The 288,358-nt window shown below is 45.0% G+C and overlaps 2 protein-coding genes across 3 annotated transcripts; both read right to left on the bottom strand.

The window, feature by feature from the left end:
• Nucleotides 1–33,776: 33,776 nt before the first annotated feature.
• LOC309679523 (interleukin-1 receptor type 2-like) lies at nt 33,777–47,655 on the bottom strand (the record flags this gene model as incomplete). Its single annotated transcript, XM_082492861.1, has 9 exons — nt 33,777–34,378; nt 35,677–35,822; nt 38,207–38,342; nt 39,608–39,673; nt 41,395–41,569; nt 43,079–43,253; nt 45,476–45,734; nt 45,832–45,962; nt 47,630–47,655. 9 exons carry the CDS (start codon nt 47,653–47,655, stop codon nt 34,251–34,253), a joined length of 1,242 nt encoding a protein of 413 aa, XP_082348987.1. The 3' UTR covers nt 33,777–34,250.
• Nucleotides 47,656–78,233: 30,578 nt separating this feature from the next.
• Nucleotides 78,234–244,096, bottom strand: MAP4K4 (mitogen-activated protein kinase kinase kinase kinase 4). Of its 2 annotated transcripts, XM_082480565.1 has the most exons (31): nt 243,308–244,096; nt 242,814–242,879; nt 166,087–166,143; nt 136,899–137,024; nt 135,983–136,093; nt 133,005–133,095; nt 131,345–131,475; nt 128,999–129,053; nt 126,491–126,569; nt 124,318–124,493; nt 123,565–123,637; nt 122,883–123,093; nt 115,461–115,622; nt 113,262–113,348; nt 112,353–112,577; nt 108,095–108,256; nt 104,825–104,931; nt 103,706–103,857; nt 102,902–102,999; nt 101,415–101,590; nt 100,869–100,989; nt 99,448–99,639; nt 96,923–97,040; nt 96,484–96,654; nt 92,309–92,452; nt 86,851–86,985; nt 83,827–83,927; nt 82,932–83,081; nt 81,982–82,141; nt 79,800–79,939; nt 78,234–79,074 (listed from the first exon to the last, which is right to left on the bottom strand). In XM_082480565.1, the coding sequence occupies exons 1-31, from the start codon at nt 243,362–243,364 to the stop codon at nt 78,991–78,993; spliced, it is 3,918 nt and encodes a 1,305-aa protein (XP_082336691.1). In that variant the 5' UTR covers nt 243,365–244,096; the 3' UTR covers nt 78,234–78,990. The 2 variants fall into 2 exon arrangements, with proteins under 2 accessions (XP_082336691.1, XP_082336692.1); XM_082480566.1 differs by lacking the exon at nt 99,448–99,639 and having other exon boundaries at nt 243,308–244,095.
• Between the last annotated feature and the right edge of the window lie 44,262 nt (nt 244,097–288,358).

Genomic DNA, 288,358 nt, shown 5'->3' with positions numbered 1-288,358 from the left:
TTAAATATAATTAGTATTCACACATTTTAACGACATAGCTGTGCTGCCTTTGATGCTTGATTGTGCTTTCTATTGAAGGTGGCTTGTTGTGGCATTTTTCTTATACACAGTGCTAAGCAAGCCAATATTTTTGAATTAGTGCTTACTTCACTAAGCCTTTACTAAAAATAATAGACTATGCTTTCATTAGGTGAAACCCTTTGTGAAGTCCTTTGACCTATGGATCAGATTCATTGTTCATTTTGAGTAGGTCAGTCTTGAACAAACAGTTGAGCCAATTTAAAATACAAATGTTTTCTTACCTTAATTTTACAAGAAATAGCTGTGAAGGATGGGATCACTTAGTCTGAACCCAGAAGAGCAAAAGTCCACTCAAAAAGATACAAAAGCTCTTCCTTTGTATACCGGTGAGCATATGGTCAAAGTTCCATAATTAAAAGATAAACTATGATGGTCATTTTAATCTAAAATTTTATTCCAGAATTACAGCGAACCACATAAGACAATACCTTTACATAATTACATGAGATCATTTTTGTACCATATGAAATCCAGATGTTCAACGGGGAAGGGTTGTGTCCAGTCTACAATAGGTACTACTTAAATCATGCAGTGACATTGCCAGTACTCAACTGGTTTTGGCTATACCTTGAAATGTGTGCCTGAAGCGTCTGTCATCATCCCATCCCTTATGCGTCCTTTGCCTTCCTCACTTTATCATTTTCCTCTGTCTTTCATGCCTTAGAGTTTATTAATCCCTGCATAACTTATAATTTAGAAATACTGATAAATCCCTTAGAAGCTGGAAATTGTAATTTTCAGGGTATGAGAGTATCAAATTATAAGCAGCTAAGATTGTTTTGAAGTTTATTGAGACGGTGTTGGCTCTCCCTCATTTCCAGGCAATTGGAAAAATATATAACAATAAAGGGATGTGCTGGAGATTCCTGTTTTACCTCCTTGTTTCATGTGTGACAGGGAAAAAGAGAAGATGCTGCCAAACCATCTTCCTCTGTTTTCAACTTCTGCATATTTTTAGATTTGAACAATAGCATTTGACTTGAGAGCAATTCCCTAGCTGCCTAAAAACTGCCAGTGCGCCTAAATATTTCCCAAATTCTCACAACGTTCACGTCCCTTATAGATATTTCTTTAGTCCTCTTACAGCTTCAGAATTGGGAAGGTGGCTCAGTGCTCCTTGTCCCCTCATGCTCCACAGTTCTGCTTTGATGAGGGGTCCTGGAGGTGCCCCCAAATTGCCAGCTGAGTGGCACTCCCAGGTATGTCTTTGCTCCTTAGTGCCGCTGCCTCCATCAGGGCGTGCATCAGCTCGCCCTTCCCCATAACCCGCTTCATACAGCCTTGTGAGAGAAACGGAGGCCGCCAATGAAAAAAAACTTCATCTAATTGCTGAGAATGTTTGCACCTCCGAGCAGGTATGTGTATACACACCCTAAGAAGCTGAGCAAAAATCACTGCTGTGCCTTGATAGCCCAATACTGGCAAAGTTGACCACACCTAGACTGGCTAATAAGGTCATCATATCCTTTTTGAAGGCTGCAAAGCATGAACTTACTGTAAATGAGAGAGGTGCCGATTGCACTTTATGTTGCTCCAGGTGGATGCCGGTGTAATTAATGGTGTGGAGTTTGAGGGTGGGTCTACATTAGCAGCATAGCACAGCACAAATTCTTTTTAGATGCAAAAACTTTTCTGCATCCCTACTTGGGAGTTACAGCCTTTTCCAACTGAAGGAGCATTTTGTTGCAGGCTTCAAAGCTGCATTTCTTATCTTTTGCCATGTTCTTGCCCTGCCCCTTTACCTTTTCTGCCATAAGAAAATACAGCCTTCACAACAAAATTGAAAACTACTCCATAGACTGGCACCCCTGTGACTGTTCACTAAACTGCTCAGATTTTGGCTAACATGCAGCTCATGCTGAGGCCTGATGTATGCTTGGAACAGTGCCACTAGGTCAAAGTGAGGGCAATGCATAGGCAGGACACAGTGGCCAGTAAGGGCTGAAGGTCATTATGCAGCTACTGTCACCTGCAGCTTGCTGTCTCCTGCGGCCATCATCCTTGCGTATCAATCATCTGGCAGTTTCTTCAGAATCCAATAACTCCTGGAAACCGTATAGACCAAACTTCCAAGCTGGAAGGTATAAATACATCAGCTTACCCCAAAAAAGCTTTTGAAGCAGGTGCAACAGCAGCTGGACTGCTGAGGCTTTCATGCTTCCCCGTGTGATACAGGGGTTGTCATTGCAGAGCAGGAAGGATGAGCACTCTCACTGTCTGCTAGGGAACTGTTTTGGTCATAGGTGCACAAGTTATGCATTGTGAGTTTCGAATTAGAGAACTTGTAAATTAGAAACATCATGAATTAAGTGATGAATTAGTGAATTCACATGGTAGACTAGTCTGCACAAAGGGGGATGAGGCTTATTTGTTGGGTTTCTTTTCTTTCCTAATGCTCATAAAATAAAATTTAATTTACAGACTATGCTGTCCTGTAAATTTGAGAGATCCAGATGGACCGGGACAATCCCCATTTATCTTAGCACAAATAAATGAATGGGCCATAGAACAGGTTGTCTGAGATCTCTCTCCATGTGGCTAAACTAAACTCCAAAGGGTGTCCTCAGCTTCACTTCTGACTGGGAAATGTCCCTAGCCTGGGCTAGTCCCTGTACCACAGCAGGTATTCCCGAGCAAAATGCTAGGCTAGAAGTGTGCCAGGGAGCGTGCAGGTAGAAGAGATGGTCATGGGACAGCACTTGTGCCTCTGCCTTGAACCACTTTCATTCATGGGCACATATGTAGGCTCCCTATCTCAAACGGGATTTCTGAACACCACCACATAATCTTTCGAACAAAGGCTTGTACCTGGAACTCCCCCCCACAGAACAGAATGAAAAATAAAGAGCAATAGGCATGTACTGACTTTTTAAGGTGTTTCTGTTATTCTTTTTGAAGTTTGTTGATGCACATCAAAAGGATTTTTAGAGGCTGATACGCCATAGCAACTGAAGCTACAGCACAGCCATGCCCTTATTTCTACGAGCAGCAGTTACGCTCTGCGTTGTGCCAGTGGAGAAAGTAACATGCAGAAAAACGCGGTAAGAAACACAAACCAAAGTAATAACCCCCATGTGTTTCTTGCAGGCTGGTAATGAACCAGGAGTCAGGTCACGCTGCAGCCTGTTTAAAAATAGAGCGGGAAAGGAGTAATTTGGTTTAATCCGAAAAATGTCAGGAAGTGATAAAACTTCTCATGTCCTCCTCATCCCCTGCCAAGAGCTTTGTACATCTTAAAAAAGCACACATGGAAAATACTTACTTGTTTGTACTCTTTCAACAGTGGGAATTTAGAAAAAAATAATTATCAATTCAGTTCTGAGCAATACTCCAGATACTTTTGCTCTGCACATGATATAACCTAATTCCCAAGTAAGCTGATTTCTTCCTCATGAAAACTGTGAGAAAAACCAAACCAAAAAAAAAGCAAAGCAAAAACAGTGAATCCCTTTCCCAAAGGGATGGAATAAATCTCATCATCTCAGGTCTGCTTCCAGAGAAAGAATACGCTATTCTGATATTTTAATAGATTTGAATGAGATGCCATGGTATAAAGCTGTTTCTGCAATATCCAAACTTTAATTTGGCGTGCATATACAGAATAACAAGTCTAAATCTGTAACAGAGGCACTCAAGATACTATATCTTGACTGACCTTGATTTCCCCAGTCAGATGCTGAAACAGCTGTCTGAAATGAGTCACTGGACTGACTTGAGTTACTGCTTGAGATCAGCAAGATAAATGAAAATTAGAGAAATCATTTAACAGAGGAACAGTCTGGAAATTAAAGTCAGAAATAATAATTTATGGTCATCTTTTTTTTTACTTCGCTGATTAAAACACTTACAGAGTTAATAATGAAATCCTGTACAGTAACCATTTAAGCCATGGGACTATATTGTGTAACTGATAGCATCATCTCATCTGAAATAACATCTGCTTTTAATTGCATCCCTGTACATAGCTATGAATTTTAAGTTTTCATCTTTTTAAGTTTATTTCTACATTTTGAAACAAAACTTCTATTAACACAGAGCTAATATAGATTACAATGTAAATGAACAAATTATAAATTATAATATGAATTTTTGCAGATACAGGACAAGCTCGTGGACCATTAACTAATTATTTTCTTGTTGAGTCTAACCATTTGAAGACATTCAGCACAATAAGCTTTCTTTTTTTGAATCTTTGAATGATCAATGTTGATCAGAATCGGAGCCTAATCCTTGTAAAACAGCTTATTCACTAACCTCATATTTTTTTCTGCATTTTTACATTGGTTTTGCCTCTCAGCCTTTTAATTGAGATTTATGTGATACACCATACTTGAAATGTGACTTCAGTTCCAGTTTATTGCCTGCAGTTCACCACTGTGAAGGTTTGTTGAGAACTCATCTAAAACCAGCTTTATCTTAATTTTAGAAAGGAATATAATCCGAATATCATGCGAGAAGGTTTAAAGTTAAATTGTTGGTATTTCGAAGAGGAAATATCAGGTGTGACCAGTGCCTAAGCCTCCCAGAATGCAGAGTCTATAGTTTCTGTCTGCCTTTGTTTCAAAATCAGACAAAAAGGATGGCTTGGGACCTTTCTTGTCTAGAAAAGTCCTTTTGGAAAGTGTTCCGATACCTGCCATAAAAATGTTCAATATTTCTACAAAGCCTGAGCTCAGGCTGAGTTCAAAGTGCTTATAAGATGCAAGAACGATGTCGGCATCCCCTCCGAGTCCGGTGCCTTCCTGAGAGCCCTCAGCCAGGCACGGAGCAAACTCAGCTACCTACTGCCACGGCCAAACTCCCCTTCATTAAGCACTGTGTAAGTCTTTAGAGGCTGAGCCAGAAATGTCACTTTCCGAAAAACAAAACTATTCCAGCGTCCTTCAAAGACTCCGAGTTCCAGTCCATCAGTTGACTGGAACACTGCAAAGTAAACTGCCTCTCTAATTGATGCATTTTTAAAAAAAGCTTATAATAAATAAGCAGAAACTATAGCAATAATACAGGTTTTAGTATATAGTTTGCATATTGAACTGTCTATTTAAATAAAGCCTAAGAAAGATTTAGAGAGAAAAAAACATAGCAGATCATTTTAAGCACTGTTTTGTTTTTTTTTTAAATCTGCCACATTTATTCCATTTCCTGTGGCACCGTGTTTCAAGCCTATTTAGGAGTTTCCTTGCCAAAGGTTAAAAATACCTCAAGGTGATGACTAGACTCCCTTTGATTACAGGGGGGAGACAGAGGTTCTGCAAGAGCATGGGCAGGCAGGCAGCCTTCTGGCATTCAGAAGAAAAGAGTAATCTCAAGCAGTGGAAGTACAGAGCGTACAGTCACTTGAGGACTTGCAGGTCTTGCATCTCCACCCCCACGCCTGTGAATCAAGGTGAGCTGAAGAACTAACAAAATCCCAGAAAAAAACCTATTGAAAATTAGCAGAGAATCCCACAGGGTGCTAAGCTTTCCATTTGCAACACTCCATCTCATTTATTTTCTTTCATATCTTAAGTACATTTAGTACTTCATCTGATCTCTTCTAACTTCATCCAAAAATTCAGGATTTTCCTTCTGAAAACACTGGGGCATCACTCAGCAAAAAGAAGCCCTTGCTGCTCTGCCGTGCCCACAGATTCCCTAGAGCCTGCACATATGGGTTTTGCTCACAGAAGCTCCCACTGAAGAAGAGGGTGAAGGAGAATTGTTTTTATGCTATGTTCAGATTCTTTCCCTTTTTAAGTTGACTTTTGAACCCTTTTTTACTGTCCTAGTTAAAAACTCATGGAGTTTCCTGTTGGACAGCATGTGCTTGAAGTTCTCTGATTATTCATCCTTGGAGCTCTTCCACCCTCTTTCACAACCCTGGTTCTGTAGTGTATGAACTGCACAGGGAAATGTATTCACAGCCCACGTGGTGGGAGCACTTGGTGCTTTGGAATCCTCAAGGGCTCTCTTTCGTTCTGCCTCCGGCTCCAGCAGATATATGCATTTGTAATAGCATCATAGCATCCCTCCCACGTTCTGTTAACACCCCGTGCCCTCAAATCCATGTCTGCTGAATGTCCCTGTGGTCACAACGTCTCTGATCCCCGCCAGCTGTCCACCCCAAGCCTGGAAGCCCTACCAAACAACAGATTCTGGAACTCAACCTCATGCCTTTTTGTAGCTCTTGTATTTTACCCATTTTTGGCAGAGCTTGAGCACAGAAGACTACCTTCCACAGTCCCACAGTTCTGTGTCCTACATTATGTCTCTTCTGAAGAAGAAGAAGACGACAGAGAGGCAGACTCTTAAAAGAGCTCTGCAGGAAAATGTAGCAAACCCTATAGTCATGCTTTCAACTGTATGGTCATATGTCACACAGCGTGTAGAGACTGTCAGACAAGCAACAAGGCATAAAATATGTGGGAATAGCTCGTGGAACTTAGACTGGTAAGAAGCAGCCACAAAATCTATGCAAGTAGCAAGGTAGAGACGTCTGTCTAGAAAGGTCACCTGTCAGCCTTAGGAATGTTTGATGTCTAAAATCCACTGTGCAGATTTTCTTAGACAAACAGATAGACTCAGTATCCCTTCTATAATAGATCTCCCTGCCAGGTATCAGCTCTATAAAAAGAGATGATAGCAAGTCAGGTCAACACTGATGTCTGGAGCCATAGGTTCCTGCAATAGATACGCTCTCCATCATTTGCGGGAAATGCCTATAGCTCTTAGGTTGCCAAGTCCTACTGGGTTAAGGTAGACTCTTTGTTCTGCCTTTTCTTTGTTCTGCAGCCAAATCCTAGTGACTAACCTGATCTTCTATGACAAGGTGACCTGCTTAGTGGATGAAGGAAAGGCTGTGGATGTTGTCAACCTAGACATTAGTAAAGCCTTTGACACCGTTTCCCACAACATTCTCCTGGAGAAACTGGCTGCTCATGGCTTGGACGGGCATACTCTTCACTGGGTGAAAAACTGGCTGGATGGCCAGACCCAAAGAGTTGTGGTGAATGGAATTAAATCCAGTTGGCAGCCAGTTACAAGCGGTGTTCCCCAGGGATCAGTATTGGAGCCGGTTCTGTTTAATATCTTTATCAATGATCTGGATCAAGTGCACCCTCAGTAAGTTTGCAGATGACACCAAGTTGGGCAGGAGTGTTGATCTGCTTGAGGGTAGGATGGCTCTACAGAGGCATCTGGACGGGCTGGATCAATGGGCCAAGGCCAATGGTATGAGGTTCAACAAGGCCAAGTGCCAGGTCCTGCACTTGGGTCACAACAGCCCATGCAGCGCTACAGGCTCAGGGAAGAGTGGCTGCAAAGCTGCCTGGTTGAGAAGGACATGGGGGTGTTGGTAGACATCCGGCTGAATATGAGCCGGCAGCGTGCCCAGGTGGCCAAGAAGGCCAACAGTATCCTGGCCTATATCAGGAATAGCGTGGCCAGCAGGACTAGGGAAGTGATTGGCCTCCTGTACTCAGCACTGGTGAGGCCCCACCTCGAATACTGTGTTCAGTTTTGGGCCCCTCACTACAGGAAAGACATTGAGGTGCTCGAGCATGTCCAGAGAAGGGCAACAAAGCTGGTCAGGGGTTTAGAGCACAAGTCTTATGAGGACCGGCTGAGGCAACTGGGGTTGTTTAGCCTGGAGAAAAGGAGGCTGAGGGGAGACCTTATCGCTCTCTACAACTACCTGAAATGAGGCTGTAGCAAGTTGGGGGTTGGTCTCTTCTCCCAAGTAACAAGCAATAGGACAAGAGGAAATGGCCTCAAATTGTGCCAGGGGATGTTTAGATTGGGTCTTAGGAAAAATTTCTTCAACAAAAGAGTTGTCAAGCATTGGAACAGGCTGCCCAGGGAAGTGGTTGAGTCCCCATCCCTGGAGGTATTTAAAAGATGTGTAGGCATGGTGTTTAGGGACATGGCTTAGTGGTGGACTTGGCAATGCTGGGTTAACGGTTGGACTTGATGATCTTAAAAGTCTCTTCCAACCATAACGATTCTATGATTCTATGACTGACAACAGTTTCAGGGCTGTAGGCATTTTAGTTTTCTACTTTCAACAAAATATTACTAGAGGACAACCTGTGCTTTTGCACCTGCTGTTCTGCAACACAGCATTGTTGGGCAGTCTTGTTTCACACACTTGCAAAAAATGCTTTCCTGTTTTGATGCAATTTTCTGTGAGCCCACTGGGTCCAAACAGTGATCAGTAGTAGTGACTGGTCTAAAGCTCTGCTTTCCTCCAAACTGTTCAAACACAACGACCATCAAACTTCAGCTAATTGTTAATAAGTTATATAAGCAGATACATAGCATATAATTATATTAAATCCAGAATGCACAACCACATTTAATCTATAGTTCAAGAATAAATCTAATAAACTATCTAATAAAACTCACTGAAAGAGGATCTGGAGCTGTATGAACAGTTTCGTACACAAAGAACTGTGGTCAGGAAATAAGACTTTATTTGAAAAACATGAACAAACAGCAGTGCATCAAAGACATCTGACTCCATCATCAATCTCTTCTCCAGATAAAGATAACCCACAGGATGCTGAATTTTGGTTAACCAAGTAGGTCAAAAAAGCAACACAAGTGAGAGATCATACAGGTTATTTTTGGAGTTTCAAGAGATAAAGTGACCTTAAGTCCCCGCAAAATGGAATGGAAAATGGAGCTGGAAACCCCATGAGGTGGATCAAACACTATGATCATTCTGTGCTGTGTATTCCAGTGGGGAGGGCAGCATTTCTTTCTGCATATAGCTTTTATAATGTATAATTTTATAAGGTAACGATATTACAGTAGTGGGACCACATAAACCACAGAAAGAAAAAAAAAAAAAAAGGTTTGTTGGAACAGAAACTCTTTTTCACAACGTGGCAACTGAGAGCACTTTATAACCGTAAGCATTTAAAGTTTCCGGAACAATGTGGGCTGACTCTTGTGGAGAAGACCACAATTTGTGACAATTATTTTAAACCACTTTTGTCTTTCCCCTGCCTCCTGTTACTGTTTTACATTGTTTTTGTGAAGACCCCCATAGCTTATTGCCTCTAGTCCTGAGGTTTCAGCACCCGAGACCTGAGTGGGTCCCTGTAGTCCAGCGGCAGGCCTCAGCCATGCTTTGGACACATAGCAGGGAGACACCCCAGTACATACTGAGGACCCTGGAGAAGAGAAGGCTCCAAGGAGACCTTATTGTGGCCTTTCAGTACTTAAAGGGGGCTTATAAGAAAGATGAGGACAAACTTTTTAGTAGGGCCTGTTGCAATAGGACAAGGGGTAATGGTTTTAAACAAAAGGAGGGAAGATTTAGACTAGATAGAAGGAAGAAATTTTTTACAATGAGGGTGGCGAAACACTGGAACGGGTTTCCCAGGGAGGTGGTAGATGCCCCATCCCTGGAAACATTCAGGGTCAGGTTGGATGGGGCTCTGAGCAACCTGATGTAGTTGAAGATGTCCCTGCTTATTGCAGAGGGGGTGGACAAGACGACCTTTAAAGGTCCCTTCCAGCCCAAAATATCCTATGATTCTCTGACCCCCCATCCCTTGTTTTCTATGGAAAATAAACCTCACTTTATGGGCTAAAGTGATACTTTTTCTTTATTCAGATTCAAATATGCATGCCTAGAAATCCAGAACTAAAGGGAGTGACACAGCACGTCCTTCCTTTGAGTGTAGAGAGAGGCTGAAAATGTTAGGTAGTTAAGAGTTCATGTAGTTGGCCAAATTGTGGTTATTATACTATGTGAAGTAGTTCACACTTTCACCTTACAGTGGATAACTTGATGGGGACTGAGAACCAGAACATAAAGTTTTAATTGCTTGTGAGGTTGAGCTCGTATCAGCAGTACCATGGGATTGTTCTGTGCATTTTAATAACGTGGCTGCAAGATTATGCTACAACAACAATTTAAACATAGTAATGTGTTTATAGTTAAAGGAAAACAAACAGAAAGTAAATCTGAGCTGACAGAAGGTGAGCTATGTGAATTCATGCAGCCCTGCAGCTCTGGGCTAGCTGGTGCACGACTTGGCGGTTAAAATGGTGCAGTTAATGTTAAATCTTTCCCATAACATGGTTTCTGGAACACCCATGGGTCAGCCTATCCAATGTCTATGAAAGACCATGGGTCTCTTGCATCTTTTGCTCATTAGGGTGCTTCTAATTTTAGAAAGAGGAGTTGACTCACGTCTTGTTTGGTTTTCACTGTGCAGATGTACAAAAACCCCATTAACAACTTCCATGAGTCTGTTCAGAGCGATGATCTTAGCAAAGGATGTGGTCAGCAGCCATCATTACTTGGAGGTGACAATTTTACCCCAGCAGATATCAGGGGTATTTCTAGTATCATTCTCACTCTTTGTGTATTTATCAGGTATTCATACTTCAATATGGTAGACTATCTTTAGTCTGCATTTCCCCATTCACAAGTCATACACATTCATTTAAGGCCTATGTGCCCGTTATGACACTTTCAGTGATAAGAAACCACTAGAGAATATAAATTCAATTGTATATCTATAATTATGGCTCACAGATCTCATCCTGAGTCTACGACATGGAGGAGAACTCTACTGTCTTCCAACAGCTCTGGGTTAGCTCCTAACCAGGAGTCAGAGAACATCATAAAAGCTTGTCAGCTTAGAAACACTCACAAAAATGTCAAATGTTTGACTAATGTTACCTAATGCATAGGCTGTTTTATCACAAGCAGAACAGGATCTATATCTTCGCTTCATTGTTTCTTTCTTGCGTGACAGGTCTAACTTCTAGTGAAGAATGCAGAGCTGTGCCTGGTCCTTTAAAATAAGGTAATGACCAAATCCATGACAAAAGCCCTTTCCTTTGGTAAAGATTAAAATGCTCTGTGCCCAAACTTGTGCAGTCCAGATAATGAAGCAAGCAGGCAGCATGGTGTCTCGCTTTTGTGACTCCAAAAATTTATTGCCGTGTTTGGGTAAAAGCCAAAGCAGAAGAGAAAGCACCGTCCGGATGATAATCCTTTCATTAAGCTGCATCATTTACTGCTTGTATCCTTTAGGAAGTCCAAACAGGAAACTAAGACAGCTGTGTCTCTAAGAAGACGCAGAATTTGGCAGAACTTAAGACTTTGTTATGTTATGATAACCAGGAAGCAACACATTGCATAGTTTTAACCTCATTCTCTTACTTGTCCACTGAATAACTGAGTGAGGGTCTGTTTTAGGCACAGACTTATGGCATTAATATTTAATGTAGATTTGAAACTTTTTCATATCTCCTCTCCACTGCTCTGCCTTTCTATTTTCCTTTATGTTGATATGCACAGATAGGGTGTTACCTGATCTAATTCTGATTCTGTATCTGTTTCTAGCGAAGCTAATCCTCATTTTTCCAGCAGTCATTGGTTAAACTGAAATCATTGACCTGCATTTGTTCTGCATAGTAGCTTATGGGTTAACAAAATAGAAATAATCAAAATTGTCAATTGCTAGGACAAATATGGCAGAAGAACAGACATATAAGACCAAATCTAGGGTCCACAGAGCCCCTGAGACAATCTCATATATCTGACTATGGCCAGCTGCAGGTATTTGTAAAAATATTAGCTGAACAAGGCTAATGAGAGTTTGTCTGTATTTGTTATACTCTCCTATTTTCCAGTAACAGCATTTCAGGCATCCCATCAGCAAAAGGTCATGCCCATCTTCAGTAGTTACTAATTTACTTTCCCTCCATAGCTCTGTCTAGTCTCTTTTTAAGCTTCTTCTCTTTCTTACCTCCATGGCATCCCATGGAAATGACTTACACATTAATTGCACTTGCACAAACACTAAACACACTCTGTGATTAAAACTATATTGTAGAATCGTAGAATCATAGAATCAGAGACTCATAGAACAGTTTGGGTGGAAGGGACCTTTAAAGGCCATCTAGTCCAACCCCCCTGCAATAAGCAGGGACATCTTCAACTACATCAGGTTGCTCAGAGCCCCGTCCACCCTGACCCTGATTGTTTCCAGGGATGAGGCATCTACGACTTCTCTGGGAAACCTGTTCCAGTGTTTCACCACCCTCATTGTAAAAAATGTCTTCCTTCTATCTAGTCTAAATCTTCCCTCCTTTTGTTTAAAACCATTACCCCTTGTCCTATTGCAACAGGCCCTACTAAAAAGTTTGTCCTCATCTTTCTTATAAGCCCCCTTTAAGTACCGGAAGGCTGCAATAAGGTCTCCTTGGAGCCTTCTCTTCCAGGCTGAGCAATCCCAACTCTCTTAGTCTGTCTTCATAGGAGAGATGCTCCAGCCCTCTGATCATTTTTGTGGCCCTTCTCTAGACCCATTACAAGAGGTACACGTCTTTCCTGTGCTGAGGGGTACAGAGCTGGACACAGTACTCCAGGTGGGGTCTCACCAGTGCAGAGTAGAGGAACAGAATCACCTCCCTCGACCTGCTGGCCATGCTTCATTTGATGCAGCCCAGGATACGTTTGGCTTTCTGGGCTGCAAGAGCACATTACCAGTTCATGTCTAGCTTTTCATCCAGTGCTTTGTTGCTTTTCCTTAATCTGCCACTCAATAATTTAGCTGGGCACCCTTCAGTCTGATTATGTGAGAAAGAATGAACACATCATTTCCTGCTCACTTTCTCCATTACCGTTTATGACTCAGAGGATCCTCTAGGCATATCCAAGATGAAAAGCCTTCTAGCGAAGCCACCCCACACCACCTCTCCTCTGTGCTGTATTTTGTTGGTGATGGGGGGACAAGAACTATATGTCTTTCCAAGACACTGGTGTGCTAGCTTTGATGCAACTAGCTGATGTTATTCGAATTACCTAACCCTACATTGAATCTTGACCTTTTTAGTGCCGTTCTCTCTTCCTTTCCTAACAATACCAGATAGCCCTTCTGACAGACTGCCGCTCATCACTGAGCTGATGCTTTCGGAGAACTAGTCACAGTGATGTCAACATGCCTTTCTGAACACAGACAGCTAATGAAGAGCCAGCTGTTTGTATAGCTAATACCGTTTTTCCACAGGCACAAAAAGGCTTTGTATTTTTCTACACTAAATTTAAATCTCTCATTTTATCAGACAGTTCTCTGAGAAGATTCAATACAACCCTTCCATAGCTCTTAGAGTATGTGTTTGACTAGCCTAAATAATTCTGTAACATACACAAAGTCTGTCACCTCACCTTTTTGAGAGCAACAAGATAAAAGTCCCAGATCCCAGCACAGATGTTGGTAGGATCCCCCTGAGAGCTCTCTTGGCAGGTTAGCAGCACCAGTGACCTGAACCAGCATAAGTCAGACAGTGTGATATGCCACTGTTTTTTACTTAACAGCACTCAAACAAAATTGCGGAATAAAGTACTCCTATCAGCAGTGGGAGGGAAAGAGGATGCCGGTCTCTTCTCTCCCTTGTAGGAGTCTGTTGCTATTGTTCAAGAAGGAAAATGGTTCCAGGCTAGAAATTATAGGACTTTGCAGCTTGTCTCAGGTTCAGCTGGAGATCATCCCCCTGTTACTCTACAGATGATGGAGGAAACACTTGCTAGACAGAAATGCAATATCACAAGCATCGTGGACATCACATTCTGATGGAATTTCTGGAGCTCAGTGATCAACATGATAATTAAGTCAACGTGAATTGCATTCATCCTGCAGCCGACTCGTTTAAAAGTGCCAGGTTTGATGTTGCAAGAAGCACCAATGTTTCACACTGTGACATGCTGAAGCTGTTCTTGGCCCATGTTAGCGATGTTCCAGCTATTGCGATCTATGAATGAACCCTCAGGCTGGAGAGGCCAAGTGAGTTGTGAAAACGTTGCTCTTTCTCATTGCCTTATCAGTACAGACTGAAAGGAAATCCAAAAAGATCTGTGGCGAGACACATGTTCCAATAATTCCTTGTACTTGGATGAGTACTGGAGGAGCAACTGGAGGAGCAACTACCAGAGAATTATCTGAATTAGTTCAAAATGCCTGTGGACTCTCACTCCAAAATCCAAATAATTTATGAGGAAACAGGAAACATCCTTTCGGCAAATATATCAAAGAGCTGGATATTTCTTCTCTTAGCACATTGGGTTGAAGATTAAATCTCCCCGAGTTTTTTAACAAAAAGCCTAAAGAACATCCTAGCTCCTGAAGAAAAGCCAAAATTGCAGGGATGAGAGAGATTCAATCTCACACTTCACTTGCTCAGGGACAAAGCATTCAACCCACCTCCCCCACATCCCAGGCAAAGGTTGTGCCTGGAAATTAATTAGGCCAAAATTAATTCATATTTTAGAGAAGTTTAGGGTTTAATAAATTGGTATTTTCCAGTGACTAAAGTTTTCATTAAGGAAACTTTGTTCTTCTCCAATGACACTGGCCTCTCCCATTGTGAAGGAAAACTTGCCATCTTATTTTATGAAGTTTCCTAATTCAGTCATTTCCTGTGTCTCTTTTATTTTTAAAGCACTTGCAGACAGAACAGCTTTAATTTGAGCCTGACCATACCAACATTTACTCATTGCAGTACATACGTAGCCAAAATTATCCAAACTGCTTGAGCACTGGCGCCAGCTTCTTCTGCCTTTGCAGAGCCTGTTAAAAACAAAACTCCTCTCTATGTTGTTACCATTTATTTTGACAGTGACATACAAGAGAGAAAAGATGTATCGAGGGCTGATCTGCTCCTTCCAATATGAATTATCAGGATCTTAAATGAGCCACAACAAAACCAAAGCTCTGGCTTGCGGTACACAAGCACGTGTTATGGCAGGTAAAGCCCACCTGGTGTAGCAATCACCCGTCCTTAAGGAAGAAAGCTTTCATTCTCTTGCTTAGCTACAATCTTCATGTAGAAGGAACTTAACAATTAAATATTTCAAAGGCTGGTAAGGAAAAGTGGGAAGCTGCCAAACCCACATTTATGGGAGCATAAGTCAAGTGAAGGCTTGCTCTCCTGCAATCTTATTGTCACATATCTGTTCATGCTCATAATCAATCAACAGGGCAATTCTCATTGTGGATATGCACGTGGAAAAAGGGCCTGAAGGTAGTGGGAACTTTGCCCTTATTTTGAGTGGGAATAGGATTGTACCCCTTTGCATGTCTCGAGTATCATTCGTCCCTAAAAAACACACGCTCCATTCAAGTTCAATGTGGCATCTGCTTACATGTCACGCCAGCGACTGGGAGCAAGATTTGCTTTCTGGTAGCTGCCTGCGTATGCTAATTACTGAGACAAACCTTTAGACCTCTCCTACACAAGAACCGCTTCGGCAAGCTGTTCTCCAGCATGAGTCCCATTTGTTCGGAGCCTTTTGTGCAAGAGTTTTGGGCAAACGGATTTACTGGAAAAGGAATCTGCAAGGCTTCCTTATAATTCTCAGAAACAGTTGTTTAAAGGAAGAGCTGTCACGTGTCACAACCAAATGGTCTTTAGGAAAATTCCCCCCCAAAATGTTGTTTGCTTTTTTTCCTTCACTTTTGAAAGCCAGGCTCGTTGCACAGCTCCTCTTTGCACAGGAAAGTGCTACGCATTCCATCGAAGTGAGCATGTCTTTTCACAGACTTCTTTTACTTACAGACCTGATCTGCTTCTGACTGAAGTTGTTGGAAAGGTTCCCATCACCTACGGGGAGATGTCGCTGGAAAACTGGAGAACGACTGGAGTTTTAAATAGGTTTGCAGAGACCCAGAAATATTCGTATCTGGATAAGGGCAAATCAGTTTCTCTTTTGCTTCATATTCTGTGAAGTGCAGAAGGCAGCACTGATGCCCTTTTCTGCTGCAGCAGAAATAATGAGTAACTGTGAGGCTGCTGGAGTACGGTTACTAGAGTATATAGATTTTGTGCAAACTGCAGCCCACAATAACAATCCACAGTTGCTCTTGAGATTCCCAGGCTCAGCTGGAAACGTGCACAGTTTCTGCTGAGGACGTTTCCACTGGTTTTTGGGAAGCCAAAATTCTCAGCCCTTATTCACTGCATGTCTTTCCTGACCCGGCTCTTTTAAAGCCCTTTCACTTCTGGGTTTAAGTTATCCACCAAGCTCGTACCCACCGAGTCCTTAATCTGAAGAGAAGCGGCACTGAAAAAAAAATTAGGGGGCTAATAGAAAACCTATAGTTATCCATACTCTGATCGTGCTGCTGCCAACCTGTCTTCCTTTCCTCCAGGATTGCCTCTTGCCAGAATCACAGCTCCGGGCATAAGGTTCTAAACTTTCGTTTCATTCCACACTAAATCCTGTTTTGTTCTGCCTGGCTACATCTAGCACAGTTTAAACAGTGCTATCTCACAAGTATTCAACTAAGTACTACTACCAAAGCTGTCAAAGTAGCATGTCCCTGCCTCAGAGCCTTCAAAAGCAATGCAGCTTCTTGAAAGAAACAGCTCAAGAGGCTTCTGAGCTGTGCCGGGATGGGGTAGAGCAGTGTTTGAATGACAGGCACATTTTGGTCAACAGCAATCAGCAGACTGGGGATGAACTGAAAGGGCTGTGTGCACTGAGGAATACAGGCAAGCTGTCAGAAATTAAGAAGGAGCTTCTCATCTCAGTGTGTTTCAGGTTTGAGCCAATTAGTCTCAGGCCAAATTCCCCCTGAATGCTTAGTCTTCAGCCGAATTACTACCGAACAATCTTTCTGCATGGTATCTTATGCCACAGTTCTATTTTTTTAAGAGAAAACTTGATGAAAACTCCGGGATCTTTCCCAGCACGCTTCACTGCCATCTGCATCGCTGAGTCAAAAGCTGCTCCGTGCCCTCACACCTTGTTCTTTCTGCTGCTGCTGGCGGGGACGGCATCGCACCACACTCAGCTACTGATCACTGCTAACTTCACCCAGCCGTTGACTAATCCTTAGAGGCATTTCAGCCCCGTGGAACCCAACCCAGCTGGATGCCAAACCATGTCCTTGCAGCTGGTAGATTTATGGTATGTCCTGTAAGGATGCGCAGGGAAAGTGTATGTGGACAGGAGGAGGTTTCACCCTCCCTGGAGGCTCCATCTCCTGTTTTTGCATCACAGGGCTTTTGCAGAACAGCTTCTTTAGGCCTCTCAGACCGATGTGCCAGTTATGGACACAGCATTTCTCTCCGCATGCGGGTGGGAGCTCATGGTTTTATCATCTGCAGCTTTATAATCACAGGCCAACCTCTATCCCTTGACCCTCTGCGGAAGGGTGGGGGCAAGGGGAGGAAAAGTTCTTCTTCCTTATCGGATTGTAATCGTGTTTATCCCTGGAATATAACTTGAGTTTTTTCCAGCTGATTTTCAACTTTGGCATGTAGAACTCCCATAAATCATCTAAATGTGATAAATAATAAGAAAGGAAAATAATGTGTTTTATTAAAGGAGTTTGCTTTATAATTAGTTTTATTAGGAAAAGTTCCTGCAATGATCTGATTATCAAAGATATTTCTTAGGACAATATCACCATCAGAAAGCTGCACGCTGGCTGTGACCTTGTAGTTCTGATCTATGATTTTCAGATCTATCTTTTTGAAACCATTTTTAATTGCTTTTTCTTTTTAATTTCTTCCAAGCCATATCAGGGTATTTACAGTACCTGCAACTGAAAATGCAAATGCTTATTTGAGACTGGTTACAGAATTACCAGAGGACAGTAAGAACCCAAATTCAACTGAAAAGCATTGAGCAACTTTTACAGACTGCATGATCGATACAAGCGTCAATGTCAATAAGCTAACCTGTTTGTTAACTGGCTGCTGACGTCCAAATTCCTGCAGCCAAAATAATCATTGTGTAAATCACCCCCCAAAAAAAACAGTGAAGGAAAGAAACTACAGTGTTTCCCTGGTCAAAACAAATAACATAGGGTGGAAACTTGTACAGAAAGGAAAAAAAAAAAGGGAAAAGGAAATGTTAAATAAAGGTTCTTTTGGAAATGTGAAATCACAGTTAATTATATAGCTATATTGTCATTTGATCTGTGAATCTGAACAAAAATTGAATTGTATGTTTATATAAAATGTGTATTTGTGTCCACAGACTTAGAAAGGTAGGGTGTGGAAGAGGTGCTAAGGTAAATTTTGCATACTGCTATTTGTAAACATCACTGAAGGCTTCCAAAGAAAGCCTCTCAGGTTTTTATGCCATACTGAGTTCAAACATTCAACAATGAAACACAGCCTCGGAGTACCAAAAGTACAGCTGGTATTTCTCTGAAGAGATTAAACCACGTATTTGTCCCTAGCCAAAACAGACAGGAAAACTTGGGCTGCTAAACTTGGAGTAACAAAGAATCAAAGCTTTCTCAGCTTCAGTGCACACAGAGAAAAGGTTAACTCTGAAGTAGTCTGCAAAAACTCTGATAAAGCTGTTGGAACTACAGACAGAAGATGTTAAAGAAGGGCCTGACATGTTAAACTGATACGCAGGTACATTGTTGGCTGAGGGAAGAGGGAACAACTCCACAATCCCTTGCACAGGACCTTGGAGGAAAAAGCTGGGATGTAGCTCAAAGGGACTTCACAACGTCATCTAATCTGTGCTTTTGCCCTGAAGTATGGCTGGTAGATCTGCAACATCCTGATGGTCATTTAAGATACTCATAAATATTTCATAGTCCCCCCCCCCCCATCATAGCCTATTTTTGTGCCTGAACTAGGAAAACTAGAAAAACTTGCTTAAGCTGAGGAGTTTTTCCTAATGTAGAACCAGGGTTCCCTAATACAGTACATAAATGTTTATTTTCCCATCCAAAACTGAGGAGATTACTGCTCGTCCTAATCCAGTGAACATGGAAAACAACTGTTTGCTATCTTCTTACCATTTTGGAAGTCTGTTGTCATGTTATCGATATTCCCTTAATCTTCTCATATAAACAAACTCGGTTGTTTAAATTTGTTCCAAATAAATCATATTCTCCAAAACTCTTCTTCCTGGATCTCTGTTCTGTATTCTTTCCAATGTATGTGCATCTTTCTCAAAATGTGATTCCAAAACTCGGTAAGGATAAAATCTTCCTAGTAAGGATAGAAAAGAATAAATACCTCTCATGTTATATGAAAAAGAACCCTGTTAGTACACGTCAATTCAAATTGTCTTTGTTGCAACTGCTTTGCAGTATTGACTAACTCAATTTCTGATTGTCTTTGTTTTCCATATGCCTTGCAGAGCTGCTATTGCCTAATCAGTTCCCCAGATACCACTAAATGTTTTTCCTAGTATTTTCTTTCTTGAATTTATCCTCAGGTACCATCACCCCAACATCTCAGACTCACTTTGACCTTTGCTGTTTGTCTTCAAGGTTCTTCCACTCTTACCTACTGTAATTTGAAGTATAACTTCATGAAACTATTCCCTTGTCCATCACCAACGTTTTTAACCTAAATGATTAGATTAGGTAGAGTCAAGCCATTCCCAGGAGTTAAATTCGCAGCGTTGACTTGAAATATCCCCCATTTCACAAAAATCCATTGTTGACTGCTCTGTGAGTACAGTTTTCTAACTAGCTGAGCACCAACCTTACATTCCCATCATCTCCACCACATTTCCTAGCTTACTTATGGCACTCCTCAAAACCCTTACTAAATCTGAGACATACCACAATTATTTCTTTAACACTAAGCCGGTTATCCTGGAAAAAAGGAAACAGAATTGGTAAAGCATGTTTTGTTCTTGGCAAACCCACCTTGGTTTTAATCAGCTTTTTGTCTCTTATATGTGTTCTTGTTCCTTAGATACTCCTTGGAATGTCTTCCAAAGATATCCTCCTACCTGTCTGCCTCACATCAATTCGGGGCTTCCTTCCTTTATTTGGAATGCTATTGTTTTGTAGCCTCCTGTAACACACATTGCCCTCTGACTTCTGGCTGAATTGAATTTCAAACAGACTTAATTACTGTCCCTTATCTATCAGCTTCCTCTGCTTCTACAATAAAAAGTGGCCACTAACACGTTCCCAGAACTTGCTGCATCATCTGTGCCCTCCTCTGTTTCTTTCCCAACAGATATCTGAATAGTTCAGATCTCCAGTACTGGCAAATCCTTAACTCTGTCTTGACTGTGAGACTGAATCTCTTTTTTTTTTTTCCCTTTTTATTTTTACCTAAAAACATCGAACAAGCATGCCTTCCATCTCTTTCCTGACTTCAAAAGAATCGTATACAATTTGACTGTGCAGCCAAAAACCTCTCATGTGCCTTTCTTGTCCTCTTCTGTACCTTTGTATACCAATATCCTAGTGTAATCTGGCTATGTTATTAACTGGCCAGATTGCAATCTTCCACAAATACATGCATCTGTAGTGTTTCTATGGTGTGTATATATAAAATAGAATAAATTCAGAGGGAATCTCTTTTATTTGAAATAATGGAACATTAAAATCAGATATTAACTACTAAAGATTTTTTTAATGTCTATTTTGAAAGACTTCTTTCATGTGAAATATATTTAGCGCTCTGACACAATCTGTAAGCAGGAAATTAACTAACACAAAGTATATTTCTCACATTTCTTCCATTTTCTTTAATTGTGTCATTATGTATCGAGAATGACATAAGTAAATCAGTACCACAAGTTGCAGGAGACCGGGAGAATCTTTGATCCAAAAGAATGAGATCAGCCTAGTATCCGTTTGGAAGGAAATCTAAGGCTTTCCTAGGGAAAAAGCTTCCAGAATCAACAAAACCATCAGACAATCTCCATGTAAAGCAAGGTTTTACTGTAGGTAAGTACCAACAAGGTTGCATAAGGAGCTCTCTCATGAGTTTCAAATGCAAAAGAAATTGTACAAAAACTGAGAACTAGGATGAACAGCCACAGCTATAAATAAATAGTCTGAATTCATAAAACTGGAAAAGCTAACAGACAGCATGAGGCACAACTAGTTTATTCCTTCACGTGAAGGACTGGGGAAGGAGACATAAGAAGGACTGCCCCTTCCCCATCCTTCCCAAATCCTCCCATTCCAGGGAGAGTCCCACGCTGCACTCCTGGAAACAGGGAAAAGTAAGCTGGGGACAGGGGGTCAGACGACCTCCCCAAGAAGCAGCAGGGCTGGGGAGCTCCTCTCCCTGCTCCCTGGGATTAGCCTGCCTCCTACATTAGCTGCTTATCAGAAGAAAACCGTCACAGTTGCAGGACCAGACACTCGTGTCTCCCTGCCCTTTCCCCTGAGTGTTTCAGCATTCACAGAATCACAGAACTACAGCATGGCATGGGTTGGAAGGGACCTTTGAAGATCATCTAGTCTGACCCCCCTGCCACAGCAGGTTCCCCTACAGCAGGTTGGACAGGAATGCATCCAGGTGGGTTCTGAATATCTTCAGAGAAGGAAGCCTCAGCCTCTCTGGGCGGCCTGTTCCAGTGCTCTGTCACCCTCACCGTAAAGAAGTATTTCCTCATGTTCAGATGGAATTCCCTGTGTTCCAGTTTGGGCCCGTTGCCCCTTGTCCTGTCACTGGGCACCACTGACAAGAGTCTGGCCCCATCCTCTTGGCACTGGCCCTTTAGATATTTATAAGCATTGATAAGATCCCTCCTCAGTCTTCTCTTCTCCAGGCTAAACAGCCCCAGGTCTCTCAGCCTTCCCTCATAAGAAAGATGCTCCAGACCCTGGACCATCTTCGTAGCCCTCCACTGGACTCTCTCCAGTAGTTCCTTGTCTTTCTTGAATTGGGGAGCCCAGAACTGGACACAGTATTTGGGCATGTGCAGTCTGGCACACTGTGGCACTCTTCTGGGGTGGAGTTTCAGCTATCTCACTCTAAAAAGCAGCTTAGATCTGGTCTTTCCCCTTCCCAGGGGAAGTCATTCATCCTATAGCTGTGTCAAACTCCCGCTTTTCAGGCTGCCTCTTGGTGTCTAAATGTCTCTGCAGAAGTCTTAATATCAGCACAGCTCTAATAGCGCATTGCTCTACAACACATGCTTCTGTGCAAGGATCAGTGTCCAACTGTAGGCACGTAGGAAATATTCAGGCCACATAGAAGAAAATGCTAGAAATTAGGAAGTGGAGTTGTTGTTGTCTTGGATCTACAGAGCAAGGTGCAGCATGTGCAGAACTTAGATACGTTGCAAGTTCAGGGAGTCAAATTTCCCATTTAAAGAAATAGGTGGTATATCAGCCTATAGGTCTGGTTGGCCTAGTGCAAGCCTGTGGGAAAACAACGAAAGATTGGCAAGGAGGATTGTAAACACTCTCAAGTGACTTGCACGTGGGGTGCTGGAAAACACATACATCACACTAATTGTTGCTGAGTCTTATGTGCTCGACGAGTAGAACAACCGCACATCGGTAACATAGGCCTGGGATGGGCTCAGGGGCACCTTATCAAACACGCTTGAGATTCCTGCGCTGATGTTGGAGAAGATCAAAGCAAGGTGGAAAACTACGCCTGCTTAAACTCTTGAAATACAGGCAAGAAGGAAAGGTTGGAGCCCTCACTCTCTCGCTAACAAGGTCTCTCTTGCTAATAAGGGCTCTCTTGCCCTGAGAGGCCTGTGTCCCCCACTTGCATGCCTCTGCCTGGGTGCTGCTTCAGAGATCCCCTGGTCCGTGAGGTATCGAGATCAAATTTGTTCTTTGCCTTTCATCTGTGGGTTTGTGGTCGTTCCTGCGTCCTGCCCATGTCGGCTCACACAAAGTCAGAATGGAGAATGATGGATGACCTCTGTCTTGAGATGTGGATGGGAGAATATATTTCAAAGCCAAACACGATCTATCCTCTTTGTATGTGCAGAGACATGCTCTATATGCAGTGTGGAAGGATGCAAGTTAAGATGCAAAGTGCTTAATAGTTTCTGAAAAAAGCGGCTCAAGAACTCAATGGCCTTCAGCATTAGCTTACGCCTTTCCTAGAAAAAGTGTAGGTTTGTTCCCAGACAAGAAAGGAAAAGTACCTCTTTAGGGGAACCAAGGAGCTATTTTCCAGTTTAAGCAGTCATCAGCTGGCAGATGTTTGTGGAAAAGCTTTCCTTCTCGGCTGAAGCCAGGAAAGCAGTACAAAGATACTGAGTGAGAACATATGGCATGATTTCATATTTTATCTCCTCGTAGCCAAATTGCAAGAGACAGCTAGCCCAAAAACAGGAAAGAGAGATGCAAAAAATGTCAGGGTGGAGACTGAGACTGGGTGCAGTCAGAAGTGGACCGAGGCAAGGAGTCACAAACAGTAGCAGAGGGGTCAGGATCGGTGGAAGAAATAGTCACACAAGAGGCAAACAGTAGAAATAACACTATAATCCCTAATTTTGAATGGCAGTATTTTCCTGTGTCCATCCACATTAAATGTGTTACACACTGCAGTACTATTTCTCTAATTTACATCCCCCATCCTTTTGACTCCAGCTGGGCCTGGCTTGACTGACATTCAACTTACCGCTGTGATTTTTAATCAACAGAAAGCTATTTTAGGAAAACATACACACACAAAAAAGTGTTTGAAAAACATAAATAAGATTACAAAATCAAGCCTTCTGAAATGAGGCAATGGATTATCAAGGATTCAGATACATTAAGATACATTTTTTAAATACATGATGCTTCATATTCTTTTCCCCACCTTGCAGAGCACAAGATGGACCAAGCCATGGAAGTGAATCAGGCCTGAACCATACCGGAGGTTGTTCATGGTGGGATTCCTTTCTTATTCACTGAAAAAGCTGGAAGCTAGTAAGGGATGAAGCGGGGGTTGAAGAAAAAGAAAGAGAAGACCGATTATTTTTTTTAAGGATGTGAATGTTGCCTTTGAGAATCAGATTTCATCCTTAGTTCTGCCTCAAAGCTCCTGTGGAAAGGCAAGCAAGTCACTTAAACCAAACACATGTGGGTGATTACTAATGCTGTGTCCATTCTTTGACACCCAGCTGGATCAAGTATTTCTTGCAAATGACGCAGCAAAGAAACTTCAAATTTACTGGTCAAAGGTTAGCTGCATGTATTACTGAATGGACATCTGGTCATTAATGTCCCTGATAAACACAAAGACATCACAGATAAGCAATAGTTTTGAGTACCTTAAGAAAACTTTCCTGAGGTTGTTGGGTTTTTTTGCTTTCTTATTCTGCAGTTGTATACAGTCAGAGTTTTTCTGTTGTCAAAAAAATCCCAAAACACGCAGAAAAAAGATTCATCAATTTCTTCTAGGTGAAAATTAGGACAACTGTTGGTCACCTTCTTTCTTTCCTTCCATCCTGCACTTCTGTGTATGTGTTATGAGGTATGGGAAGTAGTTCCCCAAGCCCATAGCTTTGAAAAACATCATTTGAGACCCTGGCTTTAAACTCTGGAGAGCCACAAGGTCGAGGCAGTGGATCCAAGAGACCCAAGCATTTGTGATGTTCCGAAATGCTCTCTGGGGCCTGTGGGAGCGCAACAAATAACTCAAGTTCATTAGAGTTTTTTTGAAAGAATGTATTAAGCTATTGAATAGTAAGTTGCGAAAGTCTAAAACAGTTCAGACAGAAGCATATGTCCCTCAGGCTAACGGCATGCCAAACTAAAATATCCAAGCTCTAGTGCTGGGTTTCGTCTAATTCTGCTATGTCCATGAATATAAATGTAAGAAACGTCAATAACTTTTGAAAGCAAGGAGGTCAAAAGGTGAGCAAACAAATCACATGCGACAAAAGAATAACCGTGCTAACTTTAAAATTGCCCCTTTCTTCAACTAAAACATGTACGCATTAACTATTTGTCTTAAAAGGACAAGTTCAGACCAAGTGAAAAAAGCTGCGACTATGTTAGTTGCTTCTTAACAACCTACTGTGTTTCATTAGGAGTATGCATTTTTTCATGACCAAAATTTAGCTTGCTCACATGAACCTGGGGTCAGTACTCTTACAGTGTTTAAATGACATGAGAAATGCAGAAGTTCGAAAAGACAATACTATCAACATCCGAATTAAAGAAGTAATTCATTAAAAATTCCTCAGCTCACATTATTTTATTGTAAAATACTTTTTGGTCTCTGATCCCATGCATTAAAGCTTTACTCAAGCTCACATGGAAAAGCTGAATGACAACGTATGACCACAGGCATCCATGAATTAGTGACATAGTGACATTAGTGACATATTTTGGTTGGTGTCGAAAAAATGAATTACATGCCCAATTTCATGTTAGATACATAGCGAGGAGTCAAAGGCTCCCACCTCATGAGGCAATCGGAACTGCCTCAGCCCTGAGGAAAACACCCTGAACTGAAGTCAAAGTAACTGCATCCTAACACCCATGCAGGTAGAGGAACAGCCAGGCCTGGGGCACTCCGTTGGCTTGACATTACCCAGGAATTCGGCTGACTGGAGAAAATAGCCTGAAATGAAGAGAGGGCTATGCCACGGAGGTAGAGATGTGCCACTGTTGTAGCAGGGCTTTCCCCGTTCTTACAGGAGATAGTGCAAGAGACGAGGTCTGGAGGGCAGGCAGGGTGCCCCAGCCACCGTGAGGAGAGGGGTGTGAGAAAATGGGAGGTGGGGGAGTTTTGCTTCTCCCAAAATAAAAGCCTGTTTGTTTCGGGCTACAGGGATGTTATGGTCCAATATGCCTATTTCAGCAGGCCACTTGTTTTTAAATTCTTTTTCTCCCTCTCTGGTGTTTCTTTCAATAATTGAGCAAAATGATTTGTTTTGAAGGGAAAAATTGAGTGCACAGAAACCCAAGGAGCCAAAGAGCTGAAGAGAGAGATTGCAAGTCTGCCAGCTCCTGGGCTGTGAGGTCCTGTCTGCACCACACCAAGACCTGACATCTCCACTCAGGTCTCCACTCGTTTACCGTGCAGGGTGCTCTGTTTGGGCTTTTCCCCCCAGGCAGGAAGCTGGGTCCCACCATGTGCCCGTTTTCCTCTGCCCTGACAGAGCAGAGGAAAGGAAGAGGTGTGAGAAGATGCAGCGGAGTTTTCTTTCTCCCCTTCCTGAACAAGATGTCTTGGGAAGAGAGGAAGCAGGACTACGGCTCACAGGTGGGTTGTGCTGGGACTGGTCTCTCTGCTGTCCCTCCCCATCTCCATACTGATACCAGCCCCTAAGCAGGAAGGAAAGGAAGGGTCCTGCCTGCTTCTGCTGGGTTTTCTGAATGGTCGGTCTTCAGTGGAAGATGGGCAAATGGGGATAGCATCCAGTCAGAGAGGATTCCTACCCCTCCTGAGCTCATCTGCAAGAGTCCTGCACATAGCTCATCATCCAAGAGTCCCACCAGCTCCAGGTGAGGCTTCATGACACGCACGGAAAGCTGTATGGATTTGCAACACTGGCAAAGCTACACAGCTGAAGAAAATTAACCCATCCCACCACTCTGAGCAGGGTCTTTGTACAGCTGGACCCCTTGCATCCACTTTTCTGAAATATGTGCTACAAACATAATAAATTAAAGGAAGATGGAAAAAAAAAGGAAGTGCTGAAACTGGACCAACTGCCTGAAGAGACCGAGGACCAAGGATAATCTCTGTGACTGTGTTTTGCCTGTGCAAACAAGCTGTGACATGCTCAGACCTCCTCAAAGCATTGCATCATAATAATTTGGTTTTAAGAATAACAAAGAATAAAGTCCCATGATCACTCTTAAAAATCATTGTAAAAGTACCGTTTAATTAATTTTCTTAATCAAAAAGAAATAAAATTAATACCAATGTTAAATATTACAAGCACTAAATCTAAACTACAAAGTTGGCAACTGATTTATATGCAGTCTCGGACTGCCTCTGCATAACCAGTGTGTCCCATACTGGGTAGACAGTTGATGAAAAACTTGAGTTACTGATTGAAGGAGGAGTGAGAAGATTGTGTTCGGGTAAATCAACATTCTGCTTTTATAATGAAATTAAAAAAAAAAAAAAAACAAACAAAAACCAACCAACCAAACAAACAAAAAAAAAAAAACAAAACCCCCAAAAACCAACATTCAGGCACAGGCACTAATCCTGAAATGTGATCCCATAAACTATAAAGTATTTCTGTCAAGTCTCTAGCGGTCATGTTTCAGCAGCTGGTTGCTATGTCCTAAAGCACTCTTCCAGGGCTGGGACTTGGATGCCACTGCCACTTATCATTACTGTGCTCGTTTCTCCTTGTCTCTAGTGACCTGACATTCCCGATAGAGGCATCACTCCTGCTGCTTGCTTGCAGTCTGAGAGAACCTGAGCTCCTGGGACCCTTGCTGGGGCAACGTTGCTCCATCACAGTTCCCAGTGCACAGCCAAGAGTGAATGCCACAGGAGCAGCCGTTAAACAGCAAAATAAACAAGCAGAACACAACATTAATGAGACTGAGTGAAAAAGGACAGAGCAGTGTTTAAGAGCTTCCTCCTCTTCGCCCCATAACACAGGCACTTGGGTCATATGAAGAGCTAACTCATCTCTTACAACACAGTTTTGTTTAGAGACTGGATCACCCTCTCCATTAGGAAAGCCAAATCTCATTAAGGGCTATTTTCCAGGGGCAACTGGTATCTTCCAGCAGAGTTTAAAGCAGATTAGGACTTTGGACATGTCTACAAAGACATATCCAGCAATTGTGTTCAGTGTTTAATCCTTTGATCTTCCAGCCCTTACAAGCTTTAAAGGGCAGTAAATATGGGCACTGGAGATTTAACTGAGGAAATAGTAATAACGCAATAATTAAACTTAGATGGCATTTTTTATCTGCAGCTGTCCAGCCCTTTTTCAGTGGAAATAAAGAGCACAAAGCTGGAGGACGTGATGCAGCCTTGCAGGAAGACCCCCTGCTGTCACACACATCAAATCCCTTTTATAGATGTACCCAGGTCCAGGTTAAAAGTCATTTCTTTTCCTAGCCATTACTCCTGCTGAGAAGCTCTTTCAAGATCTCACTGCTGCAGTGATTACCAGCCAACTTAATTTTGGTTATGCATTTTTCGTCCCAGTCTCCTTCGTTAGCGGAAATAATTACATGCCTTTGCTTTTTTACTCTCCCACTGGATGTGCTTACGGGCAGCTACCATGGCCTTTCTTTGCCTTTCCAGGCAGAAGATAAGCTCATATTGACTATTCTCACAAGTTCTTCATTCCCCAAATTTCCTTGCAGTCCTGCATAGCTCTCTCCCCGTGGGAAGCCACCCTCTTCCACTCATCCTTACGTTCTCCCACGCAACCCATAATTCCTAAACGGCACAATGTCAACGTGGTAATAATAATAAAAAAAAAAAGGTTATATGTTCTTTCCTAGCAAGGAGCAATCAGTCATACAGCTCTGCCACTCTCAGGTGGAGATGTGAATCTCTGATCTTTCTCTTCTGCGCTTCCTCCTGCATTTTACTGGCTTAGATTCAGCAGGTAAACTACCCATCAGCTGTGATCAAAGGCAGGGCATATGTTTCTCCCCTGAGCTGATAGCTTCTCTCCTCAGGAAAAGGAGGCCCTAGTCTTCAGCATCCACAGGCTGGCTGGGTTACGATAACGAGAGCTGGGAAACCACCATGGCTTGCCCACTGTCTCCTCTGGAGAGTTCTCAATTCGGCTGAAGACCAGCCATGTTAAATCCCAGTCAAAAGGATAAGAGTGGATATAAGCAACATACTGAGGGTAGATGTAACGCTACCCTTTAATTATTTAGTTCAGCTGTGTCCCCAACTTGAAAGCTACAAGTTACTTGAGAGTCTTTTTTTTTTTTTTTGCAAGTAAACAAACATAGCATCAACTATTTCCAGTCATAGTCTGACCTCCCTCCCAGAGGCCCCACTTATGACGAAGCATATTTGGGAGCCAAAGCAAGCAAACAGGATGATTCATTTATGCCACAGCTTAGCAGATCCTCTATAACCAAGGCAAAACAGGACCTCTGAGGCTTTAAACGAATAGTACCGCTCAAGCCCCATGAGACAGAAATGCTGGTAATGTCTCACTGTCTGCAAAGAAATCAAGACTTGCATTTCTATGAAATGTAAGTACCTAAAAGTGAAGTTGCTGTGGCACTACTCAACAGATGACAAACCAGTAAAAACAGTGAGAAAGAGAGGACCTTCACTTCTTGTCAGGACTGAGAGATCAACTTTCTCGACACGTTACAAAGGAGTTTGCTGTTTACACCTGAAGTCATCGTCAGGTTCTGAGACAATTTAGACTGGTGCGCAAACCTAAAGTTGGTAGGAGGGACACACAACTGTAAAAGCCAAACTACATATTGCAGTAAAAGATTCAGTAATGGATGGATTTCCCAAGTTCTAACAAGTGACCTTGTTAGACAAGTGGATCTAACAAGTGACCAATGACAAGTGGATCTATGTGAGTTTTTAAAAGTTTCCCTGTTATTATTAGGTGCCTGGCTTCTCCTTGAGGAACTTCAGGAAGATAACGATACGTACTTCTTGAAAACGGACTGGTGCTGCGTTTCATCTGCTTTATTAAGCTCTTTACATCGTGTATACTAGCTAATGTATAGACTGCGACAGACTACAATTTCCTGTGCAATGGACATACTAAAACAGACTAACAAGTTATATATATTTTTGGTGGTTTTCTTATCAGCAGCTGGTGTTTGCCCACTGGCAGCAGGCTAATTTTATGATCTTTCATTTGCACATAACAATATTGTTTTCTGGTGCGCTGCTGTTGCCCATCAGCGCCTGCCCGGAGCAGGCGGGCAGTGGGAGCTGAGGAAGGGCTGGCAGCCCCCGCTGCCCCGTGCGTGCTCGAGAGCCCCCAGCTCGCCTGCGGTGGCACAGCGGAGTTCCTCCTGGTCCCAGGGAGGCTCTGTGTACCTCAGCCGCACACACACGGTAGGTCTTTCTTTCCTTCCTGCAATAGCTCTTGCACTTCATGACCACTCGGTCCGTGAGCCACAAATGTTTTGCCAAGGCATCGACCAGATATTTTCAGCCTGCCTCTTATGCTGGATTCCACGATAGATATCTTTGTGCCTGCCTCACAACCTCTTGCAGTATTTTCATTTGGCGTGAGCTTGTGTCCCTGCTCTGCATAGGGAGCTGCCGGCGTTAAAGTCATTTCCCAAGGATGCCCAGCAGCCTTGGCTCTCTGAAAGGGTGTCTCTGGGCTTAAGTCCATTTCTTTCTGTAGCCTCTCCAATAACCTGAAATCCAGAAGTCCACGAGGAATCATTCCTGTAATCCAGAGTGGATTCCTCTCACTTTGTCTTAAACCAGTGGAAAAAGACAGGCACCTCTAGAGGGCAATTCATCCCATTTATTTTAGGCACCGGAGACAACACTTTCTCCACGCAATGGAGAGGAAACACCAACGGCTGGCTCGGACCAGCTGTATTCCTTTTGGCAGGTCGAAGGCTGGATGAGAGGCACCCCACCCTAGGCTATCTTTAGCAGCTCCAAGGTTATGAGTGGACAGGGAGTCCTCAGCTCCAAAACATAAGATCTATTCCTTACTTTGTTTTGCTCTCCTGTGCCTCTCGCTTTGCAGGCTTGAGTCAGAATAATCATCAAACATTTTCATCTGCTATTCTCATATTTAAAGCATTATTCCTGGCGATGCTATTTCATGTTTCTTGTCCTCCTGCCTGCACACTTTCCCTCCCCAGCTACTAGAATAAACAAAAAAAATGTAACCTTCTTATCTTGATCTGCCAAGATCAGCTCTGTGCACAGATCCAATTCCTATTTCCATTTACTCCCACATTTATTTAAGGGTTTAGCTTGGGAACCAGCAGATCTAATTATCTGGTGCTCTCCAAATTACATTTTACTTTCTTTTAGGTGCTACCCTGGTCAAACATCAGTTATGCAGCCTCTTTAGATGGATAGCTGACATGGAGATCACATATGCTGAGTAAAACAAAAAAATAATTGTTAACCGACCAAACTCCTGAAAAGAACTACTTCCACAGGAGCAGCTGCTGTCCTGAATGCTAGCTCATGCCAAAACCGTGGGACACCGGTCTCTTCCCTTCTGTAGGTGTTCCTTTGAAGTTGTTGCAGATGGCCAAGCTCTCTGGCAAATGCTATAAACCCACACAGTCCCAGGAACAAGGTGGTCTTGTCCTCCTCACATCATTAATTTTTCTGAAGAGGAACATTGCGGTGCAGACCCCTGGATCATTGATGTGAAGCATTTCTTTTCAAGTCCAGTTATAAACCAGTACAAGTCAGTCCTCAGTCTCAACTTGCCTTGATATTCAGGACATTTTCTCCTCGAAGTATATTGAAGCTGATGACTCTGAATTTCCCGGGATGGACCTACCTAAAATACAGTGACAATTGGAGTTCTCTAGTTTTGACTGAAAAAAGGAGGAGACAAATATTTTGCCTTTGGGAAGCTGAATATGACAGATCTCCCTGCCTGGGGAGCACATGCTAAATTCACAACCCCACAGTGACAATCCGTGTTAACCTGCATTTCCAGACGCCCTGGCACAGAACTCAGTGGGGGGACACAATACTTCAATAGCTGGTAGCCAGAGAAAGACCACCCCATACCACCCACCCAGAATGGACCCAAACACTCATCAGAGACCACAGAGCAAGGACAGCCATGAACATGGTGGCAATCAGGTCTCCCTTGGGTGTGGAAAGGCACAGCCACAGGGTGAGAGCAGAAGCAGCTGAAGACAGAGAGGGAGTCACTGTGCCCCCAAGGGGACCAGCCCCTCCGCAGCAGAGCACTGGAAAACTCACACCTCTCTGGGGAAGAGCTGCCACCCCCAAAAAGCCATCTCACATCTTCTTTCCCACCCAACTCACACACCAGCACTTTGTTTTGATTTGGTTTTTTTTCTTTTTTTTTCCATTTTCCACACATTTTCAAAACAATATAGGCCATGTTACCCTTGTTTATAACAACACAAATCGATGTAAAATATTTACATTATGTAGGTCACTTGTTCAAGACTACCTGCAAAACATTTACACTATTGTAGTTCACTTGAACAAGTCTACCTATGATGAAAGCCTTCAGAATATTACTATACCAGTAGTCAGAGGAGCAAATGTCACTTCATAAAAGATAAACCTCTGTTTCTTTACATTCTCCTTGTATTCAAGATGCCACTGAGTATGAAACATCAGTACTCTGTGTGCCTAATTTTTATCTCACATTTACATTTCTTTCTCCTTCTCTAGTTTGGAGGAGGAGCTGAGGTATTTAACTTTCTTATGGCACCAATATTCCATATACCGAATGTTCTACTTTTTTTCCACTACTTAGTGAAATCCAACCCTGCGGCTACAGCCAGATGTGTTATCACACTACTCTTGGAGGATACAGATGGCCAGGAAGAATAAATCACATTTTGAAGGGTTACACTTACTGGCAAACCTAGTTTGCTCTCTAGTTACAGACTAGCAATTGCTTGATAAAAATGAGCATTCCTGATGTACCTAAAATATTTTTCATGTTCCTTCCAGCAATGGTCAGTTCCTCTACAGTGTTCTTCCTTCAAAGAACAGATATCCAAGTGGATTGCCTGTTTTCCACACTTGCAGCCACCTTTTTTCCATCTGCCCATAAAATATATGTATTCTTTAACATCCTGCACTTGGAAACAGTGAGTTCTGTGGTCTTCTTTCATTGCCATTGACTCAGACTGTGTTAGAAATCTAATCTCTCTGCCTGTATCTTGACAGCAAACATTTAGAACATTGAAAGGGAAACTTTGGTTTAAATCTTATAAAATGTGAAGGTTTTTGCTAATATATTGAAGAGCTTCTTAATTCAAGCCACATCCTAGTCATTAAAATCCTTCCAGATATATTTATTGGGCTAAACCCAGAACCAGCTGTAAGTGGTGGTGGAAAGGAATGAGATTATGGCCTCTCCCAGATGGATGCGAGTGGGTCACTTCCCTAGTCTGTGGGACTGCATGCAGTTCTAACATTCTTACTTTACCATTTCTATCTTTGGAGACAACGTTTTCCCTGATTTATTTTTTTTTTTCCCCCACAGAGTTTGAAAAACTTCTGGGCTGATTTCCTGAACAAAAAGCTTTCTCTTTGGTGTCTGTGAGAGGTGGCAGTTACCGGTCTGTAACAATCTAGACCTTGAGGCTGGATCTCTTCCCCTCCCATACAGATGAAGTTAATACACATTATACATAGTGGAACTATTTCTTGGCTATCATAAGTGTTATGTCGTGGAAGAGGAAGTAACCAAGTCATTTTACTCATTCTGATCCTCAAAACACAACATGGGCACTGATTATTTATTGCTTCCTTCTGATTTATATCAAGGCTGGAATCCAGTTAGATTAACCTAACAGGCAGCGTTTTGCATCGTGAGTAATCGATTTGCATACTTCAATTTAAAGGACAGAAGGTTCCTGAAGCTGTACCAGCTTTACGCTGGTGCAGACTCACTGTTTATGGGAACGTATGCCAGACTTTTATACTCATATCAGAGAGGAGGATCGGGCCGGTCATGAAAGAGTTTGAGGCACAGAAGGGCAAGACTGTACATTGTTACTCGTAATCTGTCAAATCACTTCCAGGAATAAAATTTTGTATTAGTCAAATGACTCTCAAAACACTAAAACATCCCTCCAAATTCTTTTCTTGGCAAAGATAACAACATGTTTCAGCTGCCTATGAATCTCTAGCTATGCGATATTGGTAGATAAAACAGAACTGAATTCTCCAGTGTGCAATTATCTGTTATGCTGATGCAGTTATCTCTAGGGGAGGGATATTCTGAGACAGTCTGTTTAAGCAAAGAGTAATCCAAATGGCGAAAAAATTTAGATTTTCTGTGGAAAAGTTCATAGATATACAGTTGCCATGACAACTGTATTTGGCTCTGGAAAAGGAAAAAAATTACTCTTTTTAGACTGAAGTAAAATAAAATGGGTTTGGATGCATAAGAAAACTTCATTTTCAATCTGGTGTGGAATAGTCCTTCCGTAGCAAGCTTTCTCAGCTTCTTGTTTTTAGATTTTAGGGGGTTTCTTTTCCTTTTTTTTTTAGACAATAAGACTATTGGAATTGCAAACGGCGAGAGCACCTCCCTTTCCCTACCCTTCCTATATCCAGGGCATGTTCCTGGCATTCTGTGTTCCAGAATTATACAGATTGCACCCTAGCTGCAAAATAATAGAAGCAGGTTTCCTGCATCTAGTCAGCATAAACTCACAAACTTATATTTATAACGTCATCAGATCGTAGAAGACTTGGAGAAGAGGAAAATAGCTGATACATATCCATCTGCTGGGAAAGCAGTGTGTCTGGTCCGAAATGTCTCTCTGTGTCTCACGTGAAAGATAGCCAGGATGGTTTTTTGTTCTGTTGGTGGTTGGAGAACCAAGCAGATGTTAAGCCTTTGCTATGGCGTATCCTTTATCGGCTCTCCTCTTCCAGCACTTGTGTATGCATATCCCCCCCACGATCACGCCGGCCAATGCGGCGGGAATCATTGCAACGTACCAGGACAAGCCGACAGCTGGAAAAGTAAAGAAATGAAATATTTAAAAAAAAAAAACAAAAAACAAAACCTCCCAGGAACATAGTTGTCTAAGTTCAAGGAGGAAGAGGAGAAATCACAATAAAAAGGATGTCTGTGAGTTAACCTTCCAGCAGGGTTGATCACCTGTGAAAGGAAGAGGCCTATTGATTGAGCGCTCTGGGAAATGGGTTTATGAAGACGGGAGGAAGAACTGGAAAACAATAGAGAATTTAAAGTTCGATCCTTTTGCACACACATGACTCTTCCCAACCCCTGCTCAGGGCAGCTGTGCGCTTTCGATCTTAATTTGGTGGGAGCAGAGGCGCTCCAAGCAGGAAATAAAAGCACCGTGTGGAGAGGGAATACATTACAGCTAGTCCACCCTCAAGCTCTGTGAATATCTTCTCATATTTTCTCCTATAAATTACTAATGATCAAGCCAAGGCTCTGAGCTTTTTCCCAAAACACAGCTAATTTCCAAGACCAGTGTCCATTTGGGATCATTGGTTCATGGATTGCCTCCTCTGTAGTAATACCTGTGTGGCCACGGAAGACAAGGGCAGCACATCATCTAGCAAAGCGAGTACAAATCCCTCATCATAGGATGCTGGAGTGAGTCATGAGGTATAACTCATAACAAAGACAGTAAATGTTCATGTGCCTTTCTAAGACAGTGTGAGCAAGCTTTGGTGATTCATCAACGTCACACAAAGAAACAATTAGGATTGCTTCACACTGTTTTTACAGCTGGTTCTTGGCCAATGGTCTATCACACTGCAACATTAATTGCACTGAGGTTAGGGCTCCTCTTCCCATCACTAGGAGCCAAAACAACACCACCCATCATAATTTACACCTCTTGATATTTTGGCAGCAGCCTGTGCATGAGGAGAAGGAACACTCTGATCTTTATTCTGTTATTGTCTTTATTTATTTTTTTTTTTCACTACTTTTTGAGGAACTGGAGGAGCTCTGGCCCTGCTGCACCCAATGGGAGTTTGCCAGTAGTCTCACTGGAGCCATCATTTCACAGTGTATCTAAATTGGAGCCCTATCCAATGAACAGATATACCAGCACAGACCCCTATCCCTGCAGAAAATGTCAGTGGATGGCCCACAGAAAGTGTATTTTGTGAACAGGCTATTCTGAAGTCTACAGGTAAAAGAGGCAACCGGTTTTTGCCCCCAGAATAATTAATCCCTATACTAGCTCTGAAAGTATAAAAGGCTTGGATGATAATTTAGCATTAGAATAATGATAACACTTATCCCAAATAAGCATTCAAACTAGTTACCTTCCTGTTTGACCCTTGTTGGCAGTACTTGGTAGCCATATCTGTTCTGGGCCAGACATGTAAAGTCTGTGTAAAAATCCACTTCTTCGACAGAATCAAAAATCAGTGGCACTTCAATGAAGTTTTCACCATTTTCTACAATTTCTCTGGAAGAAAAAGAAAAATTTAATGTTAAAACCTTTTATAAACTGGCTTTTCTCTATTTGATGTGTTCATTTTAACAGCACATTGCAGAAAATGGATTGGGTATTTGCTCATTTCTGAACTAGCCCCTCAGTATTAGAGGACACCTGTGTCTTCCAGCCTAATTGTGCCAACTATTTGAGTCTCAGAAGTCAGTACCCATCCTGCACTTGTTGAATCCTCCAGGAAAAAAGATCTGGACTTGTTTTGCAAAAAATAAAGAAAAAGGAGGGAAGAAAAGCAAGCAGAATTCTGTATATCTTTGAGCTCTCTACACAACTTTGAGGAAGGACTTAATGGCTTCTCTCTGACCATCTATTCATTTCTGAGATTAATTCTTACTGTCAGATGGAAGAGGACATATGGAGAACCCTGCAAATGCTCACTCAGCAAACCGAACCACCATTCCTGTCTATCATGCGCCCCCAAAGCCAAGAGCTCAACACAAGAAGCTATCTAGGAAGTTTCCAGCTTCCTTCAACCTGATTGTTCCATCAGCCCTATTATTTAAAAGTGATTTTCCAGCTGCAGTCCAACGTTGTCTCTTGATATCTTTCAGTCGTTGCTGGAGCAGTTGTCCAGCTGCTCTTTAATGATCTGATCATGAGCCTGCTGTGCGCTGGGGCAATGGAGTTTCCCGTTGCACTCCTCCCGGGGCCGTACCGCAGGAAGGCAGCGACACGGCGGTGGGTGCTTTGCCAGAGATTTCTCCCAAGAATTTGTTTTCCCGGTGGCAGTTGGCCGGTTCTGCCTTGCTGCCATTCTGAGGGCTTCCAGCAGAACTGAGGTATCTCCCACACCGTGGGCTCCGCATGAGCCCTCGCTGGCATGGTCCCTGGCCTCGTGCAATTGCATGAAACGGTAATAATGATAGTGATAGTAATAATAAAAATAATTTTTAAAGTCCAAGTAAGAAAGTACACGTGCTGTTCTATTCTAAAGCCTGCAGAGACTATAGCCACAGTACACTTTATGGCTCCTGACCACAGGTTTAACGTACTATCACTTATCCATGTAAGCAACATTATAAATAAATGGTCTCGATCACGCTGTGGGGAATGTGAAAACACATAAGGGCTTGGGCATGCAGCTGAGTTACCATGTTGCCTCTAGCTGCAGCTGTGCCGCAAAGCAAACACGGCCAGGTGGTTATCTGGCACTGATGGCCACAAATGGCTAAAACCAGCTCACATCCATAACCGTTAAACACTCTTGTCCCTCAAAATAGAGATGCCACATGCCCAGGCTACGTTGGGAACGGTCCCTGCCCCATGCTATTTCCTAATCGATAGCCAGGAGCTCTTTGGGAAGGTGCTAGCTGGTGAGTGACCAGTTTAACCATTAACAGCAGAGGCAATGGCATCCCAGAGTCCAGGAGCCGTCCTGGCTCTGTCCACCAGTAGAGGCAGAGCCACCGTGAGCCGGATGAGGGCGATGATCTTTGTGGACACACTCAGCTTCATCAAATGAGATAAAACATGCCAACCTGGACCGCAATGGAGAGATTCCAGTCGGTAGGTTTAACTCACATTTGCAAAGCGCTAGAAGCGTGCCTGCACGCAGCGAGTTAACGCTACTCAGGTGACATGTGACAGGTACAGAAAGCAGGTATTTTCCCTCCTTTCCTAGTGGCAAAAGCCTTGAGGCGTGCAGCCGTGAGGCAGCTGAGAGAAGGCTCCGCGACATGGGGAGAGACAATGTATCAGGGCAAGAGGATGTGGGACATCCTGCTTCACCCTCCCACTAGCATCCCCCCCCCCCCCCCCCCCAGTGCTTCCCTGGCACCAGCTCTAGCACTCACTGGGCGTCTCTGTGAGTCACTTTAACTCGCTAATGTGGAAAAGAACAACCCGAAGGGAAAAAACAATGATATTTTAAAACAAAACACAGCAAAACAAAAAATGGGATAGTTTTCTGTTGTCTTAGTGTGTTCAGAGAACCTCATGAATGTCAGGGAGAGGATGTTGCTGTTTCACTGGCACAGAGCAAGGAGAGAGATAAGAGAAGCACTGGGAAGGATCAATTCCCATTGCTTTCCACAGCAGTCAGCCCTTACATCAGCTCAGCTGCCCATGAAAATGTGCTTCAAGTTTAACCCTTGAAGTTGGGTCACTTGTAGTATACTGTTAATAAAACCCAGAGATAAGGAATTTATTTCACCCTGCCTAGGTTGGGGTTTGGGGTTTTTTTTTTTTGCTTGCCTCCCCGCTTTTTTTCTCAGCTCTCACCTTCACTTCAGATCTGTCCATATCCCGTTCCGTTACCTGCCATTCAGCCCCACTGAGAGCCCCTGTCACCCTGCAGGTTAAAACAACAAGCACAAGGACAGGCTTTCAGCCAGACTTACTGTCGTTCCCCCTCCGTAACTCTGCTTTGTTTGTAAACCACATCGACGGTGGTGTCATTTGCTAGCCATTCCACATCGGTGTGGATGTGGCTGCTCAGTCCAACAAACACTTTGCATGGGAGAGTCATCTTGGAGCCTGTTGGTAAAAGGAAGATTAAAAAAAAAAAAAAACCCAAAACAAAACATTTGGATACATATGGAGAACTACTCTCGGTGAAAACCAACACCTCCAGTGGGAGATCGAGTTCCCACACACGTCAAGCACCACCACATTCAAAACTGAAGTTAAGCCCCAGTTTGCTTTTGATCCCCTACTCCTTGGCAGCAAGACCCGGCAGTTTGGCAGTCCTTCCCGCTGCTAACCGAACTACTTTCCCATTGCAACAGCTAGCAACTCTTGCACTAGACACACTCCTCAGGAGGCAAAGCTCTATTCCTGTGGCCTTGCTCCGTCTGACGTATGGCAGCCCAAAGGGCACGGTGTCATTTACCACTCTGGAGCAACTGCATTAGCCCAGCAGTGTAGCTTCACGCAGAGAGGCTGTGGGCAAGGGCGTTCAGCTCAAGGTGGGACCTCCAGAGATAAAGCGATCGCGCAAAAACTCAGAAATTTTGCTATAATTATTTTAACTCAGAGCTGAGGACAAAGAGCCTTCAGACCGGTGTGCAGCTATATTATATGGAAAGCACAGGGCTCAATAATGCACACAATTTTATTATTATAGCTATGCAGATGGTGATAAAAGGGATACAAAATATTCCATGAAGCTAGACAGGCCAAAAAAAAATAAATTACTTGGTAGTCCTGCACTGATGGAAAGAAAAGTGGCAGGAAAAACTAAGACATCATAGGACACAGCTGTGTGCATAGCACCCAAGTTAAAAAAGTTTAATGTAAAATATACCTGTCATTTTCTGGGAAGAGGAAATACAACAGAAATTTTCTGTCACAGTATAATCTTCAAAGAAAAACTGAGATCCTATCAAGCTACTTTCTAACTGACAACAACTGTCCAGTACAAACAGTAAAAAGCAATGAAAAAAAGTCTTCTCCCAAAAGAGCTAGATGGCTCCTTCAAAGCCACTAGGTAACCTACACCAAATATTGAAAAAGGAAAGTTCTTAGTGAAGGGGGAACTCTGGACAGCTGACCTAATGGTGTAAATATGCTTTTATTGCTTTGATAGTGGCTAGATTCTACAGAAGTTCTGCAGCTTCTCCTACACAGAAGATAGCATCTAGTTGTAGACAATAAGGAGCAAAAACTACTCCAGCACCCACCCTCAGCTAACATAGTCAAGATCAAAAGTACAACAGTTTATGCCAGTGAATTACATTGTAAGAGGATGTGCTCTAACTTTTCTCTGATTAGATGTTTCCAAAAATGATGTTGGGACTTACCGAGGGAAGCCGACGTCGTCTTTTGTGTTGGATACACAATTATTGGGGTAATTCTCTTTTCTCGTTCTGGAGAAAGAGAACAGAGAGTCAGTGCTAGCACAAGAGAAACTGTGGGCATCGCCCCAGAACTATCAACAGAAACATACCACTTTGCTCAGTATCTTCTGTCTCCTAGTAAAGCATTTGATTATTAAACCCACTGGCAAAGAGAGAAATTCCAATTTCAAGCCCAGAGATCATAGAATCATACAACGGTTTAGGTTGGAAGGGACCTTGAAGATCGTCGAGTTCCAACCCCCCTGCCATGGGCAGGGACACCTCCCACTAGACCAGGTTGCCCACGGCCATGTCCAAACTGACCTTGAACACCTCCAGGGATGGGGCTTCCACAACTTCTCTGGGCAGCCTGTTCCAGTGCCTTACCACCCTCACAGTGAAAAATTTATTCCTACTATCTAATCTAAATATACCCTCTTCCAGTTTAAAGCCATTCCCCCTTGTTCTTTCACTACATGCCATTGTAAAAAGTTCCTCCCCAGCTCTCCTGTAGGCCCCCTTTAGGTACTGGAAGGCCGCTATAAGATCTCCCCGAAGCCTTCTCTTCTCCAGGCTGAACAACCTCAACTCCCTCAGCCTCCTCACAGGAGAGCTGCTCCAGCCCTCGGATCATCTTTGTGGCCCTTGTCTGGACATACTCCAACAGGTCCATGTCCTTATGTTGGGGACTCCAGAACTGGATACAGTACTCCAGGTGGGGTCTCATGAGAGGAGAGCAGAGGGGCAGAATCCCCTCCTGTGACCTGCTGGCCACACCTCTGATGCAGCCCAGGATGCCAGATGCCTGTTTGCAGAGACAGATAGGACCAAGCTCACATCTTGATGCTGCAAGCAGCACCATGAGGTATTTATGCGTGAGTGAGCGAGCGCCTTTTGGACACAACAGTAACATCAGGCACCAAGCACCCTCCTTTTAACGAGCAGTGAGTTGCCACCATCCTTGCACACCCATTTCATCCTTGCAAAAAACGACACCTCCGCCCCTCCCAGGCCAGGCCGTGCCGCAAAAGCGCCTTTTCCCACCAGCGGGCGGCAGCTCCCAGCCGGAGGAAGCAGCACCCCCGGGGCTGCCCCCTCCGAGGGCCGCCCCTCCGCACCCTGCTCCCGGGGATCGGCCGCCGGGGCGGGAAAGGGCGGGCGGCGGAGAGCGGCCGGGTGGGCGGGGCAGTGGGTGGGGCTGTGGACAAGGGGGTGGGGCCCTGAGGGGCAGCGGGAGAGGGGGCGGGGCGGGGGGGCGGGGCCGGGGCGAGAGGGCGGGGCGGGGGGCGAGGGGCGGGGCGAGGCTGGCAGCGCCCGGGCACGCCTGCCCCCTGGTGGCCGCTGGGCGCTGCGAGCCGCTGTCCGCCGTTTGCGGCACGGCGGTTTTCCCACCGCCACCACCACCCTGAGCCAAAACTGAGTGGTTTATTTCCTAAGCCCTCTGAAGTCATTAGCGGTGGCACCGCCCTCCCCCCCCCCCCCCCAAGACATATATTACGCGGTTTAACGACCACGGGCACTTGCCACATGGCGTTCTGCCTCCCGCGATCCTGCTGCAGGTCAGGCAGAGGGCGGAGCCCACCCCTGCCTGGGGTGCTGTGGGAAACTCCTCAGTGCCCAAACAGGCACCCGTGGTGTCCCCCTTCCCTTGGCAGCGCTGGGAGGCCGACTACGGGTTCTTCTCCTCAGTTTCATTTAACACAGAAGAGATTTTCTGAAGCACTGTAATGTTTTAAGGGGACAGTATTTACCAACAGTCTTCAGTTGAATTGTTCTGGTGATTTCATACATTGCACCTCCATACGGAAATGCCATCTTGCAGGTGTAATAGCCAGCGTCGGTAGGTAGCACAGAAGTCATGATCAGAGAAGTAGAACCTTTCAGAATGACGAATTTTTCACTGGCGTCTTCCAAAGGCAGAGCATCCTGGAGAAAGGACAGCAACTGGTGTTATGGCTCACATTGGTGTGGCTGCACCCTGTGTAACTCCCAGACAAAATTACTTATCCCCATCTCTCTCTCATTAAAAATTCACTTATCCCTGTGAAAGCTGAGCGGTTCCACTTTCCCACCAAAGGACAAGTTCTTCAGGTGTGTGTCTGTCTCTAAAATGAACTGAGGCACTACATGAAGTGTGAAGAGTCGCTATTTTAATCTATCTATAACATGTGTGTATAGCTTTCCAATAAAGCCCACATTTTAAGATGAAAAAGATACAACAGGCTCTTTCCTGAGTTTTAGTTGAGCTTTAGTTAAAGACTAATCACCTAAGACATTCTTCTAAGACAAAAACTATTTCAGGAACCATGAAGGTTTTCACAACGCTATTACTTTCCATACCATACCTCATAAGAGTGATATTCTATGCCATTCTTCTAAGACAAATACATTTTAGTAATCACACGGGTTTTCACAAAACTATTACTTATCCTACACGATCTCCTGAACTGTGACAAATTCCTGCTCTGTATCACCAACACCCGGTTTATAGACGGGTTGGAGCCCTGCTGGGAGCAATGATGCTCCTTCTGCCTGAAGGCAGGTGAGCTCTTTCTGACAATTGCAGCTAGAACCATATTGGGGGGGGGGGCAACCTTTTACTTAAATAAGTGGGTTATAGCCTGCTTCTGAAGGGATGTAGCCTGCTTCTGAAGGGAAACCTGAGCAAAGACATTTTGCTGGTATGGTACCAACCACGACACCGGCACTGCAGTATAAAGCCAACTTGGGTATTGCATCCCACGGTAGGGATGATAGCTGCACAAGGCAGAGCATACGATCATACTGCAGGTGTAAATAAAAGCCAAACCAAGGTGTTATGAAAATATAAGAATCCCATGCTGTCCAGTGCGAGACTGGACAGCTGAAGTCAGTCACGTGAGCAATATTTGACCTTTCCAGTAAAACCAGGCTTGCCTACTTGAAAAACCATGGACTAGCAAGTTAGGCAAGAGACCATTGTAAGTTTTGTGTGATGGATCTAGTATCTCCAAATGCTGTATTCCGGTTGATTAGTGAAAGCTACCCCATCTGTGTTGAGATATCCCCCTCACATAGGGGAAGCATCACTGGGAGCTCCTATTTTATGGGATTCACTAGAGGTGCCATAAAAAGAAGCATAGCACCAAAGAGAAGGGCCTAATCTGAGGTAGCAAACCCTGGGATCAGGGTAGGTAATCTGTCTTTAAAAAGAGTTATGCTGCCTCTTAGCGCATATAACACGTGGAGCATTTCACCCCACGCTGAGTCCACCCTGGAAAACCTTTCTTACAATATATACATCTGCCCCCAAATTCCCAGTATATTACACTATGATGTTAAAATGCTCATGACTTTACCAACATGATGTTCAGGAGAAACAGAAAGTGGGAATATATGTGCCTTTACAAATGTGTTGGGCTTAGGCTTTGCACAAAGAGGAGGTGAAAGTTCTACCTTGTACCACTTGAGCTCCATGCTTGTCCTGTTTGGTGTAAAATCCCACAGGTCAGGGCAAACAATCTTTCCAGAGGTGAAAGTGAAGAGGATCTGGAGATAGGCAATCTCCCGAGCAGCTGTTTTCTCCATGACCGTGAGGTGGATGGAGACCTCAGCGCAGTAGGAGGAGTTCCTGCAGACAGAGTGGGGAGAGGTGAACACCCACCAGTGACAGGGGAAACTTGAGTGACACCCTGCCCCCATTTCTCTCCTTAGGCATTTCTGAGAGACCAAGACTGAGATCATACTAGGAGGGATGCTGGAAAATACTCGTTACTGGGATTTGGCACAACCTAAACATGTTGCTGACACGTCTGCCTCAAAGCTTCAGTCTTTTCTTTTCTTTTTTTTTTTTTCTTTTGTTTGTACACCAGGTTTGCTGTGCACCACCAGGCTAAGGCATTATTTTCATTTTGCAAGGAGGGGGAACATGTCCACCTAAAGAGTAGCAGGTGCATCATGAACCCTCCACCATTTCCTTGAAAGGTGTCTTCACTGTGAAAACCCTAATGATTGGGACCTAAGGATGAAATAAAAACCTTGAAACCTGTTAAAATATATCTGCAGTTATTATTGCACAATCAGTAGGCATTTCTATAAGTACATATTATTTTGCATAGAAAAGAAGACATTCCTGCTTTGAAAGTTTTGCAATATTTAACTTTTCTTTTTGGCCTCAAGTGACAACCACTTCCAGTCCCAAGGAGGACCAAACTGGGGGAAACAGGTGATAAAACTATGTTCTTTCCAACCTCTGAAAGCCTGTTTCAGAGATGCCTCCACCCAGGGCAGTGCCTGACCCCTGCGAGGGCCAGCGTAGCCGGGAGATCCGGGCTGCGACCCACTGGAGAGCATCTGGGGGCTGGGGGCAGATGGACTCGCACTACTGCTGGAGCACTGTGATGCGCTGTCACCTACAGGTCCGACATTGAAATCCAAAATACTCGCTCAGCAGAAGCAGAGATCTGTGGTAATTTGCTTCTACGCTTGTTTTACAGGATGTTGAAAAAATGTGATGGTTTCCCTGTGGGATGGTTTGCAAAGAAAATACAATTTGTTTTAACTTTATTAATCCTGTAATAATGTTAGCAATGAAGCCATGCACTCGGCTCTTGCGTATCTTTTGCAACGGGTTTCACAGCATTTTACTACAGCTGTCAGTAACACTGCCACAGTGTTACATGAGGAACTGAACCAGAATAGTCCAGAAAGGGGATTTAAAAACACCCTTCAGGGTCTCAGGCAACCACGCTCTGCTCTAGAACAATATTTACAACCTTTTGTTATTCTGGACTCACTGCTGAGGTCTTCTTTTCTGCCCCACCACTGCAATCACCTCTAAGACATGTGGAAAGGCCGATCTAATATGCCGAGCATGATTTATTAACTTGACTTCTGCCTGTCCCTCTCTTCTACTGGTGACACACGTCACTCACAAGCTGTGCCTTGCCTGTAAGGAAACTGCGCTCTACAGGCAGCTCCAGGATTGTAGAGATATGTTTTCCACTATAGACCCCGCAACAAGGTGCCAGTTGCCTGGGATGTACTGGGAGATCGACTGGGTGGAGGAGCTGGCAGGGGACAAGGACGTGGGAGACCTTCTGGAGTTCAGGCTTTAATGGTGATGGGTATTTTTACCTTCCTCAGTCCCCCACAAATCCAGACCCTGGAACCTCTTTTGAAACTGTACGGGGGGCTGTCAGATTGTAACCACTCAGAAGAAAATGACCCATGAGACTGAAAAAAGCCATGGCTCAAGTCTCAACCCACTGCAATATCACAAGTCTGGTACCAGTCTAGTAAATACACATCTCATGAAAGATCTTCCAGCAATATCAAGGCAATCAAAGTCTGGTTTAAAATGTGAAGCAGAAGAAAAGTAAAGACCAGGGATAAGGAAGAGGGAAGAAGGAAGCCACTGCAGAGCCACGGTGCCTCGGTATATGCTTCCTAAGGCAATCTGAAGTGCAGACAAGGCTGTTTGCTTCTCTGGAGCTGTAACACGAGGGTTGCGTTCTGCAGAATTCCCTGTCTGCGGCATGTCCCCCCTCACCGCAGCCCTGACTAGCTCATAAATCAGCTAGAACAAACTCTCCGTGCACTATTTCCTTGTGAGATCATAGCTAGAGCAGCAGTACTGTGTCACGATTTATCCAGTTTTCAGTATATATGTCTACGGGAGACACACAATGCATTTAAGAGTACTGATTTTCCACATTTTTTTCTCTAATAAAGGTGGCGAGGAAATGACCTTATCCAGGCATGCTCTGAACATAACTGGAGTTTAGAATCAAGCTAATGTACTTTAGACAGAGTCATCTTGTTAGTGCGCTGGATTTTCTTTCAAATACCCACCTTCTGGTGCAGATATATACTCCTGAGTCTTCTATCATTGCTGGTAAAAACCAGAGTGCATCTCCTTTTGCCCAAATTCTTGGATCTTCATCTCTTCCTGATATCATGGTTTTTGAACCGTTTTTATACCATGTGATATTAGGGGTCAAGGCAGAAAAATCCAAATGTTTGTATGTGGGGGAAGGGCATTTCAGAACCACAGGTTCTCCGTGCAGTTCATAGTAGTGTTTGAAAAACACGGTGTGATCTGGGCAGTTTTCTACATAAATCAGAGATATTTTTACATTACTGTCAGCCAAGCACATTGAAAAGAAGGGAGAGGGAGACGGAAAAAAAGACACAAAGCATGGCCTTACCTGTGCCTTTGACTTGCTGGAGTCTGAAAGCAGAGGCGCCCGCCGTGCACGTCACCAGGACAAAGAAGAGCCCACGCATTTTTTCCCAGAGGAAAGCAGAAGGACACAACCGAGGGAAAGTGTCTTGAAATCTACAGGGAAGTTTATTACAAGACAGAGATGAAGATCCCAAACGTTAACTTCAGAGTTAACTGGTCTTTTCCTCAGTCTGAACCTGGTTCACCCTTAGTGAGCAGAAAGGCTTCTTCATCCCTACTTTATGGGGGCTGACGTGTGGAATAAGAGCATCTGGCTTGGCACGGACACATCACTTCTGTCCCTTTCCTTTCACTCCAGGAGGTGCAAGTAACATACCACAAGATGCTGCTGTCCCCGCAGCTTTTTGGTGCAACAACCACGTGTGGAAAAATCCAGCTCTGCTTATTTTGCAATAAGATGTGACTGAGGCGCGGGTCAGCCGTTCCGAGTTAGCTGTAGCGTAGCTTGGGTCAACACAGGAGCAGAGATGCAACAGAATAGACTTTAGCTCCTTAAGCAGCCACTACCGGTGTCTCCCAAGGTTGTATGGACCTCATGAAATCCTGTGTCACTTTCTCTTCCCCACTGTGGCTACCAAAGTAGGCCAGCTAGCGTAGGTCAGGCCGCAGGCAAACGTCCTGCTGTAACCGGGGCCAAGCTTCCCAAGCCTCCAACGAAGGTTTCTCTTGGGACAAACAATTTTGACTCCCATGGCATGCACACCCATCTTGCTGGTGGTGCGCAAGTGAGTTTTCAGGGCGGACACTATTACCGTCTGCGCTAAAAAAGGATGAGGAAAACCCTGAACGACTTGTCCTAAAAACGGTGGCACTAAGGGGAAACAAAACTCTCCACTGCCAGTCAGTCATTAGTTGTCATCTGTATCGGCCTGGCATGGGCAAGGCAACTTCTGCGCACATCACTGGCTGCTTTCTGGTCTGTCACGAGGTTTCAGCTGCTGCTACTCAGTTTATTGATTATGTGTTATCTCAGTGTACCACAGGCAAAAATATATAAAACATGCTATATATAGGCACCAGTTTACACTCTGTGTAAGGTATTTCTGTGCAAGACAGTGCATATATACATGAGATACGTACCGTTTCCATTTTATATACAGAAATATAAATTGCATGCATTTAAGATTAGCCTAACACTAAGATTGTCCCATAGGATGAATATTAAATGACCAGACAACTACTTCAAATTGTACCCAAAAGCAAAAACTTATTTCTACCAATATAACACAGTCATATCCATAGGTACTCACCTTCGGGCATCTTCTGTGTATCCCATCACACTCCTATTTACAATGCGGTTTTAATCCAAATTTCTCCCTTTTCTAGTAGCTATATTTGTCTGACAACTCATAGTTTGACTATAATGAATTACTTCCAGCTTATTATCATCTCTACAACACCACAAAGCCAACCTCTTGCTCAACAATACCGTTTCATAACCACGGGTTGCCTCCCCTATTGCTAGATCTGCAAAGCTCTCCAGGGCATTGGCATGGAGCCGCAGCCCCTCTCACGGATACACCTGGACTAGGTGCCAATGGCCTTGTCTGCGGCGTTAACGAGCCTCATGGTTCGCACGTAATACCTTGTAACAGGGGAGTTTCTCTCTTGTTAGATCCTTTGCCTGATGAAAATATTTGGTTATTTTGCTCAGAGCTTTCTGGACCCTTCAGTTTAGTATCTACAGTCTCCATAAGCCCTCCACAAGCTGAGGGTTTAGGGGAGATTTTCATTCCTGAATCTCCATCGGATTCACTTACCTGTGGTTCTGCAGTCTTTCAGCCATTGGCTTCTCACAAAAAGATTTAAGACTGAAAATCATTAGTGAGGACCTTATATAGGGATTAGCTCAACACACAGCGGAAATTTGTCTCTCGTTGCCCAATCAGATTTGTGTCAGAACCAAACGACATTGTAGACCCACCTTTCTTTCCTTCCGTAGAGTGAGATGAAAGAAACCGAGACAGAGAGAGAGGGAAAAAAAATGTATTTGGATTTCCCAAAAAAGGGGAAATGACTGCTAAATATATGACTAAATTTCCCTTTTTCTGACGAATGGTAGTTTGCATACACGTGTCTTCACATGACTATTTCACGGTCTACCTCAAATAAAAAATTCTCATGGGTAACAAAAGGTGTCCTGCAGCATACTCAGCAGCCATATAATTGCAATCTTCACACAATCTGGTTTAGCAAGTTCTTCATGGACAACTTAAATCTTTTGTGATTTCCCAGATCACTTGTGAATCACAAATGAGTTGATTCCCCTTTCCTTCCATAACATTCATCTTAGCGTCATAGCTTACATTAAGGCTCTCTTTGCAATGGAGTATAAAGAATTAACAGATATAAGCAGGTTATGGTGTCCAGGCTCATGAGCAGAAGCGGTAAGAAATGGGTTATGAATTGTGACAATGTTGGCCTCCACCTGTTTGGAAGAGGCAAATCTAATGGAGGTCTTCAGTCTGGAACTGGACCACAAGCCAATTTTTCCTGTTCCTTGTCCTGACATGTGATGCCTCCTGCAGTCAACCCTGCATTTCTGACAGTCTCTTGATCCCTCAGGGAGCAGCAGTCGTGCACTGCCTCATTGCTAGCCCAGGAAGGCAACGCGAGGTGTCCAGCTGACCTGCCGGGCCTGGAGTCAGCACACAGGTCTCTGCCAGCAGACTTCAGTAAAATGCCCTCTCATCTCCAGACTCCATAAATCTCAGCTGAGCAGCCTTGGTCTGGAGCACTGGGGTCCTAGCAAAAGGCTCAGTCTTTGCAGTGCTCTCACTAACCCAATAATGACCGAGGAATAAAAAAAAAAAAACCATAGCTGTTTATTGCAGTGAGCATGTTAAGAAACAGTTTTTATTTAGCCCTAACATAATTTATTAACTCCTTCTTTAACTAATATCAGCCTCAGTTATACAGGAGACCATAGAATATCGTTTTCAAGATGAAAAATTATCAGGTATTGAGACAATGCTGCCATCTACTATGGAGAGAAGAAACGTATAGATGATGACATCTATTAATATACTGCAGTCTTTGGGGATGTGTCATATGCTTAGGTTGTACGTATTAATTTGTGCAGGCAATATCCGCCATATTACAGCAACTTCAGTAAATAAACAAAAAGATAATGTCACGAAACCCCATATTTCAATCTGTAATACCCTTTACCGTTTCTATATCCTGATCAATGCGGTCATTGCAAGGCTACCAGCCCTACACACGGTTGCCCAGTTTTCCTTAAGCAGTCCCGTTACCCATAAACCTGAAAGGCTGATAATGCACCTAAAGTTAGTTACTGCCCTGTAGTGCTCTGTCTTCTCAGTGCAAAGGAAGAACTCACCTCCATTGATGCTAAACTCCCATGTTTGGGCTACAAAACCACTGGTCTTGCTTTCTGGAGCCCCTGCACGTCATTCTGAGAATCTGACCTCAAGAGTTATAAAATTATTTCCGTCCTTCTTTTTCCAGTTCACTGTATGGCAACCAAAGACAAGGGCTGTCGGATTGGGTGACTTACGTTATATTAAGTCTAAGTGCAGGCTATTACTGTATGAATGACTTACGCAATGAAGATGGGAGTCCCTAATGGTAACCCTAGTCACAGGAGCCAGGCAAATTCCCAGCAAATAATCCAGATTTTTACCCGACTCAAAAAGAGCAAAACTGCAGGAAATGAGGTTTGATGCCTTTGGAAAGATTGTACCTACCAATGGCTGCAAACGTATTTGTTGCATTCACTGAGTAAAGCCATCTGACAGCAAACTGTTCAATGAGCAGCAGAACCAGCACCGACTGCTTTTCTGGAGATTCGTGCCCCAGGCCCTTAACACCCACATGTGCACCCCTCTGCTGCAGCCACTTCAGCTCTCCCCTCGTGGCCTTTCCCCACCGCACTCCATCCCTTTCCTTCCCCCCACTTCCTCTGGTCCCACCTCGCCCATGACTGGTTTGTCTAGGCCAGATGCAGCGCATCCTTGGGCTCACTCGCAACTACATCGATGCTGACTGGTCAACTTCTCATTGCCCATCACCACGTGTAAGGACTGGGCTCTGCCTGACTTTCCATCTGTGAGGCAATGCTTTGGGTTTCCCTTCTGTACACACCACCAGTGACCAGTTTGCCTCACACTACTGCAACTCCAGACTCTTTGAAAACGCAGCCCCTTGGCAAAAACAGCTGAAGCAGCTAAAGGGTTCAAAGTGAGTTTATAGCGCAATAACATATGCTGACCTGCCTTCGAAAACTAAACCAAAACCACCTATCTACAGAACAGCAGTGCAGTTCCCAGATAGCATAATGTCCTCAGATACACCCAACGAGGATCAACACTTTTAATCAACTTCCTTCAGAAGAGCTCTGTCCTGGCTGCCTTTTTACCCAGAAAATATCCTGATCACGTGCACCAGTACCAAGACTTTAAGTTAAAATAGTATATCTGGAGGTGCAAAAGTCTGGTTTAAAATAACTCAGGAAGAAATGAAAGGTAGAACAAGTAATGATTTTTTTTTAGGAGCTGCTTGCTGAGAAGGCCCTGTCACTTTGCGGTCAGTTATTACTGAATGTTTATAAACAGAAAAATGCAAGTCTAGCAGCTATATATAGAGAGAGACTCTTTTAGGGAAGCTGGTGTCATTCTGTGGTTTCGCTGTGCTGATGATTCATTTATACAGCTTAAAATGCTGGAGTAGAGCTGTGAAATTCCTAACTTGAAGACCAGGCTATTCCCCATATGTCTCACTCGTTGCTCATCTCACCACATCGCTATTTCCCACACCAGGGCTCCATGCAGCTGCCTGGCCGCATTTGGGTGGATTTTGCTCTCCTAGGACATTCCAGTAAAATAACCAAAATCTCAAGTAACATTTAGGGTTCCGGCTGTTCCTTGCAACAGAGGCTTTCGAAAGTCCTCCACAAGCAAGGTGTGTCTGTTCCTTATCCCTAGTCCATGGAAAGGGAAATGGAATTTCAAGCATCATGGAGTGGGGATAAGACAATTTCTGTAAGGGACAGTTAAGGTGCCATCTTTTTCTAGTGACTCACAGCTTCTGCTGTCTGTCTTGGAGGAACTCACCCAAGTGGCTCTGTGGCTGATGATGTTTGGCAGCCAGGAACTGCACTCACATGGATTTTGCTATTTATTCTGTTATTCAGTTTGGCTGAGGCAGCTTCATGTGATTAAAAATAGGAGAAAATTTCTCTGGTTCACATAAGAATTAAGTGATGAGGCATTAAGAAATATTGAATGTTGAAAGCTGACTGTCAAGCAGATGCAAAGTAAACCACGACTATTGCACCAACACATGTTCTTGGTCTTATTGATATGGGCAAACCTGGTTTTAATAATTTATAATGTCCTTGTGCACAGTTCCCAGATGGGCTCTTGGGGAGCACAGAAATGGAGAGGGAATTAAAGAAGCTATCCAACTCTGAGAAACACCATATACATGGGACAGAAAGAAAAAGACTAAACAGAGAAATTAGCCTGATGCACAACAGATGCCAAGAATACAAGAATTTGCATGCTTATCCTGAGAAATAAATGCTGCCCTACACCAGCTGGGTGTGACTGACTGGGTGAAACAGGAGGAGACGGGCCAAGAGACATACATACACTTTGTCATGAGGGAGTGCTCGTTTGGCCACAGCAGCGACAGCCTAGCTACAGATTGCCTCCCTGCTACTCCATAGGCTCCTGGGATTTCCACATGCCCTTTCACTCCAAAAGAAACCAGGCAGGCTCTGAAGAATAATTACACTGTCAAGAGCTGGAAGGGGAAGGGAGAAGACCTCATTGTAGAAGTTGAGAGGCTGCAAGGGACAAAGCAATGGCTAGAAAGGCCCAGCGCCAGCAGCTATGGGGCCAGAAGTACTTCAAGCAACAAAAAGTGCTTCATCTGCCCTCACCACAAAGGGAGTTTGGGTTGACCAAGGGGTCAACTTGGTCAACTCCCTGCATCGGTCATCCTCATCACTGTATGCATCACACCCATGTTTGCAATAATTGCCTGGGACGCTGGAAGGTCTTTGTCTTGCCCACTAGCACTGCACACAGACTGCCAGCAGCAGATTAAATCGTCTGTGCACATACACGCAGCCTTAAGCTGGTGAAATAAAGAAATGATTTTTTAAAAAGTGGGATTTGCTGGCTTGTTATTCAAGGGAGAAAACCATCCTTGGGCACAATCTACATGACATATGGTGCAATGTGGACAAGCAGCGAAGGAGGATTGGTGCAAAGCTGTGTTTGCTGAAAGTTGTAGAGCCATATTGTTGTCTCTGTCCCTATACACTGAACTTGGGAGGGTGATCTAAATTGCTAAATAGTGACAGTCTCACCATCGCCACATTCGAATGCCTCTCTAAAATGACAATAAAAGTGAAAAAAATACCTTTTACTGCCCTTCCTTCTCCCATAGATAAAATTATGCATAGATACACTGAATTTTGTTCATGGTACATCAAACAGTGGCTTTACTAGTGTAAAGCCTCAGATGTTGATAATTACGTAGAATCATAGAATGGTTTAGGTTGGAAGGGACCTTGAAGATCATTAAGTTCCAACCCCCCTGCCATAGGCAGGGACACCTCCCACTAGACCAGGTTGCTCAAAGCCCCGTCCAAACTGACCTTGAATATTTCCAGGGATGGGGCATCCACAACTTCTCTGATCAACCTGTTTCAGTGCCTCACCACTCTCAGAGTAAAGAATTTCTTCCTGGTATCTAATCTAAATCTACATACTTACGTGCTGCAAGTGAAATCAGTAGGATCACTGCCAAAATGCAAGCACGGATGCACGTGCACTTCTTTGCAGATCTGCAGATGATGACGGATGAGGCAGGTGGACCACAACTTGCAGCTCAGCTTGAGCACCTTGCCAAGTTACCAGCCATCCCCACTGCTTGGGTGGAGTAAGCCTACAGCATACATTAGGTACCATGCATCAGTGCAGGGCTTTAAGCAAAGCTGTAGCACCAACTTGGTCACTCACCGTGTCAGGGCTGACTGGTGGGGCTGACTGGGGGTGAACGATACTGAGAAGAACAGAAAGCAGACATTTCCCACAGTTATGGCATCTTCTCAGACCGCAGGCGGTGAGTCAGTAGGGGCACTAGGGACACACAAGGAAAAAGCAAACCTGAGATTGCTGAGTAGCTTTTTTTTTTTTCCCTCTACTTCCAAATCCCAGTGTCTGCTTGCAATCGTGATCAGTCTTTTTATATATGAAGCAACATAACGTTCTCTGTGGTCTTGCGTGGGAAAAGTGTGGAGGGATTTAAAAACACAGTGGTGCTTATGAAAAGCCAGTAGACAGGGGAGGAACTTTGTCCAGTTGAGGAGCAGGAAATCATATAGAGTTACATGAGCCAGAACAGCAGGTACAACATAAGATTTCTAAATCAGTTACGGTGCTTTGTTTAAGCAGTCACCCCAGCAAACGGGGAATTCCAGAAGCAAAGAGAAAAACAGATGACAAACATTTTTGTTTGTGATTGCCTTTTTGTTAGCTGAACTTAAATTTAATTAGTAAAAAGTAACTTCATAGCTATGAAGAACAGTGACCAGTATATATCCTATGATTAGGGAAAAATTGAGCTAGTATGGACCATACATTACTGTAGGTGTACTGGGAGGGTAATATTAACCATTAATTTTTTATTACGTGTTCCTGAATGAAATCACTGTCTCCCCAAGAAGATGAAGTCATTTATTTTATGCAAGCAGTAAATCTTTTTGTTTATCTTAGCTTTACTACCCCTCTGACACAGAAGTATATTTTACACACTTAAGAAGCGGGAGTATGAAATACACTTAGTGGATACAGTTACCCAAAGTATTTCTTTCCCACTCCACTTTCTCAATTTGATGTGTCGTTCATTATCACAGGAGTTGTGGGGGGCTGGGGTGGAGGACACAGTGCAAAACATGTACAGCGCATATGGGATAGAAATAAAGATACCAAAGTTTCAGTGGTACTTGGCATTCTTCCTTACGACTTGTCCTGTGTTTAGTGTCATGATGGTCAGCAATTCTGACCGGCAACAAGAGTGGCTAGAGAAAAAGTAAGGCAAGATTAGACTTGTTCTGGATGTTTGGAAGAGGGGGGCTACAAATAAATGAGTAACAAATAAATAGATACAACAGATTGCTTCTCAATGGAGGAAAAAATCAGTGTATTTGAAAACGGGAATTAGGAGAAATCAAGTCAGTTCAGAAGAAAAAAAGCCAGTTCCAATATCACCATTGTCCTCCTAAAGAAGAAATGCAAAAGCAACCTAAAGTGATGCTGCGAGATCCCATTTACTTGCAATAAAGATGAGGTAGGCTTAGTCTTTATCTTCTATTTATCTGTTCAGTTGGTGCACATACACTCTGAGGAAAGTAAGATTTTGTACCGTTCATTCAGGTTAATGTATACATTTGTTTTAATAAAAACAGCTGAGCTTGGAGGGTTCTGTTATGTTCGTAACGGCTAACCACACAACAGGAGTACAAATACACACAGGGCAGCAAAACTAAAACTAATCTTAGGAGGATTTCAGACCAAACGCACTGAGCTAAGCCCTTCTCCAGCACATGATGTTCTGTACCAGATGAAAAGGGAACTCATCATCTCAACAACTCTTTTTTAAAGACTTTGGGAAGACTTTACACATGATGGGAAGTCGGGACAATATTTTATGTTACTTGTTTAAACCATTGCTATCAATTCTATTTTGAAAAGAAAAAGAAGGGGTTTTAACACCAATATCTCTTTGCTATGCAAATTTTCCTTAATCACAAGCTGGAAGAGCGTTCATTCAGACTTAGTTAATTAGAAGTAGGGAGAACCCAACCTGAGGGTCTACCATGTATAGGAAAATTTGGGTAACTTTAATGAAAGATTGCAAGAAAATGTTGGGTTTTTCCTTCAAAACATCCTCGGACTGAGAGCTTCCTTCTCAACAAAATTGAGATCCCTGTCGGTCCTTCTGGCTGTAGCTTCCAGGATCTGTTATCTCAGGGGCATTTATGTCACTGGTGACCCAGCAGATCCCTGCACTTACTTTAAGGACAGCTCATCAAACCTGAACTTCTCATAAGTGCTGAGCCATTCCCCTTGTCTTCACAGAACGCTGAAAGATTTCAGGACCTTTACAAGTTACTATTTTGATTAATGTACAAGTTCTTGTGAATAGGCTTCCCATGGAGAGTGATTTTGTCAGGATGTATGAATAATTGATACGGTTCTTGGCTTGATACCACAGTTACGGGAATAAAAGAAAAAATGGGGAACTGAACTTAACCTTTTAATACCATCATGATATGGCAGCACTGGTTGGAACCTGTAACCATCATCGGTTCCCTTGAAGTTGCAACTGGCCAGCTCTGCACAGCAAGGCCACGGCACGCAGCAATAGGGTATCTTGCTACTCCTCAGTGGTTCAGAGCTGCTGCCTGTTTCGCGATGTGTTTATGAAACTGGACTGAGACGAGAGGGTTGTAATTACATGTCCCATGCAGAAGTCACAGGATCTTTGTCTGGATTTTACAATATCCAAGAAAAATCATGGAGATAAGAGATAAATAAGAAGGCACGTACTCCTTGGCATTCCAATGGTAATTTTTAGACTCATTAGAAACTCTCCCTCTCTTTCGATAATGTAGATTGAGACAAAGAGAAAGAAAAAAAAAAGAGACATATACATATTCATACATGGAGAAATATAGAGGCTGCCACCTGCTGAGAGGAAAGGGTTGTATTCCAATTGCAAAAATCCCCAAAAGAAGGGTGGAAATGAAAGCCCCACAGGGTTTCTGTTCCTGCTCTGCTGTCTGTTTTTTCATTGCCCCGTGCAAAATGGAACAGCTACAGGATGCTGGCTGTGCTCACCAGGGGACACCAAAGTAATCTGGCCAAAACTTTTTAGTTTAAACTGGCAAATGTATGTGAAAACTCAAAGCTATTTTATGTCAAAATACCAACCAGAAAAATTTTACTTATTAATAACACAGCTAATAGCATTTTAGTGAAGTTTGCACATATAGTGAGAACCTGAGAACTACATTAAGAAGTATTTACTTTAGATAGTTCTACAACATATTAAAAAATTCAGTAGCAGCAGCGCTGTGTCATTTTAGGTCAAAATCCGTTAATGCGTTTGCTGGTGATACCATGTTTATTACAAGCTGACAGCTTCTTGCAGGGCCCTTGCAGCTGGGCATTCACAGAGCCCAGGATGCCACCCTCGAAAGCTTGCTCAAGTCTCTTTGTCTTAGGATAAATTTACTTCTTCATTTTCCAGGATCACAGCTATAGTAAAAGAGAAGGATTCCCTAGTATATCCTCAAATCATCAAATTGTTCTTATTTCTGAAGGCTTGGTGGAACAGAGGGAAGGTCTAAAATTTTCTGGAGCTGCAGCTTGCCAGAGGGGGATACGCAGTGCTTTCTTAACAATGTAGGCAGCCACTGGTTTTAACACTCTACTTGAATGAGCATTTCAAAACCTTGTAATGTTGTAATGAAGAAAAGTGACTGGCAGAACTGTTCCTTGAGTCTGTGCTTTCTGAGAAGATGAAGAAACAGCACCTTGAGGAAAGGATTCTGTTAATGTGCCAACTTCGATGTTTTTTGTAAGAGGGGTTTTCATCAGAAGTTGGTGCTCAGACGAGGAATAATGGACTAAAGAGGCTGTGCTTTCTACAGGGCTTATGCCTGACTCAGGATCTGTCATGGGTAAGCTCAAGTGGCTTTGAGTTCAAACGTCAAACAGTGGCTTTACTAGTGTAAAGCCTCAGATGTTGATAATTACGTAGAATCATAGAATGGTTTAGGTTGGAAGGGACCTTGAAGATCATTAAATTCCAACCCCCCTGCCATGGGCAGGGACACCTCCCACTAGACCAGGTTGCTCAAAGCCCCGTCCAAACTGACCTTGAATATTTCCAGGGATTTCCAGAGGCTGTGCTTTCTACAGGGCTTATGCCTGACTCAGGATCTGTCATGGGTAAGCTCAAGTGGCTTTGAGTTCAGCTATTTCATGTTCAACAAACAAACTGCAGGGTTTGCATCCCGGTACTATTTTACGCACATTATCAAGCCCCTTTCAGAAACAGATTTTTCTAGAAAGGGGACAAGTTTACCTGCAGCAAAGTGGGTGTAAATTCATCTGTACCCTGAGCCAAGTTCTGCTATGCCTTTGACGCGTGTTCTTGTCCATCTCTTAACCTGGTCTCCTACATAATGCTCACCTCTCTGCAGACCTCTGTCCTCCCGGCACCCTTGTCAGTAATGCCCAGGCTGCTAGAACCAGATCACATATTAAGGTGGGGGACTCATCCCCCCTCATTTACAAGGAGATGATTGGTAACAGCCAGCATGGCTTCACGAAGGGCAATTCATGCCTTACAAATTTGGTGGCCTTCTACGAAGGGGTTACAGTGGCAGTGGACAAGGGAAGAGCAACCAATGTCATCTACCTGGACTTGTGCAAAGTGTTCAACACCGTACCACACGATATCCTGGTCTCTAAATTGGACAGACATGGATTCGACAAATGGACCACTCGGTGGATAAAGAACTGGCTGGACGGTGGCACTCAAGGAGTCGCAGTCAACGGCTTGATGTCGAAGTGGAGAGCAGTGATGAGTGGCGTTCCTCAGGGGTCGGTACTGGGGCCTGTACTGTTCAACGTCTTTGTCAGTGACATGGACGGTGAGGTTGAGTGCACCCTCAGCAAGTTTGCTGATGATACCAAGCTGTGTGGCGAGGTAGACACGCTGGAGGGGAGGGATGCCATCCAGAATGACCTGGACAGGCTGGAGAGGTGGGCCCAAGCCAACCTCATGCAGTTCAACAAGGCCAGGTGCAAGGTCCTATATCTGGGTTGGGGAAATCCCAAGCACAAATACAGGCTCGGCGGGGAATGGCTGGAGAGCAGCCCTGAGGAGACGGACCTGGGTGTGCTGATTGATAAGAAGCTCAACATAAGCCAGCAATGTGCAATCACAGCCCAGAAGACCAAATGTATCCTGGACTGCATCAGAAAAAGTGTGGCCAGCAGGACAAGGGAGGTGATTCTGCCCCTCTACTCCAGTCTCGTGAGACCCCACCTGGAGTACTGCATCCAGCTCTGGAGTTCCCAACATAAGAAGAACATGGACCTGCTGGAGCGTGTCCAGAGGAGAGCCACGAGGATGATTCGAGGGCTGGAGCACCTCTCCTATGAGGAGAGGCTGAGAGAGTTGGGGCTCTTCAGCCTGGAATCATAGAATCATAGAATTGTCTAGGTTGGAAGAGACTCTTGGGATCATCAAGTCCAACCATCTACCCTACTCTACAAAGTTCTCCCCTACACCATATCCCTCAACACCACATCTAAATGTCTCTTAAACACATCCAGGGATAGTGACTCAACCACCTCCCTGGACAGTCTATTCCAATGCCTGATCACTCTTTCTGTGAAACATTCTTTCTTAATGTCCAGTCTAAACCTACCCTGTCGGAGCTTGAAGCCATTCCCTCTTGTTCTGTCATTAATTACCTGTGAGAAGAGACCAGCACCAACCTCTCTACAGTGTCCTTTCAAATAGTTGTAGAGAGCGATGAGGTCTCCTCTCAGTCTCCTCCTCCTCCTCAAACTAAACAGTCCCAGCTCCTTCAAGTGCTCTTCACATGATTTGTTTGCTAGGCCCTTCACCAGCTTTGTTGCCCTTCTCTGCACTCGCTCCAGCACCTCGATATCTCTCTTGTATTGAGGTGCCCAAAACTGGACACAATACTCGAGGTGTGGCCTCACCAGTGCTGAGTACAGGGCACAATCACCTCCCTACTTCATGCTATTTCTAGTACAAGCCAGGATGCCGTTGTCTTTCTTGGCCACCTGGGCACACTGCCGGCTCATATTCAGCCACTTGTCAATTAGAACCCCCAGGTCTCTTTCTGCCAGGCAGCTTTCCAGCCACACCTCCCCAAGCCTGTAGCGCTGCATGGGGTTATTGTGGCCCAAGTGCAGAACCTGGCACTTGCCCTTGTTGAAACTCGAAGAGAAGAGAAGAGAAGAGAAGAGAAGAGAAGAGAAGAGAAGAGAAGAGAAGAGAAGAGAAGAGAAGAGAAGAGAAGAGAAGAGAAGAGAAGAGAAGAGAAGAGAAGAGAAGAGAAGAGAAGAGAAGAGAAGAGAAGAGAAGAGAAGAGAAGAGAAGAGAAGAGAAGAGAAGAGAAGAGAAGAGAAGAGAAGAGAAGAGAAGAGAAGGCTCCAGGGAGATCTTATTGCGGCCTTCCAGTACGTAAAGGGGGCCTACAGGAGAGCTGGGGAAGGACTTTTTACTCAGGCATGTAGCAATAGGATGAGGGGGAATGGCTTTAAACTGGAAGAGGGCAGGTTTAGATTAAACAGTAGGAAGAAATTTTTCACTGTGAGGGTGGTAAGGCACTGGCACAGGTTGCCCAGAGAAGATGTTGAGGCCCCATCCCTGGAGGTGTTCAAAGCCAGGCTGGATGTGGCCGTGGGCAACCTGGTCTAGTGGGAGGTGTCCCTGCCTATGGTGGGGGCGTGGAACTCGATGATCTTCAAGCTCCCTTCCAACCTAAACTATTCTATGATTCTATGATTCTATGACTCAAGGCCAGGCTGGATGGGGCTTCGAGCAACCTGGTCTCGTGAGAGATGTTCCTGCCTATGGCAGGGGGTTGGAACTAGATGATCTTTAAGGTCCCTTCCAATCTAAACCATTCTATGATTCTATGATTTTTTTATCCTTTGCTGTTAAAAGAAGCTTTATTATGTACAGAGGTAAGTTACCTGCTGATACAGCCACAGTAAAAGGTAGGGCATGAGCAGAAGTAGGGCCAGGACACAGAAGATAGACAATGCACAGAGCAGTGCAAACCCAGGAGAGACTGCTGTTACCATAAGGAGTTCAACTGTATCATTGCCCACCTTTGCACCACTGTAGAGAGGCCTCTCAGCCATGCACCTGCTTCTTTCATGAAGGCTGCCCACATCACAGCCAGAAGCTCCCATGATATGAAGATGTTTCTCGGCAATGTTCAGCCTTGGTCACAGGACCCTCTCTTTAATTTCCTGTCCGGCAACTGCATGCTTCGTTGTGTGCCTATGTACACCTATGTAAACACTGCAGCTTACTCAGGAAATAGTTATCTCTTTTCATAGAATGATAGAACGGTTTAGGTTGGAAGGGATCTTGAAGATCATCAAGTTCCAACCCCTCTGCCATGGGCAGGTACACCTTCCACTAGACCAGGTTGCTCAAAGCCCTATCCAACCTGGCCTTAAACACCTCCAGGGATGGGGCAGTTTTTTTGCTGGTAAAGCCTTTGTTCTGGACCTTCCAGACATCAGGAGAAAAAGCAACACATAAATGCATGCAAAAAAAAATCTTAATAAAAAAAGGAGTGGAAAACAACTCCAGATCTTTTAAATACCCTTCACAGGCCATCCAACAGTCAGGGATCAGGGCTTGCAGCATCACAGAGAAATATCCACGACAGCTGGGCAGTCTGAGACCCTAAGAATGTCAGAGCAGTCACTGTAAGTGAAACTGAAAGTCCACGTTGCCCCATATCTGGTCTTGACAGCAACCTGCAGCTGATGTTTAAGGGGTTATAAGAACATGGCACATGTAGTGTGACCGTTCCCCTTGTATTTTCTGGCAATCATCAATTAAGGTCTTTCAGAGCCTCCGGAAAGGGTTGATCCCAATGCTATCTGGCTTCCAGGAATCTGTTGTACCCATGAATACCTCCAGCTTCTACAACACCCTGTGGCAATGAGTTCCATGGTTTAAATACGTTCTTGATGGAAAAATAGTACTTCTTTTTGTACATTTTAAACTTACTGTCTGATAATTTCATGGGCTGCCCACTAGAGCTGGTAGCGTGAGAGTAAGCAAACACCTAATCTCCCTTTACCTTTTCCATACTACCCCAGCCTCTTACACCTGACCGTATCCTCCTACTGCCAACTCTTCTCTGTGCTATCAAGTATTTAACCTTGCTGTAGAGGATGCAGCTGCAGGTCCTCTGTCATTCCCGCTGCCTGTGTGTGTACATTTTGTAATTTTATACCCCTCTTGAAGTAGGACAGCCAGAACCGCATGTATGCATAATATGAAATGTAAAAGTTCTGTAACAATATTTTCTGTTGTGCCCTTTATTTTCTTCCTACCAGTTGAATCCAGCACCATGCTGCCCCAGAAGTCCAGACGTGTCTAGTCACGAACAACTTCCCATTTGCCACTTAGTGCCTGGCAAAGGCGCTTTATGGTGGCACTGCACATTCCCCTGTCATGCATCATCATCATCATCTACCAACTGGGTTAGCAAACAACAGGCAGCAAATTTGCAAAGAGCAAAGGCTACATGCAGGAGTTCTCACATGGGCAGGCCATTGCAGCTAGCTCTTCCCACAGCCTGAGGCAAGTGGCTTTTGATGTAATGGAGGTCTGTCCCTGCTGTTTTATCCCTCTGACCCCCAGCACTGCACCCCAGTGAGTTCTTTGGGTTGACCCATCTCCAGAGGTAGGACTAGCTGATTGCTTACGTCTTTCTTTAAGATTCCGCTACTCACCAGTCCCCTGTTTATATGAAAAGACCACAAAGTACATCAAGGCTTTCTCCATGCAAAAAAGCAGGTTTTTAAAAAGGCGCCCATTTGCAGGAGCAGTGGAGTTGCAGGAATGACACCGGTGGGACCAAGATGTCCTGTGCTTTCTAGGGCACTGTGCAGAATGTGCACAGATTTCCTGAAAACATCCGGGATGGCGCTGGAGCAACGCTTGATGGGACAGCTGACCAGAACTCACAGTGCTTATCGGCAGTCCGTGTTCGTGCGGGATGTAATGAAATGAAACCTATGGACACTGATTGCAGAACAAAATGTACTGTACGTGCCCTTCTCACGCAACCATATGGAGCCTCAGCGCAAATATGCAGCGGAAAATGTAAATATGCCCCCAAGGGCAACCTTATGTTTGAAAACAATTCACCCCTTGCATCTGTTTCGTGCCAAACCTCATGCTTTGCACTCTGGCTTCTGAAGTTGTAGGTCTCGGGTTTTCTAGGTGAGCGAGGTAGCCGTAAGGCACCCAAAGTTTACTGTACAAAAAGCATCCTATTACTACTCAAGTAATAGGAAGACGTGCTTGTGAAATAAGACCCTGTGACCGTGTTTACTTAGGCAACACCTCCGTGCAAGTATTCATTGATCTGTTGTCCCCAGGGGCCGTCCCAGATTGCGTGTTGCCTGCCCTGTTCCGGAAGAATTGCTACACACCGAGAGGCTTCAACTTGCTTCCTCTTTACAAATTTGATTTTGACAAGTTTGCTGCTCACTTGATAAAGAAAAGCTCACCCTGGTTGAACTGGTTCAGTTTTCAACTTGAGCAAGTCAGCAATGCTGGGGGATGAGATAAGAGGAAAGTACCCGAGAACATTTAGAATTTGCTTCTGGGAATATGTCCTGGAAGATACCAGGCCAAATGGCCATTCTAATCACTCACATCTTAAAGTTTAATGTGGCCTGTTGATGTATATTTTCAAATTTTTCTGCAGTCCCTAGGATTCAGGAGTTTGGGAATTCTGGCTCAAATTACTAATTACGACATTCTGCAGGACATCTATTATGACTAATGTGAGCTGCATGTTTTTTCTCCTAACAAATGTGACAAGGGATTTGTTCCACATTGTGAGATGTTTCCAAGCTACATTTCTCCAATTTTGGTGGATGTTGCAAGTGTTTCCTTTTGATGACCTCAGTCATCACCACGCTTTGCACAAAAGAACTGACACGAGACGGCAGTTAATGTGAATGGCGGGCACGTTAATATTGCCCTAAATACGACCCAGAACTCTTTTTAGCTAGGCTGGGTGATAGCATCACCTGCTCAACATCGCGAGGTATCAAGGCAGAACGTTGTTTTTTTTACAAAATTTATACACCAAGTTTCCTTCCAGTAGCTCGAGTTGAAGGAATATGATGTTCTACGGGGATTCCTGCTGGTGAGGTGATGAAGACTGAACCAGTGGCTGTGCATCCAAGCAAACCTAACTGTATCACAAACAGCAGTGCAGCAGGGAAGGCAGCTGCAGAAACGGACACAGAGTGCGATTTGTCACGTCAGTATTTCACTTGCACCTTTCAGCCCTGGCTCTTCACTCTTCTTCCATTTCTTTGTGGTTTTTCTTTTTAATGGACTCTTCTCTCCACTTTGTCAAGTTTGAATATGTGATACAAAACTAATGTTTTTTCTAATGGGTGGTCTTGCACTTTTCTGATCCGCTGCCAGTTTTCTTCTTGTGAAAGATTTAATCAACATTTCAACAAAAAGAAATCATGTATCATTTTCATTTGGCTCCAAAAATAAGTTCCCTTCCCCATCTGTCATACACGATAAATATTCATTTTATTGTGTATCCAGAGGTTTTCTTCAGCAGCACCAGAGATTGGAACAACTTGAAATATTTTCCCATTTGAATATTAAAGAAAAACATATACTTTACACCAAATATGGCCCTACTTATTTCAGGAAAAAAAATAATCTAGGTTTCATGAAGGTTTTTACAGCTCTTTTTTATTCTACAGGGTTAGCAGTGCTCAATTAAAGTACATTCTGCTTCCCCAGTTCATAGAGTCTATCTTAGTATCTACCAAAAAGACAGCTGGTACCCATCTGTCTGTGCACAATGCCACTTACACTGCTAACTTAAATAGCTCTGTTTTCAGCTGCTTGTTCCCTCCTCTCCTTTCTCATATCACACACTGTTCACTTCAAGGATGTCATACTTTCTTTAAATATGTCTCAAATACATCACTACTTAAAAATAATGCCCAATAGTTATCAAATAAATAAGTTTCAGTCCATCATTTCAACTAAGTCCCGACTCACCAGCACACGCTTGAAGGAAAGAATAAGTCCATTTATGTATCCACACACTCATTCACCCTTGTGCAAAAAGGATAAATAGAGACAACACAAATGGAGACATTTGGCCTAAACAACCTCAAACCTGGGTACCGACAACATCTGAATCTGACCCTCTCTCAGCACTACCTCTCTCAGCACTGGCACCAGCCAAAGGGGGAGACCTCGGTCAGTCATGGCCAAATGGGTTTGCTCCTCACGTCCAGTTCTTCTTGCGCAGCCTGAACAATTCATACCTATTTTTTCAATGAAAAAGAGTCTAGGTTTCTAAGCAGGGTTTAATTAGGCAGCATATTCATTTTCTTGCAATATCTTTTAAACATCATGAGAAAGCTTAATATCAATTTTCTTGCAATGAAAAAGCAACATAAAACTATAAAAAGTAAAGCAATATAAAAAGTGCAATGTATCTATGTGAAAAGCTACTGACATTTACACTTGTGCTATTCTAAGATAAACATGTGAAATTATACATTTGCATTTTTACACTACTTGAGAAATAACAGACACGATAGTTACTGAATCTGGAGATCAGAGACTTAGCAGAGAACAAAATACAAGATCACCGTAGCTCAAGGAGACCCCTCTGGTAAACAATATCAAAATGGACTACAAACCATCTGTTTCAAATCATGAAGAAATCCACCTACCAATGCCTTCTGCCCAAAGCAGAAAGGCTTAGCGAGTGTTTGGGTGCCGTAGTACGCTGTGAACAACACATCAAGTCAATACGTCAAGAGCTCACCTGCTCTCCTCGGCAAAGTTAGACACCATGCCTTTCCAAACTGGGTGGATCTGACACTCAGTTCGTACTCAGCTGAAGTAGGCTGAAGCTTTTAAGTGTAGCGAAGTGAGAATTTAACAGACGAAGACACCAAAATGGGTTCCTAACACATTTAAATGATAGCACTTAGACAAAACCTTTGGTGGTTTTGGTGGTTTTGTTTAGGCTTTTTTGAAAGGACAGAAAGAACCTAAAGGAGAAATTAAGAGCATGTCTCCAGCCTTAACCAGTGTCTCTTTTCGAAGCTGTTCCCCACCAGTTTCGGCAGCCAGCATTGTCAATATCAACCAATATCAGACAAGTAAGAAGGGCAAAAATAACAAGGAGCCACAGGTGAGTTTGCACGGTTAACAGCTCTCTCTTGAGATTTGCTGCCACAGTACACCTTAAAAAAGTATAGTCAGGAGGTGACTACAGTCCATCTAAGGGACTAAGACTGTATATTTAAAATGTACTGTATTTCTACTGGAAAAGGATTGTTCTCTGCTATCCATTACTAAAAGTTTACCTGACCTAATCGTCAAAGCAGCCGTGCAGCAGTGACCTCAAGGGTCCTTCCGGGAAAAGCCTCCCTACTTTTGGAAAATCACAACAGAAATCCCAAGTGCCAGTATTAATTTAACTGCTTATTAAGTCTGTGTAAATGAAATTTTGTTTTTCTTGGAGGCCTTCTTAGGAAAGGCTTAAATGTTAAAAACTTACGAGTCTGAGAATAAATCCAGCCATCATTAAAACTTTCTAAGGTGAGATTCACAGCCTCTTCATACCTGCATGCTGCAAACCACCATACACACCGATAACAAAACCGCCAGCCCCAAGCAGCTCTGATGTCTCCGTGGCCTGTGTGAAAATGCTTGCTGTCAAATAGCAATGACACCTTCTTTACCTGAGATGTGAACCCCTCTAGACTGTGGCTTGAAATTGGCTACTTTAATGTGCTCATAAAAAAAAAAAAAACAAACAGTGAAAAAAAGAATGTGAAATGTTAGCAATGTGCAGAGTGATCGAGATACTGCAAGAAGCAGAATCTGTGCATCGTGATTAGAAGTATTTACATGCACAGCATCAATGTTATTCACCTGGACAAAGACACACTTTAGTTTTTCACCTCTGACCCAATACGACCTCCAAAAAGTATTTACTCTCACTGCCTCTACAAACTTCATATTTTTCAGCATCTCCTAATCTATGGTCATTGCACAAAACTCCCACAAGTACCTATCCTGCGTGCCAGCAAACAGTCAGCATGCGTGCTGAGAGATACGAGCTCAGCCCAGGTCTTACTGGAAGGAAACTGGATGCACTATTCTGATGGTCACCTCTTCACGAGCACGGGGTTTCCTGGTGCGAGATTAGAACTTGCAAAATGGGCTTGCTTAATAGCACCGTATTTCGAATCCAAAAGGAACTGCTAGGCCTTTGCAGTTGGTGTTTGAGAAATGTCGGCACAGACAGCACTTTCCAGAGCAAGTAGTGAAGACGGCTATTACAAAACTGCATTAGTCAAACCTCAGAGTTACCACAGTCAACTTGAAACCAACTCACGTACGTGAAATTATAGCATTTGCTGATATATATTTTGCAAACAGATGGCCGATTTAGAAGCAAGATTTGGATTTGGCCTGTTCAAACCCTCTTCTGCAGCTTCATCCCTTCTTGCAAATCCTCTATTATTCGCACGTCTTTCAATGTTAGCCCAAAGCTGTTTGATTAAAAGCTCGAGTGTCTGCCCATCTTGGGACAGTTTGCACCGGGATACGTGCGCAGTTACACACTGCAGTGCAGAAACGCAATTGCAATGCCACAGAGTCCCATCTTTGCAAGAAGCAAAGCAGCAATAGTTGCATCCACTGAAAAAAAATCTCCAGTGTGTTGCTTCAGCCCATCACATTGCACAGCAAACATTGCTTTGGGCAGAAACAGAAGTAGGATAGCTGTTTGAGAAAGGAAGGGTGAGCAGCCATGGCAGAAAAAAAAAGGAGAAGGGAATGGGACCAATAACACTTCTCCAAACAAGATTGAATTTACGGCTGCTGCAAAAATACCGGCCTCTCAAACTTCTGAGAAGTTAAGGAGTCCTGCATGCCCTAAAGGCGTCATTGCCAGAGGGAAGAAAGCTGCTTCTCCTGCAGCAGATGCAGCCAGCTGTGGGATGATCCAAAACCAACAGGTCTCACCAAGCTGTGGGATGTGCTGCAGGGATCTTCCCCTGGCTGGTGGCACCCAGCTTGGCAACCCCAAGGTGCACCAGCCTCACCAGACTCTGCATCCTCCAGCGATGGGGCACAGCCATGGGCAGCATCCAACCCCGGCTCCACTGGCATGCAGTCCCTGGCATCTCTCCTCCCTGCCTTCGGGGTGTCGAGAGGGGAACTCAGGATATTGTATGTTTGGCTTCACCACGCAAACATCTCCCAGCCACTGGGAAATCACATCTTCCTCCACCCAGTGCTGTTATCGCAAAATATGAGGAAGACCTAGGAGCCATTTCAAGCATTTCAGCAACGGGAATGAGAACACGATGCTCTCCACGCAACTAAAAATAAAACTGAAACCCAAAGGGTTGGTTCTATTTATAGAAGGGGGCAAAAAGAGATCAACAACTTCACTTTGGCCGTTTTCCTGAACTCTTGCTCTTCTTCCTAATCTCCATGGCAGAGCTGCCAGGGGAAGCAGCAGCCACAGCCCAGCTTGCTACAGCCGGCCCTTGGTGTCCATGGGCACTGAGTGGCAAGAGCAGATCCCTCACCCCAACCTAGGTTACCCACTGTGGCAGTCCTGCCTAAGGAGACCACTGAAACACATGGGTCTAAGGGCACTTTACCACCATCCATGAGGAGGGCCAGCAAAGGCCCAAGTGGGCTTGCCAGTGTCACTCTGTAGCCAGGGGCTGGCCAGCCCCCCATCAGCTGTGGCTCCAAAGGGTCTGGTGAAGGAGGTTTGTCTGTCCTTCAGGAGCAGAAGTCAGCAGATCCTGGGCACAGAGATGTTTGTGGGGGCGATCTGCTCCCTTGCCTTGGTGTGTACAGGAACTCAGGGACCGGTTTGGAAGTAACTGCAGTGTGATCCCAGGCTGTACTGTGGTCATGGGGTGCATAAAAATCAGAAAGCAGAAGATGGAGCTCATCACCTTCTACCAGTAGAAGGCAGGTCTCCATCGCCCATTTCCACACAGCTCATCTGAATTAACTTTCATTGTCCTGAGGTACCTGGAGTGTAGTTGACTTTAGCAGAGAGGTCCAGATTTCTTCTGGTTTACATTCCATCTGAGTTCCTGCAGAATCCAGACTCACAGATTTCTCTTCCAGACAATATTTCTGAGTGGGAAAAACCCACAGGGGAACGTTTTAACTGTTAGTGACTCTCTAGACGCTCTTTTCTGACTGGTCTTTTAGGAACAAATATTCTGCTGCAATGAACCTCAGCTGCAAACTGATCCCCGGGGATCAATATATTGGATCGATCTCATTTAAGAAACACAATTGTGAGACACTCTCTGTGAAAGCGTGAACAACAGTGCTCTGTTTGATTTGTAGACACATGCACATGAGCAACAAGGAGCACAAGGGGATCTACTCCTTTTTCCCGCGTGCTGCGGCAGGAGGGGGGGTGTCTATCTCCCATATCATCAGTGATGCAATGAATCATTCTTTAAAAGCCCCCAAGCAGAATTTGTGGAAAAATCTATTTTGCACTGTCTTCACAAAAGAAAGACCAAGGGACGCGCCTCGCACTTTTAGGCAGAAGATGCATGTTTAAAGGCAGTGAATAAATCATCTTCCAAAGACAAGCTTGAGAAACAGGTGCTAGAAATCAGGGTCCCATTGTAGACACTGGTTTTTATAGCACAGTGCAATCACCCTTTTTCCTCCTTTTCAGCCTAAACCTCCCTTTGTTCTCCTGGGCACATGCTTTTCCTTAGGAAACAACCAGCTTATCACCTCTCTAATTAATGGTCATCTACCACAAGCTCTCTTTTCCCTCAGTGAGCTGGAGATACGGCTGGCTGAACTCAGAGGACCTGTTCTCCACGTGTGTTTAGTGCACCTGAGGAAGGGCTTGCGTGCTTGGCAGAGTCTCTGGGTTGTTGCTTCCACACACACCCTACTAAAAATTCCTAGTTGTTCTGACAAAAAACCATCACCCCGAGACACCTACCCAAAATATGCGTGACTGGCACTTTTTTGTCCACACAAGTCTGCATCTGAGACCTGCGGGTGCCGTGGCCTGAAGGCAACAAGGGGCTTCTCACCTGGGGCAGATAGCAAGGCATGGGGCAGCTCACGAGTGAAAACTTTGGCCAACTGGACAAAACATTGTTTCAGTTCTTCATATAAAAAAAAAAAAAATCACGGGGGGCTATGCATTTTCTATCTGAATCTTTTGCTTTTTAATCAGAAAAGTAGTTTGCCGCTTAACTGATATTTCACACAGGAAAAATGTTAGTCTTGTGAAATACATGTACTCTGATCGAGGAAGGTGAGAGGTAAATTTTGTCTGAGGACAGTTTGACCAAGACAGAATTATTTTTTTTAATCGATACAGTCTGAAATATTAATCGTTGCCATAAAATGTATAAAGTGTTTACCTGTCAGCACCTTCTCTCACTCAGCACATGGGTTTTCAGAGATATACCCAACCCCTCAAAACCGTAACCTGATGTAACGCATTTGCTTTGGAGGCAAACTTTTTGAGCTGGAGAGAAGATGTCCATTCAAAAAGCACCACATACAGGGATGATGGATGTAGGGAGCAACATGAAAATACCTATCAAATTTAAATTACAGTTAACCTGATGACATGCGGGTGGTTATTACGGCAAGCAAGATATGGCAGTTATTAGAAGTGAAAAAAATTAGTTTTGACCAAGTACTGCAATGTTTCACTTTGACTTTTCTGAAACAAAGTGGTTTTTAAATTCTCTTCCATAAAAATTCCAACCTTTTGTTCTTTATTTCAAGTTAGGATAACAGAAAAAAAAAATGCTTCTAATGATAACCGTCCCTCACTTTACAGGAATGTAGAGAAGTTCATTAGCATTTGTGAACCATACCAAGTTGATATAATTTATGAGAAAACAAGCACTTTGGATGACACCAAGTAAGATATGCATAAGGCTCCAAACTAATTAATGAGGATAAAGAGAGTTTTTGAACACTTATCCCTCCCATGAGGACCATCTGTTGTAGAGTGAGTACAGCACTTCAAGAAAAGTCTATAAATGTAATTAAATGCTGAGCAGTAGTAAAAATGTCGGGTTAAGTTTAAGTTAGGAACATTAAACCCTGGTATTTCCCAATTTTTTAAACATTTTTGAAAAATTCTTTTCCCAAAGGTTTGTATTGCAGCATCAACCGGTTAAGTGACATAAGGTGGGGCACAAACACACGCAATGCATGACAAGCCCCGCACTGAGGAGTTCAGCCTCATGACAAACGTGTTAAAACCACTGATGGGATTAAGGTACCTACCTAAACCCAAGCATGCAGTTCCCTTCCAGATGTCCAAGGTATCATCTGAGATGCCTCCATTGCCCTGGGAACCCCAGCACTTCTTTAGCAGCATCCAGGTTTTAGGGACACGGAGTGATTCCTCTGCAAAGAGCCCTGCCTACCGCCGGTGATGCGTAAGGAGAGAGTGCTGGGAGGAAAACTAGAATTCATTTCCTTGCTCCTTTGTGTGGGTTACTGTGCAATATAGGCAAAGTCGACCTCCGTCTGAATTTTGTGTTGTCACCTGTAACATCTGACTTTGTACACTTCTACCTGTAAGGAGTTACTCTCCAGCTGCAAAGTCTTCAGTGCCTTGAGATGGAGAGAAGGTGGCCCACTGCCTTTCTGGCTCATCGTTCATAACACCACTGCCTTCTCAGGTCTTTGATTTCATGAGCAGGACTACTGGTCCTTCACACACCACACCTGCTCATGGATAAACTGCTCACCTGCCACATTTTACAAGGGCCTTTTTAAGGCAAGGTGACATCAACGACCATTCATCTCAATATTGTAAACTGAAGCCTTTCAAGCACTGATTTCCAGGTTCAACCACCTCAGCACTGTGGATTGAACCAAGAACACTGTTGGCTGCTCTAAACTGTGCCATTCTTGCCCTGAATTAGAGCCCTGGATTACCAATTTACCAAATCACTTCATCTTAAGCATGTGAAGAACCCTGTTGAACCTGACTGCTGGCTTACATGATTGGCAGTAGACATGGGTTTATGCGCTTCACTGAGCCTGAGTTTAAATGATGCCACTGAACAGCTGTGTGATGTGGAATAAATCACTTCATAAAAATCCCCAATGTTTTCGCTACTGTAAAACTGAGATCTGTCCCACTGGCACATTTTGAAAAGCACTAGAAAAATGTTTTTATCTGAATGGCAGATAATAGATGAATTCATGCTTAACTTGCATTATTCCATTTTAGAGAAATTAGTTGAAAAAAACCCTTTCGTAGCAGCACAGTAATGATAATTGCAGCTTAATTACCCATAACTGATTCTTCATGCCCTGAAATAATTTATTCTCCTTTTATACTTGTCTCTGATATCCATTAGAGTCATTACAACTGTGAGTCTGTAATTACATACTTTGCATTTTAACATTCTACGCCAGTTTGTGCTCTCTCCTTATCTTTCAGTTAATTTCATTACCGAAACATCGAGAAAATTTCCATATAAAATTTCCAGAACTTCTTGGGATTTGATTTGGGTAGGTTTGGGACCTAATGGAGCCCAGGGAGCCAGTTCTTAGGACAAAGCTTCTGTACGTGCACACAAGCCTGGCCCTGCCAGCTGCTCTGTGGAGCCTCTGCACCATGGTGGGATCCATTGTCAAGATGTCTGCCTTCAGGTTTGGGACCACATTTAAGCATTAGCTGGAGGTTAGGACACAACTAAGTGCTTGGGAGAACAGAGATTACGTGTGTGCTGTCCTTCGAGTTAAACAGACGGTTAAGCCTGCAGTAAGGTTGATACCTACAGCCGGATGGTCGCTGTAGACAAACCTAACCATTTTAAGCATTAAAACAGCGGAACTGTATGAAGTTTGGGGGTTGATTTAAACGTGGAAGGCAAACTGCGAGCTACAGTAAAAGAAACACAAGTTAAACAATGCAGAATTCCAGGTGAATCTTCAGTACTTGGAAGCTCAGGGTCCTTTCTGGACCAGGGGCTCCAGGGGGACTGGAGGTGTGGGAAATCAGCGCCCTGGCTTCGGCCAGCGTGCCCGTCAGCAGCTCAGCCCGTACTGCAAATTCTGATGCAGAGGCTGTCCCGAGACCCTTCTCCTGCTGCCCTCTCCCGACTTTTCCCGCCCTGCTTGCCCCAGCCCCGCAGCAGACAGCGCTCAGCCCCATGCCCGTCTCCTCGCGCCGGGCGCCCTGCTCTCCCTCTCCCAGGCCGCGCTCGCTCGCCTGCGCCCCAGTGCGCTCTGGACCCCAGCACAAAGCTTTCGTTTCCCTGTGACTTGTGTCTCCAACCTCCCCCTCACGAGGCTCTTCTAGGAGGACCCAAGTCCACCTTCTGCCTCGTGGCACCACCGGTAGGAGACATGGGGTTGCCAAAACCCAGGACCCCTCCTTGTTGCAAATAAGCATGTTCTGCTCCATGTGTATGCTTAGCACTGGTGAAAATTTTGGTAAAATCATTGCTACAAAACAGAAGAAGTGAATTCCCTCTATGCTTTGCTTTCTCGCAGGTCTCGACTCGCTAGCGGCTTTCTGTCCGACTTGCCAAAGGGTAGTAAGTATGAATATCCGGCGCAGGAAAGCGACCATGTGGGTTACACTCTTATCGCCTTGGTCAAACCTCCTCAAGGGAGACAGCGGTACCCTGAGGGGCTAAGACGGTTTAACGGCTGAGGTGAAAGATCTCAAACTAAAACCTCAGCTTCCTTACCATCTCTCTGACTCACTAAAAGCTCCCAAACACATCATTTACTCTCTCCTGTCTTTCAGCTTCTCCCGTTTGTAAGACTGGAGTCTTGCTAACGATGCCGACAGGACTCTACTGGAGATTGTCTGTAATCTCCCCCTGACAAAATCCAAGGCAAACAGCATTCTACAATCCCTTCACTCCAACGGTTGTTTCACAGCCAGAAAAGCATTTTTTTCCATGGCTAACGTGGTGTGGGCAAAATCACTTAGGAGATGCAAATACTAAAATAAAATGGGAGTGTGGTAATGCCTTTTAACAGACAAATTACGCTGAATGACAAATACAAGGTTGCGCAATAAGAACTTCACACAGAGGGCAAGTAAAATTTGAGCTGTGTACAGCAGTTGGAACAAATTAATCTGACTTTCCCATGCCACCTATTTACCCCATAGAACGACAAGAGCCTGAGAAGGAGACGTTGAAGCGAATTTCCTGTTATAATTTAACAAAGGAAAAAAAATGCTGTCATTTCCTCAGCTGGAATGGGGATACTTCTACTGAGCCGGGGATTTATTTTCTTAAACAACAAAACACCTTCTTCCCTCCTCCTCTCCCTACTTTATCATTGTTTAGAAGAAGAGTGGGACAAACCAGCGAGATAAGGAGAAGTAAGATGGTTGGCATTTCCAGAGCAGGGTTTTTACCCTTTATCAGCGCACAGGCTGCGTGGAGCCACACGATCGCGGAGTGAAAATTAAGTGACTGCAATTACCCCATGTTCTTTCTCCTTTCATTCCCCCAACCAGTAACCTCCACAGCAGAGCCCACGCGGCCATACCGGCAATGCCCGACCCTGCGTTTCCACGCCTCCCCGGAGCAGCGCCAACGCCGCAACGGCGCGTTTTAAAAGCAGGTCAAGTCAAAAGAAGACAGTTGTTACCGGCCTTCCCGGCTTTCCTGGCTTGGAAACAGGCCAAGAGCCGGGGGCTGGAGCTCAGTGATGAATTTGCGCGCACTGGAAGCGAGCCGCGGCCGACATTTTTACAGCTGCCGGGCGCTCACAGCCCTTTGAACTCGGGTCCCTTACTTGCGCCAAGATAGCCCGGCAGGCAAGGGACGCCCCTCACGTGCGGCCATAAAGCACGTTCCTCGTGCGGCCAAACAAGCCTTCCCGCAGTCGAGTTCCCAGGACTGCCTTCCTGCCGGACTACTTGGGATTTTAAAGCAAAGTAAAACCAGCAGCAAATAAACCAGGCCAGCCATGACAAGTCCTTACGGAATACTTGCACAAGCAAAACGGCACGACTCGGTGCCGGGATTTCTTCAGTGATGTTGGAAGAAGAGAGAAATAGCTTTGGGCTGAGATCCTGCAGCTCACGGGTGGGTAACAGGGCACCGGGCACTGTGGTGGAAATGCATTCGCACTACTTTTAGCAAATTTGTTTTCTTGGACCATTCTGCTACAGCAGAGTCCCGTACTGAACACACGGCGCTGAGTCCGCTCTCCACCATAGGCTCTTCTCTTGCATTTGAAGTCTTTTCTCCAACAACTTCTGTCTCTTTTTAGCCACATTATCCTCTTCATCTCCGAGAAGATGCAAGCTGAAGAACTAGCAAGCTGTAGGCACAAAAGAAGGCAGCCCACAAAACTACTTTCTCCCCCTTCGTATGAGGTCCTGTACAACCCTAACGCTCTGGCCAGTCTGCTTCAAGCAAAGCAACCCCCTGAAAACGGCAGCCTCTTGTATCTTTTCTAATTTGCAAGTTTTTAACTTTGATCTCACAGATAAGCCTTCTGTACTTTTCATTTCTAGTATTTAACTTGCGTATTTAAAAGCTTTGTAAAAAAATCATTTTAAACGCTCCTTTTGATGTTTGATAATTTCTTTATCTGGTTTGACTACTGCAGTTGTTTGTTTTGAAGACGCACATGTCCTTTTGCTGCACTATTCGTCCCCTTCTGTCCCGTGTACATCCCTCCTCCCCTCACAAGGTACAAATTTGGGCCTCTCACCCCTACACAAATCCCGTAGAGGAATGAGATCTACTGCTCAGTCTCCAATGCTGTAATTTTTTTGTTTCCTTCTTCCTATAAATCACTGCAATTGTGCCTTTCTTCACGGGAGTCTGAAGGTTTTGGTGTTCTCCATTGGCTCTGCCACCATGAAGCTCACGCCTGGGGTTGCTGCTTTCAACTACTTACTGCATACTGTAATGAGCGACAGCTCGTATCTGTCTTCACAACCAGCTAAGGTGCTCGACTATGCTACGTATGTAGGGAAGTTTTCAACAGGTCAAGAGTGACTGAAGAAAACCAGCAGCTCTGGAGCAGCAACTGGAGTGGAGCCGCCAGGAGCCTGACGAGCAGTTCGGCAGGTCCCATCAGTTTTTTAAGCTCAGCCAGTATCTACACTTGAAGAAGCAGAAAAGCTGTGGGGCTCGAGGATTTCAGATACCTTTGTCCATAGGAAGCAAGTGAAACCCTGAAATGTTTTTGAACTTACACCACAGCCCCTGCCTTCTGCAGACGAAAGTGGAATTTTTGGCAATATTACCCTCTTCATCCCTGAGAAGACACAAGCCGAAGAACTAGCAAGCTGCCAGCACAAAAGAAGGTAGCCCACAAAACTACCCCCTTTCTCCCCCTTCGTATGGGAAGGCAGGAGCCCAGGAACACAGACTTCCTCCTCCTCCTCTCACAGAGACCAGCCTAGTCGGAAGGAAACGTCTAATGCTTATCTCCACTTGAGAACACAGACACAGCCCATGGTGGAAAAACATGAGCAGAGGCCAAGAAGAACCCTGGGGGCGCAAACAGCAGCTTTGCATCAAACCTGCTCAGTAAATCACAGCTTACGACTTAGAAAGCCTGGAGTTTTTTGGAGCCGGGCTTTTATGCCGTGCAAGGATCTGGCTCAGCATTCCCCTTCATCGCACTCTCTCGGCAATAAGCAGTGGCAGCTCGCAAAAATCACACGCCTGAAAGTGGTGTGGTGGGAGAGCACGTTCACAACGCACCCGGGCCCTCCTTTGTGCAACTTCTTCTTTCTGAACCACTGGGCACTCGCTACCGTTTCTAAGCTTCTCACTGTTTGCTTTTTTTTTTTAAAGGAAAATTGTAATTCTCAAAAGAGCAACTGCACCAGGAGATAGGGCTTTAAGGAAAAAAACCAAAACAACGACAAAAAAGCCCTCCAAAGCCCACGTTTATTGTCAAAGTCTCTAAAATGATGAGATTTGACAATAAGGCTTTTGTTCTTACGAACACATGCAACTAGGCAACATGCAGCTTGATTTCTGCAGCCAGCAGATATTCAAAATACTTTCCACATACAATAGGTGTCAATTTGACTTTATTTAAGGAAAAACGGGGAAAAAACAGTAATTTCCATAATACACAGAAGACAAGTTAGATAGCACTGCAAAAAAAAGGCTGAGTGTTTTACTTGTCACCAGTCTGCTTTGCAGCTCTATGATTAGTAATTTTAATGCAGTTTGTCATTTTGTATTATTGTTTAGCATCTTTATAATCAGCAGAATTTGGGGTTATAAATCACAAAAAGTGTACTACTACTACTATGAAAAACTAAAAAACCCACAAAAATCACTTTCAAATAAACCATAAATATGTGATGCACATTAGTGTAACAAAACCATTTTTTGTAAACATTTTCTCCAACATAACATGTGCATAAGATAAAAAATAAAAACACTGCAGTCATACAAGTTAGGGTTACTTTGACTTAAAGATACAGAAAATTATTACTTATTAAAGCTTAAAACTAAACCTAGGAGCTTTTCTTTTCTTCTTTGCTTACAAAAGCACTGTTTGAAGAGTTCGATGTCGGTATACGTAGTGGTTTTGTAATACTGATTTTACCTCGCCGCGTTGGCACTTCTGTGGAGGCAGAAGCTGCCAGGCGGGCAGCCCCACTGAAGGAAGGAGATTCCCCCCCACCTCCCCCGGAGCCTCAAAACTTCAACAGCACGTATCCGTGACCTGGGCATCCCTACAGTACTGGAGCGTCTTCCTCTAAGTGAATAGCATCAGCTTTCAAGGACTAGATTAAGTTTTTGACCACAGAGCGCTGGAAGATTTAAATCACGCAGACTGACATTCGATCGAATCAGCTTCGGCAAACTACACTACAGGGCAGCTGTGTGATTACACCCACGTCTACCATCACGTTGCGGTTCCGAGTCCCCTTTAGTTCATTATAGTACAAAAAGGTCGATCGTTCTTCTGGCTGACCACACCGGGCCTGAAAAGAACACATCCTTCACCTTCAACGCTATCCAAAAGTCATACAATTAATAAAAAAAAAAAAAAAAAAAAAAAATAGTTCTAGGTATTCCTCCGCCAGCAAATGTAAGGCTTTCTTGAGTTTTTGATTCTTTTGGGAGGGGGTATGTGGGGGGGGGGGTGTGCACGCGCGCGTGCTGGCGGCACGCATTTACCGCTCGGCTTTGCAACCGTCCACGATGTTCGAAGGAGAGTCTTCGGCAGCAACGCTGCTTGGGGTTGAGAAGGATTTACAGCAGTCAGGTTTGACACCAGAAGAAGGGTCTGTCGAGTCTGAGCTTTGCACCCTCGGTGCTCTCGGCTCTTGACTGATTGTGTGACCGGTCGCTCCAGCCATCGGCTTGACGGAACTGGAGAACACGTGTTTAAAAAGCCCTACCTGTCATGCCGTGAAGGAAAGTTAACCGCAGCAGAAGACAAAGCCCATGAAACACTGAGAGCCTGTTCACTGAATGAACAGCTTAAGGCAGCTGTCAACAAAGTACCCCACCAAAAGGAATTTAAAAAAAAAAAAAAGAAGTGAAAACAAAAAGGAAAATGGCTGAATCATGACACTGTGCATTATTACAACACCAACAGATTATCTTACACTCAAGGTTTCTCAAGTAATGAACATGTAGCCATTAAACAAATTATTACTCTCAAGACATTTATTACAAATGTCAGAACTTATTCATAAAATAAAACTGACTTAAAAAAAAAAAAAAAAGAAAGGAAAAAAGCCAGAGCTGGGATCTTACATCTAAACACAGGTATACGCTGTTTTTATGAATAAGCAGTATTAACTACATTCTTAAAAGAGTTTTAGTGCATTGCATTCTTAAAAAAGAAAAACATCACCGCCCCAAAATGGTTCCTACAACATTTAACAGTTTATAGAACTAGACTAGTTATTTTTACCTGCCTGTTACTAAGCCCACATGTTAGAAGAGTGAAACCTCTGGTTTTAGGCTGAATTCAGACTTCTATCAAGGATGAAACTGGTTTAAAAAAATGCTTGCTTCACCAAATTTTGTAAGCAAATTACATTAATCAGTGTCTCACTGCCATACCGCTACCACTATTGCCCCAACAGACCGCTCTCTCCTCCTGCTGAAACTTGCTACGCAATAACAGTCAGAAACCTTTCAATCTGGTAGTTTTGGTATTAAGATTAAATTAGACATTAATGGTTTTCATCTAAAAACGTATAAACTAAACCACCTCTTTTATTTTATGCATTAAAAACAATGAGGTAGGCACAAAAAATAAACATATGTAGTTTGGATTTTATTTCTCCTTTTTTTTTTTCTCTTTTTCTTTTTTTTTTTTTTTTTTTTTTAGTTCTGCGAGTGCAGACTGTGGTAAAACTGTTGTTGCACTTCTAGGTTTAAACAAAAATTAAACCTTTAACTGAGGCAGTGCTAATACTGTGACATAACCAAGTTCTGGCCTAACACAGAATCATTATAGAAAATGAATTTTTTTTCCTTGTTTTCTTTTTTTTTTTTTTTTTTTAATCATCTGCACATGTTTCAGGCAATACCTGGTACACAGAAAAATGACTAAAGTTATTGGCCAGGCCAAAATAAAACTGCAGAAACAAAATAAACCAAGAATTCCACCCCGAGCCCCTTCCCACCCTCCCTGTCCCCAAGAAGAAGTTATCCTAGTCACTGTGTCTTTCACATTTTATAAATATTAACTTCTTAAAACCTGCACCTTCCTCTTTGTCCACATATTGTCACATTACAAAAAAGAAATGTCAATTAAATACATTGTTAACATTACTAGACTAGATCTGCCCTCTGTTTCAGCCAGTCTGACTCTCTACACCACTTCTCACCTTCTCTTGCCTGCCTCTTGCCCACTCAACAGCATGTTCACCGTAATCCTGGGGTTGGTTTTTTTTTTTCCTTTTTTCCCCCTTCTCTGTTTTAACACTAACAAACAGAGTCCTTCAAAGCCTAGGAATCCTGGAGCTGAAGGGAAAAGAAGACCTGTAGCTTTCTAGCGTGATCCCAAATCTCAAAGACATTGTAGCACCTGATGGCAATATCTTTACAGCACCAGCTGCGTCGCAGCCTCAGTTGAAAAACAAAAAGAAACCTAACACCGGTGATGCCTGCACACACATTTACACAGAGTGCTGCATTAGTGCAGGTCTGTACTCCAGTTGAAAATAATTCCGAGTTATGAAGATCTCAGACTCTGGATGTCAGCAATTCCTCGCCAAATCCCACCGCTTCTACCAGCTCAGAAGAGAAGTCCTGCCGAGGGTCATGAAATAGACTTGACTGCTTCCACCTGACCGTACGGAGGCAAAGAAAACCTGTGAAGGAAAAAGATTGGTAAATTCAACAGGTAGGACAGCAGTGGCTCTAATTTGCCTTCACTGTCCCCGATATTTACGGTGCAGTTGCAGTGCTGTGCTGGGTCCAGTAGGGGTGGAGGTGATGTTCTTCATAGCAGCCCGCATGGTGCTGGGCTTTGCATTTGGGGCTAAACAGTGTTGTTAACACACCGGTGTTTTGGCTACGGCTGAACAACGCTTGCACAGCATCAGGGCTTTCTCTTCCCAAAGGCCAGTGGCTGGGGATGGGCAAGAGGCTGAGAGGGGACAATGTCAGGACAGCGGACCCAAACTGACCCGAGGGATATCCCGTAACATATAACATCATGCTCAGGGAAAGGGAGGGGATGAGGGCACATCACGGTGATAAAATCTGTCTTTCCAAGCACGCCCTGTGCGTACTGAAGCCCTGCTTTTCAGGCAGTGACTGACCATCTGCCTGCCAGGGGCAGGTTGTGAATTAATTCCTTATTTCGCCTGGCTTGCGTGCACAGCTTTTGCAGTCCTTATTGAACAGCCTTCATCTTGACCCACAAGTTTTTTTGTGTTCCTTCTATTTTATCCCTACCCCACGGGAGAGGGGAGCAAGCAAGAGGCTGGGGGGGGGGGTTGTGGCTGCCGGTTGGGGTCAACCCACCACAAGTACCCAATTAAAAGCGCACGTCTACCGTCTTGGTGAGAAAATACAGGGGGAGGAATTATACCTTGTCATTGCGTTCACATAAGAACTTGAGTCTTTGTGCCCTTTTGTGCATGAACACACCATCCAAGTGTCCAGTTTCCACCGATCGTATTTCAATAGCTTTTTCTCCCCAGCCCATAATCTGGTTGGATCGGATGTATGCTGTGGAAAGAAAACACAGCACACAGCCCATTAGGACAGGTAGAGAGCAATGTGGAGGAACTGAAAAAGCAGAGGAATACACTGACACACTCCAGTTGAAAATTACCTGCATGTACTTATAACTACACACACGTTCAGAGTGCTATTTCTGTCTTCCGCATCTTCATGGTGCCTAAAAAATACCTTTTTTTTTTTTTTTTTTAATTTCCCCATGGGTTTTCAATGTTAGTAATATATGTCTTGCCTGAGCGTTCATGACACAATGGGAACCTTCCAACCTTCAATTAAATGGAAGGAACATTGAGTTTTTACACAGGCTTTTTCTCCCAAGTGTGGCAAAGAGACAGGCTAATTACTTGTTGACAAGGAGAAAGCAGAACCCAAGGTTTAAACAGACTAAATCCATCCATTCCAGTATGTCCCCAGCACCAGCTCTGTGTCCCACAGTGTTATTTCCCCTCCTTGATGGAGTTTGTCAGCAAAAACAGAGGAAAGAGGAGAAGAAAAGGGAAAACTAGAAAAAAAATGAGCTAGCCTCTTTTAATAGGAGTAATACTTCAAAAAACTGATCTCCTTGAGAAAGCCAACTGGTCTGAAAAGCATTCTGTATATCTCAAAAGAGGTTCATATTAAGCTCTCCAAGTGGAAATACTATTATTTGTCACACCGCTTTTTGTGCACAAAGAAAGCAAAAAAATCAAGCATTTTTCCTTAAGAGTGTCACTGGGCAAAACAGATTAGTAGTAGCATGAGGAAAAAAAAACCTGTTCTTGATAGCAGTAAAAAAAACAAATAAAGGAGAAAGTCACCAGCATTTATGAAAACGTATATTCAAAAAGCAATCTGATGGATAGTCTTAGGAACGCTGCCAAAAGCAACATATGGGAACTTAATGAAGAATAAGCTGTTGCCTCTGATTTGCATGCATACTTAACAGAAAAATAAAACGAACAACAACAGCTTTTAGCAAGTAAAATTAAAAAATATTTAATTTTGCAGTACTTCCCTTTTATAGAATACTTCTCATTAATATTCAATGAAATTAAATTAAATTATCTACTACAGGATAATGTACACCTATAACACATACACCACCACGCTGGAAATTTATTTCTTTTTCAATATTCCACTAGTGGTAACTGGGCCAAATAGCTTCTAAAAATTGTCAGATGAGATGTTCAGATGGTGTCGGCTGCCTCAGTGCCATTTACTTCACAGGCACTCCAGTCCCCAAAGGCTCTACAATTTGCCAGCTGATAAATTCTGCTTGCTTTTAGATCTAGTCAAGAGTCAATCACCACAGGAATGAACATGCTGTGCATGAAACTTCTCTACATTTCCTCTTCCATTATAGTTCACATTGCTTGAACAGCTATCGGCGGTAATCTCCTAAGATACACATCCATTCCAAAGCACGCAAACCCAATGCGTTTGCCCAAGAGGAAGGTGTGACCACAGCCCATGCTACGCTCAGCATTGAAATACGGCAGCACAGGGAGTTAAGAGGGATGCCCTGGTGTGTACGTGCGTCTGTAACAAATCTGCGCCCACTTTACTACCCTCGTTGCTTCCACTCTCAAGACTACCTTATTTTGAACTGGAGAGATGCAGGAGAATCATCATGCTAGGATAGATGAGCAATCTGCAGGTGGATTACAGTAAAAACAGATATATAAACTGTTTTCTCTACAGAATTACCCATAATGACATCTTACCCATCTGCCACCTTACAGGTCTTTACACTGAAAAGTTTCCACTCCTTGGCTGACGTCTAGCACAAATTCTGCAGCAGCCTACAGAGGCCCTGGTGAGTTTTTCATTCCCGAACTCCACAACGTGCTTGTTTGGATTTTGTTCTTAAAAACTTAGCACAAACCACATCCCTGTGATTACCCTCCACTTTGCGCAGCTGTTTTCCAGGAATATTACAGCATTGCTGCTTCTCAGTCTGATGTCAAACCTGATGCACCTTCCTTCTGCCCGTGTGCACACGCTCGCGCTCCCTAACAGTATGCTGTATTTGACTCTGCCGGGGCACTTACCAACTGAAGTTGGCATTTCTCCCCACTGCAGAACCACATCCTTGGTGATCCTTCCATACGTGTTGACATAAACTCCTTCATCCTCGTAGCAAACCAGTAGCTCCATCCCATCCGTGTTTGGGAGAATGATGATTGCGTGAGGTTGGATACTACTCTGGATCTACAGAGAGAGAAAAGGAAGCCTTTTGTTTTAATGCCACAGAGCGCACACTGGGAGAATCTGGGTGATTTTTGATTTTGACTGGCAGCACGTCAGGGATTCACTCACTTTGGAAGTGCTAGCTCTGCTCCCCCAAGCTGGACACCCTTACACAGTGACAACAAAGACCTGGAAACCTTTGGGGCACAAATGCTCCCATGTTAAGGCAGACAACTAAAAACAAGAAAGATGATTGACTTGTCTGTAGGAGTGCCCATTTCTTTCCATGGGCAGAAAGGGAGCCTGGGGCGAGCAGCCCAGATGCAGACCTCAGGCTTCTGCCCTGTAGTGAACAGCGCTTGGGGAGGTGCATCACACACTGCAGGTCCATCCGACACCTCTGTGTACAACGAATAACCGGAAACTTTTGGAGCTAAGGCCACTTGGCCTTTGCCAACCCTGTTGAATCTCATCAGCGGGCTGTCATGTCATTTGTACTGCCACCTTCCCTGCAGCCTCTGCAATGCATTTGGCGATTTAGCTGCTACCCCTGAAACACTCATATTGCCCCACGTCAGACCTGAGTGGGCAGCTCCCAATCACGGAGACATCCTGACCATGAGGAGAGGACAGAAAGTGAGCCACAAGCCCCTAAGCACAGGTGGCCACATCTGCTCGGACCCATTCATCCAATTTACCATGGTACCAGTGATACATGGGGGGCGGCCTGACGTGTTGGTCATGTGACGAAAGGAAGGGGGTGGGGGAGTGGGGACCAGAAAAGAAAGCAAAAACCAGCAGCAGCTCTTACATGTGTTGGTAAATAAATATCATAGACTGATCCTGAATCCACATCAACAGCATGGAAGCCAGCGCAGGAGCCGTAGATCACTTTTAGTCTCTGACCCTCTTCTACGGTTAGATCCACCAGCAATGGCTTATGTACGAGTTCTCCAAATGACTGTAAGACAACCATCAGTGAGATTTACTTTACTGCTTAGAACCACGGTGGGTTTTATAAAAATACGCTCTAATGCACCTATTATGGGTTTATTCCTCCTGCACGCCTCTGGCCTTCATCCACCAGTTAGGTTAACATGTCTCTCGTGGACAAGGACAGATTACTCTGCACCCTCTTGCGTGTCAATCACATAAGGCTGTAAGCTATTTTCTGCGGGGGTTTACTTTAGTTGGTCTGTTTGGTTTTTAGTAAGAATTGTTCTCCCCAAAGTTCAGGGCAATTTGACACTCCCGTAGTGTTTACTTCAATTTGCACAACGAGCAGTAACTGATTGTCTGCAAATCAGTTTGGCAATTATAGCAAGCCAGCTAACTTCATTCTTGCTTCATTCAAAAACGTAACAATGCTGAGTATCACTTAATGACTTGTTCTGCTCAGACGAAGATGTTTAGATTTGGTTCACTTCTCTCTGCCTCATGTTTTATTTATAGAGAGAGAAAACAAACAGTTGTGATACTTGTGTCATTTTGATGATTAGCTTATGCTCAGTTACAATTTAGAGCTTTAAGCGTACTGCATCTTTGAGCTAAAGAAGCTCCTAAAGTAAAATATAATACAAAGTTCATGGCAGATTTACCAAAGAATTTGTAATATGGCCATGATAAAACGTTGGAACATTTTTGTAAAAGGGGTAACCGCAAGTGGCTATGAGAAAATCCTATGTATGGGTGAAATATACTGTTACCTTAAAGGCCATAAATTTATGGTATGGCTTTGGTGCCCATGCATAGACTTCCACAGAACTCTTCAATGCAATTACCAAGAACTTGATTCTTTCATATTTTACTGAAATTAAAACAAAACAAAAAAGAATTCAGCAGCAATTCCAAAGTCATTCCAGTTACTTCAGGAAAGCAGAAAATGACAGTATTTCTCCATACTTAAATACATTTGGAGGTTTTTAGTAACACTGCATTTTAAGATTGCTAAATCTATATAGTTTTTTGACACATTTATGCCACAAAAAATCATTATTCTTATCAGTAACTGAACCCATCACCATGTTTTGAATTACCAGTCGGTACACACTTATTTATATTCTTTTCCCCCCACATTAGCCACTGGTTACTCATTAAGGCAAGAAAATTGGTTTTCAGACAGCGACATTTCCAATAAAAGAAGCCTACGACTGTGGCAGAGTGTACTGGCAGTTCCAGTCACAGCACTGGCAGTGGTATTTTGAGCTGATGGCAAAATTCCCCAGGGGAAAGGAGAGGAGGAAAAAAGGAACTGAAATGAAGAGTTAAGAAACAAGTCTCTTTCAAAAGCAAAAGGCAAGTTTGATAGCAGTGCACTTTCCTTTGTCTCTAAAGCCTGAGGTAACTCATTTGGGAAAAAAAAACAAATCAAAACAAAACAATTTATGAGAAATAGTGTCACGACATAGCTGATCCACAAATTCTCGAATACCTCTCTGCTTCCACATTCAAACAGCTGGCTAAATTAACCATCAAAAAAGCTCTGTTCACTACTTCTGTTTTCTGGAGGGGACTGATAAAGTCTAGAAACAGCCATTCAAGAAGTGTTGCTGGATCTGCATTTCCAGCTGCCATCTGGATTTGAGAAAGGACAGATCATAGGGACTTCCAAATGTTGAGGTTTGTAATGCTTTCCAGCATTCTCTTTTGGGGAGAAGGAAAAAAAAAAAGCATTATTTGGATGGCATGAAGAAACCTCAGGAGGTTTCTGCTACCTCTTTACCCCAAGTTTTAGGGGAATATGACGCTTTTCCAAAACAATGAGTAATTCTGTTCACCTTCAACGTCTGCCATTATATCTCCCAACCAAAACGGATTTTGAAACATGGCAGGAGTGAAAATCTCAGATTTGTAAGAACACTTTTTTAATAAATACTATTTTAATGCCTTTTAGATGTCGTACTACTGGTGCAAGTCTGCAGTTGTTGTCTCTTGACAGGTTAAGAGGGAGACAAAGCTACTACTTGCTCCCTTTTTAGTCTGCAGGGAAGCAAGACTACTGAACTGTAAGTGTTAAAGGACTTGACACTTTTTCAACAGACAAAAAAAAAGTCTCTCAACCTCCACAGCTGTACCGACTGAAAAACAGAGCTTTTGTTCAGTCTTGTCTAGTTTACAAGACTTCTTGGAATTTTTTCTCGGGGAAGAGGGGGGGTGTCAAACAAAACCACCTTATCTGTGAAAGGGGACCTTTGATAATTCTCATTTTTTTGCTCTGGGTGCTATCTGGGAATTCACCCAAGTCTTAAGTTTCAAAAGAGCAATTTATCATTTAGAGGAGCCAAAAATCGCCCGAAGCAACTGAGATCCATAAATACCACTTCACCCTGACGTCTGAGACCCCCGTTGCATCAAAGAGACAAGGAAGCGATCAGTGCCAGCTGCCTCAGTGGCAGCCTCCAGACTGCGAGCCCAATATTAGCAGAGCTCATCCTTCTTGGTAACTGAAGCGCAGCTGTCAAAGAGGCCTCTCACTACCTGAAGAAGTCATCTATGGTTCAGAGGGAAGTTCAGTGCCAGGCTGCAGCCCAGGGTAACAAACCCCTCTTCATCTGGAAGAGAATGCTCTTTGTTTCACACGCTTCCCTGCTGGAAAGCCTCTTTTCAATAGCTATTAATGTATTGTTAACAGGCCACTTCATTATGCTGCTGACACCCTGGGGTATGATACCAGTTATTAATTGCTTTCGGGGGTCAGACTCCTGGTTCAGCAGTTACTTACTGCCATCGTTATTGATTACGCCCCGCTAGCAGGTTTTCCAAGAGCACATGCATGACAAGAGGAGACGGAGCTCAGTCCGACTGCTGCTGCTGCACATTGACTGACACAGCTGGAAAGGAACTGAGCTGGCTCTTGGGAGAAAACGAAATCAAAGGCAACATCCAGGGCCCGTTAAGATGCATCATGAGACTGAAGCAGAAGAAAGAGCTCTTGGTTCATATCCCCACCTGCAGGGCAGCAGGCTCACTGCATACTCTGCTGGCAGTGAATGCTACACGTCTTTCACTAGTTTTGGTGGAAGTTTCTACAGCCAAATCCACTCAAAAGGCACCTGCCTGGTGAAAACACACTTCATCCTATAACTGTACTGCAGTGGATGTGAGGCGGCATTAGGAAATTTCATGAGCTAAAAGGAATCAATGAATCATCTTGAAGTTAAACATATGCTTCTCTTCCCAGATGCCTCCCCAAAGCTCGTGCACTAGCTGGGTATGCTTTCTCCTCCCACTCTCTTTTTTTTTTTTTCCTTTTCTTTTTTCCCCCAGTCTTGAAAATGCACATTGAAGAGGAGATTTTTTCACTCCACTCCAGCATGTGATTTCATCATGGCAAAAGATCAGGGAGACCTCTTGGTGAAGAGAGTATCTGCTAGTTGACGAGAGTCCCTATTACCTAAAGGGTATAACAGAAGTGGCAAAACGTTACCAGCCCTCACTGTCCATACTAGCACTCTTCTGGAAGTTGCATCCACTACAGGAAGGAGACAGATGGGGATTTGCACCTGCTCCAGTTCACAGCCCAGCAGCCCACTGCAAAACCTCTCCCATATTCAGTTTAACCCAGTAACTTGCCATCTATTCTGGTGCTTTGCCAGAAAAGTTCACCCTGAGGGACAGAAAAGACAACTAGAAATAAAACCAATCCTTAAACCCAGTAGCTACATGCACTGCTGTTCCCTTTCTCAGCCAGCTTTTATCCCAACAATTTCATTACTGCATTTGCTACTCACCAACTTTATAGTGCACACAGCCTTCCAAGTCGCCCACCGTTGTCCAGCCCTGTTTCTTTTCTACTTCAGGGTCGTTGTGAAGGATTTTATTTCTTAACCAGGACAAATAGTAAACTCGCAACTTATTCTTCTTACCTAGCCACAAAACAAAAAAGATCGGTTTATCTCCATAGGAAGGTAAGTGCAAAAAAACCCCACCCAAGCAAACAGAAAGCCCCTCAGAGCAAACCGAAATGACAATGAAGAAGAAACTGCCGCAACCACAGAGATCTCCCTCAGTTTTTATGTCCACAACAGCTTTACTCCAGACTCTACCCAAACACACGCTATCCCGATAATCAATGACAGAGACGCATGGTAACACCACATGAACATAAAATGACAACCTCAAGGGAACAGCTCTTTTCTTGTCTGGTTCTCAGGATGCAAACAACTTTTATTAGAAAAGGGTTATACTCCCACAACAAAAGCACCCGAGAGTCATGCACTGAGATTAAAAAAAAAATACACAGCTGAGTCAGAATGGCTTTTTTTTTGCACAAAGCTATAGGAAAGCAGCAGGATGGAATCTGAGGCCTGAAATTATCTATACAGCAATCAGAAGAGAGTAGGACTGGTTTGAAAGAAGGAAACAAAAGTGAAGAAGAATATGGTGATGAAATTTATTTTAAAAATTCTTCTCAGCAACGAGGACATTTCCATTCCTTATATCATGCTCGAAGACACAAACTAGTCGAGTTTTATTAAGATTGTTCATTATTTCCCCGGGGTGGAAAAGCACACCAAACAGCAGCACTAAACAATTTCATCACTGAACCGCTTTACACCAGGTCTTTTGTAAGGCAAAATGTACAGTATCTGAAATCGCAGTGAGAGAATTTCACAGAGCCCATGCAAACTTCATCCGCTTGCTAAAAGCTGACGACTGCTTTGTCAGCAGCCCTTCCCTCGCGCTGCAAGGGGTGTTAATACTTATCAGGCTGCACACAGAAACTGCAAGAGGTGCTGCTTCTCCACAGGTGAGAGAATCTACTTGCCCAGGCTGCCCTATCTTCAACTGACAATGCATCTGCCACAGTCATCAAAATACAGCTCAGAGTCTTAACTCTCAACGCGAGAAGGCTTCTTTGAACACAGCGTAAGGCTCGTGATAAAGTTTATCAGTGATTATTTAACAACTATAGGCCTACAAATCATTTGCTGAACTAGCGAGAAGGTGGCCCTAAATGCACATACTCAAAGCTTGCATCCTCCTTCCTCCAGCTGCTTTGCTGCCCAAAGCCATTACAGTCCCACAGATGAAGCTGGAGACAAAGAAGAGAGACCATCCCTGCTTTGACTAGGAGCCATTTAATAAGGCTCCAAGAGGTCTTTGTGCAAGGAAAGGAAATAGGAGATGCTCTCATGGACTCAACTTGTCAGTGGGGTAGCTCCATGCTAGTGCTTCACCAGCCATGGTGAGGCAGTCGGGTGGCTGTGGACAGTGTTTCACGGCCCTTGGAGCTGAGAGGAAGACCTGTACTGCAGTCACTGCTGGGCTGGTCAAGTGACACAGTACTGGTCTACGCTGCAGAAAGCCATGACCTGTCAGGATGGTCCACCCGGAAGCCTGCCAGCCAGATATAGCTATAGAGTTTAGCTAACGTCTTTAATTTGTCTTTTATGTTTTCACATGATGCCTACTGACGGAGCAGTTGTCAGCTGGCTCTTCATTTTGGAGACAGGGATGGGTGTAAGGCATCAAAAGATACCAGTTGCAGTAGGACAAGCAGCCTGAGCGCTGAGACCACCCTGCTGTGCCCAGCCAGCTCCACACTGGGGTCCTGGCGCAGGGGATCCCCTAACAGAGGGCAAAGCATCTGCAGGGGCTGGGGCAGCACACGGGGAAGCAAAGCTTGCCAACAGGCTGCTCCGTGGACTCCAGCGCCACAAGCCGTTCCGTTACAAAGACGCACAGACTAAAAGATGTTTTGTGATTACTTGGATGGGGAAGGGCAGGAGGAAGAGAGGAGGCAGTTTCAAAGTAAAAAAAAAAAAAAAAAAAATCTGTTCACTGAGCTTAAATTGAAAGTGGAATTGGAGACCCATTTTCTAATACTGGACCTGCTATTTTATTTTAAAAGCCCCTCTGCTCTGATGGCATGAAATGAAATGTGAAGTAACATTGCACTCTCCTTTGTTTATCCCCACTACAAATGTGGCAGCAGATTTGGCAGTAAATGAGCACCCTGATTTATTGCCTGACTTCATATTTACTAAGCCATGTTTCATAAAGGGATAAAGCCCCACCACTCCTGTAGCTTTTGAAAGACTTGGAAAAGGGACTAGAGCAGGAAACAATATTCCCAGAAGTCCCACATCTGACCAAGGAAAGGTCCTCCCATGAAAATAATGTAAACTATAGCCACAAGGGCCCTTTTAGAAACACTGAAAAATAGGGAACATAATCCAGACCAGAAGGCACTGAAGTTCTGGGCAAGTAAGAGCTCGGAGGGCTCAAGGTCAGTACAATGCACTGCATGTTTTTAAAACAATCACAAGTCCCTATCCACTGGGAGACAAATTCTCCCTCAAATTATTTCCATGGCTTTAGGTTCCCCAGTAGCTTAGTCAAACTTGAAGACTCAGAACAAACAGTACACGTGGGAATTTCCCAGCACGTGGCTAATATTTTTTTATTTTTTTTGTTCACATGATGTGCACAAGTGTATTTCTCTCCAACCAGAAACACTTTTGAAAACAACAGAGAAATATCTCAAGTGTGTTCCCATTGTATTTTAGTGTCTAGACCACAAGGAAAGTCACAAGACAGGAAATTCCTCTGCCTTTCAGCAGCCTCACATGAAAAGAGCAGGACTGGTTCATTATATAAACATGGCTATGCATGTACTTCAACAACTTATGCTGCTCTTAATGTTCAGATCGGGAGTGGGGGGATTAGATCCTTCTGCTTGTAAATCTCTACCAGTCAGTTTAAACAGCTCTCAAAAATCTGGTTGGTTTTTTTTTTTTTTTTTGGTCTCATTGTTATGGTCATGAAATAAGAAAGAAAAACTCTGCTCCAGCCCTCACATGAACTGATCAGCCAGTGACTTATATGAGAACTCTCAGCTCTGTTTCTCCCACAGACATAGTTTCAAATGCAAAGTCCCTTTTCCTGTATTTAGTTTTTGGTTTTATTGTCGCTGTGGTTTTTCATTATTAAGCAGGCAGTTTCCAACCAGTTCTCCTACTCTGTCATCCCTTCCTACCTTCCTGAGTGTCACCATCAGCCTGTTGGGCTGGCAAAACCCCCAGGGAGCCACAAGCAGAGCGTGTTCTGTATACACGTCGCCGCTCTCTCCTCCAGCATTTTTATGACTCTCAGCACTGTATTATCTGAGCAGCTGGAACTATGTTTTTGCCTCCCAACAGTATGAACTGAAGAACAGATTAACTACTCTGCTTTGACCTGCAAAGCTTTCTTGTACCAGCTGTAGAAGCTCACTATCTCACAGCACATCACTTCCCAAAAAAGCTGAGGGAACGTACGGCTGAGAGTGCTGTAGGGAGCTGAACAATGCTCCCGGCAGAGCAGAGCAATAGCAGTCCTGGGACAAAGCTCAGGGGCAGCTCCGTAACCAAGCTGCCAAAACACACCATTTGCAGAAGCACATCCCCCTGTCAGTGTTCCCAGTTTGCTTGGAGAGGTGGAGCAACTCACTAGAAATAGAAAGACACTAAGAGAAGTCCAGCATGAGGGTGGCTTAAATTGAGCACTGCAACGCAGAAGGCGGAACAGGAAGGTACAGGAGACCTGAGCATAAAAGCACCACGGTATCACCAAGTCTGGTCCCCCCGCCCTGCCTCTCGGTGGGCAGGCATGCCTCTTTCCTGCCTCGTACTCCAGTAACCTCCCATAAAACACAGCAGATGGGACAGAGACGAAGGCATAAACCAGTCAAAGATCAGCCAATTTCTTAAGGGTTAATGTAGCGTGTCTCCACAGAGGAAGCAATAGTTTTGAAGGAAACAAAGAAAACGGATGTGTCAGGGTATTCTGGATGGTGACTGACGCAAACGTAAATAAACCTAAAACAATTACACACAAGATTGAATCACAGACACTTGTCGTCTGTGTAGGGCATGCTTCAAACCAACAGATTTTACACAAGCTGGATTACACAATATTTTTGTTTATAAGGTCTACTACAGAATAAACTATCAAATGGTGCCTTTCGAAAAGCTTACATTTTAACACACAGCACTAGACATCAAAAGGACACATAGCAGGTTGTGTTTTTTTAAACCCTCGACTCTTCTTTTTAAAGTTTTCACAGCATAGCTGTAGCTGAGAAGGCAGCAAGCAACATGCCAATAAAATACGGTTTTTCTAGACAGAAATGAAGTCTCATGTTGACGACACCAGCATGGGCACGGTTCTTTGGACCTGTAGTAGCATAACACTGCTAATGCATTAAGTTGCATTAAATTGTCTAGGTCCTTTTGCACAAGTGTTAGGAGAGACAGAGAGCTCCCCCAGTGGAGTCAGAGGGGCTGTGGAGCCTCAACAAAATTTTGGGTGGCTCCAAACGACACAGGGGCCACTGTGAAAAGCCTCATTTAACAGCCTCTCCCTGTCAAATACCTGCAGCATAGCAAAGGCTGATTTCACAAACAAACTAAAACAAAAGGAAAGACGAATGGCTGAACGACACCTGTGAAGAAAGATTAACAGTGCACCACTTCAAGTTGCTTAACAGCAGGATAACTTTATGCAATAACTCTCTGGAGCCAAAGAGTCTGGAACCTCAAGCTTCATAAAACACATTTTTCATCAGTGCACAGAAAACAAACACAACAATCACCACCGCCCTTCACCTCCCACTGCTTTGCTACCTGCAGTCGCACTCGGTGAGAGACAAGGGCCAAAGCTGCACCCATCTGCCTTCTCGCACTGGTAATTTCCACATACTCCCCCCCTCTCTCAAACACACACATTTACTCCACATCACTCTTCTTTCCCTATTTCGCAAGAGCGTTTCCCGGTCTATAGATTTTAACACACAAGATGTCTTTAAAACCAAGTAGCAAATCCATGTTTTGGTTAGAAAGAGGCCAGGTTGAAAGTAATCATGACAGAGGGAGAGTGGCATTTTTACAAATTTCACAAAACATTAACTTCTAGCTCCCAAACACTGACCAAACAACCAAAGCTGGACATTCCCCCCAAACCCATGCATCCTTTTTAAAGTTCACCCCACAGTTGGAAGGACAGGGTGCAAGCAGGCACAGGCTGTTGTGTGGAAAATTATTCACTTGCATAAACAAACTGTAGACTCAGAGAGGTGAAATGATGGAAAACCCACTGACTTCAGTCAAGTCAGGACTTCCCCCTCAACACACAGGCTGCCAAGAAAAGCATTCTGCCAGGCCATGCCAAACGGGGAAAAACATCACATTGAAAAGTTAACTTTACCAGAAATTGTCACCAAGACATTCAGCCCTTCAAGTACATCCATTTGCTGGAATCGCCTTCGATTGATGAGTGGATAAACCTTCCCCTGACCACTTCTGTCTAGCAGCATCAGACCACTTTCAGTGCCCACTAACAAGTTCACTCCTAGAAGAAACAAAAACAGAGATCCAAGTTAGTAGGCAGATTTTCCACATATTCTGATGAACTGATGCTTGATATAGCAACTGTCTTGTTTCAAGCAGGTCTAACCACTGCTGGTTGGGTGTCTCAGCTGCCTACAGTCTAAAAGATCTCGTGATGTAGAGGCTGCCTGCAGTGACTAGTGACATGAAATTGCAGTGTTCAAGAGAGAGACTGGTAGACCATGGAGAGCTTTCTAGAGCACCAGTTCCCAAACAAAAAGGGATGCTGATGCCAGAAGAGGGGTGAAGCACAAAGTGGTACCCAAGCTTATGTATTCTGAAGACGTATTAGCTGTTGGCAGAGGGGGTGGTAACAGGATGCTCTTGACAAGGACATTGCAAAAAAGCCGTGGTAGGGGCTTGGTCTCCACTGGGAGAAACAGACTGTGGTACAGCCCTCCTGAAAAAGGATAGGCACAGGGTTGGTCCTCAGTTTCCCAACAGTCTTTTCCATCTGAATGTTAAAACTAGAGGAATTATAGTAATCTTGTGATTCCACAGATTTCTCCTAAAGATCAAGCAAATACAGATGAGAGAAGTCAATAGGCCAGTTTCTACAAAGGTCCGCACATCCACTGGAAGACTTTCCAAGAGTCTACAAACCCTTAGTATTTAAAATTGATTACTTTTTTTAGTAATAAATACATATACATGAGACTAAGTTTTAAAAATCTGTTACTATATTATCACTCTTAAACTTCATGACAATTTATTTGCAATACTGTTTCAGTCTAGAACCCCACAAATTGTGCAGAGACAGGTCAGATACAGTACAGGGAATGGAAATCAAACCAAATGCATGACTCGCTTTATTAGACTTCTATGTTGCAATCCCAATGTAAAACTTGTCATCCTTAAGCATAACAAAATAGAGAAATGAGAATAGCCAAACTCACACAAGATGATCATAGCTATATTGCTTAATGGCCTTAATCCCTAGTCAGACAATTAATCCTCCGATATAACTATACTGGTGCCAGTGGATGTATCATCTGGGCTGATCCCATAATGAACCTTTTCTAATGCAGCACATGGGCCCAGTGCACAGGAGTCTGCACCTCGGTGCGGTCTGCATCTATAGCAGGGACATGCCTTCTCACAGCGTCAAAAAAGGGCATTGCTCACAAGGTTGAGAAGCGCTACCTAAACACTACCCCAGCTACCAGGCATGGGAGTGGTTTGCAAAAGGGAGGGCATGTCCCCCTTGACTCAGGGGACATGAGGTGTCTCCCAATGGGGACCGGGTGTTAGGGGGGAGCAGAGCAGCAGCCAGGAGGAGGTAATGATAGGGAAGGGTCTTGAGCTGCTAGTGCTGGGGGGCAATCTGAAAAGCTTCTGGCTGGATGAGAAAAACAGACATAGCCCAGGGAGAGGTTGGAAACCATCACGCATCTCCATTTTTGTCCCTCTTGTCTTTTCAGTGAGGAAACCAGCAGTCCCAGCAGTCCCCTGAAACCACCATGTCTCTTTGCTCAGATCTGCTGCTCTGCTACTCCTCTGCCTCCTCCAAGCAGGAGAGCCCTCGGACGCCGGCAGGAGAGCCTGCCTTGGGAGAGGGCCTGCAGCCCTCCTGGGCTCTCCTTCAGCTGCTGACACCTCCTCCATCCCCTTCCTGACCTCCTCCCACCTCCGCATCCCCTACCCAGGTCTGCACCCACTGGCTCCAATCCCACAGCCCACTGGGGGCACGTCACATCAACCCATCTCCCATACTGGGAGGCATCCTCAGACTGGGAAGGGGCAGCGGGGAGCAGGGGGAGCGTGGCCCGCACTGAGACAGGGCTCAGCGCTGGCTGCGGCAGCACCAAACCCGCCGAGGTAGCACTCGGCGCTCAGTCTCCTGCCTGCAGCTCCAGGACCCATTGACTAAAGCTGTCAGTGATCCAGCTTCGACATGCATTTTTGTATTTCTTTTCAGCGTGGATTACAGCTCAAGCAAAGCCACATGCAGACTGCTCCCTCACAGTCCCTTCCCCTCTGCCCACTGGGGCTCAACTGCTCCCGCCTCCACCCTCACCTCCTCCGCTGCCGCCTTTGTGGCACAGTTGTTTCTGTTTCGAGTTTAACACGCGCGTCCGTCCCCTTCCCTCAGTGACATGCATTTTGAGATGAAGCTAATGAGGCAGTACGCTGGTGGCGAGCAGTGCCTGTATTTTAAAACGCAGGTGCTGTCTGTATTCACAGCCAGCCAAGCTCTTCCACCACCATCCTACAATTAAGTGGTTCTGGTATTTCAAACAAATGGAAATGCTTCCTGAAAAAGTACAGGCTGGGTGTAAAGATCTATGCTACTGCATCCATGTCATTAACATTGTACTTTCACCACTCAGAACTAGAAGAAATAGCATCGCCGACCTGATGCAATCAGCAACCTGCCAGATACTATGGCATTACCACCAGCAAAGGCAAAGCAAAACAAAGTAAAGCAAGCCCCGCACTTTTTGAGTAAGAAACATCACCGTGAAATGGCTTAATTTGCTTAAGGGTAAAGGAAGGTAAACCTTATCAAGAAATAAGCATGTGTATCAGCTTGCTTCACCACCAGTTTGGCCCTAAACGTTCAACAAGGAAGTGCTTTGTTACAGCTGTTAAAAAAAAAAAGGATTAAACCTCTAGGATTTTACACCTATACTTTAAATCACTGTAACAGTCAGATACATAGATCAAAGCAATATAAAACCATTAACACAAATTGCTACTGGCAAAACAAGGCAGATCAGAGAAATTATGAGTAATCTTTACTGATCCCATACGATTTCTCTCTGCCTTGGCCCTTTCAACAGCCTGAAAGTTTACGTTTGCACAAGTCTTTATCAGAGAATTATTCATATGAATACCTGCAGAAATAGCATTGGGGTAAAAATTCTTACCAGTAAATTCTGGAAATAAAGAAAACAGCATAAAGCAAGATAAGGTATCAGGAGAGCTATTTAATTGACATGGCTTTGCAGGCAAGAAGGACAGGACAACAGTGCCGTTATGAGAAACAAGAAATGCTGGAAATAACCCCAAAAGAACTAAAACCTTGTAAAGACCTGTGAAAATGTAAACAAGAAAAGTGCACTGTGTTACCTATACAATCATCATGTGACTCAGGGGAATGGCCAACTCTCTTCTTCATAGCTCTTAAAATGGCATGCACGTGCATTTACAGTCTGCTAAGTTTAGGGATACTAGATAAATACGTACATAATATACACAAGCATTACTGTTAACATCCAGATAATGAAAAAAAATCAGGTGGCCCCATAGATTCTGCCCAAGAAGTAAATGACACAGCAGAGAAAAGCTTTCGCTGGGTGTTGCAGCAGTGATTCCGCATTGTGGCAGGCAACAAGCCCTTTCAGCAGTGTAGGATCCTGACTAATTGTCTGATACTGACATAAATTACCCCTTGTGACAAGAAAGCGAGACACACTTGGTCAGCTGACATCCCATACCCAGCTTCTTCCTGCACTAACCACTCTTAACGAAACCAAGCCACAATCTCACTCACACTGGAAAACGTCCCTCCTAACCCTTCTCTTTTCCCTCTTCCTTCCTATATAAACTGATGACTGGGGTGGAAAGTCATCTTATGAAACATCTTAATCAAGCTCTGCAACAATACATCAGCAAGAGGCTCAAGAAAATTACTGTTTTTCAAATGGAATACCCTATGTGCACCAGGTGGACAACGCACAGATGTCCACAAGTTCCCAAACACGGCTAGAGATGGGGGGCTAGAGAGAAAAGAACATCCTGAACAGCTGAATGAAGTCTGAACCGTGCACGTCTGAATCAGAAGCACATATACAGCAGTGGGAAATTATGTCAAAGCAGAAGCAGCATAATAGTAATCAGCTCCTGCAATCAAAAGATGGAAACACGCATTGAATAAATGCGGAGAAACAACTAAGGTTTCAGAGATACATTCTCAAAGACCGTAAGCTCATACTGGCACGTCTGCATTTCAGAAGTGCAGGAGGCAAGAGAGGAACAGGTTTGCATTACCCCATAAGGCAGCACACAGTATCTCAGAATTGAATCTCTTCTTGTATTTGCGAATCTCTGGGGTATCACTCTGTGGCCGCGTATTTGTGGGATTCACATTGACAACTGATCCTTTCCGCGTAGGGTCTTGCCTTATTGCCTCTGATCTCATTGCTTCACTAGAAAATCCCACTGAAAAAAAGAAAAGTAAAGCGCATGTAATATCCCTCAAGTGCTAAATTCCAGCTATATATTCTTTACACCATACAACCCAAATCAGTAACTGAGAATATCGAGCAAGTCTTTCTTTTTGTAAGAAATGTAAATGGAAAAAGAAATAAACTATGCAATCCGTTGCAAATGAAATAAAAAGCATGATGGTAACATTTGTAAGTACTTTAAAGAGCCACTGAATTCACTGAACCCTTTTTCAATTGTCATCTTCAGCTACTTTACTTACCCACAGAAGTCACAGTTGTCCCACTAGATGGAGAAATCTGTAGTAATCTGGGGTCTATAAAAGGTGTAAAGGAGGAGGAAGATTTGTGTTTCTGGAGTGTGTTACTAGCGGACTGAGTCTGCAATGTAAATTTCAACTTTATTAATATTAATGACAATAAAAAGCACGGATAACAACAACCAACATTTTTAAGTCACTACAGAATTATGCTACAGAGCCTCCCCAAGCTTTTATACTTCTTTTATAGATACACAATGCACTGCAGGCAGCACACCTGAACTAGATACATATGCACATTGCATGTGTTACAGCAAAATATAATTAGCTAAATCGTCATCCCTGTCACCTCATCTGCTAGCGAAGCTTTTTAGGACTGGCCACTACAATAAGGCATAAAGCGAGGGAATGTATCTTTTTAAAAAAATCTGCTTAAATGTATGTATACTATCTTATCTGCAAGCTGTCCACTACCTACGACTTTTGAATTTATGAAGCACCTCCTAAAGGGAGCTATTTTAATAAATTACAAAGTTTGATCTCTTGGCTTGTGCAACAAAATCAGAACCATCTGGGATCAAGCGTTCACTTCTACAATGGATTATGTTTCGATGTCCACTACTTTTCATTCTCCCTATTTTGTTTAACCTGAGCCTCTTGCCAGAAAGCTGCAGCAGGTTCTTCCACCTTTATTTGACAAAGCAACATATTAAACCTGTATCGAACAAAGGGGCTCATTAGTGTGGAAGGTGTAGCAAACGGTGATATGAAGCTATGAATATGTAGTGGATAAAATCACTGGTGCTTGCTGAGTTATGTGGTCTAAACATGAAAAAACATAAAGAAAGGAAGAAGACAAGTGAAACAATGAACTGTTAAAAGTGGAAATGGAACGACTTAAAAACCCTTGCCAGTTTAGTATTGTAGTGACAACATTGCATACTGAAGCAGAATGGGACAAGTGGGGAAAAAAAAAAAGTGTATCTTATAAAGGGCGTGCATGTGGGTAAGTTATACCAAGCAATACTGGGGTTTTGCTCAGCTTTATGCAAACGTAGTTAGAGACACTTCTTTATCATCAGCTAATCTTCAACCTCTGATCTTTCTAAGCCTCTGCAGAAAAAATAACAATGGGTCTTAGGAGTGTATCGCTCCCCTGCACAGCTCAATAGCTCCTTTGCCACCAGCGACAGCCACAGCCTCCGTTTCCCAAACTGAGTTAACTGAGCCCTGCTTTATTGCTTAGATCAAAGTAATGAGCAAGCATATCTCTGGATCAATCAACTGATCTCTATAACCTACAAGACTGTGCTTTTAGAAAGATCAAAGACCAATGAAGCATAGCCAAAAATTAAATATTATGCCAACCGAACTTCCAGGAGGAAACCCTCCCACCCCCCCTCCTGCTACGTGGCTCCGAAGCATTTTTGATCCTGTGGTAAACACATGCATTGCCATCAGCCTACCCAGCTCACCGCAACCTCTCCTTCTCGTCACAGCACTTGCACACCTACACGGCAGGACGGCTCTAGCCTGAGAAGCAGCAGCTTCTTTTCACCGAGTTTTTGCTCCCCCTGCACCCTTCCCGCTTGCATACAGAAAGAGGCTCTCCCAAAAAGCCAGGCTGGCCACCCAGCCGGGAGCGGAGCCACCTCGCCGGGCTCCTCGCTTACTGCTAGGGTCGGTAAGGGGCGAATGACGCCCTTCGTTCACACCTGTGCATCTCCTCTGCGGCGAGGGGTTGCACACACGTGAAGAAGAGGGCTTGCCCACCAGCGCTTGGCCAGTAAGGGAAGGCGCTGTCCCAGCGTCAGCCCAGGACAGCAAGAGGGAGCTCCCCCCGCAGCGAAGCCTTGCTTCTCCACCTGGACACAACCAGCGCTGGTGGAGAACAGTCGTCTTTACACAGCTGCTTTTCAGAGTACACGCATACTTGGAAAAAACCCGAAGATATTCCCCCATTCGTTATTCCAAAACAACAATACCCCAGGCTTTTACAACCCTCCCAGGCAACACCTGATTTGTTCACCCAGCCCACGTGGCAAGCTTCAAAGAGCAAAATCCCTCCACAGCTGCTTCCTCTCCCAAAGGGTGAGTTTCCACAAGCAGCTCCTCATAGGTGTGGAGTTACTAGCCCAGGCTTTACCGCCAAAGCCAAAATTAACCACTACTTTTTAAGAGGCACACTGCTTGCAATTAGCCTGCTGCCGGAATAAAAAAGAATTAAAAAAATAAAAGAGTATTGGCTTGAAAAATGCGGTAGTCAAGTTTAGTTTAAAACGAACGCCATGCAATTAATGACTCACTAAGAGGAAGCAAAAAATAGTAAACTGGCAAGTTTGGCGTGGGACTGCTCTAGAGTTAGGGGCTGCTTACACAGAACTGAAATGTGTTATTTGGGGGGTGGGAACGAAGGTGACAGGAAAAAAAAAAAGCAGGGGAGATTGGCTGGAGTTCCTTTGCAAACTAGCTACTAGGCAATGCTGCTATAACCCTACGAAAGCAGCCAGCTGTGGTGTAAGACATACCTCATTAGTAGTTAGCTTGTCCTGGGGTGTCTGTGGGGACATGGTGGGTGTCGGCTGGCTGGAGGATGGGGAGGAGGAGGTGGAGGAAGTGGAGGAGGAATGGCTTTGCTGTAAGAGATCTGGCAAGAGGTGAATGCGACCGGCAAAGCCATTGCTCTCATGATGGCTGGCACGCTTTTTGTCAACTGTACTCTGTAGAAAAAACAGGCACACTTGTCTTGCTCAAGTGCTGCTTAAAGGTCTATATCTCTAACAACCTCTCTCCTTCTCTCCCTCACTCTCTTCCTACCTGTTAACATTTATTTATTTGTTTGTTGTTGGTTTTTTGGTTTTGGTTTTTGTTTTTTTTTTTTTTTTTAAATAAGTTGATAATTCATGCCTTGATGCCTGGATGGAAAGGGAAAGTGGGCAGAGCTTCTAGAATTCAGCAAATTCCCACCTATTCTGGCAGGCGAAAGCTTAGTTAATGTGGTTGACTTGCACAGCCAGTTCCACTAATTAACACAGGAGTAACTGCGCTGGTAAGTCTTCCACCACAATGCGGACAAGCACATTTTTGGGGGTGGGGGGAGAATTTCTTCCTCTATTGTTTTGTTTAAAACTAACTTAAATCCTATACAGATACAAGCTTGGACTGTCTGGTGAATGCCTTCAGCTAACTATTTAAAACAATAAGCATGAAATTTTAATTTTCAAACCAGAGTGCTCAATTAAGAAATTGGCATTCAGTTGTGAAATTCAGAAATGCGATTACCGAGGAAACTCCTATAAGCTAGCACGCTCATTAACACACGAGCTCATTTAAAAGCAGGGTATCATTATCTTTCAAGAGGCACAAGAATGCAATATTTTCAGAATCAATGGCAACAACACAGCGCTCTAGCTCTGTCCACGTTCTCTCCCTCGCCACCTATTTTGCTTCTCCATTCCCCCACACTGACTGTTACATTAATTTGTACGTACGTGTGCGTATGTGTGTGTTACCTGGGTGGCCTCTATGCCCTCAACTACAGGTTCCAAACAATTTAAAAAAAAACCCTAAATGCTCCCCCCCAGCCTCCCTCCCAGCCCCGCTCCTGAGAGCCACGTTTGGTCCTAGGGTAAAACTAAACTACGTTCTTGCTCCAGGTACTTGCTCCACACATCTGCAGCTTTTCTACCCTTCTCTCCCACAGACTTTGAGGTACTCTGCATGGTGCTGCCATGGGTGTCACTGGAAAGCATGCAGAACAGTAGCAAGGGATGAAGGGCTAACTCTCCTCTTTGCATGCATCAAACATCTTGCTCATCTGAAATTCACTACAGCTGTGTCTTGATAATACGAACAACAAATATAATGTAGAAACAGCATGGGTGAATGAGCGAGTGGGTTAATGAGCACAGAAAAGGTGCAGCACTGCACAGGGAAGGAAAAGCAATACCTGTCGGACAATTAAGGTGCCCTCCTTAGAAGGAGTCAAGGCAGGTTCACTCTCCACATCATCATGGACGATCATGGTTTTCACTGACTCTGTTTCACCATTGCTCAAGTTCAATGTTGACCTATTTGCCAGACAAGAAATAACTGGAGTAAGATAATAGCACTTGTGCCCTAGCTTTCGCTGCCCTGCACCAAGGCACACACAGTATTAGTTTACATTGCGACCAGAGTGGAATATTTACATAACCTGCCTAGAAAAGCTTCTCTATTAAAAAAAAAAAAAAAAAAAATCAGGAGTTTGTTAAACATCACTTCTTGTTTTATAACAAATCAAGGGAGAGGAGGGAATGGACATAATTTATAGAAGCCTACTTTTTGAAAAGACTACCCTCGGTGTTTAAAAATGTGAACATACAAGGTTGCTGCGTCTTGCTCATAGATTGTTGTAAGCTGAAAGAACTAACATACAAACCACAATACCCAATGTCCTTTTCCTTCAATTCCCTAAGAGGGAAAAGAGAAACAAAATACTGTTAGGAGAACTAACACTGCTCGAACATCATCTGGTCCAGAAGTAGATTCGTCTGCTCCTTCCTGTTCCATATCATCATCTTCCTCATCTGTCGTCCCTGACTCCTCGCTTGAGGATGAATAATCCGTTACTTTATGCGGAGGTCGCACATCCTCTACCGCTCGCAATTCCTTTGCCAATGCAGTTAAATCCTGACAGGAGAGGGAGGAAAAAACTGATGTTACAATGATGAGAAGAGTTTTCAAGACAACCCCGCTGGATTAGTGTCCAAGTTTGATCACTTGTTCACTGCTGTGTTTCCATAACCCCAGCAGTATTGTTTCTTTCAATTTATTCATTCCTGATAGTTACCAAAACTCACTTTCTGATAAATTAAAGCACCAAAAGAATCAACCTAAGGAGGCCTTGCCATATTATAGAAAAATATACATGCATACTCTGAATCCAAACTATCCTGATTATGACTTCTGTTGATGCCGTCATATCATCTGAAGGACACATACAAGCACCCGGACCCACTCTCACATAGTGGTTGACATTTTCCTAAACTTTGCAGGTTAATAACATCCATCACAAGAAATCTAGGGAGCAAAGCAGCAGAAAGATCCTAAGACTTATTGAGCCACCCAAGGCACAGTCGCAGAGAACTGATCTTGAAACCTTCTGATCCATTTCCAGTTGCATGGATCCGTGCTAAGGAGTTCACCTGAGAGGTCAGATTCATTAGCACCAGCTCAGTTGCACACGACTATCAAACAGTATGGGCCATAAGCTGCTTTTCTGTCTGCAGCTTGGAGTGTGGGCAAACCAGATTTGCAGTCAGAGCAATCTGTTCTTAATTGTGTACTTATGCTTTATTTAGCTGAATACAGTTTATGGCAAATATTTCACATGTTATACTATCAGAAGTGAAGGACCAACCTCTATGTGTCTTTAAGAAAGCAGCTTTAACTGAGAGATTTGGGTGCTAGTGCAGTTATCAGAAAGGCAAGCAAAAAAAGTTTTAAGGACAGTTGGAAACACTGTGAAAGCCCACTGCGATCCCGCAGATACAACTGGACATAGAGCTGTAATCAACTGTAACAGCAGTCAGATAAAGAAAACGTCAGAAATCTTTCACAGAAAATAGCAACAATTTAAGATCTTACCACTTCTCCCTGCACCATTCAGCCCAGCATTGGCACATTCAGGTCAAATGCGTGATCATTGGTCCAGCCCCAGGAAGGAAGCACAGGATTGAAAGAGAGAAAGGCAAAGGTTAGGAAGGAAGAAGACCGGAGAGCAGAAATCAATTCCAGAAGCAGAGCAAATTCTAGTGTTTAAAGTACTGTGATGCGTGCAGGCAACTGCAGAGCCCAGGACATGCTGCTGTGCTCACAGATACAAACTCCAACTCAAGCTGAAGTTCACCCCCAATGGCATCATGAATGGAAGCTCACACTGTGTTTTTGGTGGCCCTACCTGAAATAGCTGAGGGACAGGGGAAAGTGGATGCAACTTACAGCAGGCTTGACAGGTCTGAAGACTTCTTTTTTCTCTTCAGGCTTTTTAGGTGCACTTTCATGACGCTGCGATGGTGAACCCTCTGATTTGGATGATGCTGCATGTATCAAGACCCCGAAAGGAACACAGAACAAAACAGATTAAGCATGGAGCTAAAATATGTTTTCTTACTTCACTTTGGAGTGGGGAAGAAAGGTGAGAAGGCTATCAGGCACTGCCTGACAGCAAGACATAAGTTTTACTGGTTCTTTATGGCATTGTCCCTGAAGGACTATACAAAAACCATCATAAGCTGTGATCTGTATAGCGGACCTATGACTGAAGCCAAAGTAAACTGTCGCACAGTTTTAAATCACAGAGGGCAACTTGAGTGTGGCCACAAGCTGAAAAAACCTACACCAGCATCCAACGTACACCAGCTGAGACCTATCTGTAGCAGTCCGCACACCTTCAGCGACCACCAAGGTAAAAGGCAACAAGCACCGAAAGGTGCCCTTGCATGTAGGAGGAAGGGAGCTGTGAGAGCATGGAGATTGGGCTGTTTGCACATGGGAAAATGCAGCAGTGACTGAACATGAATCAGAGATCACCGAAACGCTTTCACGTCAACTTCTGCACCCACTGTCCACTGTCTTTCCCAAGCAAGGACATACAGCCAAGGGGGGTACTGGAAGCTAACCCATCTTTGATACTGCGTGCTGAAAGATCTTTCCCAGTGAGGGTTATCATCCTTCATTACTGAGTGTTGCACAACTCGATAAACTTAGAAACATGATGTTACAAAGGGTGGGGGAAGGACTTACATCTCATCCGGAACCGCTCTCCAGACCCACTCTGAGAGCCGGGGTGGGAGCCAGGCTGTGAGCCAGAATTGCTTGAACCTGAAGAACTGCCACTGCCCGGCCTTGGTACGAGCTTCTCCACCCTTTCCCACAGCAGACGAGGCTCTATATTGCTGTATCAGGGGACGGAGGAAAGTCTTTGTCACAACACTTAAGTTTCAGATTCCCGTTTCTTAACTTGAACATCACTCTTCCTCAGTGTTTTGCTAATAACTCATCTGAAAGAGCACTTAACACTGAGCTGAGGGCATTAAGTGATGCTGCACAACCCAGGCAGTGGCTCCCTTTGAAATACCTACAACCATATTTAGGACGGTAAAAAAAAAACAAACCCAAACAACTTTAGGTGGGTGCAATCTATTATTTTTATTTGGAATTGGCTACCTGCCATTCTTATGTACCTAACCTAAAGTGGACAGTTCTCTCAGCCTGCACGCAGCAGGTTTGAAATTGGCTCAGAAGTACCCTGGCCACCCAAGCACTAGCCAAAAAGCCAGCACTGCCTGTCCCTCTTAAATAACCTTACCCCTGTCCACTGAGCCAATTCAGGGGTGGCCTGTCCACAGTGTCTGCTGAGCTCTGGAACCAGCCCCTTCCTCTCCCCCTTCCTGACCTCAGATGCTCAGTGTCACAGCTCATGGATGCTTCGCCCTCTCCTAAAGTCTGGTTCTGGCTGAGAAGCAAGAAAGTTTCTGAGATCAGTTTGCTTCAGACATTACAAACACTTTTGCTGCCAGTAATCCCCACAACTACACCCAAGATGACCTGTTGCACCAAAAGGCAAAGTGTTCGTGAATGGCCACATTTTTTTCAGTAATCTTAAGGATATTTTGAAATTATTGCAAAAGCTACAGGGCAGGCAACTCCAAGGAGGAGAGGGAAGAAGAAACTCTGCCATTGTTTGCTGGCACGCAATGATACACCAAGGAAAATTAATATTAATCATTACTGAAAAGGGATCCAAATTCGTCTTCCTTTCATATCCAACAGACAATGCCAAAAGCTCTCTGAAGCTGCCGGGCTTTCCACAAGCCTTTCCCTTTCAACACAGGAAAAGCAAGGACATGTAGGCTTACAAACCTCGTGGAGTTTCTTTGACCGGCTTGGTTATTTTGCTGACCACTGCCCTGCAGCGGCGAATCACGACGGGACAGGACTGGTGATCGGGACGTTGTTCTCACAGGTACCTTGGGAGAAAAGAGGCTGTGTTAAACCCATGAAGAGAAGAGAGATAAGATGATTAAACCTCTTCTGCTACAGAATGTATGCTTAAGATTTTAACAAAACTTATTCTAAGTCGAAGCTAGCATCAACGACCAAAAGCAATAAACAAACACCCATAAAACCAAGAGCCTTAGTTGGGATGCTGTTCAGATTTTGAAGAGAACTCAAGTTGAGTCTTAACATTAAGGAGTGTTGAATAGTTACCACACGAACACATACACACCCCGCTACCCTCCAACTACGGAGACATTTAAAAAGAATATGGCATTTGGACTGAAGCAGGGGAGGCACAAAGCAATTTGCTGAAACAGCATGAGAATTAGGAGAATAAGCTCAGGGGAACCAAACAAATGCCCGGGAATGGATCAGCAGAAGGCAAAGACTGGTGGGGGAGCAAGAATATACTCAGAAGAAGCAAATCCCAGTGGATGGGAGGGGGGGTGGGAGGGAGAGAGGAGAGGAAATATATTGAATGTTTCCTTTTTGTTCAGTTCCATCTCAATTTTAAATATGTGCATGATTCATAGTTTGGGTTGATACCAGATGAAGAGAAAAATTAACTCTGAGCAATAACCTCAGGGATATTTTTAATTCTTTCCTGAATATAGTAATGATTTGTTAACTTTGCATAATAAATTGCCTCTCTGAAATAGCTGCATTCTGTAAATCATTGCCAATTTTATATGAAGCTTCAATATTGTACTTAAGGTTGGTTACCATTAACCCGTTGGCTGAATACCTACATTATGATCTGCCTTCCAAAATACTGTTACCAATGCTGGCACAAGGGCACGGTCTTCCCAGTGCCCAGGGTATCACATCCTTAAAAAAAAAGTAATTAATAATAAAAAAATAGCACACATCTGTCTTTCTACTCCTTACCCTTGGAGGCACCTCGTCACTGTCTGATCTAGCCCAAGCCTTTTGGGTGGGGTCGGGTACCTCCGACTTAGAGTCAGAACTCTGATTTAGCACTTCACTGCGTGAAGGTGGATATGGGTCCTGGGAACGAAGATGGTGATGAGCAAATTTGGGAGAAGGGTCACTGAAGGAATGGGATCGCGAGACAGGGGAAACATTGTTCTTGAGAGATGCCAGATGGGACCACTGTACCTTACAAGAAAACAAAACATAAAACATTCAATGCGCTCAGTATAACTGGCTTTCCAATTAACACAGAATAAAGGCAGGTGGGGCGGGCAGAGACAAATTGGTTATGGCATTAGGTAAGCGTGGGGTGGAATCAATGCACTTAAAAGCAAGGCAAGCGCCCAAAGAACGTAACAGACTGAAAATACAGCACATATGCACTTTTTGTGAGATACGCTCTCCACATACACATACACTGGTGCCCGGCAGAAAAGGCGACCTAATATCCGCACCATGAACCTGAGCCCAAAGGCCACTCAAGACAGAAGTTGCCTGCTCTTCCCTGGTCTTCAGTGGGCTTTGGTCAGGTCTCATGGCAGCACTGCTGGGTTGGGAAATTTGAAGTGGATATCCAATTGAAGAAATGTACAAAATTAAAGAATGCTGTAAAATGTGCAAAGTGACAAACATTTATGTTACCTAATAAATTTAGGAACTAGATACAGTTCCAAACTTTTGGAGAAAGACCATAACACAAAAGCCTTTATTCCTTTACAGTCATTGCAATATATATAAAAAACCTGTAATATATATTGTATATAGTATATATATGTACAATGCATATTATACTTACATCATATATGTACCATATACTGTACATATATACATATTTATACACAAACTAAGCACGCACGTACACGCACACATATTCAATTACACATACTAAGAAGGCACAAGAGTTAGAACTCTGTTGGGATTTCCATTGAAATTCATATTGATCCTTCAGCCTACTCTCTCCTTGTGTATAAACCTTCATTTCAGAGTTAATTTCTGAAACTAAGGAGGAGGAAAGGTCACAACTGAGGAACACACTGCTTTCATACCTGATAATTAAGCAAACCTTTGCTTTCAACCCCAGTTTCAGTAGGCTGGTTGTATTTGTTTTTTATATGATTATTATTTCCTCAATTTTAATACACACAGCTGTTGAAGAATATGATTATCCTTAATATGAGTGGAAGACCAGACTGTAAAAGTAACTGGCACAGAGAGCATGAAGATACAAGTCCAATATTTTGAAATAGTCATAGAGGTTTGAATAAAAGCCAGGAATTAATGAGTAAGAGATGAAGTTCTGTCCTGATTTCTCCCACTCTCCCGTCTGCTCAAATTCTCCTGTTGCCCAGAAGGGTTGTAATACCTAGTCACAATCAGGGACGGTTTTAGCTTGCACTGTCACCAGCAGATTTAATTTGGGAGAAGAAAATTCTGCATGGAAACAGAGGGACTGAATGCAGAACTATACTGTTTAATTTAGCGTATCTAAAGCACTCCGAATTTATGGGCTATGTCTAAATTTTAGACAAAGGTTACTTTTTAAATCCATGCTGTAATTCCTATGAGAGGTACAGATACCAAGATCTGGAAGCTCTTCATTAGAAAACAACAGAATGATGGCAGCCGCACAGCTTCAATGGTTTCAACCTCTTTTTGATTTTCCAGGGGTGGTACAGAGCTCTATTTAGCAACTGTAAGCCTACTGACAACAAACTTGCTTTTCTTAGTCATGTTTTGTAAATCTCTTTGAAGTAGTGCTCGTACTATAAAAAACCACTTGTTTAGTTAGATTTTTCCGCAAGAATTTTCAAAAACTAAGCCAGCTCACTTCTTTCCTGAGCATCGTCTTTGGTAGTAAGTATCTTGCACAGATCAAATTCTGAACTGTAAAAGTGTACTGTAACTGTCACCAGTATTTAGCCCACTATTCCTCTGTTGCACAGACAATAATAGTAATGCAACAGCTGTAATGTAATTATAATATTAAAAAAAAAACCACACCAAACCCACAAATCTATCAGTTTATCAATAAAATAAGCAAAAATAGATAAAGAGCAAATCTGCCAAATAAACTGCTCTGCATAACAGCGCTACCCTTTACGCAGGACTTTCTATGTGCCAAGATCTGCAAATGTGAATGAAACATGTTGGGACTTCTGCATTTCCTCCAGGCTCACTGAGATTTTCCTGTGCACTTACCTGGGGCTCCATCGGCCTCTGCAGGGCAGGCTGAGCAGGTTCTGAGTTTCCATTGGAAAAGGACTCTGATCTTGAAGGCACTGGTGGCTCCAACACTTTGCCCATCTGTTTAGACTGTGCTTCGGGGGAGCCCTGATTAGTTTTTCTAAATCTTTCCTCCACCTAAGCGAAAATAAATGCAGATTAAGCCTAGAGTCAATAAAACCAATTACAGCAGAAATATCAAGGTGACTACCACCTTTCCCTTACCATAAAGAAACCAAATACATTTGGGGCTTGGCAGGATTTTTTCCCTACCACTTTCACCAGCAATGTAAAACACAGAGTGAACTGCACCAAAGTACCAAGTAAGCCAATATGGAAAAACCATACTAGGCAAGAGGTTACAGCAGATAGTAAGATGTGAAGTGATATGATGAAGACCATTATGAGGCTTCTTTCTGCCTAAACTACTTAGTATTTTCCTCCGAGACAAAAGGATATGTGAAACCAGAAACAACTTCACAACATAAAAGTACGTTTCCCATTGCTATCCCTTACTGTAGTTACCCACCTTACTCAACCGATGTTACTTAATTATCTCCTCTCCTGTGCTTGTCTCTTTGGCAGTGCAAGAAGAGATAGGATATGCTTCTCTACCTGGTAACACTGGAGGCTGTTCACCTTTAGGTATGAAACTGCAGGACGGGTCATCCTCTCTCTTATCAGATAGTCGCCAAAACAACCTCACAGGCTGCAGAGAACAGCCCCAGCAGCTTGTTTCTGGTTCTCAAGAACATGTAGAAGTGATCGTACACTAATCTAGAGAGCTCTTCAAGGAGAAGACTAAACCAGAAAGTTCTCAGACCTCAGAATAACATCAAGTGAGGTCCCCACGCAGAAATATCGCCTCTTCCAACGCCACAGCATTGCAAACAAAGTGAGCAGTATGAAGGGCAAGAGATGGAGGGAGGCTCAAGGCAGAAAGGAAATATCCTCCCATTTCCTAAGACAGTCTGCTGCTGGAATCAGGGCAGCCTGTGTGTTTCTGCCAGGGATGCTGCCGCTGAGGAACACTGAATTCTCAGCACTTTATCAAAGCGTCAAAGAAAGATCAAACTGGCAGCTTAGGCTGATTTCATTTGTTGAGATGCTACTCACAAGATTTGCTTTAACCCTTGCACCTGGAGCACAAAACCAGTATTGGGGTGGTTTCCTAATTGTTCCCTAGCAGTGATGGTCTGGAGAGACTGGCTGTTCATATACCCATGCCAGAAGACAGAGGCAAGCTTCCAGGACTCCTTAGCCAGGATGCTTTACAAACCCAATCTGCCTCTGCTTTCCAAAATTTGAGGACAGTAACAGTTTGCCTATGGGAACAAGCAGACCAGCTCCTGCCAGGTCTACACAAAATACATCATGTCTAGGGAAATACAACAATAATGGAGGCAAGCATCTTCACCATACAATCATTTTCACCACCGTGTTCGACTCCACAGAGCCATCTTTAGAGTTGAAAAAACAGGCCAGACTCCTTGTTACGAACAGAACAAAGAAAAGCCCCAAGTCTTTATGTCTGAAGGAAAAGGCTTTCAACCTCTCTAGCTGTAGACGATAGGAGGTTTCCTCCACAAAGCACACAGACTGCACGAGCCATAAGTCCTTAAAACCAGGCAAGAGGTGGGAAGGAGACAACCAGTGCATCCCAGGATAGAAACAGGCCCTGTTCCAGTCATCCAACTGTCTGGACCAGAAAACAGTATTTAGCTGCATTTCTCACTCTAATCTTCCCACTGTTTCCCAGAGCCAATCTTTGAAGTCCTTTTCCTTAATCCCCATTGCCACTGGAACAGGAAAAAAAAAAACCAGCCTAATCCCCATTAGACTTTGCCAAGCAGGAAAGTTAGCCCACTTTGGCTTATCATCCTGATGGTCAGCATCTCCGCAGATAGAGACTTTCTGCAGAGAGCAGAAAGTATGAGGCGCAGAATACTCGCTCCAAGTCCAATGTCAAGAATGACATTAGAGTTAATGCCTGCTTTTAAGATTAACTGGTGTTGCTCCCACTGCCAGGCACCAAGATATCATAGCTATACTCCTATCACACGTACACAGCAATCCCTGGGAAGATCTGACTAATAACTCAATTTTTCTGTGCCTTCACTTTACTCCTTCTAGCTAGAGTAATTACAAAAGAAAAAGACCACAATAGAAAAATAGCTGAGTCAGTGGTTCTGCTAAAGGATGTAACACTTTGAATCTTCAGGAGTTTCTCCCTTTTTCAACTCTGAAAGGAAAATGGGAGACGAGGAACAGAGATGTTTCTGCGTGCAGCCCCTGGTATCAATACAGGCTGGAGCATGAAGGGATTAAGAGCAGCCCTGTGGAGAAGGACTTGGGGGTACTGGTGGGTGAAAAACTAGACATGAGCCATCAATGTGTGCTTGCACCCCAAGAAAGCCAGCTGTATCCTGGGCTGCATCAAAAGCAATGTGGCCAGCAGGTCAAGGGAGGCGATTCTGCCCCTCTACTCCACTCTCCTAAGACCCCACCTGGAGCACTGCATCCAGCTCTGGAGCCCATAAGAAGGACATGGACCTGTTGGAGCGGGTCCAGAGGAGGGCCACAAAAACGGTCAGAAGGCTGGAGCACCTCTCCTATGAGGACAGGCTGAGAGTTGGGTTTATTCAACCTGGAGAAGAGAAGGCTCTGGGGAGACCTTATTGTGGCCTTTCAGCACTTAAAGGCAGCTTATTAGAAAGATGGAGACAAACTTTTTAGCAGGGCTTGTTGCAACAGGACAAGGGTTGATAGTTTTAAACTAAAAGAGAGAAGATTTAGACTAGATAGAAAGGAGGGAATTTTTTACGATGAGGGTGGTGAAACACTGGAACAGGTTGCCCAGAGAGGTGGTAGATGCCCTACCCCTGGAAATTTCAAGGTCAAGTTAGACAGGGCTTTGAGCAACCCATCTAGTTGAGGATGTCCCTGCTTATTGCAGGGGGGTTGGACTAGATGACCTTTAAAGGTCCCTTCCAACCCAAACTATTCTATGATTCTATCCCTCCAAAGCTAGCCTTCAGGTTGAACAGGAGTGCTGGACTGGCACTGTGCTTTCACTGAGGCGGGCCAGGAGCAAGGACAGGAGGGCTGGTTCCATGCCTGCAGCACCACATACCAGACAAGTCTGAACTTCTTCCAGGAGAGAGAGACGTACCAGATACTTCAGCGACCAAGAGGAATGGATGAGATAGCACAAACAGGGTTTATGAAAAACTTGGACAACAGCATCTACAAGTAAATGAGTTTGTGCTCCCCAAGCCCAAACAGCCATACTTCAAAGGCAATGAAGCACTAGTGGACAAAGGTGGACCGAAAGCTATTTTATCATGTTCAACAGCCCCAAGGATTTTTTTGTTCTTGTTCCAAATGTATTTACCTAGTTCCCACATGCTGGTGATGAATGTTATTAAGAGCTTTGACCAGTATTGCCCAGTCTAGTGGTTTGTGGGCAGCACGGTGCTCAAGGGAAACGTAAGAATAAGACTGCTGAAAGAGAGCCAAGTATGCATCAAAGAAGCAATTACTTGCTTAGCAATGTTACCCGTGGACCAGCGAAGGCAGGGGACCACTCACTGAAACAAACAGCACTCTGATGATTTCAGATCGACTTGTGAATGCCCAAAGTCCAAGAAGGCAGCACCAAAGAGTTTCATAAGAGCAGGATGTGATCTCAGAAGAGAATACTTAACACTTCAAAAATGAAACTAATGAAATTCGGATTTGTGTAATGAGAAGGAAGTTTCCAAGAGCATGGGCTAAGGCACCAAATACGTGAACAGGTGCTGTGTGCAAGCATCCCTCATAGGTTCATGCTTTCCGACCGCTTCCCAATTTCTAATCGCCAGTACTTGCCAGAGACACAGATCGCCAACTGCACCAATGCTTCCTGTGAAAACAGGATGATGTCTGATGAAGTGCAGATGAGATTAAGTTCCTGATGTGAGGCTTCCGAAACCAGGTCCCCTCAGCCTGCAGCCTTCCAGAATTTCTTTCCACCCTTTATACCTCAAAACTCTGAACTCCAAAGACTGCAGCAGAAGTACTCAGAAGTATCCCTTGGGTTTGGAAACCAGCAACCACCATTTTCAAATAACCTGCCTCTCATGAGTGATGCTTTGACCTCCGACTGTACTATAGCAGAACCACAGTGACCACGACGCCAACAGACAGGGGCAAAGGAGCAGGCAGCCGATTCCTGCCCACAAGCAGGACTTACCTCCCGCGCTCTTTCAGCAGGCTCATAGTGGGATTTTGGCTCGGGGGTATGATAGCTTTGCTTATTTCTTTCTTGCTGCTGCTGCTGCTGCTGCTGCTGCTGCTGCTGCTGCTGCTGCCGCCTGTGATCATGCTGCAGCGACAGGAGGTAGGCTTGCTCCTGCTGCAACTGGCGCTGGAGACGCTCCGCCTGTCGGTGTTCCTCCATCTCTCGCCATCTGTATTCCTTTGAGAGAATGCGTGAGTAATTCAAGACATGATACTGACTGTATGGTGGATGTGTCCCTATCCATCCCGTTAAAAATGCACCTTTCTGGTTGTTGTTGCTTTTTTTTCTTTATATAATTTATTTTTAATTTCACTGTTAAAGTGTAGCCAAGAGCTAAGTTAGACCAATATGGCATGTGTCTCGTGTTGGGAAAGTTGAGAGTGTACTGCTAAGCTTCATATGATTGGAGAGTTATGTCAAAACTGATTTTTATTACAGGAAAAAAAAAAAAAAAAAGAGTTATTTATACTAAATCCAGTGTGAAGTTCATAAAACAATGATTTAGACCAACACTAGGCCATTGTATCCCAGGGTGGATTTACATATCATGTGTGCTTTTGATCTGCAACGTAAGCACTCTAGTTCTTCACTGAATGCCAAGGTCTGTTGAGAAACTCGACCACCACACCAGAACTGTTCCACTTTAACATAAAGCCTCCTCTTACTGCCCAGACAGCAGTGTGACCATACAGCACTTCTCATATGTGCCTGTCAGCCCACAACGCTAGCATAAATGGCTTTTTAAATCAAGCTCCTTTGTTGTCATACTGTCAGTGCAGCTGTGCCCGACTAAGGGAAGCCTAGGACTGGCCGGATAAATGGATCCTATAGCTACTGAACAAAACAGATACAGTGCTTTACCAGTAACATGGCCTGCTCCTGGAGCAGCTGCTGCTGTAGAATTTCCAAGTGCCGCTGCTCCTCTTCTAGCTGTCGCCTGATATACTCCTGTCACATAGAAATTACCCAGCAATAAATTTATTCAAAAGGAATGCATCAGAACCCCCTGGGTGGAACACCACACGCTACTTCCCCAGTTCAGCTTTAACGAGAAACGCACTTCAGGATGGATTAGTGCCTGCAGAACAATTTAGGAAGCCCTGCCTCCTAGGCATCGGATTTTGGCCCCTTCCATTCTGGAATTTGGACTCCTGCAAACGCTGCCGGCACGGGCCAGGGCTGGTTTACGTATTTTGGAAGTGGTTTCAAGAAGCAGCAAAATGCACTTGAAGGTTTTGGAAAGTTAAAACACAGCAAGTCTGACTCAACACAGCCAACACAAAGTCACATGCAAGTTGTATTAAACATTAGTTTGTTGCACTGGTGCGATGAACTGTTAGCAACAGCTAGAGCCAGGCGTAGTGTAGGCAGACCTGGAGCAAGCTCCCCCAGAGGGGCTCTGCCAAGCCCAGTTGGGACCTGCCCTGCCATCTCCCCTGCCGCCCTCACCAGAAGCTTCTCCTGAGCAGACGCTGCCAGCCTTGCTGAATTATGCGATGGTTATGACACAAACAAACATCCACCAGGAAACAGATATTAGACCAAACTCGCTTGCTCTTGCCATCTAGCCATCTCTTCACCTGCAGCCTCAACAGGTCGAGACATTTACCCGCTGCTTCGCCTGACCCCCTGGAAGAACTCAAACTCCGAAGCACCAAACCCAAGCTGGTAACATCCTACCATGCAATTAATGGAAGTATGTAACATGTGCATGCGCACACACACAAGCACACGCACACATTTACAGTGTATGCATAAAGAAATTAATGGATCAGTGATACAGTGATGGGAGCTATAGAAAGTCTTGTGACAGACTGATGAGATACACTATACTGTTGTTACGCACATTGGCTGAGCCATAGTTCAGGGTAACAAAAATTCTAAGAGGGGGCATGTCTTTTCTTCTAAAACAAAAAGTAAAATGCAGGGTGGTTCAGCTTGGCCACATCAATTAACCATTTGTCATTATTGGCACTGTGCGTAATTAGCATTTCAACAGTTTAAAAAGCAGCTGGGGGAATACCCGGTGTCTGCCCAAAAGTAAATTGCTGTGCTGTAATTGGAGATTTTCCATATATTTTTTCCCATTGGTTAGTCTTCTCTCCTTTTGACTCAAAAATCTTTGAAATATACACAAACACAATAAAATTGCCCAGTAACACAATCATCAATGATCTCAAATACAGTGATTTTACATATGAAAAAATTAAGGTATATCAGGCCAAAACTAGCATTCCTGAAGTTAATGGGAAATTTACAATCAGCCTCTAGCACAGTAGTTTTGGCCCTTTATTTGGGATCAGTATTTTGCAGCACGTGCACAGTAATTATTACCCTGATTATCACCCCGATTAAAGTTTTTAAAGGATTTTAAAACATGCAGATTTCATGCATAAATACAGCAGCCGAATTTCACAGTCTAAAAGGTTTCTCACCTTGTGCTTTCAATGTATTAAGGACACACTGACTCAACTTAAGATATACTTGCTGCCTGAACTGGCATACACTATTAGAGCTGATTTTAAACAGACAAGAGTTAAGAGAGAGAGATTGCATATTTAAGTTTTAGGAAGGAAAAACCTCTGCAGCTCAAAGATTCCATCTCAAATTCGGAATATTCAAAGTTTGTGACGAGCCTCTGACCAATTCTGGGTGCCAGAAGCTGTCACGCAACAGAGCAGCCCTTCTCTGGGAAGCCTTCTCAACAGGGGCATGTCCTGCAGGAACCACTGATCCAGCAAGACAAGCCCAGAAACGATTTTCAGCCCCAGTGATGATTTCACCAATTCTGATGGTTTTTAGCCAAGCCCAGGGGCACGAGCTGAATTTAGAATGAGTACTGCAATGAGGCTTCTTTTTTTGAGGGAATGTTGAGGCTGCCAGAATTTTCCATAAAGCCCTATGATCCATGTTAGTGCGTTTGCTGTCAGAGACAACAAAGATGAAAGGGTCAGCGTTAGGTTGCCTCTAAGCTGCTTTAGGCTTACTAATTTTTAAAAAATTAAATTAGAATTTAGAAGAAGCAAACCTATTGAGTATATATCTGTATCATGGACTCACCTGCTCCCTTTCTACCCTCCTCTTTTCCTCCTCTGCTCTTCTTCTCTCTTCCTCTTCCTTACGCCTCCTCTCCATTTCTTCCAGACGTCTCTTTTCTTCCTGTTCTCTCCGCCTTTGCTCACGCTCCTGTTGCCTTCGAGCTTCCCGTTCTCTTCTTTGTTGCTACAAAAAGGGAAAAGAAACCACAAAGTTTTACTTTTGTTGTTATCAAAGAAAGAGGTGGGGTTGTTTTCTACTGTGAAGGGAGCGATTTACCAGGACTGGCAAGCTCTGCAACTGAGTGACAAAACATTTTATGCAAGTGTTCCACCAGGAAACTAACTTATACCCAGCACACAAATATCCCTAAAAGCAGCCTCGCTTACTCTCTCTGGTTTCTTCACGCACACACACAAAATCACGTACCATATTCCAGACAACCGCGGTGTGGAAGCTCACTGCTGCTCTTCAAGAGAGGCTCACATTGAAATCTCAATCTTTGAACAACTGTTGAACTCAAATCTTAATCAGAGCGACAATTTTCTTGACTTCAACGCTTTATCTAAATGTTGCCACAAGGGAATTATAAGCCCCACTGAATCAGCTAAAACTCAAATGACAACTATGTGAGCTTTCGGTAAGCAGCCTCTCTCTTGTTACGGTTCATGATCTGCTAAGAATTTGGCCGTGTTTGACCAACAACCAAGCACTGCCCAAAACTTTGCCCAAGAGAGAAGGAAGGCTGACCAACAGCACCTCAGCCCCTCCCAAAACATCAAAAACACCTGTATGTAAAAGAGGAAAAACAGCTGAGCTAAGCTTTTACACTTATACAGATAAGCTTTCACGCATGACCCAAATGCAAACTGGTCCTGATAAGTCTGCTCAAGTCTGAAGAGAACCTGGAAAACGGGTCTAGAAAGCATGAAATGACTCATTTATGTCTACAGAGCACCACATATGACTTCAGAGGAGACATTTTAAATGCCCATACAGTCGTGACCAACTCTTCCTGCACTTCTACAGAAGCATCCAGTTACTCCTCCTACCTCGAAATCCCAGGCAGCCTCCCACAACTGCGTAAGTGTCAAAAGACCCAGCTGTCTCCTGTTCAACCATCAACTGGGAATATCTCTGCAACATTCACTTCCATTACATATTTCTACAATATGCTAGAGAATCATAGAAGAAATTTAAACCAAAAAAGCATACTCAAATTTAATCCCAAGAACAAAATGAAAACCTACATTGATTATTCCTTTTCACGTTGAAGTTAAAGTTAATACTATCACCAATTTCTGTTGAAGCAAAGCTGGCACAGATTTGCCAGTCTTAAGGCACTCCAAGTAGTCTTGCAAGAACATTCAGACTAAGCTTTTATTTGGGTTCACAAATCCAGTTACTGGTGTGCGTTTCAAAGTTGCGCTCAACTGAACAAGCAAAGGCCACTCTACGCTCCCTGTGTTACTACACAGGATGAGCTTTCTCTGCTCAGCTCATTACCCTGCATGACTATGAAGTAATTGAAAGCTTTTTCCGTCTTCTGGAATCGATACTGACGTGACGGTGGAGAAGAAACACTGGGAGAAAAAAAGATGCTTAAGAATTAGTAGCACTTAAATAAAACAGGCTGCTTTCCGATTCTCTTTAACTAGCTGCAGTTTTGGGAAAGATGCAACTTTCCTGAAGACCACTGTTCAAATATACCCACTCTATAACTACGACACCTTCCTTCCTGGCCCATAGCATCATCCTGGGGTCACTACCACCTTCCTGTGCCACAAGACATAAGCTCTTTTCTCCCCTACATTTTATTTATCTTCTCAGAAGCACAGCTTCCTTACTCTTGCATCTCCTCCCCTGACCAAACTCATCTACCAGCCTTTTCTCTCTTGCTTAAGCAAGCTCTCTTCAATGAATGTAGATATAAAAATAGCAAAAGTGCTGGAAGGCAGCTATGGCACGCGGTGCGTTTCATAGGTTTCACTGCTTCCCCTCCTTCATTTTTTAAGCACTGTAAAAGGATTAAGTAGGCACTTTTATTTCTGAATATACGCATCTGTGTCAAACAATTTCTATATTTAAGTCAATATATTCAGGTGCCTCTTGGCTAATCAAGTCTGACAGGCCCTTTGTTTAAGAAAACTAAGATGTGAAGTACAATAATTCTGTTGCCCCGAGGATGCAAGAGACGGCACGCTGCTGTCTGGTTAATATGCACATTTATCAACGCAAACACTTCTTAAACATATGAAGCCCGTCTGTCTGACAATATTGTGTTGACATTGTTAAATGGATATATTGCAGATCTTGGGGTGGCATCATTCTCACTATAAGGAAGATGGGCAGAGCTTAGGTCTTTCGGATGAAACAAATCCATAGCCTCTTGAATCAATGAAGAAGTATTCAGCAGTAACTATAAACAACTGAACTTAATATGAGAAAAATAAGTTACAAACTGAGTAAGAGAGCCGATTTCCCCTGGCATCATGAAATAAACAAAATCACCTGTTAAAAGATGAGATTTTTAAGCAAACCTTGAGCTAGTTTGCTAGCTCAGCACAGACAGTAGATATTTATTACCCAGCAAAAGAAAAAGAAGGAGTCTCTGCCACTGTGGGTTTAAGTCAAATCTCCAAAACACAAATGTGCTATTGTCTACGAGCCAAAGTACACAGAGAGATGGGGCTTCTCGGCATCGCTTCCGCCTGTCCGTCAGACACCGCCTCAGCCCCTTGCTAGGCACAAACATCAGGCACGATCCACTTATTCCGAGCCCTAGCCGTAAGAGAAAAATTTCACTTCCTCTGCACGTGGCCTTTGAAACCTGAGCATTGAACTACTGGCCGCTAACAAAATGGAATTTACTTTTAACAAGCCCAGGGAAAGGAAGCCTACAGTGATAAGCATCTCTTGGGTTCTAGTCTACATCTTGTCTAAGCGATGGCAAAGCTGGTTGGTGGCAAGCCATGGTTGACCCAAGCTGGCTTCCAGAAGCAGCCCTTTTGCTGACTTCCTACCATCTGTTTGTTGGAACAAGGTTGCCTTCCTGACTGCCTCTAGCAACTCTTCCATGAGGATGCACTAAAGCCCTGGTCACCGTGTTCCTCAGGCTTGCCCAAAGGAGAGGAGAGGGACAGGGAAAACCATTAGGTAAAACCAGCGTCAGTTCTGTTTATAAAACTTGGGCTTCTGAAGTCAATAAGTGTGATTGTTAGATATTATAATTCTTACCATGCACTACAAAAATGGCCTGATGTAAAACAGTGTTGCTCAACAGAGAGCAGGTATAGATCTGGATTCACTGAAATTACGGATGCATATCCAGATCTTCTTTAGTTGGACACGATATTACCAACTTTCTTGTATACGTGAGATGAAAAGCTTATTTTCAAGGAGCTAACTGTCAACCAGAAGGTAAGGGCAGGAACTCTTTAAAGAAATTTCAGATATGCCAAAACAGAATTTTGACAGAGCCAATAGAGCCTCAAATTACTGCATTTCACAAAACCAGCATTTACTAAGCCAACGATAAAAAAAAAGATACAGAAAGCACTGTGTCAGTACTCTGGCTCCTTATCTAGGTTTAGGGTGCACTAATGACGATCTCATAATGGTACCCGACATCTCCAAACTGGAAGACCATGCAGTAGAACATGGTTTACCAGGAGGGGGCAATGCAACTACACATGCAGTTGGTGTATACCAAGGAATTCAGGACCTCCTTCATACAGGGAATTGCTGAAGATAAATATAGACCCTCTAATTTTATATTCATAAAATATTATTACTCTGTCTTATATTCAGATGAAGGTCGATAAACACATATATTAATGATTTATTTCACAAAGAATACGGTAGCCTGGTATCAGCTTGGGAAGAGGATAGGAAAGATTAATAAACAGACTTTCACTTAGCCCACACTAGAGACAAAGCAGAAGTAGAACTTCTTATTCAGTACCAATCCAAACTGCAAGCAATTCAAATTAAGCAGATACGAATAATCTCCCCGTCTTTAAAAGAGACAAAGCCCTGGCAAAAATCGCCTGCAGGTACACCTACATTAGCATCTTGGTTCAGATCAGGAGTGCTCTTTTGAAGTGAATCATCCAGTCATCTCCACTTGCCAGGTTTTGGTTCATAGTTTGAAGATGTCTTGGAGTGCCAGCCACTCCTTTTGGATGAAATTAAAAAGGCAGATGCACTCCAACCACAAGCAGGCACGCAGTCTAGACCTCAGCTACTCCAAAGGAACTCCTCCTGCCTTCAAACACATGGAGTGAAGTCTTTGGGTCCTCAGCACTTTAATTATTGTGCTCCACAAATCTGCTTCTACTGGACTGTACTTCTTGCCAATGGAGCTATAACCTACCACTTCAAAAACATCCATCTTAGGTTCTCATAACCAGGGACAGAGACATCATTTAATGAAGTTATCCTGAACTGTGGAGGTCCACACAGAACACGATTCCTCCATGGCTAATTCTCAATTTCCCAAACCAGACTCAGTTTTGCAAAGTACAAATTCAAATGCCTTTGCATACCCGTCACACTGAACACTGGTGTCTCCATGCTGCTGAACAGAAACACAAACCCATGTTAGAACAGCCTGGAACAGCTCAGATTTCTTGTTTTAACCATCTAAACACTTACATGACATATAGCTGATATTTATGCAACTAATCTTTATATGATTTTTAAAGGGGGGGGGGGGGGAGGACAAGCAATCCCCTTGCCAAAATGTTTCAGGTAACTTTCTGCACTTTGATCACATATCATTTCCACTTCCTAAGTAAAACACAGATTATAAGGTTCCTCCAACGAGTTTTAGAAGTCACCCATATGCCTTTTAAAAAGCAATCTTTTCTCTAATACTGCTGAGAATTACAGTTTTTGGCAGATGTCCTAAACACCGTTCCTGTTGCACTCTTGGTCAAAACTGTCTAGGCTCTGTGCCAGCATTGTAAGAACAAGACCTCAATTTTAATTTAGGAAGCTGGGGGGGTGGGGGTTGGAAGAAGCAGGGGGGAAATATAAGCAACTTGTCCAGGGAGATTATCTAATGCATAAAATTCTTCCCAAAGAATGTTAAACAGGTATATCCAAGCGTGCAATCCATTTTGGTAAAAATGTCAACAAAGTGATGGAAGCCCAGAGATTCAATGCCTGAGACTAATCTTAACTCACGTTACCAACATCTTCATTGTTTACTGACTTCCTCAAAACAGGGGGGGTGAGTTAAGGACAAAGTGACAGCATTTCAATATTTTGGCCTTCAATTGTGTCACAACACTGATGTTTATCTAAATATGTGTCTACTGCCCTTCCCCCATCTTAAACAGCTTGTTTTGGCTGTTGTTTTGTTAAAAATCACTTGGGATCATACATTTTTCCACCACAAGATCCAATGAACTACGGGGATTTTTCTGAAAGCTCAATGTGAGCCTTTTTTTTAATTCACTTTAAGAACAATATGCCTGCCCCATCACCTGCAAAAGGAAACCTTTATAGCTCATCATTCATATTTATGTCTCTAAGGGAACCAGGCTGAGGTTATAGACTGAATAAAAGGTAAAAACCTTTTCTCTTACAAACTTTACATGGTTTACTGTGCAACCTTATTCAGTAATACACCAACTTACACTACATGCCGTCTTGTGGTTACTGAAGCTGTTAGTTCTGTTTTGTATTTTAAAAAGCAGGACTGATTAAACATAACTTTCAGGTAACTGCCTATTCTTTTTAATTGCTCATTAAATTGTGATTTCTGCAACATCCCCAAGAAGTTCAACCCTGTGCAGGCAAAGAGGTGCATTGCTTTGTTTCCACTACAAGTAGCAGCATCTCCTTTATTTTAAAAATAAATTCCAGATTTAAAGCGTTGCACTGATTATTTAAGTTAAATGACCCAGATAATTTAATTGTATCCCCCTTTCTCGCCAAAAAAGTACTGCCTGCAGAACCTGGGAGATTAAAGAGGCATTTAAAAGAACTAATTGATTCCCATACTAAGCAACATTTTAGAGGCTAAGCGGTATCTCAACTTTCGCCCACCTTTGACAATATCAAAAAAATATTTTATTTTCCTACTGTCCCGCGCTCTTTTTTTCCTAGCCTCTTTTTATTATCTGCTCCCCCCGCAAAATCACTACAGAGCCAGAATCTAAAAACAGTTGGAAGAGCTACGATGTTTATCCTGGCGATCTCAGAAGGGTGGGGAAGAAACAGAAGAGAAATGGAGTTTATATGCCTCCCCCTTGTCCCTCCTCCTGGCTTCATGTGTGGCTGAGTCTTTGCTACCAATCCCTCCTTATAGCAGCACTAAACTCCCTTGCACATCAAAAAAGAGGGATAAGGAGCATAATGTGACCTGGAAAGCCATTTGAAATTTTGTATTATTTGTTATGTAAACACGTCATGGGATGCAAATCAACGTTTGGTCCTGGTTGCCTCCTCGTTAAACATTACCAGGGTTTGGAAAACCAGACGGGGTGTAGTTTTTCCACCACTGCTAAGTGAACAGTTGAAACAGCGACTCAAGCAAGAGGTCATTTAAGGACAACTGGAATTTGACCCTGCACTTCCTGAGGAGCCAGAGGATTGGTTTCACTTCAGCTCTGTGTCATACCCAGCTCTGGCCTGAAGAACTGTTTTGAAATCCTCCCACCTCTGAAGCTCACACTGCATATTCCATCTACATATATATAAACGCACACGAGAACTTAGCAGGTGAAAAGTATGGCAGAACAATATTGTACATATACATTAATTTTCTTTTATCTTCAGGTAGTGTACGCAAATTGCATACTTACCATATCACAAAGGTATGATTTACGTATTTGAGATTTTTGCAGAATTATAATTTTAACACTGATTTATAAAACGTATTTATAAATCTAGGTGGCTTTTAGTCATCATGCTACTATGCATGAGAGAGTAATAAAGAAAAAAATAGGCTCTACCTGCCATGAATGAATGCCAAACATGCATGTTTCAGAAAGCTTTGAAGGGAAATTTGAAGCACGTCATGGCCCTCAAAAAGTAATCTTGAGGCACTGCCCACTTTAACAAAAAAATCCATCTGGGAATAATTAATGTCTCCCCTTCTCTACAGCTACCTAAAGTCTAGACATGTTGCCTCGTCTTTGGAACAGAGACCAAGACACAGCCTCCCCCCATATACCTTCAAACAACTTTGGCTCCTGTTGCCTCCATAGGAGCTGCTGGATATTCAAATGCTTTGGAGGTCGGCTCGTATTCAAGTAGTCAGACATTGATTTAAGTGCTTTGCTCTACGTTTGCCAGTGGATTCGAACATGTTGTTTTCTTTCCTGAGATGTGCTGGGGCTACAGGGAACTCTTTTTAAAGGGGTGTGGGAATGGGAAACCCAAGCGGAAGAGGGGCTTTTTTGCCACCCCTTGGCTCCAGCCTCTTGTCTCTACCTCTTCTAGCCGTCTCCTTTGCTCCTTCTGCTGCTCGATGCGCTTCTGCCTCTCTGCCAGCAGCTGCCTCTTGTACTCCTCCTGCTCGCGGAGCTGCTGCTCCTGCAGCAGCTGCTGCCTCCGAAGGGCCTCGGACCGTTCCTTGTTTTCCTGCTGCAGTCTCAGGAAATCACGTCGGAGGGTCGATTCTCCAGGCACATTGACAATGGAACTGCAACAAGAGGAAGTTAAAGCCTCCCGTACAATAAAGCCTGATGGGCCATTAAATACCTTTTCCAAAGCAGGGGAAACATTAATAAAATATAGCATGATGTTAAATTTTAATCTCGTTTCTTTCAGAGCGAAGACACTGGATGCACGTCAAACACACGCTCTCAGTGGAAGGCGTGAAATGAGGCCAAGCAAAATACGGACCAACTCTGACATTGTGGAACCCCTGACCAATTATATTTGCCATAAATCTCCCTCCATCCAGAGCTCGCTGGCTCTAAGCCATAGGAGGGGGAGCTTTAAAACCTTTAGCAGTCACGGAAGAGGTATTCAAACCCTTTGGGTGGTTTGTGTGGCTTGTGCATGCACTTAATAAAGAGACAGAAATTTAGCCTGCTCCTGATTTATAGTCACAGACCTTCAGACGTACTTGGCATGGACTGCCCAGAGCCCTCCCAAAAGCAATTGTTACCTTGGCTCTCCTTCTTGTTCAGGCACTTCCTCCTCTTCTTCCTCACTTCCACTATATTCATACTCCGTCTCATCTAACGGGAAAGAAACAAAGGCTTAGATAGTGCTTATCTTTAATTTTAGGACACTGGGGAGTTGCAGTAGCAACTTTGTGAACCAGTTCCTAACCCCTTCAGCGAGAAGATCTATCGCAGATGCTAGAACTCTTTTTACATACAGAAGCCCACCTTCCCACACTTGTAAAGCATCACAGTGCTTTGCAGCAGACTTTCAGCAAATTCCCTGAACGACACCAGATTTTTCATGTAAGACAAGACACCTGGAGAACCTCGGCACCACCTGAATAAAGAGAACAGGCTGCCCAAGTCATTTGCTTCACAGCTCTTGTGATGGGCTATTTCCTGTGAGTCTGATTTATGGCACCGTTCCAGAAATAAACCTACCACAGACCAAAAAAAGGGAAAGGCATATATGCCAATATCCGCCTAAATACCGTTTAATGCTTGTATGGATGAGGCAGTGGCCCAGAAGCAAGTAAATTTAACTTAAAATAAGGCACCTAATTGACACTTTCTCTGTAGATGACAGAACAAAACCTAAAAACCTGCTGATAGTCAAAATATGAATTACAAAAGAACCTTTCAAGGGTTTGGGTTGTTTGGACCTTTTCTAAGGGTGGGGATTTAGAATGCAAAGTGGGACAAAACCATGTATTTTTAACAAGATGCGATACTTGATTTTAAAAGCTGCATACCTTTCTCTCCTCTCTTCTTCCTGGTCCTGTCTATATGGTCCTTAAGCTGAATTCGGACTTGCCTTTCATTTGGTTGGTCACGTATAAAGGGATGTTTCAAGAGTTGCTCTGTAGAAGGTCGCTGCATATAATTCTTCACTAGACAACCTTCTATAAAGCTGAAAAACTTTTTTGACCTGAGAAAGCAGGAAGGGAAAAAAAACAAAACAAAGTAAGATCACAGGTAAAACTTAGCTCGAACATTTTTTCTGTTCCTCCTCAAAGCCTAATTCCTGTCCTCAAAGAGCATCACGTGCCAGATGATGGTACAAGCACTGTCTACAAGTGTACCTCCTCAACAGAGCTGAGTGGGCTCCAGCTGAGCACTGGGCTGGATGGACACAGAGCTGGATGGACACAGGGCGATACCAACACACCTGAAGTGCTCCGGCACACCCTCACAGTAATGTGCCCTCTTTCACAGGCATAATTGCCCTGAAATTCAGGATCTATTAACGAAGGCAAATCATGCAAACCCAGCTCTGCTACTTCTGGACCAGAGCTGGGTAGCATCCAGCTTGCTTGGAGCACAGGCAGGGCAGCTCTGGTGTGTCTCCACCTGCCCATGCTATCTAAGGGCACGTCTGCTTCAAAACAGCCATACCGAAAGCTGCAAGAACTGCGGCCAACATTCCCCTGACACGAGCAGCGCTGCGCTGCTTTTGTATGCACCTGGGCTCGCTGAGATCGGTCTGCGAGAATTTAAGATTATTTTATTTTTTACTTGAAGACCACACCAAAAAAACCCGCAAACTCATAGAACAATAGGTGGAGTTGAACAGCGTTGTCTGTTCAACACAGGCACTTGGGGTCAGATTCTCCCCGACGCAATTCAAGGGCATGAACCGAACCGAGCTCCTCCTGCACACTGCATGAAATGACAGGGTATGGAAGTTCGCAAAGCTGGAACACCACCTTCCTAAATTTGCACTTCATTTGAACGCTTGAAAGACGACCTCTCCAGGTGGAAGTCACCAAACAAGCTGCCTTGCAAAATGCCAATAATGGAAATATTCAAAACCGCATTTTTCACCGTTTGGCCTATTTTCTCACAACCTGCCACTGAGCACAACATCAAAACAGTTGAGTCACAGCAGCGCTGGCTTTGGCCAGAGATGTTTTTTGATTGATAGGTGCTCTCAACCTGCTCCGGTGCTTGGGCAGCAAACACCTCTACTACACAGTTAAGTGTAAAAACAACGGTTTCCATCCATCGCTGCACTTTCCTACTGTAATCTAAGAGGCTGAATTCAAGGTAACTTTGCTGTTTTTTTTTTATTCCTCACACCTTAAGTGTTATTATTCTAAATAAAAAGGTTCATGAAAGGCTTATGCAAATACTGTATATGCATCTCTATTCCTTGAACTTACGCAGAAAGCAAGTATGAGAGAGGGAGAGGGATGCCTTGACAGTCCAAGTGCATAAGTAAGTCAATCCAGGCAAAGACCAAGCCCAGCAAGCAAGCCAAGTTGATATTTTGTTGATACTGAATAGGCAGTCAAATCACTTCATTATTTTGACAGGATCACAGCATCCTGTGATCCCATTCAATCTATACGAAACCTCTTTCTAGGGAGTATTTTTGTTTCATATGTGCCAGTTGTAACCAGTAACTGGGAGGAAATCCTCCGATACTAATGGATTCTTCTCAGCTGGCAAGAAGTGCATACCCAATTCCAATCGTTTACAATAATTATAGTAAAAGCCTTCATTAGTTTTAATAGCTCCTTTCAACTTACCAACTAGAACACTATAGTACTGTTCTGTTTCTGTGTTATGATACATCTGAGAAAACATACTGCATATTAAAAGTGCTGCGGGAGTTTATTTTTTAAAATACGGATCCATTTGTCACCTTAATACCGATGCTGCTCTGTCTAGAAAGAAAGCTTGGCTTTTATTTTCACACAATTCGAGATAAAATTTCTCTGGGACAAACAGAACTAAATAAACAACGCACGCTTGCTATTTCATGCTTTGATTCAGTGGCACAGAAGATAACCACTGAGTGATTTTTGCTAGCTTAAATTGCCTTACAGTTCTGTGGAAGCAATACCAAAACAGCATGCAATGAGACACCAGAAAACAACGTGCTACAGAAAGGACTACAGACAAGATATAACTAATACATACCATTTCTTGGATTTTAACCGTGGGGGAGGGTTCCTGGGTATCAGAAAGAGTGCCCTCATGGGATGCATGTCACAAAGCGCTGAAGGAAAGAAAACAAAACCGAACAGAAACATACAGATGTCGGCTTAGTTGCTCTCTGGCAATACCACGGCTTCAGCTTCTACAACCATTCCCACCATCCCGACCGCACGTGCAGCAGATGCAGACAGCAACACAGCTAAATGGAATTAGCCCAAAATGACAACAATTCCACAGCTCAATATGCCAAGGGTGACCCCAAAAAGAGAAAGAGATCGAGGCACGGATTAACCTTCAGAATCAACCATGATGGGAACATCTGTGCATGGCCCTCCTCCAGCCCCAAATCATCTAACGTACGTTCTGCTCAATAAAATGTCAGGAGATGATGATGGCAGAAGGGAAGAACACAGTCATTGTTTCATACAAGCTTCCCTCCACCTGCCGTTCTCTCCCATTACGGAGGATGCCTTAGTTTTACTCTCCAGACTTGGAGATTTTCTTTACTCCAAGGCCTGACAGTTTTGAAGCATGGGAGGGTCTGTATCAAAAAAAGGATTCCTTGCAGAACTGAAATGCAAACCCGTGACTCTTGTCAAAAAAAGGCCCATTGGTTTCAGTACACATTAGTGGGAGTCCGGGATCTCTGCTGGACAGCCTTTCCTCCTGTTCCATAGGAAAGCACCACGGCAGAGCCAACTCAGGGAAACAAGGGAGCAGGGAGGGAAGCTGCCCAAGAAAAGTCACTAGAAGCAAATTCTCTGTTTTTACCATCTTCCTATGCTTGACCTCTTGGACCACCAGTCTCAGCCTGAATGATCACTGCAGGAAGAAGTAACGCTTTCCAAACAGCAGAAATTCAGGAGAAACAGACTGATGTGAAGAGGATTCTGGATTCAGAAATAGGGGGCCACAACCTTGGCAGAGAAGCCCCTTGGATGCCTGTGGATCCCATCAGACCACCAAGCTTAGAGACGGACTCTTCAGCCGCTGCTGAAGGCAGAGCCCACGTGCCAGAGGACAGACCAAGGCAAGAGCTGTTCAACATTTACATCAGACCTTTGCTTATTTCTCAAAAGCCCCTCGTGCTTTTACATAAAGAGGGGCCAAGCTCTGCTTCAGTTTGGAAATGAAAAAATATTATTGTCCAAATCCAGGCTTACAAAACCCACAGACACAGCTTTTAATTGAAAGCCATCCGGGCAACCCAATGCACCGAACAAAAAGGTACAGCAAAAAGGAGGTCAAGTGGTAGCTCAAATGCTGTTAATATAGCGCTGGCTGAGGTGTCCTGGGAGTAGCTCTCACATGGGCATGCATGCAAATGTGCAATTAGAAAGAAAGAGAAAAAAAACAAAAAAAAACAAAAAAAAACCCAAAAAAACATCAGACCTCACAAAACATGAATCAAAACAAGAGCCTTGTGATTTGATTTATAAATTTTACATTAACAACAACAACAACAAAATCAGGCAGCGGCTATAATGAAATGACCATATTTTAGCTAGGAAAATATCAACACTTTATTTCAACACGATTATTTCAAAAACAGAGGTTTCAAGCTGGGCTGTGGTGTGGTGGTTGTTTATGTGTAAAAAAAAAAAATTAATTAACTCACTCTTAGGTACCTTAGACTGTTATTTTTTAAATTCAGAGCTCCAGTTGGGGGTGAGGGTAAGCATCTTTGCTAGTTCAATAAGGACTTTCATAAAAATTAACATTAAAAGCCAAAACATTGTGCCTAATTTCTTTTCTTTTTAAGTTCTTCAGTCCCCCTCGCACATATCTGCTGTCTGCAGAAAGAATAACTACGTGAGGGGAAAATAAGCTATAAAAAGTCGTGCATTTTTGGTTTACAGGTTTCCCTCTCAAAAATACCGATATCAAATGGTAAGTATTCTCATTTGGGGAGCATTAAGTTCAATACTTTGCGCTGAAGATGGATTTACAGTTTAAGTCATCTCATTGCTAAGGAAGATCAACACCACCCATCGACGAGTAGAAACACGACGAGTAGAAACACGAGAAGCGATGTTAGCATTACCCAGACGGACAGAAAGCCAACACAGAAACAATTGCTACAGATGCTTTTTTCATTAAGGTCAGTTTTCTCGAGGCCCCACTGCCCCTCTCCCCAGCTGAGGTTTCAGCATCCCAGGCCAGGGATACACAAATTGGGACACAACTCCACAACACAATATACTACCCATAGGAAGGAAGTCTGACACTCAATTAGCTTCCAAATATTCCTGCTATAGAAATTAAATTACTGCAGCCTGCACTGTAGTCCTTAAACACAATCCTATCTTTATCAAAAGCATTGCTATTTATGGGATTTTATATTTATAGGCCAGACAAAATCATAGAGAACAGAAATAACACGAGGATACTTTCAGAAACCTCAAAACTAGGCTTGGATTACAACCAGCATCTCCCAAGTATACATTTCAGTCTTAATCAGCCCACTGGAGAAGCACACGTATCACTTACGGGGAGCTCCTTCTGCCATCTCTATGGCTGTAATGCCGCATGACCAAAGGTCACTCTGCATAAAAAGAGAGAGACCATATGTTAGTAGGTGGATTTACCCATTCAGACAGTAAGACAGTACTATTTACAGAGGCCCTGTAGGTGAGACTGAAACCAAATACCAAGGCTATTTAAAAAATACAAGCTACTTTTTTTTGGTAACAGTATCATAAAATCCTACTTGTCATATAATACATACGTATACACAAATGCACGCACATATTCATACAGAATAAGCAAACAACCCTCTCTAGTAACAGATAAAAATATATTCACATTAGGACAATGAAAAATACATTGGCCCCAAAGCTAAGTCTATGAAACAACAGAATTTTCAATCCTTGTTTACAAAGGACGAAGCATTTCCCTTTAGTAGAGTCACAGAAAACACTGTACCCGTTCCCCCAAACAAAAGATGGGGATATGAAGACTGAGGGGTGAAAAAACCCCAAACCTGGCAGGTCTTTTTCAGTGTCTAAACCATAAAATAAGCAAACAAAAGAGACTAGTGGAATACACCCAGTCCTGAACTATTTTCTATTCCCAATAATCAAATAATAATTTTATCTAGGGGAACAGCCATCACTGCTAAACTTGCAAGAAACCTCTGTGGGACACATCGCTTGGAGCCAAAGCAAGCGTTCCTTCCCTACCACTTCAGCTTTGCTTGAAACGTCACAGAACAAGAGTCCTTCAGCAGGAGCCTTTTGAGGTACCACCTCCGGCCACAGTGCCCCCGACGAGGGAGAGCCTGGGCGAGAGTCAGGAGGGTCACACACAGGCAAGAGGTGGACCAGTCCTGGCAAGGAACCAACTCCAGAGGCTGCCATGGCTTAAGGGGCAAAAGACTGGAAGAGGCTGCTGAAAGAGAGCTGTTCTTCAGCAAAGCAGTCTTCGTTTCTGGTCACAATAATGACTTTTTTAAAAAATTAGTCAAAACTACCGAGCAAATAAGCTCTTCTTGTACCACAAGCAGAGAGGCATTTCTAATGATCACGTTTTCTTCTCTTGGTCCAATCCAGCCATTTAAGCTAAACTGCACAGCCTCATGATCTTACAAAATCTTTCAATCATTAATTTTTTGGAGGAGAGAGCCCTACAGGCTCCACCAGGCACAATAAGCAAGTGTTTTCAGAGGCAGAAGGAGTTATTTTTCACATCACTACTGCATTAACAGATATTGCAGAGAGTATTCTCTCCTTTATTAGATCATTTAATAGCCAACCTTCCTTCCTAATAACTCCGTCTATCTGCAAAGATATAAAGCATTATCTTTGGCACAATGAAAGGTATGTAAAAAGCGATTACAAAGATGTAAAACCTGATTAAGAGAAATGGGATAAATCTGATCAATCTTACTTAGTCAAAAGGTACAAAAACACCAATTCAAATAATCTGGGGTTTTTTAAACAGATTTAGACATACACATACCGATAGCTAACACCACTGTCAATCTCAGCAAATGGATATAATTGATAATCAGCTCTAAAATTCATTGTAAGGCTTTAATCACAGTCTTTCTGATATCTTTGTTGCCTTTCTTGGTTAAAAGTTGGAACAACTGCATTGGTCTACATGACAATTTTTAAAAAGCATATTTTCACATTTTTTCTTTCCTTATGCTTTCATTAAAGCAACCTGAGAAGAACTTTTAAGACTACAGGATACTTTCACTAGAGAAATTTAACTTTAAATACATATACATAATATTCTTCACATTAGTGCAAATATCATCAAGCCAACTATAGTTTTGCAGCAATTATATCTTTGGTTTGCAGCATACTATGTAAAAAAGGATCTTTGTTGAGAAATGTTGTGATGGATAAATTTTTATCAACATGTATATGTATCTTGAAATGAGGAATAGGCACAGTTTAAAGAGCTCGTTCTGTACTTTACTGGCTCTCCAGACGGTGCTTCTATTTAAGGCAACACCTAAAATGCATTGTTCTGGGTTACTACAATAACTGGGACATAGTCTAACACAATTTAAAGTCCAATCGTTATACAAATTGAGAGCATGAGTGTTTCCAGTTAAAGTCTTTTTGCCTTCTCTGAGTACCTACAGCACGCTGAAGTCCTACTCCTTATGTCTCGAAGCTATGATAATACAAGTAACGGCAATTTCTAAAGGTCACAACTTGACGGTGACCCACTCCTTGTACTCCTGTAATAAGAATATACCTACACAAAATAATATTACTCCTACAAAGCATAAGAAGTCTCAAAAACTGCCATCGTTCATACTGCAAGTGTAGGGGGTTTGTACATCGGGGTGGGTTTTTTCTGTGAACAGGACTCTCTTACTCTGTAATCATATGTAGCATCTGGATTTTCATCACAGGCAATAACTTCTGGAGCCATCCAGTACGGAGTTCCAATAAATGTGTTTCTTCTGCCAACTGTCCTGTCCAGCTGAGCACTCACACCGAAATCCACTGTGGGTGGGAAAAGAGTAAAATAAAATAAGAGGGGAAAAATAATGCAGTGATTATTTCTGTAAGGCGATTTGGAAATAAAACCCTGTGTATGGTCCACGTGGGAGGACCATGCTGAGGAGAAATACGATGATTAATACTGAGACAGCCGAGCCCTCGTGGTTCACATGCACCGTGCTTGGGCCACAACATCAAGAGCCATGGCAGCATACGACCACCTCTCCTGCACTTCTCACCGTCCTGTCTGTACAGAAGGGAGTGTACAGCTGCAAAACTACTGCCTCAGAGGCTGAGGAAGGGCTATTCCCTTCCCAACTGGTAGGGCCAAGCACCGTTGCCTATAGAGAGGGAGCTGCTTCCCAAAGGTACCTCTCATGCTATGGGAAAACCGCATGTGCGAACATGTCTCCTTTTCAGCTGTCCACCTCTTCTGCTCTAAAATTGGACAGCAAAAATCATCTGTTGCTCAGCAAATCGCTCTCTGCTCTAATGCACAGAGCAGATGCATCCACAGGAGCAAAAGATGAGGAATATTCCAGAGGTGTCAACTTTGAGCACATACGCACACAGGTTGCAAAAGAGATGCCCATTTCATCACAGGGCAATTACATTACGAGGGTGTTGTCCTCCCTTCAGGTCTCCCACTCACGACAACGGTGATAGATGCCTTTCTATACCAGCATCTGCTCTAGGAGGGCTGTGTCAGCTTCACCGCATCCATCATCTGAGCGACACTGACAAACTGGTGTAGACAAGCTCAGTGAGAGCAATGGATTGGGAGCTACTGCGCTCCACTTCGGACCAAAAGGAGAAAAGCTCTCCCGAGAGCTTCCTCCTCCAGCAGCCGGGATGTCTTCCCATGCCTCGTGCTGCAGGAAGGTGTAATGCAAAACAGAAGGGATGTGGGCTGGGTGGGAGGGCTTCAGCACGGTTCTATATTTAACCAAGAAAAGGTGGCGCATGTAGCGTGATACAAACACAGAAGGTTAAAGTGTGCGGTAACTGGAAGAGACAGATTAGGAAGAAGGAAAAAGAGTTTGTCCACTTAGAAGGGATAGAAGAGGCCAAGGATGAGCACGGTTTTCAGCAGGCATGCCAGAGATGGAACTGTGTTTTGAACTTGACACGACAGCTCCCTCGAGTGTGCTGGTCCAGATTGTATTTTTGTGTCCAGAACCTGCACAGCAGGTGCTATTTTAATTAAAGCCAAATAGAAGAGCGACTCCTGTCACTTCCCGAGCCCAGAATAAAGGGATTCAGAAACAACCCAAGTCACACATGGCTCAGCGAGGGGCACAAAACAGTCCCTTCACTGATTCCAGCATGAAAGCCAACATCTTCTAACAAAATGCATGCCATCCTCTCAAAGCAAGAGGAAATATGTGCAGGGCCTCGATTCACACAGGAGCAGTGACAGAGCGCACACGCTCCAGCACACGTCGCAGGGCTCTTAGAGGATAAAATTAGTTGGGGAAGATCAGAAAACAAAGGCTGAATGATTGAGGAACTGGACGTGTGCGTCTACTTACCGAGTTTCACTTCTGCGTTCTCTGTTAACAACACGTTTTGCCCTTTGATATCCCTGTGAATCACATGATGGGCATGAAGATGTGCCAACCCCTGCGTTAAGAAGAGGAGAGGAAGGAGAGGACATTCAGAGTTCGGCTCTTCGCTCAGCAGCAGGCTACCCGTACCCAGCACCCCCAAAGCCTGTAGCACTGGGTCTTGGGCTCCTGCTGAGCTGCTGGGAGCAATGGGAGCTGTGGGAGCCTGGCAGCAGCACACCACCCACACGGCTTTTGGTACTGGAGCAGAGACACAGACCCCAGGTCACACGCACCCTGTACCCAAATACAGCCCAAACATCTGCACTGTACAAACACCTCTCAGCCATGGCGTGAAGAAAGTTCAGCTCCCAGAAAGTCTCTGTGCAATGACACTGTAGATGACATCAGTGTCGGTGTACGCCACTGACATCTGACACATGCAGGGCCACCCAGAATTTAGTCCGGGGAAGGGGGATGGAGGGAGAAAGGAGGCAGCACCAGCGTGCTTATAGGCACCCCCGCGAAGAGGGTGGGAGGGTGATGGACTGGCAGTTATGTTTGAGGGCGAGGGACGACTGACGACAAACAACAGCTCTGCTGCAAAGCTGCAGTTCTCTTCTCTAGCCTCCATAAATATCAAGCCGGATAATTGTTCCTCGGAAAAAAAAAAAAAACAAAAACCATGCAAAAGGGAAAAAAAAAAAAGCACGAGCATTATACTTTCCAAAGGAAACAAAACCTCCTGGCATACACTGCTTTTTGTTGAGACAGCACCTGGATACATGCCCCAAAGCGTTAGCCATGTGGAGGGAGGGCTGAGGAAGACATATGTTGCATTTTACTCTCTAATGTAATTGGGAGAACAACAGGCAACCCTCTTAGCAACTGCCTGTATTTTGGTTTCTCCTCAGCTCTCTGCTTGGAAAATTGTAGTCTCCGGTGGGATCGTCTTGCCTGTTCGTGTTGCCCTCATAGGCTTTTAATGTTTTATGAAAAATAAAGAAATAGAACCTTTACAGCTGCAAGAGGTTAAGAGAGTAGTGGTTGCTGTAGCGAAATATTTCCTAACACATGTTCTTCATTAAATGATCATTTACCAGTTTGCCTACATAACCATTGGGCTATTTTCTTTTTTTAAAACAGTTAATGAGCGTGACAAAAAAAACCCCACCATCCACAGCTCCTCCCTACACATGTCACAAGTGAATCAAGTGAACGGCTGATGTCCCCGAGACCCTTCGCTGGCTGCTAATGCTAAGTGTGGTCTTCTTTTTCACAGGAATGAAGGCTTTTCCACAGCTTCACACAGGATATTTTTTAAAGCCTTCTGCTACACCGACTCAGCCAGAGAGATAATCGTCTGTTCTCTCCAGGGTACCACCTAACCTTACTGAAAAAAACACATTTGGGTTTGTGAAGGGCTGGGAGGAGACAGATGGGCACTTCTCCATTCTCCTGCAGTCCTCAGGCCCCTCCAACCACACAGGGATCCACTAGGTCGACCCTCACCTGTGTCTCCACCTGCACCAATCTTTGGCACTTCAGCTCATTTTAACTTTCTGTTACACAACCTTTCTCCTCCATCTCTGACAAACTTGGTGTCAAATCAGGTTTTGCAATGTCTCATAGCAATGTGAGTTTAGCATTCCTTTTTTCCAGATATTCCAGTTCCTGCTAGCAAGCAATTAAGGCTTCTTTTGCAAATCTCTCACAGGAACGAGCAAATAGCTTTCACCTAACTCTTTTCTGAGGTAAATCACTCTTTCCTCTTCTTAGCAAGACTGATTGCTTTACCTAAGGAGAACCTAGGATGAATGCAACATAGCATGCAATACCCCCAAGGTCACACAGTTCTCAAACCAAGCACAAGATCAGTCCTGCAGAAGTTAGCTTCCCTCATACTAAAGCATGCCTTTGATTTGAAATACAACCATCAGTAGGTAGTCAACTTTTCTTCTCCCTTCTAAACAACTTAAAACGTGCCAGCCCAAATGCCAGCAGCCAGGCTCTCTCCTAGCATTTGGAATTAGAGCAAGAGAGCAGAATCATACATCTCCCTCCTTCACCATCTTAAAAATCACCAAGGCAGAGCAAATGTGTAACACAGACAACAGCAGCATTGATTTATGCAAGAGCCTGTGGTGGTTTCCTTTAACATAAAGCCCTTCAGAACTTCGTTTATGATGAGGCAATTGAACAAACATACTGTGTAGTGGTATGGGTAGGACGCAATTTGTTTTACAAAGAAACACGAGGAAAACCATACCAGATTTACTTAGCGCGGCAAACAAACGCCAATTCAAAAAGCACTTAAACTGTACCAACTGGAAATTAAATATGAAGAGTAATTAAGTCAAAGCTTCAGTTTTAGAGAAACTGGTAAGTGGCATCCCTCTTCCTGAGAAACTTTTGCAGCGCCGTCTGCTAGTACTCCACAGCGCACAGCCACATACGATGTAGCTGCTTGCTCCAGATAGACTGCAGGAATATACAATGTGCAAGAACATCGCAGCACAGAAGTCCTGACTGCTGGCCCGAGCCAACGACTCCCTTCCTCCACAGACTTGATTAGGAGCAGAGGAAGACGGCTGCAAGCACATTTGGAAAAGCCCATTCCACACCCTATGGTGTTACGACACGGTTACAACCTCAGGCTTCTCAAAAACAGAGTCTTATGGACACTGTTTCACAGCTTCTACAATAGGTAAGGTCACTGGCTCTTCTGCTGGCTTCTCATGACTAAACATCGCTGTTTTCTGCAAGGCTGCCGTTACACTACAGTACAACTCACACTGAGTTAAATGATGTGGAGCAGACATCTATCTGCTCCTACGCGCTCTCCAAGCAATGACATGGCTAACAGGATTGATCAGAAACAGCTTCTTGCAGAACCTCAAGCTAGGCTACATCTCTACAAGACTGTTTGTGTGTTTTCACGTGGAGCAAACTATTTTCCTTACCCGCAGAATCTCTCTGGAGATATATGCTATCCAGTCTTCTTTCAGGGTATTCCCTTTCGTGTTCTTCACAAGGTCTGTGATAGAGCCGGCTCCACAAAACTCCATAACAAGCTGAAAAACAAATATCAGCATACAACCAACATTAAACACGGTTCCCAGCTGCCTAGCGAAGCAAAATAATCAGGTTGCAGCATTGATTTGGGAAACCCTCGTGAAGCAGAGAACATAATTTATTTTACATCTCTGCCTGGAAAATGGATTCAAACCAAATGTCTCCAATGTGTGTCAGACATATATGGAATATGTCTCACATTAGTTACCACATTTTCAAGGACTGATTTAATCACTGTAATTTAATGCTGGGAATCTGGATTTGCTCAGCTACGCAAAATGCATTAGCAGCAACAGGAGTAAGAGCACATCCAGTGCTGAAGGAATCAAACTGATCACACCATTGCAACACATCTTATTCTTTTAACTCCCATTTATTTATGGAAGAACGTGCACTGATGTCTGTACCCTGCCATTTCAAATCCAAACTCCAATCCTCTAGAGGGTGTAGATGAGGTGGGATGAGAAATGTAATGGGTACAATTCTCAAGTGCAGCTTTCTTTTTTCAGCCACACATTCTTACTGCTCAGCTCATCTGCCTTGTTCCCATGAAACATGTTACTATCCATCTGGGAAATGGGAGAAAAAAAGTTACTTAAAGAGCAAATCCATTGCTAATAGCAAATCTTGGTTCAGCCATCCTCTTAAGGATGCATGGTTAGCCTATGTGATTCACTTATCTATCTGTTCAGGCAAGCACCAAATTCTATTAGTTTGCCTTTCCGTAATGTGATATTTCTATCATCTTCAAAATATATCCAAAAGGGAAAGACTCATGAACGTGCTTGAGAAATATCTGCTTACCCACAGTTGGTCGTCATGTCCTGGAGGACTTTTCTTAATGAAAGCACCATAATAAGTTGCAATATTTCGATGATGAGAATATTTCTTTAGCATATTAATCTCCAGTTTGATTTCTTCTTCTTCGTCCTTTGGAAAAAAGAAAAACAAACAAAACCCACATGTTTAATACACCACATGTATTAGGTATTTCCTCTTCTTTTTCACACAAGTAGATTTTTTTAAAGTTCAATTTATACCAGCATCATGCTCAGTAAACACATCCTATGTTCATGGCATCAAAATCCTGTTTATTGAGATGGCCTTTACTTTCCCAAGTTTCAGTAGTGCAAAAAAGCAAATGAAGGATGATGCACTGGACTTCATCCAATGATAGAGCAGGACAGGATCTGTCTAAAGCCCCTATGCTTGTAATACCTTAAGCAAATACATAGCTAGCTTTTATTCTACATAACCCAGAGAACTAGAAAACTGGAAAAATATGAAGATTTACAATACAGGAGTATTATTTCCATCTTCCTCATTTTTTTTTTTCCTTTAATTTTGAAAATTGCAACCAGTTCTATTTAAATGCCAGACAGCGGCTCAGCGCAGCCGGCTGCCTAAGCAGGCCCTCCGAGGTGGGTCCCCCCACGGTGAGGACCACAGGGTCCCACCTCGGTGCCAGCGCGGGGCTGGTGCAGGAAAGCAGAGGTGGAGATCAGGAATTCCCCTCGCTGCGCAGACAAGGCGTTCGCCTCGTGCACAGGTTTCCTCCTCCTCCTCCATCCGCCTCCGTGGAGGAAGAGCAAGTGCATCAAGAAGAGAGGGCCGGGAGCCCAGGCGGTAAACAGGATGCTGGGACACAAAGGCAGAGGAAGGATTTCCCCCGGCTCCCCCCGCCTCAGCGAGGTGCCGAGCAGAGAGCAGCTCAGGTGAAGGGAGGTCACCCCTTCAAAGAGCTGAAATGGCTAACGCTACGCAACAACTCCTTAAAACCACCCACAATTCGCTTTTGATGTGACGGTGGGACGCGCTGCACAGAAGGATCCACGCACGCTTTGAGGTGATGCCTGAGCAGGCACAGCAGATGCAGAAGAAGGAGCAGACACCATCCCACCCCCAGCTCTCTCTTACCATACCTAGAGAGTGGGAGCCCTCACCTAGCACCTCTCAAGGGAACAAATGAAAAGGCAGCTGGTTTTACCCCTTTAGGCACAATCTTTATTCGCTCTGCAATTTTCTAGCCTTAGATATCTGGGGGGAAAACGTCTACCTTAAATTGGTTCCAGGAAGAAACCGAAACCTCCGTTCCCTAGGGTGGCTGGCTGATGGAAACGGTAGCACGTATTTTGATTATCCTGTAATGTCAAAGCTGATTACATGAGAAAATTTTAAAGCTTCAAACTTCCTTGCAATTTGTATCACGCCAGCAATCAAATATCCTATTCACAACATATGCAGATGTTAATACTAAGTACACGTTAACTATTTGTACACACTGGCGCGCATGGCTTTAGCAAAAGAAACCACCCTATGCTACAAATCAAACAATTGTTTCAAATACACTAACGGTGGGATGGGATGCAGTGCTTACTCGTCAATTATTATGAGAGAATTCCCAAAACGCACCAGGGATAAACTATTCTTAAATCTTCCCATGACGCATCTTTACAGTAAAATACTTTGTATTTCTGGAACACTGAACAAAATAGTAAAAATAATTTTGCAAATCAAAGTCCCCAGTGAACAGCAGCCCTGGGAGAAGGCATTATCAGAACAGCTCTTTGAGCCACAAGCTAACTCAGTGCTTCCTCAGCTGCTTCTGTTGTCCTTGCTGTCGTGTGATTTTTTATTTTTTTAGACCATATGCAAAAAAAAAAAGGGGGGGGGAAGAAGAAGGATACATGCTTATACTAGAAACTACCGCGCTGAACTTTGAATTTAGGCAAAAATAACCTGAAATAAGAGCTTTGTTGAACTTAATGGTTTGGGACCTAATCGCTGATAGGTTAATATATATAATTGGATTAATCTGCTATTTTGTACTGACTTTTTATATAAAAATTATTTCCTACCCTCAGCACATGAACACAATAGCTTTTACAGTACAATGGGCAGGATGTCCTAAAGGTTGTTCATGTTTATCTATTGTAACAACTGCCAACGTGACAATGCTTAGACAGGATCTATTTCTGAAAAAGCAAATAAATTAAAAAAAAAAAAAAAAACCACACTGTGGAAAAAAAAATCAAACCAAAGAACAAACAACAACAGAAAAAAGGCACACACAGACCCAGCAGACTGCAGGCAGTTACTGCTCTTTCAGTTCTCCTTCGTGGCTGTGTCAAAGCACCTGCTCAATGGCCTGTGGCAACCCCAAGCTTCTCCCTTAATAATGGTCCTAAACTCCTGTTTCAGCCGCCATCGAGCATTTGTCCACAACACAAATAGCGTCTCCCCTACAGTCCAACCCAGTCCAAATTCCAGCCTGCGAAAATAAATGGATTCAGTAATTCTTGCCAGGCTTTGGAGGACGCCACTTACTTAGTGTGGATCGATAACTCGCTGGCACTGAGTCCTGAAGACTTTGTGGCGACAGGAACTATCATGAGGATTAATCAGCACAGAGAAGGCTGCACTACCACTGTGGTACAGCAATTGGTGTAAGATAATTTAAAAAAAAAAAAAAAAAAAGTGGCCAGGCCAAAATTGTTCTGTTCCAGACTCAGGAACTTCTTTTTTTTTTTTCCAGGGTAAAGTTGATTTCATCCCAATGTGGACATGCAAAAGAGACCAAACAATGTGCGCCCTACCGGTGTTTACTCCTCCTCACTAACTACAAAAGGAGGATGAGGTCATTAGCCAAGATCCAGACACCAATCTTGCAGATGTCTCACATCAGGGTGAGATGAATCCCACCCAAAAATCTCACCGGATAAGACCATTTCCGCACAGGTCTCCTTATGGACCCATGCACGGCAGGGAGGGCAGGCTGCAGCCTCCAGCAAAGATCCTCCTGTGCAGAGAGAGGTGTTTCGGCAGCCGTCCCGGGATTTGGACGGAAGGTCCCTCACCTCCTCCCGACAACACAGGCCTTGCACCACCACCGCTAACAGTCCCGCCATTTGCAGAGGCGCCGAGATCACAAAAGGGGAAAATTAAAACCAACTGAGGCAAGAGGCTGTCATTCTCTTGAAGGAATACAAAAGTATATCCTTTTTTTCTTGGAGGAGAGAGGCAGCTGGTGAGCCCTTCCTAGTGATTTTACGCAGCTGACATCAATTACCACTTTAAGCCATTATCTATGGATACAAACTCCCATTGAAACCTTCTTTGTCTGGCCTCTGACGGGGCTGGTGTAAGTGTTTTATACTTATACATTCGCTGTCTGTTTGTGACAGCATGTCTGATTACCCGTAATTTTTGCAGCAAGCTATACTTTTGCAAGACTCACGTGGTTAAATTAAGCTTGGAGCGGCTCTCCTCTCCCTTTCCATGCATTTCCCTTCAGAGATTAAATGGACATGTCAGCATCTCTAGGGATTTCTAACCGCAACGCTGTTTTATCAAAACGACTTTGCCTGTAAGACTAAAAACCGCATACGACGCCCGCACAGAAATCCACCTGTGTGCACTAAGGTAATTTCTAACCATTTGAATTAGCACATTAAAAATAAAACCAGGCGTGTTACCTCTCAGCGTGCCACCTAGCGATGCCCCATCAGCTTGCTTACAACTGTAGCAGAAAATCTCCACACTGCCTGCTCGTCCATTCATCATTGCATGCTAAATATCAGATTATTGGATTTTTGCGCACAGATTTGTTATTTTCATTACATCACCATTTACAAAACGGCGATGATTTAAGTATCTGAGTGATTTAAGTATCCGACCATGGTTGCCACTGGAGTAACTCCTGGTCAAATAAAAGCTATTAGAGCAGATCCATGTAAGGAATATTAATCTGAAAAGCTCAATTATGCAATTTCAGCTCATTTTCCAAAGGTAAACCCTCTCCCCTCCTCCCCCCCCCCCCCCCCCCCCCATCATTATTGCAAGAAAATCCTGCTTATTTATACAAATTCTTAGAAGATGAGGAATGCAGAAGCACTGTGCTGGACATCGCCATAGGGAGGGAGAAGAAGAGCTCTAGAAGTGCCAGAAGCAGGGAGGACATAACCAAAGGAAAAGAAAAATCACTCCATGCCTGCCCCTTTTTTATATACTTCCCTAAACACTGTTGTCTAGGTGCCTCAGGAGACCATGCAAAACAGTCCCAACCTGCCCCAGCACTGCAACTGGTACGAGACCCCTACGAGAACCTGTCTCTGAGAAACACACCCTGGGGAAGAAAGAGGAAATAACACTGTTTTCCAAGCTCTGCAGTACAAGGAAATTATTTCGGGAGCTGAATTTAAAAAAAAAAACAAACACTTAAAGGTACAGCGAGGAAGTATCCCAGGGCATGTAAGTGGTGACTTTCCATCCACACTCCAGGTGGAAGAGCTGCCTGACCACGGCTCTTTGCTGGCTGTTGATTCTGCCCTCTCAAGGGATGGCACAGGTCAGGGAGGAGAAAAACTCAGGACAATTTCAGAAGACTTTATTTACCCTTAGTAGTATGATGAGGGGAAACGTGAGTGAGGAAACACAGCCAAGCAAGGATAAAACAAACCAATGTTCTGTGATGAAGGTAAAAGCAAGTTTATCTGTCCCGCCAGATGATCTATACGCTGCCCTAAATCAGTTTGCAGAGGAATACAAACCCGGTCCCTCCAATAACTTTCCTCTCTGATTTAAGAAATGAGACAGTGACAAATCTCAGCTCTCTGTGCACAAACGGCATCCAGTCATTTCAAGCTACAACCAAGCATTTGAAGAATTAACATCACTCCCCAACAGTGGAAAGCCAAAGACACGGGCAAAGGGGGGGCGGGGAAAGTGAAGCCTCCAAGCCTCCTCTCCTTTGCAATCCCAACGCTGCCCACAAAGCTCTGCCTGCCTGTACCCAGGGGAGCTGCCCAGCCTGGAGAAGGGTGGCTGGCAGTGCTGTACCTGGGGTTTCAGGGTGAGCTGAGCTGCCGGGGATCACAAGCTCCAGTGGTGGCTTGTGGGATTTGAGAATCTTTAAATCCCTGGAGAGTTGGGATCTGTGTGGAGGGGCAGGCAGGAGCCTCGGCCTGGCGCTGAATGGGAGTGCTAACCTACAGACGCCCAGAATGGTGGAGAAGAAACTGGCTTGCGTTCAGCAGCTCCAGAACCACAGCGGCTCGGCTGTTCTTTCATTTCCCCCCAACAGGCAAGTTGAAGAAAAACAGGAGAAGCCCACAAGAAACCCAGTTTATTTTTCTTTCCGCTTCCTCTCACTTTGCATTTCTGCTCTCCACCCACATAAAAAAAAATTAAAAAAAAAAAGTCCTAGAAGGCACCAAATGCAAACAAAAATTTTCCTGGATAAATCACGACACCAACTTTTACAAACCACAATTCTGCTTGTGTGTCACATCCTCCTTCCCCTCCCCCTCGCACCCCAGACCTGGCCAGCATCCATTCGGAGCTGAATCCGTCCAGGACAGGGAAAGTCTGAATAGCGCCCAGCACAATAGGTGACCTTTTCTGGTGCTGGAATCCATAATATACACGCTGGTTAATAAAGGTCTCACACACAAGGGAGATGTTTTGGCGAGAAGAGTTGGGGCAGTACAGCGCACGGAGCGGTATTTGAACCGGGAGCTGCAGTGCTGCCTTCAAGCCGGGAAGGGGATTGTAATTTTGGGAGGAACCTAACCACAAGAGCAAGGAGAGTCCGAGCGCCGGGCAAGTCCCTGGCAGTGCCTGCCAAGGTAGGAAGTTTGTATAAAGCAGAGCAGCTTGCAGTGCGGAGAAACACGCAGCGTGAAGAAACGCAATCCTCTCCAACGCCACAACAGAGCGTCGGAATTGGGAATATGATATAAAATAGTTCTTAAAAGAAAATACCAAACACAGGCTTCTTGGGAGGGAAAGCCTAAACTGTTTAAAAGAAAAGACTTTAATCAAGATGTGCAGTAAACATTTAACAAGTCCATATACAGTCCCTCCTAAATCTTAACATACAAGAGCCTCCAAGTTTCTTATTACATCCTGTCTTTCTTGAGAGTCTTTTACAGAGCCTTTGAGCTTTGTTACCCTCAAGCTAAAGACCTCATGCAAGTTTATTTCCCTTCTGTCTCTCTCCTCTGCTACCTTCTCACCGCCCACATTCACGGTGCCTGTCCCACTTCACGTGGAAGGTCTCTCCTTCACAGGCCCCTTACCCGCCCACAGACTCTTCCCACCTTGGCACCAGCATGTCCATTTCTCTGTACCCTCCTTCAAGTCCTTCCCAGATACGCACTTCAGAGGCCCACGGACTGTTCGCCCTTAAGAAAATGCATCCGTCACACCACACGCTCAGTGACACTGAAGGAGCACTAGACATCCAGCAAGCAGTAGCATGGGTGGTGAGCATCGCCCCACCATGGCTGGGAGGGCACCTCTCAGATTTTGTCCCTTGTCCACCTATGCAGTCCATGCAGAGAAAACCCTTCACGGGCTTTACCGTTTGTGAGCTTTCTGGAGTCCATGTTGTTGCTGAGAGCTGCCCACCAGCCTCCGAGCTGCTTCCGTCGCCGGCACAGAGCCATGCTGCCAGAAGCAGCAGACCAGCAACGCTCTGCTCAGGCAGAGCGAGCGCAGAAGGCGGCTGTGATGCTTTTTCAAGGGTCAAAATAAAAAATAAAAAAAAAAAGAAAAACAAAAAAATCTTAGTTTTGTGAGAACTGGCTGGGAGAACAGGGCTGTCCTTATGACCACGTTTGGTTACCTTCAGCAGCAAGATTTCATCAAGCAGGTTAGGAACACACTTCCCAACACATGCAAAACAGAGGCTGCTTTGTCTCCCCTTGGCACAACACCCTCTCTACTGCATGCTAAAGGCACCATCTGAAACAAGAGAGAAAATGAGCCAAATTGTTCACAACGGTGCCATCGCTGAGGCTGCAGCCATAAAGCAACAATTAAGTTAACTGGACAAAAAAGCACAAGGGAGGGCCAGCTCTTAAGCAGGGTCCCAGCACTGCCCGAAGGAGCCTGTGTAGCAGCATTGTGCAGGCACAGGAGACGGAATCACGTGCGGGCAGGAAGGAGCCAAAAACCACGTGAAGACAATACTTGTCTGTTGTCTCCCCCCTTACCCCCCCCAACTACCTCCTCTGCCAATCGCTCCGATGAAAATATTTTCTTTCTTCCTCGATGTGCCCCCGGTGCCTTCGCCGGTCACTTGAATGAGCTGCGCTGAGGGCACAGAGACTGCACTGCTGCTGACCTCCCCCAGTGAAACCCCAGGATGCCACAGGCTTTTCCGAAGACAACCAAGAGAGAAACCTCCTAAGGGCAAAATCCCTTCAACCGTTTGCAAGGCTAGTCCCTCGATCGTGGTCATGATTACTTAAAAGAGTTTTCTGCTCAGACTGCATGCTTATCCCAGCTATACAATTCAACTGTCCATCCTCATCAAGCCAAAATTATTTACAAGTTATGCAACAAGCTAGCCTTGTACCGACATCTTTGGAGTAGTACCCTACTTCCATTACTACTAGTCACACTAAAAACGCCTGTCGCTATACATTTCTACATCCTATCTCAGGTTTTTTTTGAGATCAGAACAAGCCCTTGCTAGCAGATACGAAAAATAAGTCCGTGTGTGAAGGAAAGAAATTAAAACAATTTCCTTTACGCAAAGCTCCGGTCTCAGACAATAAGAGGAGACGTAGATGCTGGAGAACAAACAGGCTTACGCAAAAAGCTAAAAAGTTGCACAGCTTTTCTACTTCCAATCTCTGTGAGTTTGGTGCCAAGGAAAGCAGCACCTCTGGGGGCAACAGAGGCAGGGGAGGTGTTTGCCCACTGCTTGGCCCCTGTTCCCCCTGGCAGTGTGAAGCTCCACTATTCCCACCTGGAGAGCAGATCTCCTTCCCAAAGGGGACCGAAGCATGGGTCCCCTCCCTGAGTGTGCAGCCCAGACTCTGCTGGGCCACAGTTTGGACCTGGGAGATGGAAAAGGCTCCTGAGCCCTGCAGGTATGATGCAGCTGGAGAGATTCAACGAGAAACTAAAGTTCTAGGTTGAAACTAAGCTTTAACTTTGAGGGGAGAGGGGCAGAAGGCAAACACCTGAGAAAGGAGAGAAAACAAAAGGCTGAAACGACCGAAAGAGGTTTTCCCATGTACCAAATGTCACACAGAAGCTATAATAGCAGAAATTTAAGCTGGCAAAGTAAATACATGAAAAATGGCAGTTCTGGCATAACACGAATGTTCTTCTAGTACATACATCATGAAAACTCACAAGTACACGAACACACTGATTCACCTACAGGACAGATTCATTCAGTATATACAGCCTTACACCCACAATGACCAACAAGTCCTGTAGATGAACAGGTTTACAGATGTAAACCTACAGATGTAGGTTTACAACCTCCTTCCTTTTGTAGATTGAATGAAACACAAATGATAAAAAACAAACAAAATACCCGAACAGTTTGTGATCACGAACCCAAAAGCTGTAGCCATGCGGAGCCAGAATAGGAACAGAACAAAGAAGAGGAAGGAAAAGTAATCCCACTTCAGCATTTCCTTGGGGCTGTTTCACACAGGATACTTTATTAAAAAGAGATGGGGCTGGAGAAGTAGCTGGTAAGAGAAATTCAGAAGGTCCATCACATGCTGCCAATTCTTTGACCAACAGCAACGGAGGGCTCAGCACTGCGCGGTATGTAACATTATTTCAGCCAAAAGCAAACACACAGATTTGTGAAGCAGAGGGAGCAGACTGGTGACGGTACTCCAAAAAATCAATCATATGTTAAAAAGTAATAATAATAGTAGTAGTAGTAGTAGTAATAATAATAATAATCATCATATCATAAATAGGGAAGCATGAATGAGCACTGCCACAATTGCCAGCAGTGAGCAGCTGTGGCAGCCATGAAGTAAGTACCTTGCACTTCCAGGAGACACAGTCCTACCGGTGACTTTCACCCCTCTATGGGACAAGTCCCACCTCAGGTGGGAAGACCTGTCCCCCTACAGGCACCTTTCCCCCCATGCTAAATTGCAGGCACTGAGGGCAGCTATGCTCCAGGCTTCAGCATAACCACTACGTGCCTAAAATTAGACAGAATGAATCCGGGCTTTGCTCATTGGACGCATCGACGGTTAAGGCAAGGAAAACAGCTGCTGGAAGACTACAGGTTTTACTAGGGACTTTGGCTTTTGAACCCAAATCAACTGGTAGGTGGAAGAACTTTGTAACACATTGCTAATCCCTCAGCTGTCCACATTCCCCAAGTCTTCTAGGCTTTAATTAAGCAAATCCTCCTCATTAAAATGTTGCGAGTGGTGCAATTTTTCCTTCCAAATATTTAAAACTCCGTCTGCAACACTAACAAAGCCCTGCATTTTGTCAGAAAATGAGTACTAAGAAAAGCCCTGAAAACAAAATTACTGCATCTTCTTTGCAGCCCACCAATCCTTTTCTATAAAGGGACATACTTCACTTAGCTCTTTACTATGAAGAAATAGATTTAACACTTCTCAAGTGGTGTACCTCTACACCTGCCAGATGAAACGACATCTGACACACAGCCCTCATATCCCCAAACATCGAAGGTAATATGTTGGCTTAGGAGCTAATACCCATGTTTAATGCCTGTTGTACGTGCTGCCAGTAACCTGTGCTCTGTTTTACGCCCACAAAAGGAAAACTTCAAATTCGGAGCTATGCTACAGCCTCCAAAAAAACTCCTTGTAAGCAAGGACTACTGTGAGATCATGATCTGACTTATTCAACACCGGGTTTCTTTTGTGAAGCCGCCAAAATATGTAAATTGCCCAGGAATAAAAGGAATCGTCCGATCTGTACATGTGTCTTACAAACACGATTGAATGACACACTGCGAGCGCACAAGCCCTTACAAGTTTTAATTTCAGGTAATCGTTGCCTAAAGGTCGAACACTTCGGCTCCTCTGGTCCAGTATTAGTCACCGCTCAACCTCTGTCGGTAACCCGCAACTTCTCCCCTGCCTTACGCAGAGAAAGTACTGAAACGCAAAACACCAGGTGGGGACAGGGAGGACCCACGAGGTTCAAAGGCCCCTTCCTCGCACCAGACGAGGGGCAGGAAGGAAAGCAAAGAAAGCTGTGGCACCAGCCCACTGCCGTGTGTTTGGGAACAGGCTGAATATACACTGTCCACACAGACCATGGGGGGCTGGCGTGAGGAGAAGGGAAGAGACCTGACCAAGCCCTACAGGCTTGTCAAATGCCATTTGCAATTTTAAGAACAGCCCAGAAAATTAACTTCAGTTTCTTTCACCAACAGTGCAAACAAAGACCGCTTCGAAAGCCGGCCGGAGGAAGCTTGTTCCTCCTCCCTTTGCCACCATCTCCACCTCCTCTTCCTTCTCTCTCTGGTGTGGTGAAAACTGCTCCTCCCAGCAGCGACAGAATGGAGGATTAACATCAGGTTGGTAGCTGTGAGACAGTCAGCCCTCCACACACCTGCAGAAATACCCTGTCCAAGCCCTCAAACCATCTGCTTCTTCCTGGGGAGGAACGGGCTCCTTCTGCAAAGGGCAAACTCAGACCCATGACTGATGCCAGACCTGGGGTTTCTGCCCCTCCGTGCTCTTCCGCAGCATTCCTGAAACCTACAACCCAACAGCAGCTTTGGGGGTGAAAAAGCACCACGCAAGCTCAGCTACTCTGTGGGAATAAACAGAAAAGAAATAACAAGACATACATAAGCTGAGAGCAGCTTTGCTGGAGCAAAGAACTCTCTTCAACTTGCTTGTTCACAAAAGAACGAGATCCACGCTTCTATCCCCAAGGGTTTTCAAAGCAGGAAGGAATACAGATATTTTACCTCCAAAATACACTTGCGCTCAGAAATACAGCTCTTTTTAAAAAAAGAAATCCATTCTAGAATGATTTACAACTGACTGACAAGACGATGATGATGACTCCGTAATTATCAGGTCCAATCACTCAAATTACAATTTACCAGCAGTCACACAAACTACTTGATTCACAGCTAACATTTTCTCCAGCACCCACTAGGTCCTTCCTAAAACAAGAGAGGAGACAGACAACCTCTATCAGTAACAGATAAATGCGGCTGCTGACGAGAGGAATTCGGGGACCTCTGCGAGGAGCAAATTTCCCTTCATGTTTGTGCCAAACCCTTCCGGAGGACAGATGACAACCAGGGTTGCAACCACAAGGTTCTTCCGTTGTATTCAGACAGGAACAGCTGTTGGACAGGTACAAAGGTATGGCCATGTCTGGGCACACGTGATAAGTGAGTTCTTTATGAAATTGGTTGCTGAGGTTTTGATTTTCTTTGGTAGATTAATGCTGACTTATGCACAGCATTTAAAATCGCCCTGCGCTGCCAAAGCTCTATAAAGGCTGTGCACTTTAGTGTACAAGTAAGTGCATTTGGCGTTACGCCACTATGTACAAAATCATTTTCATGCAGCTGCCAGCAGAAGGGAACTATATTCTTGGACCAGATGTTTTTGTTGTCGGCACTGCCAAGCACGCCTGGAAACCTCACAGCTGAGCGGTGCTGCAGGAGTGAATTAACAATGAACAGAGCCACAAGATGCTCGTGTCCATCTATCAGACGGGGCGTCACGGCCCCCCCTCTCCCTTCCTCCCCTTCGCCGAGCAAGGAAGCTGCCGATAGCCAGCTAATCATCTACCTGCCCCAGAAGAGAAGCCCTTCTGCCTCCATCAGGATAAATAAAAGCAACAAATGCTTGCAGAAAATATTACACCCCAGCTGCATTTACCCTTAGCTGGGCAGGCGGCAAAGAGACCGCGATTAACAGCCAAGAAAATAGGAATTGAGAAAGCATAAATGGTCCTAATACTACAGTACAGGTTTGTTTTCGCTGCCGGGCTGTGAACAGGCTGGCATTTATTAAACAGTATTTCACCTCAAAAATCAGAGCCGCTAGGGCATCTCACTCTCCAGTTTAAAAACAAACAGCTCAGGTCCCAGCACAAGTCTCTCGCTCTTGAGCTGAAACCCTGAGAGCACTGGCAGGAGATTGGGGACAGGAGTCCGCTTCCCAACCCCGACACCGGCTCCCGGTGAGGCTCGGCTGCCCTTCGCCCTGCATGTCCCTTGCCTTTCGCCGCTGCACCATGATGAGCGGAGGGGAACCACGGGGCTACAGGGGCAGAAAGAATAAATCATCAGACAGCTACTTAAAACTGTGGATGCCTACGCACAGCAGGCAAAAAGCGGTTGTGAACAGGAACAAGGGAGTCAGCACCAAAACCCAGGTGCTGATAAGAAGAAAATTAGGTTTATTCGGTCCAAAACTCTTCTTGGACAGGCCCACCCTAATTCAACCACAAAGTCTGTAAGAGAAACCTGAGAGCCCACGCCACCCCAAGCCGCTGTTAAAAAGTGACACTCAGCAACTTAACTGTAAAATAAACACATGCCTAACATGTTTTACTGAAATCCTCCTATACAGGAATAATCTGCTCTCCCCCCAGACAGAGTACCATTTCGGTCTCCCCTTCCTCCAATAGCCACCACATCTCCTGCACCAAACGTGGTCCCAGCCTGCCCAGCTACGCCTGCTGGCCAGCATCTGCACAGGAGCTCTGCCCACCTCCACCGCCCAGAGCAGCACCTTCCTTAAGGATTAAAAAGTTACACATTTTAAAACAAAAGAAAAAAGAAAAAACAAACAAACAAAAAAAAACAGCCTCTCTTGTCTGGATAAATAAATATTCTCCTTCTCAGGGACTTTTCCTTTAAAACAAAAGTAATGCTATCGCTACAGGGTCTCAGAGGAAGACTATTCATGAGCAGGAAAAAGCCTGTAATTCTGTGCTCGGGGTACTCACCCCAACAGATATTACAACTTTTTATTATGCTAGTCCCGTAACATGATGAAGTGACAGTCTGGAAAAATCTTCCGTTTAATCACACTGATTTGAAAACAAACAAAGAGCAATTAGCCCAGCCAAAGCGGGGGGGGGAGGAGGGTGGAGAGGGGAGACATTTACTTCTGAAGGAGGAAACCTGGTTTGGAGAGCTTCAAAATTCAGGAGAATATATGCTTTAAGGCACCAGATTTGCTCAGAGTGGAGCTGTGTGACAATGAAGCTGAGCACAAAGGCTGCAGCAACCCCGCCAGCTCCAGCTCCACCACCGCCACCAAGGCAAGGACGGGATCTGCCGGTCGGTTGGGAAACATTACCAAGCAGCATGGAAGCAGCAGAAATCCCACACACAGCAAATCGGACCTCTCCAATAGCCGGCGAGAGGCAGCTAAGTGAAAGACCATGTGTTGTGGAGGTCAGCTTCTGCCAGACTACAGGCATCTGAACAAAGCCCGTCACGGCTGGAGGCTCCTCTCCTGCGGTTTCCTGCAGCCTTGTCCCTCCAACGGGCGCAAGGAGAAACCCCAAAGCCCAGTCAAAAAGGAAAGTCGTCTCAAAAAGCGTCGGTTAAATTGGCTAAGCTTGTCTTTGCTGGTTTACTAACAAACGACGCACTGCTAGGAAAAGCCTTTAGCTGTGCTCTGGCTGGCATGAATTAAAAAGCGAGGGGCAGGGGCTACAGAATAGGAAAAGGAAGAACAGGGAGGCTATTATAAAGACAGCAAAATATAATTAATTTTTTAAAAAAAAAAAAAGGAAAGTTCTAAGATTGTGGGTACTTTTTTTTTTGTTGACAACTCTCCCCAAATCAGCTCCATCTGTAGTCTCCGAGCATCTGGGGGTTTCTGCCAAAGTGATCAGTAGCAAAGAGCTAGCATTTGTCTTTGAATCTCAGCCATTATGTGCTCCAGCGTTCCCACACCACGGAGAGAAATCGGAGGCACTCGCAGCTCTCCCTGGGCGAATGCCGAGCCGCCGATCCAAAGCACAAGGGAGGGATGACGGCAGTGCATGTGCACTGCTGCATATAAAGGCAAGGCACAGTGGAAAAAAAAGGACATTGCCGCTTTTCATGACCTATAAAACTTTCTCGCTGAAAGCAGGCTTGGCTGAGGGCAGCTCTGTAACTCATTGGCAAACCTCTTCAAAGCAAAGACACCCAGCTAAGGTTGTCTTTCATACAATACAGCCCTTATTCCCTCACACCTTTGGTCCGTGAGCAGACACTTTTCCCCAGGAGCCGTAGCAAGTACAGAACCACAGAATCTCCTAGATTGGAAAAGACCTTTAAGATCATCTAGTCCAATCATTAACCTAACACTGACAAGCCCACCACTAAATCATGTCCCTAAGCACTATATCTACACGACCCTTAAATACCTCCAGGGATGGGGACTCCACCACTGCCCTGGGGTTCCAATGCCTGATGACCCTTTCAGTAAAGAAAAGCATCCTAACATCCAATCTAAACTTCCCCTGGCGCAACTTGAAGCCATTTCCTCTTGTTCTATCACCCGTTACAGCCACGCAACAGTCACAACCCAGTTTTGGCCACCTCTCCCCAAGGCCAACACTGCGGAGCTGGCCTGGGGAGCAGGCACATGCCCATGCCCACACACCCCCACAACACGCACGTCCTGTCCGCTTCCCTTCGGGGAAGAGCAGGATGCCAGCAAAACCCTTTGTCAGCTGTTAGCTGTCCACCAGCCCTACTCACCTCGCACCTGGAGGGCCAGGTAAGGCCCTGTTTCCCCATTCATCTTGTGATGATTAAAAGAGGAGGTTAAAAAGGGGAAAAAAGTTAGTGATGAAATAAGTTCTCTGAATGGAAGATGTAAAAACTGCTGAACACCAGTAAGGTCCTACTATCATAAGTCAAAGGTCTCTGTTGTGTTGCTGTGTAGCAGGTTTAAGAAGAAACCTCTGGATCTTGACATCATGTGGAAGGCAAGCAGGTTTCTCGCTCTGAAGCCCTCTAGTGATGGCCAAAAGCACAGCAGTCACACCAGTACTTACTTTGAGTGCAACCAGGAGGAAAAATATAGACAAACCCTTGTGCAAGAGACCACTCACTGCTCATCAGCTATGCCAGGGCAAGGTGGCTATGTCTCAAGGAGCACGTTAACAGTGTTTGCGACTGTTTATGCACATTCTAAGTAGCTATTTGTCCTTCAAAGGCTGATGAATATGGGTATTTTGTGAATAATCATGGATTAGGCATCTAATCCAAAGCAGGCATCAAGCCATCATGAGTGTTCTTAATTAAGACCCAGAAAAAAAAAACGTGGAAAATTCAAGAGAATTTAGGCTTGATACTAAATGTCTTTTTTTTTCCAATCTGAAACACTGAAATCCAACAATAGGAACAATCTCTGCTGTCCACTGAATATACAGCTCCTGAATATTCTTGAGTTTCCACAACTATATGCATAGAATGGTTTAGGTTGGAAAGAACCTTGAAGATCATAGAGTTCCAGCCCCCCTGCCATAGGCAGGGACACCTTCCACTAGACCAGGTTGCCCAAGACCACATCCAGCTTGGCCTTGAACACCTCCAGGGATGGGGCCTCAACAACTTCTCTGGGCAACCTGTGCCAGTGCCTTACCACCCTCGAAGTGAAAAACTTCTTCCTAATGTTCAATCTGAACCTGCCCTCTTCCAGTTTAAAGCCATTCCCCCTCATCCTATCACTACATGGCCTAGTTAAAAGTCCTTCCCCGGCTCTCCTGTAGGCCCCGTTTAGGTACTGGAAGGCCGCAATAAGATCTCCCCGGAGCCTTCTCTTCTCCAGGTTGAACAGCCCCAACTCTCTCAGCCTCTCCTCCTCATAGGAGAGGTGCTCCAACCCCCGAATCATCCTCGTGGCTCTCCTCTGGACACGCTCCAGCAGGTCCATGTCCTTATGTTGGGGACTCCAGAGCTGGATGCAGTACTCCAGGTGGGGTCTCACAAGAGTGGAGTAGAGGGGCAGAATCACCTCCTTTGACCTGCTGCCCACACTTCTGATGCAGCCCAAGATACGGTTGGCCTTCTGGGCTGCAATCACACATTGCTGGCTCATGTTGAGCTTCTCGTAAATCAGCACCCCCAGGTCCTTCTCCTCAGGACTGCTCTCCAGCCATTCCCCGCCGAGCCTGTACTTGTGCTTGGGATTGCCCCGACCCAGATGTAGGACCTTGCACTTGGCCTTGTTGAACTGCATGAGGTTGGCTTGGGCCCACCTCTCCAGCCTGTCCAGGTCCCTCTGGATGGCATCCCTCCCCTCCAGCATGTCTACCTCACCGAACAGCTTGGTATCATCGGCAAACTTGCTGAGATCCATTCATCTCATGCACTATCGAGCTGCAGAGAAGACGAGTAGAAGAAACACCTTTTTTTTTTTCCTTTTTTTTTTTTTTTTAAGAAAATTAATTCCAGTGAATTAGCAGTGGTTCCACACAATCATGCACACCACAGGCAAACTGGGCTTTTGTTTTAGACTTCACTTAAAGCAAACAGATGTCTTTCAGAGGTAGATCTACTTTTTCTACCTGGATTAGAGCACTAAAGAGTTGTTTTCTTTTGTCATTCACTAACCAATTCACCATTAAACTAGGGATTAACAGGCTTCTTTGCCTGCAAATATGGTTCATGGTCGAAAACGAGGTTTCACCAAAGCCAGTATCTCGCGGGTCACCAGATCAGAGGCAGTTGGCATCACACGTTCTCAGCACAGGTTGTTTTGGCTCCACCATTGGAACTGAGCTCGCCACCCCATGATTCTTTGCTCTGACATTATCCTGAACACTGGAATCCAGAATCACAATAAATGTTATGGAAATGATCCAAAGCAGAAAGTGAAGTAATTTCTGAGGCAAGCAAGCAGACTAAAAATAGCCTGCTGCACAGTGGAAAGAATCAGAGGGTGGGGGAATCCCTGCAAAAGACCTTTACACTCCATTCTTCATTCCTAATTCTGCAGGTATGGAGCACTATAAACAGTCCCTCCATGGCTGTCGCAGGTGGCCATGGAAGATGTGACCAGGCTGTCAGAAAGGTGTCGCAGCCAGCTTTCCTCCCAGGTTCCCACTGCAAAGGGATGGCTGTGGGGATGATTCCCCAGGTGGTCTTATGGCTGTAACCCTGAGGAGATACTGCTCCTGCTGCTGATGTTGCTGTGGGCTGGCTCCTGGCCAAAGAGTCTCCTTATCCCTGCCCTGCCTGATCCCTCTCACCCACCCCAAGCCAGCTTTTGCTGGGGTGAAAATAGTAGAAAGCTAATTTGTATTAAAAAAAAAAAAAAAAAAAAAAAGAAGAAGGAAAATACTTCTTTGCCAGTGGGGCTCTCTGAAGGACCGGACAAGATAGATGCTGGTAGATGGGGAGCTGGGAAAGAGGGGGAAGAGAGGCAGGGCTGCCCCTGCAGTAGCAGTCAGACATCAAATTGGCTTTGCTGTACTGTAAAACCACATCTCAACAGAAAATAGGGAAAACCCTTAGACACCTATGTCAGGAGGAAGCACTGCTATCGCAACAGGATGCCATCTGAACATTTACAAACAGAAAATGCAACTGTTCCTCCCTTCTTTCCTGCCAGTGGGAGAAATCTTTTCCTGAATTTACATGGGTGTTTGTTTGTTTACATTTCTAGGCATGGGAAAGAGCATTTACATGCTGATCCATCCATTTTTACAAGAACAGTGCAAAATCTAACGATTTGTGTTGCAAATCAAGACTAGGCAAGGTACATTTCCCATAGTCTTTTAATCAGAATTGAGGAGCAGCAGCAGTTCTGAAATAGGAACCGACATCACCCTCAGGGACTCGTATCTGAGTGGAGGCTTCTTTGACCATGCAGCCCCCTCTGATCTATAAATCAGAGCAACTCTATCATTTTATAGTTGACTCAAGGTTCTTAATTTAAATAACTTGTTGCTAAGGGGTGCAGCAAAGGAAGCAAAAAGAAAAATTCTGAGTGAGAACCAACTAACTCATTTATAAAAAAGGCTTTGTCTCACAGGCTCAAAGAGAAGAAACACCAATAAATGCCAGAGAAAAGAATTTTACTTGCTGAGGTAAAATACATGCAAGAGAGAAATAAAACTCTCCATAGTGGTGCTGCCTGTGCATCACTGTTTCCACAGCAGTGACTGGGGGCTGCCTGGCCACCCCCAGCCCCGGCCGGGAGGACGGGTTAGCACAGGGGGAGCCCAGCAGCCGGCAGCCACCGGGATGCTCGCTCTCCCTGCTGCCTGTGGTCTCTCTGCCCAATTACATTTCCATTCAGTAAAATATTCCACACAAGAAACCAGTTTTCGGGAATCACGGACGCTCTCCTTTCTTGCTCTGGCACGCAGAGCCAAGGTGCTTTGCCAGGACGGTAACAGTTATCTGGAGGTCTGCGGGCTGCTGCATTTACACTAGGATTTCCACTTACTTTTCCACCAACTCTAGAAGCAAACACTAAAACTGAGTTCAGGAAGAAGGAGCTACAGCGGAAAATATCCCTGCTCTACTGAAACACTGCAGAAACACCTCATACATCAACCAACATGCAAAAAAAAAAAAGTTCATTTCTGGAACTGACCTCTCTACGAGGCAGAGAGAGGGACATTTGTGAAGGCCCCCATCCATCACTCTGCAGAGCTAGGTGCAAAAGAGAGCAGGCTGGGGAACTCTCACCGCACCTTTTGCCCCAGTGATGTGCTGGGTAAAGAAACTACCATTTTACCTGGTGAACGTGAGGCAAAACACAACAGCAATGCGCTCTCCCCACAGGAGCAGTAGCCACTTCTGCAGCTAACTCGCTCACTTCTCACAGACACCCCTTTCAGATCAAAACATTTGAGAAATAAAGCCTGACACCAAAAAAAAAAATCAACAGGGAATCATCAGAACAAAAAGATGCCTCCTTGGCCAGACTCCCGTCGGTCTAATCATGCGTGAAGCAATGTCTTACTAAGAGAGACAGCAAGGACAGGAGAGCAAAACTAAATCCGTGTGCTCATTATGAAGCACCAATCTTTGCAATTTAATGACAACACCTTTGCCCTTCTATTTAGCAGCAGAAAATGTTCTCTGCCGGAGAAGCTAGACGAAGCACACTTATTCGGCTTTAATCTCTTTTGGATTAAACCTATCTAGAGGAATGTGCACAGGCTCCTTGTTGGAAAGGACTTGAGACATTTCTAGGCTCAGGAGACAAACAGCATCTTCTCCTACATTGATCAACTGAACTAGTTTGCGCAGCATCTTCAAGGCTTTTTTAACACCTAGCTGAGCCGTGTGCTTCCCATTGCATATTTAAGAGTTTGGGCGTAAGGGGAGAAGAACCCTTTCCTGTTAGGCACGAGGTGAGCGTTCATGGTGGTTACAAGTCAGCTTAGAGTACAATGAATTCCCAGCTCCTTGCGCATTAGCACTTGCTGCCATAACCTCTCGTTTTAGGAGCTGGGCTTTAAGACTGTATTTTAGCCAACAACTCCCTACGCAATCAGTCAAACTGCGCCTTGCAAAAGGAGCACTGTCGAGGGACTTATAGAAAACATTTTTGTCTCGTTAAATGTTGGAGAATAACATTGCTATCTTATATTTATATATACACAGGCACGCATTAAGAAAGAGGGGGAGAGAGATCGCACAGAATAATCTCAAATGTACAATACCATTTGTGGACCTGTAAACTAAAGAAAGAACCAGAGGGAGATTTTAAAAGGCTTAAATGTAGCTTGCACGTGCTACCCCTGCACACATTCCCGTAGCTGCAGCACTCCCTTGAAAGCCAAGCGTCAGAACTTTTTCTGTAAAAAAAAGTAATCTACCTCCTCCTCCTGATTTACTGCAAAACAGTGGCCAGCTGGCTGACAACGGACAGTGGCTAAGGTCTGCCCGCCATTCCCAAAGCAGAGGCTATACTATAAATTTCAGCCTCTCTCTTCCCCCCGCAGCCTGCCAGTTTTCACATAACTTGTCAGGACTTTGTATCTTTGGAATTTCCCCTCCTCATTAAACTCGGCCGAAGTTGGCCAGCAGATCCAAACGGTATTTGGTGGAAAAGAAGGCAGGACACGTGCACTATCGCCGAGAAGCCTCATTTCCTTAGGAAGTCAAGATAAAAATATGGAATGTCACAGCAAAAACAGGAGGAGCCCACAGGCAGGTGCGGTTTATGAAACTGCAATTAAACACAGCCAAGGAAGATTACATTTCAAGCAGATATATCCACTTTAACATAAACAGCAAATTAATTCTCCTGTCTTTGATCCTAATGCCCAAGCCAGATTTTAAAGTGCACCTCCGAAAGACAGCAGCTCACACTGGGCCTGGGATCTCTTGCTTGCCTATTTGGGCAAGCCTAGATACTTGCTAAAATGAAAGCACCATGCTTTGTAACAATCCTTGTTGGTTTTATTCCGCCCAAACTGGCAAGAGCACACATGCTCTAACAATGTATTGACAGGGTTGTCTTGTTCTCCTTGAGCAGGCAGTGTGTCTGATTCACTGGGGGTAAATTGAGCTGTGCTGTGTGTCTGACAGAAATGATACAAAATGCAGCCCCATACTTTTTGCTATTATCTGCACACAAAACATTTCTGTTTCCCATCAGAGCTCGAGTCTCCTCAGACAGCTCGAACAAACAGAGCGCGGCGCTTGGGAAGGCGGCGGTGAAGTGCCCGCGTCGAGCCCACGAGCGGAAGAAATGCTCCATCACTAGAACTTGCACAGGCTATTGCTCAAATTCATGTTATTGCAGGTATGACCGGCAGGTTAAATATCCCGACTGTGAAAGCATCCGCACGCTACCCACACTGAGCCTTCACCACTGCTAATGCCAGGGTCCCAATTTCCCCAACACAGACGCTAGCAGTCATTCACACACATATGAAATCACAGTGTCATTACTGACTTCCTCATCAATGCTAACAGCAGGTGTCCAGAGGACTGTAGGTACCAAGCCTAGGGACTGAAGAAAAATAGGCACAGGATTACAGTTAAATGCATGAGTATTGCCCACTTGGACTGATAAACAGTGCCCAAAAGTTGGAATTCAAGCACTTGGCCCTACTCATTACAACAACAGTAACAGACGTCAGTAGCTCACCCAGATGACTTATCCTTTCCTTCTGAGTGTGTCAACGCAGTTACACCGTCAGACCAAAGGAAAGAAATTTTTAAGAAAAAAAGTCCAGACTTGTCCAAAGAGCTCAAGGCTTGCAGAGAAATCTCCTTAATATGCAATCCTGCCCCTCCGCCAATGGAAGTCAGCTGTAGCCTGCACAGCCTTCTAGTTTCCATTATGCTCCAGTACTAAACATGTGCTCTCACATGCTGATGAGCAATAACAGATCTCAGAGCCACAGCTGAGGAGTGTACCCCGAGCATCCTCTGTTGTTACCTGGTTCTCTTACAGCCAGGTAGGCAAAATTTTAAAGCTGCCTCCCTAAAACAAGGAGATTCTTCTATGCTCCAAACGACAGCGAAGTTCCCTTTATGTGGCCATAAAAATCAGTTTGTGTAATCTAAACTACATTACAGTTTACAGAGCGCTGGCAAAATGCCTTCTGCTAGATCGGACAAAAACCTTGCACACCAGACCTGGCATACGCATACAGATGAGGAGAAGGCAGAGGCAACATAGTTTTCATTGCAATTTCTTAACACAGTGATCCACAATCAACCTTGAGCATGAAGCCATCTCCTGGCATCAGCTGAAAATCCATGCAACAGGAATAGTACTAAACAAGCATCACGAAGCCTCCACAGCCAAAGCTCTTTTGCTGTTGACAGATAATAGATGCCGGTGAGACAGCAACGGTGCCCTCAAGGATCTTCATGGCAAAAGGAAAACATCTGTTTCTTCCAGCCTTGAAACAGTCCGGTTCCAAAACAAGCATGTTAAAATATAGAGAGGGGGATAACCACAAGGACAACTGACAATAGGCTGTACATGCAAACAGTCTTCCACTCAGGTGGAAATCTTGGTCTAAAAAGAAACCATATGCTGAAAAGAGCAGACAGAGAAACAAGCACGTATGAATGTTTTGCATCTCTTTTTTTCTCTCCCCATTGCCAATGTTTCCCCAACTACACAGTGTCAGCGTGAAGTTGCTCTCTGCTGGGATACAGCAACGCAGAGGCTTGGTGCTCAACACCAGCTCTCTCTGGTCAATCCACATGGCTTACCCTTACCCAAGCTGCTTGATAACAGCTTTGTGCCCCGAGCTCAAACTGCCTGTGGAGCTCCCTATTCAACCTCCCTTCTGCAGCCACGTCAAACCTGACATCGTCCCCTTCCCAAACGAGCTTCTCCAGCCCAACAGTCTTGCTAACCCCCCCAGGACTCAGATGAAGAGTGTGAAAGTTTGCCCTTTATACAAATGGGTGCCAGCACTGCTCCACAAAAGTTTATTGGATCACATCCCAAAAATGGCAGATCTGACCCCAGCCAGGTGTCAGATGTATTTGCCTTGCTGGGAGATATCACCACCGCTCCTTGTATGACTGGAAGGACAAAAGGGTCTCCGGAATTAAATGTCTCTCTGCTGTGTTAGGACTACGAGCTGGAAGGTCCAAGCACTGCTCTGCCACCCAAGGACAGGGTGTCCCAACATGTCTGACACAGCGTGAAGATGGACAAGACCACCTCTGCCTGACCCGAGCGGGGGTCACAGGCAGCAGGGCGCTACGGGGGACTGCCGCAGAACCCGGTCCCGTGCAGACCTCAGCCAGCACGGAAGGGGCTGAGCCCCCCAGCACCGGGGCCATGGTACAGTGGTGTGGAAGAAGCATGCCAAGCTGCTGAGAGAGGGCATGCCGCAGAGGTAGGTGCGGGATCTCAAGCTAAGGAGGGAAACCATCAAATATACACTCTGCAGCTCCCAAAAGGCTGTCCCCCCTGGCTGCAAGACTACCCGAGCTCTTTTTGACCTCCTCACAAACCAGACAGGCTCAAGGGACGGTTCTGCCCAGCTCCGTTTTCCTCTGAAACGTAACAGAAAGTTCCCAGCAGCCTTCCCCCCCTTGTCCCCCCCCCTTTTTTTTTTCTGACCTAATCCCTGGAAGAGATCAGAGGTTAATCAGCTTCAGGAGAGCCTGAACAGCAAGGCTGGCCACACTGTAAATACCTTTCCTATTTATTCCTTTTCCACAGAACCATTCTTTGTTTTGCCAGGTGACTGTTTAACCAAAGCCTACAAAATTTTATACAGCCTAGAAGTAATCAGCTTCACATTTGAGGGACAAGTAAGCAGGGTGCCAGTACTCCCCATGGGAACAATCTGGATTTTGAGGTCCCTGATCCATTTTCCCTGATTCCTATCAAAAGGAAGGGACATGGCATAGGCTTTTGGTAACTCTACTGGCTTCAGGCTTGCTTTGGCTAACTTTGCAGTAAGTATGGCCATGGACTGGTATATAAGTACTTTATCAGACAGCTGCACTAAGCCAGGAAAAGCCAGGTAAAACAGGGCATTCATGTCTCCACACTAAAAGGCCAGCCCATATTCAGCTTCTCCAGACTGCTTCACCCAGTTCTGTCGCACAGTGCTGTGAGGATCTGCATTTCCCAGTCTTCTAGAGTGAGGCATCAACTTTTTCTTTTTTTTCCCTCCAAACAGATCGAAATCCACAGACTATCTTGGGGTTCTCACGAAAAAAAAAAAATGCACATAAAAGTTAGGGGTAAGTTTTGGTGTTTATTATTTTTGTTTTCTCCTCATTTTGTCTGCCTGCATGTGTGGGAACACACACATATTTTTATTCACCTGCGGTCTTTCTGCAGACCGCTTTTGGTATGTCTTACGGATGATGGATAGATCATCCACATGATCGCAGTTTATAACACCACGTAGGCCATAAGGTATAGACTCACACGAACCAAAGCGACTTGCTTACTGCAACAGAAAAAAGCAGTCAGCAGAGTGGGAAAGATGGCAATGAATAATTCGGGTAACCTTTCCTGTCGAGGTACAGGATATGTGCCACGTTTCTCTGCAGGCCTGGAGGTTTTGGTTTGGGGTTGTTAATTTTTCTGCAGAGCACGTACAGAAAGGGCAAGACAGGCAAGCACTAAAAGCAATCCAGCTCTTTCATAAATCAGCAGGATACAGTATCCAGTTGTTTACTTAGCATAATTTTACACAGACTAGACTGGACAAGTCATGAAACACTGGGCACAAGAGCTGAGAAATGTTGCTATTAAAAAGGCATGCGGAAAACTTTCCCAAGGGATGCCAAGAGTGTGTGTGGGAAGAGGTAGGAGGAAGAAGCAGCAGCGTCAGGGGTTATAACAAACAGAGAAGAAGCAATTGTGTTTTTCCCTCAAAATCAGTTACTAAACCTTTCAAAGAGAAAAGCACCGCTGGAAGGGGAACACAGGAGTGACACTGGAAACAACCGTGCAGCTGCAAAGAAAGCCTCCAAAAGAGTTCAGCAGAGTCAACCCGCCTGTTTAGGGTGTAAAGCAAGTTAACAGCTTAGATGCGGGCAGATTTGCCAAGTAAGCTTTGCTAAGGTTTTAAACGTTATTTGCTTCACAGGAAAAGGGATTCTTCTAACTAAACAGCAACTGCCAAATCTTACTGCGTACTTGTGTTGCATCTGATAACATCAGTCAGGGCTCACTTGGTATGCTACAGTACAGTAGGCAGCAAGGAGCTCATGGAAACCTAACAGCGTGGTCAGCAAGTGGATGGGGACAACACAGACCGAACACCGCCTTCTCCAAATCAATGCCCCAAAAGGAACAGAGACCCTGCAACAAGAAGCTTAAAGACAGACTACAGGAATCTCTCAAATAACGCCTCCCTCCACATCACGCGTGCAGCACGAGATTCATCCTACATATGTACATTTTGGAAAACAATTTTTAAAGCGTGTATACGCTGGTAGTTCATATTGTTCCCCTTTTACGGTCATTGGGTTCATCCCAACAACAGAATAGCTTTCAATTGATGAGGACTGGTGTTTCTTTTGTTTTTATTAGTTCTACGCCCCAGTGAAATTTTTTCACCCTCCATACACACTAGCTTCTCCCTCAGAAAGTGAAAATAGGACCATATGCCCCATTCTGTAGGAAGACGCACAGATCTGTAGATCTTACAGATCCTTTAAGTGCTTGCTTTAGTGCTGCAGATCTAAAGATCTACAAAGATCCATACAATCTTCTAGATCTTTTCTTAATTTGTTTAGAGAGGAGGAAAGTGGAAAAGACAGGAAAGTTTTATGCACATCAACACCCCCCCAACGTTTCAGGCAGCAGTACTAACTAGTCATAATATATTCAAAGATCAAGCTGATATCTTCAGCCCACCTCTTCTTTTCTCATCCTTACCACCATTCTTTTCAAAATTAAAATCTGAGGAGAAAACCACAAGAAAAGCTGAAAAGGATGAAGAGCATTTCCACAGCACCGTGTACATTACAGAGCTGTAATGTTTCCTTTCAACGTCTCTAGTCGGAGGTTATGCTACCTTGTTTTCTTCATGCCAACCAAAACTTTTTAAGGAAAGCCGTCACTCTGATTTTGACATCCCCCCCATTCGGGTGATCAAAGCTTTACAGCCCAGAACTAATGTAACCTCACTGGTCCTGAGCAACGTGTGAAAAGCAGAATTGAGGCCTTGAAAACTGAAAATTTGGGGTGTGCCCACAGAGTGTGCCAACACATTAGGCTTTCTAATTTGTTAAGTGTTTGGCAAACCCAGCACTGGATCAGAGGTATCCCAGAAGAAAGAAAGTCAATGGAATGGAATGGAATGGAATGGAATGGAATGGAATGGAATGGAATGGAATATTTCAGTTGGAAGGGACCTACAGTGATCATCTATTCAAACTTCCTGACCAATTCAGGGCTGACCAAAAGTTAAAGATGTTGTTAAAGGCATTGTTCAAATGCCTCTTAAACACTGACAGGCTTGGGCCATCCACCACCTTTCTAGGAAGCTTGTTCCAGGTTTGACCACCCCCTCAGTAAAAAATGCTTCCTCATGTCCTGTCTAAACCTCCTCTGGCACAGCCTTGAACCATTCCCACAGGTCCTACCACTGGATCTCAGGGAGAAGAGTTCAGCACCTCCCTCTCCACTTCCCCTCCTCAGGAGGCTGAAAAGAGCAATAAGGTCACCCCTCAGCCTCCTTCTCTCCAAATTAGAGAAACCCAGCGTCCTTAGCCGCTCCTCACAGGACATGCTTTCCAGCCCTTTCGCCAGCTTTGTTGCTCTCCTCTGGACGCACTCAAGGACCTTTAACATCCTTCTTAAATTGTGGGGCCCAGAACTGCATGCAATACTCAAAGTGAGGCCATACCAACACTGAATACAGTGGGATGATCCCCTCTTTTGACCGGCTGGTTATGGTGTGTTTGATGCACCCCAGGATGCGGTTTGCGCTCTTGGCTGCCAGGGCACACTGCCGACCTCCTGTTGAGTCTGCTGCCAGCCAGTACCCCCAGATCCCTTTCTGCAGAGCTGCTCTCCAGCCACTCCTCTCCCAGTTTAACTTGTCTGTTCTCAGCACAGGTTAAGCAAAACAATCAGATATCCTCCACAGCACCGCTTGTATTTAAGCAGAAAGGCATCACACTGCCAGTAAAACGTGCACAGAGGCACAAATCACCCAGAGCTTTAGTAGCCACTCATCAAATCACAATTTCAGTTTTGTAGAAGTTTCCACTCAAGTCTCTTTCCCCATGGGCATGGACATAGTTGCCATTAACCTACAAGTGCGATTCATCTAACTATAGCTCTTGAAGCTACATTCGAAGGTAAATTTGAGGCTGTGGTTCCTTCAGCATTTCTTTCAGGGCAGAGCTGAGGGCAGCAGTCACTGCCCTCTCTGTTCCCATGCTCTCTCTTCCCACTGAACTCGTAAGGTGTGGTGAGCTAGAACCAGGATAGAGCTGCACGGTCCGCCAGCAAAAAGGGGTGTTCATGAAACCATCCCTTGAGGAACCAAAGCCACAGCTTGATGATATGGCCATCTCTAGCAGCAATGCCAATTTGAGCTACTGCCCCTTCTCCCCCACGGCCATCAGCAGCTCTTTTCCAGTCTCAAGCCACCTTCTTCATAGCGACAGCACAACTGTTTGTAATGCCATGCGCTAAACTAGATCAACAAGCCAATCCAGGTTATAAATAACTGGGGGAAAGAAAGGAGCGAGGGTATTTTTAACCTGGAACTGGGTCCTGTTCACTGATCCAGGTCACCATCTAGCCCCGGGGCAGTTGTGCCGGCACAAGTGTTGGGAGACAGGCGAGGCACCAGCGAGCGAGAGTGGACAGGAATATCCTACAGCCACATCTGCCACCAAGAAAACGGTACAAGCAACGGTATCCCCCATGCCTGGTGCTAGCAACAGTATCATCCATGCCGGGTGTTAAAAAGCAGAGCTGACTTAGCACGACTTGGAAGAATTTGCACCACATTTTTAGCCTCCGCAGGCTCATTACTTTGAAGCAAAAACACATGAGCTCCGCTGGTAGGAACGACAACACTTTTAAGCTGCATGGGGCTAACATCTCCAAACTCCTCCCTCTGACTGCCCTTCATCCCCTAAAAAAGCATGAGCTTGTGAGATAAAAGATAGACAGTGCCAATACACAACTAGTGTTTCAAAACCAGCCAAAAATTACAGAAAGTTTCAAAATATAAGCCATCTCCCGCAACATGAGCCACAGTATAGACAGCAGTTTTCAATTGTTTTCCTTTTGCTGTGCAACCTTCTCCATTACAACTGTTTGTGATTAACATATGCTATTAAAAACAGAGGGAGTGTGCAGCACAGCCAATCTTAACGTTATGGAAGAAGCCTTTGTCGTGCACAGTCCAGCAAGCTGCCCTGTGTAAAACCGCTGCACAAATGGAAACCTTTGCTGGGCAAAGAACATTCAGGGTATGTCGCTGCACCTCCCTTCTTCTCTGGTTTGTCTGCTTGTTGACTGCAGCAAAATAGCACTGCCTCCTCATGAAGGCAGCCTTTGAAAATCTCCAGCTGAAAATTTGATTTTTATCAGGCCATCTTCCAAAGCAAGAATGTCTAACTCTTGGCAGACGCAACAGCTTAAGTTAGAGAGCGGCAGTCACACTGCCCATCAATCACAAGGAGATATAGCGATATGACTGAAGTCCTATCAGTTGACCTAACCCTGCCTTCTTGCTTTCCTCCCTCTCCTGCCTGTTTACCCATTACACCCCAGCCACTCGCCCAGCAGCTTGTGTGTCCAAGGCCGTTTTTACTTGTTGGCGCCTATACACAAAACATAAAACATTTCGCAGCAACACCCTTGTAGGAGTTTTTCTTAATGTAACCAGCTTGCCAAAGACCCCCTGCGTTGTACAATGCACACGCATTAACATAATTTTTCCCCTAATGCCTATAATAAGATTGAGGAGTTCAGAAAAATAAGACGCTTGGTTTGAAGAGGCACAACCTCTCTTCAGAAGTGCAGTATCAAGTCAAGGTTCTCCTTCGATTTTAAATCTGAAGCCGTTGTGTTAATCTGCGGATGTAATTCTATAAAACACAAATGGAATCAACAGGGAAAAACCCATGCTCTTCCTGATCTGTTTTGAAGACTTAATTTAAACTGATTGCTTTTTGAACAGCATAAACTGCAAGACATCTAAGGATTCAAATATGGGCACATATTTTTTATTTCTTTGCCTGAGTTAATTTCCCGTCTTTCCCATCTAAAGCTCCACAGTAAATCCCCCTGGGTCAGTTACAACTACTACTTTACACTGCTGAATTCTGCCAGCAATCTGCTCATCGTTCCTGCAGATGTTTCTGCTTTCAGGCTTCTGGGAACTTTATTGGACCCATTTCCTTTGAATAAATGTATACCCTTTTTAGGCTGCAAATGTACCAGGGAAACTACTGTCCTCTACATCGAGCAGCCTCCTCACCTTCTTTTTTGGTAAAAGCAAGATGCTACATTTAAAGAGAAGAAAGTGGGAAGTGGGGAATCTGGCTTTTTTCCCCCTCCCCTAAGAAATTTCTGAAAAGGGAGTGCTACGCGTGCTCATACGTCCTGCGACCAGCCAAAGCAAGCTGTGAAGGCCAGAGGCCCCCGCAGAAATCTTGTAAAGGGCAGATGTGCTCGAGAGGTCACGTCCCGCAAACAGAAAGCCAACGTTCATGTGCAAAGACCATGTCCTTCAACATAAATACGAGGTACGCCATCTCTCGTTATTAAATTTTACCCATACTGCTAATAAAGCAGAATGTTCCTCTACTCACCTCAGTAACGTCCATGACTTTGATGGCTGCCAGCTGACCCGTTTTGACATGCCGACCCTGAAGAAGAGAGAGAGAACCGTCAGCGCCAGCGTCTCACACATCCCTTCACCATACACAGAGCAAAACATTTGGATGAGAGCTCCAGACACTGGGTTTTACTCAACTGTGCCGGACCCTTCTCTTCTGATACTTTGTATGAAAACCAACAAATACTCTAGGCGGCTAAAAAAAAAAGTTTCTTCTTAAAATATTCTTACACAAATCTTAGAACCCAGTTCTTTTTCTCCACATTAAAATGATGATTATCAAGATTAAGCACAGACAGATTACATTCACAGCTTCCCTTCTGTTTACTTTAGCAAAGTTCATAATCAGTAATGATAGTTTATTAACATGCCAGAAGAGTTAAACTCCACGCATTGCGTATTTTATTTCTATGCACCAGTGCCTGGCACCTGGGTGATATTTTACTAGGTTAATGCAAGCATGCTTAGGGGGTTGCAAAAGGGCATTTCTCTTTGTTTTGGTCTTCACTAGCAAAAAAAAAAAAAAATTAAGTGAGGTTTCTTCAAGTGATGCATCAGACCTGCCACAGATCTCTTCGCCTGTCTCACGACAGCTAGACAAGAACAAGACATCGCCTCCCTTCAGCTACGCCACCATAAGGGTACGGTTTCTCAGTACAGCTGGAGCTGAATTAATAGATGGCAGCTCCTGCGGCGGGGAGCTCCTACCCTTCCTTCCCCTGCCTCCCTCCAGCCGCCTGTCACACATTTCTCCCAGGAGCACCGCGCTCGTTCTGGCACTCATCCGATCATATGATAAGCTGATTGAGATCACAAAAATGGCAGAAAGTTAAACCAGACAAAAGCAAAGGGTGGGGCGGGGCAGGGGACTGCAGACCAGGAACTTAAATGGGTTTGCTCCGCAGCCAGAGCCGAGCCGGAGCTGGCAGGAGGCGGATGGCGGGGCCGGGAGGCAGGCGGGACCACCAGCCCCCTCCAGCCATGGTGGGCTGTAACTCGCCTCAGCTGACTTCTGACAAAAACCTTTTTTTCTCCAGTATATTTTTACAGGAGGTGGGGCCATAGCAATTGGCTGTTCTGTATTATTTTTTTTCCCTAAACGGGCATTTAGAAATGTTTCTAGCATTAGTGTTTTCCAGCTCTCCACTCAACATCCAGCAGTTTGCCCCAAGACTTCCAGTCAAAAAGCCTGGTCCCATTGAGCCTTCCCAAACATCAACCCCAAAGGCCCTTCATGGAACCAGTCAAGCTCTCCAGCAAGAGGTATGCCCACTACACTTCTGAATCCTCTTTTTCACCCACAATTAATGATAAAAACCACAATAAAACATTTCACTAAAGTCACCAATTCCTCACCAATTTTTAAGTTTCCCACACAGAAACCTATACATAGCATCCACTATAGCTGATGGACATCAATATGTATTTTTTTTCCCTGGACTAAATCCTTAACCTCTTTACAGATTCCTTCAAAACCAGCACCCCGGGACTGAAGCAACCCAAGCCACTGATCTCTTTGGAGAAACCTTGACCCCTTCACACCTTGTGATGTCCTCCACGGAGGTAATGGCCAGGTACTGCTGGTGCATTACAAAGGACTCTGATGCAATGCTGCAGAATTCACAGCCTCCACTTTCTTTTACAACTTGTATTGTGCTGCACTCTCCCCTTATTAACCAATCCATATGCTTCCTATAAATAAATGACTGTACTCAAGCTTCTGCCGGCTCTGTAAACTCTCTTTATTACGTGCATTTCTTTTTATAGCTTGGTCTCAAGCTGGTTTGGATTTTGAAAGAAAGTTAGGGCCGTAACATGTGTGCAGTGGCCAAGACTGACCTCACCTTGACCTTACTACTTCTTGAGCCAAAGCCTTTCAGCAAGCCCTGGAGAGATGCAACTCCCATTTCCCACCCTGGACCTCTGCCTAATGACAAAAGCCTGTGGTCTTCTCCTCGAGACTTACCATCCCACCAAGGGAAGAGGGGAAAATGTTTTACACTGAGGTGGAAAAATGTCTCCTCTCACTTCTGCCCCTATTTTCCATGGCTACATGGAAGGAACTAAAAGGCCCAAGGATGTGGGGAAGCACCGTTTGAGGTACAAAAAGAATAAAGATAAGAGAGGAACATCTCAGGTGAAAAAAGCTCACAATGCTAAGGAAGACTGAGAAAGAAGAAACCTTTTACAAAACAGTGAAATATGGTTCGCAATTAACACTGCAGCAAAGTGAGGATGCTAAAACAGTGGGAGAACATACTGCAAGCAGAAAAAATGGTACACAGAAGAGCAAAGTAGCAAGACATCCATGGGATGCCAGATATCTTATGGGAAGTGTGCTCTATTTGTCTTTCTAAATCTATGTACTACTCTCTGGAAAGAGCAAGCCCACCAGAAGCCTGAAATCTCGCAGGGCTCAGTTTCACAGCTTTTCTCATGACAATATTCCTCCCTGTGAGACTGGCCCACTCGGGATGACTAACGTGCACCAGCCCAACCATCCTCCCCTTGCAGCTTTACAGGATCCTGCTGGTGCCTCCGCTAGTCCCCGTCAAAACCCAAGCCACGACAGCTACAGCAGAGCGCAGCGATTGCCCGTGGGTCGCTCTGCTCTTTCTGCAGCAGGGATGGGAAAAGCTTCTCCATAACCCTCCTAAGGGACTGGAAAGCAAGGGAACTGCAGACTGTGGGAAGTGTGGGCTGCTCAGTATCCCAGGCCAAATTTAAACCCTGTTCATTTCAGAATATTGTTTAAAATTACTCCAAATATCCTTTTCATAATGTATGGAGTGTTCATATTCTGAGCACCTACAACATATGAGGGGGGTTGCATGACATTGATTTATACTAGAGAAGTAAAAGGCCATTTTAAAGCCACGTTCTTTTCATTAAAAACATTTTTAGAGGGAGGGAAAAAGCAAACATCACAAACACAACATATAAGCACCAGCAGAGGTTTTGTTTGTTTGTTTATCTGCTTAACAGCTCTGCTCAAGAACAGACTTGTCAAACTATTAACATGCTGGTATAATTTTGCTTACAACATGAAATGGCTAAGCATTCCCATTTCGGAAACTGATCTTCAAATTTTCATAACCAGCTTTCGCTTTGGAAAAAAATTGACTGCATCAAAAATAAGAATAATAATAAAATCACAAAGTCGTTGAATGTGACAAAAGAACTGCAGAACTCAGAGATGGGAGAAACCCTCTGAACTCAATCTCCCGGGATTAAAATTTATTCAAATCCAACTCCCAGGGCACTTCATAAACGTGGTAACCATTAAGGCCCCATCCAAACACCATGCCAGCAAGACCACCAGCTAACACTCCGGCAGGACAGCATTTTTCTTGCAGAAAGAGGTCCCCTTTTTAGTGTTGTCTGGAGCCGAGGCCCCTCAGGGCATCCCGGGCTCCCCCATCCCCAGGGCACGCAGAGGTTCTTGCAGCTTTGTTTCTCCCAGCAAATTGCCGGCAATTACCACCCGAGTACCTGAAAACACGGCAAGATTGCAAAACGCAACCCATGCTAACTGAAAACAGCAGTTTCTTAAAATATTGCTAAATACCAACTATCAGGGGCTGGGGATCACAGGATAACTGTCCTCTGGCCAGAAAGTACAGTACAGATATGAAATATGCAATAAAGATGACAGTAACCTAGATGCGTCTCGTTAAGCATAAGATGACAGTCTCCAGAGCCCAAGGACGGAGGAGGCCACAGAGGTTGCACTGTGCAGCAGCAACAGGTAGCGGAGGCTACATCATCCCAGCAACGAGAGTTTGCCCCGTACCAGGTACTGAGGTGGGGGATGTGATAAAACGACAGCACCATCAGCTGAGTCTGGCTCCCACCCCCATGGAAAAGAGCCCACCAACAACAGTTTCCCTTCATTTAGACTACATTAAGATTTTATTGACCAAAATTTCAAAACTGCTTGTTGCATCGTCCCCGCCTTTTCTTTCCCTCTTTTCATGAATCTGTTCATATTAAAGCACTTGCTTATCCTCCCAAGGAAGCAACGTAAAAAGCAACGTAAGAATATTTTTAAGACCACTACTGCACCATTCTATTTTTAAGCAGCCTGTTGGGATGGGCGAGTCAGTGGAGTTGAGCCTGCTGACCCCAAGTCTTACCCTCTTTCTTCTCACGCAGATGACAGAAAGTTCATTTACAGATGGGGAGTTTTAAAAAACAGCTCTTCTTATCAACACTGTAGCATTTAACTGCATCTTAAACTGAATCCACTACTTAAGCATATTCCCAGTCATGTCTGATAGCAATATGCTGTTTATTTCTCATCTCAGTGGGCTTTCTGCATATTGAAAAGCAGAGGGGACAAGGGGAATCCTTGGTAGACTGCCAAGATCTGCAGAACATCATAACTTTCAAGCCTACCCACACTCTCCAAGTCAGTTAATACACCTACTTCTTGCCTCTTTCTTCCTCTGCCCACATTATTACTGTAAAAATTTTGTTTGGGAAAGATTCAAAGGCAAGTGGTGTTATGTGCTGGTTTTCGTGGTGCTTTTTTTTCCCCTAAGATGCCTTAACGTTATCAAAGTACTATGCAAATTAAATGCAAAAGAAATCCTATCAGTTCATTTACCTTCCCCTCACCCCCTAATTATCTGAGATATGTATTCCACAGTAATGTAATTCTCATACTAACACAGTTTCCAGCCTGTGTATTAACGTGCCTTTTGGGGGACTGTTCCTGGAAGCCTGCTCCCCAGCTAAATGGTACAGAAGTAGAATATGGGGCAACATCACCCATTAACGAAGGAAGGCAGCATGCGTGATTCATGATTTACAAGCTCAGATTGTCCTGTGCACTGCACACCATTAAGTCTTTGGAAAACTTCTCCAACCTCCCTGTGCTGCCAGTTGTGGAAAGAAGAGCAACTAAGTCGAAAAAAAAAAAAAAAATCTACTAATTCACATGTCAGTTGCTACAACATACAGAGAAGCAGCAGGCTAGATTTAAACATGCTATCAAGTGAAAACCCATCATGGTACCACCTCAGTAGTGCTGTACAATGTCCCCATGCCAAAATTAACTTTTCAATTTGCTTCTCATTTAGTTGACTCTAAAATCCTACCAGCCTGAGGCAATAGGCCATGGAGCAATACTCTGCTATTAGGCTGCACACACCAGTGCAATAAATGATACCCTTATTATATGAACCCATGTTTACCATCAACTCTTTTTGTCACTCACCAACACAGAAAAAGTTGCAGACCAAACAACTTTGCATTGTGAATACCCAGACTCTACAACACATTTCTTCCCACTCCCCGGAAGGACTCAGTCTACCCTATGAAAAGCAACGGGAGTAATGCTTGTAGAGGAAACAGAATATGCATTTTTGACAGGCAAAAAACAGAATGGCACCAAGTGAAAGCAACCTCCCCAGTTAAAAACAAATAATAAAATAGAAAATGTTATTAAGCAAAACGTTATGTGGGAGTGCTGATCTGCCTGAGGGTAGGAAGGCTCTGCAGAGGGATCTGGACAAGCTGGATCGATGGGCCAAGGCCAACGGTATGAGGTTCAACAAGGCCAAGTGCCGGGTCCTGCACATGGGTCACAACAACCCCATGCAGTGCTACAGGCTTGGAGAAGAGCAGCTGGAAAGCTGCCCGGCAGACAAGGACCTGGGGGTGTTGGTCAACAGCAAGCTGAATATAAGCCAGCAGTGTGCCCAGGTGGCCAAGAAGGCCAACAGCATCCTGGCCTGTATCAGGAATAGTGTGGCCAGCAGGACTAGGGAAGTGATGGTCATCCTCTACTCAGCACTGGTGAGGCCCCACCTCGAATACTGTGTTCAGTTTTGGGCCCCTCACTACAGAAAAGTCATTGAGGTTCTGGAGCGTGTCCAAAGAAGGGCAACAAGGCTGGTGAGGGGTCTAGAGAGCAAGTCTTATGAGGAGCGGCTGAGAGAACTGGGGTTGATTAGTATGGAGAAAAGGAGGCTGAGGGGAGACCTTATCACTCTCTACAGCTACCTGAAAGGAGGTTGTAGCAAGGCGGGGGTCAGTCTCTTCTCCCAAGTAACAAGCAATAGGACAAGAGAAAATGGCCTCAAGTTGCGCCAGGGTACCTTTAGGATGGATATTAGGAAAAATTTCTTCACAGAAAGGGTTGTCAAGCATTGGAACAGGCTGTCCAGGGAAGAGGTTGAGTCACCAGCCCTGGAGGTATTTAAAAAACGTGCAGATGTAGCGCTTAAGAACACGGTTTAGTGGGACTTGGCAGTGTTAGGTTTATGGTTGGACTCAGCAATCTTACAGGTCTTTTCTAACCTAAATGATTCTATGATTCTAAAAAGTCTACCTAGCTGCATTTGTAGCCAAAACAATGCTGTTCCTACAGATACAGTGTTTGGTAAGCTAAATAATCATAGGCTCCAGCGATGAAGATGAATTTGTAAAAAAGGGATAATGTTTATCTGGCATGGAAGCTCCATAAAAATCAGCAAACAACCTCAGTACAAAAGCCTGGAAAATCATCGCATGAGAAGAAAAAAGACCAACTTCAATGTTCTTTCTTCTTGTTAGACAATTTCTAAACCCAAACCAACCAGAAGCTACTAAAGACTCCTACTGTTTAAGTCAAAGACAGGACAGGGTTCTGTGTTTTCCCTCTAAGTCTTTGATATCAAATGCCTGGAAAGCAACACAGGAAACAAAATACGCTCTATCCTGCTTTAGGTATCCACAGGCTCACTAGCTGTCCGTTGAAGAAATAATAATGACAATTTACTCATGCATAGTACTGCATTCTGTGAAGTATGAAAGACGCACAATTATTATCAGTCCTGTACTTCCGGGGATAGATTGAAAAGATGTTATCTGTGAGTAAGGAAAAAAAGAGAGTCCTATGCACTGATTTTTCACTTTGATTGTTAGTTTTGTGGTAGCTTTCCCACTCTGAAAAATGCTGGATATACATTAACAGAGGCATTTCCTTCTCCCAAATAGCTCATTGCCTAAATAGGAAAAAGGAAAGAAAAGAAAGAAAGAAAAAAAAAAAAAGACGGTGGGAAAACCGTGGCAGAAAGCCACAATCTGACTTTCCCAGGATTGCAACAGGTCAATGGCAGAGCTCAGTTAGGAGACGTCTCTGCCGACTCCCAGCACCCTGCCCAGCAGTCCACCTCACCCCACCGATCAGCAGGAGATACCAATCCCAAGTAGGACCTTTGACAGATTTGCCTAAGTGAGGCCTGACGATTATAACCATTTCAGTTCACAGCCACTGAGACATGTGACTGGGCAACAGATGAAAAAAAGTTGCCAAAAGGATGTTGCAGGGGAAGAGGAGAGGGAGGGGAGGGGGGGGAGGGGCGCAAAAGATCTAGCAGCAGTGCAGTTTAAGACTAAGGCTGGCCTGTCGTTACCCAGTCATGCCAATCCCAGTCCATTCAGCCAACTAGGATCCCGCAAGGCTACACATTCCCTGGCCCAAATGGCACAAAACATTCCCATATCAAGTATCAAGTGGATATTACAGGTTTCCCTCTTTCTTCTCCCTCTCAAACACCGAGCAAGAAAGGTCAACGAACTACGGTCCACTGGCAACACCAGCAGCAAGACTGCAACGCATTTTTCCACAAGACCTTAACTTCAGGCCATTGAGAAGTTTTTGAAAGATATGCCTTGCTGAGCACTTCCCCTCTGCCAGACACCCCAGCCATCAGCTGGCTGCTGGATCAAGCTTTGCTGCTCTGTAGGTGACCACCCAAAGCTTCCTGCCCCAGATTTGGTGCTTCTTCTACAGGGACACTTGAGCTAACTGGCTTCAGTCCCCATCCTGGAAAATACCCTCTTCAAGAGCAATCCTCAAAGATATCATCCCATACTTCCAGCCACCACCAGGCTATGCCCAGATTTAGTGACTTTCACTAAACACACCATCACCCATTTTCAGGAGTCCCTACCCTCCAAAAAGAGAAAAGCTGCCTCTAACCTTATTACTTGTACTTTTTTCTGGTTTAAAACATACCTAGGTAATTTAGCTGGGACACTCCTGAAAGACAGGAAAAAAACCCTCAACCTAAAACAAAACAATAAAACCAGCGTAGAGGCACACATCCCCCACGGACACAGTTGGCTCAGAGCACATTTGGCTTCCTCTGGAAACTTGAGCTAAAATCTGCTGTGTCCGGCTCTCATTCAAATCAGTTCTTCCCCCTACCATAACAGTTTTACCAGTCCACCCCTCCTAACACCGATCTGTCTCTTCGGACCCCCTCCAGTGGTGTCTTTTTTTGCAGACCAATTTCTTTCTGGCAACTATAATTAAATACAAGCCAGATGGAGAACATCAAGAGAAGAATTTAGACCAAAATGGTAAAACATGTACTTGTAGATACAAAATGACAGGGACTACAGATACAGATGACTTCTTATTTTACACCTCAGCAGCCACTTTCATCACCAAACACCCTCTGTTGGATGTCAGCCACCGATTGAAGTAGAGACAGGCCTGTTTTGGTGGCGTGGCGTAGCAAGTCCCTGCAGCAGGGCCAGCATTAATCGGGTTGAAGGGGACCACCACAGATCACCAGAGCAAGCCCTGTGCTCGCCAGGTGCCACCCCACCATCACAACCACCCGGTGCCACTTCAGAGAGACGTGGTGCACCATGCACTGTTTCTACTTCAGACCAAGCATGGTCCAAACTGACCCACCAGAGTCCCCACGCGGGTGGATGGGGACTTCGAAACAACACAGGTGCCTACTTAGCTGAGAGAGACGGCAGATAAAGGGCAGTCTTTCCCCATTGCTTCTCCAGAGTGACACCAAAACAAGCCTGGATGAAAAGAGCCCAGGGCTGATTCTCTTTGTTTGTTTACTTTTTAAATGAATTCATATCGACATTTAACTCATCACCCCTGGATGTACAAATCCAAGCTTTCCGACCGAACAGAGCAATTTATGCCTTGTGACGAAGGCCCCTGTGCAAACCCAGGCAAGCCTGGGCCCATTTCACTCTCCTCACTGCCGAGAAGCTGCTGAGAAACCACCTCGGTGCTGGGCACACACCTTCTGAGACACAAGGTGAGATGCCCCTGACACATTTAAGTATTTAAGCATTAGGTACATCGAAATGCCACAAAAGACATACTTTTCCTTGGACAAAAAAAAAAGACAGAACCACAGTTAGTCCCTACCCCGCCATGCCCCAGCGCTGCTGTAAGCAGCCTGCACCCTCCTGGTGGATGCTGTCAGAGGTCATACGCCACCACGGGAGAAGGAAAACCAAGCCCACGCACACCCCACCAGCCTTGTTGCATTCAGTCCGCTGCCGAAAAAAGCAGCAGCAAGAGCTGCGGAGCTGCATGCGGCTCCGTAACCAACACCAACCAAGAAACGGGCGACAGCCACCCCAGGCAGTGAGGGGGACAGTGTCCCTCACTGGGTGGCATCTGACAGGCAGGGGCAGCATGTGTTCGGCTAGCCCACTTCAGGGGGCTGGCTGCCCGAAGCACCATCCCACAACACCCACCAGCCTCCCTAGTGGAGAGCACTGGGAGGGGGTATTAAACAGAAATCAACTTCTTTAATTTCAGGTACTCCAAAGAGATGGGGGAATTATTTTGGAAGGTACAAAACCTCACTGCAAATGCAAAAGAAAAGGCGGGAGGAGAAGGGGAAAGGGAAAACGATTGGCTCTACTGCTTTTATGTCCTTTTTGAATATGTTTTTTTAGTTCGCTGTTGTTGATTCAGCCCGCTGGACAAGGAGGAGCCCAACACACACACCACCACATTCAGCTGTCCCCACCGAGAGTCCCACCTTTTGTCTACCTGCACCACAAGATGCTAACAAACACACGGCGTGGGGATGACCTGAAGCTATCATTGGACAACTTAATAATCATGAGGGGCAAGGGGAAGGAGATCTGTTTTCATTTATATCATCCCAGTGGAACAACACAGCCGAGCAGAGCAGGGAAGTCACGTCGCATAATGAGTTTTAGTTCAACTTGGTTAAAATGAGAGATTTCACATCCACGACCTCTCAAAAAATCCAGAGCATCAGCAGTAAGGGAGAAAAGTTAATGAACTCTTAAATATACATTTTTATATATACATAAAAAAATCAAATTTAATTCCAATCCAACTGTCAATACTCCTCCAGTGCTGGAACAGTGTGTTTTAGGGCTTTTCGCTTTTCCTACCGAGGGCAGATACTGGTTGGCGTCTCTTTATTTAGCCATTACAAACACCATTAGTGCTACTTCCAGTTAGTCACATCTCACAGCCACTACGGGCTAGGGAGCCATTACTTACCAGGCAGCAACAGCTGAAACTAAAATGCATTTTCTAGGGTACCAGATACACTGGAGGAGTACAAGAGGAAGTATTCTTAAAAAGTATCCCACCAGCCAGCGTAGCAGCCACGCAAACGGGGACCATGTTTTATACTGTGACCCTGTACATAAGAGAAAATTAAGAAATATTTTCCCAACTTGTTTGCAAGATGCAAACCACACATTTAGCCTAAGTGTTATATGTATTTTAATTAAATGAGGACTCACACCAGAAGACTCTCTGCAGCATTTTTATCTTCTGATACCTTGCCAAGTACATCTGTGCTTCTAAAGCAAAAAAAAAAAAAAAACAAAACCAAAACAAAACTAAAATCCACCTTGTCCTTGAGAAACTGGCATGTGGCCAGTGAACGATCTGTAAACAGCTTTGTGTCCGCACAAACTATTTTCAAATACTCAGGCAGTATTTTCAGACCTCAAACTATTTCTGCTTCGTCAGCACAGGAGCCTGACTCAGAAATCCAAGCCTGTACTAACAACCCTTTCTGTACCAGACTTGCCAGCAACAAAACCCCAACCTCAGAGGTCTCTGGGCCCTTTATTTATTTATTTAGCAAAAGGAGGACCAAAATGAACACAATTTCCTCTCCGTTGCTACCTGGGTAATATTTAAGTTGCGTTCCCAAAGCCTGTGGCCACCGTGTTTATCATTTGAAAGGGCCACATGACAGAAAAGCCATTATGCAATGTACTGGGCTCCCAGGTTAATCCACGGAAAAGAACGGCATTCATTAAGGAAATGAAGCCTGCACGTTCTCCGATTATTACTTTTTACCGAGTACTCAAGAACACACCAAGTGCCTCACAAAAACTAGTCTAAGCATGTTCACCGCTCTTAAATAACACACTATGGGCCTTCGCAGACCAAGCTGTGGCAAACAAAAAGAGCAAGAAATTCCTCGGGAGGACTTGTAAAACAAGCCCACGGTGCTGCTGCCGTTGCCGCCAGTCCTCACCCGCCCCGCCGAGCGCTCAGGGTACAAATATAATGCAGATTAAGCAAAAGTTATTTCGGTGCGAAAGGATTTGTGAGTTTTTAGTCCCCAACACACAGGCCTTCTGTAACTGTAGATTGGATAAACACCGCAGACTTTTTTTCTTGGTATTTCTAATAACAATTGCACTTGGAGGAAAAAAAAAAAACAACTCTCTCCTCGTGACACTACACAGAAGTATTATTCAGCTCACAATCTAACACCAGCTATTCCTGCAGACCACAAGTCACTACTCTGGAGCACAACTCTTCATTAGATGTAATATAAAAATTGTCAGTCTGAATGGCCAAGCTTTTGGTTGCAGATCATTCAGCAAAGTGGTACAAATAGGACAACATAGTATTGCCCGGGACTGCAAAAGAGGAGTGAGGACCAAAATTCACCTGCCAAGAGCAACAAATACATTTTGTAATCGCTTACAGCCAGGCAGCTTATCGCACAGGCAGCCAGGCCATCCCTCTGGCCCCGCAAGCATCCCGGCAGCCACGCTCCCACTGGGGGGAGATGCAGCGAGGACGCGGCATGAGCCTGGACAGGGTCCCGTCTTGCTGAGGGGACAAGAAAGGAAGCAGGCAATGGGCCATCCCTCCAGATGACTACAGCAGGGTGACCATCTCCTGGCTCATCAGCTCATCCCCCCCTAACTACAGCTATGGAAACGGGAGCCTGTAAACAGTTCAGACTGAAGTCCCAGCCCCTGGCAAGCCGAAAAAACTGCTCCAGCAATCGTTCAGCCCCAACTCGGGAGCGCTTTACACGCCCAAAGTTTCCATCCTCGGCTGGGCGTTTTCCGAAGTTGTGAAAGATCCCACATATCTGCCCATACTCTGGTGCCTGTCTCCAAGAGCAGACGCAGCTGACTGCAAGGGATGCACCCAGCCACATCTGGTTCACAGCACAGCTGGAGCCGGCACACCACCTCCTGCCACATGGGTCTTTGCAAAACAACTGGTCACCTCAGCCACTGCGGCTCAGAGACAGACCCAGGTGGGGACAACCCAGAAACCTCCGGTAAGAGGGAGCAGATTCTGGTTAGGGATTCACAGGTGAAAACACTTCTTAATCCTACTCAGAATTTAAACTCAAGAATCTGTAATCCTGCGAACACAAATATACATCATGCTAAAGCTGTAGCCAAATTTAATCTCTTCCTATTCCTTTCTACCACTTCCACTACCTTACTAAAAGGAGTGGAGAGGGGGACTGGAAACAAACAAATTTCTTTTAAAAAGTAGAAGCCTTCTGCTTGCTTTAGGGTATTTGATCAGTCACACTTTCCTAGGATATATGAAAACCTACCACAGAGGAAAGTTTGAGCAACGCTGCCTCAAAAGCTACCTAATATTTACACAAATCACCACTTGAATCTGGAAAACAGTCATGTTAAACACAATCAGGTACTCTGACCAAACGCTACAGCCATGACCTAAATACATTATGTGGTATGGTGGTGCAGAACAGCAGTTCCTAGAATTAAGCAATCTTCCAATTAAGTGTCATGCACTGAAAACAAAATTAAATCAGCCGTGATGCTGCCCTAATACTTCTACTCCCTTCTCCCCACATCAGGGAAAGAAAACAAAATCCTTTCCACCAGCCTGAATGTTGTATCACCAGCAGGACTGGATTTCCTGGGGAGGGGTCTACGTACACCAGCTGTGCCCGTCCCAAATTACAGCACTCTGAGGAGAGCTAAAACAAAGTAATTATTTTTTAAATTGTAATAAAACTGCATTTCTGAAAGTCTCAATGCTTTTAAAGTTTGCCTTTTAAATTTACAGCCACTTGTCTAATTACCGAAAGAGCATTACAGTTTATTATAATCATGTGTCTGCACTGAAAACATCAATATAGCATGCTGGAATTGATTGCTCAATTATACAATGCACAGCTATTGCAACTGCCGTCAAAGTAGAATTCATAACAAGTCCGAGGGCTGTTCTTTCAAAACACAAGCAAGAGTAATACTTAACACTTACAGCAATTTCACTGAACCAATGGATCACCAGGAGAAGCACATACAAGGTAAGATTTAGCGCAACACGCTGTCAATTATGGGCCGTGTCTGAAGGCACCGCATGCACAGATGCGTACTTATGCCAAGCGGGGGGCAGCCCCATCAAACGCACGGCTGAATTAAATGCCAACTATGGCACAGTGCTCTAAACCTGAGCACCAACCACTGCTTCACCACCCGCATCACCTACTCTGGGTGACGGGACCCTGACAAAAGTCAGAAGCCCATCCCACCCACCAGCCCAGCAGGTGAGGGTGCTTCACCACCCTGGGAAACTACCCAAATCCAGAAACTACAGAGCATCGAGGGAAGGAGGGTCGGGGGTAGCCACCAAGGCCCAGCCCTGGGTGACCCCTGTCAGCCCCAGCTCCGTCAAAGTTCTGCCGAGATGCTGCTCCACTATCACTGGAGGTGAAAAACACGCACAAACACACATGCACGCACCCCAAAACACGTTTTCCATCAGCACTCACTTCTGCCTGACTCTTGTCTGTGGCAGGGAGGCAGCTTCCCACAACCGGCTCTTTCCAAAGGAAAGCTGGTGGCTTCCTCGTCCTCCCTGCTGCAGCTACACACAGCCTGACGGAGGGCAATTGGGTTCCCACAGACACACGTCTGTCCCAAAGGTCTTACTCTACCTAGATCAGGGCCTGTGAGGATGTTTTAGACAGAAACAAGTAAAAAGAACAGGGCTCTTGTGCTGTAGCTGAATGAGGAGTAAGAGCAGCACATCTCAAACAGAGATGCCTGGAAAGAAAATAAACAAACAAAACCAGGCTCAGAGCCTCCAATGAATTTCCATCTGAAACATCAAGAAAAATCCAAAAGCTTAGTTTGATATTACACTGGGCTGGAGTTCAAATAAACACAAGAATTCAAAGCTGAAAGCATGAAAGATGCCCAGTACTGGAGAAAGAAGGGAAGGAGCTCATACCTTCCACCGGTGAAAAGCTACAGGGGCTTCCTTTTCTGGTTTTTGCCACAAACCCTAAGTGCAACCAAGAAAGAAGCAAAGCTAACAGGATCAGAGGCAAAATCATCCAAGATCCAAAAAATTAAAACTGAGGAGCTGTAACATTCAAGTTCCTGCAGGGAGCACAGAGCAAGGGCTCCTCAATACAAAACCGAACGGCTGCGGCACAGAAAACAAGCAAATGCAAGTTACTGGCAAATGCCAGCACTCCATTTTAGCAAAATTAGCATGTGATTAATTTTATTTTAATTGATTTTGATCACTCTGCTTTTTATTTTCATTTTTTACTAATGCTTCAGTAGCCTACAAGCCGTTTTCTATACCCATCTAAAAACAGATAATGCAAAGCTTCGATTTAGTCTGCTCATTAGTTTAAGAATTTCAGGAGACGCTATTCCAAAGCAAAAGGAAAAAAAAAAAAGAAAACCAACATTTCTCCATTATGTGAACAAGCCTGTAGCTAAGAGAGATTTAATCTACTTAATTATACTGTTTGCCACTTGCATTTATAGTTAGCACTGAAATCAGTGGGTGAAATTCAACAAGAAGCAGCAAGCGAGAAAAAGCAAACTGTCTGGTTGACTGCTACATGAAAATCTTCAAGATCCATCCTTAGCTTCAGTAAAAGCAATGGAAAATTATAAGGAAAACCTGCTGGTGTGAATTGAAAGTAGATCACTCCAGCTTCCCAGTCTTCATTTTCATGTTCATTGCAGGCAGAAGTTCATTTGGTTTACTTTTATGACTCCCATGAATGCGTCACACATTCAACGATAAGTACACACTTACTAATGACAAGTTTTAGCTCTGCCTCAAGATAGAAATCATTCAAAGCATAGGCAAGTCTCTGCCAATATGTTCCAAGCAAACAAACTAGAAGATACATGATATGCTTATATCAAGTCTGATTTCTTCAAGAAAATTCACTTAAAAAAGGAGGCCTTCGGGCTACGTTTCTCCAGGCTTCCCTGTGGAAGAGACCTGAGAGACAGCAGGTCAGAAACATGACAGAGAAGACAGACAAGCCCCAGCGAGTAACCAGGATGGAGGTCTGCAAGTCCAGCTTGGTGTGGCCACCCTGGGGAACCATGCCATGCTAAGCCTTTGGCAGAGCCACGGGAGACAGAACTGCAAACAAACATGAGACAGTATTTTTACTGGTGGATGGGTCAATGGCAAGGGAGCTGAAGATACGGCATGTAGGTGCAAGCACAGCCTTATCTTTCATCTCGTCCTCCACATCAGATCTTCAGCACTCCCAGCAATGACGACTCCATTCATCTCAGAAAACAAGATCTCAAGCGAGAATACCTAACAAATTCAGGTATTGCTGGGGTTTCATTTCCCCCAGCTAGAATCACCTTGTGAATGATGAGCAAAGCCTGCCTTTCTTTCTTCAATCAAGATTACCTGATGCTGGATCGCACGTGACACTCACACGGCTATTGCCCAGGCAAGAGTGATGAGCAATCAAAAATCAACTGGGGAGGGCTGGGAAACCAACAGAGCTTCCTTCCTAACATCTCTTTAAACATCCAAGGTCAGACAAAGAAATCTATCTCAGGGATACACCACTATATAAAGAAGTGACACTCATTCCAGAAAGCTGTAGAAAAAAGAGAGGGGGAGGAACAAAAAGAGAAAGGGACTGCTCTCAGTACCGTTATAGCCCTCACAATAGGATGCCTGCCTGGCCACTACTTGGAAGCCAACGTGTGACAGCAAGCCACCAGAGCAGACAAGCCCAGGAAACAAGTGTGCACACAGGAGATTACAAGGATGAGGGAACTCCAGCATTTAGCAATCCCAGCTACCACGCAACCTGCCTATGTGCTCTTCCCACAGGAGAGTCTCTCTTCACTACACCAGATTTCATTCCTAATGGAAAAAAAGAGTTGCCTCAACAGTGTCAGTGACTTATTGCCAATATAAGATTAAGATAATTTGGTTCCTCAAAGCAAGATTTAAAGAAGGCTTATCCATTTAATGATGCCTTTAATGAGAGTTAACGATGCTTCTTTCCACCACAGTTAGACACAGGCACTTCCAGGACTGGATTCTACTTGTCCTTTTCACTGCTTCAGCCGTGATTAAAAGGTCAACATTCAAATACAGGTACCTCAGATTCAGTGGGGTAAAAAACAATAGCCTGATGTTCAAAGAGAGGGGAAAAAACCAAATTTCTATATTGTTTGTCTATTGCAATATCCGAAACACACAAGGTGCTTCCCAAGTCTGCAAAACCGAGATAGTTAAGGCCCCTGAAACGAAAAGGCACAATAACAAATAATTTAAAACTTAAGAAACAAGTATCTATTAAATGTTTCTGCAAAACTCTTTAGCAGACCATAAGCTCTCAGCCAAACTACTTCTGAAACTAGCAGCTGTGCCAGAGGACCTCTGCACACATAAATTATTTGTGGAGAAACTTCTATATGCATTTAGATGTTAGCATTACTACCATTTTTCCTTCAATTCATGCACGCAGTGACAGTCTGACCCAAACAGCATCTGTATTTCTACCCTTATGACCACTTCCCTAAATCTTCTGTTTGCAAATGTTTCTTTCTACTCTTTTCAAGCCACATCCTGCAAAGTCTGCTACCACAGAAATTAAGCAATGGCTTTCTTGTACCACCTTCCACTTCCCCAGAGGAAGCAGCCTTAGCAGCCAGTAGATAAAGAGCACGCACTTGCATCTTGTCTTTGCTCTGAAAGATAAAACATGCCGAGCACCTCTTTTTCCTGTTAAACCCGGTAGGTAGCTCTAACCCTCTGCTTACAAGAGAACACAGAAGCATCAGAAAGGTCCTCCCATGGACAATGGGTTTGGGAGACAATAAGGAGATGGGAACATCGCCAGGATCCAAGAGAGATAACTCCCAGGAGAAACTCCAGACGTTGATCCTCCATCCCCAAATCTAGTTTTCCAGCTTTGCCATGAAAACTATCTGAAGCTTCAAAACCATTCAGGGAAGAAAGGTTCACAAGGAGACTGATATCCTGAGTTACTTGAGGGACACTGAAAGAGACACATGAACACACACAAATGTTTGTCACCGTGAGATACTGTGAGGTAGGAGAAAGCACATCAAGAAGAGAGGTCTGGAAGGAGATGACCATAGATTTCCTGTGCAATTTTGAACATGTAAGTCAATTTCCTCTGGTTTTGTTTGTTTTTTTTTAATCTATAAAAATACTAACTAACTTTATAGTTGTGTTGGCAGGCATAATTCATTGATGTTTATTAAAAAAAGTGCTTTGATGTTTCTGGGTAAGAGCTGCTACAGAGAGATCACATATTAAGGAACAGCTAAATATTACCAGGACTGGTGCCTTACACGAGCACTTGCAGTTCCTCTGTGCTGAGCAGCCATTTGAGACCAGGAAACAGCAGCCGACACTTCCAGCAGAAGCGTCAGGCACATTCGGTGCCTTGCCAGATCCGGAGGAGAGCGGCCAACACCACAGAAGCAAAGCAACAAAATCATGGGTGCTGAGGGAAAACCGAGGAAACGGAGTCAGACTTCCCCTTCCTTCGGCGAGTGGCCGAGCCCGGACTGCCCGCCGGCATCCTGCGGTTCAATTTGTGCGGTCTAAATATGGGTGATTGATGCCTTGTGGGACATCCCAGGGCAGGCAGAAAACAGCACAAGAGCTATTAGAGCTCTGCGTCCTTCTGGAGCAGAAGCTGAGGGCTAGGAAGGATGTTCCAGCATACCTCTCCTTGGTGAGGAGGAGCAGAGGGGACAAGGGTGGAGGGGAGGAAAGCAGGACATGGGTTCCATCCCACCGCCCATGAGGTGCAGTGCCACCACCAGCCATCCCCTGGTTCAGCAGCTCGAAGGCCGTGTCCCAGCTGCGTGCCCCCAGGCTTTGAAGGTGGTTGGGTTGCAGAGGCCCCTGGAAGCAGAAGGAATCGCTTTGGGTCTGAGGAAATGCCTCCACACGGCTGGAACAAAGTGGCTGAACAGCAGGCACAGCTTCCCAGCCTTCATAAAAAGGCACGCTGCTAACAACGCTGCAATTTCACAGGTGGAATGAAAAAAAAAAAAAGAGGAGTGACTATTCAATAAGGCTACTGTTTACTGTTTCTTCACGTGAGATGAGATCCTCCACCTTCTTTACTTTTGCATTCTTACTCCAATTTAAAAAAAAAATAAAAAACTCCTATTCCTGAAAAGGTAGTGTGATTTGTTCAATGAATATATGCATTAAATCTTTCAGCTTCCGAATATTAAACGCTTTCTATGTTAAATCTGGAAAGGCAGAAAGGGGTTACGGGAAGGATTATCGTTAATTCTTTCACTGCTCTTCAGTACAACAAAAGGGACTGAGCAGGTTAAGACAGTCTCTAGAATAAGTAGCTATTTTATTAAAGAAAGATCTGTTGAATAAACATTAACAGCATTATTTGGACATCTTCAAGAGACTGTAAATCCGAGATTTGCTGATGTAGAGGAAATGCAGATCTTTATCTATAAGCCTGAAAGCAAAGCAAAATGAAATAAATTTCTGAATTCCCTCTCTGCAGAGACGTTTTGTCCTTCAGGACAAAACTCCCTTGCTTCAGTGCTGTCACTTCTGCACCTTGCCTGTCCCAGAGCTGGAACTGCTGGTGTACTTTCAAATCTAAGGTGTTTTTGTTTCCAAATTTAAGTCACTAAATCCTCTGAAGGCTCTGTGTTTCAGGGGTGGTGAGAAAAGGCTGCCTTTAATGCAGGCCAACTCCTCCCACACTTCTCAACTGATGGCTCACTCTGTGCCAAATTATTCTAAAATTCTGCAAATCCAAGGAAGAAGGTTCCAGAAACGAGGAGCAGCCTGGGGCTGTGCAGCACCCTCCACCTGCAGGGACCCTCTCCTGCGCCCCACAACCCACCTGGCACTCTCCACGGGATTAAACCCTCCTCTTAAACAACAATTTTTGCAGGGCAGGGTGGGATGCTGAGGAGCTGCTCCGAAGCAAAAGATCCTCAGATCCCCGGGTCATGATTTACTCGACATTGTGATGGAGGACCACCAAGCACTTTGGTGTGGCAGACCACTCCCGTGACCCTTCAGCAGGCAGACATCCTCGTCCTCCTTCCCCACTCAGCTGCCGGAGCTGCAGCTATTTAAAGAAACTGCACAACACATCCAGCATGGAGGACTTGTCACCCTCCTCCCCACCTCCTCTAGGAGCGGCAGACATTCAGCACATCGCTAATTAGGTCCTAAACTCACCCTCCGCCTAGTGCTTTGTGCGCCTCTGATTCATTAGAATATTACTGAGGTACAACTGGAGATAATCATGCCGTTATCAGAGTTAGCAGCACAGTTTACAAGACTACATATAATGAGCATCGGTAAGAAGGGAAGTGCATCACGAATTTAACAGAACAGTAAAAAAAAAAAAAAAGAGCAACAGTCCAATTATCTTCTCCCTACGCCAAGTTTCAGATAAAGCCCTCTGCGAGGCCAACACTATAGCACAGTAGGGAGCAGCACAGTGGGCTAAAATTGTGTTATTCTTCTCTTTGTTGGGAAAGGAGGACTAACAACTTGGACTGGAAGGCATTTAACTATCTATTTGATTAGTCATTCAACAGAATGACATAGGTCACCAAAGCACCATCCCGTGCAAATGCATACCTGACCTCATGTCACACGAAAATGCAATTCCTCCCCACACTCCTCCTCCCGTCTCTTTCCGAAGCTGGGTTTGATACCAACAAGCTGCTTTCTCTCATTTCTCTTAAACTATTAGTTTTGCTGCATTTTAAAAGAAGACCACGCTTACAGCAAGACACTGGGGAGACTGCGGAAGTTACATGTGCAGTATTTATAAATAAATATTTTATACCCCCCAGGTTATCGCTTTGATATGAATAATAAAAAAAAAAAAAACAGAGTGTTTTTTGTTGTTGTTGTTGAGCAGAACAACCAGCTACCTTCAGGTTTATACAGTTCACTCTTTCCTAGGCGAGTCAGGGATCAAAGAGGATCCTAAACCTCAAAAAATGCTCAGAAAAGGAGCAGAGGTTGAGCGAGAGCCTGCCCTGGGTCTATGGGTAGAACTGATGACTCCCACATCCACAGGTTCAGCTGCAGCAAGCCAGGAATCAAATTAAGCTGTCTAGGGAGAGGCACAGATGGGAGAAACTTCACAGCTGGTGTCTATAGCATGAGTAAATACACCCCTGCATGCAGATGTTCTGCGGGTTATTTTCAAGCCGTCCATAGGAATAAACGAACAAGGCTGGGTTTGCCAGGCAGTCTTTCTGCATCACCAAAAATACACATGATGTCACCAGCTCCCAAGGAGAAATGGCCAAAACCGGCCAGGGATGGTGTCATCCAAGCAGCAGGGAAGAAGGAAGCCTGCAGCCCACACAACTTCCCCACCAGCCATGTCCTGAGGACCTGACCTGATGCGTGAAGCACAGGAAGCCAAAAGCTCTTCCCTTAGGAGCTGCACTCCAGGGGCATGAGAGGAGGTCACGGCATCCCCAGAGCTCAGGCAGGCGTACACCGATGCACGGGGGGAGCGCAGAGGGACCGAACGCAATGGGAACTCAACAGGAACTCAACAGGAACTCTTCAATTAGGAGCATGAGCGAAGCAGCGAGCTAATTCTGCAAAGAAAGTGGGAAGAGATAAAGCTGCAGTTGCTTCACCAGCTACCAATGTGGTCTGGGTACTGGGGGAAGCTCACGCCGAACGCTAATTAAAGTTGGAACAACAGCCTGTTGGGACTGAATGGATTTATAAGGGCTCAGCGTGGGAGTGCAGCTCGGCAACAATTTATTTCTTATTTATGCTGCAGTACCACTCGGTGGCCTCAAATCATGACCAAAGCGGCATTGTGTTAGGATACCGTTCAGCCACCCACATAGGCAAACCGCTCAGCCCAAACAGCTTACGAGCCGATGTGCTCATTCAGGAAAGCACGTGCACCCAACCTCTCCTGGACAGCAAATACTCCGAGAGTTAAATCCTGCCCCGATCAGGGCGGAAATGCCAGCCTGGAAAAGGCCTGGCCTCAACAACTGCTGCAACAAATTCAGCTCTTTCACCGGGGTGCCTTGCGTTCCACCCTCAGGTCCCACAAGTTCCCAGCTGCTTGGTAAACCGGAAGGGAAAATGCCAGGGTGCCGCTCAGGATTAGTAAAAAGTTCTGTAAAGTAGTCAAAATGCAGCTGTGGTATTCAAAAAGAGACCACAAAATAATAAAAAAAAATATTTAAAATAAACAAACAAGCAAACAAACAAACAAAAAAAACCCAACCAAAACCAAACAAACCAAAACAACCCTCCCACAAAAAAAGCCACCAAAACCAAAAAGCCCCACTTCTTAGACAGAAACTTATAGTGAAACAACTCAAGTTGTATTTAGCTTGAAGTTTGCTCCTCCTGTTTCAAGGCTCAAAGGAGGTTTTCTGTGCCCAAAATTTTGACCACCGTTATCAACTATGTCTCCCTATAAATGTAATTTTGTCAGGATTGCCGCAGTTTTAACCTGTAGGGTCTGTGACACTATTTATGCTCCTGGTTTTAAGAAAATATTGTGAGGTTTTAGGCTTCTGTTGGAAGCAGTTTCACAGGGCACTCTTTCACTGAAGGACTGCTCTATGACTACAAGAATATTTCCTCGTCTCGAAAGCAGTCAAAATCTCCCTAATGCCAATTTCTCTAGTTTAAAACGTTTGCTGTAGTCCACTATAAAAAAAAGGATATAATTTAATCAGATGAGGGGAACTAATTCCTCCCATCTCCCTCCCAATTTTGAAGGCACAAACAAAACCACAGAGCCCAAACACTTAAAGGAATCTCCAAGGAGAACGAGCCAGATGCAAACTTTCAGCCAAAACAGGGAAGAAAAAAAAAAAAAAAAAAATCAGTTAGTTTGATGGTCTCCAGTCTGAGGCTCATAATGGAAACTGTTTTACAACTTAAATTACAACTTACACTAGAACCCAAATTTACAGTATTTTCTTAGCATTTGTACATACGCCTAAATCAAATCAATAATTAAGCTTTGGGCTTATAGGATTTACTTTGTTATAGCATCCTACTTGGCAGGGTATTTTACAGCAGCAAGTTTACATAGCAGTTCATCCATAACAATGATTTACTTCACTTTCATTAGCTTAAAGACTAAAATCAGAAGACAATTAATTCTTCCAATTTAATATTTATAAATTAAGGAAGTAGGATCACGAGTACTGGGTTGCTAAAAGCCACTTCCATGCCAAGGAGTTCAACAAGAAAAACTTACTGCTGCCAAGGACACCACTTTCAGCACGGCTTCACAATTAACTACCACTGTGCTGTGTGACTGGAGCTGTGATGAACCCTGTCAGGAGGAGAAAAATATCTACCTTTCCCCAGGCATGTCTCAGGGAGTATTCAGTGAGGTGCCAAGGAACTGAGAAGTAATTTGGAAAGGCTGAGGCAGACTGCTGGTCCCATGACTTTGGCTTCTGTTACCACATCTATAGACTTCAAAGATGGGTGGACGGACGGATGGCTGATCTTGTAACACGGTAAGGAGGAAGAAAACCATGTCACCAAGAAGAGCAAGCAGATTAGATCGCAGGCTGCTAATAAAGACCAGGAGCTCAACAGCAAAGCGGAGCTTCGCCAGCTCTTGTCCCTTTCTTGGAGAACAGCAATTAGCACCTCGCCTCTTTGCTGTGCTCATGCAATGACAATGCCTTGTTCTAGCTCTCGACCAGTGAAAAAAACAGATAAGTAAATAAAATAAAATGTTATCTCAGCTGCAGACAATTTTATTACTACTCTACTCCCCACATTTTTACTAAAAATACTGTCATTTAAAGAAATCCATTTATTCTGTCCTCAGCTATGAAAACAAATTCTGGTTTTTGAGGACAACATAAGAGTAACAAGCCTTTTCAAAACATGCCTCTATGAAAGCAGGCTCTCTCACATTAGCCCGTTGAATGCTGGACTATTTTTCCTAGCTTCGCTTCATCCTTTCAGCTAAAGCTGAGGAAATAGAAAGGTTGGTACAGTTTATGGGCAGAGCAAGTCACCTTTTTTTAATGCATAAGGAAACCAAAAGATCTAGGTTGCCAAGATTTACTTCTTTAAATGTACAGGATCACTTGTAAGAAGTCATGGGTGATTTGATCACTTTCAGTAATTATCAAAAGCAGATTTGAAAAAAAAAAAAAAGAAGTCAATCTCCAGAGAGGAAAGCAAGAGTGGTGAAAATGCTCTTTCAAAGAGGTTTACTGCCTCGCCCACCAAAAAAAAGGTGGGTGTTTAGGAGAGGTTGTTTAGTTTGCAGCTTCAGCCAAGCTGCATGAAGTTAGTGCCCGTCCTTGTTTGGAGGTAAAGGAGGCAAAGCAGGGAAGCCGCTACGTGAGCAAGAGGGAACAGGCAAAAAATGGGCAAAAGCCAAGGGTAAGAACTCATCTGAGAACATAAGTAGAAAGCAGGGTGTGGAAGCAGTGGGGACGGCAAGTCCAGGTCTGTGCACCAACACTTCGCGCGTCCCCCACTGTCAAAATAAGCCCATCTACCTTGGGCAGACCGTGCTGCTGCAAGTCACAACTCATACCTGCGTTTCGCCCCACTGCCAGTGCGCCAGCGGTTAACACCTCGCTCAGAGGAGACCTGAGCAGACCCGGGAGCAGCCTGACACACCACCCTGAACCTGTCTTGGGGCACAGAGAAGGACTGTATGATCTCCTGAGACTCCTTCGAGCCCTACTTTTATACAAATGGATTGATTTATATGAATGGATTGTATATCTACATGCGTGTATGTGTACATACATACACACACATGCATACACACAAACATGTATGCATAAATTATTGATTTTGGGGCAAGTGGAGGTGTCATACTTAATTTCCTTAATACAGTTTGCAGCTGACCCATCTTGCCTGGGAGGAAAATGGGGGGGGGGGGGGTTAAGCCCAAAACCCCTTCAAGCGACTTAACGCTTTTTAAAAGCCCAGCAACACAAGACAGTGCCGTGTGTCCCCCACCTAAGGACCCTGGCCAAAACCTTTGGTCTCTTACACAAGGCTTGAGTCCCCTGTTCAGGGAGGAAAGAACAGGCTCCCCCCTCAAGCCAAAGGAAATCTTCCTAAGGTTAATCTGCTGGTTGTTAAGTAACTTAGGCCCCACACTGAAAGGAGAGGCGATCACATGCGTGAGATTAGCACACTGCATATGCAGAAGCCCAAGGGCTCAGGCTGCCCCGGCAAAGGCGCCAAGGGGGACGCGTGCCCAAACCTCCGCTTAACACCCTGTGACGCCCGACGGGCTCAATGGGGCACCCGGGAGTGAGGAGGAGGCGAAGGGGGCAACGGATCCTATTTAGTCACCCGTCCCACTCAGAAAACATGCCCGTTTCTTGCTCCCTTCTCCCCCCACACCTTCCCTTCCCCCTTCCCTTCCCTTCCCCCTTCCCTTCCCCCTTCCCTTCCCCCTTCCCTTCCCTTCCCTTCCCTTCCCTTCCCTTCCCTTCCCTTCCCTTCCCTTCCCTTCCCTTCCCTTCCCTTCCCTTCCCTTCCCTTCCCTTCCCTTCCCTTCCCTTCCCTTCCCTTCCCTTCCCTTCCCTTCCCTTCCCTTCCCAGCAGCTCAGCTCAGGGCTTGCGTTACCAGCAGGACCAGGGTGGTGTCGGGGAGCTGAGCTACCAACTTTCCTGAGGAAATGCCACTGAGATGGTATCATCAGGTCCTTTGAGAATACAGAATAGATAAGACCACACTCTGGGAGATAATTATCCATTTGCGCTACAAACATATTTTCTTTTACAATAGCCAGACTTTTACTCCTAAACCGCTAGGCAATTTTTTTCTCCTTAGGAAGGTTAACCTGCTATTATAAAAAAAAAAAAAAAAAAAAAAAAACAACAAACCACTTATGGAAAGTGCCTACTGAACGTGCAGGATGACACAGATGAAAACAGATTATTCCTGCCCCGGCTTGCGCCCAGCGCTGTGAATCATGCTCTGCTCTGCGATGCCAAAGCCCCTCTGCTCCCTCCTCCTGCCTCTCCTCCATCAACCTCCATCAACTCATGTCTCATCTCCAAAGCCTCCTTCTCCCTGAAGGGAGGCAGGGCAACTCTCGGCGGCTATTGATGGCGCAGAAGGCCGACAGGCTCGAGCAAGGATCAGATATCGTCATGGTTGACCCAGGTTGTAACACAGGTCAGCCAGGCCGAACATCCCCATCTTTGCCACAGCTCTCCCTCATCTCAAAGCATGTTCTTTCCGACGGCCCCGACACCAGTTGGCTCCCACCACCACGCTGGCAGAAGCGCACTGTAATTTTGCTCAGCCGTAAGAATTTTAAACTGTGCTTAACCGTGCTTGATAACCACACTTAAAAGACCTAGCAAAGAGCAGCCAAAAAGGACTGAAGCCCTTCAGCCGGCCAAAGGGCACCCCAGACAAATAAGCAAATAAGCAAGCATGCTGCCACAAATAATGAGAGCCTATCTGAAATATTTCAGAAGCAAGTAACAGCATAAGAAGCTTCAATGAGATTTGTAAATCAGTGCACGGGAGTACCGTGTTTACAGGAATGAAAATTCACTTCGCAAGGCTGGCACAGGGACCTCTCACAGGAAGAACGGGGTGGGGGGAAGAAAACACTGATTAGTAACAAAAGCTGACATTTGCTCAAGTCATGAGAGGAAGTCTGGTATTTTCAAGACGGAGCAGTGACTGTGAGTGCAGTGGGAGATGTGTTGATAGCACAGCGCCATCAGCGACCTTCGCTGCAGGCGGTGCCAGAGCATCACCGGACACCAGGGCGTGAGGATCATGGGATAGTTGGTGGTGAACCGCCTATGCCAGCTCTGCATTACCCACCCCCCCAGGCTTCCACCGCCCTTAATGGCATCCCAAAATCTCCACCAACGTCATCTTCCTGGGGCCCGAACCAAAGGGGCTTCTCCATGGCAGGAGGGGTGAATCCCAGAAGGACAAGCCACATCCCCCAGCAAGAGCACAGCGGGAAGGGTGGGAAATCGAGAGAGCAAGCAGCTGCCCCCCGAAACCTTGCTGCCCCTGAGTGCAGCAGCAGGAACGGTATCACATTGGCAATGGCATTTTGGCAAGCCTCAGCACTGCAGAAGATTAAATGGTAACACTCAATGTTACTTCAAAGGGTTAAAAAAAAAAAAAAAGCAGCGGTCAGTCATTTTCAGAAGACAGATACTGTGCACACTCCAAAATAACAAGTTTCTTTAAGCCCTCCCAAAAAATGAGGGCAATGTAAAGCCACACTTGTCACATCTGAAAGTTTGTGCTGAGGCTCCGCACCCTCTGGGAATGAATTTAGAAACCTATGTGAGAGACTCAAAGATTTCTTGTCCAAGCCACACGCACACATGGAAAAAAACAACCCTTCCTTCAGTCTGCCTCCTCCAAAACCAGGTATTTTATCTGGCACAAATGTGCTCCTCTAACAACACGTGGGCAGTGGTGAACTGAGCACGTTTAATGCAATTCACCCATCATGAAAGCAAAGGTCTCCCAAACGCCGGCTTGGGGCAGCCAGAGGAAGAGGAGAAAATGCAGTTTCCAGCCTCTCCAGGCATCCTCTGGATGCGGGCAACCGCACGTGCTGACAGCCGCCAAAATCAGCAGTGATGTGCGATGGGGGCAATAAATGGAGGGACGGGGAGGAAGGACCACCAGGAGCTATTTGAAGACCCCCAAAGCATCAGGGACCAAAGAGTGGCACTTTCAGTAACAACTACAGGGCACCAAGGAATAATAACGTGTAATATTGCGCTTGTAGCAACTGGCGCTATCAGACACTAACGATTACATATGAGTATTTTCTCTTCTGATGGCAGTCTCATAAAACATCCAGGGCCAGTAGCCTGCTTTCTCCACAAAACATAAACCTTCCCGTAAGAACCGAAAGCTTTGAAAGCACAAGTTGCAAGAAGTCCTGACTGAACTTTAGTATAAAAAGCTGTGAAAGGGGCCTCTTTTCCTCAAAACCCATGTCAGGCCTAACCTGTTGTGAGGATCCGCAGAGCTGTGTGAGCTCAGGACCTCCCCGAAGCCCAGGAACCTGGAGGAGAAGATGGATGAGCTGAGCAGAATAACCACTATACTTCACGAGGGAGCATAGCAGTAAGTCCAACCTGTACCTGAAATAGCACTACCTTTCAAACACCTAGAAAACTTGGAGGCCGGGGTTAGGAGGGGAGATTGGATCTCACATTTGAATAAAAAGACAGTAACTAGGAGCTTTACATAATATCTGGTTAAGTATGCAACACGGGAAAGGCTAATCACTGATGCCTACTCATTTTTTCCTTAAAACAAAGCAAAGACATGCCCTAACTCCTAGGAAGAGGATTGGAAAAAAAAAAAAAAAAACCAAAAACACATGCATAACCTAAAGCATGTATTTTCACAGCTTTTTTAGACTGCTGTAAGCTCCTGCTGATCGCCAGCCTGAGACCAGTGATGCCAAGAACTCACATTCCCTTCACATACGCATTGTTCCCGGTGGCCTCCAAAAGAGTTCAGCAGCTTCAGGTAACTTTGTGCCACCCTTAATTTCTTTCCTGACGCCCCCGCAAAACAAAGCAGAAAAAGGCCTCCACCAAACAACTGTTACATCGGATTTTACCTCCTCTTCCTTTCATCAGATATAGGGAACGTAGGTCCAAAGTGTGCAGTGGTCCAGCTCCCTCCCTAAAGATTAATGCTGGAGCTCAGGGAATTAATACCTGCTGCACTTCTTTAATGGCCACGAGGCTTTAAATCCCTTAACACAGTTCTGATAAGTTTAAAATGTTAAAGTGAGTTCAGGTTTGAATAGGTCTAGCCATGTCGTTTCATGCATTTGGCAGCTGAGACTTAAAACTGAGCCTGAAAAACAGGAGGGGGGATGTAGGAAAGGCTAAAAACCCAGGGGCAGCCATCAAGCCTCAGCCCACAAGAGCAGTTCTCCCCCTTTCCCTACAGCCGGTACAAGGTGGTCAGAAAAAGGGCCAACAAAACGAGAAGCCAGCTGAGAGGATTTGTAATGTGAAACCGCCAGGCACAATACTGAAAATTTTCCTGTCTGCTGAGAAAATTGGGAGGGGGGGGACCAAACCCGCTGGAGAGGTCATTAAAGACAGATGGCTCCTCACACAGAGGGTTGGTAGGATCACGCTCCTCTGAAACCCCAGCACCAACATCAATCACCCAGGTACCTGCTGGCTGAGGTAGATCCCCATCAGCAGAAAGCTGGGCTGTGACCAGAACCGATGTGGCAGCACCTGACCAGGACAGAAAACACAGCTCCCGCCGACCTCTGCTGACAGCCTACCCATGGCCACTGCCACAGCCACCACGTCCGGACCCTGGGACGCAGAGGAGGAGGAGGACAACGGTATGGCCATGAATGATTTTTGCATTTAGGTTTCCTGGATGTGTATCAGCAATCTGTCAGGAAAAAAAAAAAAAAGGAAAGAAAAGCCCTAACCGAACCATCGGCTACGCTCATTAAAATCCTAAAGACGTCTGGAGAACTGCCCTTTCTGCAGCATTAAGTCATTGGCAACTTCGCCTTAACTCGGATGGAGATTTCCCCGTCCTCCTTCCCCCCTCCGCCTCTCCCTGCCCCGCGCCGAATTTAACCACAGAAGAGAGAACTGGATCGTGCTCAACAAAAAAAAAAAAATTAGCCAAGGGCCCGCGGCAGGGTGAGGGTGGGGGAGATGGTGGTGGTGGTGGGTGTCTGTAAAGATAAGTAAATCCTTCGCTTTTGCACATGTCTTGTCGTTATTTATCCCCTGGCTGCCATCACGTGAGGCAGGCCGGAGCCCGCACAGCGAACAAAGGGCCTTTGCTGGGCCGGCCACAAGGAGCCCTTTAAGCATTTCTGCACAGCCTGCAAGTATCCTTCCAATTAGCCTTTAGACTGTGACACTAAAATAAAATCAAGAATTAAAAAAAAAAAACAACCTTTCATGAAACAATGTTACCCCTTTCACCCTGCCACAAAAAGGGACATGGCTGGGGCACATACACCCTTCACCCGCTGGGTGAAGAAAATTCCTAAATTTAGGCATGTTGTCTGCCACCCACCCCCGTGTCAAACAACAGATCCAGCTCTTCGTTAATGGTGTCGATAATTTAAGGGATGAAATCCCTCCTGCGTGGTACCTCGAGGAGGACAGTCAGTCATTTTAGACCCTCATTTCAGAGAAAGCAGTAAAAAACAACTTCTCCTCCTCAGCTCAATGCCAACCAGAAGCAATGCTGTAAAAAAGCAAACACAACTTCAGCCCAGAGGTCGGAGCTGAAAGGTGCACGGAGGATTTTTGCGCAAGGACCAAACGCAAGACCTGTGAACCCTTCTGGCTGAAAACGCAACACCCTGACAGCGAGCGTGCGCCTGTCCGTCCGTGTGTCTGTCCATCTGTGCATCCCTGCGTGGCAGCAAGCCCTGCAGCACAACAGGAGGGTCTGCAGAGGAGCTGACCTGGTCCTGAGGAGCTCCATCCTCCAAGATGCTCAAGCAACAACCCCCGCCTCACTCGGAGCCAAGTCACCTGAGACCAGAACTACAAAATGAGTCAAAACGCGCAGAATCGGGCTCTCGCGTAGAAAACCAGCCCCCTCTGCTCAAACCACAGCGATCCTCGCCTGCCAGTTCTTTTTAATCGCTAGACTGACAGCCATGTGGTAAAGTCGACATCGCCAAGTACTTGTCATTTCATCGGCGCTGCCAATTCCCATCTTGCTGAGACAATGACACATCAAAAATAGCTTTCATCTGTTTATATACTGCATGCTCGGCAAACTATGTCACCAACTGCTGGTGTGGAAAAAAAAAAAAAAAAAAGAAGCCTTTTTTTAATAATCTCCATCCTGGGGAAAAAAAAAAAAAACAACAAGATTACATGCTCTCTGAAAAATATGAAAAATGTATTCCATATTTTGGGAAACCTTCAATGCATCCCATGTTTCATTTCAGATTATTATATACTGAAAATATTTATTACAGTAAGTCATAATAATTCTCCCTCTTTACTAACAAAGAGCAAAGGAATCGTAACCCAAACTTTTTTCAGAAAAACACTGGTTTCTAAATCTGCTGAAAATATTTAGAAGACAGAAGCAGATATCCAAAAGCATTTTTCCTTATAAAAATAGTTGTTTTTTGCAGGTCCAAACAGATGCCAAAAACAACATACACAAAATTTCACAGTCTTTCTCCACATTTTCATTGGTCTCCCTGGAAGACATACACTGCATGAGTCACATCCCTTTGTTCCTGTCTTCCTGGGCTATTTGAATTTGCTGAGCTATTTCTTGGTGGACGGCATAATTAGAAAAAGTCCTGCTCCCTACTGATCTGATGAAGACCTGAGTTTGAGTACGTAAGAATATACCATTAAATGTTTATTTGTGCAATTTTTTATTTGTTCTTCCCTCCTTCTATATATAACACAAAGGGTAAGAACGGTTTAAAGCACTAAACTCCATAAATGAAATTTTGGAAGTAGATCTACAAGCAAATCCATGAACTCAGAATAAAGGCTGGAGAACCAAATTAGAAAATTACAGGAGATCACCCTACAGCTGAGAAACTATACCCACCAAACACTATATGGCAAGCAATGCCTAAGACTTGTTTTGATTTTTCATAAACCTCATCCTTTACTTTGCTGAGAAGTGCAAAAGGAACTGCAGAAATTCAGGAACAAGATCTCTTTCAGAGCTAAAAAGAACATTTTTAAAGCTGGAATAACTTATTTACTTAAGCCCAGAATTCGCTGTTAACAGACAAATTTTCATTTGAAGTACTCTTCTTCTAATTGCAGAACACGTATAAGCGTTTCAGAAAAAATGGGATTCATAGCAGTTTTGGAAGGGAGTCCCAGCTGAGATTGCAGGAGAAGGCAAGTTTCAGGCCTGACTTATGGAGCCCTCATGACAGTCTAATAAATCAGAAAAACATATTTTTCCAACTTGTAGATTAAAACAAATACCAATTTGGTGATAGCATGCTTTTGAGCAGCCGTGTTTCCAAAGGAAGAAGGACTGTTTACACTAGCCTGATACTCTAATAGACGGACACACACGTATCATTAATTACGCCTGGCAGATGGAAGCAGGCTGCGAGCGCCTGCAATGCAACCCACAGGTCATCAAGCTGCCGAGGTGTAGGTGTAATTTTGCTATCTTGAAATGAGGGCAGATGAACAGCCGGAAAGATGATGCTGTGCCAGCTGCAGACGGCTCTTGGGTGCTCCTCCCCAGGCGGAGAAATCCAACCAGAAGAGCCACACCACTGTGCTTCTACCACTGTTCAGCGAGCAGCAAGTTCAACCAGTACTTTTTCATGCAGCCAGACTCCTTCCCGCAGGATGCCACCGAAGCCAAAGGTGAAAACATGGTTTATACCATAAGGGCTATTAAGCATGACTGAACTAGGTGTAACTCTGACTGCAAAAAAAAAAAAAAAAAAAAAAAGCAAGCACCAACCCCACCTCCTCACCACCAGCTGCCAAAGGTTGGTATATCCTATGAGAGGTCCCTCTCTTTCTCTGTATATGTATTTTTAATCCTTTTCTCCATCACTGCCAAGTATTAGAGACAGCAGCCCAGGCATTACAGACCTATAGTCTGATCCCACATGGAAGCTCTTACAGTAGTCCAAATATACTTAGATTTTTGTGTAGAAAAAGCTTAAGTTCTTGGAAACAAGCTTTTATATCAAGAGTGGCAGCTCACTGGCAACTTAAAAAGTAAGACCCAGCACTAAGTGCAGCTGAGAGGTTGTAATGCTGACATAAAGCAAGTAAGCGAAGGAGAAAGCTCATGTTTTCTCGTTATCGGGATTTAATATCAAGTTGGCTAAGCGGAGTTGTACAGCTCAGTGGAAAAAGTAGATTTTTTTTTTCCACCCTATTCCCCTCCCGTTTTCAGATGTCTTCTTCCTTATGGAAGAAGCAGCAGGTAAATTAAAACGGTCCTCCACCCCGCTCCGGAGGAGCCAGCCTGCCAGCTTCTGGGAGCAAAGCTCAGCTCTAAGCTCAGAAAAGTTCTTTTGAAATATTGCTCTGAAAGCAAAAGCTCTCCCCCGAGGAGGTGGTGATGTGGAAGCGGGTATCGATAAACAGAGACGTTAGCTGCTGGTCTGTTTTTGCAGTCCAAATCAAACAAGTGGAAATAGGAGAGAATTATGTATGCATTAAGATTAAATTCATATTTTAAAATACTATTAGCGAAAGATTGGTAAGAGATCAAATGCAATGCACTCCATGTAATTGCTGAATTCCTTTGAGGGTTGTTTTCTTTTTCTTTTTCTTTTTTTTTTTTTTAAGTAAACGTATTCCGTAAGAGGAAAGATATTCACATATGGTTAAATTTTAATTCAGTTACTTATATAAACTACATGCCACTATAAAAATTCTCACCAGTAGTTTCAATTCCATAATCACAAGCTGTTATTCACTTTCCATGATTACGCGTTCTGCCCCGCTGAAAAGTTTCTCCTTCCACTTCAAACATGGGTTAAGCAACTCACAGACATGTTTAAATCAGACTGTAAAAGAACTTGGTGAACTTTCTGTGTATAAAATATACTAAAATTAAACCTGACTTTGTCGTCATACTTCATCGACCTGTCATCGACTTCATCGTGTACCCAAAGGTAACATTGTTCAAAACTGAGATAGGGCATAAGAAGAACACCGCATAAAGAAGACCAGGCAAATTATCTCTCAGTTTAATATTTCTTAAGTTAGCCTAGAAGTAAAAAACTTCACATTTTTTAAATAAAAATATGAAACAAAGCTTCTATAGAAAAAAATCCTCATTAAAAAATATCTTAAAATGCCATGAGGCAATCACCCAAAATGCAGTCTTACTATAAAAACACAAAACATACTCTTAAAATAAAAATAAAGGTCTTGATGAGATGGGCTTTTATCCCGAATTTAAAAGTAATTAAAATGTATTATATGCAAGTGTTGGATGGGGCTCAGTCCATGACTCAGTTCTCATGTCACCTCCAATCACAGTGATGAACCTGCTCTTCAAGGCGAAGTCTGAGAGCTACGTGTAAAACAATTTATTACTGCTAGCTCTAATTAATCCAAATCCAACCATTTCTTCAGTATGTAAAATAAACTAGGCGCAGTTTTCTGCCATTTGCGATGCATCTAATTCAAACAGGAAACTCTTCAAATCTAGGATTACAAAAATGTAACGAACAAATTGGAATAATTTGTCCCTTTAGGCCCCTAGTCAATGAATCGATTTGTGAACGTAAACTTGGGAGCACGCCTGTGTTTTCCTCGGCATCAATGCCCTAGCACATCCATCCAAAACTAAAGATAACTCTTCAGACAGCAGCCTTCTACATACAGCAGCCTAAAGGCATGCTCCCCAGCAATCAAGCTGAACAAACATCGGGAGGAGAAATATAAGGGAGAAGGAATAAGAGACTAAAATTGCCACTTTTTAACAGAGATTATAGTATTTACTCAGTAGTGCCTGCCACAAGAAGGTGTTCCCAAGGACCAGTTAATGTGTGCGTGCAGTTCCCAAGAATACAGGCTAGGATAAAAATATTTATTTTTATTTATTTTTAAGCTACAAAGGCACCCCAAATAATACACTTTACTGACAGCCTCAACTTGTGGCAATCAGCATAGCTTAAACCACTATAAATAATCTCCAAAGAGAACGATAATGTACAGTTATCCCTGAAACAGCGAACAGGGGTCGGGGGGGCAAAGAGCTTACCAACATTAAGCACAGGCATCTCAAAAAGAGCAGCTTCCAGCTCCATCCAGTATATGGCACGTTCACACATGACCTGTAACCCACTGCTGAATCCCAGGGCTGGGATTCTGATCTCACTAAATCTGGGAATTATTTGGGATTTGGCCAGGACAGTCCAGAGCAGAGTTGGACAGTAAATGCATACCTACCCTTCAGAGCAAGATTAGCCTAAAGAATTATTATTTCTAAAAGACCAGAAGAAAACAGAAGCGTATGACAGCTATGATGTGAAAAAAAAGTACTTTTCAAGGAGTGCCAAAGCCAGACAGATTTACAATCGCTGAAAAATGAAAAACCCTCACCATCCCGAACCCTAAACCTACGTCAGAAACCTTTTTCTTTGTGCTGGAGCTATCCACTATGCAGACCCAATTTTGGCCCCGCTGAGACTGTTCTTTGATCCATGCAAGCTTTCCTTCAGTCTCCCTACAAACTGGCATTATGATGAAGTACCATCCCACTCCACTTGCCTGTGTTTCAGGCTACACAAAGGGAGGATGCAAAAAAGGAGCTGTTGCAAGAATAACTGCGCATCTACCAATTCATAACTTCTGAGCAAAGAAACCCAACATATTCGGATATTGTATATTTTTGTGGGGTGAAGAATAATTTCTCATTCCCGTCAGCGTTACCCACACACATTTATTAAGGGAGCAAAGACAGATGAGCTCTATCTGGTCATACTGTGGTAGCTGAAGGTCTCCCTCATCCCAGGTGTCTGCCATCCATCCCTGCCTCTGCAGCCAAATTCACCCGCTGAAACCCACCTACATACATATTTTGCCTGCTCCACATCGGAGCAGCATCTGAGCTCCAGCTGCCTCCATCCAGAGCTATGTGGAAATAAAACTGGAGCACTGCAGGGCAGGCGCTCCTTCCCCTCTTCCCAGCTGCCACCAAGAAAGCACTTCCAGCAGTACACCACCATCCCTCACGGCTCATCTGCAAGCACTCATGGAGGTGCCCGGCTGTCCCCTCATATTTCAGTCTGCTTGTGCATCGTAAGTGAATTAAAAAGGCAATCACGAATGCTAGCTCAGTTAGCTGCTTTGCCAACGAGCTGAGCGCAGGAGTTGTCAGGAGTCCAAAGGTCTTCATCCTGCAACCCAGAACATGCATCACAGCTGAGCACCAGCAGCTCCACACACCAGCAACTGCTCCTTGCAGGTTGACTATGGGAGGCATATTAGTTTTCCTACCAAAAGAGAGGATACTGGCCACATGATCCTTCTTCGTGCAATTAATCAGAAGGTGTTTTGAATTTAAATGAAACTGTGGCATAAATTCCCTCATGTCATTCAAATCTCACCAAACGCAAATTTTGATTTGCTGCAGGCAAAGGATGCAAATAGCCTTGAAGAACCATGACAAGCAAGCAACGAAAAGCTTGGTCAAAATGGCCAAAGCCATCTGCACTCCTTTACGCACTTGGATGAGACTAAAAAAAATAATTGGAGGGTCGCAGTTATGCCAGACTAACTTTCCTATTGTCTTTTCAATCACCATTCCTCACAGAAAAATAACCTCATGCTAGCAGGTTTGAGCTTTTTGTTTTGGTTTTCAACCTGGAATGCGGCTACGGCAGTTCTTCATCTACAAGACATCTAATCATTCGTTCCCCTTCTGAATTCTGTGAGCAAGCGGACCTTGACAGAGATCTATTAACACCCACATGATTCATGGCACCAGTCAGAAAGCAGAGCGAAACCATCATTAAAAAGATAAAGGACAGACGCCAAGGGGACAGGTCCCCCAAATAAAGGGATTTATCTAAGAGATGCTTTATTAATACAATATATAACACAGTACACCATACTGGAAAACCACTTGCGTGGTGGACAGTCCCACAGCAGTGCACAAAAAAGGCAAAAAAAGAAAAGTGAACTCCAGAACCTGGGGGGAAAATGGATTTCCAAGACTCACTGTGGGACAGTATAAACGATGCTGCTCCACAGCCACTGTTTTACCATTCGCTTTGGCTTGTAACTGAAGACTTGTGTTAGCACTTTTTTTTTACTTTTTTTTTTTTTCCCCCCAGAGAAACCCATGAAGCATCCAGAGAAACCCATGAAGCATCCACTCAAACATGGAGAGAACGAGTTTTTCTATGCACAGGGATGCCTGGTGCTTTGAAGTGGGGTCTTTGCATCCTCCAGCCGGGCTCTGGGAGAGACAGCAGCCTGCTGCTCTCCTCGGCTCTGCTTCCAACTGCAAACCCAACCAGCACTGAGACCAGCAGGCCACTATTTTTAATTACACAGCTGGGATCATCTGTTCCCTGAAGAACTCTCTTAATTGGTCTTTGCTTGACAACCTCCCCGTCCCCCTCTCACAGCAACCAGGTCTTGAGCATCTCACCACAACAGCCCTGAGGTCCCTGAAACACAAGCGCATCATTTCTGGAGTCTTTTATTCTGTTTTTTTTTCCAGCATCAAGAAAGTCTAGACATAGAGTACAGAACAAGTCATCAGAAACACCCTCCCCCCCCCCCCCCCCCAAAAAAAAAAAAAAATCAGAACATTGAATAAGTTTAGATTGGATATTAGGAAGAATTTCTTCACTGAAAGGGTCATCAGGCACTGGAACGCGTTACCCAGGGCAGTGGTCACGTCCCATCCCTGGACGTATTATAGGGTCGTGTGGATATAGTGCTCAGGGACATGGTTTAGTGGTAGGCTTGTCAGTGTTAGGTTAATGATTGGACTAGATGATCTTACAGGTCCTTCCCAACCTAGGAGATTTTGTGATTCTGTGATATGCACACCTTCCACCCAAAAGTCTGCGTTATTTCAACACTAACCCGCATTAGTATGGCGAGGAGGGGCAGGGGAGCCACGCAAGCACCGGCACAACCGGCACCCCATGCTTCAGCGGCGGAGCACCCGGTGCTGCCAGAGCCCCGTCTTTGCTTACCATGTCGTCACACCCCGCGCCTTGCAGGGGGTACAAGAAAAGGGCTGAACGAGGGATGTCTGACGCCCCTACCTGGGGCTTCCAGGCACCGGCAGAAAGAGAAGCCAGCTCACCTACCCCTGTCTGCTCGCAGGAAAAGATGAGGGCCACGCTACACGTGATGAAGCCCGGAAACATTTTAAATACTAATACTTTTAGCCTTAGCACGCTCCCCATGAAAACCAAACGTGCAGACGCCTCCATAGGGAAAGGGATTTCAAAGGAGAACCCCCCCGGGCAGTGACAGAAGCCGGGGGGATGCCCACCCCATGGGGGAACACTGCATCAGGGAGGCCACAGGGTGGGCATCACCCAACCCCACATCCTCACCCTCACGCTGCCAGCCACCTGGCCGGGACTTCCACGGCAGGCCACGAAACTCGCCACCTCCCGCCACGAATGGCCGTGTCGTCCCCCACCCGCCAAAGCCTGCCCAACGGGGGTCACAGCTGCCGAGCTCATCCCCCGTGAGAGCTAGCGTTGGTAAAGCACTTAAAGGAAAATGAGGTGCTGAGGAGGAAGAAAATAAATATTTGGCACACACCGCTTCAGTTTATAGCAGAGTAGGTTTATAAACCCTGTGAAATTAACTTTTTTGTTTGTGTTCTTTTCCATTAAAACGCCCACTCACACACTCACAGAACAATTCATGAATATCATTCCTTCCTTTCCCTCTGCCCCTAGCCCTTTTCCACTAGCTCTGGAGGCAGTAAATTAAATGTATGAAGAAAGTTTCCACCGTAAGTTTTTGGTTTCTGACTTCATTTAAAATTTCATCATGCTCCAGCTATTTCAAACATCCCCAGCCAGTCCAGAGCTGCAAATGACACCTGTCCATAATGGGAAAATTAAGTGCTTAAAACTAAGTACCTCTCGCTTAGGTCAATGAAAATAAAAAGTCCAAACACAAAAAGTTTGGCATATTCTTTCTCACTCTGTGCTTCTATAGCGTCTTGCTTCCAACGAACCTTAGGGAGAAATGGTGCTTATTAGCGTCCTCTGCCCTAACATTAATTAGTTCTCAAACCATCTCCTATTACACACCCGCTCCGGCGCAAGTGCTTCCCTTTGTTATATGAAGACTGTGCAGCTGTTCAGCGACCCTCCGGTCCACCCTGCTGTCTATTATGTTATCGGGGACACAAGGACAACCTGACAGTCCCAACTTTGATCTCCCTCCCTATCCAGAAGAGCTGCCAAGTCTCCTTTGAAAAAGGCGGCTGCACACCAGCCATGGGCAGAATAATCCCGCTTGGAAAAATCACTTACAGCCGCACCTTCGGGGGACACGGGGTGTCACAGCAATATCAAAACAAAAGTTTGCACCTCGGTCATGCGAGAATCCTGGGAATATATAGAGTCTATACAGACAAGCACACATGTTCACCACGTACCGGGTGAGAAGGGAAGCGTAAAGGTATCCTGCCCCACCGCTGCAAGCAGAAAGCAGTGCAGGTTTACACAACGCTGTTTTCACCAACCTACCGCAAGAATATTAATGCATAAATACCAAGACCAAACATACTAATGAGCACAAAAGCCGTGTAATCATTTTCCCAGATTAAATCCATCTGTCCAACAGAATCCATCTGTCCAAGGAGCTTATTAAGGCTGGAATAAGTCTTTTATTAGTCGGGTTACTAGGATCCAAGCCTTATCTCTGCCACCTTCGAGTCCTCCCAGGCACGCCAGGCTTTGCCATGTCCCCCGTGCCACCATGTCCCCTGCACCTCCCAAGGGAAGCCGTGGAGGCGGAGGGTCCCTTTTTCTCGCCCCGCTTCCTTGTGCTCAGGCGTTGGATGCTCAAAGGGGAAAAGCGATGCTCTGAATGACTCTTCTCGCCCACAAAAAAAACAGAAGGACCCCGGCGCGAGCGCCCCGACCTCGGCAGAGCCCCGGCACAATCCCACCTCTGTGCCCCACGGGCTATGAAGAGAGTCACTCAAACCCAAACCCCGGCTAAAAAGAAGGCGAGTAATGTCTTCATAAGCCCCGCGAGGGGCACGGTCCCGGTGGCCCTCCTCCCCTTGCCAAAGAGCAGCAAAGCGGGAGGCGAACAGTGCCTCGTCAGTGTGCCTCGTCAGTCTCCTCGGCCGCTATTCAGAAGCTGGCAGGCGACTGGAAAGCCTCGACTGGAAAGCCAAGAGGTTGCTAAAGTTCAGCTTTGTTCGCTGCTTGGCACGGCCGGGAGCGGCGGGCCCAGGGAGGCCGGCACATTTATAGGAGAAGGGTCTCCCAAAAATGGGAAGGAGGGGGAGGAGCGACTAAACAGAGACATATTCCCACCACGGATGCCAGAAAAGAAAGGAAATGACCAGACAGAGGAGAGGGGGGGAAAAAAAAAAAAATCACTGCCCAAAGTAATTTAAGCGAGGTTACACCAGGCAAGGGAAAAAAGGGCATAGATCAGTTTAGTTTGGAAGGGAAATTGCAGCAAGAGCGCCTACCAGGTCGCAATTATTTAATATTTTTTTTTTAGCTTGTTTAAATAAAAGACATCCATCGACAATATGGTGCAACTATAATATGATACAACTCCTGCCCCTTTGCACAGATATGTTGGAGGTTCATTTATTCTTCCCAAACCCCACAGGAACTTTTTTCCGTATTTTATAAACTCCTGATAAAATAAAGAAATACGTGTTTACAGGCTGACAAACTGCTGGCTGATATACTGCGGCAGACAAGAAACACTGATAGGAAGAATTAAGTCAAAACATCCCAAAGCGGTGGCGTATCTGTGTCTACCGCTCCTGATCTCTGCCACAGGAGACCAAAGCACGTTTCAGACACTCACTGCCGCATCGGCCAGGACAACGAGCAGAAGCCACCGCTGTAATTTTTGTGCTTTAAAGACAAACTACATCAACACAACGCACGCTCTTGTTGAAAAGAGGAGGATGATATAATTGCTTTGATTTTAAGCACTGCACAAACAGGAATGAGGAAGATGAGCAACAGAAATTTCCCATCCCCTGTGGCGGTGCCTCTAAGCCATTACAACAGTGGACCATTAAGACAGTGGTGGACCATTAAGACAACGTACGGGGAGGATCCGGGGAGGATCCGTAACACACAACCAAGCCCTGAAACCAGATTCTATTGTTCAGCAAGTGCTTGTGCGCATCCTTAAAACAAGATCTTTATGTCAAGACAGCCCTGGAGTTACTCTTTTATCCCCAAATTGCTCATCTCCCTTCACATTGGGAAACACTGCATGAAATGGACGGCATCCAGCGTAACCACATGCACGTGAATTGTATGTGAGCGCACGCGTACTGGAGGAAGAAAAGAGGAAAGAGCCTGTATCTCCTCATCAGGGCTGGGGCAGGCAAGTTGGAAAAGCTTTCTGTGGAACTCCACTGTGAACCAGGATACACGTCCAAAGAGCCAGTGTGGCGTAACGCTGTACCTGACCCATTTGACTGGGCTCATTTTAGCACAGTGAGATGAGCTGAGAGTTGTTTGTTTTCACACACATATCTAATCGTGCCTTCTCACCCTCCCAATTAAGAGGAAGAAATGCAAATTTTCATTCCATCACTTAAGTCACCAGAACCACCTATTTCTCCAAAATCTAGATTGAAAAATCAGGAAGACACTGCCAAAATTGCATATGCTAGACCATGCCTAAAACCAAAATGACTGAGGGCTCTACATTTTGTACCAGATCATGCAATTTTCCTTCTCACATTTCCTACCTCTCAAGAGGAAATAAACAGAAATAATAGGCAGTGAGCTGTGATGAGGGAAATAACCATCAGTGAGGACAACCTATTAAAAAAAAAAAATTGTTTCCATTATTTCCACAACACTAATCTACCCCGGTATCTCAGGAATCAGGAAGAGAATTACTGCCTCTACTTGTTCAAGAATTATCTTTTTTTTATGTGGGTCCCTAACTGCTGAAGATTAACCATATTTAATAATACATCTACAAAACCTACAGTTTCATGTATAAATAGCTCCTCATCTTCTAGGCAAGGGGAAGTGTATTCCTCCAAATCACGATGCTCTTCTAGCTTTTGGTTATGCTGCTTAGGCTGAGTCAAACGCTGCTTATGCTTTGGAGGACACGTCCCTTTCTGCGTCTGGTTCAGAAGCATTTTACACTTGCACGTGACACACCTTCAGGCCTCCTTCTGAAGTCATTCCCTCCTTCCCCCCAAATTTAAATGTACAGAGAGTCTTCACCAGGATGACAAAGCCCCAGTAACTAATCTGCACTGAAGGGTGAAAAGAGAGAAAGGAAAAGGAGGGAAGGAAAAGGAGGGAAGGAAAAGGAGGGAAGGAAAAGGAGGGAAGGAAAAGGAGGGAAGGAAAAGGAAGGACTTTAAGCCAGACCTCTGAACAAGGACTTTTTTTATCCTATACTTACTAAGGGCTTGTCTACATGGGAAAGTCAGGGTGAAGGAAGCGACAGTGTGAATTTTCAGCACACTTTCTTTCAGTGGACTAAATTAACCTGCACAACAGGCGCTCTTAGTGCACACTCAGCATCCACAGGGGGAGTTAGTGCAGAGCAGCTAGCGTGCTGTAAATTCACACCCTAGCTTACTGCGCACTAACTTCCCCATGTAGACAAGCACTAAGCTGCTGAAGCCTTCATTTGCCTCAATGCATCCATTTTTTTTTTTTCCTCTCAGCGGTCTAGTTCTGGGAAACTTGGGCCGTCACTATACTAAAGGAAAAAAATTAGCAGGCTAAAAAGGACAAACACTCATCGTTCTGGTAAAGCAAATTACAACCACACACAAAACTGCTTTAAGCGGCACACGGGCTGATTCAGTTCGTCTTCCCTGAGTCTAATCAGAGCCCCAAAACCCATCCAGATGAAAGCTGCTAACACAAATGGCACCCGTAAGATCTCACAGTCCAACAACTGGTTTTCAACTTCTCCCAGGTTCTGCCTGTGACACTGACACGGGAAAACCCTGGGAGCAGCAGGAAGACGGACCGTGCCCCACCAGCGCCGAAGTGAGATGCAATCATCTCCCAGTGCCAGCAGGCTGAGCTGCCTGAGAAAGACCAGGGACGCGGTTCCAAACCGGTTGCTTCTCTCTCTTATTAATTAATGAGGGCTTCCCCCCCCCCCCCGACCCAGTTGACTAAAGGCAAATTTGTCAGTCTTTCCTTCTTAAGTGCTCCTCTAGCACTCTGTCAGGTAAACTCTCCCTTGCCCCTTCTCAAAGGGAGCATGTTCCACATCAGTAAGACACTGATGTGGCCCCAACCAGGCGCTGACACCCTGATGTTACTGTTTCAGAAGTGTCTGTACCAGGCAGGGACTTTCCTGCTTCAGACCCATCCCACTTTAGCCCTGCTGCCTGGTGATCCATGCAAACTCTCTGCACCTCATCCGTGGACCCACCTGGGGACAGCCAGGCACCCCACAGCAGTGACAGATTAACCAGACGTCATTCTGCAGGAAAACAAAGCAGCTTAGCAAGCCCCAGCTCCGTCCTTTTGTCTGTCATTGTTTCCAACCACAGATGGATTTGGCTAAAGCGATCAGACTTCAGACTCTTGAATCGGTCCCAGCACTTGTTTACCCCAAAGACCATTACAAGATTAATATTGCACTGGAAGGAACAGACAACCGCTCCTGAATCGTAACTCTAACTTCACTCAATGCTTACTTTTTGTGCCTTACTTCCACCTTGATAGTGAGAAGAACAAGCAAAAAAGGCAAGGTGTGAGTTTAAGGAGCTACCATCTGAAAGTGTGTATGCCTCAGGAGCTAGGTGATCTGTAGAATCATAGAATTGTCTAGGTTGGAAGGGACCTTCAAGATCATCGAGTCCAACCATCAACCTAACACTGCCAAAACCACCACTAAACCATGTCCCTAAGCACCACGTCTACCCATCTTTTAAATACCTCCAGGGATGGTGACTCCACCACTTCCTCGGACAGCCTGTTCCAATGCTTGACAACCCTTTCTGTGAAGAAATTTCTCCTAATATACAACTTAAACCTACCCTGGTGTAACTTGAGGCCACCTCTTCTTGTCTTGCACTCTGACCAGAAAGTAGCTGGTGCCATCTTTGGCCTCCCACACCACCAAGAACCACATTTGCCATTTACTATTTCCAGAGCACAACTACAGCAGAGACCATAGAAGCTACAGGACAGATGTAGCCCTGCATGTTATTTTCTTGATTTTCAGGACCACCGCCTAGGTCTCAGTCCCATCAGGGCACCACCTCCAGGTAGGACACCACCGAGCAAAGGGCACCAGTGAGGAGCTGGATGTAACATTGGTGAGAATTGATTACACTTCCACCCCTTAAAACTTAAAAAAAATTAAGACTTTCTTTCAAACAAACACAAACAAGGAAGCCAATCAGTTGACTTCAAGTTTACCTCTTCAATGAAAGTTCACTGATTATTAGGGCACAATCTGTATAGGCAGGAAAAGTCATTGCTCCAGACAAGCTTAAAAAAAAAAAAAACAAACAAACAAAAAAAAAAACCACCAAAACAAAGAGGCAAGTGATAACCCCATGTCTTTCACACAGCTCTAGCGTCTTCTCCCTTCAATACCCTTAGCTCTAAATGACCTGCAAATTAACCAAAACATGAAATCTGACTCCACGCCTCTACTCTGCAGAACACAATCAGCCTGCCAGAAAGTCCAATGATGACAAAGAGGTTTCAAGGAAAGTTGTTTAAATATTTTACTGCCTGTCAACATTAGATTTTCTACAAATTCTGCACCAAGCATGCGGTCCCTTTTTAAATGGGGCTGGAAAGGGTGTCCAGTAAGGAAAATAACTCTTGAAAAAAAGCAACAGTATTTTGAAGCAGCCAGGGAAAACAAAGGATGGCAAAGTGGCTTCCAGGCAGATTTCTGCTCTTCTACCTCAAGCTATAATCAAGCTAATCAGATCAAAACCAGATCTGGTCGTTGCATGCATCACAGACTGTCAGAGAACTGTCAGTGCAGTAACTGATACCAACATTTGCTCTTCCACGGTCTTCTCTGGAGCCAACAAAATCCTGATGGTCTGCAACAGTGCTAGCAGGCACAGTACTGCTGGACGTACCTTGAAAACAAGTGAAAACATACTGCTGATAGCAAACAATCTCACCTTGGCTTTAGAAATATAAAAGCACAGCAAGCGAGAGAACAATAACCTCAGGATTTTGACCCAATGTCAAACGTTTCTGGTCCCGTTTAGTCTTTAGAGCAAAACTCCAGAAGAAATTTTGCAAGATTAACTGGAGAGCTTTGGGAGGCACTGTCACATCTCTGTCAGTAGGAGCCCATTCCCATGGGCACACCTCTCCCAGGATGCCTGGGAGACACCACACCTCAGTGGTACAGACATCCTCGTCTCATGCAAGCTGCTCTTTGGGAAACTAGCACCACTCTTTGAGGAACCGTTTTCTTTGCAAGAGGTTACTCCTCTAGAGCCCATTACATGATTCCCTCTTTAGCCTCAGGCAAACTACACTTGGTCCTGTCCAAGTTCAAGATGTCACTCTTTACTTTTTTATGTGGTCCTAATGGATGAGGAACGGTCTCTAAGACAAGGGCTTACACTCTTTCAACAATGCAGGGAAAGAAAGGAGAGGAAGGCTGAAACACCTGGGAGCACGCAAGAACAAAGCTACCAACCATGTATCCTCAAATCTTAAATTTTTCCCCTCTTGAAGTTTTCTGGAGCAGATACACAAACGTGGAATTGAAAGTAGACACCTGGGTTTTTATTCCTTTCTTGCCATTACAAATCCTGCCCTGGGAAGGAGTGTTCCCATGGCCCACTTACACAGAGCTACAAGCCTGTCCCTCCATCCATCAGTGAAAATGAAAATACACCAGGTCACCAAAACAAGTCTTCCACTTATTTCCACAGCTAAGGAGGAAGGTGGGAGCTCTAACACAAAGCAACCCTTCCATCTTTTTTTTAGCAGCCCACAGAACTGCTGAAATTTGATTTCAAATTAAGGCCTCCCAGGAAATCAAGGGCAGGGGCATGGGTGTGAGCTACCGAGTGGGTAGCAAACACCCCATTCGTTGTGAGGATAGGCAAAAACATAAAAGGAAAAAATATACATGGAATTTAGGAGGAAGGAAGGAATATAAGCAATAAGGGGAGTGCAGGAGTTTAACTTCTGGTTTGTTTTCTGGCTTTAACTTTCAATTTAAAACACCTCTTAGGAAAGCCTTTGGGATTACCCAGGCTAGTATTGTGAAGGCTACAACACAGGCCCTTAAAACACAAACAAGAGAAGGATTTTTGTTTATGCTGACAGAGCAAATTGAGCAGACCAAAACCTATCTTCAAATATTTATTTTCACATTGTGAACGTCAACAATCTTTTCTGTCTTCACAACAAGTGGGTACGGTACAGTCACTGCACAAACCAAGGTCAGATACATCCCTGTCAAGGTTTCATTTGGCGAGATACCACCGGAGGACTTATTTGTGCAAGCTTGAAGATATGTAATCAAGCAGGAGACTGCAGAGATTCCTGAGAATTTGAGGGGGGAGAAGGGTGTATTTATTAGTGTTTTAAATTATAAACGGGTGAAAGATTAATTGTTAAAACAATATGGGGGCCAGAGCCCAGAGGAGGCCCACGAGTGCCTGTGCAGCAGGGTTCCCCCTAAAGCACAGCCCCCCCCACACACATGCCCTGACCTCCCAGCCTAAGGAGGGAGGGGAGCCTTGTGTAATGAAAGGTCAAAATAAATATCTGAGGCATTTAAGCTGTATTTTTTCTACGCTTACTTTTTTTTTTTTTTTCATGGCAGCGGGGCTGTAAAACAAGACCCTTCTGGCTTGAGCCCACCATTCTTCAGGGGGCTTTCAAGGAGCATAATTTCAGAAAGTGTTTCTGCAGTCAACCCTCTGCAAGGCAAATAAATAGCCATCAAAAAGTACATGCACACGTTTGTACTTTTCCACTGGGGGGGTCAACTGAATGATTTTTCAGCAGAGAGCCTGCCCGTGCGCCTTCCCACCACGGGGATTTCTGCACACCGAAGGATCCCCACAGCTAAACTGCAAGCGCTGCCAGAATGCAAAGAATTCAAGTGCAATGGCTGGACCATGGCTATGCTGTCTGGGAGCATGGGAACAACCTACCAACATCCTAACAGCTGCAATTAACTTACCCTAGCACTGATTTTTTTTTTTTTTAATGCCCCCTAAAAAAAAAAAAGACACAGAGATACCCAACACTTGCCTTTGTGCAAAATCTGTCCATCGTAAAATGAAAGAATGTGCATCTTGGAGGAGTTCAACATTAAAAGCCACATTCAGTATCAGAGGTAATAACAGAGCTAAAGCAGAAGTATAAACAGGCAGAGGTGTAAAACACACACACAAGACATAGAATTGCCCATTGTGGATTTATTTGTAGTTGTTTTACATGCATCAGCCTACAGAGTGCACAGGTCCTATATGTCCCAACTGCGCCCGCCCATACACACTGATTACACTTTGAAGCGCACCATTCTGAGTACCTCTAATCACAGATTAGCCCAGGATTCAGCAACCCAAAACATTTTGTTAAGAACTGCTACCTCTTCCAATGTTGCATTGGGGAGAGTTATTACAAACACAGCAAAGCAAATCTCCAGCCATTTATTTTAGCCAACACTCTCTTCGACCAGCTATGGCTCTGACCCTTCCACCTTCAGCTGATCCTACAGTGAAACCTTCCCTGTACTAACTCTGTGAGAGCCTCCAAAGCCCTTTTCTACTACTCTTTCTTCTTCACCAAAGTTCAAAGAGGGCTACTCCAGGAAACAAAAACTATGTTTACATTTCCACTGCCTGTCCAGCACAAAATTCACTTTTGGGGTAACTTCAGAGTAATTTATTAGTGCAGATACACGCAAGCGTCACGGCTACTGTTCTCCAGCTAAGCAGGCGAGGCGCGGGCAAGAAGCGGCCAGGATGCTCCTCTGGTAACCAGAAACTCCAAGCAAGTGTTTTGTCTTCAGCCGTCCTTCTGAGTCACCCGTCTGAGCACAGGGTCATCGCCCCAAGCAAGTCAAGAGTGATGTGTAAAGGAAAAAGGGAACATTTCGAGGCGCTTTTTTTTGTTGTTGGGGTTTTTTCCTGGTGTGTTCGTGTCTGTTAATCATCTTATTTATGAGGGGTAGTCACCCCACCTACAGACAAGATTGGCGCTGGCTTTTCTCCTACTATTGCACGTCTTTCAACAGTATTTGCTGATCCGCCATATGAAACAGCAATTAATAAGTCAGATAGGGGAGTGTAACACTAACTAAATCCAGACCTGTGCAAACTGGGAGCTGAAACTGCACAATAACCTGCACAAAAGGTTGCCTGTACGAGAGGCACACTGCAACACACGGCTGCGAATCAAGACACGCTGCAACAGAAACCCGACATACAAAAAAAACCACATTCACAGATGACGCAGCACAGGAGAAACCCAGCTCACATGGTGACGCTTCTGATTGTTTTTCTTTTGCTCGTGTCGCCACGACGTCCCCGCCTCCAGTTACTGCGTTGTGAAACAATCCCCTCTTGAAGGTGTTTCTGAGCGATGCCAAGGATGCCTTGAGCTAACTAAGTACAACAGATCAGAAACCTTGACTTTAAAGAAAACATGGAGGCTGCGCTTCTAGGAATGTAAATGAGGCACCTGCGCATGCAGAAAAATGGGAACACTACAAAAATATGACAAAAAGTCCCCCCACTGGACTCTTTCTTTTAATGAATATGCAATGCAATATTCGTTGAAATAGTAACCATTTGGTGAAAAACAAGTCTCACTTAGCTACGAGATTTCTATTCAGAGCATGCTACGGCCACCTTTTCAAGGCGAGCATCGAGTATCACACGCTAGTCTAAAACTCAGCAAGAAGAGTCAGGCTGTACTCCAAAAGCCTTGCTAGGTCCAAACAGATGCTATACTGATCCCAGCAAGAAACGAAGGTATCCGAGATTGCAGCCCGAGGCTCCAGGCAGCAGCACTCGTGCTCCTCTCGGTGAGCTGTGCAAGACCTCCCAGGGACCACCCTGGAGGGCTGCCACCACTCAGGCACTCGCGCTGGGAATCGGACGGCAAAATGGGCACGTTTGCACATCCCAACGGGACGCGGGCTGTAGGGAGGTTGTTATTTTTCGCGGGAGGAGCCACCTGATGCCAGGTGAGAAGCCTCAACGCTTCAACCTGCATGCAAGGTTAAAAGCTGAGTTAAACTGCACAATATTTATGAAACACTGCAGGGAAGAAAATCAATAGCATCGTGTTTAGAGCCATTGTTCATGGTCTTGTACACAAAACCTTTATCACTGCCAGGCTGGGCAATCGTGCCGGTAGGCTCCAGTTCTGCCTTCCGTTCCCCAAAGCACTACGCAGTCAAACTTAGTCCTACAAACCCAAATTATGTTTTTGTGATATCCTCATAGCCAGATGGTACGCAAGTACCCTCACCTCCTGCGTAACAATCATACAATCCCTTTCATAGATAATCCAGTGTTTGGCATTTGGCTATACATAATCTTTCCAAAGTTCACAGCAGAAAGAGAAAAACAGTAAGATAATTTGCAAGGTTTTTCCAATACCATAAAAAAACCACAGCCCACATCCTTCTTTGCAATGCCGGGGCTCAGCTGTTTAGACCTTAATCACGAAAAGGTACGTAGCGCTCGGATGGGGAAAAAGACAAAACTGTATCTGTAACTCTCCTGTTTTGCTTTAACCGCCAGCGATTACTCATCTCCACAGGAGGAATCTGGAATATGCCTTTTCCTGCATACGCTTGTCCTCCTCTTGCCTTCAGTTCCCCTCACCCCGAGGCTGGCTCAGCTGCGCACCTGAGGGATGTTTGGCTTGCGAAGGGAAAAAACAGTAAATGTAAGGAAGGAGCATCCCTGGTTCAAACAACTAAAAGGGCCGCACAGCCAAAATACAATCTCAGGGGAAATCCTATCAAGAAAGTTGCACACCTTTACTACAGCCTGCAGGTAAAACTAAACGATGAATCAGTTTTCTGGTGGGGGGTTTGCATCCTTATTTCATCTCCCATCAAGAAACAACAACAGTAACAAAAAGAGTGAATTTGGTGTTGCAGTGGCCAGCACATCCGCTGTCCCACGGACACAGAGATGAGGAGGGAAGAGAAGGGGTGCAGGCTTTCCTACCACTCTTTGGGGCAGGGGCTAGAGAAGCTATCAATTAAATAGGATTTTGGTTTCTCCTCACTCTGGCTGTTCCTGACCAGCAATATTGAGAACCATTCGCTCAGGCTGAACTGTACCTCAGGGAAAGAGACCCAGATGTTTAGCTTCACAGCGCAGGTGAGACACGATGGATGTCCTTCCAACACCCAGCCTGACATTTTTAATCCAGGTTTTGGGTATTTGCAAGCACTCTGACTCCAAAGCCAACCGTTTCCAGCTGACCCAGAGCCCCAGCAAAGGCTTTGGGAGCCACATCTGCACGAACACCATTTTTCCAGGGAAGCCACCCTAACACGCTGCACCCCCAACATGCTCTTAGAGGCAGGAAAAACCCTCTTTCGGCTGGGTACGTGCCACCACAGCTGTCCCTGTGCCAGCAGCGCTGCAGAGGCTTTGCCAGAGAGGGATACCCAAACCAGCACAAAGCCCTGTCAGGGGGAAGATAACCTGTTTGGGGGCGGGGAATAAACTCGAATAGATTTGAATCAGCAGAGTGAGTCTGCACTGCGAGGATTCAGCACTTCTGATCCGGCATTAAAAGGCCCTAAAACCAGCTTTCGCAAATCGCCAATCCCCGGCCCCAGTTTCCCAAGCACTCGTTTCACCAGCGGGGCCGGGCTCAGCATCCCTCCTCCCTCCCTCCCGCCGCCCCAGGAACGCCCGAGAAACAGCCGCATTTAAATTCCGGGGTTTAGATTTCGAGGCTCCCCTCCAAAGAAGAGCCTAAGAGTGGCAGCATCCCCTTAACTTTGCGACTTGAACCCCGCAAGGGTGAAACCCTAGAAGAAAAACTAGATGCGAGCCCAAGCGAAGCCGACCCCCTTGTACAATAAATCCCTCACAAACCGAATTATTCCCCGCACTCCGCCCCTTTTCTAAGCTTGCTTAGACTGTAATTATTTGCAAGGTAAGCGCCAGCTTTCCTCCGCAGACGCACCTCGCACGTCACGGGGACTGTGCCACTCACGGCTCCCAGCCTGCACAAAAATAAGGCAACCGAGCGCTGCTGCTTACAAACGGGTTAATAATTTAATGTTTGAAAACTTCTGCTGTTTTCAAGGAGGGGAAAGCTGGGAGAGCCGGAATAGAAAGACGGCGAGAGGGGAGGAAGCTGTGGACGGGCACGTAGGCTCCCGAAGGCAGTAGCTGATCGCAGCAGAGGGCACACCGTCTGTGAAATAACCACGCCGTCTATTATTATTATAATTACACCCGGAATTCATAATGCTGAAAAAACCCCATACAGATAAACAAACAAACAATCTCATCCTGAGGAGAGGCAGACACCCAACGCTCCCAGCCAAATCAGAGGGAGCAAACAGCTGAGTGCTCCAGAGCCAGTATTGCACCCTGTTTCCAAAAACCACTTGGTTGGAATGACCACCTCCCCAGACGCAGTTCCCCTCTGAGCTCACCTAACAGCGGGTGGGCTTGGTTCGGGAATTACTGGGGGCAGGCCAAAGTCACCCTCCTCGTCCTCTTCACGAAGCCATCTGAGCTGGGGAAATTATGGGGGTGGAGGGAGGGAACACATCTGCCCTAATTTAGGGTAGCTAACTGCTAGTTTCAGCTAGTCACCTTTTGATCCGGGTCTAAGACAGGTCAGGTGAATCACCTGAGAGCGCCTAGTCCTCTCTCAACCATAGACAAAACCAAGTTTGAGTAAATAGGTAAGTCTTAGACGTTAATTGCAGGTGTCTGAAAGTCAAAAGCGAGGAGGCTCTGTGCATAAGGTGCCAATATTAGACCACCGTATTTAGCAAAATAAAAATGGAAAGCAGTCGAAGAAAGAAAGGGAGGGGGAAATAACTCATTGGCTCTTCACAGGATGAAAAGGCATACAAAGACACCAGGCAGATACGATATTTAATTTTTTTTTATTTCAGCATTCATTATCCTTCCACCTTTCTTTCTGCCCTAAGTGCAAACACGTTGGAAATTTGCCAAATTTCACTGTAACTTCCATAAATGTTGTACCTCTATATTCAGCCATGTTTCAGTGGGTCAACACTCTTTATCCATTCCCCCATTATGGCACAGTGCCTATTACAAAAATAGCCGCATTTAAATAAGCACGGTTGTGTAATATTATGCGGTAAAGTTCCAATATAACCTTGTTTAGTCTTGCTAGCCTGGACAGAAAAGGCAGGTTATAATTACATTAAGAAACCTCTTCTTTAACCCTGATAGCGACCTAAAGAAGATAAGCCTTGTCGACATTTGAGCTTTCTGTTCTGGTTTTCTGTTTTCCTTCTAACGTCAATTTAAGGCAGAAATGTGTGTTGCAGCACTTAAGCCAACCCATAATTCATGGCAGCATCCAGAGCTGATTAGTCCTGTTGTATAATCAGGTCTCCTTGATACATCAGGGGACTGCTGTTCATGCAGGAGGAACTTACTGTGCCACTTTCACCGTAAGCTGTATTAGAAAGGATCCTTTTTTCTGCCTTTTATCGAGCCTTGCATAAAGCTACTGATTGATACAGGAAATAAAAATGAATACATGCACACATATGTCCAAGGGACAGCTGTCACAGCTCCATACATTGAAGGGAAGGCATCGAATTAGCAGTCCTGATTTTAATGAAGCTAGCAGCCCTGCCAGAGCAGTTAGCATTCTCTCTTTAGTATGTTAACATGCATGATTTATATTATCCTGATGTGCAATACACACACGGTTCTCTCACATACTGAAAAATTCATGGTAACGACACAGAGGAGACCAAGCAACAACACGGCAGTCACAGCTCTTCATCAGAAGTTGCATGAAATGCTTGAATAGGAATATTCCACACAGGGCTTTACTTCAACATAATAATTCAACCTCTTTGCATTACGTCCACCTTTCTATTCTATTTCTCTTCCTTTTGTTGTCTTACCTTTTGTGGAGAAATAAAGTTTGAGTCAAAATTAGCACTTCATGCGATTTCACCTTTCAAACCCTGGCAAAGATTTTGCTCAACGCTTCCAGCAAAGAGAAGAATAGCTAAAAGCACAGCACAAGCAACAAGACCATTCCAGCAAACTTTTATGTGTTTTTTGCTACTTTCTAGCCCGTGTGAATATTTCACTTCCAGATTTAGAAAGAAACAGGTTTGAGCCCAATTTACTGTAATTTTGTAGAAGGAAGGCTGACCAGAGATAACCGTTTTCTAAAGATACAGCAAGCAACTGAAGCGTACAGCAAGCAAGCATCACCCTGCTGAAAAACCCTACTCCGGGCATTGTAGTACTTCGGTACTGTCAGGTGAATGACTTTGGGGCTGATCTTGTAAGTGCACCCACGTGCCGGCAAACCCTTCTCTGTCCCAATCCTCGACCTTTCTGAAGCCAACATTCAGGCATAAAGTCATGGTTCAGCAGCAGCTGAAGGTCACTCTGGTTTAGTGCTGGGCTCAGTATAGCAAAACTTGAGAACAGCCAAAACAAAGAGTGTGACAATAACCTTAAAGAATTTTCTGGTCCTCGTTCAGTCAATCTTCCTGATCTCATAATTTGGGGCAAACAACTAACGGAGTTTTCTGCTCCCAACCCATCACCGGCAAAGACTAAGCCAGGGCGAGCACAAGCCTCCTTAGGAAAACAGTTACAAAGCCTTCTCCCCGTTTAGCATTTTTAATTTCTGTTTAAGTTGATTAGGTTTGTGATTTGGGAGCGGGAAGAATCCGCGATGAAAAGGCAAACGCTAGACTCCAGCTCAGGATTAACCCCAACGGCGGCACAGCAAGGTAAAGGAGTTAATTTCCCAAGCAGGGATCTCCCCTGGCGCAGGCAGTTTAAAGTCACTGCCTGCCACTTCTGTTTTCTTGTCATCCAGGAAAAAAAGAAACAAAGCAACGCTTCACCATGGGAAAGCAGAGAAACATTATTAATAGTTACCACAGTGTTCCTGGATTTTTCCTCTAGGAAACGGTTTGTCCTTAGCTGCTAGGCAAGAGATGGTTTGGACTTACAAAACCGCTGGGGACATACAGGCCTGATAAAAGAGAGAGCTTGCTGTTCCCATCAAGCACAGTATCTACAGAAGTATTCGACTCCCTCTGTTCTTCAGTCCCTTGCTGGGGGTAAAACTGGTACCCACCAACAGCAACTCCCCTGTTCAGCATCCCCCCTCAGCAGTGCTGAGGCACACTTTTTTCCTGAAATTACACCGCCAAGACGGGGCTGAAGTAGGTACTAGCACCCCCATCTCCCCTCTTCCAGGTGGAAGAACTACCATTAACAACCAACCTTCTCTTTCACCCAAACAGTATCTGAGTATTCTTAGACGTGCAGATTTGGGATTTCTTAGAAAACACTGCATGTGATGACATACCACACAAAGCTGTATACATCACACCATCTCCTTCCCAAACCAATCAAACATCTACTCGTGCAAAGTATTAAAATTTCAACAAGAGAGCGGGATTGATTCTACCAAGACCTTCCTACAGCACAGTGGCTGGAGTAGCCTTCAGGGGGTAGAAGATAAGGGATTACATCCCAGAGGAAGAGCTTGCATCCCAATTCCCAGCTAGCTAAGTGCTCTTGCTAACGCACTCCAGAAGCACCACCAGCATTCCCTCGGTTTCGCGAGCGCTCGCATCGCTGCTTTCAGGGCCACAGAGTCCTCACATAACCAAAGACAAGCTTTAAACTCCAGTTATGACCCTGTTGCACACAATTCCCACCAGAGTTTTACTTGCCCACACACACGGCTCTGCGGTCAGCAGGCTGGTTTGGTCAGATCCATCTTTAAGGCACCTGCTCCCCCAGAGCCTCGCTGGGAGTGCACGCCTCAAAAACATACCATATTTTCTATGGCATAATTAGTAGAAAATTGCCACCTCCCTGTCCTGGTTTGAGGACATATTATTAGAGGGACTTTACTGCTACTACCAACCCAGGTTGGCATAGGGTCAAGCAGGGAACCCATTCATGGGACACCAAACCATGTTTTGCTCCATTTGCCACATAACTGGAAATTCCACCCAGACTTCCCAATTTATCAAATCACTGGCCACCGTGCTTTCCATGCCCACGGCAAAGCCAACACACACAGCGAGAGGTGGACTCCGATGAGCAAGAAGAACCAACATCCTACTTTCCAGTTCCCCTTTTTCAACCAGTGTGTTTTCCAGCCCCACTCCCAGTGACGGTAGCCCTCTTCAGAGCAGAAGAAATCCTCTGAACAAGCAGAAGAAACCACCAGGCACCATGTTTTTGCAGCCTAGGCACAGGAAGTCCACAGGACTTTGGCAGAAGAGCACGTGGTGCAGCAAGTCCCACAAACTCAGAATGAGAGCCCGCAGAGGCCCAGCTGTGACCTTAAAACTGGATTTCATGAGTAATTCAACCTTGACCGGTTGCGCACTCATACGTGGGCTTGGCACAGTGTGTTCAAAGCGGTTACCGGATGACTATTATCAAGATGAAACTGGCACCACTAAACTCTGCCTATAAGCAAGGGCAACAATCAGCTTGTGCAGATATCATTTATCACGGCTCTTACAGATTAAAGTTAAACACCTCAATCGCACTTCCAGGCACCAAAGCACAAAGAAAGAGAAGATTTGCAAAGACCATCTCAAAAAAAAAAAAAAAAAAGTTCATATTGAGACATATATCTGCATTAAAATAAATAAAAAAGAAAAAAAAAAACCCTTACTCCCTCAGGCACAAGTCAAACGTTGTGCAAACAGCTGGACATTGCATTTTAAAAGCGCATTAGGCCAGCGTCGCTAAATTGACAGGGCCTCTGCGGAAGGATGCTGTGCTTGTTAGGGGTATCCCTATGAGGTTGGGTTGACATTGCCTTCTCAGAGGAAAAGAGAGCTTGCTTGAGCAATTTGCTTAATGCTGAATCTATTTTAAGAGCAGTGACCCAGATCTTTGTTTTGTCAGCAGATGACTTGTATAACAGAGATGAATTGACAAGGAGTTACACCGGCATTGGGCAACGCCGAGGTGCTGATGAGCATGGGCAGAGGCCAGTGACGGAGGAAGATGGCACCACCGGGCTCTCCCACCTGAACTTCAGCTTTCAAATCAGTAGTCAGACATGTTAGCCAGAGGTGGCCCTCTAAGTCCTGACGCAGATACAGCCTAATCAGCTATGTCACCGTGCCCCTACAACTCCTACCCGCACTGGGAGCATCTATATCATGGTTATCCATAGTAGCAGAGCCCTCTTAAAACACATCTGGTCTCAGAGTAAGGAGCGGGATGACCCAGAGACCTTCAGCAGGAGTCTCACCAGTGTTTTTGCGCGCAGCAAACATGTCCTTTACCCAACCATACATAACCTCCCTGATGTTTCCTGAGAAGTAAGCATCTGCCCCGTACCTGTCTCTGCCCAAGGCAGGAGGTCAGCTGCAGCTGAGGGGCATGAATCACTCCATCCCCACTCGCTGCCAGAAAGAGCTGCAGAGGCTGAGGAGACATTTAGCCTTGACAAGTACGGTTAGACACTCGTCTGATCTTAAGCATGCTTTTTATTACCGGTGATTAACACGCAACTGAGCGCTTAGCAAATCCGGAGGGGAGAGACTTCACGGAGGCCCTGAGGCTGAGGGAAAAGGAGGGTTGTGAGCAGGCGGCTGGAGGAGACCAAGATACTCAGGTGGCTCGTATCGTTTTTTTTTTGTCTGGGAAGGTCTTTTGTTTTAGCTGTCTCCAGCATTTCTTAAATACCTACAACCTTATGGAAAACAGACTGAAAGAAAGATTAATTTCCCGAGTATTGAATATTCTGAAAGATGAAGAACGCAAAACTCAGAGACCAAGAAGATACAATTAGGGGAGGAGAAAAAAAAATAAAATCACAGAAGACATCTCCGGAAAGGGTCTCTCACGAGACAAACAACTGCAGACCTGGTCAAAATGTAGTGAAAAGTATTTTTAGCAGCCCTGCTTTGCACGGGAATGTGTTGACTCCTCACAACAAAACACCACAATTGCTCACATGGGATCAGTGCTTTTCCCTGAAAGATTTGTGTTCTTGCTAGGAAAGACAGCCGCACTGTGAATAAGCAAACCAAGTTCTCTCTGGGGTGGATTTTTTTTTATTATTTTTTTTTTCCCCCACTCTCTGCAGTCCAGAGTCTGCCAGACCAAAGCACGTGAGTGATAAAGCAGCAGTGAGAATAGCCTGTCTGAAACAGCTACAAGCAACTTGCTTATGGCTGGGGCTTTTTTTTTTTTTCCCCTTGACCTCCCTCTCCATTCGGTGTTTTGGGAACAGCAGCACACAGCCCGGCATAAATCACACGGGGAGATAACGTGGGTGCATCTGCTCAGCAGAAATCGCCTGTGTCAGAGGCTCCCTGGAAAGACAAATTTATCCAAACGCTGGAAATGCAAAGCGGTGAGCAGGTGAAAGGTCCGACCTTTGCTCAACCAGGAGCTGGCAGGGGGGAGAAAGCAAACAGGCATGGCAGCTGGCGGCACCTACATGCTTACGGCCCACAGACAGGCAAATATCCTCCAAATACAACTCCACAGGAGGGGAACCCTGCCTTAAATACATAGGGAGAATCAGCCTCTCTCCTGCCTGAAAAAAAAAAAAAAAAACAGAGCGCTAAATATTTTCTGACCAAAACGCCCCAAAAAATAAAATAAAAATAAAATATTTCAAAAATAGCAGGGCAAAATGGCCCTCCCCACCCTGCCGTTCCTGGATGCACGGGCTACCAACGCTATAGCTAATTGCCACCGAGAGCAGAGAAAGAAAGGGGTCATTAGAAGCCAATACACGTGCTTGCACTTTTAATAATAGATTTTTAATAAAGTATAGGAAGTAGCAATAATCCCAACCTCATGCTAATACGATAAAGTTAATCAAATATTTCTGAAGCAACAAATTTGAGGACCAGAGCTTTCTGGACCTCCCAGAGTTGGAAACGCAGCCTTATGGGCAGCTCCGCAGGGATGGCTCTGCCCATCACCAGGATGCGTCTATGGCTGACGATACCCCAAGTGCTCCATTCCACGATGAAACAGCATCATCGTGGAGGCAGGCAGGGGGGAGCAGAAAAAAGGGAAGGTGAAGAAAAACGTCAGAATCCTGCAGGCTTAACAAAAAAAAAAGAAATCAAAAGTAATTAAAACCACGCAGAATTCAAGTCTACTACAGATTTCTCAAACATTTAATAGAGAAAACCCTTAAGTGTGTCGCTGTCAACTGAGCTTGAGAGAAATGTGCTCCTTTCCTAGCATATGGCTTAATCTGTTCCCAGGATGCCTTTCTTTACTTAGTAATTTCAGTTTAAACAGAAGTGAACTGTGGATGTATATTTTAGCTAAACGACTGCCTTTCTTTAAACAGACCCTGGGTAAAAGGGGCATTAACCTCCTCTCCCTCCGCCTGTTCAGCACCACTTATCAGCGAGATGAAGGAGTATCTTTCCAAAGCGCGCCCTTTAATCCCCCTGGTGCCTAAACATGAAGCTCCAGCAGATCAATGCATCCCAAAGCGGGACGTGTGTGCCCTGTGTGTGTCCCCCGTGTCATGTTCCCCCCCCCCCAGCTCTAATCTTCAGTCCATCCCAGCACGGAGAGCAGGGAACACAGCAGGTTAAATTCAGCAGAGCAGGACAAACAGGATCCGTGTCCGAGGGCGAGAGCATCCCTCTCCTGAGTTTGTTCTAGCAATCCAAACACTTCAAGGGGTCAAGTTGGAAAAATCTGTTGTAATTTAAAACTCTTCCCAGGAACGTAACCCACTTTCAACAATTCCTGCAGGAGACGGGTCCAGATCAATGGGGGAAGGGAGCGATTCCCAAGTACTCAGGCTCCTATAATTTTATTGAACTTGCCATGCAGGAGCAATTAACAACGATTAGAGCCTGCCCGGTGCATTACAGAGGTCAGCACCAATCCCTCTAAGAAACAGATCTGCCCGTTTGCCCGGACTACCTGCTACATTTCATCCAGCTAAGTCTCCAAGAAACACACAGTCCTAAAGTAACCATATAGTAGCCTATACCTTCCCTTACGGCCTTTTTGGCCTGCTAGTACCATACACACCACATCTAAACAGTTTTCCCCTGGAATCAACGCAGCTCCTCAGCAAATGAATCTCTGTCCAGATGGTGATCTCAACAGAAAACTCCTCTAAGTACCTCCTAATACCTAAAAAACAGACTTGGCTCAATCCTCCCACAACTGTCACTTCCTTGCAGCCCAAGGGAGTGGTGGGGGAAGGAGGGAATCTTAAAAAACAGCTTGAGCAATAGATGCGATCGTGGTCTTCCTAGGAAAAAGGCTATGTGAGTACATAAAAAATTGCAGATATCCGAGTGGGAGACTTTTGATCTTCATCATTTCTTGCCTGTCGCTACCAGAGGGACCACTGCGTTATTATCCAGCACCTGAAAGACTGAATAAGGATACAGCGGCAACCAGTGTGCATAATGCTGGAGAGGAGATGTACATCAGCTTCATCTCCATCCCCCGCCGCTCACAGTATGGCACAAGGCCACAGACAGACACCCTTACGCATGCCTCAATTCATCCACAAGGTGAGAAAAATCTGAATAGATAACTAATTTTACTTCACCTAGTAAACCTGGCAGACTGGGAAACTGCGAGTATAATAAGCCTGGCATGTCCCGCAGCTCTCCCACCCGCTCCGCTCCTGGGGAGGGCAGGAAGAGCGGTTCCTGGGCAGCACGGTCCGAATCAGAGCAGGGGGGCATGCGGCTCCCAAGGGGAGAGCATCGCTTCTGCGCAGGGAGCAGGATGGCCCCGGCCACGCAACCAGCGAGGAACACAGTGATGAGCTCCAGGCTCAAAGGGCAGTCAGTCCACATGCGAAGCTTCCCCCACCAAACGTTATTATCATCCCCATGAATTAAATGAACCATTTCTTAAGGCCATGATGCCCACACGGTCTCAGGGGGACGATCGCAGAAGCTAACCCGCAGAACCAGAGACGGGATGTGGTGACGGTCCATGTGGAAGCTGCAAGCCAACACGCTGAAGTCAGACCCACGGAGACGACCTGCTCTCCTCCCTCAATTCCCCCGCTCCCTCTCCAGCAGTTGCCTAACACTTAATATAGTCTTACACACTGCCGTTCGGCATTTACAGAGCCACCAGGCACCCTCCTTATACCCAAAGGACCGGGAAACAAAATTCATGTATACTAACTGTCCTACAGTGAATTGCGCTGAGCATCTAAAAGTTGCATCCAATTTTGAAAAGCCAGAAGCACTGCAACGAAGCAGCCGAAGCAGGGTGGCAGGCAGCAATGGTGCTCTCCGGGATGGCAGTGCTTGTAAAATATGTTGCAGAAGGAGAAAATCTTAGAAAAGGTTGTTAAAAATTAGTCGTATTAAAATTTAAACCAGTCCTTCTCCTTTTATCTTTTTGACAGAATGTCTTTCTTACCTGCCACACCCAACCTCAAAATAAGTATCACTAAAACTACGGTTTATCCAGCTCAATACTGCATTTTCCTCTCCTGAATATAATTAACAGCCACCTCCAGTTTAAAAAGAGATTCCTTAAACTAACAGCTGCATCAGAATCAGCACTGAACTGCCTTGGGAGCTTTTGCTTAAACCCACACTTTGAAAAGTCATGACGGAGTTCATTTTCATAAGTCTGAAGATAGAAGAAAGTAAAATGTTTTGCTAAAATTTGTTCTGCATATGTGTAAGAAAGCTCCCCTCTGGAAACGCATTTTGCAAAATCATGCAGAGAAATAGCATGAAGCCATTCTCTTTGTAAAAGATAAAACTGATTTGCAGAGGCTGGGTTTGAGGCTTAAAGGGGCAATTCAGAGATAAGAAGGCACTTTAATTGTGTTTTCACATGAAGAGTTTCCCAGAACTCTGTTAAGATATCCGCCTTTAACATTTATCCACAAATTGGTTAAACTTTGCTTTGTTTCCACTCTGCACCAACACTTACACCAAGTTGCTTTGAAAGAAAACCCAGTCCCAAACAACCAAAAAGAACCCAACAAAGTCTACTTGGTAACTCAGCAGAAGGCTGTATTTTGGCAATGCATGAAAACAGTGCAGAATTGAATCAGCTACTGCCTATCCCACAGCTGGGCTGCACCTGGATTTAAAAAAAAAAAAAAAAAAAAGAGTCAGGAAAGGATAGCAAGCCTTGTAGTCAACGAGAGGCACATGCTTTGCTCAGGAGGATGAGCTGAGACACAGCGCTTCGTCCAGCACCAACCACGAGGAGCTGCAGTCCCGTTTTTCAAACAAATCTGCAGCAGACTCCCCGATGGTTTGCCATCACGAGCACGGAGCAAAGGCCAAGGTTTGATCCTGCACTTTTTGGGAAGGATGGTGATGGGAGCCCCGCACTGTCATGCCTCTCCCCTCTCTGGCCACCCTTTTGTCCTTCCCACCAAACAAGTTGGTTGTGCCCCTTTTCTTCCCTCCTCCCTCCAAAGAGAGAAACAAAGGGCGGCAGTCTCTAATGGCTCGAGACCGAGGGATCTGGGGCTCGGTTTATTACATGCTTAACGGAGCACTGAATTACTGGTGGTTATTGCCCAGTTTAACTGCTTTCCTTAAAAGAGAAACATGAGCAAACAAGCATGTGTCATGAAAAAGCCCCTATTCAGACAGGAGCTGACAAGAGAAAAAGCATCCAGGGTTTACGACTGTTTATTACAGCAGTTTTAAATTCAGGCACCAGCTGAGGTTGCAGCAAAGACTAATGCAAAGAAATCCCCACCTTGCCCAGTGCCTCCTCGGGGGGCTTGTCTAGCCCAGGATTTACCTCCCGAGGTTAGCGCACGCTAAGTACCAGAGGCTTTAACTACACGGACTCAGCATGTGTCAAGGGCAGCGTGCCTTGTCTAGACAAAGACTTCCAATGCGCTTTAGGTCACATATACAAATCTCACACCTTCAATCCCAGCAGAAAGAGGAGCCCTGGGAGAGAGCATCCCTCCTCCGACTGCCGCCTCCGCAGACAGGGAACACCTCGACTTCAGGAGGTGGCACCATAGTTTTGCCCAAAAGACAGGGAGGGGGGAAGGGAATAATAAATTCATAGAATTTGGTTTAGGTTGGAAGGGACCTTGAAGATCACCTAGTTCCAACCCCCTGCCATAGGCAGGGACACCTCCCACTAGACCAAGTTGCTCAAAGCCCCGTCCAAGCCCAGTGGAGCACAAGACAGACCTGAGATCATTTTCCCTCTCTTTTTTGCTCAGCCAACAGGTAACAACTCTGACCCCACTGCCTCCACCTCGCAGGCAGAGGTAAGCCTGAAGCCTTCATCTTGGGCACACACCTTCCCTATGCCCAATAAAGAGGCACTTTAATAGTCCCTCCACGGGGACACAGGGGGTAGGAGAAGAGCAAACAGGCTCTCTCATTCCCATCTACCTCGTCATCTACTTTCCGTGAAACTTGTAAGGATTTTAGACCCATACCTCAAACCAAAACACAGCTGAAGTCAGCCCTGAGGTTGAAAAAGTGTTGAGGACAGAGTAAAATGGACGGAGCCTCATTTCTTTGGAAAGCCAGGGTAAAAAGAGACCACAAAAAAAAGATCTAAAGAAGGTACAGAATGCTTGTGGAGAAACACATTAATGAAAAAACAAACAAACCTCACTCATCTTGGCAGAACTACAGCCAATACCAGAGGTCACGCGGATTTAACCATATCCCTTCTATTTGTTAGCTACTTTTATACCAAAAAAAGAAAAAAAGCCACAGACAAGCCTAGAGGAAGAAATGCAAAGGATGATGAGTGTAGACTTTAGAGGAAGGGAGAGAGGCGGGAGGAATTCACCCACATCAGATGAGTATGAGGGAAGAGAGCGAGAAGGACAAAACAAACCACAGAGAGAGAGAGAGAGAGAGAGAGAGAGAGAGAGAGAGAGAGAGAGAGAGAAAAAACCTGCCACTGCTAGAAAAGGGCAAAAATAGAAAATTCATTCTACAAGAAAAGATTAAGGAGTAAATCAAAGTTGTTTGAGACACAAGGCACTTCCAAAAAGAGGTATTTCTAAAAAGAATACTTTTTCTCTGAAGTCTGATGAGGGAACAATGACTCCAATCAAAAATGGGCAACCCTTTGCCCATGGCTCTAAGCAGAGCCAGGCTCCCACCCACTTTACTGCCACTGACTTCAGCAGATGGGGCCTGATCCCGGACAGCCAAAGTACTTCCAGCTTTAGAAAAATAATCTAAACTCAACCAATATACACCTGAACACCGCAATAAGAAGGATTACCTCTACCATGCTCTTACTCCACCACACTTCCTTTTCTCTCAAATGACATTTACGCCCCTCAAATTATAAATATACAGGGGGTCTGCGTAATCTATTAAGGATATTATTCCTGCCGGCCTAAGACGGCAAAGACATTCAAAACATTTCCCTTGAAACACTCAAATCATGAAATCACACATTCGTTGAAGAGAAGTTTGGCTCAGGCACTCACAAGACTTTTTCTGCCGTCATGCAGAATGGTTCCCGAAACTAGGTGGTTTTGCTGACGGCTGTGATTCAGACGCAAGTCCCTAGTCACTTCAGCGTGTTGTTTTTATCATCTTTCAAAGCTGTCCGTAGTCACTATTAAAAGAAACCCACAGAATTCAGCGCAGCAGAGGCGAACCCAATCTGCGCCTCGCACAGAAACTCGGGATGGAGCATCCTTGGAACAGCCCCGTCCGTCCCTCGGGAGGAGCAGCGTCTCAAGGTCAGGTTATAAACACAGCTCTCGGGGAAACGCTCTGTACTGCTGCTGGGTGCACAATCTGCACGGGGGAAAAAAAAGGAATGGCCTTTGAACGCAGACAAGCTATTAAATTTTTACTAGGTGAAATGTTTACCGAAATAAATCCAGTCCTTTCCACTCTTGGTTATTATCATAACACATATGGTAACTGACACACAATTAATGGAGCTTTAAACCAAGAGTTCTTGGAAGGAAAGCGCGCTCCCAACTTCTCATCTAACCTTGACAAAAAGCCAGGTTTTGGCAAAGTTCAGCAACACAAGGGGCTTTATGAGGTTTCCCGTTTATTGGGCACCTCTCGTGCCCACGACCCACGCAGGCTCCGAGCAGAGGAGGTGAGAAGCGGCTCTGACGAGTCAGCACTGTCCACCACCACTGACGCAGACACACCAGCAGTCAAAGCCCAGCAGACCAAACTACCACCTCAGAGGTACCGTACCACCCAGGTTCTCTTCTGGGGGTTTCCACGTACATGTGTCATTTCACATCAGTCAACAGTTCAGACAATGACACCCGCAAAAAGAATTTCATCTCCTCTTCTCCTAAGCACATTGATCCCGCAGGGTGGACAGATAGTAACAGTAACGCGACACTTTAATACCCAAATCTACTGGCTTTGTTTCCAAACTCCCAAAGGTCTACAAACTAGGCTGATGCCATCTTTACAGATTTGCAATGCTGTTCACATTCCCTTTTCCCATCTTCTCTCATCTGAGTTACTGAGACAGACTAAAATCCACATTATGGTGCTACCAGGTCAGTATATTCTCCAGCGAGTCGAGGTATCTCCAAGGCCCGCTGCTTTCAGCACAGCTCTGTACCGTGTAAGAAAGCGGGAGATCCCTCTCCCTGCTGAAATAAAGTAACCAGACGCCACTCAAGGCGTTTCAGCTCTCTGCTTAACCTTCCCTTCTCCTTTCTGCAGTAGGAAATCCTACCGGTGGGGAGCACAAAACAAAACCTTCCCCTTTCCCATACAGCCCAGCGCAACCACACCGTATGCACACAAAACGTATTTCCTTACAACAGCAGCACACGCTGACTACAGCCTTCGGTATCAGAAAGCAAAGAGGTGCAGAGCAGCAGCAGAAGAGGATGCTCCAAAGTCAAACCCCGATCGCAGCAGGGACTTGATCTGCGACCCAAGCAGTGGTGTCAACGACAGCAGTTTCATTTGTCATTGCCCCCTTCTCTCTTCCGTTACGAAAACCCACTGCAAGCGCTGCCACGGCATTCGGTCCACGAGGAAGCACCTCCAAACTCAACAACTAAATCAGAAAAAAGTCTGCTCAATAACTAATATATTTTTATTCCTGAAGAGGAAAACAGAGCGCTCTTCCATTACCTCAGAGGCAACCTAAGGAAAGGTAGCATTACTCAGGGCTGATTTACTGCCTCAAGCCATTCAGAAAACCATAAAGCCAGTGACATATAAGACAAGCAACTCATTCACAAGAGCTCTTTGATCTTAAATACAAATAAAATTAGGTCAGTATTAAAGATTTTCATTCCTTGCCATATAAGACTTCCACAAAGGCTAAGAAAAGCTTTTCCCATCCCTTCTTTTAACACTCAAGTTATTTAGCAAGTAACATTTCTTTCACGTGACTTGAAACATTTTCTCCATATTCACTTGTCATCGCTCCAGAATTTAACTCTCGGCGAGCACGTAAAACACACGGGGGGAGCTGCATAAAGCTTTCTCCACAGCCCCCAAGGACAAGCCAGATCAGAGAATTTCATTGCATTTCATGCGGGGGGGGGGGCGAAATGAAGGAGCGAAGCGCACCCTTCCCAAGGCTCAGATTAAAAAGCAAGATTTTTCGGCAATTTTGTTATTCAAAGCATTCCAGTGATTTTTTAACAGATGAAGAGGAGAAAGCCTGCGCCGTCACTATTAATAGGCTGACATTCTTTCTTCCCCTGCAAGACCACACCAGCATCACAGGCGAAGGCGACGACGAAAGGGAGCCTGGAGACGAGCCAGCTCCGCCAAAGCCCCAACCCCTGCGGCGCAGGGACTCCTCCCGGCGCGCCCCTGGACCCCGGGCGCAAGGTACGGCGCTGGGGTGCAGAAACGCCTGCTGTGACATCAGGGAGGTCCCTTGACATCGAAGGCTTCCCCAGAGTGCCCACCGCTGTGCGCCTTTTGTTCCTTCTCCTGCGATGCCACATCATTAACTTAATCTGCCAAAATAACAGCAGACTGCAGGATAAGCTAAGGATAGAGCATCGCCTCGCATTTTCGGTTTAATGTGCTTGATTGTGTTGGGGTGGCCTTAGAATTTTATTTATTTGCTTTCTAAATCAACCAAGAACTCTCATGCGCAGCAGAGGGCCCCTGAAGTTCTCACTGTAATGTGATATCTGCTCATAAACGTCAATATAGCAATTTTAAAGGTATTAACACTGCTGTTCAGTCATGGTAAAATATCCTAATACCTGCCCCACCTCCGTTGCAGACAGCAATACAGTTAAATGTCAGCAACTCTGTACAGAGCTTTCTGCAAAACTACTTTAAACACAGGAACCTCACCAACTGCAAGACAGCACACAACAATCCCACCGCAAAGACAAGTAAAACAAGCGGAGGTACCACGAAGCTCGCTCTACGAGATCCACCTGCCCGGTCGCCCAAGAACATTTAGCCCCCTCCTCTGGGCGGCTCTTAAGAGACCAGAGGGTCAACGCGCAAAGGCTTCCCTCTCTTTGGCTTGGGCAAGCGTGAAAGCTGACCCCAGCTATCACTAAGGCAAAGAAGGGATCTCTTTTGATTAAAGCACAGGACTTTGCATCCAGAGATGTGGATTGTACCTCTGTCACAGATTTCCTGGGTGGCAGCGAATAAATTACACCAGTTTCCCACTGTGCTTCCCTCCCACAACCTCACTCCAAAGTAAAGCACAGCGGATAACCTGGCTATCAGAGGAGAAGACATGAGAGCTCTGTTTCCTTCTGTGTTTATACGGGAGATTACCATGCAATTGGTAGTTTGGTTTAACAAACGGTGCGGAATATGAAACTTCAACTACTTCAGGAATGTCCGCTGTAGCTGCTGAAGGAACACGCAGTATATTGCCTCAAAAAAAAAAAAAAAAAAAAACAAAAACCCAAGTGTTAATTAGAGAAAAGATACTTGGATTTACAACAGATTGAGATTTAAAAATAAGATTCACAACCAGATTGAATTCTACTAGCCGAGCTTACAGCTACGGAGAAGCAATAGAACAATGTGACTGGAGGGGGGGGGGGGGGAGAAAGTAACAAAAGACCAAACAGGTTTGATGGGAAAGGATACTTTGCAGAGAAGCACACCTTTGAAAAAACAGCTTGAATGTCAGGCACTTAATTACAACCCTTATCGACATCATCAAAAGAGTTAAAGTGTCTCTATAACTCTCTCCTGAAAAACAGTAACCTCGAATAAATGCATTCTCTGTAGAAGTATAATTTATCTGAACAGGAAAGACCCCGTAGCTTACTAAGAGACACAAGGCACTGACTGCTTTTCACACTGATAATTCTTCTAAACCAGACCCCTCAGAAGTTTTGTAGAAATAAACTTGTCGATATTTAAGTTCCCAGCCTTCATATAAGAGTGTGGAGATACTAACGAGAGGGCAGGCACCTCACAGTAAATGCATGCAAAACCAAGCGACCTGTTTATGAGTCTTTTGGGAAAACGGATGCTTCCCTCCCAGTGATGGGCAAGAGGGGTTTCACAGGTCATTCACTTTCACACTTACAAAGCCATCTTCACTCTTACTATATATCCCACAAAAAAAGATGGACTGTAGGGGCTACTACAGAGTAGGTACAGAGTGGGGTCAACATCACCAACCTTAGACATCTAGAAGACATAACAACCAAGACATTCATCCTAAGTTCCCATTACAATTAACAAAGACTCAGGTAAAGAGCAATTTATCTCATCCTAGAGTAGGTATCTCCAGAGGCCATTCCCCTGTCCTATTTCTCTCCACTGAGCCCTAGAGCACTCCGCTCACCTTTAGACAGCGAAAGGACAGTAGGCAGCCCACCTACTTAAGCACCTTACAAAAGTACCATCTGAGCCCACTGCACAGAAACAAGCTGTAAATTCCTGACCAGATGTGCATTATCTGCAGCTCTCGCTACAAAATGCATTTTTCACCTATCAGGCCACCGTAAAATAACTGGAGATACACAGCGCTGCCATTTTGGGGGGAAAAGGACAAAAGAAACTCAATTAGGGCTTCCAGTCAGCAAATAACTCATCATTATATGCAAACACTGCTGCACCAGTTACCCCAAGAATTATTTTGATTATTGAAGTAGCGCACGCAAGTGGCACTACAGCTAAAGGTCCGTCAGCATTTCATGCCCCTACCTGCAAGGGTTTATAACTCAGCTAAGTATTCCTTCTTGATGACAACCCTGTAAGATTGTGCCTGCTTTTGTATATTCCACAGAATTTTCCTCATGAAGCACAAAAATGAAGAAAAATAATGAACTGTAATGATGTTGGGGGGGGGGGGTCTCTGTGTTTAAGATACATAAAACCAAGTAAGGCATGGCGCAATTTACACATTAAGGCCTACTGAGCTTAAGCTTTTCTTTCCTGGGTTTGAAAACAAAACAACCCAATAGCATTACATAGCTTGAAGTGTAGGGGCAGGTTTTGAGACAAGTTTATTTTGTTTTGAGCTTACTGTTTAAATTAGAATCATGAACTCTTGCCCACTGTCATCCCCTACAGCTACTCTCACAAAATCCCGGGAAGAAGCAATTGAAACTACCAGGGCTTAACTGCGATTGACTGTTGTATTTTTAAGACTTCAAGTAATTTTTATCAGTTCCAAATGCAAAAATCCCAAACAAAGTGCATCAGCTTTGAGGTAAACCAGCAGGGGTAAACTATTGCCTTGGTAGTCCTCAGGAAGTTAATACTCGGATTTGGTGCAACCGAGTATTTCAAGCTGCTGCCACTCTTTTACCTAAGTAATGTCCTCCCCATTTCACCTCTGTCCTCTGGTGAAGCTGTCAGGTGCAGGAACCAGAGCCAACGAGTCCATACCGTGGACTGGTACAACATAAGAAGATGGTAACCCAAACATTCAAACCTAAAACCAGCCTGATTTTCGGAGCCCTAAAACATCCAGTGAAGCTAAGGGGAACTCCATAGGCGTACCAAAAAGAAAAGACACTTCGGGGGATAATACAATACAGAGTGAGTAGCCAAAGACCAGGCAGACGGGTGTTATGGATGGACGTGAGGACCAGCATTTCCATGGGGAGAGCAGTACAGAAGGCGGCAAGCCTTCAGAGGCAGGTCAGGAGCCCGGCAGCACCCATGTCTCCAACGCAAGGTGCCTAGAGGGGTCTTTTAGGACTTCCCTGGCCAGGGTGGTGGGAAGAGCATTAAGCTCCAGAGCCAGAGGGTTTTCCAGGCACACTAGGGGCAGGGGAGGAAGCAGACGAGTGTCCATGGCGCACCACTAACGGCCTCAGCAGCCACGTTGCTGATCCCAGACCTACAGCAGACCTTCTCCAGCGGCAGTGCTGCCTCGCTCCAGGAAGCATGTGCCTACAGCCCATGCGGCTCTTTCACTCGCAGGTACAAATCCATGAGTCACTGCGATCCCTGCGCGGAAAGCAGCTCTTATCAACATGCCATGGGACAGCTCCAAAGGGAGGTGACGGAGACACACCAGATAAGCGCTACAATACCAGTATAACTGCATCCACATTAGGAGTTTTACCACATTAGCTGTTTTATTACTAGACAGGCTGATCAGGACCTGTTGGCACTTGCAGTGTCCTGTTTGTACAGCGATAACGACAGCTCCAATGGCAGAGCAACCCAGGGAGGTTCAGGTTCGGTGGGAAAGAAGCCTTCTGCCAGGAGTGTTAAACAATCTCCCCCAGAAGACATCACTTGTTCTGGCACACGGTCACCAACACAGCGAGGTGGGCTTAGGGAGGTCTCCACAGCCTGGGCCATGCTGAAATCAGCGCAAAAAATTGTGTCAGTGGATCTTCCCCTGGTGTGGGTAAGCCCAAAGCCTGGCTGGCTAGTGAAAGCTAGCCAACTGCCATGGATAAAAGCTAATCTCTTTCATAATATATAAACATTTTTGTGTATTGCATAAATAGCATATATACAACATAGCATATATATGATATATGCTGAGGAATTTCTACTGACAGTTAAGCTGTCCCTTACTTTTTCTTATATGAAGCACTTCCCCTGACTCCACACTACATTTTGTTTCACACAACTATGAATGATTAACTAATATATTCTCAACATTTAAGCCACCTTCTCCTTTTTCACCCTCTGATTCCCTCTGTAAATTCACCTTTGCTAAGCTGCTTCTCTCCAAGCTGTCCTACTATCTCTTCCTAACTCCACACCTTCCCATAGGTTTGGTCCTTCACTTGTCAGTGTGATGCAAGATCAAGCAGGAGGAGGGCATGGGAAAAGCCCAGCAAGAAGTCAACACCCTTCATGCCTGCTACAGTGCGTTGCGCAGGGCACTTGAGATAGGAGTTAGTATCACCAATTTCTAAATAAAGTGGAGAGAAGCGCACTCCATCCATATGTCCACCTGATCCCTATGTGCTTTGGAAGTGCCAGTCCTCTGCAAGGGTGGGCATCTCCATTCCCCAGTCTCTGGGATTGCATCCTTCTTCAGTGGTGCTTCTCACAGGTTTCCCAATCAGCAGCAATTTACCACTGAGCACCAAAACACCACTGAGGTCAAATTGTAGTTACTCATCACACTGAGAACAGCAGATTTCACTCTGCTGCAGGACGGCAAAGCCCGGCAGAGCAAGGGACTGCTCTGCCTGCAGGACTATCGTGTCTCCAGTCTGTACTCACTTCTCTTTCAGAAAGCTGCTCCCTCCTTCTCCTAACACTGAAATAGATACCACAGGCGTTAGGACTGCTGAGCCCTGTGGCCACCCAAGAGGAGATACGTCAAGCCTTGCTCAGCATAGGACGGAGGACCAGGACTGAGAGTTAGGTGGAGGCATCAAAAACAGCACACTGAGCATTTGGCAGCATTCTGCAGTTTGTCATCAGTGTCATATTTTGTGCCTCTGTGAAAGTGTTTCACACCACATCCAAGGGACAAAATACACTTTGGGAGTAACACTGAGATGCAATGTCAAAATCTCCAAGTCGTCTACATTCAAAGCTACCTCAAGTTTCCCAAAATTATGCACAGTTGTGAGTTTTGTCCTCCCCCTTCCCATAGTTGCCTTATTTTAGAGCCAACAGTACCTTTTCTTGAGCCTGTGCCGACCTGAGAAACAATCAAGGACCCATAACGCTACAACCATAAGCTATTTGATAAGAAAACTCTTGTGCAAAGCTGTGAGATCCCCTCCCAAAACTACCTTTCGCTCAAGCGAGTTGAATTCTTTCCATTGGCTCCACTGGGAGTTGGACTGGGACCTAAAATAACGCCGCAGATAAGGATCTTACTGTAACTTTTGACTACAGTCAAGCTCATATTGTGCAAGTCAATGCTATTGAGCTTAAATATCAACGTCATCCAAAGGCAGGGAGAAATACTTCTGGTAGAGCCAGAGTGTGCAGTCAGAAATGTAAAATGGGAAAAACAAAAATGCCACTTTCCTCCAAGGAAAACAGACCTCGAGAAGGTAGGTACACAACCTACCCGGCTGAAATCCCGCTTGCAACAGAAAGTACCACTTGAAAAGAAGATGACTCGAACATAATGTGTATACACAAACACATGCTAGACCACATGAGGAAAGTCAGCTAGCATTCTAGTCCAAAAATTTATACTAAAAAATGTACACGCTGAAGGCAGGGAAATGCAAAGGGTGAACACCTCCTGTAATGCTGGATTCCCTTTGGGGACATTCCTCTACGTCATCCCCTAGGGTGGGAGGCGCGGACCTGCCATCCTCACAGAGGCCAAAAAAAGCATTTCTGCACACTACCGCTAAGGCTCTGGTGCCTGGAAGTCGATAACATGTCACCAAAATTTCCATTACCGGGAGACAGAAAAAATAAAGCAAGGAAAGGGAAGGCGTATGTTTCTGGTTTTCTCCCCTTCTTGCTTTAATATCCTCGAACAAACAAAAATCGCTGTCCTGGGCCTTATGAATAAAGCTCATCTTCCCCGCGCCTGGAGCGAGGTGCAGAGACCTTCACAGGGAAACCCATCCGCCTTGGCAAGCCCGGGGAAATGCCCCCTCTACCACTGCCACCGGGGAGAGAGCACACGCACACAACACGCAAGGAGAGCGTGAGATGATTTCGACTGAAATTTTACCCACATCAGCTGAAAAATCTTCCCATAGAAAGCTGAAAAGATTTCCCAGGGGTCAGCGTAAGACTCTGGGCCGTATTTTGTTACATCCATCACCTTGAAGACCTGCACGCACCCAGGTCCCAGAGTGCTGGGTCCCCTTCTAATTACTCCAGGAATAAGGAGTTCCTGCCCCAGGAGCCTGCAATTTGATTTAAGACAAGATACCAAAAAAAAAAAAAAAAAAGACATTTTGACAAACAGACAGATGGACTGGGGGAGGAAGAATGAGAGGGACATGTGGTTACCCACAATTGGCAGGTTGGTTTCTTTTCTCTTTTTCTTTTTTTTTTTTAATAAAAATAAATATCAGTAATCCCCACTGGCCACCTGCCTAGCTTTTGTATATTTAATTAAGAAGGATTTGGGTGATGGAGAACTGGTCACAAGTTCAATCAAATTGGGGGAGGACTGCAGACAACGCTAAGGGCTACATCTAGCCACAGGACCCAAAGAAATGCCAGTATTCCAGCCCCTGCCAGGTCCTTCCCAATTTCCCCAACGGCAAACTCTCCCTTTGCAACACAACCCATGAAAAAAATCAGAGGAGGAAGAGAAGAAGAGCAGTTCATAGTTAAGAGAGCTGGTCTGGATCAGTTCCTGAAAGCCAGTGACCTCACTGATCCTCAGCCCAGTTTGTCTTTATAGCGATAAGACTGGAATTGTATTCATGTTTAACAAAATCATTTGAATCCACAATGATGTCCCTTTAGCAGCGACAGAAAGAAAGGGGAAAGGAGGAGGGGGGGGATTCAGCTGAGTTCATAGAGAATACCAAGCACTGGCTCCTCTTCCTACCCCCCCAACACAGTCACCTTGTAAGATAAAGTCCATTAAGACAAAAATAGAGTACCCTTAGCGTGGGAAAACATTTATCCAAGTTTTAATTTATTTTCAAATCAGCATTTAAACGATCACATCTTACATCATTTCCTTTTATGAGCCAGCAGTTAGACAATACACATCATTTACATGCAGTTTTGGAAGGCTGCAACATAAATCAACAAAAGAAGCCTTCACTGTGAATTAACTATTACAAGGCTCTTAGAAAGCCACACCAGCCTGCACTGAGGGCAATTAGGAATATCATCCCTAATTCTCCTCTTTCTGGTGCGCCCTCAGAACTCACACAAAAACATCCTTCCCCCCCAGTCATTGCCGCTACAAGAGAATTACGATGTCTATCTGTGAGACGTAACAGTGCACTCACAACAGCTATTTTAAAGCGTTAACTATCTTTAAAAAACACATACGCACACTCCAAAAAAAAAACCCAAAGAGAAAGTGCCGGAGCAAGTCAACGCAGTTCAGTCTCAATAGCAAAATTAATCAGCCTTATGCCTCTATGAACAATCTTATGGTAGAGATTTTAAAATGTGCAAAATATTAACCATTGCCTTTAGTTCACAGGTCTTTTGCATTAAAAAAAAAAGGGGGGGGGGAAGCAAACACCCAGTTTGAATCTTATCTCGAGGCAAATTTCAGGAGTGTTTTCATTTTGTGCGAGCCAAACTTCAAATTAAGCTTACTACTGGACGTGAAAAACTGAAACCTAACCGCAGCAATGCTAAAAATGCTTCTCCACTATTTGCAAAAGATCAAAAAAAGTCCTCAAGGCAGCTAATCGCGCGGTAAGCCGACCACAAGTTCCAGTCACACCAAAGTGCTCTGATAAAGCAGGATAGGCTTCGGGAAGAAGGCAGACGTGGGGGCACAGCCCACCCCACGGGACAGCAGCACACGCAAAAAGCACAATTTCGGGCGAACGCCACTTTTCTGCCAAATTCTGTGCCATGCACATCACCCCCTTGCTCGCACCTCCCCAGTTACAGACGGTGGTACATGGGTACATCGCTGCCCCCCGCCAGCTGACACCAACCTGCTGGAGGGAAATTTCTCCCTCCAAACCCCAGCAGAGGCGTGGGGCTCCTTAAAAGTGTTAAAATACAGACTGGGGGGGGGGGGGGGGGAGGATTCTCACCAGCTCGGAGGGGCTCTATTTTGCAGTGTTTAACCCTTTGCTTTCTAACTTAAAAGCAACCCAAGGTGCAAAAGCATCCCTCTTTCTTCTGCGACATCCTCCTTGGATTTTGAACTGACTAGGAAAAGGGGAAAAAACTTCCAGGCCGGCCTTGCACACCCCCTCAGGGTTTCAGACGAGCAGCGGAGGAGCTCTGCTTTGCCCCAGGACCACTGAGCCACCCCCATCGCTGCGCCCTCCCCTGCACAGGGTTAAGGCTTCCCCCAAAACACCCCGTTTTCTTCAAGGCACCCAGGGCTAGGGAACCTCAGGCTCATTCCCCTCCCCAATTCATGGCTGCACAACAAGCTCCTCTTGAATCACAAGGCTCCTTCACGCAAGGGGGGCTGTAAGCGAGGTTACGAAGATGAAAATAATGTAAACCCTACGGGCTTTAAGCGGAGCAGCTGAAACCTTAGTATTTTTTAATACTCCACATAAGGCATCCCACTTAATGGCATCAAACCCCGGGAGGATTCACACTGCGCTGTGACATGGAGCAACTCCGACTTGCACTCAGGTGCCAAACAACTTCAGACTGCCCTCATCTTTCACGCGTGTATGTACATCTGTATACATCTATACACCTATATATAGCTCAGTAAACAGCCAGGGTAGAACTCCCTATAGAAATACCTCTGGCTAGATAGGTCTGAGCTGGAAACAGCTCAGGCGAAGAGGAGAAAACCAGGACTATCTCCCGCTCTTCAACAGGTCGGGCGCCGTCTCCTTCCCCACCGCCGGAGGGGAGACCCCCCCTCTCCCAGCGCGAGGCGAACGACCTTCGGCATCATCATCCTCATCATCGCCGGGGTGTATGAGCCAGACAAAGAGATAACGTCATGCCCTCTCCCGCTCCCTGCGTCCTCCCCGCAGTGGCAGGTAGCCAGCCAATCCCGCTGCCCGCGCCCCGGTGACATCATCGCTGATGCCGATACACGAAGGTGGAAGTACACCAAACCAGCGCTGCCCCAGCGATCTCGGGGGGCTACGGTTCCTCAAAGACAACCTCTCCCCGCCAAACCACCCACCCACCCACACCCCCCCCGGCCAGTCCCTTGGGACGACAGCCCAGTTAAAAGGGAAATAAACCCATTTGAGAAGAGGGATTTCAAGGAGGGGTTGCTGGGTAGGAGGGAAGCGGAAGGCAACAAGCAAACACGGCGTAACCACGTTTTTCCCTCGGTTATACAGTTCCTCCGAAAGCCCTCAAAACATACACACACAGTTTTATCTCCGGGTATCCACAGAGCATTTTTCCTAACGAAACCGCAGCTGAGAAAAGTTAAATACTATTGCACTGATTTTTTTTTTTTTTTCCTTAACATAGCTGCATTCTTTTAAGAAGAAAGCCGAGGTTTAATCACAGCTAGGAAGCTTTTTGTTTTCATTTCGTTATCTTTCGTTTATGTACAACCCTGTTAGTTGTCCACATTTTTAGCCTATGTACACAAATGTAGACAAACGCCTAAGAAGTAGCAGTGCAAATCCAAACTTCCACACACCTGTCAATCCACTAACGGCTGAAAGGCTCTATAGCAAAGCAGTATTTCCCCAATTCTTTTATTCTCGGCACCCAAACCACCTCAGTCACCAGGCAAGAGGAAACATTTCCACCGTTGTCTAACCGGTGAGGAAGGACAGGGAAACCTCATCAGACACACACTGAAACTAGTGCCCCGACAGAAACCGCCCGCCGCTTCCCCTGGTATCAGAGTGACACGGATGCCCTTAGACCTCAGGTGTCCATTCACTCTTCCAAGTCAATAAATGCAGGCGCCGAGTTTCGTTGTTCATGTTAACTATTCTGGGAGACTTCTAGCATATCGAAGGAAAATGAAATTAAACGTTTCTATCCTCAAGCCTGCTAAACAAATGAGGACTTTGCTCATTAAGTCAAAGCATTAACAAGTAAGCCAAGAAACAATGCACCAAATTACAATAATTAACAGGAGAGTTTCAAGTCACACATTCATGCCCTACAATTTTTTTTTTGTAAGAAGGGTTCAGGAGATGACAGCTCTGGGAGCAGAAGGATTACATCAAAAATTTAAATTATGTCATTTGTCACAAAAAAAAAAAAAAAATCAAACGCTCAAGGTGGTATCAAAGTGCAGCTTCTCACTTATCTCCCCCCCTCTGCTCCAGCCTTTTGAGCCACATCCTTTTTTCCAGCTTTCTGCCAACAGCAGCAGCCTGGTTATTCCACATCTAGCCTTCGAATGCAGCTCGCAGGCTGCGCAGACTACTTCTCCATCACCAAGGCTGAGGTTCACGCCCTCAAAACAAACTGACATGTGTTTCATTTGCAGAAGAGGCACCAAAGTGCTTTATTTAGTTACTGGAGCTGCAAGCAGCAGTATCTTGCCATCAGGGAAACTCACCAATTATACTGCCTTGTTTATAAGCAAAATAAAAAAATAAAAAATAAAAAACAAAACCACCAAACCCAAGCAGCTAGGCATACTCAGTTACTTTTAGTTATCTCCCCTTCCCTCTGCAAATGTGCCTTGCATTTCTACACAATATAAGGCTGAAGCCTTCTGTCTTTAGCCAAGTATTAAGACTGTGTGAATAATTAGTCATCCTGGTAGCTAGCACTCTGCAAAGTCATGCAATCTCGAGATTTGTTTGTTCCACTGACTGCACACTGGAGGGGGGGGGGGGGGAAAGTAGGCTAGTTTCACACCCACATGGCCACTCTCCGATTTCTATTTTTTAAAGTCATACACTTGTCAAACAGGTTATTCTGGGAATTCTGATTTTCACTAAATAAGCTTTCCCTGCTTCGATCACTTATTATGGTCGCTCTCCTCCCCCCCCCCCATCATTGCACAGCGCAGCACAGCGGGATCGGATGCAGCACCGTTCACCCCCGAGTCGACAGCTTCAGCACTTTGAAGGCTCTCCAACAAGGAAACCGGGTGACAATTTCAATGAAGGCCAATGCCTTTGTCTCAAGCCACCGCAGCAGCAGCAGCAGCAACTTCCACGGGGACTTCCAGCAGCAATTCTGAATGAGCCCGTGGACCTATTTGTTTAGTGCGGACATGCTCTGACAGTGTCCACTCGGTTTGGTCATTTCTCGGGTAAGGTTGCAGGGGGGAGCAAGGACAATAAAGGACTGTTTTGTCATTTCGGGATGGGTACTTGGGAGAGTAATTCGTACCCCTTTGGAAAAGCAGAAGCCAAGAGGCTGGCAAACTTGTCACGGGCAGCAACAATGACAAGAGCAACATTTTTGTCATCCCCAACTGCTCCGCTTGCCACAGCGGGGTGTCTCGCCGTCAGCCGTCTGCTCAGCCCGGCAGAGACACCGGCCACCCTCTAGAAAAAAAAAAAAAACAAAACAAAAAAAAAAAAAAAAACGACAACAACAAAAAGAAAAGAAATTCTGCCACAAACCTTGTAGACTTGCCCGTACGTGCCATTGCCAACCACTTCCACCAGCTCAAAAATCCCAGCGGGGTCCTGGGGAAAGGGGTGGAGGTGGGGGGGAAGAAGGGGACGAGGGGGGGGGGGGGGGGTAAAGAAAAGAAGCGGGGTTACATTTTTGCAAGGCGATGGCCGCTGGCAGAGCCCGGCGAGCCCGCCCGGCTGCTGGCGGCGTGCAGCTGTTGCGCCCTGTTTTTTCCACGCACATGCCAATACATGCAAACAAAGGAAAAGCAGCCCAAGGGCCGCGCTCCCCACCCACCCACCCGCCCGCCCCCGCGGGGCTCCCCACCACCACCCCTCACCCCACGCGGCCGCCGGACCCCCGCGCACCGGGCACCGACCCCGGCACCGACCCCGGCCCCGGCTCGGCCGCTCCCACCCGGCGCGGCCCCGCAACCCCGGCAAAGGGACGCGCCGGGCCCCCGCCCCGCCGGCCCCGGCCCCCCACCCCGGCAACTCACCCGCAGGGAGGAAAGGTCGATATCCACCAGACTTTTTGCGGGAGAATCGTTCGCCATTTTCCCGTCTCTTCCTTTTTTTTTTTTTTTTTTTTCCTTTATCTCCTTTTTTTTTTTCTTCTCTGTTAAATAATAGCGAGGCCGCTCCCCCCCCCCCTCCCCCGCCCTTTCTTCTTCTTCTTCTTCCTCCTCCTCCTCCTCCCCGAAGCAGCCGGGAATTGCGCGGAGCTCCTCGCCTCCTTTCGCCCTTCCCTTCTTCACTCCAGCCCCGCCGGGTTGAAACTCTTCAGCATTGGGAGGGGTTGGCGGGGGGGATGATGGATAGATAGATGGATGGTGGGAGGAGGAGGAGGAGGGGGGGGAGGGAGGTGAGGGAAGGGAAGAAGGAAAGGAGGGAGGAAGGGAAGGAGAGGGGGTGCTGCGGTCCGTCTGTCTCCCCGCGGTGCGGTGCGGGGCTGGATTCCGCTCCCCACCCCCGCCCCCGAGGCGGGCGGCGGTGCCCCGGCCGGTGGGTGGGTGGGTGGGTGAGTGGGTCGGTCGGTGGGTGTGTGGGTGAGTGAGTGAGTGGGTGAGTTGCCCGCGCGTCCCCGGCGGCAGCGGGCTCACACCATGTCGCGGCGGCGGCGGCAGGAGCGGCGCCGGGGCCGGCAGCCTCTGGCAGCCTCACGGTGCGCTCCCCGCCCGGGCATGGCACGGCCCGGCCCGGCCCGGCCGGCGGCGGGGCGGTGCTCACGCCGGCAACCGGCAGCGGCAGCCGCGGCTCCGCTCTCGCATGGAGGGGGAGGAAAGCTCACGCCCAACGCCGCGGCGGAGCCCCCGCCGCCTCCGAGCCCTCCCCGCGGCGCTGCCCTCGCATGAAACGGCACCGGGCACCGGCGGGGCTGCGCGTCCCGGCGGCGGCGGAGGGGCAGAGGCGCGGGGCTGGAGCGGGGTGCTGCGAGCCAGACAAAGATAGCCGAGGAGGAGGAGGTGGAGAAGGAGGAGGAGGAAGAGGAGAAGGAGGAGGAGAAAAGGGATACAAAATACACTGCGAGCGGAGAGAGAGAGAGAGAGAAAACAGCTCCCCCTTCCCTTCTCCAACAGGAAAAACCGGCGGAAACGCGCCCGCCCCAAAGCACTGCTGGGTAAACTCGCGGGGAGAGAAAAGAGCGAGGGAGGACGGGGAGGGGAGCGGGACCGGCCCCGGCAGCCCCGCCCGCCCCGCTCCGCCGCCCAACAATAGCCCCGACGGGGCGGGGGGGCCGCCCTCGCTCGCTTCCCCCCCCCCCCCCCCCCCCCCCCGCGAACACCACCCCCGTCCCGGCGCCCGGCCGATGGGGGAGGCCCACGCGTGCCCGCGGCAGGGCTGTGGGGATAGGCGGGGGGGGGGGGAGCTGTGGGCAGCCCACCATGTCTCTGCCCCGCGGCGTGGGCAAGGAGGGGGCCCGTGTGCGGGTTGCTTTGCAACCCCCCCGCGCCTTTGAGGGGGCAACTCAGTCAGTGTTAGACTGTCACGAGTAGTATCGTGAGGTGCTTTTTAGAAATCATAATAGAAATAATGGAAAAGAGGCACAAGGGTGGTTGGTGCTACCCCACTGCCCGTAGAGTGGGTGGTGGTATTTTCCCATCCCGCCGTCCCCGGTGAGGTGATCAGTAAAATCTCATTTTCTCTCCCCCCCCCCCCACTGAGACCCCAGACCCACAGGAGAAACATTCCTGCCCCGTCAGAGACCTCTGCAGAAACGGGGACAAGTCCTGGCCTCCAGAACCAGATCCAACAAACTCACGAGGCGGCATTTTAACACACTATTTACCCACAGCCTGGAACTGTCTCAGGCCCCAACTCCCACCCAAGAAGCATCCTCCAGCACAATCTGAATCACGTGGAAGAATCTCATCAACCTCTCTGGAGCTGGTCGCATCAGGCAGTTGCACACAGGTGTAAACCTTGGCAGGATTTGCCTCCCATTGAAGTTCTTTATCACACCGATACGGCAAAAATGTTACCTGCTTGCAAGAGGTTGTTACGTTTCCTGTGGGAACCCAGGTTTTCCTGTCTCTTCTACTTTAACCACAAAATTACATATACATAGCTATAAGTATCACAGAAACATACTTTTAAAACAAAGCAAACCTGTTGAGCAGAAAGTGTAAGGATAAATTACCATAACAGTTTAATGGTGTGCTTCATTTTCATTTCAAGTGTAGTTAGTTACAAAGAAAGGAAACTCAGGCCCGGACCAACTGTTTTTCTCTGTATAGGAACCTATAGTTGTAAGAAGGCAAATGATTTCAAGTGGGCTGGATGCTGGGTCCATCTGAGTGCATGGGCACAATAGTAGGATCGGGTCTAGATATGCAATATGTTTTGAAAAGTGGGTTTCAACAAAGATTTATTGTCAAGGACCTGGTTTGCATTACATGGCTTATTTAACTCTGCCTTTCTATGTCTACGAGCAGCCTTGGTAGGTCAAACCTATTGCCTGTCTAGCCTAGCCTCCTGTCTCCAGATGTGGCCAGTGGTGAGTGCTGAGGGAAGGGCACAGGGATACTTCCCTGGGGTCTCCTCCCAACTCTCAGCAGCTCAGGGAGTTCTTCAGCAGCGCTTGGTGTCACCACGTTTCATACTCTGGTGATTTTTTCCTTCCATTAGATTGCCCATTTACGTTGTGGATTTCTACGTGCTTCTGGCTCTTACAGTGTCCTCTGGCACGGAGTTCCACAGATGAACCAGCTGCTTCTTACATGAAGACCACCTTTGTTTGTTGTCTTTGAACCAACATCCGCTAGGTTGCAAGATGCAAACCTCCTGGTTCTCGTGTTGGAAGAGACAACAATTGTTTCCTATTTGTTTTCTCCATTACGTTCATTTCTTTAATAGATTTCCTTTGTGTTTTCCCTCAGTTTTTACCAGCTACCAAATTCTCATACCAGGAATGGAAGCCATTCCATACTTACCCTTCCTTGCACTGTTTCTGCTTCTAACACCTTCTTTTTAAGACAGGGGAATGGATCTGCACCTGGGGAGGAAGAACATAAAGCACCAGTATAGGTTAGGGGTGGACCTGCTGGGAAGTAGCTCTGAGGAGAAGGATCTGGGGGTCCTAGTAGACAGTAAAGTATCCATGGCCCAGCAATGTGCCCTTGTTGCCAAAAAGGCCAATGGAATCCTGGGCTGCATAGGGAAGAGTGTGGCCAGTAGGTCGAGGGAGGTCATTCTCCCCCTCTACTCTGCACTGGTGAGGCCACAACTGGAATACTGCGTCCAGTTTTGGGCTCCCCAGTTCAAGAGGGACAGGGAACTGCTGGAGCGAGTCCAGCGAAGGGCAACTAAGATGATTAAGGGCTTGGAGCATCTCCCTTATGAGGAAAGGCTGAAAGAGCTGGGACTCCTTAGCCTGGAGAAGAGAAGGCTGAGGGGAGACCTTATTATGGCATACAAGTATCTAAAGGGTGGGTTGAAGGAGGATGGAGCCAGGCTCTTTTCAATGGTTCCCAGTGACAGGACAAGGGGAAATGGGCACAAGTTAGAACACAGAAAGTTCTGTTCAAATAGACGGAAAAACTTCTTTACGGTGAGGGTGACAGAGCACTGGCACAGGCTGCCCAGGGAGGTTGTGGAGTCCCCTTCTCTGGAGATTTTCAAGACCCGCCTGGATGCAGTCCTGAGTAATGTGCTCTGGGCAATCCTGCTTTAGCAGGGGAGTTGGACTAGATGATCTCTAGAGGTCCCTTCCAATTCTGAAACTCCGTGATTCCGTGACCTCTGTACCATGTTCACGATGTCAGGTTCCCCATGCAGCATCATGGTGATGTCCTAGTTTCCAGTCCTCTCTTGATGCTGCCTTTTTTCACTGTTGTTGAGTATGAAAATGACATTTCTGTGGAACACGTCTATTAAAACTCCACAATCTCTTTCCATAGTGGTAATACTACCTCAGAGACTATCGCTGTGTACTTCTGGATGCTGCAAAGATTTTCGAGCCCAAACTCTGACCTGCAAGGTTTCCAAACCCAATACGTAACACCTTTCTCATGCCCCTGAAAAATACAGTCTGAGTTTTGCAGAGCTAAGGCTCTGAGCCCAAGTACACATTTTCACCATTATAGCTCTGATGTGGCTCCACCATAGTGTCCCCCCTCTCTGCTTTGAGCTTGTATTTTATTATAGTGAGTTTTGTTCTTTGGTTTGTTTTAGGATTGTACCAGAAGACCTCTGAAGAAGCAAAAGTGCTAACGACAAGATTGTGAATCCTTGAAAACTGGCACATCCCCTAACTTTAGGGAAAAAAATAGCTTTCATAAAGCAGTAAATGCCACAGGAGGCCTTCCTGCAGGTTCCCAGGGTGAAGCGCCACACTGCCTCACCTTCCTATTCCTTCCTACGCAAGCAGAGGGATGAAAGGGTTGCTTTCTTGAGGAAGAAGTCTCTCTGGCTGCGGCCAAAACCACTCTGTTCACATGTTCGTCATGCTCTTCACCAGCACGGCGTATTTACCCAGTTTGTAAAGTCTAAAGGTTAAAAGACCAAACCTAAAACCACTGGAAAGAAGATGAGCGGTGTGTTTTAACTCTTCCTCACAGGGTGAAACCAGCATCCCTGAAGGAGACAGGGTGAGACAGCCATGAAAAATCATAATGCAGATGAAATGCGAGGAAAGGCGATTTCAGCCCTGTGGATAGTCAACCCGCACACAGAGCACTAAATGACTGTGTCTTCTAATGACAAACTAAGTAGAAGCATCAAAAAATCTGAGTCAGCTCCATCTGTTTGGGTACAAAGCAGGAGAAAGCTGCGGGGCCAGCGTGCTGCTTTCTGTCACCCTCAGACACCGTTGCACCCGTTCCTGCTCTGTGTCCACAGCAGCGGAGGGAACGGAGGAGCTGGCGTGTCCCGAGCAGTTTCAGCATCCCCGAAAGAGGGAGGCTGAGCCTCCCTTTCTCCGGCCGTTTGTTCCTATCCTCTCGCACCTTGTCCCTTGCATCAGCGTAAGCGGTCGTACAGCTGTGCGGTGAGACGGGACTCGGAGCCAAGCTAGCCCAGGAAAGGAAAAGAATTTTTAACGTTAGGATTAATCAGTTCCCCGGGGCTGGTTCGTGGCATGGCTGCTCGAGCGGTTGCGTTGACGAGAGGGAGGGGGTGCAGACACTGCGTGCAGGGGAGGAAGTGTAACCATAGCATTGCCTCTTGGTGGTAGCTGTGGCTTAAGCCAATTTCAACTCTCGGTGGACCCGCAGGGGTAGAACTAGAGGAACTTCCTTCCTTACTGGAAGAGGCACTGTGGGAGTAATGGGAACCCAACATTTATGTTCTAGCCACAAAAGAAATTCCTTTCCCTCTATTCCCCCCCCCCCCAGTTCTTTGAAATTGTCTTTGTTTTATTCTTTTCCGCATTTAATACACTGGGGCCCGAATGACTGACCAGAGATGTAGAGGTCATCAACTGCACTAACTTTTTAAGAGCTTAATCATCAACAGTATTCAAGGAGATGAGTAAAGAGAGAGGAAGTTCTGAGTTTTCCTTTTGCTTATGCTACTGATTCATCCCGTAGCCTTGAGGCATCTCATTTCCTGCCTCCGCTCCCGTTCCCTATGTGGAAAATGGAAACGATTTTGACCTACTTGATACTGTGAAGTGTTAGACATGTGCCCCGTTGTACTGTCTAGGGAAATGGTTCTCGCCTTGGCCAGGAGAGTCCATGAGGGAGGCTCAGGCTGGGCTGAGGAATACCAGAGGGCAGAGTAGCGAGTGAGGCGGAGCGAGGCTTCACACAGTCCAGCTCTCCTGATGCAAGTGGGCTCCTAAGACCAGAAGGAGGTTGGGAGGCTTTAAAGACTGCTTGTTCTTGTGCTGATGAGTTCTCCTCGTGATGGTGATTACAACACGGGCTGGGAGCAGGTCATATACAGAAGGATGCCACACAATCAGCCTTCTTCCAGCTTACGTTCCTCTCCTCCTCTGCTGCTTCCACCACCACTATCTCACACCTCCATGTGAGGGCTGGTCCACACGAGCACTGCTGGCACACCCAGGTTCTTATATGCTCCATCTGAATGTCACACAGGTGGACATGTTCCCGCAGCTTTGATCACCCAGTTGGGAGTGCACCGCTGCTGGTGGCTTCCTGCTGCGTCCCCCCTCCCCAGGCTACTGCACTGCCTCCCGGACTGATGGGTTACCCTTATCCTGACATGCCGGTGAGGCTCAGGCACGTAGCTGGACCCAAGCATGGGAAAGCACACGTAGATGTCGCTGTAGGTGACACCAAGATGCTCAGGGCCCAAAAGGAGCAGCTTTCCACCAGCTGTACATTTCGAGGCCGTCACTGTCCACCCCCTGGCTTCCTCTGTTAGCAGATCGGGGGCTGGATTGAAAGGACTCCTGAAACACCGGGGCTGCCTAAATATAGCAATCCTGCTAGCGCGGGAAGGGTGGCAAAGAGAGGCAGAGCACTTCCCACGGCTGCTGGGTCCTGGGCAGGAAGGCACAGCTCTATCAGCACTGTCAGCACTTTGGAGGTGCCCACCTCTCCCCATCCCCTGCCAGGCTCCACAGCTCTGCTGCTCTTTCAGCTGTGACAGTACAGCTCCCCTCTGTTGTGGTCAGGTAGCTGGGCTGATCTTAACAAAAAAAGAAAACACCTTTTTTCTTTATTTTTTGCAGGCTTTGCTTTACCTCTTATTAACGCCCTGCTGTGAAGGAGCGGCAGGCACCAATGTGAGGGCAGGAATTCCTCAAGTTGTTATGGCACAGAGATCTACCTACCATGAAACTATGTCCTAAAAGTCATTTTGGGGTGAAAGAGTTACCTCAAATGGCATTGCAGTATGGCCTTGAGACACAAGTTAACCTTAGCCCTGTAATAAGTAATATCACACCTGTGCAGTACTGGAGCACCCAGCAGTTCTAGCTTGATCCAGATCACAAATGAACATATGACAATGTTCTTATGAAAGTAACATAATACGGTGTTCATATGATCGTTATGCGTTTATCTAGCTGTGGTGAAGAAAGATGGTACCTGGTCCATCTAAAGCCGTAGGACATGAGAAGCTGATAGCTGAAATGGTATGCGGTTTGCCAGGAGAGTGTGCTCCCAGAGAAACCTGTGAGCGAATCCGAACCAGCAGAGTAAAGTGCAGCAATTTGTATGACCTCGCTGGGGCATTTTGAATCTGATTTCTGAACATGCCCACACAGGATTTACATCCGTGGAGCCACAGCCTCCATGAGGAGGCTGCTCCCCTCCCTGGAACAGAACAGGACAAGGAGGGGTGATTTCATGCTGCCACCGTCTTTCGCTGACTCCACATCCCTAATTGATCTTCCCAGACTGAATTCGCAGCACAGCCCAGCACTTCACATCAGACTGGGAACTGTCAGTCCTGCAGCCCGGCTTACAGCTGGCAAAAAATGCATAAACCTGGCATAAAATGACTGTTGCATGCTTGGGCTAATTGAGAAGATGCCAGGTATATTTTCAGGCACTGCCTGTGCTCTAAGTTTTAACAAGCTAGCTGCTTCTGGTCCTGCTATCTATCACACAAAGCATGCAATTACCGAGCGTGGTTGGCTGTCACAGGCTATCTCTGCTTGCAGCTAAGCTGGCTTGTAGTTATCTTCCCATGAGCCAACTGTGACACTTATTTCACCTCTCATACAGGGCCCCGAGCCATATCTGTAGTGGCAATGACCAAACTTTTTTCCTCCCTGTCTGAGTCAGAACTCCTCGGGGAGTATTGTCCCTCCTCACGTTTGTCTTGACGTGCCTTATCTCACCCAGGGGCACCTGGGGGTGCTCACCCGGAGTTTCTGAGATCCACGCTTCAGGATGATGAGCCAGGCAGAGAGACAACCTGCTCACGCCGCATTTGTGCCTTGGAATAAGAAAAGCCTCTCTACCAACGTGATGGTGGCTGTGGCTCTGCAGGCATTTCTCTGCGGGCAGTGCTTGTGTAAGGATCTCCCAGCCCTTCTCCACCGAGCACACGGGCCCGTACCCTGTGCTTTTCCTCCCGGTCTTTGGCTCCTGTCACTGGACTGTCCTTGTTGTTGTGCTGGTGCCTTTACCTGCAGAGCCACGTGATCAAACAGATCAGCGTTGCAAATAACCCCTGCCTTCAGATTTTATCCAGCTCAGTTGTGTTCACAGTGTGGTGAAAGAGCAGAAATGAGCAAAGCAGTGAGCGTGGAGGCGGTTGGGTTCCTCTTCTGTAGGCCTCCAGTTCAAGTCGAGTCTGCAAGCCTCCCAGGCCCTTGAGGACATAGGTGGGGATTACTTCTCAAGAACTTAGGCCTTGTTTTGGCATGGCCCTGAACATAGTCTCGATGTGCCATGTACTGAGTCAGAAATGTCACAACGACATGATGCAAAGCACTGAGTCTGTATGAACTTACTCTGTCAATTCAAATGTGTTCAAAAAATTCTGAAGAAGTCATTTTGTCCCAGACCATCTTCTGACGAAGCAGGTACTGCAGCCAGCTTAAACCTGGTGAAAAAGAATAAAGCTGGCACAGAAATATTTCTGTATACTTGGGCTAACTGAACGGAAAGAAGATTGTTGTGTGCTTACATCTGATCCGGAGCAAGCTGATCCCAAAAAGCCCACAGATCTGGTAATAACCAACTGGTGACCACGACCTGAGTTGGTATGGAAGTCGTTGCATTACCACTTCTACCAACAGTGGGTTTCTGCAAGGAAGCTGTGAGAGCATAAATTCCCACAGTGCCCCTGGTCTGAGTACAGCTGCCTTTAATCCTGCAAATTTATCCCCATGTTGAACTTCATGCATTGTGCAAACTCCCTGTGAATTCATAAATCTTTGAGGACTGCGGCTTAAGTGAGGTAAATTATAGAAATCGAAATTAAAGTCTAAAGCATATATTTTAAACAAACATTAAGGCTACTGAAGTCTGTCCTTTGTAAGCTTTCTTCTTCAGTTTCGAAGTGACTTTTATTTGAATGGTGAAGGGATTTTCATTTTGTGTTGTACTTTACAATGAGTAGCTAGTTATGTTTTCGAAGTAACTTTAAAAATGAAGAGTGAATTATCACCAAAACGTAAAAGAAAGGGGGGAAAAAAGCTTAGGTGAAAATTAACTGTCCTTTCAAACGAAAAATTAAAAACCCAATGCTGTTGAAGGAAATGTAGAACCACGTAAAGATTTCCACAATTAACACACAGGCTTAACTGGTTTAAGTTTCCCTTTCATTTTATACAGCATGAGGTTCACAGAGGCCATAATTTCACGTAACTCTGGCTTTGTCAGTGAAGCTAACTTAAAATGTTCCCTCTCCTCCCTTCCCTGGCACCTTGTACCTGGTTTCACACCGCAGAGTGCTGCTCTCTCTGTGGGCAGCTCCTGGTGCCAGAACAAGGGTTTGCAGGGCTGAGCCACACACCAGCTTAAAAATAATACTCCCCCAAAAGGAAGTGATTTTTAGCATGCATCGGTTCTGATTTCCGGCGTGACCCCACAGACAACTGCAGTGGCATCACCGAGGAGGCCGTGATGGCAAAGAGGGGCGTGTGGGAGACTGGTGAAATGGTGAAATGGCATTGGCAACTTCTTAAGTGAGCTCTGGCAGCAAAGCCAAGATCTCATGGAGCTGCTGCTGACATGTCAATAGAAATGCAGGGAAAGGTCCGTGGGAAGAGACAAAGCCTTTAGGCATCACCGTGCAGCATATAATTTAACAAAAGACACCCACTGGTCATAATAGATGGTTGAAATGAAAAGTATTAGTCACCCTTGGGCTGGTGATTGACACAATGTAATCCTCCAGGTATTGTTTTTTTAAAAAACCAAAACTTTGTCATCAAAATAAAGCAAAAGGCTGAAAGTTATGGGACATTGTTGGGCTTTGATGTGAAGCAAAATATTTTAGCTACAGTTTAGCTTGAAATGTCATTTTCTCTCCTGTCCTCTTCTAAATCTTGTTGATTTACCAGGTGGCTCTTCTATATGATACGTTTACCCTCTGTGATCTGATTTTAAGAAAGCCAAGTATCAGGGACGCTGTGACACAGCAGTTTGGTAAAGATCCTCAGTGTAACTGTTCGTGAAGAACTTCCTAATCAGTACAATTATTTTGTCTTCTGAAACATGGAAGCTTTTAGGGGTCTTCTGGTCATAACAGAAACCCTTTGAATAAAGAGGGTCTACAGAGAGCTGTCATCTCCAGATAAAACATGTGGGATTCACCTGTCCATTTTGTATGCCTGTATCTAAGCTGATCACCTAAGCTTCCTTAGTTGACTGAAAGAAGTAAGCACCTCCCGGGTACCGTTCATGTGGTCTCAAATCAGACAGGTAAAGTGGCTCAGAGGAAGTCTATCTTAGCGCTGACTACAAAGAAGGCACAGTGAGTTTGGATGCCGAAGCCTGCACTGAAGCCATCTTGGGCTGGTGCGATGAATCCCATGCAGCCGGTCAATGCTCTTCCGTTCCTTAACATTTTAAGCCAGTTTTTAAGATTTTCAGCTGTGCAGTCCTGCATACGTTGGAAGTTATTTACCCGTTTGACTAGCAAAGTGAAGTCAAGGGGATATTTACCTGCGGTGAATTAGTGTGGCTCTTCTTGTGAAACTGCGTGGGAGCTCTGTGGACCCACTTCTCCCCTTTAAGACCGGTGCATTTACTATAAGCGGTCATCGTCAGAAACGAGTATGCTGTTAGGCAATGGTGAATAGGCAATTTGCCCTTAGCTCAATTAGCTCTGAAATGGAAAAAGCAGGAAAATTACACAAAGAACAGAAAAACAGCACATGATTTCCCAACAGCACTTGAGAACTTTTCCTGCTGCTTTGATCGTTACAGTTCCCTCCTCTCACAAGCCCAGACTGGAGCCGTTACTTGGGCTAGGTGTAAATACATAGGGACAAATGATGAGATGAAGGCGTACACCACAGGATATACTCCCAGTTCAGAAGGCAGCTTAAGTACTGAAGGCAGTGGGACGTTAATGGCATGCAAATGCGCACTTCTGAATAAGGGCGTTCCCCCAGATCAGATCCTGAGTACTTGGCAAGAGCGCTTTGCAGAGTTCCCCAGGACACTGCCAGATGTACGCAAGCCCTGCCCGCAGTTCCCTTGCTGACCAAGTCCCTGATTTCCCCCAGGAGAGAAAGGATACCTTTACACTGACTTCAGGACCTAAAATTCTGCTCATTGAGGATGAACACCAAACTAGTTTTCCCTGGCGCTTGAATCTTGAGGGTAAAAACCTCTGCAGCTGGAACCTTCTTGACCTCCGTGGAATATAAGGAGGAAAATAAGGGCCAGTTACCTTAGAGTCAGGCGTTCCAAGCATTTTGTAACCGTTAGTCACTTTCCTCTCACCACCAAAATAATGTAGGACAGAAACACTTTACGATTTTTTGGTGATGAAATTTTACACTGCCGGGGTGTAAAATTATATTTAAATATCAACCTTCTCCCTGCATCACACAGCAGTTTCCAACGTGTTTGCATACTGCGTTTTACAGGACAACAGCTAATATCTACACTTAATGTCACTTAAATCTTACATAGTTATCTGACATCTCTGAGCACTTTAGAGAAAAAGAAGATTATTATCTTTAGCAAAATGCTGAGAAATCAGAGGTCACACGTTCTTATATACCTGGAACTATTTTGGGATTTGGGTTACCCAAATTAACATGAGACAAACTATTTTCATTCACATTTTGCACATCACTTTTCCTGGAAGTTGACTTTATATACACTTTCTCAATCCTTTCTTTTCTTCTACAATGCCAACATCACAAAATGTATGCAGATGTCTAGAAGTTGTGGCTTCCCCTGAAAAATCCTGGGGCTAAGCATCCTGCCTGATGAAATTTGCAGCTATACTGCCTTTTCACAGAACCCTTGCAGCAACATTAAGGTCAAGCTCCTAGACTGATTGTCTAAGGCACCCAGGACCACAATGCACCCCAGCACCCATACCACCACAGTGTGTTTATGCGATCTGGCTTCCTATAGCACGTGCAGGCATCGTGCTGCACAGCCCAACTACCTCTGCCAAGTTTGACCAGTCTTGTGTCCAGATGCGTGCCAGCCAGTGCAAAAAGGGGTAACAGTTTTATGCTATGTTGCCTCATCATATTTCAAAAGACAAAACAAGACAGGTCATGTCATCTTGCAGTGCCCTTCAAGCATTTGACACTCCAGCACAGGTCCTATCACTGCCAAAGACGTACATTACCTCCTTGCTGCTTGTCATTTCAGGCCAAAGATAGTTTATGAGTAAGAAAGTTCAATCAACAGCGTGATGAGGTGAAGACCTTCTGTCCGAGGAAGATCCTGTTGATGGATGTATGCAAAGGAATCTGGACTTACAATTGCAAAGGAGGAGCTAAGATATTTTCTTACTGAGACATCTTGTCCTAGCTGCAGTTTTCCCCAGCTCTCCTCTGTTCACCCCAGAGGTGGTAGCATGGACTGATGAAGTCCTCTGGACTCAGGGCTGAGGACCCCAGACATACAAGGAATCTGTAGGGTTTGGGGACCTTGACTTTGGCCCAGTGTAGTAGATGAGGTCCCGTTACTCAAAGTGCCCTTGATCTGTACCCCTAAAATACTCACTGTTGGGAATAAGAAAGCTGCCCCTAGATTGCTTGTGTGATTTTTTCGTCTCCAGCGCTCTGGGGTTTGCCTGTCCTTTTCAGTTGTCTGTTTGTTTAGTCCTATTTGCGGGCGAAGAGACGTTCATCAAATTTGACTGCATTTTATGGTGTGTAAAAATTTACTCTAGGCAATAACAGATAGGCTTCTGCCCAAGTATCAGAGGTGGGAATCATCCTAAACGCCGTAAGATGTCTACAGTGTAGAAGTCCAAACTTGACCTCCTCACATCTCTCTCTCTTCATAATAGTCAGCAGAGGAAGAAAGGCACTTCTTGGGCATGATTCATCTCGTAAAATAGGTCACATGAAACACTTTCTAGAAATGCATATTTCTCTGTATTGACTCTGAAGGGAGTCTAGATACATAACTCATGCAGAAATGGTTATACTGCAAATGTCTAGAGCTAGACAGGATGAATCCCACATGCCTTGTCTGGACTTAACACCCTATGGAAAGACTTTTTTCCTCATCTGCTCCCTTATTAGGAGTGCATTTGTCAGCTGCTCGGGTGTCTCTGATGTCTCTGCAGCTCTTCTGCTGCAGAAGAGCTAACTTGTCCCTTCATCCAGGAGTGCCAAACACAACACCGTCAAGATGGTTGAGGGAAAATAGAAGTAAGGATAGTGGGACTTGACTACAGGACCTGAGGATCAGCACGCAGGATCACAGAATGGTTAAGGCTCGGAGACGCCTCTGGGAATTGTCTGGTTCAACCCCTGCTCAGAGCAGGGTCAGCTAGTGCAGGTTGCTCAGGACCACATACAGTTGGGTTTTGAGTATCTCCAGGGATGGAGACTCCACAACCTGTCTGGGTGGTCACCCTTTTAGTGAAGGACTGTGGGCTTTTTTTAATGTTGAAATGGTATTTCTTGTATTTCCATTTATGCCAATTGCCTCTTGCCTTTTTACTGGGCACCATTTAGAGTCTGAATTCATCTTCCTTAGTTGCCCCATGGGGTATTCATACACATGAATCAGATCCCCCCTGAGCCTTCTCTTCTCCAGACTGAACAATCCCAGCTCTCTCAGCCTTTCCTTATGTCAGATGCTCCAGTCCCATCATCATCTTCATGGCCCTTCACTGACATGCTGCAGTAAGTTCCCGTCTGTGTTGTACTGGGGAGCCTAGAACTGGACTCAGCACCCCCTGATGGGTCTGCCAGTGCTGAACAGATGGGAATAATCACTTCCCTCGACCTGCTGGCAACCTTCTTCCTAATGCAGCCCAGGGGCTGCTGGCATCATTTTGAGCTATTGCAATAGACAAGGGCAGAGGGCAGCTGCCAGCATGACTGTAACTCAGTTCCGAGGAATGCCAGAAGCACGTCTTCTAGTTAAAGGGCTGCAGCCTTTAGGCAAGCCAAGTACAGCACACGAGGAAGGATGCTTCATGGGGAAACTGCATGTGTGGGAGGGCAGGTAGGGAGGACCACTGTGCTGGCACTAGCCTTCAGTTGCTACTGAAAGAAGAGCGATATGTGTCGTGGTCTTGTGGGTGATGGGTGGGTGGTAAGGAAGGGGCAGCTGCTTTCCATACAAAAGGAGATGTGGCCTGTTGCTGGCAGATGGGGTAAAAAAAAGAAGATAGGAGAAATTGGTGGCCAGGCACAAGCAAGTGTGTCCACAGGTATAGGGTCTCCAGGGGCACGAAGCCTCTGACATTTATGCAGATGGCATTGCCTGTGGTCCTTCTTGACCCAGAGCCACATTTATCAAGGCCGCTGCCATGGTTGTCTGCAGGGGGCTGGAGAGCCCTTTCAAGCATAGGATCCTGCCAGAGGCACTTGGGTTGGAAGGAGCCCCCACTACCTGTGCCTGGACTGTGAAGAACACAGATTTACCATGCTGATCTGAAGGGTGTTCTCCGTTCTGACTTTGAAGTGATGCTGTGCATGGTACTAGCAAGCCTTCAGCCTCTCTTAAAGATCTTCAGGACAGATAAAGATGGAGCACTTGTCACAGAGATTCTCAGGGAAAAACTGCAGAATACAAAGGTTCAATGGCCATGACAGAAAATAACTTCTGATCTCTGAAACGCACTCCTGTGCCCTATGAGTGGATCACAGTGCACGGGGGGCAAGCTGTCCATTATCTAAAGCATAGGATTATCTAAACAAACAGAGCATACAAGTCATTTTTGGATGTTTTGGTACAACGCTCTAGCAAAACCTGTGAGAGAAGGTAGGTTTGTTGTATTGCAACCTTCAGCAGGTCATTTCATCTCCCCTTGGGCCTTTATTTCTCATCTGTCTCAGAAAGGCGCTGTGAAAAAGAACGCGTGGCTGGTAAGAGGCACTGGCAGGTGAACCAAGGCTGCTGAACCACAGTGATCTAACATATTCCCAACCGGGTGGACCCACCTCCTTCCTCATGGCCTGGTAGGTGTTGGGCCAAAACACTAGCAGAAAACAGCTGGGTGTTTTCCTCTGGTTAAGGTGATGAAACGGCTGCGCGGAGGACCTGGAGACCACCAAAGCTGGCACCAGGACAGAGCCGAGCGCCTGGGCAGGGCAGGGATGGGTGGTGGCAACTCACAGCAGAGTGGCCCAGGCTCTTGTGGGAGGGGAGCCAGCAGAACACCATCTTAATTCTTCTGCACACAAGCTATTTGCCAGTGTTGTGTGAGCTATGAGGGGACATTTGTAAAAGATTTGTCCACCTGAATGAGTCATTGAAGAACATTGCCGGGAATTTATTTTTTTTCTGGTTTGCCCAGTCCGCTGAAATGGGTCAGTTACTAGTGGAGATAACGAAAAGTGTTCACTGAAATATAAAATGCCAGTGTTCAGCAGTGTGGCACCCCTCCTGCTCAGTGCTCATGCTGTAAAATTCCAGCAGGCAAGGAAGGCCGCTTGGCTCTTGTTCAGGAACTGGCAGGAAACAACCCCCACTAAGCTGTGATTCAACACCATGGGAAAAAAAAAAAAAAAAAGAATTCCCTTCCTCTGTAACAAGGAGCGTGGATGAACACGGCTGGGTTAATAAAGCAACGCTGCCCTGTCACATCTGGAAACCCAGGTTGGGGAGGGGAAAAATATCCAATTAGCTCCAACTGTCTTTACTATAGTGGTCCTAAATCAGTCCCTAGAGAGCCGTTGCATCAGATAACTGCATCCTGCAGTGACTGACTACATGCTCTACAACATTTGGTACAGATGGCAGCCACCAGCCAGGAGAGAGGGGTGCCCATTAGCAGAGAGACAGAACTCAGCTAAAAGTGCCTCCCCCAGCCTCAGAAAGGTCGTAATGGCATGGAACAGAGCTGCTTGCTAGCAGATGCCCCTCCCATGCAAAAGAGGTTACTGATCTAAATTAAAAAAAAAAGACAAAAAAAAAAGACAAAGAAAAAAAAAAAGAAGAAAGAAGAAAACAGATCCTACAAAATATTCTTCTTTTTTTTTTTTTGGACTTTTTTTTCCTCCTTCATTGTAAAGCACCCAGGCAAAGCCAGAGCTTGTAACCTTCCCTTATTCCAGGTGCTAAAGCTTGCTGTGTGCAAAAAAAAGCACCGTGAGAGACTGGCTGGATTCTCCAAGTTAGCAGGTGTTGGAAGCCTGCAGGGATCTGCAGGTTAATTAATCCTGACTTACCAGGGCTGGGGAGGCTTATTAGCCTCCACCCTAAAATTGAGGAAGGCAGGAGGAGCCCTCTGGGGGGGAGGCAGGTAGTGTTTGTGGGGAGAGAAGCTGAGGCAGAGCCAACTCTGGGGAAGAGGCTTTAGGTGGGGCTTATGAATTCATTTTCCATCCCTTTTCTCTCAATAAAAAGCAAAGTTCAGAAGAAGTATATTTTTACACTTTAAAACAAGCATCTAATTTGTCCACGGTTAGTGGGAGCTCCAGTAGCTGCTGTGCAGAAACCAAAAGAAATCTCCCTACGCTCTACCGCAGAGCTGGGTGAGCGCTTTGGTGTTACTCACCTTTGCTGTCTCGGGCCCTAAAAGAGGAATTTTCAAGGGCCGTAGGGGGGGATATTTGACTTGCTGTCAGGGCTTGCGAGACCACACGCTTGACTAAACAGCGTTTCTGTGTTCGCCTGCCTGCGTGTCATCGGATATATGTTGCTTTCTAATCAAATCCAAAATGTCAGGGGAAGGTATCACTGGCCAAAAATCTGTTGACCGTGGGGGAGGGAAAGGGGAATGGAAACACCACGGGAGGGGGATGGGCCGACTGTTTAGCATAGCTACAGCTTCAAGCATCTCCGCAATTGTTTATGGTTCAAACAACCGGCTGATGGCACCCACTTGCACCTTCTTGCTCAACAATGCCTCTATCTCCTCTTTCCCCCTCCTCCTCCTTTGCCTTTGAGGTGTTGACACCCTGACAAGCGCAGCCCTGGCCTCCGCAGGGAGAAGTTTTCCAGGGAGGGCTGAGCTGTGCATCCCAGCTTCCCTCCTCTTCCCAGCTCTTGCCCACAGCATCCTCTCACCTGACCTCCTCCCGGGCAGCTGGAGCAGCTCACGGTTGCAGGTAGGACAGCGCGGTGGGAGATGGCCGGGCTGCCACCGCCACAGAGGACGTGCACCAAAACCACAGGGTTTGATGCCCAGACAAAAATCAGCGAGGGAAGAGGGATCGCAGCCCTCATGGTACGTGGAATTGCACTGTCTGGGAGAGGAGGAAAAGAGATGCCTGCAGAGGTCCTGCTGTGGGAAAACACATAAAGCCCCGCTCACGGAGGGAGGGAGCACCCTGGAATAAGGGCAAACAGGAATGGGACGAAAACACAGAGGATTAGTATGGAGGGAAGTGAGAAATGGGGAGTAATCAATTCCTACAGGGCAGCCCTGGCAAAGAGGTCAGAAGGGTGGCAGGAATAAAAGTGATCACCCTTGTCATGTGCTGGGCCTGTGAAAGCTCTTCTCTCCCCCGGTACATTGGACTCAGGCTTTTCATCCATAGTGCATTCTCAAGGCAAACTCAGGTCAAAATAAGCCCTTAATGATGGTAACAGTTGCCTTTCATAGAGCTTAAAAGAGAAGAATAATACACATTTTTTTCCTTTTGAGGGGGGAGAGGGGGAAGCATGACTGGTATTCCAGGGAGGACTACTAGGCTCCAGGCTACCACTTGTCCAGGTTCTCAAGGAATAAATCAAGAGAAAACTCCCGGTGTTTCATTTCACGTGAGAAATGAGAATGAGCTTGTTCCCATTTCAGAGGGTTTGCTGGGATGCCCCTTTCCCTCCTCCAGCATCTGCAACCAAGATCTGAAAATTACAAAAGCGACGAGGGTGGTTCTCACCGCCCAAGGATAATTCCAAATTCCTCCCCCCCCACAGAGGCACATCCCACTGGAAGCTGTTGCCTGTAGCGGATTCAATCTTGAGCCACCTAGTGGCATTTGCTAGAAATCGGTGTTACAGGCAACATCAGGCTACGAGCCCGCAAAAAAGAGACAAGAGGTCGAGAAAGAGGTTTAGTGGCAGCTTTGAGGTCCTTTCGGGCAAGGCATGAATGGACCTTTTTGTTGCTGGCTGGGCCGCCCTGTTCCTGGAGCATCCTTTGGGGGACGGACCAAACACTAATTATCTCAACAGGAGGTAGCAGGGAGTGCCAAGCCATGCAGCCCCCCATTCCCAAGACCCGGCTTGTGGTGGTTTCCTGACCCGGCTTGTGCCGGTTTCCTTTGCGTTGGTTTCCTTTGCTCCGAGCTGGAAGCGCTCATGTGTTGCAAATGCCTTAGATGAAGAGAAAGCCCTCCCTCCTGTATAGAGAATGTATGGGGGACCGCGTAGGGGCCCTCACGGGGTTTTGGGCAAAGGAACGGGAGAAGGAAAAAAAAAAGGCTTTTTGTCCAGAGGCAGGGGAAGAGGAGGTCTGTCTGGTGCCGCATCCCTTCAGGCACTGCTGGGGGGGAAGGGGAAGCCGGGTGGAAAGGAAGGCCAGGCAGCCCCAGGGTATTTCTTAGGGTGATGAACTGCTGTGGAATGGACATCGGAGTCTGGAAGCAGCCAGCCTGCATTACTAAGTTTTGGAACACGTGAAGCAAAATTAAATTGGTCGATCGGACCGCTGCTCATTCCGTCATGCCAAAGAATAGCTTGAGTAGTTATTTTTCTCCCCTGCTTTCTTGAGAGAGAAACCCAAATCTGCAAAAATCATAATTCATTCCCCCTAAAATCAGCACGCTTCAAAAAATGCAGTTCTTTAAATTTGCCTTTGCCTTTTCAAGTTCCATGGATAGGAAGCTTTAAACAATGCAAATACTTGTTTTGCATGAGAAGATGCAAAGTCACTTGCCAGAATTAGGGGTTAATAAAAGCACTAAATGTCACAAGACACACAATAAAATCATGGAGATTCACATGATTAATATATGTAACTTTGTGTTTCGGATTAGTTTCAGCCTTCTTAAAGCCAAAATTTCCAGGTTTGGGGTTTTTGCTTTGTTTGGTTTTTTGCTTTGTTGTTTTTTGTTTGTTTGTTTGTTTGTTTTTGTTGGTTTGGTTGTTTTTTTTTCTCTGCAGAACATCATAACCCAAAATATCAAAAAGCCAAGTGAGAGTGTGCTTTAAAGAGCAAGATACATAATATGTAGAGGCAAGGGTATGGCAAGAATGCTGCGATTGGACATATCAATCATTTCTATGGCAACAGAGGAGGATATAACAATACCATAGAACTGAGGAGAGGAAACTGGGCAAAAGAGAACATCATTATACACTAATAATATTTTCATTTACTCATTGTAGAGATAGAATCACAAAATGGAGAAAACCATATGCAAAATATCCAAAATTATTATTTATATTTCCACATTTATAGTTTACAGAAGCAAAAGATATCTTGTATACAGTGAGTGTATCCGTCTTCTTCCAGGGAGTGTTTGTAAATCCATATGACTATAAACAAAGGATATGTTTTATGAGAGTGTATATAATATAGTATAATATACTGGGGGGGTGTGATTGCATGTACAGACACAGAGACTGAACCTTAAATACCCACAAAGCTTTTGCCTTTCTATACTTCTCAGATGAAAATCATAATGTTTAACACAGAGTGATCATTTTCATATTTTTCTCATAAATGTATTTATTTCTTCTCTTTTTAGTCAGCAGGAGTGGGATTTATCGTGCCTAAATTATAGTGCCTGGATGGGAGATACAGCCTAAACTCCCACAGCAGCCAGGGCAGACTGAGCCCATACGGTCAGTGGAGCCTAGCAAGCTACTCTCCTCCTCCTGAGGTAAACCCCAACACTTGGTCAACCAAATTGCTCTCCAGACTCTGCTAACTGTAAGGTCTAGATCCTTACTGACTGTACCAAGAGCTTAGACACCTTGCTCCCATGCTTTAGATGCCTGAGGCACAGTCCAGCTGCCTGCCCATCAGTGTCTGACACCTTCAGACCCCTTTCGGTAGTTGTGACATCCCCGTGGAGCTGATGGAGGACCTGTGGGGCAGTAGCTCAACACTAAGCAGGATAGTTGACGTCATTTCAAATGGCCATTTCACATGGCCCATGATCTGAGGTGACTGAATCAAGCCCTTCAGAGGGGAGCAGCAGGCAGTCAGGTGTGAGATCAATGCGGGGAGTCCTGGGAGCAAGCCAGGATCACCGGGGGACAGGGTGGGCACACCTACAGTATCGCTGGGGCAAGGACTGGGTGCCAGCACCTGAGCTCACGCACGGCCCCTGGCACAAGGGGTACAGGGTGCATGTCCGGCGGCCCCGGGGGAGGCTGCTCAGGGCAATTAAAACCTCCTATAGTGCACACAGGACCACAACACCTTAAAATCAGGGTGAACCAAATCCTCGTCCTTGATGTTTACAGTGCATTTGAGCCCGTCACCCACGCTTCCTCTCCAGTAGCTGGAAAGAAGCGGGCGCTGCCAGGAAGCTGTATCATCTGTTCTGAAGATATGCTATCAAAAGAGAGAAATTACACCCTGGAAATACCTATATCTCTTCTCTGACCACAAAGGGAATCTCAGTGTAGACGGGTTTGGTGTAAAATGAGTCAGTGGAGCTCTGCCTGATGTACCTTTAAGAAGATCCAGAATGAACACAGATGTCAATAAGTATACACGGATGTAGATCTGTAATGTGGAGCATTCCTATCCATTCGCAGGCATTATCTCTATCTTGATATTGGTGGCAATATTAACATAAATTCCTTAGATTAAACACTAATGATGTCATGAAAACATTTACTGTTGGCTGAGTCCTTGAAGGTTATTCCATTTCCTATCCAGAGGAGAGAGGAGGTCCCTCCGTGCTGTTCTCTGTTGGTCTATCCTTGCTGTTAATTCTCTTTAGCTGCCTTTGCACAGCAAGGCCACGTTGAAATATGGTTATAGATTTCTAATATCTTTAATTTTAGAGCAGGGGCAGGGTGGAACAAGCAACAAACTGGCACACAAAATGGAGATGTGTATTGGGGGTGATAAGCAGCAGACTGACAGCTCTGTCCTGGAGCCCTTCCTCTGTCGGGTAGCGCAGCCCCCCTCCCATTGCCCAGACAGCGTCCACACCTGATCTTGTAAGAGGGCAATACAGCCCCATGTTCCTTTTCTCAAATAGGTGGTAATTAGTCCTGCACACAGCGGTAGCTTTGGTGATCCTGACACCTCCACAACAGAAGTGGAAACAAAAACATCAGCTCTCAGATGGTTGTCTCCTCTCTCAGAGAAAGCTAGACATGACTGTTTTGAATTAAAGTACAAAACAGCCTCCCACGCAAGGCCAGAGATGGTGCTGAAAGTCTCCTGCACACCTACGTATAAGCACATACACCACAGAATAATAGCTCATAGAATAATTCAGTTTGGAAGGGACCTGTCTGGGTGCCTCTCATTTATCTGGTCCATCCCTTCACTAGAATAGGGCTCTCTCAGATGAGGTTGCTCAGGGCCTCGGGTAGCTGTGTTGTGAGCATCTCCAAGGATGGGGGTTCCAGAGTCTCACTGGGCAACCAACCACCCTGTGAAGTTTGATTTTCCTTTTATCTGATCTTGACTGCCTTTGTTGCAACCTATGCCAGTTGCAAGCTCTTGACTTGAGCTTGGCCTTCACTGTAGCCTCTCACAGCATCCTTAGAGCCAAACTGCTGAAACAGATGAGTGGACTTTGAGCAACCTGGTCTAGTGGAAGGTGTCCTTGCCCGTAGCAGGGGGGTTGGAACCAGATGATATTTAAGGTCCCTACCAATCTAAACCATTCTATGATTCTATGACTGTACGGTGGGTAGAAAGCTGGCTGGATCACCAGGCTTAAAGGTTTGTGGTCAGAAGTAGAAAGTCCCACTGGCAGCTGGTTGCTAGCGGCCTCCCTCAGGGGTCAGTACTGGGGCCAGTACCGTTTAACAACTTCATTAATGAGCATTCCTCTCCCCTTGTTCACAGAGCCAGTCATCTCATTGCAGAGGACAGGCAGGGTGGTCAGGCATGATTTGTCCTTGCTAAGCCCGTGCTGGCTAGTCCCAGTTACCTGCCTGTTCTTCACGTGTCCAGTCACAGCTTCCAGAAGATATGCTCATAGTTTTTCCAGGTTAGGCCAACGAGCATGCAGTCCCTCGGATCCTTTCTCACCCTTCAGATGTGACATTTGCCTTTTTTCAGTCATTCCCCGATGACCACAGCCTTTCAAAGACAGCAGAAAGCCGTAGCTGTCTCCCTCAGCACCCTTGGATGCATCCCAAGTCCTATGGACTTCTGTCCTGCCTGTCTGCAGGCCACGTACACTTTACAATATTGAAACACCACGTCCGCCTACAATTCAATGTTACACAGCCAGTGCCAGGAAGTGCAATCTTCTAGCTGTGGTTTTCTAGAGAATCTTTCATATATTTGTAGTTCTGGCTGGGAGATTAAACAGCAAACTGTTCTGATCTCCATGCCGCTGCTTTGCAACTAAAAGTGGCAGCGTCTGCAGAGAGACATAAGTTGTTCTGTTCTTTCCTCAAAAGGCTTGCAACCACCCTCCACCCTGCTCTTAGAAATTTTGCAGTCCTTAAAAAAAATAATCAAGCCCTTCTCCCTAACAAACCTCTCCAAAAATGACATAACACTCCGTGGAGAATCAGGAACTGGAAAGCGGATCTGGAAGGTCTGAGGGTTTTTCTTCCTTCACACATTCTGCTACTGCAAATAAGCTACTTCTTGTATCAAATCCTGCTTCTTGCTCAGCTGCAAAGGGTGGGATGTCCCATGCCCAAACTGGTTGCAGAATTCTATGTCTGAGCGTGTTGCCCAGATCCCTTCACAGCCGATGGAGGGAAGCAGGCTTTCCTACATTTCCTCATCAGGTAGATATCTAACCCAGGTCAGATGTTTCTCACTGTTGCTGAAATGGGACATACAGGGCCAGCTCAGATGTAGATGTCTACACTGAAGGTGCTCAGCGTTAGTGGAGATGCACGCTGCCTAAAATGCATATTAAAATGTAGCATAGATCTCTAAAAGCATGTTCCTGGCTCCTATACCGGCCCTCCAACTAAACTCTGAGTCACCAGAAGAGTCCTGGTAGACAATTAAATCATTGGACATATTAGAGCAAATCTGGAGGGAAGCAAATTCTAATTCTTCCCTGAAAGCGTCTATCCATCTATAAAAAACCCAAGGTGTTAGCTTGACTACCTTAGATGATTGGAAGACAAAGATGATTTCTCAGAAACTGACAATTTGTAAAAAAGGTTTTGAGTGTGAGAATACATTTCCCGTGGTAGCTGTGTCCTTGTGCCAACTGTCAGAACATGTGCATGATATGCTAGAAATTGTCTCTTTCACTGGCTTGCGCACGGTGATTTACAGTTAGAAAACAAATGTAAATCTCTTTGTGTGTGGCTATAGTTCCATAGACTTACAGACGGCACGGGATAGAAGGCAGTAAGGAATCCAACCCCTTGTTCTCAACAAACATGTTCAGAAGTTGAATGCAAGGATTAGCCTAGATACTCCCTACAATGTTGCATCAACATCATGTTTGCATAGTTACTCCCAGTCCCAGAACAAACAGTAAGGAAACAGTGAATCAGACCACAGAGGTTTCCAGAAACCTGAGCAGACAGACTGACTGAGGTGCTTGTGCAATGAATAAAAGTACTGTCACTTCTCCCCAGCCAAACTCCCTCCGAAGTAATTTACTCAACCTTGTGTGAAGCACCTGTAAAAGTTTCAACATGAGGACTTTTATCATTCTGCTGGAGGCTTGAAGTTGAAAAAATAGTCTGTCATCTGAACACACGATACATTCAATAAAGATTTTGGTTCAGGACAGGTAATTCCACGATTAACAGAAAGATGTGCTTTCTCAGCTGAACCACGTCTGCATCCCTAATTCATTGTAGGTCAAATTCTGTTGTCCTGATTTGAGTCATCTGTTAGAAATAGATGCCTTCCAGTACCTAAAGGGGGCCTACAGGAGGGCTGGGGAAGGACTTTTTACTAGGGCGTGTAGTGATAGGACGAGGGGGAATGGCTTTAACCTGGAAGAGGGCAGGTTCAGATTGAACATTAGGAAGAAGTTTTTCACTTTAAGGGTGGTAAGGCACTGGCACAGGTTGCCCAGAGAGGTTGTTGAGGCCCCATCCCCGGAGGTGTTCAAGGCCAGGCTGGATGTGGCCTTGGGCAACCTGGTCTAGTGGGAGGTGTCTGGCCTTGGGCAACCTGGTCTAGTGGGAGGTGTCCCTGCCCACGGCGGGTGGGGTGGGTGTGTGGAACTCTATGATCTTCAAGGTCCTTTCCAACCTAAACCATTCCATGATTGTATGATTCTATGAAATAAGGATTTCCCCAGAGAAGGTACTGATGAAAGGTACAGGTCTAGAACCAACTACACTAGACATTGAAGCGTTTCCATCATATTAACAAGTATTCTGAGGTGAATCAAAATTCCTTCAAATCATAATATTCAAAAAGATATGAGAGAATATTAAAAACAAAAACAAAAACCTTTTTCATTCCATGAAATTACTTAAGATATCCTTGTCTTTTACTGGATTATTGTCAGAAGGCTATAATCTGTGCAACCCCAACTTTTTATTTACATATTTATTCTCTAGTGGATCAAGCATAACAGATTCAGCAGCTCCCATCCTGCCACCAGAGTTCAGCTCAGAGAAAGGAAAAGCAACTGTAATCTTCACCTTTCAGGTATGAAACAATTCCTCTGAAATTAAAAGGAAAACAGAAAACAAACAAAAAAGAACCCACTTTATCTCCATCCCGAGATAAATCTATCTGTGAAGGTAACACACGTCATGAGAGAGGAAAAGGTGCCAGTAGACAGGTGTGACCTGGCTTTCATTAGCTATACCTTTATCTAACTGGGTGGAGACACAAAAGAAACAAAACCTTTCCATTTAGCTGTGTCATTACGGGGTGAGGCTTTGGTGCTCTGAAACTCTGACAGTGGGTACAGTCATGCTTTCCCACTAACTCCAGTTGCTACATCTCTTTCCCAGCTTCTCAAATGTCCTCACTTTCCCCACCTTTCCTCATCGCTGGATAGTGGTTATGTGTCCAGAAAGGCATGTCCCTCTATATCCTTCCAGCGCCTTACGGTACCGCAATTTATCGCTTGCATCTTTCCCCTCATCCCCTTTGGTCATCTGATGGTTTGGTCAATTTGATTCAAAAGCTGAAATGCAGCTCTCAGATACGCACTCGCTGCTCCCACTGGTTCTAGAAGAATTCTCCGGTGCGGTACTAAATGAAGATTTGCTTAAAGGAATGTAACAAGACAGTTTGTCACGTAATGCATATGCAGCTCCACCTGTGACAGAAAATATGCCCGTTAATAGTTTCAGAAAGAGGAATTTAGCTTATAGCTCTTTTCAAAGAGCAAATAAACCATTTAGGTGCACAGCGAATAAAACCATATAATTGCATTTACTGCAGCTTCTAGGATAACATAATGGTTTATCTACTGGTGATTAGAAGCCATTCTGCAAATGCTTCCTGAATTTAGCATGAATTACCTGCAGAAAAGTCAAAAAAAAAAAAAAAAAAAAAAAGCACAGTGGTGTGCAAGTCACCATTTACGGTAGGGAAGCTTTAGTCCTGCAGTCATGAGACGCGTTGCCTAGCACTCAACATGAGCTGAGAGTCAAACCCAATAGCTTGCAGATATCAAATATTTTGCAAACATCAAATAAAATATTTCACAAACAAACCGTGGCTTGAATATTGTTCCAAAATATTTGGGCAATACTTTGAAATGTATCTATGCAAAGAGAACTGGGAGTTTTCGACAATTCACTAACTCCAACGGGCCAGCTCCAGCATAAGTATTTTTTTTTTATCTGTTTCTACCAAGAGACTACAAAAATTCTAACACTTAATATGTTTAGCAAAGCAATACTGTAGCTGGAAGCAGCACAAAGGACATAAGGCTTCGCTGTGCTATCCGGGGATTAAAATTGGCAAACGTGTTTCGCTCGCCCGGCTTTCCAAGAGAGTCACAGAGCAGAAACAAGAGAGGCGCTTACTGCACGGAGGGATCTCCCTCCCTGAATGAAGGCTTGCTCCTTACGGAGCGCTTTCGTGCTGTCAGGGTGAGAACTCACAAAGAGAGACATCCACCACCTCCCTTGGGTGACTGCCGGAGTGCCGAGGAGGTTCTACAGTCTGGTAGAGACCTACTTCCCAAAATAAAACCTGACTTGTAGGTTAGTGCAAACAGTTCAGGACAGCTTTCTGCATTGCCTGTGGTACATAGCCGGGCTTAGCCCCCACCTACGAAGATTTGTAGTCTCCTCTTCCTACCGCCCCAAGTAGCGCAGCTAACGTGTTTGTAAATGCAGTTTTATGAATCACTCCCCGAAGCTTTTTTGGATGTCACTGAAGGGTCACAGTAACAGAAAATAGGGAGCGTGTGGCCTTGTCTACCATGGCTTACCCTCCTCAGCACACAAGAGCAGAGCTGCGACCCACCCCAGACTCTCCTGCGTTTCGCAGCCCTCGCTGAGCCCGTGGGGAGCTGGGGAGGGGGGGGTCAGGACACGGCCTGTCGGCCATGTTTGTTTCTAAGCTGCCTGCTGCAGCAGGAGCTCCTGGGCTGACCTTAATGGCACTTATACATGGCTCTGTACGAGATGCGGGCTGAGTCCAAACCTCGGATTACAGCTCTGCAGCGCAGCCTCTCATTTGCCCCTCCTTGAAAATCGCCCCGCAGCTGATAGGTAAGGATCGTTCCTGGTAATGGGATCAGGGCAGCTGCAGCCAAAAACTAACCCTCTGCTGGCACTCAGGAGGGATTTTCAATATGCTGGAATACAGGTCGAATTTTCTGTGTATGAATACTGGATGCAGCAATGTGATTAATGACAAAGTTATTTCCTGTGATGAAACAGGAAAGTTTGGTCCAGAGCCAGCGCTGGGAGGTGAGGGGAGCTGAAGCTCTGGCAGGGAGAAGGGCAATTACAGCTCCTTCTCCCCTGGGCTTGCAGGTCTGACCAAGCACCGCTCAGGTCTCAGCTCTCTTCTTAGGCTTTGCCAGTCAGGTTTAAGTCAAATCTCTGTTAGTCCAGCCCAGCGTTAGTCGTCAGAGGTGGTGGTACAAGAGATGCTACAGAGAGACACTACAGAGAGAAACCCTCAGGAAAAAGCCAACCCTAAGTGAAGTGTTTCAGAAACTCCTGATCATCTTTTTTGAACATAGATCAGGCTCCTCACATCTGATCCCATAGCAGAAAAAGAGGATTTCATAGCAATTGCCTTGAGACAGAGAGACTGTAACACCAGGGATGGCCCTTCCCAGACTAGCCATGTGATGTACCCTCTGGTGAGAAACTGGTGGAATAAAAAAGAAAAATCCCCAAATTTTGCAGTCCCTCTGGATTCGTCAACCCAGTGTTAGGACAGGTGATCTTTTTCCTGTTTGGTGGAAGACTTAAGGCCAGCCTCTGTCCGGAGGGAGACAAGTCCTTCAGCTGAGCTAGTGTGGTATGAGGCTATTACATACATTCACGTCGCTCCCTCCCTGGGGCTCTGCATCCTCCTTTCTCACCAGTCTTTCCCACAGGATCTGCTGAGCCACCAGCTTCTCCACTGCCTACATACGAAGAGCTTTCCACCAAGCAGGTTCTCCACTTCCTACATGCAAAGAGCTTTCCACCACCCCTCATGTTTCCTTTACAAACATAGAACCTCCTCAGCTACAAACAACTCCTTTGTGGCTCTGCCACACCAGGGCAACAGCCCCCAGCCCCAAAAATGGCCTAGCCTGGCCCCAAGTTTCTTGCTTGGCCACGCTGCTCGTCTGGTGGCACGGGGGAAGCTGAAGTACAACGTGATAAAACTTGTTTGCCGGAGTTGCTAAAGGTAAGACTGTTTTGCTTCCTTGTTTGCGGCACCTTGACAAGGTCAGGTCGAAGCATCTGGCAATGAGTGACTAACTCAAGGCCGCCGCCGCGTGAGTCAGCAGCGCAGGCTGGCAGGGCTCAGGAATGCTGATTGCCGGGTCTTGCAGTCACCACTGGATCATGCTTTCCCCGTGGTTGCCCTAGCAAAGCTCTCACGGGTGAGTACAGCGCGGAAATATCTCCCGTAATGAGGATCTCCCGCTGCAGTTCTTGGCAAAGCTGAATTGCTGCAGATTCATGAGCCTCCTTTCAGATCTTCTCTAATTCCTCTTTTGAAACCCCATTACCTCCATCTGTGCTGCCTTTTGCATCAATCAGCCATTTTTTACTTGATGGGCCGTTTTTGTGTTTGTTTTGTTTCTTGCAAACTCTGATAGAATTTTGCCAACTGAATTTTGTAGGCTCCTTCATTACTCACATCTTGTGTGCAAACAAATGCAGCCTGCGTAAGGAAAAAATACAAATCAGCACAATTTTGTTTTTCTAAGGATGCAGAGAAGTTCTGAGTTCTACCCAAAGGAAAGCAGTTTCGTTGCTAAAAGCAGTATTAACTAACAAAGATGGCAGTACTACATCCAAATTATTCAGAAACATTGCCCAGAAAATCTTTTTCCAGCCCCAGAGCTGATTATTTTGCAGCTTCCATTTCAATTGCATTCAATGGATGAGGGCCAAATTCAGCCTGATGCTAAAGAATGACCAAATTTAAGCCTGTTAAGGGTGCTGAGGGCCTCCATGGCCCCTCCAGAAGTGATCAAGCTCCAGTGACAGTTTGCAGAGGGACAGGGGATAATAATTTTGCCTTTATAAGTCATGTGGTATGGGCAATAGATGGATGAACAAGGATGTAGGCAGGCAGCCTTGCAAATGAGCGCCACCCAGGACCATTCCCTGTCAGTAAGGCCAGATGGGATGGAGCAGCCCACAACACATTATATTCAACCCTCTTAGCTTCCAAAGCAGGGTGTCTACTGAGAAGTGGATCTTGACTGTGCTAGCTCCCAAATCCCTTGGAAGACTGTTAGTGACCCCCTGGGGAATTGTTTAACAAATGAGCAGAGTTGATGACCAGGGGCCAGCGGCTGGGAGTGTCCTTGTCACCGTCTAATTAATTAATACAGGAGGAGGGGGTACTCCCACAAAACATCATCTGTGCACTGGGCTAGGACATTTTACAATGTTGTATGTGTGCACAGGACTCGCTTTTATCCCTTCCTTACAGGTTAGCACCTCCTCTGCGCTACCTCAATAGTTTACTCCATTTGGGGGCTATTGAGCCCCCAAATTTAGGGTTCATTTCACTAACCAGCACTGATCACAATAAGTAAATGTGATGGCACACCTGAGAGGGTGGTGAGCCACCACCAGTGGTGGTGCAGTGTGAAGTGTGATGGTACAGGTGAGGGCTGAAGTAGAAGGGCAAATTTCACAGTGTCAGGCAAATATTGTATTTTTAAAAAAAGTCTTTATTGAATTACTGCATATTTTTAGAACTTGCAGGACTTGGTCTATTCATCTAGCAAGTTACATATTTGTTTATTTATTTGTCATGTGACCACTTTTGAATTTTTTGTGACTTTTCTGGAGTGTTTTTGTCGCCAGACATTACATTGCAAAAATATTCTTGGTCACTTCTTCAGATTACGTGGAAGTTTTGACTATTGATTGTGGCAAGTTTAAAGCCCCTTGACAAAGAAGATACTTTTTTTTTTTCTTTTTGAATTTACAGCAAAACAGTCTGATCACAAAAACTCCATTCCAGAATCTTTTAGCCAGGTTTGATTGTGAGTTATAGAAATGCATTTCTTCCAAAACAGAACAAAAAAATGTGATAGTGTTTTTGTCATGTGTTTTAATAGTAAATGTTATTTATGATAAATATCAGAAAAAATCGTGTCATCTAATGGTCACAGGAGATCACTCAGCATCCTGCAGTACCGCTACTAGTCATCATCACTTCTGGGAAGAAATAACAAGTTGAGACTGAGGCTGGAATCCCAGCCGAAAAAGCTCTCTTTGAAGATGGCTGTGTAGCAGCACCACCATTGTACCCCTTTGATTACACCCTCGTGTTGTAACCACACGATCATTTGATTCCTTCAGAAAGCAGAGCTTAACTAATGAGTTTTTCTGCAAACCGCATGAGTTTTGATTGCTTTTCCGTTATATGTCTTATGTGTGGGAAAGGGGAGGGACATGTTCGACGAGTAGTGCCACTTTACTTCGTGGGTGCAGTGACAAATCCAGCTTGAAGATGCCCAGTGTGAAGTGTGAATACACTTTTTTGCTTAAGGATGTCTCCCAGGCACAACAAGCCTGAAGTTTGCTTTCACTCCATAGTAGCAGGCATTGTGTGGCTCCTACTGATTTGCCCTCTTTGTGTGACTGCTTTTTAGGGCCAGCTTTTCTCTTCCCCTGTTCCTTGGGGTACTGGAGCTACGGGAACCAATTCTGGCCAGCCTTGGTTGCACCCACTGGATGCAACAGTGAAGCCTGGTAGTTTTGCAAAGCTTTGGTTCTTCTCCTCATCTCTTCTTCCCGTGGGTGAAGAAGAACTGGCATTACTGACAACCAGGACTGGCAATAAAGTATTGGAGATGCCTTTGCCCTTCGAGCAAGTAGTCAGCTCTGGGTACATCCTTTCTATCCAGCTAATGCAGAGCATCAAGATTTTTACACCTGAACAAATTAAAGAAGTTATTCAGAAGCCATCTACGGGCTCATCTAATACAGATTGGATCCTAACTGTGTCTCCATCTGGATTCAGGACAAGACAGGATAGAAACAGTTCAGATTTTAAGTCAGCATAACCTAAGAAGCTCCAGCTAGCAGCACTCCTTCTGCAGCTGAGGAGTTGATTACTCAGCAGCCTTACGTTGGCACAGCCTTGAAGTCTGTCATATGATATAGCCCAGCATGGGAACAGTCTCAGGCTGTTCACAAGAGCCACAGACTGGCCACCCCAGCTTAGATAAATCGGTTTCCATCAGTGCCTTTTGAGCAGACAGCCATCCCTTCCTCTGGGAGTCCGTGCTGATACCGTCAGCAGTGAGATGCTTTTACTCTAATGCAGGGAAGTAGCAAGACTCCCGGTTCCACCAAAATAGTGCAAGCTGTTCCCTGCGAGATCCATCGACGGTGTATTGGTGTGAAACCACACTTCTGTCATTTGGCCCTCCAGTTTTTTGCATTCCCCCTCCAGTTTTTTGCATTCCCCCAAAAGCCAGTGCACTTTACAGCTTCATCCAGCTCCATATGTGGATACTACCAAATTTCACTTGTATGTCAGCAATGCATTTACATAAAATAGTTCTAACTCACTACAGCAGTATCATTGCCATCAGCTTATTCCCAACTCTTGAGAAGAGCATATGGAGATAGTTACAAGTGAGTCCTACAGCAGAAAGACGTTACGCTATTGTGTGAAGGGAAGAACTCCAGGGAGTTTCCTGTAGACTTTGGTTGAAGTTACCAAACCACAACTGGAACACAAGTGGGTCAGCCACTTGCAAGAGCTCCAGCAGCTCCTGACAGATGCCAGGCGCTCTCTTCCTATCACACCCAACCGCTTCCAGTTCCAGGACACTTCCTCCCTATTCTGACAGATGATGACCTGTTCCCCATTATATGACTTTTTGTCAACTCTTGTCTAGACTAAAGCAACGCCATGTATATGAGCAAGAAGTCATGAGCCCTTAGGAAATTCCAGCAAGTACAGAAGGCTGCAACAACCCTTCTCACCAGCACGGACTAGGACAAGTACCCTCTTTTAGTGTCTTCACATGATGCTGAGTCCAGCCCAAGTCTCGTTTCCAAAGCACTCAGTGGTCTGGGTCCCCAATTCACCTAAAGTTCCTGTGTGAAGACTGTGACGACCAGCTTTCCTTGTGACTTGAAAGAGAACTTCCCATAATGACAAACCTCATCTTGCAGGGAATGAACTCCCCCAGAAACTCTGAACAGTAGAAGCCTGCACCTTTTGTGCCAAATGCAAGACCTCTCTTTTAAGCTTCATACTTTCTACTGTACCTAAATAGCAGCATGTGGATTTAAAACATTTGCCAAAACAAAGTAGTGAACTTTCACCTTGGGGAAAGGACAGGAGAGAAAACATGTCACTCATGGTAGAATTGCTATGATGTTCAGCGCGTGGCTGGAAAGCCCATAGCTACCAAACTGCTCTCTCAATACATGCTGGAGAGCACAGCGGGTGCCCGTGCAGCCTATGCTTTGCTAGAGCAAAGAGGCGTAAGAGCCTAGATTTTGTTGTTTATAAGCATTCCTGGTCATCCCATTGCCTCTTGATATGAGGATGTTTGACGGTTGAACAATTATTTTGGTAAGCCAAGTAGGTCCTCTCATCCCTTGTCTGCTGTAGGTAAAGGCGCGGGAGCCGTATCCATGTGGAAAGCTAACCCTAGCAGCAGTCAGCGGTGTTCCCAGGAGGGCTCAGGCAGTCAGAAGTCCTCCGGTACCCAGCAGCCTCTCCATGGATTAAAAGCTATTAACTGCTTTTGTTCACAAGTGGTAGCAACCTTTCTGATTTAGACCACGGATATTCTGATCCATATTCAAATGCTTGTAATGTTAAAGTGTGGTGACAAAGCTTTTTTCACATATGCTCCCGCATACGTCAATGCAGCTGTGACCGAAAAGGCACAAGCAAAGGTAACCACTTACAACCTGAAAATTGTTTGCCACAGGAAGGAGAACCCATTCAGGGAAGTTAAAACAGCTTTAGATTGTTAGCTCTTTTCTCTTTCTAAAACCCTGGATATCTGGCCCAGTTCTATGGAGACACCCAAAATACATCTTCATATTACCCCTACTATTGAAGGGGAAGGGGCAGTTCTGACAATTACTTATAGAGTCATTAGGGCCTCGTGTTTGCTGAATTAATTTCCCCTTCTCAAAGATGTAGTACCATGTTCTATAGGTGAATGGGCTTTCAATATGTAGCAAAGGATTAAAGGTCAGCATAATTTTTGATCAAAGAAAAAAAATACTTCCTGCTTCTTGATTTTGTGTTTGTATTGTGCATTTTTCCTCCACGGTCCTAAAAGGCAAATGTTGACTGAAGCCACAAGTGTAGCTGAAGATACTGTTCTTAGGATGGGGGTTCCTCTGTACTAGTTACTTTATCAGACAATTTGAGATCTATATATGTGAGGGACAAACAGAGCCAAAACCCATAAATCTTCACATTTCAAGAACTCCAAAGGCTTGAGGAAGCAAAATGGCAATCAAGCCTCACTCCCTTCAAATAATCTTTGAACTGTGACCACCACGCAGAAAGATATATTTCATAATATAAAAGATAAGCAGTGATAGAAAAGGCAGACAAGGACATGCAGAACAGCAGCAGAAACAGCTTTTCCAGGGGTAGTTCTGTCCACAAATTGTTATGCTTTCAGCTGTACAACCTGCACTTCGCAAGATAATATAATATTTCATGACCGAGAAGGGCTGGATTTTATTCAGCTCCCTCCTGTACCTCCACTGAAAAGGAGGCCTTGGCAGACAGTATTAAACATTATCCCATCATGAAAGCTGTTTAGTAAAGCTTGGAATCTCTTGATGAAGAAGGATTGGAAGGAAATGTCGTTACGTGTCGGGCTCAAGTTTGCCAGTCTCGTACCATCGTCACTGGACAGGGACAATCTCCTCCGGCAGAGCACGGGTTATCAGACTTTTTCACTACTTAGCACAGATTAGGGAAACAACCTAAGACTAAAGAAACCAGTTGAGGAATAAACGCCCTGGCAGTAAGATACTGAAGGTCAAATTCTGAGCCGAGACTATAGCTCCATTGTATTTGGATATCAAAGCAGATAGCTGAAGTATGCATGAGTATGCATTCATTCATTAATAAGGGGTTACTGTAGTACATTTTCTCCTGATACTTTTTTCTCCTCGGCTCAGTGCTTTCACCCCTGGTGAGGTCCCCAGAAAAGTTACGCTGAAGTAGAATGATAACGTCGCACTTAGATAACAATGATGAAGCTTTCCAGAGAGCTCAGATTCCATACGGGCTCAAACGTAAAACAATCCAAATTTTGCTGAGACCTCACCCAGAAACCCTGGTCTCTAAGAGTTGCCAAGTTCTGTGTACTAACAAAAGGACAACTCTAAGGGTCTGATTAAAAAAACATGGCAAGTCCCAGTTGTTTCAGACTATCAGAAGTTAGAGTAAGCGGCTGTGATTAAAAGCTACATTGGCTTTGCAGGGCGACTAGCAGCACCACCGATGAGGCCAGCACTGAGACTGGCCACAGCATTTTACCCTCTCTGCTTCAGAGGCATCTGAGCCATTGCTTTTAAGGAAATGCACAAATAAGTTGGTTTTCTCCGAGGTACAACGCTTGGGGTTAAACCACACTGAGTTGAAAATGTAAAAATCTCACTAGCCTGCAAAATGCTTTTCCCCGTCGCATGTAGAATTAGCAACAGTATTTCTGAGGAGGGCAGAAGGGACAAAATCTGATGTTGTGTGTGCTGATTACTTCTGCCCTTGAACAAAACTTCCCATGTCCTTATACTTCTGGCTTCCCTGCTAGAGTTGAGAGCAAGTGTTTTACGTCTCTGTTAAGCTGCTGAAAAGTCTTTCTACTTTAAGAGCTCAGGCAGACTTTCCTGTTTTCAACCAAACCTGGATATTGCACCTAATAGACACCACCACCTCTCTATTTATCCAGATATTTTTAATTTATTAGAAGCAGTCATCCATGGTATTAGGTGTTTTATAATTAAAATACACAAAAGAACAGGATTAACTGGCAGAACATGAGCAGCTATGTACCCAACAAAAACAGACAGGGCAAAATACCACATTTAATAATATTACTAATAATGAAAAATTACTTTAGATTTAACCATGCACAGCTTATTTCCCAACCTTTTATCACAGGGTTAAGAGTTTTTAGCATGCACTAATAGTTAACAAATTGGGCTTTCGGAGACTGAAAAAGCTTTGTCATACACACGCTCAAATGATCTTCCTTTCTTTCAAACTAGCAGAGAGTGAATACTAACCCCTCTGTCATTAATGTGTTCATCCATCCCTTATTTGAGGTGCTTCCTAATTCTTTTGATTTCTCCCTGAAGGTTAGAATCCACTCTTTAATTTAAGAGTCATGACTTATTGCATTCGTTCGTTGCATGAGCAAGAAGAAAACTGAATCAATCAAACCTGTGCAGAGCAACACTAAGCACAGTAACTCTTGATTAAATCTCATTTTCAAAGTAGAATTTGGCCCAAAGAAAGTTAGCATTTCAAAAATAATTAACCACAGCATTAAAAAAACAACTTGTCTTTTTATGTAGTTCTAAGACTGTGCTAAATTGCTCATCTTGAATCATAGAATCATAGAATCATAGAATCAGTGAGGTTGGAAGGGACTTTTAAGATCATCAAGTCCAACCATTAACCTACCCTGATAAAAACACCACCACTTCTAAACCATGTCCCTAAGCACCTCATCTACCCTTTTCTTAAACACCTCCAGGGATGGTAAATCCACCACCTCTCTGGGCAGCTTATTCCAATGTTTAATAACCCTTTCAGTGAAAAAATTCTTCCTAATATCCAATCTAAACCTGCCCTGACATAACTTGAACCCGTTTCCTCTTGTCCTATCACTTGTCGCCAGGGAGAAGAGGTCAGCTCCCATCTCTCTAAAACCTCCTTTCAGGTAGTTGTAGAGGGTGATAAGGTCTCCCCTCAGCCTCCTCTTCTCCAGGCTAAATAACCCCAGATCCCTCAGTCATTCCTCATAAGGTTTGTCCTCCAGACCCTTCACCAGCTTTGTAGCCCTTCTCTGGACACGCTCCAACACCTCAATGTCCTTCTTGTAGTGAGGGGCCCAAAACTGAACACAGTACTTGAGGTGAGGCCTCACCAGTGCCGAGTACAGGGGGATGATTACTTCCCTAGTCCGGCTCACCACACTATTCCTGATGCAGGCCAGGATGGTGTTGGCCTTCTTGGCTGCCTGGGCACACTGCTGGCTCATGCTCAGCCGGCTGTCCACCAACACCCCCAGGTCCTTTTCTGCCGGGCAGCTTTCGAGCCACTCCGCCCCCAGCCTGTAGCGCTGCATGGGGTTGTTGTGACCCAAGTGCAGGACCCGACACTTGGCCTTGTTGAACCTCATACCATTGGCCTCAGCCCATCTGTCCAGCCTGTCCAGATCCCTCTGCAGAGCCAATCTACCCTCAAGCAGATCAACACGCCCCCCTAGTTTAGTGTCGTCTGCGAACTTACTGAGGGTGCATTCGATCCCCTCATCCAGATCGTTGATAAAAATATTAAAGAGAACGGGCCCCAGCACCGATCCCTGGGGGACACCACTCGTGACTGGACACCAACTGGATTTAACTCCATTTACCACCACTCTCTGGACACGGCCATCCAGCCAGTTTTTTACCCAGCGAAGAGTATACCTGTCCAGGCCATGAGCAGCCAGTTTCTCCAGGAGAATGCTATGGGAAACGGTGTCAAAAGCCTTGCAAAAATCCAAGTAGATAACATCCACAGCTTTTCCCTCGTCCACCAAGTGGGTCACCTTGTCATAGAAGGAGATCAGGTTTGACAGGCATGACCTGCCTTTCACAAAGCCATGCTGACTGGGCCTGATCACCCTGTTCTCTTGCATGTGCCATGTGATGGCACTGAGGATGATCTGCTCCATGACCTTCCCAGGCACCGATGTCAGACTGACTGGCCTGTAGTTCCCTGGATCCTCCTTCCGGCCCTTCTTATGAATCAAAGCTGTAGATGCGGCTTTGGTATTTACCTGTTAAAATGTGACATTACTCTGGCCGCCACTTGTACACTTTCAACCCAGCTAAGGAGATGATATAGAAGGAAAAACCCTACAAAGCTTTGCCAGTGGCTTCTGGTGTGTTTTGTTGTGATGTTTCAGTGTCTTGACTGAGCAGGGTAGCCCACCGTTCATAGGAGTTGCTCGGGAGAACCCTTACTGGAGGTCTCTGGGAATTGCCAGGCAGGTTTCAACAACCTCCACAATTTTATTTCACCCAACATGATTCAGTTGTTTTCTCAATAGAAAAAGTCTGCTTTGGGGGGAAAAAGTAAACATTACTGCGGGTTTGAAACGTGTTGAAAGGCTGAATGAACCTCTGTCGCTCGCATGAGGAATACTGTAGACGGAGAAATTCTGACGAGCCATCTTACATTCCCAGAAAGCATTTTATTAAGAATAGTCTGAAGTCCCATTCTCACATCCGAGCTTTTTCCCATATTCATAGCTTCCAGAAGTTACTAAGCCTCGTCTGAACTCAAAAGCAGAAGCAAAATGTGTATTTTCTTCTATAAACAAATCTTGGCAAATTGCAGAAACTTGTTAAATACTACGCAGATAATAAAGCACTTTGAACTGTCTATCTGAGGGCAGTAGGAATGCATTTGAGAGAAAAATATATGAGGTACGTTTTCTTAAAAGCCCCTTAAAATGAAGTTTTCTCTATTATTATTCCCACGATTCTACCTTCCGTGCTGGTCACAGTACCACTGCTGGCAGTTGCAGTGAGGCTGGCCGAGGAGAGTGGGTGCTCATTAAAAGTTGCCTGGTTCCACATTTTAGATTTTAACGTTCATCAGGAATGTCGTTCAAAAGTAAAGGGCAAAACCCATCTCCACGCTCCGAAACGCAGAGGCACTGTGCTCCCCAGGTGGACGGCTGCTTAGTAACTAAGCAACCACATCCTGCATCTCTAACTCACATGCGCTGATCCTACCACAGGATTTTCTTTGGCAAATTTTACCTTGAATGACTTGTAGATCTTCCGTTCATACCTGAAACGTGCTTGTTATGAAATTGTGAATGAATTACTTCAGTGAATAATTGCAGGTCTGCAGATCACCTCTGTCGTGGTTTAGGCCAAATCCACTACTGGAGACCTGAGGGACCCCAGATGGGACCGACAGATGCTCCCCTCTACCCCTCTTCAAAGAGAGAGGCAGAGGAGGAAAAAGAGACGTATGAGTTTAGAAGGAACTAACCTACTTTAATGAAATATTAATAATAAAATAAAAAGAAATAATGAAAAATATATACAAACGTATCAAGCTCCTGAGATGCCAATCACATCACCGGCTGGCACTGGGGCAGTCCCAGGCTGGACTCAGTGATGGATGGGAACTGGATTCAGGATCTGGATTCAGGATCGGGATCACAGGCAGATGAGCAGAGTCCTCCTCAGACGTTGGCCATTGAAGGAAGAGAGAGTGACCCTTTGATCCCTCAGGTTTTATACTGAGCATGAGGCAGATGGGATGAAATACCCTGTTGGTCAGTTTTGGGTCACCTGTCCTGTCTGCTCCTCCCCGCAGGTGGGACCCCTCTATGCTTTTCCGCTTCCGACCCTCCAACGGGGCAAATAACAAAGTTGGTTGGCCTTGGGGGTTATAGCAATAAGTATAAGCAGGAGCCTCTCTGCATCCCATGCCTGGGCATCAGCTATAAACATTGGTCTTATCACTCTGAGAGAGTGAACACTGTCTGCACAATATGCAGTTAATTTCAGTAGTTAGAAGAGGCCCAGCTAAGAAGCAAAGTTACTGAACAAAATTGGTTCTGTTTTACCTCAAACCAGGACAACCTCATTTATGAATTTTGTAATCCAGATGATTGAATTTTTAACTGGGAATGTATCTTCTGCAATAAATCAAGTAACATTAATTTATGCCCTATACATATTTTGATCCATATTGATACAGTTTTTTAAATTAACGATTAGAATGTGAGTGTTAATTGTTCCACTGGCTGTAGTATTGCCAAGTTTTCTTTGCTTTATCTGCAAGGATCGTTAAGAGTCAATTTGAATAAATAATCAAAACAAAGTCAACAGGAAATTCTGAACTGCCTTTTGGTGACCCAACATTTGAATTAAATATTTGCTTCCAATGAGTAAGTCACATGGGAATTCTCACGGACAAGTATGATGCTACTAAAGCTCGCATGATCACATATTCATAGAAAATAAATATAAAAGGTTACAACCGCAGTTAAACAGAAGTTTCCTTTTGAATGCAAATGAGTCTTTAGAGTATGTATTCACTCAGGCAAATACATTCTAGTCCTTGCTCAGGCAAAACTCCATCAGTACTAAGCAGGGGGCCAGTCCCATGTTAGAAATAGCACACAGTGGGAATAAGAAGTTTGCAGTGGTGAAAATGTTTTATGTAAGCCACCTGAGGAGTGCTCCACCGTAAGGAGTGTATTTGTAAGTGTCAGGAATGACAGAGTGTAGTTCAAGATCAGGATCACAAATCGGGACCGTAAATCAAGGATGTCGACCAGTCCAGAGACCCACCACGGCTGCTCGTACTCCAGCCCCCCCAGAGCTCCTTCATGTCAGTGCAGAACTGTAGAAAAAGCTATGGGGTCAGAGTGTAAACACACAAGCTTCTCTAAGGGGGATTTTATACCAAGTGTCCTACAGAGGTGGGTTTTGTAGTTTATTGCAGTGGAAACAGAGAGTATAAATTAATACAGAAGGCATCTTCTCATCCTAATACGTATCAGTGTAATCTAATTTGTCAAATTGGGAAAAAGAGACATTCTACTAGAGCAATTGTTCCCAACCTTTATTCAGCTTCGTGCCTGCCGCTTGTTTCAAATCCGATACAATCTGTGGGGGCCCACAATATCTGTATCTATTCTGGCTGCATCTACTGGCCCGAGAAGAAGATAGTATTTCCCTTTCTAAAGTTTGCCTTGGCTGTATCTTTACACTGCTCTAGCTACAGCAATGCTGCTACTAGCAACGTAAACGAATGTTCTACTTAATTTGAACAAAAGCCAAGCATAGACAAGCCACGAACGCTTCAGATGCAATTAAGAAAGAGACCATGCCGCAATCATGGAATAATTTGGGTTGCCAGGGATGTCTGGAGGTTTTCTAGTCCACCTCCCCGCTGAAAGAGGGGTCCTGGTGGATCTGAACAACTCAGGTGGATCCTGGGGCTTTCAGGTGCCGTTATTCCTACAGTGGTTACTTGGTAATGCTTATTCAGTCTGTTACGGTGTTTTCTCTCTCTCTTGAATTTATTGGTAGTCTCAGATACAAGTATTAAATGAAAATATCATTTATGTAACTACAAGCAAGGCATGAATCATGCTATCTCCTGCCGCATTTTCTAGTCTGAAGAATAAAACAAGGTTTGCAAAAGAGTAATAGGAATACAGGGCTTGCAGATATGAAATCTGGAGAACAGTTATACAACTGTATACAGTTTTAATCATATCACCTCTGACACTACATGCACGCAATATTTCTTTGTTGTGCCACTTTGGTCTAAGACATTCAAAAGGTGGGAAGATAAAACTACATTTACCTTCAAAGAACTATTGAGGTGGGATTTTTACTTGTTATAATGAAAGTCACTCTCAGAGGAGATTAACTGTTAACTGCACCATCATTTAATTATGTCAAACTTATTATGCTGAAGCTTTCAACAAACACTTTCAAGAAAATCATTGCTTAATCTAATTATTTAAGTGAAACGCTTTTACCTGCCATTTTTAATTAAAAAAAGAAAGAAAGCAAGCATCTTTTTTCACAGTAAAGTCTGTATGTATTCTGCTGGAGGAGGGAGAGATTTTCTCTCTTTTCAAAACTTTTGTAGCTGGACTTTACCTTGAGCGTAATTCAAAGCTGCCCTTAATGCCATTCCTTCCTTCAAAACTAATTGATTCACTGTGTAAACATTCCTGATGCACAAATACAGTCAAGGGTCGTTTGCATGTGGCCTGCAAATCAGGCACAGGAGCTAATGTCAGAGCTGCTGTTTGATCCAGCAGCCCCTGAGATAGATTAAGGTTTTCTGTATGACTCACCACTGCTTTTATTGTAAAGAAAAAAGAAATTTGTTTCTGTTCGAACTACCACAATATGCAAAATCCGCATCGCTATTTCAGAGTTTATAGCACAGCTGTTAACAATAGATTGTCCTATTAAACAGAAAGTTAACCCCAGTATACATCCAGGGTGTAGAAATCAAAACAAAAAGCACAAAAAGAATGAATGGGGGAAGCGCAATAAAATACTGCGTAGACCTGGAGGGGCAAACACAGCATCTTCTGCCAAGCAGAAGTGAAGCAATTGCTTTCTCCTGCAAGCATTACCTCAGCCACTTCTGGACAGATAGGCTTTTATCCTTATCTCCATCTTCATGAGTCACCGTATAAATTGTTTGGCTGCCCCGAGTGGGTCTAAAGAGGGAGAAGTATAAAGAGCAGGTGTCATCAGCACATGGTGGAAACCACAGTCCTCAACTCCATAGTCACCCTCCTAGAGGAACTGCACATATGGGGAGCTCAAAGGGTGACCGGCGGAGCCCTGTGGGAAGTGTTCACGCCAGAGTCCCTCAGGACGAAAGGGACAGATCTGCTCAGATAGACACTGCTACCACTCATGGCAGGACCAAAAGCAGCCAAAGAACATAGAGACACCTGGAAACGTCATGGTACCCTCATTCTTCATCCTAGTCAAAAGGAGATCGGTAGCCAACACCGCCCTGGGTAACATCGAGGATTAACTGTTGTACCAACAGAGACTTAAGTGTTGCAATTACTGTGTGGGAGAAATTTCCATCCAGTCTCCCTACCAGACACTCCAAAACCAGGGAATTAGAGATGGTGTGAGGACCGGTGTGATTGTCAGTGATTGTCCGCCACCTCAAGTCACCAGACCCCAAGCCTTTCTAATGGATTCACATCTTTCAAGACATCTTAATCATGCAATGATTGCATTATTTGAATCAGTTCATTCTAGTCCCAACACACCCCAATTTATATACTGTTTTGTGTTCCCAACTCTGTCATTAATGTTTAATGCCTTAATTCAGCCATCAATCCCCACTCAGCAAAACAATTCAGCTAAATACATATTTAAAGTTAAGCGCATTCTTAAATGCTTTGCTGAAATGAAGCGATCTTACACACATGCTGACGTGCTTTGCTGAACTGGGTTTTCACGCACAAAAGAGTTCACTTGCCATAGGCACTGAGGAGAGGAGCCTTCCTCTTCCTCACGTGCATTCATGTTGCAGTGTGTGGCTCGTGAAGGACACAGAGTATAAAACAGAGTTATTCTATAACGTATGTTATTCTGTAACTTGGAGTTTTCTGTGACATCCAAGCATTATATTCAAGGAGAAGACAGTTGCAATCCTCTTTTGGTTTTGCTGCTTCTCCAAACGTCATGACGCCACCAGATAGCATCTTTTTCATTTTATGAATTCTGTCAAGTTGATTTATTTTAAACTAAATTTTGAAAGGTAACTCCGACTCCAAAGATCTCTCTTAATAGTAAACAGATCAGATTGAGGCAATGCCTGATTATGGGCATTATTCAGATCTCAAAGGAAGGAAAAATCACTAAACCTTTGCACAGATGTCATTTTGGCCCTGGTAGGGCAACTAGTAGAGATAAAGAAGAAAACAAACCCAAACCAACCAAAAGTACTGATTTGTCAGAGCAGGATATTTACCTTTGTCCACCAGGACTCTTACTCCAACACCGACCAAATTGTTTTAACTTTTCATATTGAAAATTTGGTACTATGTTGCTCCAGGGCTTTGGTTCGGTGGGCGGTAAGGAGGGATTTGGTTTTTGGTTTTACTTTTCAACCTCTTTTACTCATTTCTTTCTACAGGAGAATGAATGAAATAAATACCATAGAGGCCTTTTCAACTCTAGGGGAATACAATTTATTACAGTCACATATTTTCACTGCTGCTGGTAGTGGTGGAAACAGTAGTGGATTCTTTCATGACTGTTTTATATATACTTTAGCTTAAGTGCTTACAAATCTTATAAAGCACTTATTTTAAACATTTTAAGTATTTGAGAGATGTTAGCACTTTACTGTTCCTTTACAAGACAGCTGTTTCCAGCAATAGCTCCTACGTGGTCCGTTTACCTCTACAGCACGTAATAACTCACAAGGTATCCAAATCTCCTCTTGAATACAGGGGGGATGAGAGAAGGGCGTAATCTGAAGAGGCAATCTTGTGCTAAAGAGGCTCATTGCAACATTTTGGAGTTGTCTGTTACCTCAAAGTTTGATTTAAATTTGTCCTAGTTATGGGTGAAAGTCAGAGGAAAGGAGTTCCTGTAGCACAACTTTTAATCAGTTCAACTGTACTCCTAATTTTAGGTCAAAATTTTGTTCAGTCAGAGTGCATGTTCATTAAATACTCTTTCATTTTATGCAAGGAGGATGTCCGTGACAGCAATAAACAGCTTCGCAACTTTCAGCTTATGCAAGAATAAAGACTTACTACAGTTTAACCTACTGTGCATCCATCCAGTCCTATCTGACTGGATTAAATTGTAGAAGTAGATTTCAGGTTTTCAATCAAATTGTACTAGCAGCCTGGTATTCAAAATCAGAATGCCCCTTCTCTTCCCTTTCCCCCCCCCTCCCCGCCCCGAGTATTAGATTTATTAGAAAGGTTAATAAGACATTTTCTGAAAAAATGGAAAAACCCTAATCAAATAATAGTAGTGTCAAGAATCTGAACAGCACACAGATCTGTCTATCTTGTTATTGTGATCTGGAAATTGTGCAAGAGAAATTCTGTGACCTACTTATATCTCTCAAGCCATGGACACTAACTGGATAGTTTCTTTGTGCAGTATTTGCTTCCTCTCATCAAAACTTTTCTGAGTAGTAGGTGTTGTCCAGCGACTTTCTGATCTGTGTGACTCCCGTTGCTTTCAGCCTGTCACCACAGGAATAGTCCATTTATCATTTTTCAGTTTTAGATAAGTTGCAGATGTTTTTTTCCTGCTAAGGCATCTTTGGGCCTAGGGAGCTTCACAAACTTTGTGGAGTTTCCGATAGGCACAGAAAGGCAGTTGCTGGCCATGGATGGACCTTAAGAACTACGACCAAGACTGAGGGGCACGTGCAAACACGTAAGCAAGCCGTTTGCTGGAAAGTGGAGGTGAGGTTTTTCTCTTCCCCAGGTACATTAGGTGGAAGGCACTGCTGTGACTGCAGTTTGGACAGGTATACCTGAGTCAGCAGTGAGCGTGGTAGGCATGGCCACCGCTGCAGTCTCGCAGGGGCAGCACAGTCTTCAGCATCTACTGGAAAACCCACCTCAGAAGCTCTGTAAGTACTTAACATGGCAAAGCCCCACAGATCTTATGGTTGCTGCAATATGACTGCTGCTGGTTCTTACGATGGTCAGTTTAAAGTAACTTAAATAGGCTTTCACTCTGCAGTATTTGAGAGTATTTGCTGTGTCCCACAGAGAAGTTCAGTAGACTATGGAGACACAAAATCAGACAACTAAGAACTATAACTGAGGGAAGCTTCCACAATAGGTTATTAAGTACACTTATTGATGACAGATTGTACTGGTTACAATGTGTATACTAACCTGCGTTTTGGGCAGACATCATTTTCAAGGCTTTGGTTTGGGGCCCTGTGAACGAATAGTGTCTTCCCACGGGGCTCTCAAAGCAGCACGAGGCTTTACAGATTAAAAGAAACATGCATTATACATGACATCTGCTCCTCAAAAGCAAGCTACAATGAGGGACTGGAAAACCAGCAGCCTTCCACCATAAATTCCCCTTTCCTCGTCCCCAATCCCCCTTGCCTTCAATATTGCTGTCTACCGACGCGGTGGCTTTGGTCGCCTTGCCATAACAAAGCAAGCCAGCCGGTCTGTGTCATACGTGGGCTTTCAGCAGCTAATTAACGTGAGGAAGCCATGGGAGTTTCTGAGAAGCTGAGCTCTGATGTAACCCAATGCCATCCACTAGGAAGCTTTTAGACGCTCCAGCCATACATAATTTATTTTCACCAGTCACACGGGCCGTAAGTAAAGCTCATTTTGCATAATGGATACATGCGATGGAAAAGTGCTTACAGGGTTTCAGCGGAGCAGACAGCCCTTTCATCTGTCTGTATCAAAGGGAAATTAAACAATTATGGGAGTTTACAGCATTCTTGTAGAAAACTCTGAAAATAATGAAAACCTATTAAAGGCAGCGCTTGCGCTAACCAAATGTACTGCCGCACAATGGTTCGTTTACGCCGCTGCCCGATGTCTTCGTACCTCCTGGTTTGCATATAATGCC

The sequence above is a fragment of the Vanellus vanellus genome (assembly GCF_965231255.1).
Source record: "Vanellus vanellus genome assembly, chromosome: 1".
Classification (NCBI taxonomy): domain Eukaryota; kingdom Metazoa; phylum Chordata; class Aves; order Charadriiformes; family Charadriidae; genus Vanellus; species Vanellus vanellus.
The sequence above is the reverse complement of the archived record's forward strand: the minus strand, read 5'-3'. Positions and strand labels throughout refer to the sequence as shown.

Excerpts from the sequence above, each read along its gene's own strand:
- MAP4K4 (XM_082480565.1), bottom strand. The coding sequence starts at position 243,364 with ATGGCGAACGATTCTCCCGCAAAAAGTCTGGTGGATATCGACCTTTCC. Across the intron at positions 242,880-243,307 it reads TCGACCTTTCCTCCCTGCGG|GACCCCGCTGGGATTTTTGA; the intron begins GTGAGTTGCCGG and ends CCCTTTCCCCAG. Across the intron at positions 103,000-103,705 it reads AGAGCGGTTCCGGATGAGAT|CATCATCCAAATCAGAGGGT; the intron begins GTAAGTCCTTCC and ends TGATACATGCAG.